Here is a 243793-nt window from a genome sequence, read left to right on the forward strand (position 1 = left end):
CTCTTCCCCTCAGTGGTTATATGAGAATTCTGTAAGCAGTAAGTGGCAAAATGCTACATACAAAACTAAATAGTTGAATATATTCCTAAGTTGTTATTTTGAAAGCATAGACCAACCCAAGTTCAAACATTAATTGCTTCAGATAAACAATGTTGGAATGACTTTACCCTTTTGATTAAAACTTCCTTACATCAGATGTTTACATGAACTGTCAAGAACTGCCAAATGCCAGATAAGATAGCTACCCTTGCCTACGCAAACAGTGCTCACACATATACACAACGTCAAACAAAATGGACAGTTACAACAATGAACAAACTATTTTATTTTTTTTGATAGATAAGAACATCCCATTGAAAATAAAGAATAAAAAAAAAATATTCTGCTACAACACTTGGAATGCTTGAATCTCACGCTATAGCACGCAGTGAAATTCTGGTACTGCAACGTCACAGTAATCCCTGTGCACACAGGTGCACAGAAAGCCTTGAACAAATATTTATACTCATAATAGTGCCATGTACAAAAATGTCATTCCATAAAGGCCAAACAGAAAATTTAAACATCTTTGTTTTTCTTATGCCAATGGCAATGTAAAAAATGAAAACTGTTTTCAGTCAATTACTTCCACTTAAATCGTATGAGATCTTTTTACGCTAAAGAACTCTGAAATTCAGCATAATAAAGCGTGGAAGAAGTAAGGTATAAACAATATACTGAACATGCGGGGCATGATGTTTTCCTCAATATACAACTAACTTTCATACGGTTACACCAACAATCAAGTCAGTATTTTCCTAACACAAAGAGAAAATATTCTGTTTCTTCAATCAATGCTCTGACCTTTTCTTACTACAAAGAGCATGCTTGTATTATTCATCTAAGCATACATGCAGCACAAAAGATATGCAAAACAAATCAATATAGATAACCTTTAGTGTCAAATGTCTAATGATGTAATAATAAAAACAATTCTCAAAGTCCAAATGACTTGCTAAATTAAAATTGCATTGCAGTCACTTAAACTAACAAAATACTTGGACGCTGTGAGCCACGAAATTTATTATTTTGCAGCAGTATCTCTGCTGAAACCTGAGGAGTATCGGACTATTGGTAAAGCAAGGCATTTTCAGAAAAGGAATTTGTAAAAAATACATTTATACTATATGCTTTCATATAAAAAGGCAGTAAGAAATATAATAAAACCTACCATTTCAGGACTACATCTTCACTAGCAAATAGTTTTTATCACTTGCACTATTACATACAGTACATTCAGTTTCCTACACAGAAAGTTTATTTTCTTGTCCCTGATGTATATTACAACTGGCAGTTACAACAAACTGCTTTATTATCACCACTCATTCTTGCAGCTTATACAAACAGCACCAATTTTACCCAAAAAGGCTTATCAGTTACATAGTATTACTTCCTTATAGGAAATATAAGCCCAAAATATAAGAACCAAATGTGTCTTTCCAGAAATATACCAGAATATATGGCTCAGAGTTAAGGGATGAATAACCAAAAGTATTGCATAGTACAGGGATCTCGCCTGTATGAATAAAGCCACCCTTTGATTGTTTGTCACCTTCTGACTCCAAGAATGGACAACAAATTAAACAGGTGCTAATGAATATGAAAGTAGTACACAACTAAATTTACTGGTAAAAAAACAACAAGAAATTGTACAGTTCTCTCTGGCACAGTGCAAAGTAAAAAACTGAAAAAAAGTTTAAAAACTGAATACATATGTACAGTGTGTATGTATTTTTTTTTATATATATAGTATGTATTTCCCTGATACATACACGTGTATATATAAAAAGCATGAACACACATATCCATGCCAAACTTAGCAAAAAGATGGAATGTTTAAAATGTGGATGCGTTGTTCCAGTTAAATCAGTCTGTCCCAGAAATGGCTGTTTATACAGCCAATATGCCCTTCCATGAAACAGAAATATTTATTGCCTGCATAAATTGACAATATACCGTACATTTGTCCTCATAACTTACCAAAGGACTGATAATCACACTTTATAAAAGCTTATATTTGTATTAAGCCCTCTCCTCCATAACCCTTCCCTGCCCACACCTCCACCCCCCATGACCAATTCATATGGCTATCCCCTTTATGGAAATCTAGGAAGAATAATCTAGAATAATATACTAGAGTATTACTCTGCTGGAGGACCAGACACAGTATTCACTACAGAGATGAGATCTTCTATTTTAAATTTTTCTTGCAATATAAAAGTTGACAGCCACCCCTGTAAAAATTATTAACACCTGATGCTGGTTTGTTTTATTATTTTCCTTTGGGATTCAGCTGTTTTGGTTCTGAATATGAACACGTTGGCTGAAGTCTGTAACAGAGAACACAGTTTTCAGGATTCGGAGAGCACTGTTACCAGACCTGCTTGCTCCCAGTACGACCAACTGTCCTTCCCTGCAAACTTTCTGAAATAGTTCGCAAAATACTAGAGTGTAATACAGATTCCCCCCCACCCCCCCTTTATCCTGAATGTCTTTTTTACATTTTGAGAGCACTTTCAAAAAATAAAGATGATTTATATCAGCAAAATAGTTTCAAATAAAGGCGATGGCTGTGAACCTGAGAGCTCGGTGTGATACGAACACACATATTTGTGGTATGCCCACTGGCTAGTACTTTCCTTGTTTAAGTCTCTCAATGTGGTAGCACAACTTTAGGGCAGGCCCCAGCTTCAGTCCCATATATTTCATTATCATATCACTCCTCAGTAAGAGTAGTGCCTTCCCATCGATTTCCTGCAGAAGGAAGAGAATAAACACAACAACATATAACTACTTTAACAAGCTGCATGGTAAAACTGGAAAGTACATCGTATTTGTTTATACTGTAGTAAAAATTTATCTACTATATATAAAACAGTAACTTAGCATAATTTGATATTTACAGATGGCCACCGAAATTTAATTTATTTTAGTATTTTTTTAATGTATGATTAAAGTATTTAAGATGCTGAAGAAAATTACAGTAAGTAAAAGAAACTGACCAAATAGTCCTCAAAATTAGGTACCAGCTGGGAAAAAAAGTGAATGGGTCAAGGGAAAAAAAAAAGAAGCTGCAAAGGAAGGTCTGTGCAGTTAGAGATTAAATGATCCAAGCACTGAGGCCTTGCACTGAACCTTGAACACAGCTGCGAGAGGATTCTGGCATGCTCATGAAAACAGTCACACGGAGGAAGGGGTTACAAACCATCTAAATCCGTGAAATAAGACAGATCTATGTCCAGGTTAAACCAGACAGATTGTTAGGATCAAGACCAAGGACAACTTAGTCAGATTTCAACTGCCTGGTTGAGAAGCTGCTGAAATGTGACAGTCCTAAGCTCTTAGTAGCATTACATACTGTAGACAGGCAATTAGTTCTTTAAAACACCATAAAGAAAACCACTCTGTCTTATTTTTTTTAAACATAAACCTGACAAAAAACAAGTGACATTTAGTCTTGTTATACAACTAAGAATAAAACATAAGACAGGAAGCTCCATTAAAGGTTATTTTGAGTTTTCCTTCCAGCTTACTCTGAGATTTAACTGTTAGTAGGAGCTGGTGCAGAACAAGGGTGAAATACTACTAAAGAGAAAGCCAACCTCTTTTCAGAGGGCCATATACACAATGAAATAAGAAAGCAGTTCTTTGCTGAGCAACCTGCCATAGAAAAGCACAGTGAGAAGGAAGAGCAGAGACCAAAAACAGCACAGAGAAACTAACACAGTTTATCTCTCTAAATACAACATCTAGTTAGATCTTGTGAAACCCTACGCATTGTTTTGAAAAACAGATGAATTCAACATTTCAATTGATTCTTTGAATTTTAGTATTAATGACCAAGTGTAAAGCTAAGGAGGCATAACAGCATCTCTACCTTGGGATAATCAGTCTCCAAAACAGACTGCCTTAGAGAGGTGTCGTCTATGTAGGCCAAATGCCCCATACTGTACATGAGAAAGCCATCTTCTCTAGAGGTACCAGGGATGACAGGGGTACCATGAATGTTGACCATTAGAACTTGGATACTTCCAGTATTGGCTTTCTATGAAGCTGGAAAGCAGTGAGTATTTACTTTAGTCTAACAAGACTGGAACACAGAAAATATACTGCAGGAGGAGTTTCAGATGGAAAAATAATTTTCAGCCTCCCTCTAATATACAAGTAGGGTCTATTCTACCTTCAACTGCAAATAAAGCGATAGACTTGAAAGCTGTGTTTTAAGACATTAACGTGACACACAATCTACTAGAACAGAATCGATATGCATCATACATGTCTCCTAAAGAGTTCTGCATGTGGAGCCAGTGCCTGTGGATCAGCTTCTTTCACAAAACGCATTACTTCCTCTATTGACCAGGTGGAAGGATCCTTATTCAATACTCTTGAAGGTTCCCTTTTTAGTGAATTCAGATCCGGTCCAGTTGTGGAACTTGCAGCTTTTAGTATAAAAATATTGTGAAAGGAAGAAGTATCACTAGTCTATACAGGGATAACACATTTCATTTTGCATAAGACATTTAATATTAATGTGCGGCTTTTATTATGCATTCTTTGCAATATATTAAAATGAAAGATGTTTTATTTTCCTCCAAATAATATTGAACTGTTCCATTTGTCTTTAAATGCCTTATATAATGGCAAATATTTACAGCAGCATAAACATTAGCACTATGACATACCTAGAGCGAGTAGTTTGACTTGTACTTGGCTCTTGGGTCCCAATACACCATTAATTGGGAATGTGGCAAAGGCAAGTTAAGCTGTGCAGACAGAGGGAGGGACAGGAGGAAACTCTATCCCCATATTTCAGCAACACGATAATAGTTGATAAGATGCTCAAGCAGTGAGCTGCATTTAACTAGCCCTCCTTGGTCTGGCCTGCTGCAGAGTCCATAACAGCAGTGAGGGCAAGGTGCAGCAGGCAAGACCCCTCCCGGCTTGCACCGCAGTGTTGGTTCTAACAGGCTTACGTTCTGCGTTTGCAGTTACATTAGCAAGGCTGACATGCCTGGCAACAGCACATTTCACTCCATGTGCAAGCTTTTCTATGGCAAAGAACTTCTTCATTCATAACTCTCGGATTTTGTACGTTAATAAAAGCAGTTATATACTTTGGAAAGTTTAGTTATATAGCATACCTTCAATCCGCCTCTGTATTCGATTCCTACTAACTTCATAGTAACCACTGCTCCCAGCAGAGCTCAAGGACAGCCTGCGCAGGATTGGGGCTGAATTTGAGGTAGCAGTCACTGGCTGAAGGGAATTTCTGTAATACGCTGCACTCCCTGAAGTACGATATTCCGTGGAATTTCGACAGGTCGGGCTTGAAGGATTTACAGAACTAAGTGCAGAATCCATAGAGTCCTCAGAAAATCGGTGTTCTTTGGAAGTGCTGTTTTCCTCTATAGGTAATGTTTCTGCTACACAAAAAGCAAGTATCAATATGTTCAACGTCATGGATGTTACACCCTTGTTATTTAACTCCTTGCTATGTTCTCTTAAAGATACTGACAGATTGTAAACCTGTTAACAAATCTCCTATGAGGCAATCACTGCTGCTGAATGTTTGCCCCTTTTCCTCAAGTAATCATGGGGCTCTTACTGTATTTTTGAAATATTTTTTGTAGCAAAAGATTTAATATGTCAAGTTTGAGACAGTCTTCAATAAATCATTTCAGCTGTATTTGTTAAATACTATGAACAGGGAAGTGACAGAGGAAATTTTTTTGGGTAAAATTCTCTGACGTTAATAGTGATGTATCAAACAATCTTAGTCAGGCATTTTCATTATCTTTTTTTAAACATATTCTCAAAAAGCTAACCATTAAGAGCGTGTTACATTTATCTTGCAAGAAATTTGTAATATAAATAAAAACTCTCATGTTAACTAACAATTGTTTAATTTGTTCTAAACAGCAGAGGGAGTCATTAACTTCATAAACAAGTGGACAACTACCATCTCTAGATCCCAATACATTCAGACACAGAGGCCATCATTAAAAATCAAACAGGTTACAGGCAAAGCCACAGATGGCTGAGAGTGCCAGGTACAGCACACTAACGTAACACGTTTTGACTACAACACTGTATCTACATACAGTTAGTTCTTTGCACAGGGCAGGGTCTATGAGCACAGACTCTGGAAAGCTAAAGATACATGTAAATTATTGAACCCACTGAGCAATCTAAAAAAAATTAAAGAATCAGGTCTCAGGAAGGGAGTATAACAACATTCCCCTTTTTAGTTCTTATCACTTATCAGCTAATTTCTACCCTGCAAAACACAAACAAAACCCGCTTAGAAGACTCGTGAATTTTTAGAGCCTGTCAATACTGTTTCTAAGCCAGATGAGCAGAGTTCAGCGGGTCCCTTTCCCTGTGCCATGAGACAGGAGCCAGGTTTGCTTGGTGACTGAAAATTCCACTCTCAGTCAACCGAATTCAGGTCTGATTGGGAGAAACATGTTATGTGAGAAAAAAAACCCCAACAAATCAATGAGAACACCACTCCATTCTCTAGCAATCATACATATTCTTCTGCGTTTGCACCAGGCCAATATCTAGCCTGAGAAATAAATTGGAAGCATGATGTACAAATCTGTATGAAACAAATGCTGCTTTGGCAGGAAAGTTAAGAGCTGGAAAATACAGCTAACAGGTTCACAGAAGTGTAAACCCCACACTACCATCTTGAAAATTACTCTAGTGAAGTTATAAAACATATGCTAGTGAAGCAGCGTATTCCTTGGAATAAGAACTGGTATGTTCTGTGAAACAAGTTCCTGAAATAAGCTTTTTACTACCCTTCTTATATGACAACTTTCAAGAATTTCTTGGGCGAATACCCAATTAAAACTAAAGGAAGAGTATTTTCCTAAAAAACCCAGTGAGCTTCTCAAGCATGTTTTCAACTTGCTTCATGAGGCCTCAGGTTCTCTGCTGAAACCTGTTTAAAGTGGAGTGCAGTGAAGAACTGTTAAGCGTATTTTGGTCTTCAGATGGCATAATCCTGAAAGGGAACAAAGGCACTCAGAGAGCCAGCTCCATACTTAGTGAATTCAGTAAGGCAAGATCTGCAAGACCATGTAACATCTTTTACTGAACTTGATAGTCACGAAATAAAGAAGCTTTTATGGACACAAGCCATTCTCTTTCACATACACAACCCTCAAAACAACCACTGCAAAACCTTCTCATTTGTTAGATTTGAATCACAAAAGCAAAGAAGCAACTACTGAGGTTTTCAAGGAAAACAAACAAACAAACAAACAAGAAAACTAACTTCTTCACATTTGTCAGCTTGAAGCAGGTGCAGCAACTTACCAGAATGAAAAACAACAGCCATCTTTCTATACAATTTCAGAGAGACTTTAAGAGATGTAGTCAATGATACGCACTATAAAATTAAAAGGTAGCCAACCAAGGGAAAATTAGAACTGTAGAGAATGAAACCACTAACAGAAATCTCAGTCCAAGACCAAAAGGTAGAGGTGATACTTTAAATAGTTACAGCAAAGCTATATGAAGGAGCCTAAGGTTTAGCTGACTGAACCTGTAGATTCAGTATTCAGAAGTCTTGAAAGGCAGGATGAAACAATGGAGACAATACTCCCCAGCAGAAAGTTTCAACTAGAGTAATGAAGCATAAATCAGCCAACTCCATGTAATATATTAAGAAAAAACCTTTTTGTAGTTTTTATAGTCAACAAGCAGAGGTCCCAAATATACGGGTTTTCTTAAATAATCGCTTTACGTAATCCTTGTCAAGATTTCTGAAGACAAAAAGATTTTTAAAATTGACTGTATTACAAAAGAATTTAATTATATTTATTCCAATTATATCCCAGGTTTCTCTCTGATGTTATATATCCTAAAGTAAACAATAGTTAATAGGGCTGGGAAAGATCAACTCTGCTTTTTTCCCAAGATACCATCATTTGAATTTATCTTACTGTAAATTCTCAATTCACATACACAAGGTGGAAAAGCTGGCACATTTCCCATCATCTTTTAGAGAAGGTGTTTCTGTTCTGCAATCCACTGTGTCCAATCCACTTTCCTTTCCATCCACCTAGCTTCTCTACAAACAAAACGCAGCTGCAATCTTGTCGAAAAAGTGGTCAACTGGTATGACAGCTGATTCAAAATTGGCATCTAGCAAACGGAGCTCTGCAATCCATGGAGCAACAAATGACACACTTCTACCTCGACATTTTGAGCAGTTGTGAATAACAGTAGTATGGAAAGAGACGGGAGGTTCCACTGCAGAATGCCTGATCTCTGGGTAGATTAATAAAAGGCCTTATGTTTCAAATGTAAGGATGACAACAGACTGTTTAAACACTGAAGGCCTTAGCAGGAATCGGACGTTTTGTTTTCTTGAAGCTCTTCTGGGAATTAGAAGCCAGTTGTTCTGCCTCATACATAACGGGAATGATGTAATTGGCCTCAGTAGTAAGAACACTCTGTTTTCAGGGGGAGGGAGACTGAGTTATTCCCCACTCCCCCCTCCTTTATCTTTCATAACTTTAAGAAGAAACTGCTAGTGAGCAGGAAAGACAGCAAAATCTGCAAAACATATCCCTGAGCAGATCAGAAGGAAAATGAGCTGTTTTAAAGACCCTTTCCCACAATTATTCCATTTTGCCTTCAAATGATATTTCAAAACAACTATTTCAAGACAACTATGTCTCAATGGAACCAGAACTTTTTGGGGGCAGCTCGTTCTCGCTAACCAACCCATGACTGACCGCTATAAAATTACCTCCAGATTTTCAGCAGAGGACATTGCCCTAATGGGAAACACAACACTAGAGAACACTTTGCCTCTTGAAGTGCACAGAGTACAAATTCAAACCTCTGAAACCATGGCAAACCACTTATTTTAATTATTTTTTTATCCAACTAACTGCACTTTATAATGAACTATTGATCTTAAAATGTATTTTAAGGAGTACATTGACTTCATCTGTAAAAGAGATCCATTAGCCAACAAGGATTAAAAAGCAGTATGTGCATGCATGTTTTCTCTAAGGAAGATTTCTTACAAGATAATGCAGATCTACTCAAACATTTGTTTTGCTCCAACAGAAACAACTTCATTTGAGTATAATTAAGTGCTCTACACTTCTTAAGTTACCTATCAGAAATACCTGACTTAGGCGTACAATACATCTGTGGTATTAAGCCAGTACTTCTTTTGGAAAGACACAGAAATCAATAATCAATGCAGAACTGTATTTCCTGCTGCTGCTATTATATACGAAGAAATGAATACGCTACACAGATATAAAAGAATAAGATGTACCATTTAAAATAAGCTATCATTTTGAACATTTTAATTTTATATCCTCTTCTGCTTTAACTGTAGTCCTATGGCTTTTTAATCTGCACAGAAAAAGAGATCATTCTGACCCCACTGATGCTAAATAGACAGAAAATGACCCCAGGATCTCCAAAAAGAAGAAAAAAAAATCATATGAAGAAATAACTAATCCCTGTCATATTTCAAAAAAGCCTTTGGAAATGCTGTGCAAGTATCTTGCAGCAAGAGAAAGCATGTATCAGATGGGATGAGTCAACATCAACAAGTTACCATGGCTTAACCAGTTAAGTAGCAAATGCAGAGTAAGAAAACGTACATTTTCATAAGTCTCTCTCACTGAGGTTTAAACAGATGCTTTACTTCACATCTGAGGCAGACTAAGACTAGACATGTGCTCAGTTACCGCAGCTGAGCTGCAGCACAGGAAAAGGTGCTATTCATCAGTGAGCTAAATCAATCTAACAGTCAGCTGCCACAGAGAGGCTTCGCTGCTCCCCTGGCCATGGCTGCATTTTATTCAACCCTTCCCTGTGCTCATTCGAGTCCACAATGAGTCAGTCCAGAGAAGTAAGCTGCAAACTACTCTTCGCTTCACCAAAATGTTTTCTGTGCTTTTGCTCACTGGTTCAAGCTCACCACCCAGCTGCGGGGCCTGGGACCCACTGCAGGGACAAGGAGGCAAGGAAAGCAGGAGTAGCACAACTTTCAGTGGCAGCTAGCCATAAACTCAGCTGAATTGTATCATCAAGCTACACCCTTACGCACTTAATGGCCCCAGCCTAGAGTCATTAAGAGTTGCTTCCAATTTATCTCCTAATCCATTTCGAGGCAATTGGTTTTCTGCTAAATAGCCATATATGAAGCAGGAGGCTTCATCTGTCACCTATTTGCCTGAGTCCCTTCACAAAAAAGGCTAGCAGGTTTAGGAGAAGGATTGCTGGAACTTGCAGGAGATCTTCCCTAAGTGCAAAATCTGTGCCAGTGATCAATAATTAACATACTTTCACCCTGACCTGTCAAAGGCTAGAGACAAACCAGACACACACGTTGAACTCGGTCCTTTTTGACTGGAAATACTGAAACCATAAATAATCCTCATACATAATCCTGACATAATGTAATTACCTTCAGATGGATGAGCATCATTTCTGGGAAGCTTAGGGGAAAGAGGAGCAGTATATGGCGGAGAGTCCTGAGAGTATCGTTTAGCACTCCTGTTTTCAGGTATTTCTTCTTTTGCTGTGAAAAGGAAAGTCACCACCTATTATTCTAGCATAAAGCTGCTCATGGGGAAAGTCCAGGGACAAAAGCAAAGACATACATCAGCCATTCACTGGGTTACAGTTCAGTTTCTTGTGTCACACAGACTCAGTCATTTCGACACACTTTCAAAGCTGAAGTACAGCTTAGTTTATACTGTCATCACCCAAATTACCTTGACCCTGGCTACTTTTCTGAAAAGAGTTAAAACTAATGACTTTCATATGACAGACAATTATAAACATAATTTCTCCATTGGAAAGGGGGGGGGGGGGGGGGGGGGGGCGGGGGGAGAATATTTTCTTTTCTATAGCAGCATCCAGAAGACAGATTTGGCTATCAGACAGCTATGAGGAAGCTTCACACCCAATATGAATCTTCTGAAATTGCCCTGACATCAAGATTTTCTAAGCTATGGCTCCTGGTAACCCTTGGGCTGGGACTTGTAATACCAGGCCCCGCAAACAACCTGATGGGAGATCTTGCACAAGTCATATCATTTCCTCCTCACTCTATGCTCCTGGTGCAGCAGACAAAGATATTGGCCTCATACAAATATCACAAGCAGCCACCTGCAAAACCCACCTTTTCTACTAGGAGACTGGACTGTACATAGTAGAATGTAAAATTTTTGGAGCCACTACTGAGTAAGGTGAATAAAGAGGGAAGAAAGGACCTTTTACTGGTATGGGAATGGCTAGACTGAATTCCCCTTCAGGGCAAGCCCCTTCTTAAGTATCTCTTTGTAAGTTTATTTTATGATCCGAACATAAATGTAACAAATGAAATGTGAAGTTTTGAGCTTGTCCTTTTAGCAGTATCACAGTGGTACAATACATATGTTTCCTGGCTTGGTTACAAGGAGCTTGCTGAACAAAATGATTTCTGCACATGTGGTATGAGCTATCCCATCCTGTCAAAGTACTACTGCACTGGAACCAATTCACTAAGAACTGAAGCGTATTCGTTTCAATCAATTCACATCATAGAAAGACAGATTAAAAAGTTGCATTTCATAAAGTTGCCACACTTTTAAAAAATATCAGTGCTTGAAAGTAACAGTTGTTTAACAGTACCTGGTTTGTTCCTATCGTACTCCGTAGGACTGTGTGCACATCCCATGTAAGGGCTGAAAGGTTGGCTACTAAAGAGATTATCACACTGTAGGCTGTGGCAGAGTTTCTCCAAGAAGCGTAGGACAAACGATGCACTGTTTACAGAAGGAAGATTGATGGCGTGCTTTTCCCCATCAAAGGAAGCTGTGAATAAGAAGATGATGTCAAACACCCCTCAAGCATCATGAAGTATAATAAAACACCATCATTAACTTAAAGGAGAAGACATCCAGATTTAATTTAAACCACACAAGACATGAGAGGAGTAAACAATCATTCTGGTAGTTTAACAAATTTACATCCTGATTTTACCTTCCCTTGGATTCATGCCAGTTTAAATTTACTCTATGAGAACTTATTTTAATAAAATAATTTTAGATTCACACCAGCATAACAAAACTTGCAACTATTCCCTCATCACCAAAACCTTATGTGTAGTTTCTGTTGTTTGCTTATAAAACAGCAAGCTCTCCACTAACTATTTGCAGGAGATAACACAAAAAAGACCCTTTACAGTACTTGCTAAAAAAAAAAAAAAAAAAAAAAGGAAGATGTAAACAACTTTAAGATTTTTTTTTTCTAACTGAACTGAGCATACTTGTGGTAATGTGCTGGCATCCATTACCACTGAAATTCTAACTACAGAAACTGTTTTACCACTTGCTATCACTAGAGAAATCTATCCTGCTGTCAACACTACAGTGGTCAAGCTCCCATTTATTTCAACAGGAGCTAGGTGGCAGAGATACCACAACAGCCACAAATGGATCTGGTGTCTTTTAAACTGAGCGATTACAAAGAGCCTGGACACGTGCCTATGTCTTGTACTTAACCTCCTTCCTTGCCCCCCAAACAGAGTGTTGCAGCTGATGATACTTTCCTTTTTTGTGAAAATTAGTAAGATTTTGAAAAGACTCAATACTACCAATATACGGATAAATAATTACCATTACATTAGCTGAAACTCTTAGTTACTTCTGGTTAGAAAGACATTATGAGAGAGCAGGAACAAACTCATAACTTAAGCTTAGGGCTAGAAAGAAGCGGCACAAACACCAGGTTTATGCATCAATTTGTCTTCTTCGTTTTCAGCCTGTCATGCAGCTTTCTGTTGCTAACATAAGTTTCCAAACGATATGTAGAGCTTTAAAGGATCACATTTTGTTGGTAGGAGATGCATTTGAAAAAAAACCCAAAACCCGAGAAATGACAAGAAAGCTTTTATTCACAGATCTGAATTAACGAACATTTCCATATTGTGTTACAAAAGAGACAGATAATATACACAAAACCAAAGAAAAAGCCCCAAGTTTAGCATATTTTAGGCTTCCTTAGGAAATCAGAAGTGTCAATTACTTACACTGTTGATGTAAGGAAGCTTCTGATTAGAGTTAATGCAAGTTAACCAGCTAGCATCAGCAACAACATGCTACCTCTCTCATCTGCTTTCATGACAGACTGACCCAATGCAAGTGCTTAAAGTTTAAGAGTCAGTACTACAGGGACAAATCCCGGACCAACATGTTTCCATGACCCATTTGGTTTTTCCAGGCTCCAACGTTCAAATGAAACGCTAATGATTCACAGTCCCACATGTCACTCAGACACAAGGTCCTCTACCTCCTGTTTGGGGAAGGGGTCTCCGAAGGCAAATTTTTGCTTGGAACTCAACCAGTTCTGGAGAGCAAATGGGCTGTGAGACCTAGCACAGCCTCATCCCCTGACAAATTTACTGCAAGGTAGTAGTCAGCTACAGCAAAAATTTAAAATGCTTTATAATAGCCTTACAGATCTTCTTATATGACCTTGGGGAAATCACTCATTCTCCACGCCTTAATTTCTCATTTTGAAAAGAAGCATTGAAAAGAACAATATTATCTTAGAGTTGTCAGGAGGGTAAAGCAAGAAACAGCTGAGGCAATGTGACTGCCCCAGCAAGACATACCATGGGAAAAATCCACAAATAAAGATTCAGTGCAAACACAGCTCCCTTGTACTCTGAACACCCGAGGGCAATCATATGGACTCCAACCAAGGGTGTGGGATCCAGATCCATAGGCTCAACTGTCTGCTCTGCTTGGGAACAACATAAGCTTCTTACTTCCCAGATAAATGCTAGGGGAAAAAATAAAGAGGAGTACTTCTGAGGTGCACTAACCTCAACCTTTAATGACAAATAAACAGGGACTGGAGCTTGTGTGTACAATCCCAGCCCCGGGGTGAAGAGTCATTCTCATTTCTTCACCTTCCATCGTGTAAGTATGTTTTAAATACCAGGTTCAAGCCAGGAGAAAGGCTGAGAGCTAACCTATCAGAGAAATGTGTTTGTCTGATAGTGAAGAAACTCACCCAAGAGTCTGATTTTAATTCTCTGCTTGAGAAGATTTATCTGAGCCTCAGTCTATTTCATCCCACCAAACGCCATAGTCTCTGTGCTACAAGGAGAAAAAAAGGGCTGATACCACCACCACCATTAGTGGGCTTCCTAATCAAGCCTTTAATTTCCTTTCAGTTATATTTGCCTGAATTGAAACCTTATGCATCAAGCAAAAATAAAACAGTTTGTGCTTTTGTTTGAGTAAAAAAAGATGGAAAAATCCTGAATTCAATTCTATTCAAAACAATTATTTTCTTTGGCAGCTGAACCAAAAGAACCCGCTAATCATTCACATGCATTCGAGCAAGATTTTATCCACGTCCTCATCAGCATACAGTTTCCTCCTACGGCAGGTATAATACTCGTCATGAAAGTATCAGTCCACAAAAGATTTAGATTTCTTTGCTTATTCTCTGCTGCAACATATTTTTTTTTTCTTGCCAGTCTAAAAAAAAAAAAAACAAACCAACCCTGAACAACAAACCACACTCCAAAACCACTTTCAAACAAAAACTCTACAAGAAAACAATCTCACAATTTCAGTCTGTAATTCTTCATTTTATTCTACTGTAGCTTTCCTCTTCTTCCTGACTGTTCACATGCATAGCTGGTTGTAATGTACTACATTAACCTAAGTCACATTTTGTGCTTCTCAAAATGCATCACATACAAATTTTTGATAAAATGACAGGGAGTGTTTGCTCACCTGCTTCTCAGCAACCTGTTTGACAAGCCAATGAGAAGGCAAGAGCTCAAGAACACCAGAAACCCACTGGGGTCTTATGGCTCGCTATCACCTGGACCAGGACGCTGCTTCAGGAGCAGTCCACATCGCCCAGTTCCTCAAATCCAGGGCTACAGAGCTGATTTCTCTGAATCCAGGCCTTGGGGTGAAGCCAGGTGCAGAACAGTAATTCTTTTTTATACAGAATTTTTGAATGTAAACAAACCACAGCTACATAAAGATTCTGAAATTTCTTTCTCCTCTGTGAAATAATTATTTTCAACTATTCAGTCACAGCCCAGATACGCCACTGGTCTAAGATTCAGTCCTTTGTAATAAACAATCACAAACAGAATACTGGCAAGGCACATCTCAGTGCATTTTGTTCAAGAAAATTGACTTGTCTGAATTAGGTACAGCAAAGTATTAATAATGTAATAAACTTTCATATATCTTGCAAAAATAAAGCAATATGCATTTCAAAACCACATATATACAATGCCATTAAACCTTTACCACACAGCAGAGAGCAGCATCCATTTTGTGAACAAACTCTTGGGGACACATAAGCAAGGCTTACTGTAGTTCTGCTATACGCGGGTCTGGGTGCTGCTTTTTAAATACTGTTAGACAGCAACATCTTTATGAGAGTTTAATTGAACCTGTATTCCACTAATCATCTTTCACATGTGCTGTTAATGTAAGGAGATTAAAGTAACACAAAGTCTTTTTATCGCCAGTGATGGAATTATGAATTGATGTGCTAACTGCTATATAGAATATTTCCTAGCCTAGAAGGAAAAAAGTGTCAAGCAGTAGCTATTCAGTTTGAGATATAGAGATAATTTATCTGTAGACCTGCCATTAATATGTAGCAGAAATAAACCTATTCCATAATAGAGGACATAGGTGGATGAACACTGACCTAAGATACTGCTACAATTCTGGAGAATGGGGGAAGGGAAGAAGCAGCAACTTTAACATGTGGAATCACTTGCCTGGAAGCTAAACACATTAGTTTGAAACTTTTCACCCACTTGGTTAAGGCATTAAGAACACAAACACTATGTATGGATAAGATTATGCGAATGACTTGAATTAATAAAGCTGGTATTTCACTTGTACTGAGTTTACTTGACAAATGTTTGGCTACAGCCGCTAAATGAGGTGCACGAGCTCTACTTAGTATAAGAATCTAACTGGACTGTGTATATGTAATTTAACACTGCTATTGCTAAATTCTAATTTAAAGAACTCTTCAAATCTTCCTGGACCCGGAGTGAGATAAATCACACACCACCAATACTCTCTTAGTAAAGGAGTTCACAAGTATATGTTCTTGACTGTGCTTAAATAGTTACAAAAGTGATATATACGCTGGTATAACAACCAGTGCAACTAAGAAAAGGCGCCGGGTGACAGCAGCAGGTGACTCCCTTCTGAGAGGTACGGAGGCACCCATCTGCCAACCTGACACACTCTCTAGAGAGGTGTGCTGCTTGCTGCTTACCAGGGGCTCGTATCAGGGATGTCACCGAGAGACTACCAAGCCTCGTACAGTCCACTGACTATTATCCACTGCTGTTGTTTCACGTGGGCACCAGTGATACAGCCAGGAGCAGTCTGAGGAGCATCAAGAAGGATTACAGAGCCCTGGGAGCAGCGGCAAGAGACTCTGGAGCACAGGTAGGTTTTTCATCAATCCTCCTGGTCAAAGGGAAGGGGTTTGAAAGGGCCAGTCAAATCTGGCAAATCAACAAATGGTTATGGGACTGGTGCCACAGCCAGGGGTTTGGCAACTTAGACCTTGGGACTTGCTTTGAGAAACCTGGTCTCCTGGGGGCTGACAGGGTCCATCTGTCAGAGAAGGGGAAGAGCATCTTTGGTCATAGGCTTGCCAAGCTGGTAAAGAGGGCTTTAAACTAAAGTTACCGAGGGAAGGGAACCTAAATCCATGCCACTCCTACCAGTTTGATGCCAGTGCCAGCAATAGACGCCCAGAGCCTGGAGAGGGATCACCAGTCAGCAGGAGAGCACCTGAAGAGCAGCACAAAGGAATTCCAGCCACTCCAGCCAGTAAGTCAGCTTCATCAGGGGCCCAGCTTAAATGCCTTCATGCAAACGCATGTAGCATGGGGAATAAACAAGAGGACTTAGAGACGTGCGCACACCTGCAGGGCTATGATCTTATTGGCATCATGGAGACGTGGTGGGATGGCTCCTATGACTGGAGTGTTGGAATGGAAGGATACAGGCTCTTTAGGAAGGACAGGCAGGGGAGATGAGGATGGGGTGTCGCCCTCTATGTCAATGGCAGCTGGAGTGCATGGAGCTCAGCCTGGGGATGGATGAGGAGCTGACTGAGAGCTTATGGGTCAGGATTAAAGGGAGGGCAGGGACAGGGGACATTATAGTGGGGGTCTGCTACAGGCCATCCGACCAGGAAGACTGAGTGGATGAGGCCCTCTACAGACAGATAGGAGCAGCCTCACGTTCACAAGCCCTGGTCCTCGTGGGGGACTTCAACCACCCCGATATCTGTTGGAGGGACAACACAGCAGGGCATAAGCAATCCAGGAGGTTCCTGGAATGCACTGATGATAACTTCCTTCTCCAAGTGATGGAGGACCCAATGAGGAGAGGTGCCATGCTGGACCTTGTTCTCACCAACAAGGAGGTGCTAGTGGGGAATGTGAAGCTCAAGGGCAGCCTTGGCTGCAGTGACCATGAAATGGTGGAGTTCAAGATCCTTAGGGCAGTGAGGAGGGCGCACAGCAAGCTCGCTGCCTTGGACTTCAGGAGAGCAGACTTTGGCCTCCTCAGGGATCTGCTTGGCAGGGTACCATGGGATAAAGCCCTGGAGGGAAGAGGGGCCCAAGAAAGCTGGTTAATATTCAAGGATCACCTCCTCCAAGCTCAGGAGCGAGGCATCCCAACAAAGAGGAAGTCAGGGTGCAAAAATGCCGGGAGGCCTGCATGGATGAACAAGGAGCTCCTGGACAAACTCAAACACAAAAGAGAAGCCTACCGAGGGTGGAAGCAAGGACAGGTAGCCTGGGAGGAATACAGAGAAATTGTCCGAGCAGCCAGGGATCAGGTTAGGAAAGCCAAAGCCCTGATAGAATTAAATCTGGCCAGGGATATCAAGGGCAACAAGAAAAGCTTCTATAGGTACATCGGTGACAGAAGGAAGACTAGGGAAAATGTGGGCCCTCTCCGGAAGGAAACGAGAGACCTGGTTACCTGGGATATGGAGAAGGCTCAGGTACTCAATGACTTTTTTGCCTCAGTCTTCACCAGCAAGTGCTCCAGCCACAACGCCCAAGATGCATAAGGCAAAAGCAGGGCCTGGGAGAATGAAGAACCACCCACCATTGGAGAAGATCAGATTCAAAACCATCTAAGGAACCTGAAAGTCCACAAGTCCATGGGACCTGATGAGATGCATCTGTGGGTCCTGAGGGAACTGGTGGACAAAGTGGCTAAGCCACTATCCATCATATTTGAGAAATGGCAGTCCGGGGAAGTTCCCACTGCCTGGAAAAGGGGAAACATAACCCCCATTTTTAAAAAGGGAAAAAAGGAAGACCTGGGGAACTACAGGCCAGTCAGTCTCACCTCTGTGCCCAGCAAGATCACGGAGCGGATCCTCCTGGAAACTATGCTAAGGCACATGGAAAATAAGGAGGTGATTGGTGACAGCCAACGTGGCTTCACTAAGGGCAAATCATGCCTGACAAATTCGGTGGCCTTCTATGACGGGGTTACAGCATTGATGGGTAAGGGAAGAGCAACTGACATCATCTAGCTGGACTTGTGCAAAGCATTTGACACGGTCCCGCATGACATCCTTGTCTCTAAATTGGAGACACATGGATTTGATGGATGGATCACTCGGTGGATAAGGAATTGGCTGGATGGTCACACTCAAAGAGTTGCAGTCAATGGCTCAATGTCCAAGCAGACAGCAGGGACGAGTGGCGTTCCTCAGGGGTCAGTACTGGGACCGGCGCTGTTTAACATCTTTGTCGGCGACATGGACAGTGGGATTGAGTGCACCCTCAGCAAGTTTGCCGACAACACCAAGCTGTCTGGTGCAGTTAGATCACTTGAGGGAAGGGATGCCATCCAGAGGGACCTTGACAGGCTTGAGAGGTGGGCCCGTGCAAACCTCATGAGGTTCAACAAGGCCAAGTGCAAGGTCCTGCACCTGGGTCGGGGCAATCCCAAGCACAAATACAGGCTGGGCAATGAGTGGATTGAGAGCAGCCCTGAGGAGAAGGACTTGGAGGTATTAGTAGATTAAAAACTGAATATGAGCCAGCAACATGCACTCGCAGCCCAGAAAGCCAACCGTATCCTGGGCTGCATCAAAAGAAGTGTGGCTAGCAGGTCAAGGGAGGTGATTCTCCCCCTCTACTCCGCTCTCATGAGACCCCACCTGGAGTACTACGTTCAGCTCTGGGGCCCCCAGCATAAGAACCTGCTCGAGCAGGTCCAGAGAAGGGCCATGAAGATGATCAGGTGGCTGGAGCACCTCCCCTATGAGGAAAGGCTGAGAGAGTTGGGGTTGTTCAGCCTGGAGAAGAGAAGGCTCCAGGGAGACCTTACAGCAGCCTTCCAGTACTTAAAGGGGGCCTACAGGAAAGATGGGGAGAGACTCTTTATCAGGGCATGTAGTAAGAGGACAAGGGGTAATGGCTTTAAACTGAAAGAGGGTAGATTTAGATTAGATATTAGGAAGAAATTCTTTACTGTGAGGGTGGTGAGGCACCGGCACAGGTTGCCCAGAGAGGCTGTGGATGCCCCCTTCCTGGAAGTGTTCAAGGCCAGGTTGGATGGGGCTTTGAGCAACCTGGTCTAGTGGAAGGTCTCCCTGTCCCTGGCAGGGGAGTTGGAACTAGGTGATCTTTAAGGTCCCTTCCAACCCAAACCATTCTATGATTCTATGATAAACTCATTGCAGCTACTTCAGTTCTTCTGCCCTACCTCAAGTTCGCAACCAAGTGAAGAAATAGAAGAAACAAAGCATCTTCACATACCAGTTATCATTTCCCCTCCGTGATGGCCAGATCTGAGAAATCCAAAGACTGTTTTGGATTGATAGGCACAATCCACACAAGCCTGTACAGCCTGTTGAAGTACCACATTGACAGGACCTGGTCCAAAGTGATCTGGAAGCTGCTGAACCTTCTTCTTATCCAGGTGAGGCCCAGCATTTCCATGCTTGTTGACATAAACACACACTGAAAAAGAACAAGCCATATTTACTGCCGAGGAACTAAGACACGTTTCCAAGTTAGAACTGCAAACCGTCTTTTTAGTTTTAATCTTAAGGAAAAAACGTACCGGTCAACTCAGAAACTGAACATGCATACATACTTTTTGCATGCTCTAAAAGTGCTCTGTCTCTTCTATCAAGGTTCTCCTGCCTGAGTCCTAAACCCACTTCTTTCTGGTCTCTAAAGCCCCTCTCTACCCCGCTAACGTAACAAAGCTGTCATAATCTGTGCTTATCTTTTATTTTGACTAATCTCTGTTCATGCACTAGTTCCAATAAAGTAAGAATTACTGGTAGGTACTCTAAACTACCAAGACACGATTCTAAAAAGCTGGCCTTACCAAGTTACTACCCTAATTTTTCTCCTATTTGAGAAGCTGCAACAAAGACAACCCTATGGTATATACCCATCACTGATGCTCATTCTGAAGCACCCATATAGCATTAACATGTGCATGTATAATGGCTACTGAAGGTCTGTACCTTCAGCAGCCCCGCACCACTGATATACGATTTCCACACTGCAATTTTGCCTTCTCTGCTAAATAAAATAAACATACTTCTCTAGAAACACTGTAAGGTGGTTTAAAGCTTAGCACAAAACAATCAAATAGGACTTCTGAAATTACTTTTTATAGAGACTATGCAAAACTGTCTTTCAAAAGGAATGGCAAGGCAGAAAAAACATGGGGAAAAGCCATAACTGAAGTGTTTTTTTTTTTTCTTTTTGGCCTTGGTTGTCACATGACCAGGAATGCACCCAAGACATTATTACGGCTTAATGAAAAAAATGTGCCCCTGTGGTGACTAAGCAGACAACCTAAGCATTCTGTTATACAAAAGACTGACGTATTTTCTGAACTGTAGTATTATTTGGGCTTAGTTAAAAACGTGGATTTTTAAAAATGAAGTACTTCTATAAGTGTTTCAATGATCTTATATCTTCATGCATATCTGCTCACTCTCTGATGTCTGCAAATTGAAGGAAACCTATTTGTACAAATAATCAAAGACACAAATCAGCAAAAATAGTTTTCAGGGCATCTTCTGTCAGGGCTCAAAAACAACTGCCTCCTGAAAGGTTTATTTTCCGAGGAAACATACATATTTTCCCCTCATCCATGACTGAAGTCGGGAGTGAGAAGAGCCTGACAACTTCTATTGTAAAAACAGTTCTGAAATGTAAAAAAGCACCCCAAACAAAATTATCATAATTTATGGAGTTTTTAGAAAGTTCTGAGATTTCAGTTGACGACATACAAATTGTTTCACTACAGGGTTACAAGTTCCTCAATGAGTTAGTTCATTAACTAGCTTATTTCTTTTTTGCCAACCCTTTTCAAGATACATTTCATCATATTTCAAAAACAAGCAAACATAAGAGGAAGGAGGAATGTATTTCCTCTGATTACCTTTATTTGGTTTAAACAGTCTGAGTTGTTTCTTTTAATGTAAGGCTATACAGAGATAAAAATCTCTATTTTGTTATATTACAGTACAGCCTGTGTGATATCAGAATATCATATTGGTTTTTAGCTACATCTATTCCCATTTCATACATTAAGGAGTGGGACAGACATGAAAGAACTGTACAGTTCCCTTCTTCAGACAGGAACAAACTGCCAGGTCTAGCAGATCTATCAAAAGCCCCTGTGCTCCAGCACTTCTTGCTATAATGCAGGCATCAAATACTAGTTCTGAAAAGTAACGTTAGCATCTACGAATATCTTTAAAAAATAAGGTAACTGGACAATGATGTACAGTAATAAGTTTGCAGCACATTTTCCATAAAATGACACTACTAGTTTGCTTGAAATGGAAGCCATTTCACACTAAAAATGTCATTAGGGGTTTTTTTGCCTTTTACCTGTGGATATAACTGATGCAGCTGCACCAGACAAACTAATTCCATCTTTAAGTATCTGTGTAGTGCCATTGTCGCCCTCAGGAGAAGAATGAGGAGAAGGAGATGCAGGAGTCAGTTGTTCTGGCAAGATTTTTTTCTGTTTAGAGAAAAAACCCAAAGTTAAAACATTTAATGTTTTTTAAGGAGTCTGCAAAACCTTTCTGCTATCAGTTACCATCTTACTGAATGTGCGTGGTTCCTTATTACAAAAGTACCACACACAGCAGAGAAGATAAAGTCCAGGAAAGGAAGACTGTCAGTTTGCATTTACAGCTACTTAAGTAAAGCAGTGGAAGACAAATGACTTAAAAAGAAACCCACCTCTATCTAAAAAGTGGGAAAAGAATGAGCTTTATGTACTAATTCATGACCCTTCTAAATCTTAGGAAGTACAGAAGAGGTGTTTTGGATTATTTTCCTTGTCCATATCCTTCCAATCATCTGGGTTTATCACAACTTAAATCAGTTAGTTGGGCTGTGTATATATTCCCATATAAAACTTGAGTCACATTTAGGTGTCAACTTTACAGTGCACCTGGGTTTTCCCTCAACTTGTTTCAAAGGGGCTGAAATTTAAGTAATCACTTTCAGGAATTGGTGCTTTACGCAAGATATCAAATAAACCAGTAGTTACAATCCAGTCACATGGGTTGCCAAAACCTTTTCCCTTCCCAAACCAAACTTGTTTGCAGCTTATCATATGACAGACAACCAGAGTTTGCAGCACAAAGATTGAGAAATTGGTCAGTGTGCATTACCTTCCACCTGAGGAAAGGAGAATTTTATTGTAATTTGGTTTGGACTGGGGTTTAGAAGACAGACATGCACAAGGAAGGCATTTCTAATGTGCTTTGACGTGCTATGAAAATACATGGAAATAAAAGAAATAATGAATTGGAGACAAGCTCATCACCTCTCCCTTCACCTTTTATTCTTGCATGAGAACAGATTATGTTCTCATTCTCTTACCTACCAAAAAAACTAGGAATATAAGAGATTACCCAAGGTCTTGACACTGCTGAAGGCAGCAGAGACTTGGCTATTCATGTGGTAAGGATTTACTGCTAAAATTGATCTATAGCAAAGTGAAAATTCAGTCAAGTTGCTAAAGGAGGCTAAGCCCTCTTCCATTTAGCAGTATTCATCCTTTACACTCTAAGAAGCAGCATAATTTCCAAATAATATATTAAAAATCATGTAGAAAGCAATCAAAATATACACCTTCCTAAGAGCAGCAGTGCTTAACTTCTTCACAACACCTATAAAGAATAAATGAATTTTCTTCTGAAATCCAGGGCACTTCAAAGAAAATTTCTGTGCCCCTTACAGTTCAGAGAAGACAAGTTTGGCTGGAGAAACTACTTGACAATATGGCACTGGGTGGAATCACCATGAACATAAGGAATAGACTGCCAAGGCTTAGCGTTGCATTGTGAATGAGATGAGGTGGCTCAGGTCAGACACTGAACCAAGTAGTGATGTATGACTTGTCAGGACTTGCCTATGTGTCTTAACACTGGGTGACAGAAAGGTCTCTCTCCATCCTTAATACAAAGAACAAAAATGCACTTGGGAAGTTTGAGCTTTTGATCTGAAGTCTGACATTCCTGAAGGCCCCTCTGGAGCAGGGACTCTTTGAGGAGGCAGTTGTCTGTCACCATGCTGCAAAATATGGGTGGTCGAGTTGAGGGGAAAGAGGAGGAAACGGGAGAAATGTAGGCATGAAAACAAAATACAAACACTAAGCTGTAAGACAGAGGAACTATCCGCCCTCCACGCTAACACATAAGTGTGGTGAGGCTAGCCGGCCATTTCCTACCGTCTCCTTCAGAAGGAGAAAAGAGCATGAGTTTTGGAAATACAGCATGTTACGCTTGCTCAGCTGAGGTTCTCATTTCGCAACCCCAAACTTAGGAGCAGCAAACTGCGGTCTCAAAGCCATGTCGTTTCACGAGGCAGGCCACGTTCCCAGCAGGGCTCAGCACATTTGCTTTGTCAGGGTGTCGCTGGCTGGCCCCTGCCAGCTGGGAGGGCACACCAGCTCCGTTTGCCTGCAGAGAGCACTGCTCACAGTCTGGCATCACATGGCCAACTTCACAGGCTTTACCCTGACCCTTAAAACCTCTCTTCTTGTGGGGTCAAATTTAGGGCTGTGATCCACACTCAGACCAAGGCACTTCTTCAAGAAATTCTGGAAGGAATTCTTTGCATTGTTATGCGAAGTGTACTTTTAAAAATAATGAAAGAGATGTAAAGAGATTTCTTCTTCATTATGACAGATTAAAAACATACAGTGCAAACTGGGGGAGACAAATAGAAAACAAAACTGACATGCATCTCATACTTACGGAGAAGCTTAGAAACATTTTAAATAAGGGAGAAAAATGACACAACAGCTCAACATTCCTAGCTGTATAATAAAAGTTAATACCTGCACAATGATAAACTTTGCAGCATTACAAACTTAAAAGGGCAAAGAAAGTCAAACAACTCTACAGAGTATCAGGCACAGACCAATACACAATATCTCCCTAAATACACAGCTTTTGAACTACCACATAGCCAGCTCACACTTGAAGCACAATTACTTAGCCTGAAATCTGGAGGGTTTTTCTGGATCGGTCTTGGCGGGGGTGGTGGGGAAAGCACTTTCAAATCTCTAGGCACATACCTCTTGCATTACATTTGCATTATGTATTGTGAGGTATACAGGCTGTATGGTACTCCTGTCTCTGCAGAACTCCCACAAAGCCATTTCCTCTCTTCACCCTTATGCTAACAGGTGTACAGTCCAAAGAAGAGCTTGCACATATGTGTAAGATCTTGGCAATTTAACCATGTACCAAAGGAATAACAACCTTCCATGGATTCTCAAAAGGAGCTAATTTTTAAAGGTTTTAATGCTAAAGTTAAGTAGTAAAACTCCCAAGTTAGATATATCAAACTTAGATTCTGCAAAACCTAACTCTTAGTCGCCTGGTCCCACAGAGGAAATCAGGAGTGTGCAGAGGTACCTCAGACTCACTGCCTCAAGACAAGGAGTGTCAGCAGTAACCCCCATTCCCCAAGCAAATCCCCCCAAGTATCTCACACAGACCAGGTGCTAAATGCAGTGCTCCAAGCAGACACTTTCAGACACCCAGCTTTTAGAAGCCTCCTCTAAGGGCGAGATGCCTCCAATTATTCTTTCAAAGGATACACAAAGCCTCTCAATTTCTTTTTCATGAGACACAGAGGACAAAACTCTTACATGAAAGTGCGCATCCTGCCATACCTGAGTATGTCCTTAAGATATGAAAGTCCTGTGTTCAGTGCTCTCCTTTAAAGCCCCCCAGACTTATGGAGAACACCCCATGCACCAGCTGAGTCTGGATGGGAGCACCTTTTTCCTCTTTAATCTGTGTTCCTTTTGCACTTTGATACACCAAGCAAGAGACAAAGTTGGAGAACACTTGCATCAGCAGCCTACCAGTTTGGATGCCTGACTGGAAGGGGCAGGTAGCAGAAGAGACAGCACTCGGCTTTCAATTTCTGGTCCCCAGAATAATTTCTTACCTTGTGGTCACCATTTCAACAAAGTGCCTGCTTCCAGTTTTGTGCTAGAGCCTTCTGGGTATGCTCTAATAATGTTACTTCACTAGCACTTTACACTGATCAGCACTATCACTGAAGGGAGAAGTCCCACCTGTGCCATTACTCCACTCCTTCCCACACATCACTAGCAATAGATCCCATAGCCCACAGTGATCCAGACTGGAGGAGAAAACCCCCCAGACTTCAACTTTTTGAAACTGGGGAGGGGTGGGGGGACCAGAAAAAACAATGCCCCCCTACTCCCCCATCAGTGCTAATGCAAAGGAGGGAGGAGCACAGGGACAGACACAAATTGTCTGGGGAAGGACTGCAGGATGGCTATGCCTCTTTGACAGCCTGCAGTGGGTGAGCAAGCCTCGGAAAATAGATTGTACTTCCACAGCAATTCAAATTGCCCTAAATCTTCCCTGCTGTGATCCTATGCTTCCTTGCAGCAGCCGCAGCATTTGTGCTTTTCTGGGGTGGGGCACACGAAGAAGGAAGGAAGAGGGATGGATGCCGGGTTAGTTGTCTACCAGTTTAGCTCCCTGAACTAGCTCACTCTGGGATTGTTTACCCACCAGTGTTGGTGTAACGTGGGAGCGGGAAGCGGGGGTTACAGCAGTGCCGATTTGTACCTGATCAAACAGCTCCAGAGGAGCTGAAGCTGGAGGCAGCTGCCAACACTCCAGGTCTGACTCAGCTTGGCAGGGAGAAAGGCAGAAAGGCATCACGTCTTTCAGACCAGGGCAGAATTAGGCCCACACCTGGAGAAATGTATTGCCTGGAAAGAAGCTTCCTGCTTCATGCTAGTATCGCCAGGATTAGAGGGTATCTAAGAGATTCATTTGGCAAATCCAGCTGTATGCTTAAGATGCTTAAATTCCGCAACAAAGCCTTCACTGTTCCTAATCCTTTGTTTCTAAACACGAAACAATAAAAAAAAAAAAAAATTACGCAAACTATACATATGGTTCAGTAACAAAATAACCCAGACTAAAAAGCCTAAAGGCTTCCCTGGCTCTTATAATTTTACTGGAAATGGCTATTCCAGAATAGTACTTTTCAACACTAACAACTCACCCATAAATAAATTAGTAATCTTGTTCTGGAATAAAATAATCCACAGAAGTTTATACTGAAATGTTCCAGAATAGCTATTCTAGACTTTTTCTTGTAATCTGTTGCTGAAAACAGTAAAGCCCTGAAGGCTGAAGAGAAGAAAAAAAATTAAATAATAATAATTAAAAAAATCTCACTACAAAATTTTGCAATATAAAGTAAAGTAGTAGATAAGGACTAACCTTTTTTCCAGGTTTTAAACTTTTTTTCCTTGTTTTAAGATTTTCAGTATGAGAGGTGCTTTTTGTCAGGGGAATATTTTTAGGAGACCTGCCCTTCTTGGGAACTGCAGACTGTCCAGGGGGTTTGCCCCGACCTGGTTTCCTGCCCCGTTGCGCTGGTACTGGAGCAGATTTCTGTGGAGACTGCATTGAACGCCGGGTCACTTTGGAAGGGGAAGATTGGATTTTTGCACTGCTCTTTGTAATGGAAACTGAGGAAAAACAAAAACAAAAGGGAAGGGGGGGAAAACCTCAAAATGAATGATGGAAAGCAACTTTTCTAACAAAGGCTTAAAAAAAAAAATGTAGTGCACAATTTACATTGTAAAATAAATATACTTGGATATTTTGAACTTGTGGTTGGCATGGAACTATGTAACTTCATTAAAGCCAAAGAGAGAACTCTTTATACCCATTCTTTTAGAGGGACTTTCCTAAGAGAAAAACATTCAAATAAAAATAAAATTAAAAAAAAGAATTAATCCACTCACCTTATAAATGCTTCCCATAACTTAATTACAATAAGATATTTATAAAGTGCCATTCATCAAGAAGGCCTTCAAAATACTTCACAAATTATACAGCCCATAATACATCCGGTCTCCTCTAAGAGCAGTTTCCACAATTACAAGACATGCCAACTACTTTTAGGGAGCTACAAACCAATTCTGAGCAGCAAAGAAAATCATCCCATTGAAGAGGAGAAACCGATGATAGGCAAAGTATCATTAATGAGCATTTGTCTGAGATGCCAGTTTAGAAACTTAAGTTCACATAACTATACCCAGATTTTTCTACCTGAGGCCATCCAGACTTAAAATTTTATTTGGAAGAAGGACTTCCAAAAATCAAACACAAAGTATCATTTTTATTCATTCTTAACACTGAAGTGGTTCTCTGTTGAATCTCCCATCCCAATACAAAATTGATCCAATATGTATATGATGTGACTGTATTATAATCTGGTGTGAAGGTGCAAGATGTCATCAGATTTCATTGAACAGAATTTCCTAGTTAGCAATCTTTTCCACCCCACTCACTCTTCCCTGAAGTAATAATGATGATTTTATTTTGACAATTCCCTTTGCAATGGACTGATTAAAACACCAGAAGGATGCCAAATAGAACCTACGGACAAGGACATATCCTCAATGAAAAGATGTACCGCACCATGCTACAGCAGCACCTGTGGCCAACAAAAAGCAATTACTAAGTCCAAAAGTCCAACAAATGTTCCGTTTTGTTGGCCTGATTGCTAGCAGGCAGACAAATGCATAAGTTGTGGAAGGGGTAAGTAGAAGACGAAAATGGGAGATTTTGTGACATCAACCCACCCTTGCTGCAAGAGGTGTGGGAAAGGAACACACAACATATTTGAAATCATTTGAAGCCTTTACACTAAAGTTAGACGGCTTTCTGGTATCACACTGCCCCTACTACAGCCTTTTGCATCTCGCTGATGATTAAACTCCTGTGAGTCACCCTAACCTTAAATACCATGAACTTAATGTGACCCAACTTAGAAGTATTCCAAGTTAGGGTTCAAGCGGGCTTTGACTGTGTCAGTCACCAGTGCCTGATCCAAAGTGCTAATGCACACTGAAAGTGGAGCACAGGAGGCTGCTAATAGTTAATTTCCTGGATTTTTGTGAATTTGGAATATTTCTTCTCCTAAAATATTAGTATGTTGAGGCTTTCTGGTAAGCAAATAAAACACATACTAAAACTCAAAGATATATTTGAAATGAGATCTTGAGACAAGAACATACTTAAAGATTGAGTAACAGTTTTAATGTCTAGCTCTATGAGTGATATTCACCTTAACAGTCCAGCACCTAGCTTTACAACTGTTACTTCAACTCTGAATTTTTATTCAGGAGTTAACTGTTATTAAGTATTTGCAATAGAAAATGTCACAGTAAGATGAAATACACACTGCAAACAGACTTGTTATAAAATACAAGTACTACTGACACACATTTTTAAAGCTGTAGGAGCATTTACATACATTGCTATTTGTCTGATTTGGTTACTAATCTAATATTCCTAAATGGCAGTTCAGAAGAAATCTCTTCATTATGGCTGGTTGCAATCCTAATACATCAAATACAGACATGATATCTCTAGGTATCTGAGAAGGACCTTCTGGATGTGCAAAGTGATCACTTTCCTTTTATTTATGTATGCCAAAACTTATTTTCATAAGCAATGACAGCTTAAAATAAGATAAACAGAATTTTAACCAAATGCTGGCATAGCATTACTCTTACATCTCTGAATTGCTGAATGACAACTTGTGTTAAGCTGTACATCTGGAAAGCAAAACAATATCAACTGTGTGCTGTACAATACAGTACTACGTATTGCATCCTGTATTATGCTTATGCCAATGTAAAATGCAGCTATTTTTGTTTATTTGTGCCACACAACTACGTATTTAACAAAACAATCATGACCTCATAAAGAAATGTTGTTTCACAAATTCTTTGTGCCTCTGCCTATGCCAAAATCTAGCAAATGCATTTCTATTCTTGCACAGTAAAGACACAGCAAAGGTTAAATACACAGCTAATTGCAATGTCAACAGGTTCTAGGAACACAGGCATGAGTTTCGGGACACTGGGCAATCCCTACTCCCTTCCAGAAGGGCATTTACCGGACAAAGAGTAACATGCAAACAGATCCAACCACTTCAGCCTGCCCTCTTGAACCACACACATCAAGTACCCTCATCTCAGCATCTTCCTACCTGTATACGCCAGAGGACCAAATATTAGCAGCATTAACCATTAAGGGGGGGGGTCAGGTCCCATTTGGTACTTTTCCTTCTGCCTAGGGCTGAAGTCGCTTTTTTCAATAGGCAGGACTGCAACAAAGCCCCATGCTGCCTGAGCAGCCTCCCGGAGATAGCAGCAAATGAGGAGGCTGCTATTTGCATTTGTTGATTTAAGAGAGGATGGGGGGAGCACAAGGGAGTGGGAGACTGCTAAAGTAATTCCCATATTGTCTGCAGGCTGTATTGACAGTGATCATCAGTCACCTGCTCATACTTCCTTCACCCCGGCCTTCAGAGGGAGACCAAAGGTTACGCTGGGTCACAGGATCTGGAGGGAAATGAAAAGACATGCAAAATCGAGCTGCCAACCCACTGCATCTGTAGACAGAGTTATCCCCACTAGGCCACATGTTCCAAAAACTAAGACGTTTTAATAGTCTCATGAGAACTTGTTAAAATATAACGATGAAGAGAATAGAGAGGAAAAATGCCAAGCTCTGCTTGCAATTACTGCACTATTTAGCTGGGATATTTACAACCGAAAAACCACATTTGCCTTTTCAGGATGCTGCTTTGCATCACAAAGGCCTTCTCATTTGCACAAACAAAATCAAGCATTTGTGTCGTGTTGCTCTTCTACATAAATATCCACTGCTCCAGTTTCAGGAGTGGGATGCATTGCATGGCATTCTTTCCCAAGTCTCTTATTCACACCCAAAAACTGAACCGGCGTCCTCAGTAACTGAAGAGCAGACATCATGCTACACAAACATACTTTACCATAGTAATGTTAGCAACTACACGGCGTTTTCAAAGTTCACAGAGCTCTAGTTATACTGTCATGTTAGTGAGTGCTATAGGTGACTACCTTCATGCAACACGCAAGCACAGCTTTCATACTTTCAATTCCTGTTCATTCAAAACATTCTCTTTTTTTTCCCCCAAACTGTTCTGTGAGAATCCCAACACCTATAAACTTTGTATCCAACGTACATAAGAGAAACTCCAAATCCAGTATCTTGGAACTCACAACCTAGAGGTGCATTGTCACAACTCAGTCCTCATTCGCACAAGCAGATCCACTGGAGTCAACCGAGCTCATTTGCATGAGAAGGACATGAAAGATTAGACTTGTAGAAGCAGAAAAACTGCCCAGACACATGCAGGACTGCAAAATTTGACCCCAGACTGTTATCCCCAAGATCTCTTGCCAGAATAAGTCAGATATTTAAGACAACTGTGAAATCTGAAGCTACCGAAACCTCTAACGCTTGGGAAGTGGATGGGACAGATGACAGCTCAGAAGCCAGAATTCTCATGCAATTCTAATTCATAAAATTCCCTCAAATAATCCACAGTGACTGCTTCACTCCATGTTTTTATGGAAAGCAAGGGGGAAAAAAGGTTCAGATTTGTAATATTTAAACATTAGAAATCTACCATTCACTGTCACAGAGAAGCAATTACAAGACAAGACTTCAAAGAGCTGAAGTGAAATTACACAAAGCAAGATAGAGGCCCATTTTGCCATACATTCTGTGAACACAGCATTGCTACCTTAGGTGAAGGTGCCAATTAGGACAGTAAAAACAGTAATTCAGTGTTTAAAACAGCATTTCTTTCAAGACAGAAATGATTCTATTTGTACTGCAGTATTGTTCCTATGCCCCCACTGAGGCGCAAGCCAAATGCTCTTCTGAGAATATAAAAACCCGGCCCTTCTCTCATCTACAGATAAAAAAAATGAGGCAAAGAGATTTAGCAACTTATCCTAAATCCATGTGAGCATTCCACAGCAGAAGTAATGGAAACATACCTCCTGACTTCTAGCCCGGGATTTTAACTATAAAATTAACCTTCTTTAATACAGTAAGTTATTATCATGATAGTTTTGACAACTGGCAAAGGAGGTGGAAAAGATTAGCAATTTTTCAAAACAGCTTACTGCCAAGGATTATAAAAATTTATGTCCTTATGTCTCAATTGAACAAGAGAGCCATACAAAAGCGTAAGTATCTGTAATACATGCCACCTCTTTCTATCTGTGTTTGGATTACTTCTGGTTAAGAGGTAGCTGCGAGGTACTAATTGATATGTTGCTATGATACAAAATCAGTTATAAGTCACCATTTTGCTATCTAAAAAGCAACACCGCGCTTGGAGACTTCAACATCCACCTTGGCAAGACATGGACATTATGGCTTGCAATTTTGTTCTTTCTAGATTTTAGTTTCTGCTACCAGTATAACAAAAGAAAAGAAAAACAAAAGTCTCTTGCTATCTTCTGTGAAAAATCCTAGCCTTCCTTTCACAGCCCTGAAAGGTGAAACGGAGGGCTCCAAGCAACATAAGACAAAACTGGAGGAAAGGAAAGCATTTCCCCAGGCAGCATTGCAGCACCTTCGGTCCCTCACCCCCACCCCCAGTCTCCCACATTTTCAAGAGCTAGGCAAGCCAGCACCTACAGAACAGACCTGTGAAAATACTAATTAAGCTCCATCAAAACCCACTGCTAACCAAGCTAACACACATCACCTCCAAAAAAACAACTTTTAATAGCCCAGCTGGGGCAGGGGGCCTGCGGGAGTGGGGGGTACAAGCAAAACAAAAGAAAGACTCCTGGAAAGATCTCTCCAGTCAACCTCCAGAAACCAAGAACTGTAAAAAGCCAGCTTCTAGTCCCACCCTTCAACAAAGCATTGCCATTGCAACCACACTAGCAAAAAAAACCCCAACCAAAACCCGCCCCCCCCCAAAACAAACTGTGTTTTGATGATAAGCTGAGAAGGAAGAGAGCAAGTAAATATCCGATAAACTATCAAAACTGCACAAACTTGAGTTACCTGAAGACAGTTTAGGTGTGCTGATGATGAATCTGTCAATAAGCCTGGCAAAGCCTAGCTCTACACATCGGGTAAGAGTTTTAACATCCTGATTCTTCACCCCATCATTACTGATTCTGCCCAGGTTTTGCCATTTTTTCCCTAAACAGCATCAGCAGGATGAAAGGTGGGCCCAAAATGAAACAATAAAATGCAACAAGCTTCAGGGGAAGAAAAAAGAAACACAGAGTGTGGTTAGTGCAATGCCACAATTTGTTTTGTCTCAATATCTGAATGACAGCACTGATATTCTTAACATAGCTTATATGTACTAGCATAGATTTGGAAAAAATCCACTCAATCCCATCCACTAATTGGGCAACACAACCACTGCTGACATTAGTATCCACAAGACCTGAACAAGAGCAAATAAAAAAAAATATTGTCTGTGTGACAGTCAAAAATACATGTGTTGGAGTACTTCCAATTTAAAAGAAAATTACAACTACCTTATAAATAAACATGGTAAGATGGTGACGAAACCAGACTTACAGTAAGGTCACAGCTTTGGGAAAGGCAAAACCTTTATTTTTTCATAAGTGATTACTGCCCTGTAGCAGCACCATCCAGGCCTTGCTGCAAGATGCCAAGAAACATTAATACCAAATAAAAAAAGCTTAACATGTGAGAGAATGTGGCAAATCAGATTTTAGCCTGAAGCACTGAGGAGTTTTTCATGTACAATTCTGAAGACAGCATAAATCTGCTTACTCTATGTGCCTGATTTAACTACTGTGACCTGCTCACAAAAAGAAGCTGGCTGCACTGACAGAAAAATGAAACCTCCAGCAGTATGAAATTGTACCATTTCAGCATTTGTTTTTTTCTGTAATGAAACTTAAGAATTACCATGCTTATCTGATTTTTTTTGGCTACTTTAAACAATGCAGAGTCTTTTCACAGGTCTAACTGTAGCTCTGTCTAAAGTTTCAACACTTCTTTTGTTTCATCTGCAAACATATAGAGTAGTACTTAAGTTTATATTGATGTTGCACATTTGTGTACAACTCAGCTGAAAATACAGCACAGTTATTTTGACGTAATTTCATTATCAATAACAGATAAGTGCATCTCCAGTAGCTAGCTTAGAAAAATCTGCACAAAGCAAGCATTGAGAACACATCTGAAAATTAGATAAAACTAAATTAAGAAATCATAAAACAGACAAATAAGATACTTTTTAATCTCTGCTTGAGCCTGTACTACTCTTATTGCTGCAGACAGCTTTTGAAGGAGACCTTTAACATCACAGGCTGATTAGTGTAATGAAAGAAGATTGCTCTTGCTGACAATAAATGCACTGAATTGGGAGAAAAAGCAATGAGGGGACACGCGATGGGGAAGGGGGGAGACAGGGAAGGAGGGAAGGAGGGAAGGAGGGAAGGAGGGAAGGAGGGAAGGAGGGAAGGAGGGAAGGAGGGAAGGAGGGAAGGAGGGAAGGAGGGAAGGAGGGAAGGAGGGAAGGAGGGAAGGAGGGAAGGAGGGAAGGAGGGAAGGAGGGAAGGAGGGAAGGAGGGGACTAAGGATAAAAGCTACAGTGTATCACTTTCTATTTAGATTACTACATCATCTTCCTTTGGTCACCCAAATTCTCTCCTGTACAGTGCAGAGAGCAGTTCCTCCTTCCTGAGTTCTTGCATCACCTTTATCCGTCAAAGATCTGGCTTCACAAGACTATGAGGATCAGGGATATATAGAAACTGATCCCCCTCCAGATGCTGTTCACATCTAAATGATAGACACTACTTTATACTGAAACAGATCTTTGCAAGTGAAACTACTTATTTCCCACATGGCTTGTCCCCAGTTGTTCTTTTGTTTTCTCTCTCTTATGGAAAAGGTTTTACTTCTATTATAAATAAAAAGGTGGGTTGCCTAAGTAACTGCCATTTACATGTAATGACTAAACAGTAAAATGAATTTATATAGAAACAGCAAACTGCTCTGACAATCTCCAGTCATCTGCCCTCTACTTCAATCATAAGTCTCAGATACAACTAGCTACAGTGCAATACAAGAATATTCTTAGGCATATTAAAAGCTTTCTATCATCCACTTGAGTAAAATAAAAATTACAATCTATGGTGGTTAAATAGAAAATCATAATATGTTTGGCCTAGAAAAGAGTTAATAGAAAAACATCCAAAAGATATCAAACTTAAAAAGCCTTTTTAAAGCATATCAAAAGAAGAAGTTATATGGACCCTACAGATGATCAAATTTCAGAATGAGCAAACACAGAAGAGAATACTAAAGCAACAAGACTCAATGGTTTTTTGCGTTCTTACTCACTCCAAGGAAGCTCATCACTTCAGTTCCCGTATCAGAACACCTCTTCATAGGGATTTGAAACAAGTTCCCTGACATGAAGTACTAGTAGTAGAGGTCAGGAAATGGAGACAAAGCAAGTAGTAGAGAGTTGGCAGGACATACAGCACTTAGGAGTTTTAAGGAAACGAAAAGATGAAATGTTCAACTTACTGATGGTTCTGTGCAAGTTTGTCCTTAAAATTGCCTGAAGTTCAGAGACTTAAAAAAGTGGTTAATGCAATGCCAACACTCTAGCCAGCAAGGTACGGACAGGACACCTGACGTTTGTACTGGCCAAGTTGCTAAAAACTCTTGTACAGAACAGAGGTAGTGAACCCAAAGATAAATACGATGTGTTGGGGGAAAATCAATCATAGCTTTTGTAGAGAAAAGTCACATCTCATAAATCTACTATTATTTTTTTTTAAGGAGTCAATAAGCAAGCAGACAATGGAAAGTCAATTGATGTAGTCTGTGGATTTGCACTTGACAAGATCTCACACCGCAGTCTCTTAAAAAAATCCTTAGCTGGCAATGGATACGAGGGAAGATACTCATGATCCTTCTAAAGAATTTCTTAGAAAATACCAAACAGACATGTTTCCACAGTCAAGAGAGGACTCTAGAGAAATCCTGATGAGATCTCTGCTTGGGTTTGTGCCATTTGATTCATATATGATCTAGGAAAAGGGTAAAGCATGAGATGGCAACAACTGCTGAACAATTATTTGAGTCAGTAAAGATGTATAAAAATATCTTGTAAAGCTGGGCAGTTGCTCAGCAGAGGAAGTAACAGATGAAATTCAATGTCAAGCAACTCAAAGTAATCCAGCTTCTGTGATCTATGACGGGCTATTAGCTGATGTATACAAAAATGACATCTTAGAATTAAAATAAGTGTTTCTATGACAGTATTAGTTCATTGCTCTGTAGTAGTCCAAAAATCCCAAATCCCAATTCATGAATAATTATAGAAGGAACAGAAAACAAAACAGAAACCACCACTATGCCACTAAGTCTTAAATACCTTGTGCACTTCTGGTTCCAGTGGCTCAAAAATGCCATAGCTGAAATGGAAACAGTATGGAAGAACAAGGGTGACCAGAGGAATTAAACTGATCCCATAACAATGAAAAACAGAGCAGGATTTTACAAGTTTGGAATACAGATGGCTGAGGGAAGCTAGCATATAGGTCTACAAAATTGTGATGGATATGAAGACAACAATTAAGGAATGATTATTTACTGTGTCTTCCTGTACAAGTACTGGAAGTACAAGAAGCTATTTCAGCACAAGAACACGAGGACAACAAAAGAAACTACCAGCAAGAAAAAGGATATCTCCTTTTCCACAGAATGTGTACTCAAGTACAGAATTCCTTACTACAGAATGTTGTCGGTGCTAAAAGTTCAGATGGCTCCAAAATACAACTGAACAAAACAGATCAAGCTCCTCCAGGAGGTACTCAGCATAAAAGCATTATTCTGGGCTTGGGAGGTGCTGGGTTGTAGACGGCCAGATATTAGGAATACTTCTGCAAACCTTTCTCATGTGCTTATGCTTTTCTTCAGACATCTGCTTTCAGCCACTGCTGGAGAAAGCCTGCTAGAGCAGATGGTCCTTCAGATTGATCCAGCATAGACACTATCATGCCAACTTCTTTCACCAGCTAAAGTTCACAACGATGAACCTGAGTTCCTGAGTGACAAGTCATCTCTAAAAGCAGTGAAGTGACCAAGAGACACAGAGAAAACAATCTACTGCATCCTTAAAATATTAACCTTGGGCCAGCAGGCCAAGCCAACATCAAGCACTGTTGTCAAACCATACATAACATAAATTACTACTATCAGAGAGATTTCTAAGGAAACAAACCACAATATTAGCTAAGCACAGCTTCTGCTAGTATAAATATTGAACGCTACATTTCACACCACTGTACGCATACCGTGACACCCAGCCAGGTCCACTTAAGTCACATTTTCTGATAAGGACCAAAGACAAAACATCAACACAAAGATTAAGGTCTGAATGCTAAAAACAGTTGGTCCAAAACAACTTTTCACCTACCTTCTCCATTTTATCTTCTACTAATTGTGCCTTAGTTCCTGAGCTTATCTGTCTAAAATCAATGCGAGTTACAGAAGATACGGCTATAAAGACTAAATATACCACGTAATCTGGTCTGAATAAATTCACCCATATCTAAGAAGCCTGTGTTTAAACTGTTCTTAAAAACCTCCCATGACAGAGGTCCTACATTCTCTCTGGGCATCCTAAATGGCTAAGACAGTAAACAGCTGAAATAAAATCTTCCGTAATTTTCATATTGCCTCCCTTACTACATTTTATCTCTCTTTCAGAAGGCTAAATTAGACCCTAAAATGTAAGCGTCATGGCAGGAAATTGTTGTCCTGGGTATGGATGAAATTTAAAGCATCCTTTATTGCTTTCATAGTTAGATTGCAGGATATTGATTTTGCTTTTTCACCAAAATCTGAGGGGTTTTTTTCAGTCCTTTAACCAGGGATTTAACACATTTAAGTGCTTTCAGTAAAGGTAGTTACAAAAATCAAGGATACTTCTCATTATATTCACTCTGAAATTTAAGCCACACTCAGTCAATTATTTCACTTTCTATTGTGGTAATTCAAGGCAGAAATACTAAATTAACCTGCAGGAAAAAAGTCCAGGCCAGAATAATACTATCATATTTCAAGTGACTCCCTACAATATAGTATCTGCCATACTTTCTTCCTTAACAGGAGTAGTCAATGTTAATGTGACTTAATGAAGAATCCTGACAACATTATCATATTTCTGAATTGAAATGACTTGATTACACTCTCCTTGAAGCTATTATTTACATCTTAATAAAGGACTATCATTACAGTTCTTTAATGGCTAAAAAGCGATCAAATAACAGTGAAAAACATAACCTGAGAGCAAAAAATATTTCATCTAGCTATGTAAATTTGACAAGTGCATATAACATGAACAACAGCACATTAAAAATAAGCACATGAAGCAAAACTGAAAGAACAAATTCTTTATGCTCTGAACAAGGAAAAAAGGAGCACACACAATTTTAATAAAACTACAGTTAACTTTGGGCTCACTTTTAGAATTAAAAATAACGAAATCCCCAGCCTGCACCTCTCTGCCCTCAGTTTCTATCACATGTCCAAAATTCTCCATTTTGACTACAAGTCTGTATGAACCTTGCTTCAGGTTTTGTTAATGCCTAAAGTGTTATTGTTTTTCATAACAAAGCAATAGAATCCATAAAAATACCTGGGTAGGTATTTCAAGCCTTCAGTAAATTTGAACATACGCAAGAACTTTGTTTTATTACCTGAACAACTAGATTTAACTAATCAGGCAAGAAAAATTCTGTACGTATTATCTCAAAATATTGCTGGCTCTCCAGCAGTGAAACTGGAGTAGACTAAACCACTTAATAATGCGTCTTTCCAGAAGATGCAATTGGACTCAGCAATCTAAACTGTCACCAAAATATCTTCTAAAAATTTTACACCACTTATTTACACAGCCCCTTTTGTATAAAGCCATTTTATTTCACCACAATTAACGTAATTAACTTACCATAATAACACATCTCATACATGATTTCTTAAGACAAGGTCAACCTTCTGAAGAAGCTGAGAAAGACACTTTACAGATTGGGGGCACAGAAACATTAAGACTGAGGTCAGCTTGGTACCTGTTAGACGACTTCTGATCGAATGTAGATTGTCCTCACCTGACTTCCCCCTGCCTTCTCACTGCAGGTTTGTACTGGCAGATCATCCTGGATCCGCCAGTACAGCTACACACATAGTTGCTCCCTTGCTGAAATCTGCCAAAACAGGCTAAGCTAGATTACAGGTACAATGACCATTGGCAGTAACTGCAGACAGCAACTACAGACAGGCAGGTGCGGGCAAGGATGCAGAGGTACTCTTAACTAATTTCAGTTAGATTTTCCATATGGTTCTTGACCTGCTGGCAAAAGATTGAAAAAAACAATGGGGATGGAGAGGGTAGGAAACATGACTGATTTCTTGCCTTCTTGCTTCTGTTCCTTTGGTACTTCCAGTGAGAGTTCTGTGACACTGGTCTACTCGGTTCTTACTCACCTAATACCAGCTGTGAAAATGCTTACCATGAGAACAAATTATTCTGGTCAACAATATTAAAGTAATAAATTAAAATATGGTTCCCCTCTTTAAAAACCTCTCTTCCTGTCAAATTTGAAAGGCGTAAGGATAGAAGAGCCCAAACAGTTTGACAGAAAAGCCTCACACTACAGAAACATGACAAGAGATCCCCAGAGTAGCAGAGGGATTACATTCAGGGATATCCCTCTGTGTTCCATTTCCCTTCTTTCCAAGGTGGATAGCTGTACATTATAAAGCACAGTGGCCATTAGTTAAAGGGACTTTATAACCCTATGTACAAACATCCTTAAAGGCATGAGGATGACAAAGCATTCAGAATAGGCAGCTTCAAGACAAAATTCTGTGAATATGAAGGAAGAAACACTAAACATATAGTTTAAACCTTCAATCATCACAGAAGCAAAGACTACTTTACTTTCTTAGCAGTTAGCTTAATATAAAGTTCTGCTGCAGCCAACATATTAGTATCGTTAAACAGGAGCATTTAACTATCTATAATACAAACCACAAATCTAGTTTAAGTCCAAGATTCTTCACAAGCACACAAAAAAAATCAAAGATTATCAAAAACCCTCCTAACAATATTAAATAAAACACGTTCCCAGAGTTACTATGAACAGACAAAAATTGTTTCCCAGAAACTATCCTATTAGCTTTAAACTACATAAAGAGAATTTAACAACGTTTCATCCTCATCAGCTACTCACAAATCAAATCTTCAGTCTTATCTGCATACAGCCAGCTCGTTTTTAAAATTCTGCTGTAATTGAGGGGAAAAATAATTAAGCAATATTATTGGTCATCTTACCATTGTTCCCTGGTGGTTGTAATGCATCTCCTGTCAAGCTACACCATCCGACTGGGAAAATATCTCGAGAATCACATCTGCACCAATAGTCAAATGCTCCTCTCCAGCCATCAAATGTAACAAAGACTTCATCTCCTTTAACATCTCCAATGGTTGCTGGGCAAATCAAGTATGGGTTCTTTCTATCTATAGCTTCAAGTTTCATTCCAACTTTAAAGCAGTTTGGCACAGGTTTTGGTGGTTCCTACAAAAGTAAGAGTGGTGGAATATCTGTATTTCTATGGCCTCTTGAAAAATAAGAAAAGCCTCTATTTTTCTTCAACATCCTTACTTCTTACACTCACTACTCTCAAAAAGTTATAGTAGACATTCAAGGAAATTTACTCATGTTTCAAAATTGCTTTTGCTCTTCTGTATTATAAAAATCTAGATTCTGTTCCCACAAACACAGCTGGGATAATTAGCAAAATTCTCCATGACAGAAAGACCCTGCTAAAAGTATTTACATAAGCAATAGGTTGCACCCAATACATTATGTCTGGGCAGCAAGACAGCGAAGACACTAAAATGAAATTATTACATGCTAATAAAGAAGAGGAGGTTTGCAGGGAATGGATATTTCTGGGGACTGATAACTGTCTGGTAAAAGCTTCACCTCCCAATTAATCCATGAAAAATTCATTAGCATTGGACATTATTTATAGGCCTCTTAACTCAGCTGGCCTTAGACCAATTCCAAGTGGACAAAAGAAAAACAAAAATCAAGTCAATGTGACCAGCACAGGTGTACCCCCACAGCAGGAGTTGTGACCCGATGGAACCTGAATTACCACCTCAGCCTCAGGAACCTCATTATCCAAAAGCCATCTCAGATGTGCTGGTAGGCTAGCACAGGGAAGCATGGCTCATCACGCCTCAGAAAATTTATATAATCTTATATAAAAAAATTATATAATTATATAAAAAAGTTAACACACAACAATGTGATTGCAGGTCTGAACCCAACTGTTTGATTTGCTGACATACTTGTCAATGTCACTCTCAGTATCAAAAATGAAGTCACTCAATGTGACAGCGGGGTTTTACCACCTCGACAAAAAATTGAACTAACAAATCATTTTAATATTACTGTTTTTATATAATTTTTCATGTTTCACAGTAACTTACTCGAGTCATGTTTAAAAAAAACTGAACAGCTTTTTCTGCTATTTTCAACTACTTTCTAACTACATTTTAAATGATGAGTATGTGCCCAATGAAAATGTTTAACAAAACCTTCCCAAGCAGCACTGTATTCCAATGGCTCTTATTCCCCATTAAATTTTTTTTTACTCCTGTGCACAATCACATGAATATGGTGCTGTTAAGAAATGTGATATGCATTGTATCTTAAATCCACGAGACACAAAAAATGAGCTAACACAATTTTTCTAAATAACACACCATACTTGAAGGTCTCAACTCAGTAAAAGAGATGCCTATCTCAATGGACTAGAAGCAGATCGCTTCCTGTCTAGCTTTGCAGCTTGCCAATCCAGTTCAAAGTCATTTTAAATAATAGTCTTGCCTTCCCATGCTGCAGACAACAGGGTAGTATCTTGGCATCCTCATTAAAAAATGTAACCATGGACCAACTGATAGAAAGTTGTTTACTAGCAGTCCCTTTCTTCTTACCTTCTTAAAGAATGCTGCGGGTGCCATTTCAGCTCCATTGAGAGTTCTTAAGAGAAACATTGGCCAAGAAGATGCATTCATCTGGAACCCTGAGTAACAAATAAACAAATAGCCCTACTTTCAGTTTGTAAAATAAAATAGGAGGAGAAGGATATAAAGTCTGTTTTACTAATGCCTCATTCCCTCTATTTTGGACTTGGTCAAAATAAAAGTAGCCGAGAAGGAACAAACAGGGTCGCTGTCAGTGCAGAACATCGTGCAATGCATTTCCATTCTGAGTGACTTGCCTGCAGAATCACTCATCATAATTTGTGATATTACAGATAAACATCCAGGATTTAACAACATGCAAGTTCTAGTACAGAAGATGATAAGCTTGTCCCACACAGTCCCTGGTCCAGTGGAACTTCCTCAGCACAAGCACCTAGCTTACTTTCCAGGTCTGCTTTTTGCTCTCATTCTGAAACAACATCCTCCACTCCAGCTTCTCTCATTTATTGAGGAGATATCTTTTTATTTTCGAGACTCTTGTAATTCTTTCACCAGACCACAGACAAAAAAAAGAAGAATCGGTTTCTTCTCCCTCCCCCATTAAAATAAATAAATAGCCTTAAAAACCAAAGAACACATAACAGGGAAGAACAAAAATACAATTATTTTAATAAATGCATGTATCATATTGGAAGACATAAAATGGAAGATGTTTCTACTTCAATGTTCTTCATTAACAAGTGAATAAAAAGCACAAAAAATAATCAAATTTGTTTAGATGAACTACCTTATTCAAGCAGAACAAAGGTTTGGCTGAAAACATTCTCATTCCAGATAATCTTCCCTCAGAATCAACTACTTTCCAGTTAAAAAATAAAACAAAACAGAAAAAAATCCTTTTGCTTTCTGTGCTTTCCAAATGGATGTTTCAAAGTAACGAGTAAGATAACAGACATAGTGGACATTTTTTCTGCGTCTTTAGCAGTTATGTATCTGGCACAGTTCTACAGAAAAACAGACATAATAGGGCAAATTGGAAATTTTTCCACAAAGCAAATAGCACCAGAATCTGCCAGGAACTGATGAGTTCCCTCATAACCGAGCCTCAACAATTCTCTTAAAAAAATGTAACTAGAAAGGTGGAACATATCTACAATTCTTGATCAGTTAAATCATTAAGTCATCTAAAATTGGATTATATGCTATAATGGTTCTTTAACTAGTAGCTTTAAGCTATCTTCAGTTGAATAAACAGTTTTCAAGTGGGAACTACCTATGCAACATCTAAATGAATACAAAGCTCATATTTGATAAATGGTGTCATCATTTGAGGACTGCTGAGCTGGTTATCAGTCCTAGTTTGATACCAGATTCTCTATATAACCTAAACACGTGTAGTTACTGAAACACAATATTCCTAACCAGCTAGCCCAGAAAAAAACCATACACGCAAGACAGAGGAATGACAACTAAACAACAGTTTCAATTAACTTCATTTGGCCTTTAAGTTGTCCTGGTAAAACCAGAGAAAATGTTATCTTCAGTTTAATTTGTTGAGAACATTAAGCTCTCAACAACAAAAAAGCTCATCTATGAAAACTACAGGCTGGAACAGGAACCCTTTGCTACACTAATCACTTTCTCAAAACCCTTATGTAACATGCATAATCAAACCTATGTAAAAATCGGGTAGGAGGGACTATTTTAGCTAGTTACTATGATAGAAGCAGAACATTAGTATCCAGAAGGTTCCCTACTACTCAGGAGAAAAAAAAAAAAAAAAAAAAAAAAAACGGTTGCTTAAATGTCTAACAGGAGGTAATTATACACCCAATTAGCTCCCAGTTTTGCCCAGGAACAGGATGCTGTAAAACTGCCAAAAAGGCTTTTTCAAAAATTTATCTAGGTATGCCAGAATGTTTGATTGCTGGAATTTAGCCTATCTCTAGAAAAATCTAGGGCAGGAGGGACAAAATAATGGCACTCGCATTCTTTTCTGAATAACCAGCAATTGTTTGGAGGGCAGGTAAACTTACATGCCTGGGTGCAGGGAAACAGCTGTTTGTTAGGTGCTGCAGTACAAGCAGCCTGACTGAATAGGAGTGAGAAACAGTATCCGAAGAGAAGGCATCAACCTTTCTACCGACGATCGTGGAAAGTTTCTCTTCTTAACGGACCAACTGCCCCCATTATACATAACCAGAGTTGTTCTATTCATCAGACTGGTTTAGAAACACATGTAAAAGAGCACTATGCTCCTGAACTGAAGCCATATATTTAACACCGTACATATGTGTACATATGTACATAGCTGAAGGAATAGGTATACTCTTCTCTATTACAACCCTCTTTCACACTGGTATCACTGCATTCTTTCTACAAGGTTATACCAAGAACTTGAGAGGTTAAACAGAGTAACTTCTCAAAAAAAAAAAAAAAAAAAAATTAGAATGTTTTCCCCCACGTGTCAAGAATTTCCAGTGCTTTCATTCAAAAACTCTATATATCCACAGGAAAGAAGGAAAAAAGCCTCTCTGGGCTCAAACTGTATCTATCTATCCCAAATAATATTTTTCTGGACTGGCACCCTGGTTGCATTGCTTTTCTTGTGTTTCTAAAGGAGCACAACACCACAAAAATCTACTCATAATCTATGTGAAGTGTCTTAATGGTTATGTCAACTTCTGTGTCTGTTTGCCTCTCTACAAGCAAATCAAGTTTCATACTGTAGTGAAATGATACTTCTCACTTCATCTTTCAAACAGAAGAACTGAAAATTGTTAACAAATTGGGATGACAAGTTTTTTGAGAGGTTACTAAAAGAAAGCACACCTATCTTCACTAAGCCTCTGATGAGAAATCTGTAAGAACTACTGATGACACCAAACCAGAAGTAGGTTCATAATCATAAGATGGGAAACCAGCAGTAACCAATTTCTGCTTGCAGTTCACTTCTTATATTAAGAATGTTATTTCTTGCATCTTCTAAGAATTACAGAAGATAATAGGATAACAGGGGAGGAGGTGTTGCTGTTGTAGGGGTTGGGGGGAGGGTTTAAGATAAATTTTGGTCATTATTTTTCCTCCTTTTTAAAAGCAGAACTATTTTCAGACCAATGTGAAAAATGTGTTTCTTTAAAGATTTCCACATATAGAAGTTTATGCTATAACAAATATGGTACAAGAATGCATATCTAAATATACAGGTTAATCACAGCAAAGAAAGGTGGTATCACACTTTATGACCCCTAGTAGTTAGTCAAAGTTACCTCTGACTATTCATCATATAGCAAGGAATTCCTTTGCAGAGTTCCCCATTTAATAAGCTTACTCAATAAGACTAAGCCCAAGCACTATTTCTCAGTTTGGGGAGACACATAATGTTGTCACCCATATTGCTCATGGAAGGCAAAAGAAATTCTGTGTACCATTTCTAAGCACAGGAAAGCTACACCTTGTTCACAAGCATTTCGTCGTGCTCACAAACTAGTCATGACAAACTCATCAGACGTCCCCCGACATGTGTCGATTTGAGGAGATGAGAATCACGTGCAATATAAGCTTGCAGTTTGCTAAAGCTCTGGAGTGCTATTTTTCCTACCTCAGAGCAGACAGCTGCAACACCGCCGTTAACCCACCCTACGGCTGCCTTTCCCAGACCACAACCAATTCGCTCAGTGCCCGAGAAAACATTCAGAGTGCCCTGAACTGATGCACCTCCTGCAGCCCTGCTGAGCGTTTCACGGGTCGGTTCACAGCGAGCGCCTTCTAGTGGGCTGCTATGATTTACTGAAGAGGAAAAAGGCAAGTCAGCTTTCCCCAGTTCTTACGAAGGGCTACCAAAAGGAGCACCCACAGCATCAAGCAAGAAAACGTTGTATCCATACACACTCGTAAGACAGGGTGTGTATGAGGGAAAAATTTATAGAATGGGCACGTGACAGTGTACCTCATCAGTAAGAGAGCTGTCAGACACTCCCATTTAATATTAAGGGACTATTTAAAAAAAATAACAGAACTCAAACTAATTATTCTGCTCATTCTTATGTCAAAAAAATCCAAAAAGAAGAAAAAGCCACAATTCACTGAGCCTGAAGTAGTTTGCTTACCTCTTTTTCAATTAAATAATGGTTTGGTGAAATGTTAGTACCGTTGAATTTGCCAAGACAAAAAGGTAAAATGGACTTCATGAAAGCAATACTCCACACACATTAGTTCAAAAGCTTTGTTTCTTACCAAGCGGAGGCTGGAGCATGCCCCCTTTCTTTTCACAGGTCCCGATGGGCTGTATGTCCGAGGAATCCACAAGCCGCCAAAAATCATTTTTGTTGTCACTTCCATCCAGCCGCAACCTTAGCCTGGCACCAGTGATTCCAATTACTGTAGCTATACAAACTGAGGTAACATTACGAGGATCATGGGCTTCCAGTTTCATGCCAACTTTGAAATCATTCGTAGGCGGAATTCTAGACTACAATAAAAGGTAAAAGACTTTTTCTTATTGTTGTTAGTATTGCTAAATGTACTGGCTAGTTCAATATACAGCTTTCATTCATCCAAACATATCATATCATGATATGATCCAAACAAACATACCATGAGTGTTTAGCAGCAAGTCAGAAAAGGCAGCTGGATAACCTACCAAGAGCTACCATTTCAGATACTTGATGTTCCTACTGCATAAACACGACTGATTTCTAAAAAGATAAGCATGCTAAGGGTAACAAGGGAATCCTGATGAAGATATGAACATAAAGATGGGGGAGCAGTGATTAACACCTGAAGTGAATGGAAAACAAGCACATTGGGAAACATCACATTCAACTCAAAAAAAACCCAAACCAACCCACAAAAAGAAAAACAAACCACCCACCCACAAGACTTATTAGCTTTCAATTCAAAAGAAATAGTTATTCTTATTATAGTAATATCTTGGAAATTTAAACAAAATTTGGACCCTACTGCACTGGGCACTACAAAAGCTCGAGGCAAGAAAGAGTTTCTGCATCAAAGAAAAAGCTTGCAATACAAAGAAAGAAGACAAAAAGGAGTTAGTGTTAACTGCATTTTACAGAAAGAAAACAGTCCTAAAGTCACATAAAACTTCTGCGCTAAGACAAAAATTGCAGCTTGTGCTTATTCGTAGAGAACTAAATATATTCATACACATACAATGAAATGCCAATTTAATTAGCACAGGGAAAAGAAACATGACGAATGCAACTTGGTCTTTGAGCAGAACTTTTTGTCACAAGGTAAAGACGAACAAAAGAGAAGGAGAATATTTTTTACTCATGTGTCAACACACTACTAGCAGAGATTGACTGGATCACAGTCTGATTACTTGCCTACTGTAGTACTGCAGGCAATAACATCATCTAATGATGTTCACAACTTTGTATTACCACTAACTGGGATTGAATGCCTCTCACTATCCTCTTTAGATGTCTCCTCATTTCCAGCATAAGTTTATTAATGGAAATTTTTGCCAACACTATAATTTAGCTTAAATTCTTTTTGCACCTTTGCAAATAACAACAAAATCTACAGTTAATTTACAGAGGGCAACCCAACCCTTTCTCAGTACTCTTTCAGCAAGTTAAATAAGCCAAGCACTGAAGTTTCTCTTAGGAGAGGATGACTATTCTCCTATCACCCTGGAAGCCCTTTTCTGCAACTCTTCCAGTACAAAGCTGCTCTTGAACACAGACACCGAGAACTGTAGGCAGCCTTCCCCATGACATTCAAACCCAGTAGCTATCCCATACAGACTAACACAATCTGAATCCTAATATGGGAGGCAGGTAGAAAAACCAAAACCATGGGCATTCATGCTCACAAGATTTATATGTCCTTTCTCCTGCTCGCCTGACCGGGTCAGGCAGCGATCCCATTAAGCAGGTAAGGGTGCACTTATCTGTCTGCGTACACAGGAAAAGGCTGAAGAAATCTGCTACTGCAACAAGTGTTAGTGGTATTTTGTCTCCACCACATTTAATTTTTTAGAATACATCTTGCTCTACTTGCTATGGTGTGCAGGTGCACTATTTACAACACACCCTAGATCAACAGCAGGAGCCCTGGAGGAGCCCAAGCCCCCCAAAAAAGAGACGAGCAACATTCAGTGAATGTCGAGTGTAGCATCTGCCAATGCTGCATTTAGACAGCAGGCTGTCTGAAAGGGGAGCCTGAGCATATTAAATTTAAAGGGCAATTCAATTTCAGGATACCGCTTGTCAAGCTGTTATTTTCTACAACCATGAAAGGCAACTGAAATTGAGAAACCGGGGATTTTATTTGTTTGTAGAAAAGGTGAGTTTTTTTTAAATACCAACAACTCAAGGCATTCTACTAAAAAGCTAACTCCTCCATGCCAGTCCATCCTTACAGTAAAATAACAAAACCCACTCAGTAACAGCCTTGTTTTAAGCTCTGTTCAAACCACACGGGACTGAGCTTTTTTATTTAAAATTTTCAACTGCTTGAAAAAAAGTTTCAAGGTGAGAGAAAGGGATGTGGAATGCATTGAAATTTTAAGCAGTAATTAAAAACAACTTAGAGCAACAGATAAAATACCTTCTAAATTAAGATAAATACTTTAATCAATTTCCATTAGCTGTGTGTGCCTGTATCTTAATTTATGGTAGAGGCTTTAATTTATTGCTCCCCAGGTCATTTTTAATTACTACAAAATTTAAACTTTGTAGAATTCCCACAGGTCACAAATTCTGGATATAATTGTCAAATTAAGCTTCTCTCTGCTATTTGTTTTCTGGCTGGCCAGAGCAGTGTATTTCTTTGTTTTACGCAGAGTGATAATAACACGTACAATTCATGTGTAACCCAATAAAAGTCAAATCAGTCCTACACAAAGCTCAAGCACTTTAGTTTCTAAAATCTGCAAACATTATGTAGTGAGAGGAGCTAGCTCTGCAAGAATTAACATTGCATATCACTTTCTACTTAAAGGTCAGCTCTTAGAAAAACTGAAAGTCTGCATATGTAAATTGTTATGAAATTGGCTATGCACAGAAATTAAAGCTCTTCTTTCCAACCCACACACTCCTTAAGCAATCCAGGTCACTCAGATTTATCTTTCTCAGTCAGTGCATGTCACTTAAGCATCTTTACTTAAGGTGTTACTCAGTTGCTCAGTTTGGACCTCTTGAGCATTAGTAGGGAAGAGGAAGATGCAAGAAAGGCACAGGGAAAGGCTTCTGAGCAACTTTCTGCAGTAGCTACATCTCTTGGGAGCGTACACTCGGGTCATGGTGGTGTATGGTTTGTGAGTATGGCATTAACCTCACAACAATCCAGGGATACATAACTGCCCTCTGCCTCTACCCAAGCAGAGTTTGAGGTCTCTGCCTGGAGCTGGTATCCACTATGAAAAACACATACTGTAGAATTAATTTCTGAAGCTCCACTCAAACAGAGCTATGGACACTGCTATTCTTAGCCATCTCTCATTGAAAGCAGCATGTGAGGGATTCTTTGTCCTTTATCCTCACCTGCGAAGAGCAAGCTGAGATTCAAGATCTAGTACAAGGAAATGCTACCAGCTGCATTTCTTTCCCTGTTCTCCATTCCTGCAACTACTTCAGATTCACTGAGTGACAGTTCCTCTCCTCCTCAGACTACTCTGTTCGTGTTGCTTTTTGTTTGGTCCCCACTGGAGGCCAGTATCATTTACAGTACCATCAGACTACCAAAAAACCCTAGAAGATACCTTTCTGAACATGCCCAGTCCACTCAACATGCACTGCTTGTCACACCTATTACAGTTCTATCAACCTGAACTATCCAATTCCTTCAGCACCTATCTTCCAAACACAGTGAAGGCATACAGACCAAAACTCATCCTATTTAACTTTACGCAGCTAAAATACTCCCCAGCTTGGGAAAATACCAGCCCTGGCTCCCTCTACAGAGAGAAAGATGCCTGTAGAGGTCGACTCAGTCTCCGGAGGACTAAATAACTGGAGGTCACTAGCTCACACAAGACGGTAGAGTTAAACTGCATCTGCAAATACATACCAAACCATCAGGCAGGGGGGAATCAAACTTGTAGGGCATGATGTAAAATACAAAATACTACATTAAACACCCTTCATTATAAATCCAGTATTTCCTTTGTATTCCCATATATTCCCCTTGATTTATTTTTTTTAACTTCAATATCTCGTACTCCTTAGTAAAAAGCACTCTGCTCAGAAAAAGACAAAATTAAACATATTGGAGAGATCCAGAAAAGAAGTGGTGAATAAACTCTACTACACACACAGACACACACATCTTGTAGCTAACCAGAACTGAAAAGACTCTTTCAGAAATGGGGCAGGAGAAAGGCTTCTCTGATGGTCAGCCAAATTTTAATTCTCACTAAAACCATGGTATGTCTAAGATTACTGAAGAAAGTAGAAAATATTTTTGAACTCTGATAAGACTGTTTTCATTAGCTCGTCTATTTTTTTTTAAAGGAAAACAGAGTCCAAAGCTACAATTTTAATGAAACCCTCAAAGTTTGGCTTGAGGCGGAAACCAAGAATGAAAAACTTCAGTAGCTAGCATCTGCCAAAACTGTAAGCTACTGATAACTAGAGATCAAAAGAAGTCAAATGGGAAGTTTGCAAGCAGTCTAAACATAAAAGTTGTTCTAGGATCACCCTGTAACATGCATACATACGCACACACTTGCAAAATAGTATCTGGCATACCTGTCTGAAACAATGTAGAGGGGCAGCTACTGATTCAGTCTCTTTCAGATAATCATCCCAATTAAACTGTTCTGGAAGATAAAAAAAGACCATACAGACAGTTTTTAAAGGTAACTTAAATTAAAAGGGGGGGTGAGGAAAGAAAGGGACAGAAAAACCCAACTATCTTGTAGAACACATTTTTTTCCAAGAACAGGATTACTCTCAAATGGAAACTCTACCTTTGAAAAACACACAACCGTTGAAGGAGCTTTAAGAGTACTGTTAATTCATAGGGGCTTATCACACAATAGGCAAAATCAATATAAACCTTCCCCAAATTCTTTTTTTTTTTTTTTTTTTTTAATGGTCCACATACAAAGATACAAGTCAGGATATCTAGATTCAATTCTCTGCATAAGGACCTCGCAAGCATCCTTGTACAAATCACGTTAGCCTTTCTGTATCTTAGTTCCCCTAACAGCAGGACTGATATGATAACCTCATAGGAGTACTGAGATGATATATGTTGAAAAACACAGACACGTAGATTCTGTTGAAATGTATGTTGCGAATACTATCCCCAGTCCACTAGAAAGCAAAAGGATTAACACAGCCTTCCAACTGCATCTTTGTCTCTTTTCATCTGAAGTCTGATAAAGGTTTCGCTTTGTAGGGTAAATATTATGGCAATGTTCAGCAACAGAATCATGTTATTTCTTCCAGTGTTAACATTGGCATTGTTTATGTGCATGGGTGAGTGTATTCTGCATTTGATTTAATCAGTGTTATCAGTTTTGCATGAATGAACAGTATGAAGTACTAACATCAAAAATATAAGCAAGCATTATATAAAGCACAAGAGAAAAACTACAATGGCACAGCTAATGTTTTTGTTCCTAAATTATCTAAGTGAGCTCTTTTGCTTATTTTTCTTGTTTGGGCAGCTGGCACCTTTCTGACGTTCCTGAAAAGTAAATCACCCATGAACCCCAAAATGATGCAGTGATGCCACCCAGCGGCTCAGCAATGGCCATTCACACGGCCTATAGCAAAATCCTTGGTGATGATGGAGAGACCGCACCGGGTTTATCAGTAATCCTTCCAAAAAATGCCACTGGGCACAGTTAAATACATCTCTGCAATTTTCAGGAGAGAGGAGCAGCAAAGAAACAAACAGAAAATGGCATTATTTTCCAACACTCACACACCGCTTCTCTGAAGGATGCGTGGTGGCTTGAACCCAGAGTCTGCCCGCATTAGCACAGCATTCAGCTGAAAATGTATAGTGTCTCAAGCAGAAGAGAACTACCCCCTTGGCCTGCTGAGATCCTCTTTTTTTGGCATAACAGACTCAAAAGTGTACGAGTGATTCGTCCTTGGCACTGCAGAGGCCATGTGGTTGTTAGCTATGTAACACGTCAGTAAAATCTCAAAAGCTGTTAATTTGGTGGTCTGGACTGTATGTAGGCTGGTAACAAAGACGTTTCCATACAACATCTTGGAAGTCTGCCTATTCTGGAATGAAAGTTTTATTCACACATTTATACAGTTACATCAATTTTGTATTACTCACAAAAGGCAGAGTACATTAACTTAAGCATATGTTAGATATTTGTATTTCAGGAAGGCATGCTCAGGAAATAGCTCTTCAGATCTTTCTCCAGAAAGTAGCCTCCAGATCAGTTGCTCTTTTCATTGACAGGCCAAGGAGGCTGCAAAAATTAAACATGATGAACTGCTAGCAAAGTTTCCTCTTATAAAAATTCTTCTTTGAGTCTAATAATAAAGTTGCCACTTCAGGTTGACTTCTGATTTACAAAAAAAAAAAAAAAAAAAAAAGTAAAAAGTTGTTTTTTAATCAGAGCTTACCTTAGTAAACTTTAAAGTACCCAATTCAATAAAATTAAATCTAGCAAAAAGAAAATGTTAGCTACGTCCCAGCTGTTTCAGATCTAACATGATGTAAAAGCTGTAATCATGAATCAGAGCCTCGCTGTGTTAAGGACCGTGTAAATGTAGATACTTCAAAGACAGCACCTTTCACCAGGAGAAACCCCCGTTCACCTCCTCCAAAAAAATTATCTCTATATACCAGCATTTCTCAAATTATTTCAATTGTTATAACAGGACTGTAAATTTGGTGGGATGACCCAAAAGTACAGAAGGAAACAAACAGGTTTATTTTTCCAGGGAACATTTACTAGAAAGACACATAATGTAACACAAGCAGCCAGCTGCAGATAAAGCCAAGGGGAAAACAACATTGCCTGGCTCTTTGCTTTAAATCCTGGTCATCAAAACCTCTTTCATCAACCAGAAATGACCTGAAGTTTAAATTAGAACCTCTCCACCTGTGAAGATATGCTGTATTAAATTAAAACCAAGTTCTCAGAGCTGGTGCTAATTATAATTTAATTACTGCAGTCATAGAAATAGGAGATGAATGTAAGTTTGCAACATGTAAGATGCATGTCTAGGAAGATAATTACATTGAAAAAATTCTCTACACAAAAAGCTTCTCTGTATTCTCAGTGTGCACAGGTAAAGCAGCAGTTGTTTTATATATATTTCTAATTCTAAATCCCTTTTAAACATGCAACTTCTGAGAAATAAAAATCCTTAAGAAAATTAGCTCGCGCTAAATGATTTAACATGCATTTCTCTTCCCACTCAAACCTGCAGGCTGAAATAAACAGCTTAAGAAAAACCCATTATGCAACAAGCACAACTTTATAACCCACCAGTAAAGTGAAAACTAGAGAGAGAAAGGAATTTTTATGCTGAAGAACAAACCAGCATAGACTGGAAACAAGAAAAAAAAAAGAAAAAAAAAAAAAACAAAAAACACACCAGAAGGTAACTAGGATCTTTTGTAAAAAAAATTAAACCATTTGTAACCAACACAGGAGTAAGACTCTAAAACAGTGATCCAAGACAATCAGCATGGGCAAACAGCCTGACTAATTTAAAAATGGAGGAAATAAGTTTATGCCATAGTTGCTTGCATTACAGGCAATGACACATGGGTCAACGACCCTTGATGTTCTCTGCAATGCTGTATCAATACCCTATCACTTCTTGTCAAACCTGCCAATCACAAAGTAACTCAACCTAAAAGGGACCCCAGGAGGTCTCTAGTTCAGCCTCCTGCTCCTCCAGGGTTCCATCACCATCAATGTGAAGATTTTTTTCCTTCCATCAAGTAGGAATTTCTCATGCTCCAGCCAGTATTTGTTGCTTCTCATCCTTCCACTGTGCCTCTGAGAGGAGCCTGGCTCTGTCCCCTCTACAGCTGCCTGTCAGATAATTGAAGGCAGCAAGACGATCTCACATAAGCTTTCTCTTCTTTTCGTTGAAGAAAACATTTTTCTAGTTTCAGTACCAGTTTCCTGCTTACATCTTGCATTCTGGCTCCTTCATTTTTTTTGGTGGACTGCCAGCCAGCTTGCTCCAGTATAGCAGTGTCTTCCTTGTACTGGGGAGCTCAAAACTGAACACAGTACTCCCGATACGGTCTCACAAATACCAAAAAGAAGCAAATCCCTTCTCTCGGCCTGCTGCCTACAGTTTTGCTGATAGAACTCGGTATGCAGTTGACGTCTTTCACCACAAGAGCACACTGCTGGCCCACACTCAGCTTGCTGCCTGCCAGGACTCCACTCCAGGGCCTTTCCTGAAAAACTGCTTTCCAGGCAGCCAGCTTCCCACCTGGGCTGCTGCAGGGCTCCAGTCTGCCCAGGTGCGGGAGGGACTCTCCATTTCCCTTTGAATCTTTCGGGGTTCCTGTCAGCCCATTTCTCTAGCATGGGGCTGTCCACCTGAAGAACAGCCCTGCCTTCTAGCCTACCGGATACTCCTCCCAGTTAGATGTTGCCCACACACTAGCTGACAATGTGTTCTGTCCAATCACCCCCGGCTGTCAGTAAGGCATAAAATAGCATCAGCCCTAGTACTGACCTCTGAGAAACGCCAGCTACCAGCTGCCAAGTGGACCTTGTACTGTCTGGCAGTCCAGTCAACTTTCCATCCACCTATCCAAACCACATCTCACCAGTTTGGCTGAAAGGACACTACAGAAAGCCTTGCTAAAGTCAAGACGAACAACATCCACTGCTCTCCCCTTGTTTACAGAATCACTTATCACAAAAGGCAATCAGTCATGCACAGTTCACACTCGGCAAATCCACCTCAGCTGTTCCTAACCTCATCTTTGTTCTTTATTTGCTTGGAAACGGCTTCCAGGAGGATTTTCTCCATAGTCTTCCTGAAGACTGAGGTCAGGCAGGCCAGCCTGTAATTGCCCAGGTGCTCCCTTCTTGTCCTTCTTGACACTGGGCATACTGTTTGCCCTTTTCCAGTCAGCATGAAACTTCTCCAATCACTATGAGATTCTCACTCCAAAATGAGAGAGAAGCCTCACAGTGACATCAGTCAACTACCTCAGCACCCCTGGAGGTGTCCCATCTGCTCCCATGAATATGAGAATTTCCTGAAGTGCTCCCTGTCTTCTACTGTATATAATGCTTCAGTTTAGTTTAAGTCAAAGTTTTACAAATTTAAATTGAAGATTTAAACTGAGTTAAGTGTCACTTGTAGATAGGTAGAATTTAAGGTCCTAGTTTATTTAGGTTAGTTTAATACAGTATCACCATAGCCTAAACACTGTTTAAGCAGACGGAGCACCTTGTGTCTTTTCATCTCATCCCTAGGTTTCCTTGGCATGCATCTGAGACTTTTGTCACAGAGATGTATCTTTTCTAGTCTTCATCCCACAATCTCTCTCTGTCAAAGATGAAGTTTCCTTTTAATGTTCGTTTACATACTCTTGCAAACGTAGTAGCTTAAGTGTAAGGTATTTCATACCCTGCTTTATACCTTGTACCTCCTTATATATGTTGTGATCATTCAATTAGAATTTTTCTCTTCCTTCTGTCTTTCTCTACCTACTTTAGTCTATTTTTTCACCTGTTCTTCTCGCATCTCTGTCTCCCCTCCTCTTCAACTTTTCCTATCACACATCCCCCTGAAAGCTCTGGAGATTTCCTGGATCCTAGCCCCAAGCATTGTAAGGCATCTTTCTTCATCCAGCACCAAGAGGCTCCTTCTTCTTCATTGCCACCAACAAGCAACAACACAGGATAAAAATCATCATGTCATCTATAGAAAATCAGAGATCTTGCATGATCTTGAGCAACGCACTCCTTTCTAACTGTTTGACAGAGCTGAGTCTAGATTTCATGAGTAAATTCAGTGCTCAGACACTAGATTAACAGCGCAGTGCCGAGTGGAAGAACACAGATGACAGAATAAGGCTTGCCTGCTTAGCACTGCTTCTCCACAAAGCTTTTTCAACACCCTGCTTTCTACTGCAGGAGGAGGCAGGGACATTTTCCAGTGACTCATGAAATATGGTTATCTTATCCACATATGAAAAGCACTTTGCTAGTGGGGGCGCATCTTATGGGGCTCCGTCTGTCATGTCAGACAACGTTATTTTAAAACATAGACATGCTATCTGAGTCCAGTTTGACTGGAGCTCCTCTTACACTGCAGAAGAGGGAAAACAAGACACAAATATACTTCCTTTCCTGTCTCAAAGTAACAGGGAAGAATAATAAAGATGACTGCTAGGATTCCAAGAAATGGAAGAATTAAGTCTGGCAAATGTAGCAGCAGAAAGCTGTACTATGGCTGGTGGCAACAGGGTATCGTATCTTTTATGCAAAGTCATCACCTCAACTACCCAACTACTGTGTTAGTATCTCAGCACGTTTGTTCAGTGACTACGCTACTTCTAAGGAACTCCTCTGCTGGTAGCCAAGAAAAGCTCTGAACCAGACCATCTATTAGGAGTCAGAGGGCACGGAATGTAAGCAGAGTGAGAGTTTAAGTAACCCAGTGACATTTTATCGAAAATTAACTAACAGCTCCTGAAGAGATTTTCTACTTCAGTCAACAGTACTCATGACATTTCTCACTGCCCCAAACTCAAGCAACCAACATGAACATACGAAGGGTATATAAAGATGCTGTTGCCCTCCCCCTGCAGCCCACAAAAGCTAAAATGCCAGCAATCCCATGTATATGCTGCCCTATCGCACCTGTTGAGGATAGCAGAGGCTGTCTAAGTTTGATAAGAAGTTGGATCATTTCTGGCAAGTGTGTAGTTTCCTCAGTTTATTATAAAAACCCAATTGATTCGAAAACAGAATTTCTTTAAAGTAAAATTAGAGTCCCAGGCAATTTAATCCAGTCAGTAATCCTAAAAACCTCAGACTATTAAACTGAAAATCCTTTCTTTAGCACCAGCAAACACATTAAGGAAAGAGAAGATAACTGCGGCAGAAAAGGCATGAAACTGGGAAATACATGATGAGAAGAACAGACAAATCAGTAATGATCTAAAAAAATTAATGTTTACACAGCATCTTTGTATATATATACACAAAGAGTACTTGTCTTAGCTAGTAAAACTATCAGGCTCAAGTCAAGCAGTTTCAACCATCGTTTTCTATACCAAAACATACTTTCCTAACAGAGTTAGACAAAAGCAATGGTATGTTTTTAACTACCCACCAGTAACAGCCAAAGAGATTGCAAAAAAAAAAAAAAAAAAAAAAAACCTCAGGAGATAGCACAATCCAAATACACACTTTTTCTTTTAGGGTACCTTAACTAGTAACCTGACAGCTGCAATACCTACCACTTTTTAAAGACGGGTTGTTTGCCTGCTGATTCTTTCCATCTTTCTCTTTTTTAATATTCTTTGAATCTAAAAGACAAGATTCCATTACATAATAAATGTAATATTCACATCATAACGATGTCCAGCATAACACAGAATGCTTTCAAACAATACAGAATGTCTTGTTCCAAATATTGACTCTTTTATTCATTTCAGTGCATAATCAAAAAGGTATTTGTACTATAAATTTAATCACTGCACTACTTTTCTTTCAAAATATATTGAGAAGTACAGCGTGAAAAAGCAGAGATTTTGACTACTTTATATTACATTATCAGAATAAATCTAGTTGCAGAAAATGTAGTATAAGCTCCACAAAGAGTAACCTTGTCCTAATTTTTAACAGCTTTACTCAACCTACATGCAATTTGAGATCCTCAAGATGACTGGCTATCTTTTTAAATCTTGTCTAGACCACTATGAACTGAGAAACAAGGAAAAAAAAAACAAACCCACCCTAAAAGCATATTTCTGAGTTAAAGATTCCATTCTATATTTAAATTCTTGAATACTCAAATGCAAGCAGCTATCTCAGTGCATGTCAGTTATTTTAAAAAATCATTCAGAAGAATCTACCTTCTCTATCATTCATCTCTACATACATACAGAAAGGAGTCTGTCATATTTTGGTTTTGCTGGATTTCAGCGTGTATAAGAGAGACAGGGGGACTGGGAGGCTAGAACAGAGAAGACTGAGGGAGCCAGTTCCACTCGTTCCTTAGAGTCTTTAAAATACGTTGGTTTGGTGACCTGCTTTTGACGCTTATGGACTCAAGCACAATTCAAATATGACACTGAGTTGGCAACCAAAATGCAAGTACATTTTCAGATTTAAAAAGGTTATCAAGCTCTGTGTGACAGAATAACTCTCTCTGTTTGCAAACACGTTGGCACTGGGAATAGGGCCGCTCCTCTGGGAAGGCGCGTGCCTCAGCTCACGCCTTGGGTCATCCTAGTTAGCCTGAACTGTTACAGGTGAAGGGATGGCTCACTTCTACTGAAAGATCGTGTTGGTAGCTGATTCCTGTATTCGCTCGCACTTAAGTCTTTAGCTATTGATTGGCTTGCACTTGAAATAAAACCACCCCTAACCTAGAATAAGAAGCATTTGGTGATCAGAAACACTTGAGATACAATGAGTTGTTCTGCAGCAAAGATTAAGCCCTAATAGTGTTTCTCTTCTGTGTTTTCTGTAAGTAAGGCTTTTCTTGAAACACAGAGTACCGATGAGCAACATGTGATGTTCATCATTTCCATCCCACTTCTTTCATTATTTGTTGAGGAATTGCCACGTACAGCAAGAGCTGAATCATGACAATCTTCTGTCATCAATCCCAAAATCCTCTCCCACCAGTCAGTGAGGAGGGGATAAGCCATCCACCTGGCTCTGTGCTGGGTAAGACGTGGTGCTCCTTCAGCCAGGGCACAGCACTGGCCAGGGTCCCCTCGGGGTGGTCAGGCAGGGCTTCACCAGCTGGGCCCACCCCACCGCCCTGGCAAGAAGCTACTGGGGGGAGGCACTGGGGGCAGCTCCAGCACTGGGCACCCTCCCTGAGGACAGGTCAAGGCTGGGACGGGACATGGGCCCACGGGCGGGCCCAGCTTGGCAGGGCCCGTGGCCGGGCAGGGCAGGGCTGTGGGGAGCTGGAGACCGGCCCTGTTCTGGCATCGCTGGGGCAGGGGCTGATGGCCTGGGAGGCTGACATAGGGTCCTGGGCCCTAGGCAGAGCGGGAGAGGCCCCAGGTGAGGTTGGTCAGGGCCATTAAAGCCTGTTAGTGTACTCAGGGCCAAGACACCTTCCAAGAATAACCCAGACTCCACAGTCCTAGAAAATATACCTACAGCTACAGAGGTGCTCAAAGTATGCTGCAAAACTATCACTTGTTTCTCCTAAAGCAGATATGGGGAGTACCGCAGATTCTTTGACAAGGAAAGAAAATGCTATGTTTACTCCTTGACTTAGTCTTTTTTCTTGACTTTCACATTCTTTCTTTTGGAAAAAGTTTGCTTTGAAACTTTTTCTACTTGATAGGTTCCCAAAGAAAAATACTTATGGAGGTCAACTTCAGATGGACCTGCTGAAATGCTTCTGGATGGTGCCCACAGAGCTCTAACCCCAGTACTTCCTCAGGAGCAGGGCTTTAACCCACATGAGTGGACACCCTACGTCTTGACAACTACCACCACTGGGAATGTGAGAAGGGATAGTGTTAAAACTAGTTCAGTAACAATGACAAGACACAAGACTAACATTCACCTTTTTCCTCCTACTGATGAAAATATATTCCATCCAGCCTCTTTGGGATTGAACCAAATCCCGCTAGTTTTCTACTGGGCCGTGGCAATCAGCAGCAGTGATTGCATTTTGCAATGTTCAAAAATGCATGGCATTTTGCCATGTTCTACAAGCTCAGTTAGTCAGGCTTTCCCAAAAACAGTCATGAGACTGTTGCAGACATCAGGCAGACAGCTTACAGAATAGATAACTTCCCAATCTGCTTATTTCCAAAGAGGAAATCCAACGGAGTCCCACATAAGAGACTTATTGAAGAAGAGAACTAATAACGGCTTCCTGCGAACACCCAAAGCTTGAAAGGACAGAGTCATGAAAGAGTATCTACCCAACAGTGCCAGATCTCAAACAAGATGACAGCCTTTCATGATGAGAGACATCAAGAACAGGTGAAAGAATGTGCAAAAACCACAGCCTGGACACCAGATGAGTTCTCGCTGACAACCACCACCCAAATTATTTCTTTCCTGTACCAGTTAGGTTTACTGCCTATCTCACAAATATCACAGCAAATACGAACGCTGCAATGGAACACTCTTAAAAACACATTTTTCTTATCATCAGCCATTAGAAAACTATGAGAACAAGAAGAGATGATAACATTAATGAGAAGAAATTGATTCCTCAATAGCAGTTTAAACATCTGTTTCATTTGAGGTAGAGGCATCTTCACTCATAATAAACCCAAAGCACTGTAACTATCACTTGTTTTTGATGGCCAGAAATTTACTCTTTAAAATGCTCAAGTAAAACTCACCCAGCACATGCAGAAGCATCCAAAAATAAGTCTGAATAAAACCAAGATCGTTTTCAAAGGCTCCCCTCACTTTTATGCATTCCAACCTTCAATGTTGGGAAGACTGTTACAAAGCTGGAGTGTTTTGTCTGAGCAGATGAAAAACTACTAGCAGCAAGAATTACTAACCTGTTTTCACATGAGATACCCTGTATCTACGATCACCTCAGAAAACCTTCCCCCAGTCTATACTTCACAGCTGCTATGATGCCTTGGTCTGGTGTGCCTCTTCCAATGTCAGCAGTTAGGGTGGATAAGAATATATGGTTTATTTTCAAAAGCAACATTAAAGAAAATAATATTTTATTAAAATCCAATTTTATAAATGAAATACATGCTTTTTTTGCCTTTTTTTTTTAAATGCATGCCAATCTACGTTTGAAATTTTGACATCCTAAATTCTAGTAAGTTTAGTTTCAAAAGATCACTGAAAACAAAATTAAGACATGGAAGACTATTATATCAAATCACCGGGCTGAGGAAGATGACTACCTCAGCATATGACCCTCAGCTTGGTCAAACTTTGAGGTCAAACCTCAAAAATGAGAGAAATACTTCTGCAGGTACAAAGAATATTTTCTTTTCATCTCCTTCACCTAGCCACGTTCAATGACTAATTCCTTGAAACCTGAAAAGTGGACTTGAAAATGGGAACTTTACTCATATATTAGAGACAGAAGAGACTTACTAGTTCTAGAGTCTTGAAGCTCATGGTGACAAAAAAATAGGTCAGTTCATTATCTATCTTCCTCTATTCATAAAGTCCATTTTTAAAAAGACAAGTTTCAGTCTACTTTCCAATGTAAAACACGGTATGTTTTAGATCATTTTGTCAAAACACAAATGAAAATGAAATGCTGCTATTATGGACTTAATCACATGCTACTCAGTTCTCTAAAAAAACCAAGAAAGAATGGGATACCATTTTCAAAGAAAGTTTTTAAAATATAGTAATACTTATAAGTATATAGAGTTTATATATTCACTATGTAAATATATATACATTTAGCCATTAATACATACAGGCTAAATACTTATTTTCAAAACCCCATGAAAGATTGTTTTCTTCTAGGTAGCAAGATTAGAATACAGCATATACTAAAATTACAAAAGCAGCATATTCTGTTGTTCACCAACTGTTTTTCTACAGTGCACTTCATAAACTAAAGCTGTAGATACAAAACAAGATTAGAGTAAGATTATTTAACATAGTGCTTTCTGCTTACCAATTCAAAACTCCATGTGTTTACATTACTCCCACCCTATCTGTAACCACAGAATTCTTCTGCTGATAAGATTACTCAACAGAAGACAGGCAAAAGCAACCACATCTATCATGCAAGAAGTTAGAGACAAGGAAGAAAAAAGACAAAGCTATCTTGACTGACTTGTGAATGCCAAAAAAAAAAAATACAATCAGAAAAGGCACCTTTAGAATATAAGGTCTGGTAAAGATAATCCTGGTGACCAATGTATAGTTCCTCTTATAAACTCCTGTACTGCACTCCAGCTTCTTGTCTGAGATGCTTTAAAAGTCCATAACACTTCTTTCTGGGAAGAGTTAACCTCTCAACAAACAAGATAATTGCTTTGTCTGCGTGCTGGCAAGCATCACATCTTTTGACAGTATTAGTTTTTACTACAGAATGGTGTGCTACATGAGGAGGCATATATGTATTATCTTCTAAGATTTGCTATTTGCTTGCTGTCCTATGTGGGGAAAAAGCAGTTCACAGTCATGCTTTTGAGATTTCTGCAGCTATTTCTTAGCCACCTTAAAGTCTTCAACTCTGACGGGTGTTCAAAACATGGCAGGAGACCGCTTTTCTCAAAGAAACCCCTTGTCTCTTCCTGACAGACATGAAAAACCTTTGGGCGACAGAAACATTTGCTCTTCCCATGCCACGCAGTTACTCACGTTCAGATGAGTTTTACTAAGACAAGCTCAAGACTTACCATTGCTCAGGAAGGGGCCTTCTTCACTCCCTACCACACAGGGTTGTAAGCACCTTTTAGCAACCCTTCACCAAGCCTCAGTGCACACAGTTGAGGATATCAAGACCGAGTGAATATGAAATGTCTCCTTTCTCTTCTTTTTGTGCTTCCCTAGTGCGATTCTTATCTGCCCAGAACAGGGTGTCTCTTTTAGTATATATAGACAACAGCCATGCAGAAAACCTACAAGAGAAGGGGATAGACTTCCTCCATAAACTCTTGGTGCAACAATTAAACGGATGACTCCTGCCATCACAGAAAATCTATTATAGCAAAAGACAATTATTTACCAAGGGAGCGCACAAGCACACAAAGCAGCTTGGGCTGAAGGTGGAAAGCTCAAGAAAAGTACAAAAGTGTTAGCAGCCTTTTATGGGGGAGGACTACCCATCTGAAAGCTCTGAAAAGCAGCAGCAACCTGGTTTCAGACAGTGGTTCTTTCTCTCTTCACATTCTCTTTGTTTCACCAACCCAAACACCCTTGTTTCTTCTTAAGTCTCACTCTTTATTCTAGCACTTAACTCACAATTAACTTCTGCAGACGTGACACAGCAGAAATCACACCTTCATAGTACACTGTGCATTTGTGGATGAATTTCTTTAAAAACATTCATTTCATCTTCAAGAGACAGTCGTTAATGCCATTCATTGTGATAAAATTTGATTTCTTGTACTACTCAGTTATTGTCCTGCTAAATTATATGCAGTTACAGAATAAAGCACTACATTTTATTTCATATCATATCACACCACACCTAGACACATTCTTCAATTTTAGAGTAGTATAATGGCTTCAAGGCTGTCACAGGACAAAATTGCTTTGGTTGAACTTGTAGAACTCCAGGATAAGCCAAATTTAGCATACTTACTTTAAAAAAATGTGAAGTTTGAACTTACCTGTATTCAGTACATATCATATACTGCCTTCTTTAATCTAACAGTATAGTAATTGTCAAGTAACATCCCACCACCTTCAAAAAGAGAATTTAGCAGGTTCCCTATTTTCTTTCCTCTTGGATAAAAGCTACCAGTCCTTACCTTTAGCTGCTGTTCTCCCCATGGTAACACTTCTGTGATCTCCCCTCTCACAATAAAAAGGCTGAAGTTGAAAGACCAGTTAATTCTTCCTTTCAGCACAACAGTTTCCTGTGGAGTAGTAATACAACAAGTTAGGGGGGAGGTTGTTGTTGGGGTTTGGGTTTTCTTTTTTTGGAAAGGAGGATTTTTTTTGTATTGGTGTATAATTATCTTGCTAGTTTTGAGTTGCAAATGTTTAGTAAACTATGTTTAGAAGAACAGCATGTAAACAACGGATATATCAAAGTAGCAAGGGTACAGAACCCAAACTTTTATTTTATTGCTTTAGACAGTTCATTGTATAATGATTTGCATTTTCTGTGGATTTCTAATACAAAAAGAGTTATAAAATGTGCTTTATTCCTTTCTTCCCCAACAAACATTATTGAAAAATGGAAGAAAGACTTTTACACATAACCCACTCATCCTGCCTCACTTGCACAGAGTTAAACAATCATCAATTTAAACACCGTTGGGTAAAACACACTATCTTGCACAACTACAGTGGAAGGGGGAACAAAACACTGATTTAAGAAATCTACACAAAGGTCCAAGTGCTCACTGATACCCCTGCCCACTATGACTTGTAACAGAGCACAGAGAACCTGTTAGGGAAATGCTAACTGCAGATAAAAGCAGCGAGCCACATTCTTGTAGGGTTTAGAAACTAGAAGGGCCAGATCAGTTAAACCACTGTAAAACAGCAAAAACAAACTTTTTTTTTTTTTGGTGTGTGTTACTGTGATTTTCCACTCCAGCATCTAGTTTTTTGAACTCTTGACTGTGTTCAAGCTAAACTCATTTGAAGCTTTTTAGCCTCGAAGCAACAAAGCCAGCAAATTTATTATCCTTTTCCATTAACTTTTCAAGTAATAATGGGTAAACATACATTCAAATTTCTTAATTATCTTCTTTGATCATTTCCTTTCAAGGAATTCCCATGAGGTTAAAATTGACATCATCAAAAGTTCGAGATTTTTTTTTTAAATATGTGCATACTTTTTCCAAGATTAACTTTGCCAAAGGTAACATTTTTAGAAGCTACAACTTTCCAGTGTTACATAAAAGGAATAATAGTTGAAAAGCAAGTTATCTTCTTGGAATTTCTTGAATGTTATACTCGCATGCTAAAAAAAAATTACACATACATATTGCATATAACGAGAGGTGCCATACAGCTGAGTATTTTCCTGAAACTGTGACATTTCAGTGAAACTTCGAGGAACTTGCACACTATGGTGATGGATTGCATGATGAAAACTTTATACAGTGCAAGTCCCATGGCTAAAACTAATTAAATATGGTTTTAAAAATGCCAGTGACTGATGAATTCATTTAGTGTGTGTGTGCTGTGTGTGAACATGTTGGACAGTTATTACAAAAACTCTCAAGATTGAGACTTGAAAGCAGTTATAAATAAAACTGAATACTACCATAAAATAAGCAGGTTTTGCTACACAATAGCATTCATAGCATAAGTGATCATCAGGATTAAGAACAGAAATCCTTTTAAGCCATCAAATAAATTTTAAATACTTGATACTTTCGTAGACTCCCCCCAAAATTCAAAGCTTTTCCGCTGCAAGTAATAAATTGTGAAAGGTGATGCAGAGTCAAAGTAACTGTTTTTACAGATTACTTTAAAACAGTGCATGGTTTTTATCTTTTTGTTCCAAGTACCAGACTGCACTTGGTGCAGTAATAAAGATTCCAACCCCGCAGTGATAGTCATCAAGTTTAGCACAACTGGAGCGTCTGTCAGAACATAAAAAGGATTCCAGCTTTTCATTAGCTTGTGTTGTACCAGATAGGCTATTTTACAGCATGCCCACCAGCCTGTTAAAAATATAAGACAACTGAAAGTTCTGAAAGCGCTGTTTGAAATGAGGCAAACCCAACTGCAGGAATACAATATATCACTGTTTCAAAGAGGTGCTATTTAAAACTCAGTTACACCTAAGTATTCCATTTAGAGCTGCTATTAAATTAGCTTGTAGATAGTGCTGTTTGTCACAGAAAACATTGAAGAACGGTATTCCTGAGCCTCTATAACAACCGCTACATGCTGCTGAATTATAGCAAAATGAAAACCAGTTACCTCCAAAACGGAGCGGGGTCAGTCTGAAACAACGTGTAACTTCTTTTGCGGGGGCAGACCTAGGAACAGCTTTCCATCGCCTCGTGTAATTAAGCGGCAAACCGTAAGCAAGGCAGTTATGTCCTTTGCTAACCAAGACAGAGTCCTCTTACGTTGCACTCGCCATCACCAGCCTGGCTCAACCCACAGCACACCCGCCACAGAAGAGAAGAAAACCACCAGCAAATACAGGGGAGAAACATCCAGGGATGTTTTGGCAAAATTACGTAGAAAGGACAGAGCTCAAGGCATTCTGGTACGTGCACCTCAGCAAGCAAGCTGAGTGATAGAGAAAGCTGGGGTTAAGAAATTAATCTAGCAGCTTCTAGAAATGAAGGGGAAAAGTGAAACAAAACAAGGTCAGGAATATACGAGCAAACAAAGAAATGCAATGGCAAGGCTGAAGCATCATGGTGTTAGGGTGCACAAAGCAGCAGAATGAAAAGCAAAGTTACAAAGACGAAGCTAAGCATAGTGATTGTCATTCACGGACAGAAAACAGCCAAAACCCACTGATTCAGGGAATGGCAGTACAGAATCCATATCGGAAACCATCGAGAAACTGTTTGCTGTAAATTAAAGGAACTGAAAAAGCTGAGAAAAAAAAAAAAAATCCGTGAACCTAGGATAACATTGGATTCATCATCAAAATATCTTCAATTTAAAGAGCCGTGGAGAATCTCCACACTCATGAAGTGTATTATTTATGTCATTTACATCTCAATTCATCCTGTAAACTGAGTTTTATTCTTTCTCTAATTAGTGTCCCTTACCTCAGTTACTTTTTCTAAAAATCAGATGGAAAGCATTCATCTGCCTTTAATTCCTTACTGAAGTTTTTATTGTTAATCCCCAAATCACTTCTACTAGCCACCTCCCACTGTGCGAGCCCTTTGTCAGAAAGCAGTATATTAGTAGACAAGCCTAAGCCTTCACCCTCTCTGCATTGCTACTACCTAATACTAGGTGTCAGAAAACAGGATGGAAAACATTTTTCCTGCCTAACTTTGCTCTTCTCACTTTGAAAGAATTACTCAAAGGACATGCATTGCTGCATTTCAAAGAAGCTAGTATTCTACAGAAAATGTCAAAATCATTCTCTGTTTTGCCTGCTACGCATCTCCATTATCCTTCTCACTGTAAGCCAGGCACTCAAGTAAGCTGAATGTCCTGAAAAAAATCATGCATATTTAGGGCTTCCCAGTGCAAGTTTATCTTGACAGCACGCCCGCTCATAAAAATACATAGCACAGAATTATGGAGATAAATGTAATATTTAAAAGAAGCCTAAGCAACCAGTAGATTGTGGGTTTAGTCCCCACCGAAAAGATTAAGGTTTTTCTGTCAATGACTCTGCATCTCATTCTCAGAGGTAAGACAGACACACCAATTTTAGAGCCAGTTAGCTTTTTGACCCTACCACTGGTATAAATGCAGTAACTCAGACCTCATCGCTGCTGTCCTCAGGGAAGGAAGGGACAGTCGTCAATGGGCAGTCTCCGCTGGATAAGGACTGAGGCTATTCTCTTATACAGATACACAGCACAGAAGAGGAATCTAACAAAACATCCACTTTGAAGCATCGATTAAGTTCTTCTTAATTTTAGCTTGAAATACAGGCAGACATTTTTCAGGATCAATCTGAACAAGGAGTTATACTTGCCCCTCTCTTTCTTCATTCTTTTTCTTCTACAAATGCTTCCAGATCAAATTTCCGTGTGCAAGGGGGGAAAAGAATTACGCATAGTTTGAACAGCAAAACCAGTTATAGACAGAGAATAGGTGCAATGCAAGCAAAGAAATATTCCCCCACAACTCTTTCATATGTACAAGTCCTACATTTGCTTTCACCACCAGCATTCACGTGCTGTTAGCTTTAGAAACACAGGAGACTCCAGTTACAACTGCTGGCCAGTATCACCACACTCCCATCGCTGTTACCGCTCCTCGCCTCCTTCTTGCTGTTTGTTACAGCCAATACTGCAGAGAGCCCTTCAAGAAAAGGACCTGCACAGCCTCCTCCACAGACCGACTCGCAGTCCGGCAGCCGCGGTTCCCACTCCAGCTTCCACGCATGGGTAACGTGTACCTACAGGCACCAGTCGCTTCCCAAACAAGTCTGACTTAACTGCATTCCTTCAAAGTTATCTTTGATGAATCTGGAATACCTTTTTTTAAACCTAATCATCTATTCATCTGTTATCTCTTAAATAAAAACCCTACTTCATACCATTTTCACAAGTCTTTAAGGGGCTGAAAAGAGGCAAACAGAGTAAGACTTAAAAGGAGTATTTCTATAACATGCAATACTTCCAAATTTCCAATACTTGAAAATTTACTTTCCAGCAAGTTACCCAGTGTGTAGACTCATTCAGTATACTTCAAGACACAACAGCATATACTTCCTTATTTCTGTAATAATCAGTTTACACCTTTTGGAGCATTCTGTGGCATCATTATAGAAAAGTAAGATCTCATAGGCTAAAAGAAAAAAAACCTTACACAAACGTATCAGAAATTTATAAAATGTAACACAAGCTTTGCAGTTGTAAAATCAGTATCATTTAGCACTACACATATATGATTTCAAAACAAAACTTAAGATCAGGTCTTCTTTCATTTATGCACACAAATACATAATCAGTCTGTGTTCTGACAAGAAATTTGATCCAAGCTGGAATCCCTTTTAGTTCACATTCTTTGTGGGGGGAAAAAAAAAAAAGTGAGATTCTTTCAAGGAAAGGAAATTAAACTTCCATGTTTTCATTCAGCAGAACTTCTAATGAGCTGATATATGTGAACACCTTCTCTTCTAGTTGATAAAAACAGAGCTAGGAGAGATAAGTTTTTGTCAAATTTACGGGCTTTCAAAGGAGCAAATATTAGCTAGCCATATGTATTATTACAACAACTAAGTCTGAATATTTCTGAAGTTGTTAAAGGAAGAGAGTGGGTACTTAGTGCTTTACAAACATCATTTTGTAATTTCTTCTTGATGTTAAGGCAAATGACATTTTCTGCACTTGCAAAATTCCTCAGAAAGTCACCAACAGTGTACTGCTCACTATTTATGAAGTGATTAGCATAAACAAACTTTTAAGCTGTCAGCAGTAAAATACTGCCTGTAAATGTTCTGCCCTCTCTCCAGGTAAGTTTACGATCTGCTTTAGAATATAAGCAACTGTAATTACAGTAAGTCATACATTTCAGGACTACAAAAATCTCTCTAAACTCTCAAACCGTACTAAGTGTATTATTCAGTACAGAGCAAGGCATTGTGTATTTTAAAAAGCAACACTAACAAGGTTTAGACCAAATATTTGTCCCAAAAATTCCTGAAACAAGAAATAAATACTTATAAATTAGAACAGCAGAAAAGTAAGGTCTCCAAATTAAACAGCATAGCTTGTATCAACACACAACAGAAACAATTTATGTCATGTAGATTCAACATATAGTAATTTGACAGTAATTTTAAAAATTAAAGTTTAGAGGTGCTCTATGGCTACCAGTGGAAAATAAAAATAGCTTTTCTCCTCTTTCCCTCCCTCCTCATCCTGCTTTAAAAGTCAGAAGATGTGGGGTTGTAAAAACCTGAAAAAGGAAATGGTATGTGTGAAGTCAGCAGTTCAGCAAAGCGGCTGACTGGCCATTAACAGCTTTAAATATTCTTAAAATGCCAGTCTTCCCACATGAAAGGGTATTTTAATGTTACATTCAAATAAAACAAAAATACAGCTCGCAGCACTTACATTTCTATCTTAAGTAAAACTGCCAGTTTTAGTAGTTTACTAGTACATATTTACAGTAGCACAAGAGTTCAACAAATTGTTTAAACATTTTGGTGAATTCAGCTCACTGAACCCTCTGTGCTGTTTTCCACTTCCCCCTTCAAGCCTGGAGTACTCTTCCTGAAAACATTCATCATCATTACTCAACCTGGCTTTGTTAAAATGCCTAACTCAAATTTCTTTCATAAAGGAAAATAATTAAATTATGCACAAAAAAAAACCCAACCATTTTGTATGATTAGCACTGGCTAAGAGCTACATACCTGCATGAAATTCTCTCTACACCCAGATACATCCCCTGTGCCTTCAGCTCAGCCTCCCTTGACACAGAAGAGAGCTCTCGAACTATTTGTTCTGTGAGGCACCGAGCATACTTTTAGCACAGTGTAAATACAGCAGGTAAGGGAGAAAAGAAATTGCTGTTGCAAACATAGTAAGAGATGCCCAGATGCTAGAGATCCCTATAGAGCTTTTCTGTGCTTGTCTTTGGCAGACAACAAGCAATACCACCAGCTTTAAAAGCAGCAGTCAGAGAGAGTATGTGTACATAAGTGGACAAGGGGGAGAAAGACATGCAGAGGAGCGATGGTGGAAAAGGGATTTTACAGCCTCTTAGGCAACTTTGGCTTCCTCCCGTCTACATTGCCTCCAAACTTGAAAAGGACTGTGGAAGCTCAGTTCAGATATGACCTAACAGAGCTGTATCCACATACCGCGTAGCCGGCAAATCCATCCCTGTGGTCCAGATTTTTTATTCATCCAACAGAGCATCTAGAGAAACGCAAACACCTTTAGTCTGACACAGAAATCTATGAAAGTCAAATAGAGTGCACAATTATTTATTTTTTTCATTGAAGGCATGGAGAACAGTCTTGGGACATTTCTGCATAGGATCAGTCTGCTGCCAGCATCCCAGGTGGAGTTAGCTTGTTTCAGAGCAACACGCTTGCCTCCTCTTGCTTGTACTCAATGCCAGCAGCAACATACTTCTGCTACCATCCTCTTCCAGTGCTTAAAGTATCTGTTTCTCTCTCCCCACTTCAGAATCCAAACAACATAATGCTGGCTGGGACTCCCTGCCACTGTATATTAACAAAGACAGAACTTGCCTCACTGTGCCTATCTGCTGCTGCAACACTCCACGGCGTACCCTGGCTTATATAATGGGACAACTACATTGGTCCCACGTACTGGTGTCTAATCAGGGCACAAAACCAAACCAACCAGAACTCAATAAACCCTTAAGCAATTTCCTGACAGCTCCCCCTTCCAGAGGATGTTTCTGAAGGGAGAAGAACCCAGAGAGCAGCTTGCAGTCTCCAGGCACACCCACATCCCTGCACTGGGCTCACCTGTGCTGCTGGTACTGATGGCCGTGCTGTTTCCCCAACTTCTTACTTCTCTAACTAAAAAGGAAAAGCCTTCTTTAATTGCCTCACACAAGGGAGGGAATTCATCCTCCACACAGATGCCGCCAAAAACATTTGTCCATCTATTTGGACAAACATTCATAAGCACCATTCGGCGCTGCTAAACATTTCTGCAGCTAACAAAGTGCTGGCAGGTCAGAAAAGACAACTCCTAAGTGCTCAAAGTACCAGACAGCTGCAAATACTCAGCTATAGTATTTGCTGCACTCTTCAAAAATGGAAGAAGATGAAAGACCCAAAGCATCAGGAACATCCACAGCAAATCTGTATCTCTTTCCCACTTCCCAGGACTACTTTCCGATTATTTAAAAAAAAAAAAAAAAAAAAGGTGAAGCAGGCTGTAACGGGGCAACCTCCTCCTCCTCTTCCTCAACATGGCTGCACAGCTGTCACTGGTTGTGTGCAGCTCCAGCCAAGGACAGAGGCAGAGCATCTCCCTTTCTGCTGCTTCTGGAGATCACCTTTCTGGAGGCGATCTCCCCTCCCTCCTCCACCCAGTGCTTACACCACTGAGCACTGGAGAATATTCAGATAAGGATCTAGGTAGCATTATTCTGCAACAAGCTGAAAAAAAAAATTACACTCCACATACAAAGTTTTCCAGCTAATTATAACACTCTTTATTTCGTGATTAAAACCAGTACATATCTTCTGACCTTTCCAGGAAACTGCTGTCTGCCTCTTTATAGCACTTGAGTGCAGGGTACACATACAAGAGGTTTGGCATGAGAAGTACCATCAAACATGCTACAGCCCTTTTAATCTCTGAGCCCCTGACAGATGATAGTGACAATAAGGAGTTCCACCAAATTTAGCAGCTCTGATACCCTTTCACATTCCTCCGTGTACAAGACTCACTTTTACAAACTGTGCTTTTTAAATGGGCTTTTAAAAGTGCCCCAAGAATTGCACTCCTTCCACTGAACCTTCCTGCATTAATCTCTGATAGATTCCATACAGTACATAAATAATGGTACACGCTTCATTTTAGGTATGCACCTCATTAAAACGGTGCTACCCTCTTGTAAGTTTTATAAACTTCAGATGCTCCCTGAACTAATGTATGCTAGAGATGATGAAAGGCTCAACCTCATCTTTGCCCTACACTAAAAGGGATATCGTATTACCTTGAGAAGACAACAGACTTAGATTTCCATCAAAGAAGTTCAACCCCTTCATGAAAAGACTGAATTCCCTTGGTATCTTAAATAGAATTTGACCTGATTTGTGAAGCTGAAGGCCTAGAATCAAATTATTTAACCAGGACATCTACCTTTAATGCAATGTCTTGCTTGGTTTTTAGATGACAACATACAAATGGGGAGCTGCACAGAAAATATACCATTTATGGGTAAAAAAAAAATCAGTCCAAAACACCGTTCATACTTAAGCTGCATATAGCATTATTCTAACAAATCCAAAAAAAGAAGTACTTTAGGATTAGTTTGGACATAAGATATCTAGACAGCATCTTCCCTGTGGAACAGAACGGCTATGCCCTCTGCTAAAACAAATGGAAGAGCACTAAAATTCTGTTAAAGGTTTTAGTATTTCAGAAAGACTTTGATAGTAGGCTCTGCCAGTAATTCAGAAAGGCAGGAAGAGAGCACATGGAAGAACCACAATAAGCACACACTTAGTACTGCACCAGTTTGGATCCAAAATGATCAACCACTACCCATAAAGCAGGTACCTTTGTTAAAGTCCAGAACTATGAATCCGTCTTGAATCTACACTGCTGAAATAAGACAGACATGTAATTTATCATCACAAAGAAGAAGTGTATACTTCTTCAATTAATTTAGATCTAAGATAAGAAAACACTGGATTTTTGGTCCTATTCCAAAGACATAGTAACTAAAGCTGGTACTTTTTGTGACAGGGATCTTGGGAGGAGAGTTGCTAAGGGTAGGAGATGGTATATCCCCTCTACTACAAATGGTCTAGTTGTATATACCTGTGCCCAGTGTCCACTGGATACAAGAGAAAGTATCAGAGCAAGCCCAAATAAAAGAGATAAGGCAGCTTGTAAAGACAGTTGCTGCTTTCTGAATGGCTGTGATGCAGCTCCTGACTTTCCTCCAGATGTATGTCCTTGTTGACCAAGCAGAAAGTCTAACAAGGAAGAGATACGAGTACCTCTGAGGGTCATCATCACCATTTATGCATCAGTTACTCTTTGTCTATACACCTGCTGCAGATAAAAGGGGAACCTGCTCACTGTTGGCTCAGGTACCTGAAGCCACCCCTCCACTCCTGCAAGCCTCCCTTGCCCATCCCAAAAGACAATAGATAGATATACTTGAAGAGATCACAGATACGGGATACAAGTTTTAGGCAACGTGAGGAGTTTACACGTACATGTGGACTGAGCTGGTCACTCACCAAATCATCTCTTGCTGCTCCCACGAGCAAGAGGCAGCATTGCTGCTCCATGGCCAGCACTGCTACAGGAGCGAGGGGCAGCAGAGCTGGGTACACACCCTCAGCCCTCATTGCCCATGCAGGTCAAGTCGGCTGGCAGGTGTGAAGGTACAAAAATGGTATTCACACAGAAATATACTCTTAAAATAAACTACAACACACTTAAGGACTTAACTGTTTCACTTTTTAGAGGCTTTACCTCAAGCAAATGAACCAACTCTCCACTTAGACATCATAAAGCTGTTCACACACACCACATGTACCTCACCATTATCAGTTATCGCTGCAAAGCAAAAATAAACTTAACTGCTTATAACTAATATTAAAGCTTCCTCCCACTACATCAAGATATCACCAAATTATAGAACACTTGGACCCTAAAAGAAGTCTTCAAAGAAGCCATACAAATTGTATTAGTAAAAACACTCTCATATACCAAAATACAAATCACAGTAAAAAAGAATTATTCACCAAATCGTATCAGAATGTTAACAAATATTCTGGGACTTCAAATTACATTGAGCCAAACTGCAAATCAGAAGTATTTGCAAAAATACCAGGACTACTACATGTAATGAAAACACCTGTAACATTCAAGCACAAATAAATTTTCCATTTAACATTTCTGTTGCTTCATATTTACAAACTGCTCTATTAAGCCTCAACAACTTTATACGGGATTTTCTGGCTCTTCCCACATGCTAGAAAAATCTTGGAGTTCTGAGCCATTTATGTTGCATGTCTTACATTTTAAAGAACACAAACGGTATAGTCCTTTACATTTAAGATTTTAATCTCTGGAAGAAGCAATCAGCGCTAAGGCTGGGTGCCTAAGGCTATTTCTTTCAAATGGGAATGAACAGAACTTTAAATGCCCTGCAGATGCGGAGGTCAAGAAGTTGGTTAACAGCCTCCCTTGTGTAGACTCCTTGAAGCAGTGTCCCGGTCTCTACCTGTAATTTGTTCTATATTTACACTTAAAAAGTATTACAGTAGACTGTCAAATGGTATTTTCAAAGATTATCTTAAAACATGCAAGAATAACTGTGTATTTCACTCATCCTTGTTTGAGGTAGGTGTATCCAGACGAATATGAAAGCCAGCTGCAGTGTCCTGGACAGTTAATGACAAATGTCGTTTCCTGTTAGTGATGCTATTTCATATGAAGGGATAATTACTGAGGACTTCATTTCTCCCTGTACATCCACTCCATTATGGATCGACTGCAACAGTAAAGGGAGTAAACAAGGCTCGCTCACAGCTCATGATCCCATTGGGATAGTAAGGAAACAATGAGGCAAAATCATGAGAAAGACACCCATGTACAAAAGGCAGAAGGAGCTATCTACATTTGCTTCAGGCTTTTTCACATTCCCTCTTAAGTAAAGCTGTGTTGTTTGTTTTACACGCACAACTTTTAGACAGATGTTGGAATTAATACTTTCTCAGTACTACAAATTTCACACTAGCAAAAACAAAGTTACACGTGGTTTTTTAAAGGAAACACTCTCCAATGCCTCTTTTGAACTTGAGCAGCTACTCCAGAAAACAATGCCTCTGCCTTACGAGAGCATGGTATCTGGACGCAGCAAGGAGAGCTGCAGCAAAGGAAAAAAAGGCATCTGCACATTCAAAGTAGGAATATACAAAGTCTGAGAAAACATATTTTAGAGGACTGTCATTGCTTCTTCCCTAACCTCCCTACATCAAGATCAACACTTAACATATGACCGAATTTTAAGAACAATCTAATTAGACAGTCACGTTTGCATATCTACATGGCTTCTAATTGGTGTAAAAGTAGTTTGTACTTGCAGCTATAACACATAACCAAAAGCCAGCATTTGTTTTTGCTGAATCTGAACATTACTATAAAAATATACAATACCAAGCAACCTGAAAGGTATTACACAAATATTTCTACCTTATTACACAAATATTACTACAGATTTACACCAAATAGAAAACTAGAACATCAACTTCATCAGCTGAGTGTCAAACAAAATCAGTAAACATTACTTTTATATTCAAGACCAGACCGTGTTAAAAGCCATACAAGTACTGCCAGGTCTCAACTTCAGTTTTACCATACACTCTTTCCTGCTGCCTCCCGCTTGCATTACTGCAAAACTTCCCATAAATAAAGTACCAACAGAAGTGTCTTCAATGTGCTTTTTCTTTACATCAATTCAAGTAATATCATCCTTAAATAGTACTTACATTTTACGATACCCTAAGGGAGAAAACCAGCTCCCCCTGCCCCCAAGCACACAGCCTGGTTGTACGAGTAATTTCCCCGGACACGCTGCCAGCGAGTCCACTCACGTGGGCTGTGGGTCGCTGCGGACTGAGCCGCACTTGATGGTGGCCCGTGGAGAACCGGTATGCCGCAACGCGTTCACTTCCCTATTTATTACCTAATGTTAATATGACAGCTTCAAACATAACTGTAACACAGCGAATGCCTTCCTGCCATTACTCTTCCCATCTGCACAAGTGCTGCAGTTGTTACTGACCCTGAGTGACTGCCTCACCCACTGCTTTCCTCTGCCACTTCCAAAGAGTAAGGTACAGTATGAAAGCTTTAAAAATCCGAAGGTGTAAGACTGCTGCTCTGAATAATAAAAAATTCATAACCAGTCAAACTTGAAGAGCTGTTTACAAGTCAGACAGAGGACGCTCTGAAAAGCTACTATCATATCTACAAAGTCTATGCTTTTTAAGTTTTAATCACCAAGCCTACATTAGTTAGAATATGCATGAGTCACAAGTGAGGTTCACATTATTAGAACTCACTAAGATATCAGTATTTCACCTCTTTGTTAAACGTTTTAGAATTATTTTTGGCTATCTCCTATAGCCTAATTAATCAGCAAGAAACGGAAAATAACCATAGGGAAAGGCTTCAACTTTAAACTGCAATAAGTAACTAGTTAGAGATTTTTAAAAACACTTAAAGTGTCTCTCTACTCCTAAAGAATAACTGAGCGTAAAATTTAACTTGAATATTAATTTAAGTACTACAGCACTGCAATCTGCTTCACAAGTTGTCCCAGCAGCTAAAGACAGCGCCGATGCACAACACTGTAAGAACAGAACTTTTCATACCTTAACTCCTTTCTTTGGACCATCCCACATCTACGGAAAATAGGATTCCCCATGCAAGACACCCCCTCTAAGTCGGCAATCAATGCATGCCATATACGCAGTTTAACTGTAAAGAAAACGGGAACGGTGCCGCAGCGCATGGCAAGCCGACAAGTGCCCCGCAACCGGCCACCCTTTCACCGCGCAGTCTTCCAGCAGCGCCCCCAACCCCCCTTACCAACCACGAGGACACGCTCCGAATTACTTAATTTTTAACGCCTATCCAGTTTTTCAGGTTAACAACCGTTTCCCAGGACCTCGCCAGCCTCAGCGGTCGCCAGGCGCCGCGGCAGGGGCAGGCGCAGCCCCGCCGCCCCCGCGGTGCACCGCCCGCCGCCTCGGCCAGCAGGGCGCGGCGGGCGGCCAGGGCGCGGAGCCGCCGCCGGGGGTGGCAGCGGGGCCGCCCCGGCCAGGGGAGGCGTGTCCTCCCTGCGCTCCTGTCAAACGCCGCCGGACCCGCTGCTCCGGCGGGCGGCAGGGAGCGGGGCCGGTCCCGGGCGCAGACCCGCCACGGAGGCAGCTCAAGGCAGCGCCACCGCCCCCCCCCCCCCGCCCCGCCCGGCTGCCCCGGGCCGCCCTTGCTCACCGGGGCTCCCGCTGGCCGGGAGCCGCGACCACCCCCCCCCTAGAGAGGAGCTTTGTTGGTGCCGGGAGACAGAGCCGCCCCGCTTCTCTCGCCCGGGGAGCGGCTCCCGCCGCGCCGCCCTCGCAGCTGCGCCCCTGCCCCAGCGACCGGCCGGTTCCCGCGGGCGGAGGGACCCGCCGCGCTGGAAGCCCAGCCCGCCCAGGAGGGGAGCGGGCAGCTCCGAGAGGCCGGGACGCGGCGCCCGAGCCCGGGGCTGCCCTAGCCGGACCCGCTGCCGCCTCCAGCGCGGCGGGGCTGGCGGGGGACGGCAGCCGGAGGAAGCCCAGAAAGGAAGGAAGGGGACAGGGACGAGGGGACTGGGCCGCCACCGCTCTCCTTTCCTCCCGGCGCCCGGCGCGGCCACGGCGGGCGGAGGTCGCGGTGGGAGCCCAGGGAGGGGGCGCAACCTCCGCCTCACCTTTCTCTCCCCGCTCCTCCCTTCCCCTGCCCGCCTCTGCGGGGAGTGCCGCCGCCGCCGCCACTCACCGGGCGGGCGGGAAGCGGGTCCCCAGCGTTCCGCGGCGGCTCCCGCGCCTGTCAAGCCGCTCCTGCCGTCGCCCGCCTCACGCCGCCGCCATGTTCAGGGGGCACCGCGCATGCCCGGCAGCGGCACCGGGGGCGCGGGCCTACCCCTCGCCGCCCCCCTTCCGCCCGCCGCGGGGGGAAGCGGCGGCGGCGCGGCTTCCCGCGCCCCTCGCAGCACACGCCGCGGGGGCCCGGGGCTGCCGACATGCCCGCACCTCGTCCATACCTGCGGGGGGCGGCCCCGCCGAAGCGGGCACGTTAGGGGCCGAGCCGCCCCGTCCAGGGTGGCCGTGAGGCGGCCCTGAGCGCGGCCGGCGCCGCCCTGGCCGTTCCTCTCCGCTGCCTCCCCGTGGTCCTCCCGCGTTCAAACCTGGCGCCGTCCCTTCGCGGGGCGAGGGAGAGGCGAGGGGCGCCCCGCTCCCCGGAGCCATCTTGCGGCGGGGCAGGAGGCGGCCCCCGCCCAGCTGCTCTTCGCCGCCCGTCGCAGGGAGGGCGGCGGCCGGGGCTGGGGGGGCTTCGGTAGAAACGGCAGCGGCCGCCGCCCCACCGGCACATGTCCCCGTCCCCTTGCTGCGGCGGGAAGGAGCGAGACTTGGGCGGGGGGCGCCGGCGGCTGGGAAGGGTTAGGGTCGGCGGGGACTCCTCCGCGGTCCTGCGCCCTGGGAGCGGCACCGCCTTGGCGGGGGAGGAATTATCCCGTGGCAGGTGTTTGTGTAGGAGACTTCGGCGTAAGCGGTTAACGTCTGGGAAATGTGTGAGGAATTAAAGGCAAGGTTTTCGGCTAGGAAACGTAAGGCGACCGTTGCAACGCACTGCAGCCGCACGTGGGATCGCCGGCAGTTACACCCGTGCGCTGCACGCACCGCCTGCGTAAAGGTACGGCTACACGGACCGAATTAGCTGCGTTAAATAATACTCTGCATTATACATGCACGGACGGTCACAACTGTGTAATGCACATTATAATTGGTGCACATCTACTTGAGAAATTTCACACAGTTACTTTACAGAGATCCACGCTTAAAAATAACTGCATAATAGCTGAAAAGCACTTCCTTGGCTTTTTAGGAGGGTACGTTCCCGTTTTATAAGCTCTGGGTATTTTAGTTCAGACCCCAAGAGGCGTGTAGGCATAAGTATATCTGGTGAGAAATCATCTCTTAAATACTGCCAGTGTTCGGGGCTTTCCATGCCCAGGTTTCATCTTCACTACTTACATTACTTGAAAGTGAAATTTTAAACTCAAAACTAAGCTAAGGTCATGAGAGTGAGATTCTAGGAAGTTTTTTAATGGAAAAAAAGAAAAAGGAAACCCAAATATGTACCCAAAAAACCCTCAAACTCTTCTATATGAAACTGAAATTCATACAGCCCACTTCAGTATCCTGCATATATTGCAAGTTACTACTAACAATTTATTTTAAGCACTCTCATAAGCAGTAAACAGTTCTTCAGAAACAAGGAAAATGAGTCCTTGCCACAAATTATAAATATTTAATATTTAGACAACATGAGAGAAACAAGTGAAAGTATGCTAATCCAAGTGATTAAAAATGTACAAGAGAAAGACGAAAAAATACTGAAACATGCTTACAGAAAATCTTTATAGCCAAGTGTGGTACGCTCATAACCAATGCAGATGGATGCTGCTGAATTTGAAATATTTTCCCCTTTCTGTCATATTGAACTTTTGCAGGAAAATGAGAGATCATGTTCATTATAGAGATGGATACAGAAATGTGCCAAGTGTCACAGAATAAGTCCTTGGGAGACAGAGAGGAAACGAAAACATATTTTGAAGATATCCTTTAAACCCAAGCCAGTGCTAGGTATGACATCTGAGGAATTCGTTGCCTGTGAGCCAGTGGGACACCGTACTGTTGGTTTCTACAGCTATTGTTGCAGAGCCTGTCAAACGTGAACTAGTGCAGTCCTCTACCTGCTCGTAATTTTCCCAGGAGGCTGAAATCAGGAAGCCCGGCCAGCATTAATCCAGCTTCTTAGACCCTTGATGTGATGAAACTGAGAATAAGCAATAGACGTAAGAATAAATGTCTACAAGATCACAGATACATCACCAGTAAAAAGAGCAGAATAGAAGAAAACTTTTAACACTGTCTTCTAATCCAGGAGCCAAATGGGTCCATAACGCCTTCACATGTGTCCTTCACCTACGAACTATAGTTGATGTAAAGCAAAAAATTTCTTTACAGGATTATTAGAAAAGGAATAAGAAGTCCTGCCTGCTTCCATTTTCCAGCAGAATGATGAACTTGTTTTCTGGTGACTTACCCATCATCTTTCATTTTCTTTTATAGGTATTAAACTGAATTATTTGGGTCGGAAAGCCAGGCAATTTTTAAGTTCTCAGTGTTCTTCACAAAGAGAGAGAGAAATGTGTGTATGTATATGTATGTATGTATACATATATGTGTATATGTGTGTATACATATATGTGGCTTCACAGTTTTTTGCAGGGAGATTCCGTGATTTTAGAAAGAAGCAACAACATCAAAACAAAACCAAGATGTTTCATGGAGGTAGACTCCAATGAACTCATACAACCGGTCAATATGGTGTTCTGGGAGGTTGTTGCAGATGAAAAAGATGTTTAAGAGAGCTGGCAGTTCCTCAAAGAAATAACATTAAGAGTATAAGTAAGTGAACTATCCATGCAGAAGAGGTAAGGGGCACAGTAAAAGATCAGCCTGGCTGTCACAAGCTCTTCCTGAACCTCAGATGGGAATGAAGCATCCAGAAAAGAGAAGCTGGGTCAGGTTACTTGGGAGAGCTACAAAAGCACAGCCCGATCGTGCAGGGATGAAATCAGAAAAGGCAGCAGAAAATGGGACACAACTAGCAAGGGATATCGGGAGTAACGTGAAATCATTTTAAGTACATTACCAGAAATGGAAAAGAATCAAGCAAATGGTTACTCCAGTATCAAGCAGGACTGGAAAGTTTTTGACAGACAACACAGAGAAAGCCAAGCTTCTTAATATTTTTGCACCTAATGTTGATTTTTTTTTTTTTAAACAACATCAGGCATTATTGATACTTGGAAAAACAGATGGATTTCAGACTTGACTATCAAAGGACAAAGTAAATTATTCAGACAAAATTTGCTGCTTTTCCATCAGCTGGACTTAAAGGACTGGCTAATGAAATCTCAGTTACTAGTGGTTATCTTTGAGAATTTACAGTGGAGGGATATTACAGGACAGAAAGGGACAAACACTGTTGTTGAAAGGAAAGAAGGAAATAGGAAGTTATATACCAATCTATTTAATTTCAGTGCCCAGAAAAGATACTGGAGCAAGTAAACAAGCTATTTTTAAGCACTTATAACACAACAAGTAACAGCCAGCACAGCTTTGTCAAGAACAAAAGATATCAAACACATCTAATCTCTCTTGCAACGAAGTAAGAGGAATTCTCAGTGGAGGAGAAACATTGGATGTCATGTTGGATGTCACTTCAGTAGACTTTTGACATGGTTTCATATGATATTCTTTAAGTAAACAAGGGAAACAATGTAGATGAAGATATTCAGGGAGCTGGTACAAGTGGTTCGTTGTCAGAAGGATGGTAATGAACTCAGCGGTGGTTCAGAAAACATGTTTACGTAACTGCAGATTATACCAAACTGGAAGGCTTTAGCATGCTGGAGGACAGATGTAGGATTTAGAAGGATTTTCACACACTAGAGACTGGGTCTGAAAAAAGGAGGGTACTATTCAACAGGGATAAGTGCACGCTACTGGGCGGAGGCAGATATGATCAGCTATACAAACAGGAAAGGGGGAACTACTGGCTGTTCTGCAGGGAAAAAAGCTGCAATTATGTGAAAAAGAAAAAAAGAAAAAGATCTGTGGTTATGTGAATAACAATCTGTACAAAGGGGACAATGTCAGCTGCAGTGAGAAAGTCAAACCGCATAAAACAATACAGAAAGAGAAGCACAGACTTTTTGTGAAACAGCCTGATTTACATGGCCCTAGAAAAGCTCAGTAGCCGCGGTCTGTCTGGCTTCAGTAAATATGTAGCCCATGAAGAGAGCAGAAAACAATATCTGAATGATTGGATATCTATAAAATATGCCCTGTAATGAAATTCTAAAAAAAACCAACAGGGATTTAAGTTGAAGGGAGGAAAGCGGAGGAAGAGAAAATAACATACATAGCTATACAATACAGATATGAATGTATATCAGATATATGAAAGACTACTGTAAAGAGAAAAGGACGAATTTGCTCTCCGGTTCCATAGTGAATGGGTCAAGAGAGAACAGGTTTAAAACACAGCAATAAAGATTAGAAAATAAAAATGACAAGGATAGGGAAGAAGATTGGCTGGGTGGTTGTGCAGCCTCCAACCTCAGACGCTTCAAGAAGAGCTAGGCACCATCGGTCAGAGCTGGTGCACGTAGACCGGCCCTCGGGCGGAGGGTGGACTCAATCACCTTCCGTGGTCCCTGCCAGCAACACGATTCAATGAATGTAAGCTTTCTTTAAGGCCATTGGAAAGTATCAGCTTCCTCAGGGAAAGGATTTTATTGTTTCTGCAATGAGCAGGCCGCTAGCTTCCAAAAATAAATTGTTTCAATAAGAATTTTAAACTGCCTTCCTATTTTCTGAGTCCTCCTTCTTTCAAGCTGTCACAATATGATTGTCCTGTGTAACTAAGTATACTATGGATACACGAGAGGATGCACAGTTTCACTACCTGAAGAGAGCTGTAATAATTTAAACGTAAATAGCTCTGCCTTCTACTCTCGGTTATGTGAATTCAACAGAAATTGTAGATTTTTAACTGACAGCAAGTAAACATTTTGTTCTTTCCCAAGAATGAAATTTACCTTTTCCAGAACAGCCTGGGAAGTCCTTCAAGGCCTGAAGTGTGACAATGTGGCAATTCTTTTAATAACATCTTTTTTTCTTTTTTTTTTTTTCTTTTCTGCTTGCTTGTAGGAAATGCCATCACCTCCTTCACAATTTTTAAACTGCGTAGATTAAGAACAGGAATAATTACAGATGACAAGTGTAAAGAACACTCACTGTGACTATATTAAGTAAAAATATTCAGACATTCTAAAGCAGTTTCATTTAATGCTATAATGTTATAATATATACATAAGGTGTTTAGACATGCGTGTAGGAACTGGTAACACTGAAAGAAAAGGAGTTATGTTATTTTCATGTGCATGGCTGCAAACCTGAAAATAACTTCTCTGAGATACAGGAATCTTGCAGAAATAAGCGGGAACAGAATATTGGCCACACAACTTGTTGAAATATTTGGCTGTATTAGTTAGAAATTGATTTGTAGGGAAAAGACAGTGAGGAACCAATTTCAGGTAAGATAGACTTAAGCTATAGGTAATCTTTTGCCATTGGATGGATAGTGATTAAAAGTGCCCCAGCAAGGGAGAACAGATGTGTTTTATTTGGTTTTGTGTTACCTAAAGTGAGTGCTTCCTGCACAGTGACAAGCAAAAAGAAGAAAAAAATGCTTACTCCCAAAACGCTGGGGACAAAAACCTGCAGTAGATTTGTAATACCAAAAAAGATAAGATTTGAAGTGATGAGGGGGCTCTTTTCCTGACATCTATCAAGTTCTCTGGAGCTTCAGGCTGCCTCTTGGTTGGATAAATAATATGCAGGGCTGGACAGAAAATTTGTTTTCCTTCCCTATGAATTTTCAATTTCTATGGTATTTTTTCCATAGCTGAAATATCAAAATCCTGAACATGTTCATAAGCTGACCGAGTAAAACTGTTTCAGTAAATGGAAATGGTTTGTTTCAGTGTTTCTAAATACACCATTTTGATCCTTTCTTTCTTTGTTTTCACATAAATTGCATTGTATTTGAATTGAAATGTTGTGAATCAAATGTTTTCAGAACTTTTAGCTCTAAATATCCTATTCTGAGAGTTAAAATATGCAACCTTAGTCTGTTTTTTTGTTTGTTTGGGTCTAGGAATGGTGGAAAAATCATCCCTTTACTGGAGACAGTTTCAGTGAAGCAGAACTACTTGTGTAAATGTAGTAGGAAGCTTTCCAACTAGTCTAAAACACATGAATAAAATGGGAGAAAACATTTTATGGAATGGATATAAACATGGGATTTGAAATAAAGCAGCAGCACCAGGAAACAAAACTTCTGCTTCTGGGTCATAATAATCCAGATCAGTGATTTGTATCAGGGCGCCAAATGCAAAAGCTGTAATACGCATCCTAAGTCACTGATCCTGATGCATCAACAAATATTTTAGCAATGCACATGACCCAAATTCCGATTAATTTTGCAACAGTTAATGATTCTCATTCAGTTGAGGTGCTCCACAAAACAGTATGGAGGGTGGCATAACTTACCCCTTTTTCTCTTAATGCAGTTGGTTTCTCTGCATGTCTAGGTAAGAATGAATATCTTCAAGGGGTACTGCAAGCATTGTCCAATGGGAGGGTAATGAATGGTTGAGCTCTTTAGTTACCATAGAGGAACTATTCTGGCTCCAGGTTCACATTTTGGCAAACAAAAGCAAAGTCTCCTTTAATGTACTAACTTTTCTCCTTTGGGTGCTCTTTAAAAGTGAAAACGAGATTCAAGTAAAATAGAGCACCCTTTTCCCTAAGAGAGAGAGCAAACAAGATGAAGTGCTAATAATCCCTGCCTTTGAATTCAGCGGTAGGTGCTAATGCTGCCATGTCCCTGCCGCTGGGGCTTATCCAGCCGTCCGGGGGGATCACTGCCCAACTTGGTCCCAGGCATGCGGTGGGGAGGTCCGTCTGGCAAGGTTTCACAGCTCTCTGGGTGGTTAACAAAAAATAAAAATCTAGCTTTTCAAGCTGTGGGAAAGAGAAAATGAACAAATTTAAGCAAATGCACTCTTGTCTCCCAGTATTTTTAGGCAATCTGGCACGGTCATACAGGTACGTGTGAGGGATGAATTTCTCTCATACGCAGCCTTTGGACCTCGTGATCCCACAGCTTCCAAATCCGGTACGGTTTCTGTGATGCCACCGAACCGAGCACTTCTGCCATGGGATTTGCCAGTTGCTATCGATAGCTCCCTGACATTTTCTTTTGTCTCCTTGCCCCGCGGGCGCCTGCTGGCAGCCTCCCGTGGCCCCTCGGCTCTGCTGGCGCGGGGGGAGGCAGAAGGCGGCCAAGACGCCGAGCGAGCGAGGTAGCGAGGGGGAGCCCAGCTGGCGAGCGGGGAGGGGGAGCGAGCCAGCAGCACAAGCTGGTCACCGCCTGGGCTGCCTTCGGGGCAGGGTGACAGCTGTGACCTGGGGGAGCCACGGAAAGGAGCCGCTCCAGTTGGCAGCGGGATCCCGAATTCGCCATCAAATGAATCGGGCCTCTGAATTACGGCTGTGTAAGTCCTGCTCGTGCTATACCCCTTGGTGACCATGCCCTGGATGAAATGCAGGTGATAGGCAGTGCCATGGGTGGGTGAGGGGCGAACTGCTAAATAAACGTGCTGCATAAGAAAAAAAACAAAATTGTGCTTATCTTGAAGCTGGGCATATCAAGGTGTTTGAGCCGGGTTGCTGTCTCTTTCAGTTAGTACCCTAAGACCAAAAGAAGAATTAACTGATAATAACACCATTAAAGCACTCGTGAAAGTTTAGTTCCAAGTCATACATTGTTTGGCATGATGTGACCAACCATGTAGACCCTGAGAGGCCACCGCGGGCATAAATAATATGACAGATGCCATTCTTCGTGTGAACAGCACTTATTTCCATTTCAGTGCAATGAAACCTGAGATGCCAAAGTGGTTAATCCTGTTTAGTGCTACCGTCAAGTCAGAGATCTGTCAGCATTGTGTTTTCGAACGATGACAGAGGCAGTTTGCTTGCAGCTCTCAGCTTGCAAGCTCACAAACGCCAGTGACTTCTTTCTTTAAAATGCTATTCTTTGTAAACAGTATAGCTTGGTTTAAATAGAATACATAAGGTGCTGTTGCATTTATTCAGCTTCTCAATCATTTATTTATTCATTTATTTATAGTTTAGTTTATTCGGCTTTATTAGGAATAGATGCTTCTGCCCACGAGGGCGCTCAACACTCACCTTCGGAACAACGCGGGCGCTGGTGGCATGCGAGGGTCTCTGCCAGGCACAGTCTTTCTCAGCTTTCTGGGGACGGAGCCCCACGGAGCGCAGAAGACCCCAGGGTGTACCCTTGCTGCTGGAGAGCATGGAGGGAGAGGGAAAGGGCAGGTGGCTGGGGAAAGGGGGTAGGACAAGGGCCAGGAGCACAAGCAGCGGCTGCCAGCACCTCTGTCTTTCCCTTTCTGCAAGGCAAGAGCGGTCATCTCCTGCCACCCGTCCCTGTCCTCCTTTGGGGCTGCACCTCGTCTGCACAGCGACGAGATGGAGCAAGGGAGGGATAGGGAATGTCTCAAGCTGTGGAGCAGAATAAGAGTGCCAAATGGAGCGTTCTTATTAATATTCATAAGTAAGGATTATTTTTCCCAAGGCAACTGTTTGAATCAGTAATAGGCAACCCCAAATCAGCAGTACATAGAGGTAATAGAGTTTTCTTTTCTTTGTGCCAAAACATTACTATTAAATACTTTGAACAAATACATAGTATAGGTTGTTAGTATAAGCAATGATCTTACGGCAGTTGAAGTAATTCTTACAAAGATACAAAAATAATGTTGCTTTTCTGTTCTCATATATATACCACCTTACCTTCAGCTTTCAGCATTTGCATGAAGAAAATGAAGCGTTTCAACTATTTTGGCTAGCTTTCAATTATAACAAGATTTTCCCTTGTGTTACATATTTAAAAAAAAAGATTATGTAAATGTTCTTTGTTAAATATATAAGAATGTGAGTAAAGTTTAGGTGTGAAGGAGGGTAGAAACAGTAAGAAAATGTCAGAATAGCCCTACACCATTTCTGTTCTACCTCCAGGTAGTAAGGATGAAGATTAAGGAATCAAAGGGAGAGGTGCTGAAACAGCAGGATAAAGTGAAGGACAAGTCCTCAGGGTTAAATAGTACATTCAGAGAGTTTTGAAATAAATGGTGGAACTGCTGAAATAATACACACTCACTCTTAGGCAAAACAAAGGATACTTCTCAGGAACTTGTTAGGAATACTTTATCCACCTAAGGTATTTTTTTCAAACATTTCCCACCAAAGGGTCAAGGATTCCAGTGGTCCCTACAGCAAATCCTGCTACACTTTGGAAGTGTCTGCATGAAAGGATCATTATCAAGAAAGCCCTATAAGCAACATGGAAAATAACACTGACAATATACAAGCATTATTTAAATCAGAGGTATATTTTCTATTGTGTTTAATTTTATTCTCTCCATCTCAAAACAATGCAAATAAAATTATTTCAAAAACAGTTGATGAAACAAATCAGAAATTCTCTTGAGACTTTTACACAAGGAGAGACCATATATATGGGGCTGTTTAACGTAGAGATGAATGAGGGGCAATAAATAAATATTAAAAAGAAGGAAAAAATACAAAGAATGTAAACTCATATAGTCTTTTATTCCAAACATAAGAATATACACTGAACTTGAATATCAGGAAATGTGAAGAGTTAAAATAGAATAATCTGTGAAACCCCTTACCACAATACAACATTGCTGTTAAGAGGATATCACAAAGGAATAGACCTGCAGAGGTTAAAATAGGCCTGACCATTTTATGATGATAATAATAGAGATAATTTTAAATAGGGAGCATCCCTTCAGGTTTTTCTTTTGCAGCTCACAGCTGCTAAGAGTAAGAAAGAAAGTTCTTTTTTTGCCTGTAACAATTGCTTGTACTTTTTTTGCAGTCAGTTGGGTTGTCATTGTCAGAGGGAAGTCATGAGACTGCACGAACCTCTGATCTTATAAAGTACAAAAATTCCTTTGTTCTTAAAGATGAAAAACTGTCATGACCAAAATACCAGCTGAACCGGAGGCAGGGAAGGAGAATCATATTTCTAATGGAAACACCAGGGATGTAAAGAAAATGAGTTGCATAAGAACTAAGAGATCAAATACCTGAATTATCAGAACATAGTGTTTTTCTTTCTAGTAGTTCTTTTTCGTGAGTGTAAGTTCTTACACACTTGGCATTAACAGGTTTTTCTTTATTCTTTCACTGTCTATGTCTTTATTCTTGTGCTATGTCTTTATTCTTGTTCAGTTGCTTGTGCAGTTATTCCCAAAATAACTTCACAAAGTAAGCTCTAATGGAAAAATTCTCATGCATTCAAAGTAAAGGAGGATATACGCACAGAGACAGAGCCAAAACCTTTTCAAATGAGGCCCTCTGTGCTAGCAACTGGTTGTTGGTGCAGAGGTTGATGTTCCTATCACAAGTGGAGTGTTTCTATACATGCAATAAGGATCCTTGAGCTCCACTACTGCTATGTAGGTACATATCAGATACATGTATACACAGTATAACACATATAGTATTTTATATATGTAAAATATATATAAAACTGGAGGGAGCTGGGAGAGATCGGAATTGGGAATGGCTGGAAGGTGAAATGGAAACTGAGAAACGGAGAAAGTATGGCATGAGTACACCATATGACCATCTAAGCTGGCATGAAATAAGGTGCAATACTAGTTTTGCGTGCTAAATCTGTGCTCCCCTCCTGGTGGCGTTACCTGGTGCGTGCAGCCCGTTGGAAGTTGTTAGCCACTTTCGCCTGTTATGGCAATCTGTATGAGCTGTATGAGTAGTCAAAGCACCCCTAAACTGTAACTACCTACTGGTCAGCACTCTCCTCTCCAGATGGGAACTCCAGCTGGGATTTGGGCCCACTGATCTGGCATTTCTTTGTGTATACAAGCAGAGTTTTGCCCATTACCTGTTTAAAGGACTCCAACCTCTTAGAAAGAATGTGAAGTATTAGCCCCTTGGCCGCAAGCTGGTCAGAAATGCATCCGTCTCATCAGTCTTGCCAGCCATCTGCATGAAACTGTCTTAGCGGGAGCTGAGCATGTCTGAACACAGTTTGGACATTTTTGTGCTAGGAATTGTCTAATCCAGTCAAGAGGCAGTGTACTGAAGGGGTTCCCGCTAAGTGAAGTGGCAGGTATAATCCTATACCTGTTATAGGTCTTTTCCTACCTCTGTGGAACACATGGAGTTAATTTCTGGACGTCTTCTTTCTCAGATTAAAGATGCCAGTAGCTAAGGAAAGAAAAATATTTTACCTTCAAATAGTTCAGCTGACCTTACACATTTGTCACTTTACAGGATTTCATTTTTCAATAGTGTCTATTGTTTCAACACCATTACCTCCACTTTTAGCAAAGACAATTACAGGGCATTTATTTATACACCAGAGACACATTGCTTAGATTTTTACATTCTTTTCACCTGAAATAGTTCTGTCACAAAACAGTTGTTTGTCTCAAGCAAATATTTTTTCTCTCAAAGTTGTACTTAGAAATACTCAAATGTCTTTTTATTTGCACAAGACAATGACCTTTTTTACTAACTGTGGCAAGTGAAAAACAAGTTGGGGTAATACACTGACAAGACATGGATTACTTAGCTAATGTCATACCATTGCATGGACAGACTTTGTTTGAGGGGTTTTTTTCTTCTCTTAGTTGGGCTAAAAATTCTCTTTCTACCAGACTGCTCTTGTAAACAAATAGCAAATTACTAATGTCCTATTTACAACTACTTTGTCACAATGAAAAATTCAGTTATTCTGGATTTCCAAAGGATTTCACAAAACTCTCCACTCCTCCCGAGTCTCCTGCCATGAGCTCTGTGATAACTAGCGAATGTGTATGGTCACCTCAATCATTTGAAGATTAAAAAACCCCACTTTTTTGTTTGTTTTTAATTTACAAACTGGCATGTTTCCATGTGTGGAATAGGGCCTTCTGTGCCCCTGACTTGTGTTCACCGCAAACCATTGCAGTTCATGGCACTGTTGCGGTATTCATGCCATCTGCCACTCTTTTGGCCATGGCCAGCTAGCTGTGGTGATGCTCTGGTCAGACACACCACAGCAGCAGCAGGGTTACAGTACCCTCTTAATTCATAATGTTCAGCTGAAAGCTGTCCCTTAAATGCATTTATAAAATCCCACACATACTGGAAGTGTGCCAGGACATTAGCCCATAGAACTCATGGGGACTGTGATCAATTTTTCTTGTGGACCTGAGCCCATATTTTGGGGTGTTTTATATTTCCAGCTGAAAAGAGTCTACCATGGAAGAGCATATAGCTGTGATTTATCTGGTTGACTTTTCTCATCTGAGCCATGTAGATACCTAAAGGAGGGATGTTGAAGGACAAAAAAAGAGCTGTAACACCCAAGTAGTGCTCCTGAGATCATGGGATGGGAAAACAGTAATGCCACTGCACTGTCCTCATCCATGTATCACTACTCTATCCAGTCCTGGTCACAGGAAACTCCTTTTGAAGACAGAAAGTTTTCACTACTGAAGAGACTGTAAACTCAGTTTATTTTAATATATAAAGTCAGGAACCTTTATTTTCGATGTTTCTTGATGTTGACTCAGTAATAAAACATCCTTTGCAAAATGATGCCCTAGAATTCTTTGTTGAGCCAAGTTTAATAAATTGACGTTCAAAGATGCCCGAGGCATTTTGAGAAATGACTACTGCATAAAGATGACACAAAGAAGTGACAGTTTCTCTTCTTTTAGTTATAATTAAACTCATGTACTGCCCTTTAATGAAATCTGCTCTTTTGTGCATTTTTTCAGTGCTTCAGTAGCTTTAGGACACAATGATCTAAAGAAAATACAGCAGTAGGACATAAAATCGCCTTACTCCAAAAAGCCAAAGTAGTTATGCAGGAAACAGGAAGGTAAGCACTGAACCTGAAGATTGGGCTACAAGCTCTTGTGAGATGGTATATGCTCCAGCAGAAGGAAAAAGCATCAGACTGAACAGAATTGAAAGGAACTGCTGTTTTCGTTTTGGAACTTTGGAAAGCCACCACTGTAGCTTAGCATGCGTTAAAAAAAAGAGGTAAACTAGGACTACCTTGAAAATCAGATACCGAATTTGATAAAAAAGATGCATATGTTCCAACAAAGATAAATTCACAGGGAGAATAATAGGATCCAGCCCAAATTAATTTTCTCTTTCTTGTGAGTCAGGACTATGGTAATATGGCCTCAAATAACATTGAATCTGAATCACATTGCTCTGAACAACTCCCACGTAATATCAGCCCCGACATGCATGATGTTACAGGTCCTGGTAGCCCCACCTTCAGTCTACCTTCAGTCTGAGTATAAGTGAACCCATAAAAAAGATAGATTTATACATTTGGGTTTTTTTTTCCTTTAGCTGCATTTGAAGTTTATGTGCCACAGTAGATTTTCATATATAACAACACTTTTATTATATTTATCAAGACACTTCATGGTTTCCTTAGACATTCTGTGTACAACGATGTGCTGCACTCATTCTTAGTGTTGAAAAATTATTATACTGACCCTTAAATCACATGGCTAGCCAGTATTTGGGTTTTATTGGGTGTTTCCACTAGGAAGAAAGCTGATTACATCCGTCATTCATTGATTACATGAATATTTCTTTGGTGCTATCTTTGGTGCGGTTTACAGAGACTCTTTGCACATCCCTGTTGCCCTGAACACAGGAGGAGACAAATAGGAGGAAGCTGGTCTCCTCCACAGTTCCAAGCTTGCCTTTCCCAAAAACAACCTGATAAAGCCTCCTGGCTCTATCACATACTGGTGTTTCTTTTGCTGCCCCCTAATTCTACATGGGCTTTTCAGCTGCCATCACCAGAGTCTCAGCAGAAGACAGTACCTTATGTTTGGCTCTGTCCTTCAGCGGTGGCTCCATTTCTGAAGCTACTGTTAAGCAACTGGGTTTATTTCAACTCGGAGCATCATAGCCAGCACATTCAAATAAATCTGCAAACCCTAGACAAAGATATACCTGTTCAGAGCTATTAATGTCATATATAACCCAGAATTCTTAACAATGACTTTAAATCCAGCATTGTGCAGATTAAGAGGGACATTTATTACTACAGGCCAACTGACTCCTACGTGTTCAGCACCTCCTGCATACTTTCTTCCCTCTGTTCACATAGCAATATATTACAGAATAAAAATGCTTAATATTTTATCTTGTACTTGATTTGGCTGCTTTAGTTCTCACAGGGGTCAAAAATTAGAAGATGCTTCAAAAATGAACTAAAAAATTTTTATTTTGGACAATCTTTCTTTAATGGCTTTTAGACTATTTTTCTACATCACTGCAAAATCCCGCTGGAGTACAAGAAGCTAATGTGAAATGAATGTTCCATTGAAGGTGCAATTACAATTACTAAAAGTAAGGCATGAAAGAGAGCATCAGAAACATCAATCAGTGTACGACTGAAGTCAAATAGAAAGAAATCTTCCTGTTACAATGTCAGAAAAAATGGCAGATATAAAATGAAAATGTCTCCTCATTGCCTGTGCTGAACAGAAAAGAAAGCTCTAGAACTGTAATAATAATAATAATAATAATAATGACAAAAATAATAGTAGAGACTTAAGGTGCTGAAAAGAGCTTAGCAAAGATACATCATTATCTAGAAGCATTCCAACATCATCAAAATTACCAGGAGCAAAGATTTTAATTCAAACAATCATAATGCAACTGTGGCAGTAATTTTTAATTTTTTAGGTAAAGAAAAATAGTTGGGAGGATCAAACAAGCCATATTTCAGAGGCTAGTTCTGTATCAAGGAGTCACCATGGCAGAAATTTCAATAGCCACTGCCTTTAGGCACAGGCGCAGAAGTCCAACGTACAAGACAACATATAGTACAGAATCCTGTTGAGCAAATGCTCAAGAAGGAGGTTTCAGATATGACTTCAGCCAAACCTTTCACAGCTGTATACACTGAGGCAGACTAAAGGTGGATCTTCCATGAAATGAGCACGCAATATAAGGAATGTGAAACAGGCTGATTGTGTTCACAAGGTTACTAAGCATTTTCAGTGTGCTGTATGCAGTGAATCAGCAAAACTTTGGAAACCCAGAAAACCCAGGAAGATGCATATGATACTGGTATGAGGTAACCATGAAATAAATAAGTTGCAGTGTATGCAAACTGCATAGCTAAAAGCTTCATCCAACACATGGTTTTCCATGAGAAGGGCACCATCAAAAGTGACTCTTAAGATTTTTGACCTGGTATTTAACATGTCTCCATATGAAGACAAGCAAAACAAAGAGAGGGTAGCCTTATAAAAAATATCCTGATCCAACAACACTTCTGTTTTCCTGCAGTCAAGGACAAGATGGCTCAGAAACATTCATCTACCAGCATCACTTTGGCATTCCTCCCAGAACTTTCAGGGTCCGCTTGGCAGAAAATATATAGCTGAATAATTTTAGTGTACTCAACATCTCTTATCCCATGCTTCACAGTCATCTTCCCGGAAGCTCTGCTTAAGCTTAAGGTGTGTAACCATCAGCAACCTCCATATTTCAGCTTCCTCAGTGATAAGAAGGAATCACTAACAGCCTCTGGGGCTATTGCTTTACACAGCAGGCTAAGCTAAGTGTTAGTCTGAATCATGCATGTGTGGGTGCAAAGAGGAAGGGATACACATCAGACCAAAGGCAGCAACCCTGATTACTTGGCATTGATAATCAATTCTAGAGAGGGTTATGATCAGTACAAACACTACCAAGAATGCAGAGACCTCCAGCTCTTGAAATAACAGGTCACGATCAGCAATATCAGTATCAATTGCAAAGTCCATCATACCGAAATGAATTTACTCATCTTAGAGCAACACGCAGCCGGTACTCAGGGCCAGCATGATCTTGGTTCTGTAGCGAAGCCAAAACTGAGCTTGAAATATACCCCAACTGTAGCTGAAGTCAAGTGCCTTGGGGAGCGAAGGAGCCCTCCTCTCCCCAGTCCTTCTGAAAACAAGCATGTGGAGAGGGAAAGATAGTTGGTGAGGACCCTGCACTCAAGGTCATCACATTTTTTCAGAAAAGGTGGCACTCTTCCTTCCTTGAACAAGGGATGACAGCGGGCGCCAGCCTTGGCACTACTGCCTTGTCTTACTGGCACAGTGGTAACAGACCAGGGTTGAAATTAGGAAATCCAGAATATCCGAAACATCTTCGTCAGAGACCAAATTAAACCCAGGAAAATGAAGAGGTCTGTTGTGACTTTTGGCTTCTCATAATAACCAGGTAAATTAGTCCACACTTTATATTTCCTCAGTTGATCCTCTCTGCTGTTTGATCTCTCTGTGCTGTTCATTGAGATTTAGACCCTTTTTGTGATGCTTGTTTGTGTAATTTTCTGTTTTCTCTCCCTCGCACAAAATCTCTTCCTTTACTGCTCTTTGCCTGAGAGGATATCCTCACCCTGTTCACGCTGAAGGGGAACCCTCGCTCTGGCTTGGGTGGTGTGCATTCCCTGCCGTGGGATCAGGTCCCGCACATGCGGAAATCTGCACTGGGATCTTCCTCAGGAACAAAACTGAGTGTTGGATCAGGCCTTTCCCACACACACCTCAGCCAAGGTTTATAAAATGGCATTTCAGCAGCTTCTACTTCTCTGAATATTAATTTCCTCATCTTTCCATATAGCCTCCTTAGGGGATAAGTTAAGATATTTGACCTGTTCAATTTAGAAAGTGTTCTTTCTCAAAATTAAGGATAGCTGTAGCACAGAAAGTCCTTGTGTGACTCCTGGAGTGTGTGCCAGACAATCATATCATGGCCAGTACCTGGGCCACATCCAGACTATCTCCAGAACTAGCCTACAAGAAAGTCAAGTGGCTGCTTTCTCAGATGTACATATGCTAGCTGGAGTAGATTTTAAACTGAGTTTACTACCATTGTGCTCTCCCCCATGATTAAATAATACAATTTAAAAAATAAGATAATGGTCACAAAAAGAAAATACAGAGTTTGGGAAAAGAAGAAACTGGGCAAAGAGAAACCTAAAGGAAATGTTCTCAGAAAGTCAATGGCTTCCATATGGACCATGCTTAAACAATAATTTCAAAGCTGAAAAAAACCTTTGCAGGCCTCAATACTAGGTAAATAACATGGCAGTGCTCCTCTTTTTTATAATAGTTTGGAAGGTCTAATCATCAGTAGAAGGACAACAGAATTGTGTTATTTTTTAACATACACACATTGTTTCAAGACCTGATGAATCATTACATATTGGGTGTAATCCACAAGCCACAGGCCAGTCATGGTTAATTCATATGACAAGGTTTATTTCCACATTTCACTGTTCAGACTGTTACAGAGGGTTTGCATGGTTTTATTTCTTTCCACACCTTTCCACCTCCTCACTGCCAATTTAGGAGCTGTTAGTCGCAGTTCATAGTAATTGTGAGAAAATAAAATTCCATCTGTTTCTGTCAGGAAAAGGAAAGATAGGGAAGGGAATGAGAGAATCAACAGAAAATTCCACTTGCTAGACATCCTTTGCTGCTAGCTATTACTTTTCTAAGGGATGCCTTGCTCAGTTGTATTGCACAAAGTACCTAGCACTTAGCATATGCACAGTATTTTAATTTTATATATGACCTTAAATTCAGCACTTTGAAGAATACTGTGCCAAGCACTATTCTTCCACTGTTCATCTGAATCCACAAATATGACTCCCATGTGCAGATAGTGCCATACAGAACTATTTAACTAATAAGCAGCCCAAAGCCCATTTTTCCCTCACTGGGTTTTCGGCTCCAGACATATTTTTAATAGGAATGTGTAGGAACTCATGCCAGAGTCGTTGAGCATAATAGCAAAATTCAGGCTTCTGTCTTTGCAATCTGTCTTTCCAATAGCTTTGCAATGGCTTAAAGTCGAACAAATAATGAGGAAGAGAGACAGAGAGAGGGGGAGGGAGACACACGCTCAGACAGAAGCGGAGATAGATTTAGGCTAAAAAGCCATTAAGAGTTAAATGATCTGCAAAGAGGAAAGCCTTGAAATCAAATTTCACTTGATATCAATAGGAGATTTAAGAGTGGTATGTTAGAAGAGGCTCCTTTCATGAAAATGCAAATAGGAGCAAGCTGTTTTAATTATAGGCTGTAAGTGTTGCATGCTGGGAGACTAGAAAAAAGTGCAGAAGAGAGCAGAACCATAAAACCTTCCCATCAGTGTTTTCAGGTCTTTTTTTCAAACAACGGTAATCTCAATCGAGCAACATTTTGCAGCTCCATTATGCTTTTTTCCTAGCCCATTGATAGTTTGGCACATGCATACACTGATGGGATTTCTTCTGCTTGGAGGTATCCCTTCAAGGAGGGTCTTGCAACTAAAAGGACAAGATGCTATCTGCTTCCGAAGGGTGGAGGTGCAGGCAACAATCCCACTTTCGTCCTGATCCAGAGATCTGCAACCACTGCTGCCAGGGGCAGGAAGATTAGATCCCATAGTCCAGTTCCCTGGAAGAAAGAGATGGAAGTATCCAGGTGGGGCAGCTACAGACCACAAACCTTCACCAGCAAACAAGGCAGATCTTCCCTACAAGCGGCTGTACGTAACACAAGTCATTAGTCAATAATGATTCAATTCATTATTCATAGTCAGTTTCATTTCCAGTATAAAACAGTGCTTGCTGGCAAGAGGAGAGCGTAAAGAAAACACATCATCAAATATGCTTTACTTAATGTAATACAAATACAAGCAGTTCACCTTAATAGCAGCAGTGACAATTCTCCTTGCCCTTTCCACCTCTTCCTACCGGCTGAGGCATGCAGGTCGCAGCCAGCTCTGCCTGAACACCTTGTATACTTGCCAGCCCCCTAAATTCTAATCTTTCCCCTCCTTCAGTGAGAAAAAATCCCTTCACTTCCATTTTCAAATGGAGAACAAACTAAAACTAAAACACAGTCTTTCAGGAATTAAATATTTGCATACAAAACAAGTCGCAGAATACATTAGTTAGGTATGTGTTTGTTTCAAGTCTGGAACCATTGTGATGATGGCTGCTGAGTAACAATCAGATAATAATAGCTCTGAAATATTCAAAGGAAAAAATATGAAACCCCTCGGTATTTAAAAATACATTCAAGCTTTGATGATTGCATTATGTTTAAGAGAGGCCAATGCTGCTTTCCTAAGGCTTTTTTTGCTTTCCTTCAGTAGATGTCACTGCAGTACAGGATAACTAGTTCCAACACAGTTTTGGGGAAAAGGATAATACTAGTTTCACCAGGGAGTGGTCCACAATGGAGAACTGAAGCCTTATGCTTTTGGATTTTCAGCAGCACTGAGTATCAGTCCTCACATCCAAATTTTTTTCTTATGCCTTTGTTTCTTGGTTGGGACCAAACACAAGGAACTATTCGCTGTCGTGGCTGGACGCAGCTGAAATCACATCAGGGAAGCTAATATGGGACAACCATCATTCTGAACCAAAACCAGCTTTCGTGCACTTCATTCATTTTGCTTCTGAGGACTCAAATCACAACCTTCTTTCTGATGCAGCCTCCAATCAAGTTCTTAATCCCACGTATGCATTATTCTGATCAAGATTTGAATTCTTCTCTGCATTTCTTGCTATAACTTGAAAGCAAAATGTCTACCAGATTAGTTTTTCATTTTTCTGATTTAATGTATTTCACTTTTAAGATGACTTGGCAGCTCATATAGTAAAACAAAATGTTGTTTTTAACTGGGATCGAGGGGTTTTACTTAAAACAAGAAATCTTCAGACGTTAACAGACAATGAAAATACTTGAAAGTAGTATGTTTGCTAAGTTGAAAAAATCCATTTTAAAATATTCCTGGAAATGCCTGTATGTCAAACATGGAAGGACTGAAGCTAAAGACGGAAAATAACAGGATGTGTGTGAGAAGCAACATCAGAAACTGAGGAGGGTTTTACAAGATTAAAAACATACTTTCAGCAACCTCATGTACAGTTAAAGAAATGCGGTTGCTAACAAAGTCATCAGAATTTAGTCAGACCGTACAAACTCCTCCTCTCTTAGTCATTCCTAGAAAACAAACCAGAACTGCAGTCTGCCGCGGCTCCCCCAGCCTAACAACCAAATCCCTTTTCAAAAACAGGAAGGAGAAAGCTTATTTTGGAAACAGGCTTTGTAGCTTCAGGCTCTTTTGTAGACATAATGACTGAAATACTAATGCTGCTCGAGAGCACCTTGGTGAGCACGCAAGATACGAGATCAACAGATCTTTCCCCGGTAGAGGAGAGGGCAGAACCCCTTCACATGAAGAACCCCAGTTGCTGAGTTATTACAAGGAGTGAGCGGTGCATTCGAGCGAGACAGATCCCGTCCCAAAGCTTTGCAGTGCATGTAAAAACACACACTTTGAATTTCACAGGAGCCAAGGCTGCCTGCTGGGAACGTTAGGAGGAACTCGCTCAGCCAGTGGGCATTCTGTGTTCACGTGGGGAAGCTCCCTTTTGATCTCTGGGCATGATTTTATGGAGTGCTCTCTGTAGAAACCCAACCTCCAGGTGACAGAAGCATGGAGAAGCAGCAAGGCCCATGTGGAAAAAAAAATATCCACTTCCAAACAAAGCTCACACTGAAAGAAGTTTTCATGGCTGCTGATAATTTGCAGAAGCAGCTGGAGAAACAGGGAAGTCCCTAAGATAGAAACCAACACCTCTATCAAGCAGCAGAGCCCTCCAGTGCAGACTGCTGAAATAAACCTGGTCTCAGCCATTTAGGTTGCATTCAAGCTCAAGTCCATATTAAGCATTAGTATGGACATCATCCAACCAGACCTGCCAAATGTGATGAAACAGAAAGATCTAAATTTGTTTAGGAATGATGCTGTTAACATCTATGCCTTCTCTCAGCTAAATTAATCACCTGCTACTTTATTAAATATGGTTTCTGTCAGCCTTTCCACCAGCCTAATGGACACATTGAACAAGAGAGAGTAGGAATCAGTAGTTCATTTCCCTCTGCCCTCCCCAGAGGAAAGCCCACACATCTGAGCAACTATTTGCAGATGATCTCTGGAAAGAAAAAGAGAAAAATGTTTTGAGGGACTATGCTTTAAAGCTGCTTTTTCCTGGGATGGCTAAACAGAATTTAGAATCATTATTTTTACCATCCAAGTTTGAAAATTTTGTCTTGCCTTATGCTACATCTTCCTTTCTTGCTGCTTCTACCTGTCTTGTTTCACAGCTTCAAATTTCACACCCACACCCTTCTTTCCTCCCACTCTCTTTGTCTCTGTAAAAAATCCCTGTCATCCATGACTTCTTCATATGTCACTCCCTTCAGCCTCACCAAGTCCTGGATCCTTACGTTTCTCTTCCCTCTCTTTCAGAGGTTTCTCTCTTCCACGCATTTCTCCCCCCAGCTTCGTTTCATGGCAGTCACACTGGGCTTCTGCTCCCTCCCTGCCTATGCTCCTCCCTGGCTACATCGCTTATACTCTTTCTCCATTTTTAGCAGCATTAAATACGACCCTTCTCCACTTGCCCCTATCATTTTCTTTCTGTCTGCTCTCCATGCAGCAGTTCTCTTCAGCCTTGTTCTTTGATTTCAACTCAAGGCATTATTTTATTTTCACGGTATCCCATGTAAGTCTTTGCTGAGCCATCCAATCCCTTTGCTGAAGCATCCCACGTCTCCCTTCTGTGTTCAGTCGGCATTCTTCCTTCAGCTCAGCCTATACCAAAGCTTACTGTCTTGCGGTGATTTTCATCAGCCATATTCTCAGATCTCTGATGCTGCGTTCCTCCCTTTTAAACAATGATCATGTATCTTTCAGCTTCATACCTAAGGTCTTGTTCTCCCTCATGCTTTGTCACTCAGTCTTTCCACAATTTCCAGGACATCAGTATTTATCAGTATTTGTCTCCCCTCTCTTTTCCCACACTTCTTCTTTCCTTTCTCCTTCTATCTCAAGGATTGTTGTTCATTTTCTACCTGCTTCACTCTTCACCCTTATCACCCAAGAGCTGTCTTTCCCCACTGCAAGTTTGTTCTATCCATCTTCAGTTCTTCCAGTTTCCTAGTTAAGTAATTCTCCATTCTCCAGTTGGAGAACATCTGTCATCTAAAGTAGTTTTTTTGCTACCGTGAATCATCCTCCCTCTTACTCTGCTCCTGCATCTCCTTCACTCTCCACATTGGGATCTCACCAATATCTTCTACATGAAGACATCTGCTTTCCATCACTTCCCTTTCTGTAATTCCTTTCCTTCTTCCATGTCACATATTAACAATTTCTCTTTTCCAACTCCTCCGTTTGCCTCAGTTCTTCCATCCTGAGCTAACTGTTGTTCACTCCTCCTTCAGTTCTCACGCTCCCACCAAAAATATTCTTTTTCTGATCCCCTTTTCTCACCAGCTACAGACTGCTCTGCTCCTCTTTCCCATCTCCAAGCTCATTAAACATACTTCTCCAGTTTCATCCCAGAACCTCTGTAAACTAGCCTTCTCTCCTTATATGCAACATAATCTGCTCTTACCAATGTCTCTCATTGGTTTTGAACTGAACCAAAGTTGAAAAATAATAATCCATCATTGAAACCCTGTCCTCCTTAAGTTTCTGTGACTGTCTCTTTTTTTTGTTTTCCCTCTCTGTGTCTGTCCATTACCACTTCATGCCATTTGGAGTTCTTTCAAGACCCACCTCCAGCATTTATGATGATCTAACCCTATGATGATTTAGTTATTATTCTGAATATTCATCTCTTCACTCCAGATCTGCCTGTTTTTATTCAAAGGAAAGTCTCAAAAAATCTGGCTCAGATTTTTCTTCAGGGACATGACCCCAAGAACAGTATGTTTAAAACAACACTTTCAGTTGCATCTCCTTTGCAGTCACCATGACAAATCATATCTAGCCTGCCACTTATCTGCACTTTCCACCTCCATCCTTTTTCTCATAGCCAGATTATGCCGTAATCCTAACAAGACTTTCTTCTAACATTTCTAGTAGAAGGCTTTTTGCATTCATCTGCATACTAAAAACTCATCCGAATTTTCATTATGCCACACATTGATTGCTGCAACATCTGTTTCCTTACCCTTGCCATGCACTACCTTAATAATTCATCATCATTCAGGGAGATGGTAAGTTCTAAATCTTCCTCTCTTACAATCCTTTCTTTGTTCTCCCTATCTTTACAGCATCAGTGTACGCTGTCTTCATTTTCAAGTCCATTTGCAATCTATCCCCACGATATCATGGCTCAAGCTCTTACATCCAGCCTACCCAGGATGATAGTTATCATCTGCTTGTTAAAATTCCAGGTATGCACATCTACGTTATCTCCCATACTGCTCCCACATGCTCTTGCTGAGTTTCTCATAAACACCCACAAAGCCACCTCGGTATTTTCCTTAAAAATCTCTAATTGAAATTCACCTCTGCCACGATGCTACAGATTTGGATAAGTCTAGCCAACTGTCTGTCATGCTGTGTGAACTACCTCATCCTTTCCCAATACTCTCTCACCTGTTACCTCTTGAATTATAAGGTTTTTGGGGCAGGGATCATCTTCTTATTTTGTGTTTGTACGACACCTGATCCACCTGAACAAGAATTCTGTGCAAGAGTGGGACTCTTTAAGTGCAATAGTGATGATATATATGTTACAATAGGTAGAAATTGTAACATCTCAACTGTGTTGATATTGTTGTGCAACCCCTCTCTCTGTGCTATATTTAAATTCATATTTTAGAACATAACCTTCTGTATGCCAGGCTACAAAAAACAAACACGTCTTTTCCCTTGTTAAAAATACATTAAAACCAAGTTATATCTTTGATTTAATTGAAGATTACATTTAGTGGGACAATGTCAGCCTAGATGCAATATTACTGTTTCATACATAAAAGTTTTGGGATTCTGTATACAGATGCTAAATGTAGTGGCATGGGCTCTCCATTAGGCTTGGCTTAGTAAGACAGTTAATAAATTCTAATTCTTCTAGAGAGGAAGGGTGATTCTTCTTTCCTGTGGAAACTTACTCTCTTAGAAAATAGGTCAAAAGAGCCCCAACTGGGGGATACTGCTGATATAGGTGAAAGCAACAGTAACTAAGTAAAGTTTAAATGCAACCAAGAGAGAAAGGAGTACGAGGGTGAAGTCCGACAGAGAAGGAAAATAGAGTATTTAAATATGAGAGGGGCATGCTTTGGGAAACTGTTTATGGAAAGTTACAAATCCTCTGAAAACAAAACTGATTTTAAGAAAATAATCACCGGAAAAATATGTGAGCTGTCCTATCTAATCTGTTTTCATTCTGACATCATTGCTAGGGACACCAGAGCTCCATGGGGGAAAAAAGGGGTGGAAGACGATGTGATCTGTGAGACCATAATGATGTATGTCAGCACCATTATTCTGAGATGAGCTGAGGACTGCAGCGTTGATGGGTCTAGACATACAGGAATTGCCCTCAGAGGTTAAGACACAGACTACTGCAACAGAAAGCCACCCTGCAATCATGTCGTCTTACCCCCTGTCTTGTTCCAACCAAATGCTGACAGAAAACCATGAATTACGCTCAAGGATGAAATACCTCACGGGCAAAGCTACCTACGTGCACACTGAAGGTGCCTATTACACACAGTAAGAGATATTAGGATGAATGAAATCCATTAACCATAACTGGTCATTATTATTGAAATAAAGATGTATAGTTCTTTGAAATGTCAGATTGTCTAAATTACTGTAGTCTGGAAAGAAATATTATTTAACTTTATTCTGTGTACTATTTTCTTGTCATGGAGAAGTTACAGAAACACACTGACTTTAGAATCATAAAAGAACAACAAAAGTGTTTTTACTTTGCTAAAAGTCAATTTACTTCATCAGAAAATACAATGCAAATGATGGCTTGCACACATAGGTCATTTTCATCAGGTATCAGCACTGTCATAAACACAATAAATTACAGTAAAAAGTGGACCGAGTTCAGAGCATCTAGATAAATGTCAACAACTCAATTATTCATCTTTGCTTCTGCAAGTCAAAACAGTCACATCCTGATCTTGCAGGTTATAATTAGGCTGAGTCCTGACTCTGTAAAAGCAGAACGTGTATCTTGCAATCTACCCACATATGTTTAGGAAGCCAGAAGAAAGGGCAGTGGTAATGCATAAGAGGAGAATATAGCAGGTGGCTAAGCAGCACAGAAAACCTATTTTTAAACTAAGAGGCAGAGAGTAGGTAAGCTCTAGATCACTGGTGCTTTTCATAGCCTAAACAAGTCGTGTTAAATAAGACAGCAACAGACCAAGCACTGTTTCTTCTGTTACTTCCCCCCTCCTGGAAGGGCTCTGTTTGGCTTAGAAGCGCTGGGCAGACCAGCTAGCAGTTCTGTGGTGGGGATGCGCAGAAAACCCTCATCCCTGTTGAATCCCCACAAACACCCGTACCAGGCAAATCTTGTGGAGTGAACCACTGGCCATTTCGGTGACGGATGGTTGCAGCACCCACCAAATGGAGGAGGAAAAAAATGGGTTTGTAGCCCTTGCATGGAAATGATTGCACAGGGAGGAATAAAGCCATAACTCTTTGATCGTGAGCCCAGTCTTCAAAATGAAATGATCCCATTCAAGAGCAATACTTGCAAATTACACTTTTTAAAATATGCATTTTAAGAAAAGCTTTGTAAAAGGCTGTCAGTGCAGTTATAGCAAACTCTACCACCTGAGAATTGTGACTGTTGGCCTTTATTGCACATATTAAATATGCAACGCTGTGTAGGAAATTCATGATAAAATTCTTTTTAAATTACTGCTTGCCCAACTGAGAGCTTGGTTCCTGGGAAAGCAACAGGCAGTTTGTAAAGAATAATAATAAAACCAGCATCACTCCCTCTTGTTGCATTGTTTTCTCTCAAGACCCTAGGAAAGAAACAATATCTATTCACTTCTTCATGGTTTTTGTTTCTTCTGTATGTAATGAAATGTCACTGCAAGAAAGAATAAATGAATAATCTGCTCCTATCCATGTGCCAGTTTCTGCACTTTTCAGCTAGGCGAAACTCCCATTGATTTTTGCCGGTTTAAAGGCTCTTCTAAAATGCTGTGATAGTATCTTGCCCCACGTATTTACCTTTATACCTGTCTAAACCATATGGATAATGCTACTTACTCAGTATCCTCTTGCTATCAACTTCCACTGATGCTTACATCAAATTTATTGCTACTTGGCTCTTAGCGTCAGTGGCTTGATACAGATGCAGTGGGTAAGCAGCTCTTTCCTACCAAGACTGCATTACATTGGTTAGCCGTCAAACCAGTAGCTGCCTGTACGCCTAGCGGATACAATGACTTATAGGCTCTCCTAGAGAAGACATGTGTAGGACTTGGCACTTCACGCTGTTTCCAGCAGAACAGATCAGACTGCTCTGATCTGCACTGGAGAGCCAGCCTGACACCGAGCCAGCTAGTTTGTGGGACCAAAAAAGGAAGCCAAGACAATGTGGCTGCTGCCTTCAAGTGTTTGTCTCTGGCCTGGATCACTCCACAACCCCCTTAGGAGTCCCTGGAAAAAACACTTAGGTGGCCAAACTTGAGCGTTTCCCCTCCTTTTTATGGGAAAAATGGCTAAAAATGGTATCTTGTTATGAATGAGACCTGCTGCTTATTTGTATTCAGAGTTGTAACAAGTATTCATATGCTTGTTTTACCTGGTAAATCATATTTTTTCCTATATTTTATTTTAGTGACTTGGTGGAGTCTAGTCTAGCTTCTCAAAACAAAATCTCTGTTATAGACCATGATGTACATGTCAGAAATAAAGGGCTTGGCCTCCACATCCATGCCTGATTTGCAAGGGTTCACATTAGAAAATTCTCTTTTTAGTTGAGTGAAATTAGCCTTAAGCTTTTGGACGCAGTAAACAAAAATCTGTTGTACTCTAACATTTCTGTTACAACCACAAGATGAGGGAGAAAAATATTATGATGAATACTGAAGAAGCCCAGAAGACAAGTGAGCGATGATGTTTGATTTCAGGCATGTAAAATTATGGACTGCTGTCCTTTTTGAAGCAAAGCTCAAGATGAAAGTTTATAATAAAGTGTTCTATCTTCTCTATCACATACCATATTATGAGAAACATCCAAAAGAAGGCAGATCTCAGTAAAAAGAGTAACTACATCATGTTAGTGTGTGAAACTGGTTACTTGTGAGAAGCACTGTAGGAAAAGGAAATTGATTTTGTGTAGGCTATAACAAAAAATCCACGGTTCTCTGCTCAGATTTTGCCACAGCAGTGGTTCTGTCTATGCCTTCTCACAAAAATTCAACATGTACTGTATCACTTACAATCTGGCCTCATATTAAAACGACAAGATACACTGATAGAAAAAAATTGTTTTAATTGCTAGCATATGTTACCGGAAATTCATTTAGTTATTTTTAAGCATTAAAGCATTACCCAGTCATTTATCTTAATTTTTAACTTGTAGCACCACTGCCTTCTATCCTGGAATCAGTTACAGGCATAGGGCGATAATTAAGGACCACAGAAGCCATTGACAATATCTGGAGTAGCAACACTGCTAGCACATTTTCTACCCTTTAGACAACAGCATCACATCTTGAACTTCAGTTCAAGTTATCCTTGTAGGTATGGATGATGTGATGTACTCCTGACACAACAATATGGGAAGATCTATATACAAACTGGGAGTTTTGGCAGACTTCTAAGCATCAAAGTTTCAGAAGATCAGATTGACTGCCTGCCGTGAACCATGCATCAGGTCTTTCAGATGTTACATTGGAAATCCTCTGGCACCTTCCTTCTGAACTACAAAGCTCCAAGTCTTTGACTACACTAGCAAGCACCAAGGCCTAACAGAAGACCTGTACAGTGCAACAGTTGGTGCTGAGGGCCTGATCTCCAAGCTGTACACATTTCAGGGATTCCTAGTGTTCGACTAGTTCAGTTTGAGTCCCACTGAGTGCTCATTTGTGGCTGGAATGCATTAGCTGCACTCCTGGAGCACCTCTGCCAGTTTAGCTTCATCCAAAAGGGATCTACTTCATGTACTCCAACACCACTCCACACTGTGAATCAAAGCAGTGTAAGCAGAGATGATGACGGCATTTACTTCAAAAGTGCATCCCTGATCCAAACTAAAATGCTTAAGTGCCCCAAGGCTCATGAATCAGTTCTGTGGAACGACAAACGAAAATGTGGAGCCTGATTTTTATGCACTGCAATGCCTTAAGTTCTGTTATCCGCGCAGATTTTTTTTAAGGTTCATATCCTTACAAAAGAAATACACTTTTGGTTAGTGTTAGATTAGCAATACTCAACCATCGCTGAGTCCTACGGCATGCTATGTCCAGTGGGCTTCATAACATTTTTCTAATTTAAATAACCATTGAAGCATACCAAGAAAATGGGAGCTGAGTTCAAGCATCCATAACTTGCAGAACTGCATTTTGCCATGATGCATCTGATATTTGATGTTTGCCTGAAAGTGGCAGCTGAAAGTGGCTTTAGTTTTTAACTGTATTTTTAATTTGTGTGAGCAAAGCTGGAAAGTGTAAGCCTTACAGGCGGCAGCAACAGAATCTGCAAGCCGAGATTACGGTTTTGCAAAGGCTGGAGAAATGCTTGAGTGCTGCAGACATTTTCACCGTTTCAGGAGCTGATCTGAGAAAAAAGGAGACACTGATTTTTAACATCCCCACTGCCCTTCTCTCCTTCCATCCAGCAAAAGCAGTAGCAGTTCCTACGGCCCTTCTCCACCCCCTCCCCGTTCCGCACACGGGTGACTAACGGCTCTGCGTGCCGGGGGCGTGGATCAGTTTCCATGCCAAAAAAAAAAAAAAAAAAAGAAAAAAGAAAAAAGGAAAAAAAAGCCCATCCGTTAGGCGAAATCCCCCCGAACGAGAAGCCACCTGCCCCCCTCCCTGTCCAGGGGGCACCACGTCCCTCACGGCCCTGCCCTGCTGCCGGAGGCTGACCGCCCGCACCTCCACCTGCCTGCGCTGCCAGCAGCGGAGGTGTCACTCATGACTGCTGCCGCTTCTCCTGCAGCCGGACCTCCCCCCGGCTACCGCCCGCCGCCGCCTCTCCCCCGACACGACCCCCAGGGGCCCGGCCCCGCCGCCGCCCGCAGCCCCGCGCCCGTTGCTCGGCAGCTGCGAGTCAACCGAACCTGCCGCGAGGGCGGGCGGCGCCGAGGCTGGGGGCGGTGCCGGTGGGGGGACGGAGGGGAAGGATCATCGCTAGCTCCTATTGGTCAAGGAGGGCACGGGCGTGGCCTGAGACCAGCTCTTTCCTCTGCTACTGGTGGGAGGAGGTGTCAGTGCGGGCTTGAGGGTGGGGCCTGGCGGCTAGTGGTGACGGTTGAGCGCCGCGCTAGGGAGGGACCGCGGCGGGCGGGGGAGCGGAGTGAGGGGGCAGCGGCGGGCGAGTGAGCGCGCGCCGCCGCGTGTAACGAGAGCAGCGGCAGCGCCGGAGCGGAGGTAGGGGAGCTGCGCGGGACCGGGCGAGCGCCGGGAGGTCGCCCCTTGCCCTCCGCCGCCCTCACCTGTCACCTCCCGGCTGCCGGGATCTTGCCGCTGCGGCGGGGCAACCCCGCGCCTCGCCCGCTTCCCTCGGCTCCGTCCCTTCCCTCCCACCGCCGGCCAGCCGCGCGACCCCCGCCGCTCGCGCCCCCACCGCCGTTGGGCGGCCGCCGCCCACCCTCCCCCCATCCCGCCGGGAGCCGTTTCCTGGCGCTGCCGCGGCGGGCGCGGAGCCGGTGGGTGTCTCCGCCGACGGGCAGCGCCGCGCCCCGGCTCGCAACCCAGGTGCGCCCGGCCTGCGGGGGGCGGAGGGGACGAGGCTGCGGTGCCCGGCGGGGTCTGGTGGCGGCGCGGCGTCCGCTCGGCGCCCCTCTCGGGAGGGGCAGAGCCCGCGGGCGCGGCCCCTCCTCGGTCCCGCTGGTCGTGGTTTCACTGAGGTGCCCCGGGAGGGGGGGGGGGGGGGGGCGGCCGCCTGCCTGCCTGCCTGCCTGTGGGATTCCGCCTGTGTTCCTTCTCTTGCGCTAGCTCTCCCCTGTTCCTCCCTGATACCCTCTTCCGTCTGGGGAAGGGCTCATGGCTTTTTCAAAAAAGATACTCCGTAGATTATTATGATTTGAGGAAGGGAGTGTTAATCTGGTTTGTTTGGGGTTTTTTTGTGGGTTTTTTTCTTTTCTTTTTTTAAATCAGTCGCAGTATTGCTGGGCTTGTGCATTTTCTGTGCCAGTTACAAGAAAATACACTAGTTGTTATCAGGTAGGTAGGTGGTGATGGAGAGCATCAGAGGGGACAACACCCAGGAGAGAAGGCTGTTCCTCAGTTTGAGCCGCTAGGAAGAAGAGGGATGCCGGGATTCCCATTGCTGGGCTATTCCTTGATTCTGCTCTCAGGTTTCATCTTTTATATTGGTCCGTGAGCAGGGAAAACTCGGTTGCTATGCTTGGACTTGAGCATGTGCAAGGGAAAAGGATTTTTTTTCGAGCAGGGTTTTGTGTGTTTGCAGCAATGCCTCTTCCTGGGCTGGAGGAGCAAGAAGCTCTCTTCCTATTTTATTCTCTTTGGTGTATGTGAGGGCTCTGCGTGCTGTTGCTGAACTACTCCAGCCTCGTTCTCAGAGATCCTCCTTCTGTCTGCATCGTGTGCTGCCTACCATTGCTGCGGCAGGTAGCTGTCTGAAACAGCAACAGCGTGAAACTGCCATAGTGAAATTAGTAATGATCATGCAAATTCCTGTGTGCTGTGCCTTGGGTGAGGGAAGCTATTACCTGACTTCTACTCAGTGGACTTGTCAAGATGGTAATACATTAGTCACAGTCATATCTGGAAGAGTTCTTATTTATTGCAAATACATATTTATTTAGCAAAGCTTTGGAATGTCTCAAATAGGCTATGAGAGAATATAAAACACAGGAGGGCTAGGAAAATCCATTGGCATACTGATAGATGCAGATCATGAATGGCCTTCAGGTTCTGCAGTATTGCAGGAGAGAAGTTTTAAATTGTCCTATTAGTTTCTTTTGTTGTCCTCATGTGTGTCTGCTGTTTTTCAGAGAGATGTTGAGCACCTCCGGCTTCCAGTATAATGAGTGATCAAGTTGGTTTCTTGGCTAGTACAATCTACAATTCCCACTTCATTTTACTATCTATGAGGACACTTAACTATTTTTTTTCCCCAGATCTCAGTGTAAGGGTGTCAAATCTAACATGTCAAATAGTCTGTTGGGTTTGCCTAAAACAACACGATCTTTAAGATTTTTCTTGTCTTAGTGTGTGTGTGCTGACTTAACGGCGAAGAGATCTGCAGTTGGGGGCAAAAAAAAAGCAAGCTTTCTATAAAATATACCTGCCTGTAGTAGAAACATGAAGCGCCATTTTAATAGGTGGATTGAATAATAGAAGTATTGGCTTTTTCTGTTGTACAGACTTAAATACTACCTCTAGTTGTGTGGGTGTTTAAGATTTCTCTCGTTTTGCTCATTTGGCAATAGGAAGGAAAATCTCCCCCTTTGTACTTCTGGCAAGATGTTCTGCAAGGAGAGAGCTCTCTGCCTAAAGAAGCCTCCGCATTGAATAACTCTCAGGAGTATGGCCTTGTTTATCGGTATTTACCTACAACTGTAGTATTTAGGGATTTAAATCAAAATTGTATCAAAATCTTTGTCACCATGTTTTAGCCCTTTAGATTTTTCTGACATGCAGAAAAACTGGATGATATATTACGATGGTGAAAGACCATAGTTTATAGGAAAGGGGAGAAATCTAAAGCTGTAGCAATCGAGTGCTGCAAGGAGCAAGTGCTATACTATATTTTGGAACTAGTTCTTTTGAATTAATTTCAGCCAGTGCTTAGACTTGCAGTTGAAAGCAGTTATCATCATTCAAAAATACACATGTAAAAAATACTTGCATTATGCCTGATTTTCAACTTTAATTGAATGTTGACAATTTTAATGAATCTGATATATAATCCATTATTGGTTTACATTAAAGATTTTTTTTTTAATGTTTTAATTTGAACTGTATGGAAGCTGAAACTAGAAATTTGTTTTGATTCCTTTTGTCTGACTTGAAAATGAGAGTTGTAGCAAACCTGTTAGTGTTGTAGCTGATCTGCTATGGCTTAGTTTTCAAAACTTGAAGTGTTGAAACAAGGAAATTGCAGATCCATTTTAATGTTCTCATAGATCCTTTCAGTTTAGTTTAATAATGATGAGGGAAAAATATGCTTTGAGATTCAAATACTGAAATGTTTACTGTAGCTCTATATTCCTAACAAACCCCTTGAGAATATCAATTTCATAAGCCTTTTTTACTAGTGAAATAGCTACAGGAAAATATAAAAAATTGTATGGTCAGTATAGAGAGAACCTCTTTATAAAAAGAGGTTTGGGCTAGTCTGTTGGAAACTATTATTGGAGCACTGGTATAGTTAACACCATGTTCCAGTATTTAAAGGGTGGCTACAAAGAAGATGGAGACTCCCTTTTTACAAGGAGTCACATGGAAAAGAGGAGGAGTGATGGGTACAAATTACTCCTGGGGAGATTCCAATTGGACACAATAGGAAAGTTTTTGACAATGAGAACAGTCAGCCATTGGAATAATCTCCCCTGGGAAGTGGTGGATTCCCCAACATTGGACACCTTTAAGATTTGGCTGGACAGGGTACTGGGCCGTCTTATCTAGACCATGCTTTTGCCAAGAAAGGTTGGACCAGATGATCCTTGAGGTCCCTTCCAACCTGATACTCTATGATTCTATGAGCTACAGTGCCAGTGTGGTTTGACACTAACAGTGGCTATTTCTGTTGTTGTATGGAGCAGAACTATCTGAGTGGGAGGAGAGCTAAGACTGCAAGTACAAGGTAGAATAAGAGAATAACTTCTGTATGCAGAAAACACCCTCTCTCTATATATAACGAAAAGCCAGTTCAGTGCTGTTATAAAAATAGCTATTTATAATACTGACTATATATGGATGCTCTTGAAAACTGTTCACATATAAGCATTAGCTTTTTCTCTCTCACACACAACACTCAGCAGTAGAAATCTGGAAAGAAAAAACTAACCAGCCGTCTTCCTAGATATTATTTAAGCTCTAGATAAGGTATGAATTCTTATTTATGTGAATTTTCTTGAGCTTATATGCTTACTCTGAGCAGAGCATGAACATGGATCATGAAACAGTAATCAGAGGGAGCTACCCAGAATATGTGTTGATATGGAGGATAAATGAAGTCATAGTGAACTATGTGCTCATCGAGTGAAAGGAACAAGAATGGCTTACATTTGTCATAACTTCTATTTGAGAATTTTAAAGAATTTTAGCACTACTCATGAGCTAAAGCTAGCAACTCTGGATTTTTATCTTGATTTTTACATCAGAACATCAAGGCATAAGAATGATCAATGACTTGCTATCACTAAAGAATGTATGTAATATAATGAGTAATAGAGTTTATTTCCTGGTTCCAAATTCTGTGTTCTAACTATAATACTTCAGTGTCTAGATGGAGATTTGCTTGTGAATGGTAATACCAGCTTTCTACATCAGAAGCAGTAAGAATTAATTTCATAATATAAATTAAAATGAGCATTAAAACAATACATAAGTAAACTGAGGAAATCACTGTTACAACATCAGCCCTTTTGCTGAGTCTGTGCAGTTTCATAATATTAAATATGGATGAAGGAAAAATGTTAAACTTCTGAATGTTCACAACACTGATATATTCAGCTTTTAAAAATAAGTCTTTTTTATTTAGAATGTGATAATGTATTTCTCTGTCACGATGTTGAATAAGATATTTTAGCATAGCAGAAATAATTGTGTTAAATATCTTGATGAAATCACAATGAAAGAACAAAATAAATTTAAAAGGTTCTACATGTCTTAAACTCTGTTGCTATAGAAATATTGCATATATTTTTTTTTCCTCCCTTCTCTGAGGCAACCATGAGAATTTCATAGGAATAGGCTAGCCTTCAGAGAACTTCCATGCCTGTTTCCTTTAGGCAAAATAACTTTCAGAAACGAATGCATAGACTCTCAAGTTAGACTTGTGTTCTGCTTCTCTGTTCATGTGAATATTGATACCTAGGTTATGTTTAGTTGCTGTGGAGTCAAAATAATATATTGCTATGTCTTAAAAGGAAGAAAATGTGTATGGAGTAAGTAGATGGTTGTAGTTAATATATGATGACTTTCCGTGATACTTATCTGTGATACTGAAGTGTTTAGGTCTCCAGAAGCTTTTAATTCTAGCTTTAGTGCAATTAGATTTATTTTTCTAATGTTACTTCAGAAGAGATGTTAGTGTGTTCCAGTTTGGCTTCAAACTTGTATTCCTAATCTAAGCTGGTTGAGCCTTCTAGTGTTGGAATTGCCCGTTAATGTCTTGAAAATTAATCCTTTAGTTGATTTATTTTTAACAATAGGATAACTTAATTTAACACTGACACTTATTTTGGAAAAAGAAGACAATCTTGCTGTGGGTGGCATTCCTGAGAAGTACTTTCCTGGCAATATTTTAAAAAAAGGGGGCGGAACCCCCAAACCGAAAAACCAAATTTCTTCTCTGAAAAAACCAAAATATGATTCAATTCTTAACTGACTCCTCATTATGCCAGCCACGTAGAGCTCCATTATTTTGGTGAATTGTATCACTGTCTCCGTTAACGTTTTCTTACAGATGACTGTAGAAGTACAGATGTTAATGGTAACATACTGCTTCATTCAACTGAAGGAAAGGGAGGATGTGGCTGTAAGGTTTAGTAGAATCAAATATTTATTCAACTATTAAGTGTAAAAAAAAAAAAAAAGTTCTTGGAGCTTGAATGTGAAAACAAAACTTTTTTAACCCCTTTCTCCACTTTTCATCATAATTAGGTGTCAGTGTTTAAAAGTCATCATGCATTGTAGGAACTGTACATTTCTTAGCGAATTCAGAGAAATGGTTGGCACTTACAATAATTTATTTGTAGGGGAGAATTTTTATTTAGCTTAGTTCCTTAGAACTCTATTTTGGTTGATCTCATCATCTAACAACTAATTGTGAAGGCCTTGTGTTTGTGGGGAAACCCATAGTTTTCAAACTCATAGAAGTTGGTGTTGTGATCTTGAAATGGATTTTTTTTTAAGTTCCTACTGAATTGATAATTACCTGGGTTAACTATCTGGCATAGAATCACTTGGAGTTTTTCAGTATGTTTGGTTTACTTTGAGTGAGCTTAGTGCTCATGAAGTGAGCAACTACGCAGCTGTAAAGTCCCACTTACATGTGAAGTAAGTGAATAGCTACTTGAATGTACATCAGTTCAGTGCTTTACGGTCTCATCCCTTTCTGACATTGAGAAGGTAGATCTTTCTGTTTGGTCTGTATGTGATAGACTAGGTGACATTTTAACTTGTTATAACAACCTGATTTCATGGCCACAAAATAACTGCCAGCTGGTAACTTTTTTTAAGCTTTGTACCAGCAAGTGGGACTTTGTGCTTACATATTTATCTTCAAAGCATAGAAACTTTTGAATTAAACTTGAGAGCACAGTAAATTTGTGTTTATAAGCTTACTACTTGTTGCTACATTTCCTAATCTTAAGAAGGTCATATTTATTTTTTGTGTAATTCACATCTCTCAAACTCCCTGTGTGTGCCTATGCGTCCATCAACACTATGCTGGTGTTGGTAGAGCAGAAGGTCCAGTGTGCCTTGTATGTTGCAGACTCACAATGCTTGGTGGTGTGCACTGCTCTTTTTCTTTCCTCTCTGAAGTGTCCAGATGAAATGCTTTTAATCTGGACAGCATTTATAGATGATGGCGAAGAGGAAACTGTTCTGATGGGAGTCCTGTAGTAAATAAGCTTCAAAAGCTTGCTGGAAGGATTTGGGTGTTACTCTCTGCTGGCTCTTACTCTTACCAGGCATACTGAAATTTGTTGTATCTTGCATGCTGCAGCATATCATGTTAGTTGCAGGTTCATCAGAGCAGTTTTCCATGAATAAATGTAATATAGTTGGATTGTTCTGCATCTTCCAAGATGGTGGGTTTTTTTTATAGATTGCATTTTTGGCTGTTATCTGAAATAGTAATAGCAAAACCAAGGTGCATGGAAGGTGGGGATATGTCATAGTCAGCTCTTCGTAGAGCTCTTCTAGTCAGAGCTATTACACTTGTTCTAAATTCCTGTTAACCTGCTGTGTTCAGTAAAAACTTTACAGTAGCTGAAAACAAATTGCAGGAAAAATTTCCTCTTCTGTTTTTTATTTTGAACACTTGGCAGCATTTTGCATTTTGTTTATTCCCTGGAGTCACTTAAGCCCTCTCTACAAATATTTGTGCACATGTAATAAGTTAAACATATGTTTAACTTCAGTTGTATTGCTTATGGAGAAGTGTATGCAGGATTGGGGCCCATCTGACTTCAGTTTTTCTTCACCTCTGAAGGGGTCACATAAATCTTAAAACTATCAAAACATACAGCACCTCCTGTAGTATATGAAACTGTTTTTAATCTCACATCTTAATTGATATTTCAAATTCATGTTGTTCAAAGTAGTTGGTAGATGTACTGGCAGCTCTTAAGTGTTTTCTCTGTTGTTAGAATATACTTTGGGGATGAAAAATAGGGGATGGGCATAGATTTATGATAACTTGCAACAAGTTTTCTTCTTATGTTATGTACCATTTGAGATCAAAAAAAGTTTAATTTGCTTATGGGTTACTTTTGTATAGAACTATTCATCCAAAAGTTAAAGCTGTTTGTTAGTCAAAGAGTAGGCAATTGTCATAGCAGTGACAGTAATGTTAATAATTTTCAATTGTGAACCTCCAAACATACACTTTTAAAAATTATATCCTTTTTTATTGCAAGATGGGTGTTCACTGAAGTGAGGCTGAATCTATTAATAAATGTAGAATACCCCCTCACCAACTTTCTACTGCTGTTTTTAATAGGATTGCTTAGGGTATTTTGAAGTGATAATTGACATCAGGGATGGAAGAGGAATCTCAGGAGGCTGTCTAGTTAGACCTTCTGCTCAAAAGCAGTATTTTCCTAAAAATATATTTATTCCTAAAATGTCACTAGGAAGAAGTTGTGTAAAATTAAATTATTCTTCTCTTTCCAGGGCATCTTCCCCCCCCGCCCCCCCCCCGCTCAACTCATTTTAATGACACTGCTGCATTATCTTCTTTTGAACACTTGAAAAGAGAATTCCAGCTAAAAGGAAGCAAAGGTCTTTGGTGCAAACAGGTTTTTTTTTTCTCCTTTTGATTCTGATCTCCCTCCTTTTTTTGTTTCTACTCTTAATCTGCCACATCCACAATGTTGCCATCTGGTTGTTTGCTTAACCTCTGCAAAAATGCTTCCAGTCTTCCTTGCCTTGCTTGTCAGACAAGGACGGAGTTGCAGGATCCCTGAATCCGCCACTCCAGACATGCACGCATAGTATGCTGTTATCTACCTACATCTATAAGCTTTTAAAAAACCCAAAAGAAACCCGCAAGACCCCTCACCTTAACTAATCCTTGTATGAAAACACCTACAATGAGTCTATGCTCGCTTCAGAAGTTTCATGCTTTAAAAACTTGAGTCTACCTTATGGACCTCTTCACGCTTTCCTGATCCATCTGTTCATCTAGCACAGCTTCTTCTCTATCCCTTCACACAATCTTAGGCTGTTGAAATGCAAGACGCCTTTGCAGATTCTTTAATTGGTAGTAGTCTTTATTATCCCTTCTCTACATCTTTTTGTATTTCTTAAAAAAAAAAAAAACAACACAACAACAACAACAACAACAAAAAAAACCCAAAAACCCAAATGCCACAAAAACCAACCCCAAAAACCCCAGCCCAAAATCTGGTGTTTTCTTTCCCCTTTTTTTGTTGGTATTATTATTATGAAGGATGTTTTAAATTACATGCCATTACAATGCTTTTATGCAACCATTCTTTTTCTACTTAACTGTGAAATCTTGTTTGTGTACAGCTTGTGTTTAAAGACAGTTATTTGTGGAGCGCTGTAGCTGTACACCATGATGTACAGTCAGTAATGTGTTGATTCGGTAAGTCTATAGACTAAAGCTACTACTTTATGCAGTGTAGCCTATCATAAAACAGAAAACCTTCAAGTGGGGAGTGGCTAGTGCTGATGAAATGCTTTGTGGAACAGGTGGGACTTCAAAGTTTTATTTTAGTTTGAGGGAAGGTTGCTTATGCAATTGTTCCATCTGTCCATTAGCCTGTCCTCCCACCCTGCCAGTAGCTTCTGAACCACTTGCTCAATTCCTAGTCAGCTTTGGCAGAGGAGCAGTGTTCTCCAGCTCTGTTGCAGGCATACAGGTCTTACAGAAACAGGCAGATGGTTAGAGAAGAGACTGGGCAAGAAACAGAGGGAACTCCGTTCTGTGTCTCTGGTCAGCCTGTAGTAATACCTATCATGGCATTTGCTGCCTTTTGCCAAGCTAGTGTGCAAAGTAAAGGTAGTATGGAAAGTGAGAGACGTGAAGCTGATGTGAGGCTATTGCATTGTGCATAATGGGGGAGATGTCATGGGGGCAATAATTTGGGGATGTTATTCTAGGAGGTAAGGGTACTCTTATGGGTGGGAGACCTGTTTGACAGTTCCTGATGTAGGTTATGCAGAAGTGTTTTTAAAGAATTTCCTATCTTTAAAGGAATTGAGGGAAGAGCTGCTCAGTTTAAACCTATCATAAAGAGCAAGGAAAAAGGAGAGAATTGTAGGTGGAATAGAAAACATGTCATCTGATGTACGTGGGTAAGAGGTACATATCCTACAGTCAGTGACAGAAATATGAACTTGATGCAGGAAGAAGAGTGGCAGCCAACCAGGAGGAACTTCAAACATAGAACTTTGTATATAGAACAGAGAGGGATTAGAGAGAAAAGAGGTGCTGTAGCACAGCAAAATGAATCAAAATCACTGAAATATTTCTTGAAAAACTTGGAGGGCTGAAATGTTATGTTCAGTTTAGGATTTCAAGAATTCTGCAACTTCAACACAACAAATGGGTTGCTTGACTTTCTTTAAAAACTGTACTACTGCTATAAAAACAGATTTTGGTATGAAGGTGACAGTGTGGGATGCCCATGGTAATAGTAGTGAAACAGTGTTTTCAGAAGGTGAACCTTGACTCTGCTTTTCCTAACCAAATAGCTATTCCTGTCATTTGGAGATCGTTAACTCTGTTTCAGTAAATTCTATACACATTGACATTTTAGTTGCCTAAAGCTCTGTGACTGAACAGCATATTTGAAAAAAATCACGGCCTTACGTCTGTTAACCTAGTTGTTTTTCAGTTGCTTCTGCTAACTCAAATTATGTCATGTAACTCGGAAAAAAAAATCAATGTATATTTGTACTTAATGTATTTGAAACTTAAGATTGTTTTAACTACAAGTTTGTATGCTGGGAGATGTTTGGGTTTTTTTTGTTTTGTTCTGTTTTTTTGTTTGTTTGGGGTTTTTTTGATAAATCATATTTGTTTATATAAATCATCATAAAATACAGTGACTAAAATTGTGTTGCAAATAATATGTATGGATGAGGGGAGATAGGATGAGGGGAGATAGGAAGATATTTGTTTTAAGGCCAAAGTCTGCTCGCCTTTGATCGTACAAAGTACTGAACAGCCCTGGGAGGCTAGGAGGCCTATCCTGTATTTTTCCACACCAGTAAAATGGGTGACTTTTGTTTGACTGTTCCAGTTATATTCACTTAAAATAACATTTGAGCTATTGTTGGCTATTTCACTGAAAGTGGAATGGCAGATCAAGCTTGTTAGCTTGCTCTTCTTCAAAGAAATTAACAAAGAGGAAGTATGCTGTCCTTTTAAATAATTAGACTACATAAAGCTTCAATGCTAGTGAAAAAAGATTGTTCAATTATAGAAAATATGAATAAACAGTTTTAATCTAGTAAATTTACTTTCCCACTCTAAAATCAATGTTTGTTTGGTTTTTTTAAATACTAGTTCTTACACTTTGTTAATATCTCAGATTTTTAAAGAATTTATTAACAATGGTTGTAACTTTCACTTTGTGACTATCAAACTATTTTCTGGATTTTTCTTACATTGCTTAGGGTTTAATATAACTTCTTGTGCACTTCCTGATTTTGATCATTAGTTTTATTTTTGATCTCTTTTTACCTTGTAAAGTATAGCAATAGTTAGAACAGAACGGTCCCCACCGAGGTGCACAAGCTGCCAAGCCCCATGCACCTTTACCATCCAACAGACATACATACCCTCAAATTTGGGGAATGGCTTGTAGTATAACATGTACAAGGGTGATGGTGTAGAACATGTAATGCATGAAAATAAGAGTGTGTTTTTATACTGTCGAATCTTGAGGGTAGGGGCTGTATGATGGGACCCCCATCCTAGTTTGTGCTTATGGAAGTTGCTGTACAGATAAATGACCATGTCCAGTTTCTTCCACGTGTTGTGAATGTAACTAATACTTAGAAAGGAAAATATGGTGTCTTTCCTGTTCTTAAAGCTGGTTTTGCATACCATGCTGAGAATTAAATAGTGGAAGCTGGGTTGCAGTAGTGGAATGGAAGCAGGGATGAAAACGAGGCTATTTTGTTAAGCATATTTACAGATTTTTTTTTTTCATCTGCTGTGGAACCCTGACATTGTGTAACCTGTGTGCTTGGTATTATGGAAGACTATGTGCCTTATGCTGGGCCATGTGATTGAGAAGGGTCTGGTACAAGGCTGTGGTGAGCAGTTGCCCCTGTGGATAGGGCTCCCACTAGCCTTGAGCCTTCCTGCTCCAGGTGAAGCACTGCCTGGGCAAGCTGTACTGCCCAAGTATGGTATTATTCAGTGGATACTAGTCCCTGTGCTGCGCTGCTAATGTTTGAGAGGATATGTCATGCTAAAGGTTTAAACTGGGGAGCTGCGGATTCAGTTTGATGTTCAAAGTGTGGGATTTGACAGCTCTGTATGTAGCGTATATATTTGTGCAATGTTAATTTATGGGCTTTTTTTATCATTTCATGGCTTATTCATATCTCTCGAGATGAAAATCCAGTCCACCTGTGAAGCTGAAAGAATTGGATTTTATTTCAGGTGCAACGATAGATGAAGATTAAAATGGACCTCTCGAATCAAGTACATTTGTGAGATAGAAGGTGCATTTTCCTTAACTTCCTTTTCCTTGTCTGATAGACTTTACCATTTTATTGAGGAACTGCAGGACAGATTGAAAGAAATTGTAGGCTTTCATATTTATTACATATGCCAGACTGTGGTGGTAAAGTTCCTCTGCCGAAAACCAGAAATAAATTTGAACGTGATGTGAATTGCTTAATGTCTGCCAGTGCCTGGTAGTTATATAGAACAGATTTTCGTCATGGTACCACAGCAGAAGTAGCGTTATAGTATGCTTTAACTTGGAGTTTAAATCTAGAAGCAAAATACCAAAATCCGGGATTGTTTTTAAGATGTAATAACACTTGCGTGAAAATACTTTTGTCTAGTTGCATTTTGTAAGCAAAAGCACAAGTATATTACTGTAGCGTGGTATGTGCTCATGTTTAGGTTCTGTAGGGCTAGTGGTAGAACAGCAAATGATGCTGGGCACATCAGTATTTGTAGGCTAGAGAATTTCCTGTCATGCTTGCTTTAAGATTGACTCTAAGAGTACAAAAATGTACAAAATATACCATTAATGCTCTACAGTTTTATTGTAAATCAAACTGTTAAATTATTTGTTACAAAGTCAGATTTTAAATGACAAAAGCCTTATTTCATAATATACTTAATCTAGCTTGGCTAAAAAGTAGCTCTTAGGGATGTCTTGTTGCTGTTTCTAGTATTACTGCATGCCACCTGTTCTCATATGGACCACTTCTGTAGTCATTTATGATCCTTTATATGGGACTGCCAATGGTGATGTATTGATATTGGGAAAATACTGGATTTTTTTTTTTTTTAATAAAAGGAATATAACTTTTGTGCCTTTGATGTGGAATATTTAAGAAACAGAGAAAATGATACCATGCTAACAGCTTATTTTCTCCTGATTATTTTTTTAGAAAACAAAGTGCTTGTACAAAGGCCACAGATTATATTGAAATTTGTGTCCTTAAAATATACCTCCAAGATACATGAACTGAAGAGAAATTATCCAAAAGGTACATGGAATACTAGACTATGAAGGGAAGTGTTTTTAAATCATTTTCAAGAAAGTCTTCTGGAATATGTGCATACTATATTATTTTTTTTTCTACTAACTTCCTCAGTTTGATAAGTCTTTTTCCATTTTCTCTGATTAAATGAAGATAGGTGGACGTTCTCTTTCGAACATTGTTCCTTAACAATACAGAATAAAGTAACGTATGTTGTGCTTGTCAGTTTTATAGTTGTTATAACTCATTAAGATGCTTTCTAATAATACCAGCTGCGGAAAATAATACTGCCATTTAATTAATAGCAAAACCAGATCATTGGAGGAGGAGAAACATAGCTCAAACTAATCTAGAAAAAGATGAAAGGAAGTGTTGAGCAATTGCACTGCAGTACCTAAGAGAAATGTAATCCTCTTGAAGGAGAAACATACAAAATAAGTTTCTGAATTGATTTGGAGTTGAGATGTCAGTAGTGGGGTGAGAGAATACTGTGCATGTGCCAATGCTAGCTATATATGGTACAATGTGATTAGAGTGCTAAAAAAAGTGGAATATAAGTCAAGGTAGCAACTGGACTAAATTCCAGATAAGAGTTCTAGTGTGCAGCCATTGACTAACACTTACTTTGGTTTGTTACTGTGCTTCTAAAATATTGTGAACATGTCATACCTGAATTAAAATCTAAACACTATTAAACACACATCCTTATGACCCTTCCCTTTCAGAACAGAAGGATTAGGTGAAAATAGGATTTGATTCTGGGGCAGTATGAAACAGATTAGTTAAATTGCCAGATAATTAAGAATTATTTACCTGCATTTGTTGTATGTTGAAAGCTATATCTTTTCTGTCAGCACTTTTGAGAGTCAGTTTTTGCAAACAAGTAATCTGAGCTTTTTGTTTAAAATTCTGCCAAAATTATGGGACATCAAGCAAGCATAGTATATGTGTTTTGAAATTGCCCTCGTGCCTTCAAGGAGTTTAGGTAATAAAGTATTGTGTGCCATGGTATATATGACTATAACTAATTGTTCAAAGATATTAAGTGGAGTAAATAAAATATATTAAATTTGGAAAGAGTGGAAGAATAGACATGGTTTTAAAAAAACTGTGCTGTATAAGGAGTTGTGCTGAGCATGACCTGAAACAATACTCTGAGTTCCATGAATCGGCCTATTTAATTGCCTTGTTTTGCATGTCTTATTTTAAGAGGTTTGTGAAACAAGTTGGAGAGATACAAATTGGAGCAAAATTTGAGAAGACAGAAATCTATAGCATGCTTATGCCTTTTGGTAGAAACTGTGAACATTCTGGGCTGTATCTGAACTTGCTATGTGGTTTTCACCTTTGTTGCTTGGCTTTGTTCAGGGTGGTGCCTTTGTTCTTTCATGCACCACTGTTCATATGCTGTTGTTTATACAATTTTAAGGTAGAAAAGTGGTCAGTGTTTTCTTTGACACTTATTTGTGATGATTCTTTCAGTTAAAGAATATAATCATCAAGTAGCCCTTTTGCAAAATAGTAACCGTGATTTCAACCCCCCTCTAATTATATGGTAATACTGTAAGCTATCCCTGTATTGTATGCCTTGCAGTTGAGGCACAACTTAATTAAATCAGAGCTGGAGGATGTGAACGGCAAAAGTTTTTGTCTATTCTACTTAAGAAACCTGAAGTAGAGCTTAAGTGGAAATGAGTTTTGCTGGTGGACATACTGAGAAGGCATTTTAGGTAGATTTTGCAGTTTTGTCAATGACATGAGGTGGGGTGTTCTGAGCAGACCTCAGAGTGTCACTGCTTCTGTCTCCGTATATAGGAAGTTGTTTGAAACTTCTTAATTTTCTTCTTTTGAATTACAGGGATTGTAGAGTTCTTGGCTCAGCATTTGAGATTACTGAATAGGAACCAAAACAAAAAAGACTCCCTATGTTGTAGAGTGCTTTTAAGATAGAATACTGAAGTATGCTGAGCTCTTTTATTCAGTGATAATTGTCATTTCTCCCTAGAGATTCCAGTAATATGTCCTTCACTGTTTTGTCCATTTGTATTAGAGACAAAAGGTTAGGATGGTGCTTCAGGGGTTTTGCTTGTGATTAGTGTATCTTTAAATTTGTTTTGTATTTTTTTTGTTCTCTGTTGCAGTTTCATGGAGTCTTGCAGGTTGTCATTTCTTGTTGGGAAATACTGCTCAAATTATGAATGGCTAACTGCTTAGTGATGCATTTTAATGAAGATTACCATTTTATGCTGTGATTTGCTTTGAACAAATTTGCTTATTTCTAGGACCTTGATGTGTCTTCCAGTGAACATCTAGAAGGTGTGATGAAGATCAGTGGTAGAAATGGTCCTTTTTTGTGTCATGGTTCTGTTTTAGGATTGTTGCCATGGAGGGCAGATGTTGAATAGGCTAAGTTTAGGAAGTGAATGGGGATTGGTTTATCTATTAACAATTATTTTAATGTGAGAATGAATTACTTGCCACATTTTTCTGGTTTTGTTTATTATGGCTTTTTATGTGCTTTTCAGTAGCTTAATCATTTCTAGAAGTCAATGCTTAAGTAATTGAAGGGAATTGTTGCAGTCCTTTTTCTAGAGAATAAGCAGATCTTGTAGGATCTGGCTAAGTTTTTTTTGGTAAGACTTTGTCCTTGATATTGTAATGTATATTTGTTGAATATTGACCACAGAACTTTGAGTTCTTTTCTAACAACTGTATTTGCAGTGAGTGTTTCATAATTAAATGTAGCAAACGTTAGGAGTTGGATCTCATAGCTCTTCTGTACCCAAACTCTCTGTGCAGAGAGAGATTAAGAGATTTATTACCTAACTGCTTGTGGTTTGCAAAAGAGAATAACAACCCCAGCACCATAACGAAATGAAGTTGGAGTCCTGAATCCATGTAGTGTTCAGACACTTTTATCTAGAGGTTAGGTTACAATACTCTCATCTTCTGAAAAGGTAAAACATTTCTTTTGTGACTCTATGTTGTTTAGTAACATAGTTGGTTAACATGGTTTGCTGTGAGAGGCAAGGTGTTACTTTTCGGCTATTGTGAGCACCTCAAAATCTGAGCTATCCTTTATATAATTCGTTCAAGTGGAGGAAAAAAAGTCAGTTATTTAGTATGAGTTGTTCAACTGCATAACGCATTTTTTGGTCATACATTTAACAATTTTGTTCTTCTAATTAGGACACAAAAACCCACTATGATCTTGATAATATTTTTCTCTTGAAGAATAAAGGCCTTAATTACTAAAGTAACTCAGTCATAATTACATAGACTTTACATTTCTAGCTTTGCAGTTCAGTTGTACTCTTGTATATGAGAAAAATAAAACAAATGAAGTTTAAAAAGTATCTCTTCTTTATAAAATAAGCAGGTAGGGTATATTTGGGTTTAAGCAATAATTAATGAATGAGGCGATAGAATGTGGAAGTTCCAAGAGGGGAAGCATTGCTTGGGAAATTGGGGGAGGAGGGGGAAGTGTTTTGCTGTAGTACAGCTAAAAGCACATTTTACAAATACTGTAATTCAGGAACAGCAGGCTAATTTGCCTTTTCAGCAGTGGGAAATACATCTTTAGTGAGATCTGCTCTTACACACTGTTTTACAGACAGCTTACTCTCTGTAGTTCTTGAACTTTCCAGTATGGGTTATTCCGTTTGGTAGGCTTCTATGGTTCTGAAGTTTTTTTGGGACTTATGTTGCTGTAAATTAGGGAAAGGAAGAAAAAAAAGTCTTGGTTGGGAAGAAATTCTGGTGAAATATCAAGCTCAACGCTTCTGTGTTCATTTTAGCAATAAAATTTAAGAACTTCATGCTTAGATGCCAGTTGTGTGCTGTGTCAAGTTGAAATAGAAAAAAAGTCAGTCTGCACTGCACATACATTCATTTTCACTAGAGCAAAAAATATGTGTGTAAACTATATTCAATCCATTTCTGTTTCTCTGAAGTTTGAAGTTCTCTGTCACTCTGAAGTGAAGCCTACCTCTTTTTTTACTCTTAAATAGAATTACATTGAGTTTTGTAATACACGGTCTCAAATTAATTAGATGATTACATTCTTACAAATAGTCCACTTGTATGATACAGAAATACTATGTGTATAGTTTATAAATGCAAGATGATCTTCTTAAGGGAAGAAGTCTTTTGGATGGTATGTGGGTTTTTAATCTTTTTGTTTTACATTGCCCACTTTTCTTCCCCAAGTATGGTTTTGAAGCTCTTTGATTGTAATATTAAGAAAGTGTCTTTTGAAAATTATGGTGAACTATGTTTTATCAGTTGAATAAAAAAAAAGGACTGACAGTAGTTAGCTAACTATCTTTTATTCCTGCTGCTTTTTTAACAGTTACCTTTAGGTATTTATAATAAGCAGTCAAATTTTTAAGAATAAAAAACTCTAGCCTTACTATTTTTGTTTAAAGATGTGGCTATGATAGCTTATTTATAATGGTGACAGTAATAAAATGAAATACTGAACTAGGACTATTCCCCAAAGTCTTATTTGCTGTCAGATATCCCAGAAAACACAGAATGATGCAAGGTGTTGTAATAGTAAATCATATTTTATGCGTAGGAAATCTATCCCAAATTAACTGGAAAAGCTGATGCTCATTTTCTTGTCTCAGATGAGACAATAATGCATTGATCAGGTACTTTGAAAGAAGGGAACATGCAAGAATTCATTCACCTCTAGAAGACTGATACGTATACATAAAACTGACACTACTTATTAGGCTCTGCTAGTGGGTATTAGGTGTAGCAAGTTCTACTTTGTTAGTGGTCTTCTACATATGGAAGCTCTACTGTTATTCTGCTGCACTTCCCTGGGCTAACATCTTAATGCATGGTGGTATTAATGAGATTGCTATCAGCAGCCTTTAAAATTTTTAACTCTGATTTTTATCAAGGTGTATTTCATAACTGGAACTCATACACATATGAACTCTTACTTTCTATTACTTGCCTGAGAATAAGAATTCACTGTTACTGCCTATAGAGTTTGCTTTACAGCATAAGATCATGTGACAGCGTCTTCAATATTAGTGCTTTATCAATGTTTTTCTACAACTGGGTCTGTGTAATACTTGTTCACTCTGCATATTTATGGCAGATACAAGATGTAGTAAAGAAAATGTGTATTGTTTAGGGTCAACTCTTTTTACAAGGCATAGATAGTTTACTTGATGGCGAGTATAGGATTCTGTTGTTCGTGTCACGTGTTTGTGTGCTAATCAATGGAAATACATTGAAGGAGATCAGAAAATATTGAGAGTGGTAACTCCATATTGTTATATGTTTTTCTATCAGTTAAACAAAGAGTTGCTTTTAAACCAGAAAGAATAAGTGTGTCTCTTCAGGAAGACTTTCATATGTTTTGCTTACAATTTCTAAATATAAAACACTGTATTTCTAAAAACAGAAATTAAAGCAATTTAGTTACAACTCTTAATAAGTGTTGAGATGAACGAATCAAGTAATCTGAACTTCTCGAAGTACTGACAATACACCCTATTCAATTTCCATTCTAATTCCATTTAAACTGATAAAATAAATGGAGAGGCAAAGAAGAATAGGACTGCTGCTGCGTACTAACTTGATGTTAGTGGTCAGGGTTCCTTACTTAAATGGGATATTACACTTAATAGCTATTAGATCAGTATAACAGTAGGGTATTTCAAAGGACAAAGGTCAAAAGGTAGTTACTGTTGTTTGGATGTTACAAATCTGCAAAAACCAAAAGGGAAAAAAAATTCTTTGAAGGCATAAGCAGATAAGGGATATTCTGTTTCTGTTAGTGAACTTAAATGAGAATTTCACAATATTGAAATCTGTTGAATTTTGGAACAATTGAGAGGAAGCAAGGGAATTCTTTTTGACTTGAAACAGTTCTACAAAAGTGTGCAATAAGGGTGCTATTTTCCCTTCTCTCCCTGCCCCGTTCAGCTCCCTTTTTGGAGTAAAAGTTCTAAATCATTGGTATAGCTGCATTGCTACACTTAACGGCACTGACTGATAAAATAAGAATAATCACTCCTGACTAGATGCAGTCATAAGAACACAGATAAACTGTGACTACAGCTATAACTTAATAACTTTTGAAATTTCCAGGTTCCTGTGTTCTTTCAGACAGATACCACTTAGTACTATTTTCAATATTCAGTGAAAGCAATCTGAAGACATGGTAGAACTGGAGTGCTCTAACTGTCCTATGCTTCATGTCAGCTATTGTAAGTGAAAAATCCTATAGCCCGTTGTTAGTTTCTCTGGGATCCTAACCTTTTTTGTTGACATTTGGGTGTAATCAGTTTAGGTTCTTCAAACAAGCTACATGCTTTGTGGCCTTTTAATAATGAATGTGACATTTTTAGAAAAAAATATTTTGAACATATGGCTGAATTATTACTCAGTCTTTTTGGATTAACTGTTACGACTCTTGGTTAGCTAAGGTGGTTTGTTTTTTCGCTTGTTCTGTTCCTTAGATCGGTATTCTTTTTACCACAAGGTAAGGGTGTTGAAATGATGCCCTTTTTAGCTTTAGGGCTTGTTGTTAAATAAGTGTTGTTTTGTCAAAGTGCACAAAACAGGGCTGTACTGAAATCTAGGTCTGAGGAAGAGATTATCTGACTTGAACACAATGAGAACATTAGGATGTTTGGGGGGTGTGTCTGTATGGGGTAGAGTCTTTGGGAGAATATTGAGAGTTGTCTTCACATGCTTGTAGCGTTCTTATGCTATACTCTGTATTCCCTTCTGACTTGTCAGAAACCAGATGCTGGATTTGGTAGACCTGTGGTCAAACAAGTGTAACTATTTTAATGTTCTTGAAAGATTGGATCTTAGTAAAGGTCAATTTTTTTAGGCAGATGACAATATTTCATATAGATTCATACTATGTCATCAGTTTCACAAACCTTTGAGATACCTGTGGTCTGCAGGTCTTACTAGTGTTAATGATCTACTTTTGGTTTAAAAAAATAAACTCTAGGAGCATCTAAAGGTATCTAGCCTCCACCCCTTCTTTTAAAGGCACAGATTCTATGCTTATGAAAAATGTGGAATGCTTTTTTTTTTGAAGATGCTGCCTGTATTCATTCTTGATTAGGCGGGCAGGGGAGGGATTTTTAAAAGAAAAATTTGGTAACCTAGATGTGTTGATTGGATCTTGGGTCCCTAGTCTGATTCTGTATTTAGCAGGTACTTTTTTAGTGTTCCAGATAGGATTTTACTTTCTTCATTTAAAATCTGGATTGGTAGCTGTGAGGAAACCTTTTGGCTTGTGTAGAACACAGGGTGACTCTCAAGGGAGGTGGAAGAACCAGTACTAGAAGCAAATAGAGGAGGAAAAAGTAACAGTATCCTTCCCTGCTCATTAACTGGAAAGTGGGCAATAAATAGGCATTTTGTTTTATTTTTTTCATTAAGGTATTTGGAAGTACCAGTCTTACCCTTTGCTTAAGCTGTGAGTCTTATGCCTGGCTGTTCACTGTGTGAATTACTGGTTTTATGACAGTTTTGTTTTAAATGGGAAGATCTGAGTGTTTGTGCCTATCTCTTCCAAATATTTGAATGATTGAGTGTGATAGCAAGACATTTTCCATTTTCTAATGGTGAGTAGTAGTGTATCTGCCTTCAAAAAATTCCTCAAGCAATTCTAGATAAGGAATTCACTAACTGAAGTTGTTTAGCTCTTAAAGGTTTTTTTGTATACTGCATAAACTGCATTTATAACATGGAATAAAGCAATGTGTTTTGGACAGATTAATAAATTGCAGGCAGATGATCATGTGAGGAGGTTTTTATTGGTGCCTCTTGCATGATTTTGTATTGTATCAGGACCAGGGTGCACTAAAATAATTTCTCTAACACCGTCCTGTCTGTCAGCGTTTAGAGCATGTCATCAGTAGATCACATTTTATTGTGAACAGGATGGAGGAATTTGAGGCTACTGAAAACTTCAGGAACTCTGAGAAGGAGAGATGATTTTTTTTTTTTTAGTCCATTATGATGAATTAAATCATCGTGATGAAAGAGCCTTAAGCAGGTCAGAGGCGATGGTTTCAATGCCAGTTATACTCAAACTGTGTACCTGGGAAAAGGACCACAAATAATGTCTCTCTCTCCTGGTTTATATTGTTTTATTTGATGTAGTATTAAGTGTTATGATAGGCACATGATGTCTATGAATGGACATGCTTACTTGGGCTTTTTCCTCCCCTAGTGCCCCTCTGTGGGGAAGAGATGTTGAGCCGTTCTTTGATATGTGGATGTGATTTGGTAGCCTTTGAATTGTGTCTTGGCAGTCTAATTGTAAAGGGCAAATAGTGCAGGCATCAGTTTCAAAAGAGAGTTAAGAAACTTAAAATCTATTTTCTTAGAGCTGTGTCTTTTACTGAGTGTGAGGCTGACTGTCCCTGTATGCTGAAATGGGAGAGGGATATTAGAGATAAGGGACCTTGTAAGCTAAGAGTTTTCTCTAGATTCCCAGCTTACTCAGTGTGGCGAGTAGGAGAGAGAATAGAAGCCAATCATCCTTCCTTGATTATAGGAGGCTATCCTTTCTAATTTGAACAACTGTTGCTTAGTCAGCGGTGGTACACTCCAGAGAAATCATAAGTACGCTGAGAGTTAAGCAAGTAATGGAAAGGCAAAAACCTGTTGTTCTTGTGGGAATGAAAATACATAGTCTGGTCCCTTTCAGTAACTTCTCACTGAAACCTTTTCTCCTCTTTGGTGTTCTAAGTAGTAAACTGCCCATCATTCTGCATCTCCACAGCAAATTAAAAAGACTAAAATCCAAGGAGAACCTGAGATGGTGACGCATTTTTACATGTTTGATTCATGGTTTGATCAATGTCCTGCTTTTGTAGGTCTGAGGTTTTACAGCATTGTATCATCGTATTCTCTGAGTTATACTCCACAGTGTTCTGTCATGGCTTTTTAGACTTGACGGTCTTCCCTTTGTAATACAAACTAGAGAATTTAAGCAGCTAATAAGTCATCTGCTATACAGATAAAATCACAAAGCGGAGATAATCCACTGGTGAGGCGAACACTGATAACCTAGAATGTCTTGAAGAGTCATTTCAGACTGTGTGCAGCATCTTCAAGGGAAGTTCAAGTTCATCTTGTATCTCTTTTACTTTATGGTCCCGAAGGAAGATGGCACAGCTCCTATTGCTTCTTCCAGTTTAGGAAGTTAGCCCAGTGAAATTGTTCCGTTCCTGGGGGCCTCTGATAGGGATTGTAAGTGAATAATCTATTGCCCTAGTTTTATTAGCATTTTGGTGATGGATCATTGAAACTATTTCAAAACAAAAGTTGCGCTTGCTGATCCATCCCTGAAATTCACGGGCATTTGTGAGTTTGTTTGCCACAGTGACTGTTTCTTTTGTGATATGCACAGCAGTATCAACTGCCCTCTACTACACAACCTAAATTCATTTATTTAATGTAGAAAATATGAGGAATAAAGAAGCAAAGCTATCTTTTTTTTTTTATAGGAAGCTATAAAGACATCATCTGAAAATTCAAGAGACACTTCACTTTGCATTGAAAGACAGAACAGGCAGTTCACCTTTGGCAGAATAGGCATCTGAGCCAAGATTAGCAATACTAAGTTTAAGAACTGTCTTAATTTAGGCACATCTGAAGGGACTGTGGATAACATAATGTTTAAAAAACTGCTAGCTGCCTTGAAGTGTGGGCAGGAGCAAAGGAATATCTCAGGGCTAAGGAGGAATATGTCAAATTAAAAGGTAGATGTTAACCATGGACCAGGACACTATAGAAAAAGAAAGGGATGACAGGAAGTTTTGCACTCCTCCTGTTGAATTTGGGAAATGTCTTCCTGTTCTCGAGTAATACCCTCAGACACATCATGTGCTATAGTTTGAGAACTCCAAAAGTGTCAAAGAATCACAGAGTAGTTGAGGCTGGAAGGCGCCTCTGGAAATCCAAAGCCCCTTCTTAAGCCAGGTCAGCTCAAGCGGGTTGCCCAAGGACCATGTCCAGTCATGTTTTGAGTATCTCCAACATGGAGACTCTGCAACCTCTCACAGAGGCCTGCTCCAGTGTTCAGCCCTCCTCACTGTTACAGTGTTGTCTTACGCTCAGACAGAACTTCCTTTGTGTGAGCTCATGCCCATTGCTGCTTGTCCTTTCAGGGACACCTCCAAGAAGAATCTGGCTTCATCTTCTTTACTGGCTTCATCCTCTTGTCAAACACTTAAACATTGATAAGATCCCCCTCTGGTCACCTGTCCAAAGTCCTTGGCACCCTAGTGTAGGGTATGGAGAGTAGCAATGCCTGTTGATTCATAAAACCACCCTGAAGACTCGAGCATTCCTGGAGTTCCTGTTGCATCATCTCAACTTGAGGTCTTGTGTAGTTGCAATTCATACTGCCTCTTAGGTTTTTGATTCAAAACTTTGATTGTTTTGATTCTTAGAGCAATTTTGTTTAATAATAAATAAATAAAATCTCATTATTGTGTTTATGGATCTTTACTAAGAAGAGGTATTTTCAAAAGTGAAAGTTCAAGATTAATTTAATCATATTTATGAAAATAGCATATGAATACTTCACAAAATTCCCTAACTCTCTCCAAATGACCTTGAAAAGTTATCTGCATCTATACATCACTGAACTGGTTGCTATACTTCATTTGGTTTTCAAATTTAAAGGGAAAAAAAGTTTCTGTTCTCCAACTTGTGAGATGAACCCTGCTAATTTCACTTGTATTCTGAAACAGCTTTGAATGACTGAGGAGAATGTTAAGCATTTTTTTCTCTCTCAGCCATCAGTGAGGTTCACAGATGTTGCTTATGCAGTTATAAACAATGTTGCTCAGCAGCTTGTAATCTGATCATAAGACACTACCGTATCCTTTTCAGTGTCACGAATACACGTTCAACCTGCAGCTGGTTAATTATCTCTTAAGCAGTTCCTCTCTAATTCATTGGTAAACTCTGCTTATTTTCTGTTTCCGTGGATTAAGCTTCTGAATTAACAAAATGACAAGAGGAGCATCACAATCTTAATTGATATGATCATGATGATGGAAGTGAATGGGTTAGTCCATGGCAGCATGCTCTTCGTGCTGATTTTTCATCTCAGAGGTGAGAGTTGCTAAAGATTCTAGTCATGAACAAGCAATGTTATTTTTTGTGAGATTGCCATGGTGATCAGGTAGGTTGTGGAGCACAGTGAAGAAATACCTTTTCTCAATTTATGAGCTTAGGAGAAAAGGGGAATTTGGGAACCCCCGTTAATCTGAAGCTGTCGGGATTTTTCATGTCTTGCCAGTACCATTCTACTGTTAAAAATGCAAGGGGCACAGTAGCCCTAGTGTTATTCTGTCAGTATGAAATTGGCTAACTAATGCTTACTAGCATTTGAGCTTATGGAGTATTCTTAGTTTGCAGGTGCTGGTCCTGCGTGTCTGAGTAACTAGGTAACCTCAGTAGCCTTCTACAAGTGTCTTGTCTTTTATCACAGGACTTTCCAGCCATTGCTGGAATTGTGAGGTTTCTAAGTAAGTCTTTTTTACCAGTTGAACACCTCAGCCATTTCTACTGTACCTTCTAAATGCACACAAACCAAGTACCATGAATATAACATGAGAAAAATTCTTCACACTCAGTTGAATGTTTTTTAATGATCTCCTCCTATTGCTACAGCAATTGGTGCAAGAACTTTTATGCTGTGACTGCAATTTGCTTGTTATTACTGAGGCTGACTTGCAAGGCATTATGTTTGCCTCTACAAACCACGGTGTATTTGCAGTGATTACTGTTATTGTGGGATAGTATACAGTAAAACAATACTCTGTTTATCAGTTGTTGTTGTTGGTACAGAAGGAAGTAACTCCTAGTGTTCTGATTGCAGCGTTGCATTATGAATCTGTTTAGATGTCCATTTATTCTTGCAGTGTTCTGCTGTATAATCCCTAATGTAAGAGTTAAAGATGTATGGAACTGGATCATATGGAAGGGGATTTAATATAGCAAAAGTGCTTAATATATATAGAAGCAATTAATTAGACTTAAGTGAGGCTGTGCTAGAGTTGCTGCGGGAAATAATATTATAGGTATTATAAAGTCCATTGTTACTGCTCTGTACAGACAATTTGTAGTTATTTTGAAGAAGGTGATTATTGGGATCCCTCTTTTTTTTTTTTTTTTTTTTTTTTTTTCCCCAGGGTAAAGCAGTGTAGAGGAAAAATATGAATGCTGAAGGATCTTCCACAAAAAATAATAACTGGATGGAATGCAGGCTTAGTGCCCTTCTCCTTGTGTGCTCTGATGCAAACTGATTTGCCTACCAAATTGTAGTGGCCCAAGGAGATAGGAACTGAGAGATACCACTGCAGTACAGTTTGAGATACAAATGAAACTCATGATTTTGCCAAAACTTGGGTTCGTGGAAAACAGTATTGCCAGTAATTAACTGGTGTATATGATCAAATGTCTCTTGCTTTTCTCCAAGGCTTCCATTTCTAGTTTCAGTTTAACTAAGTTGCAAAACAGGTTCCATGATCTATATTTAAACAATACTTAACTGCTGAGGACGCTGGTCCCAAATACGATTCTTTAATTGGTTGTGTGGCATTTCCCTCTTCACAGGAACACAAAGGTAGTTCCAAAATTGAATGTGATAACTTTTAAGTTTTATAATTACAGGTAGAAGTTGTAAATTTTATTAGGAAAACGTGCTGTCACAATTAAGCATTTCTTTGTAACTTGTTAATTTACTGTAGCGATACTCTTATGTGGTCCGTACTGACCACGTGGATACAGTGAGTGATGCTAAGCCTTAAGAGAAATAAGTATTGTGAATGAACATTGAATCATATTTTCTTGGCAGATTTGTAAGTCCAATTATCAATATTAATCAGCAGTGTTAATCCAGGAAGCAGAATTTGTTAATGCTTTTCATGGTAGTGAAATGACAACATAGCGTCACCCAGAAATGAGTTTTGAAGGCTCTGGTGAGAGTATGCTGAGTCTCTACTTAGTACAAAACAATATTAAACACTTAATATGTTTCTTCTCAAGCTGCAAAGTTTTATTTTTCTTGTTGTGACAGAAAAAAACATTCATGTAAAACATTTTAGAAAGCCCAAGTAATTAGAAGCTGTGATAAAAATGGATATAAAAGGATAGGGTTTGAGGGGTTTCATCCAAGTTACCATTCTAGAAAATGCCAGTTTTACTAATGAAACTTCTGCTCCTTTCAGGTAATTCTGAAAATGTCCTACTGAGTAAGCAACTGGCAGTCTTCAGCTTAAATTACATTCACATCTGTTTTAAGTCTGTATCAGTTGCTGATCTAAGTTTTGTGGTAAAGAAATTACACCCATGCAATATCTAATGAATTGCAGTACTTCAGAAGGGAGTGGTTCCCCCACCCCATATGTAGGATTTGAAACACTTTCCTTGGGTAATTGCCTTTCATTTTGTAGCCCATTATCTTTCTCTCTTTCTGTTGTATTGAGCTTTTGTTTTGTTACAGTTCTCCTTTATTTTAGCCTTTCCTGTTTCACCAGCAGCAACTCATCTGTTCTTGATTGCGGGTCTCTTCTTTATTAGATCTAGCAGAAGTCTAGTGTATCCATGATTTTGCATGAACTGCTCTTTTGATTTAACCCCTATTTTGTTTCATTTCACTAAGTGAAACTTCTGAAGAAGCAGTATTATGCAGGAAAGAAATGCTTGGGTAGCTGATATGGGCTTCTTGATATGGTCTTAAAATTAGGGCAGAACAGAAGACAGTTTAAGGAATTAAAAAACCAACAACAACAAAAACCCAAACAAAAAAACCCAGATCCTGGTTCAATGTTTGTGCAAAGGTGTGGGGTTTTTTAGTTCTTTGGTTTTTTTGAGACCACTGGCTGCTCTGTTTATGATTTGCAATCCTTAGGCTCATTTTAAGAACTTATTTTAAAGATGAAAGCATATATATTTAAAGCAGTCTTTTGTTTATCTTGCAGTGTGTTGTGGTTTAACCCCAGCCAGCAACTAAGCACCAGCAGCTGCTCGCTCACTCCTCCCTGCTCCCAGTGGGATGGGGAGGAGGATTGGGGAAAATAAAGTAAAACTCATGGGTTGAGATAAAAGCAGTTTAATAACTAAAGTAAAATAAAATATAATACTAACAATAATAATAAAATGTAATAATAGTAATGAAAAGGAGTATAACAACAAAAAGAGAGAGAGAAATAAAACCCAAGAAAAGACAAGTGATGCACAATGCAATTGCTCACCACCTGCTGACTGAGCAGTGATCCGCCCCTCCTGGCCAACTCCCCCCCATTTATATACTGAGCATGCCATTCTATGGTATGGAATACCCCTTTGGCTAGTTTGGGTCAACTGCCCCGGCTCTGCTCCCTCCCAGCTTCTTGCACACCTGCTTGCTGGCAGAGCATGGGAAACCGAAAAGTCCTTAACTTAGGATAAGTGCTACTTAGCAACAACTAAAACATCAGTGTGTTATCAACATTATTCTCACACTAAATCCAAAACACAGCACTGTACCAGCTACTAGGAAGAAAATTAACTCTATCCTAGCTGAAACCAGGACACAGTGTCAGTTTTATTTGTCACTAAGAGCAAGGGAACCACCAGTTCCACTCTATATACATCATACTGAATCCATCCCTTTCTCTTTGTCTCAGATCTCTGCTCTAAATGGAACAAAGCCTTCGTCAATGTCGTGGTTGTCAACTTGAAATTTGTAAATTTGATAATTGAATACTGTAACAGTACTCATATCCTGTGATATATACAGATTTGGAGATAAAATGTGAGATCTATTAGTTCAGAATAGTTGTTGATATATGTGGGAGTTTCAAAGCTTTTTTAAAAAAATTGATGTTTCTTTACCAAATGCACAAAAAGAAGAAATTGAAACATCTAGTCTTACTAGCTTTTGGGGGGGGGGGGGGGGCTTTTTTTCTTTAGTAGACAGGTCTGGAACTACTATCTACAACTAAGGTTCCCAAAGCTTCCCCTTTAAGACCCAGCTTTTAAATGGCGCATAACTTTTGCCAAATGTGTCTAGGCTGTCTTTTTTTTTTTTTTTCTTCTCTCCACCCTCCCTATACTGGATGACTGCCTCAGCCTGATTATTTTATGGATTTGCATGTGGTTTGGTTCTGATTCTTTTATTTAATTCAAGCCAAAACAGTTAATTGTTGAGAAAGAAGCTACTTCAGAAGAAAAAAAATTACAGATTTCTTTTAAACACCTTCAGTGCTGTTACAATATTTAATAAGGAATGGAAGGGTCACCTTCTCATGGTTATGCATTTGGTCAAGTTTTCACAAATAATGGTAAAAACCTGGCCAGGTTTCATACACTTAAAAAAAAAAAAAATTCCTGTTTGAATGTGCTTGTTGCTACTTGGAATTTAGCAGTTACCTGGATCCAAAGATGAAAAGCCTGAGGACAGTAGAAAATTGATCTAACTTGATATGGAGACAGGGCTTAAGGTATAGGATAACGGTGTGGGGAGGGGAGGGAGAAGGTATTTGAGGACAAGGCAGAAATAGATTATTGAGAATGGGATAGAAGAGAACAAAGTTGGGAGAAAAGGGTAGTAATTGGAGCCTGCTTGAATGCCAGATTTTGGAAGGGGGTCTCTTCATCCTCTGCTGTGAAGGCTGGTGGCAAGGTATGTTTCTTATCCCTTTCTAGTGCTGTTTCTTCACAGAATCACAGGCTGCTTGAGGTTGGAAGGGAATTCTGGAGGTGATCCGGTCCAACCCCACTGCTCAAGCAGGGCCACCTAGAGTCAGTTGCTCAGGACCATGTCCAGGTGGCTTTTGAGTAAGGGTGGACACTCTGTAACCTCCCCGGGCAACTTGTGCAAGGGCTCAGTCACCCTCACGGTGAAAAAGTGTTTCCTGATGTTCACATGGCACCTTCTGTTTTTCAGATTGTGCCCATTGCCTGTGGTCCTGCTGCTGGGCACCACCGAAAAGCTTCTTGTGAAAGCTCACTTTTCAGTGGGAGCAATGATTGCTTGAATGACAATATGTCTGGGGCAGTCAGAGGTTCTGACTAGCTTTTGAACTATGTACAAGCATCAGGCAAAATGACTTAATCTGCTCTTGGAGTTTGTGCACACCATCTGGAGAACCTACACAGAAGTATGCATGTGTGCACATAAGCAAATTGTTAAAAATATTAGAGTAGCAAAATAGAGTATTCAGTTAAGAAATGAGAAAATTAAGGTGCCTGTGGCTTCTTAATTTGTGGCCTACTATATTTGCTTTTCAATAATCATATGATTGCATGCCCACACTGAACAGGAGTTAAAAAAATGAAATATTGAATAACTGATTACTAAATGAGCATTGCACATTGTGCAGAGTGAACAAAATGGTAAAGAAAGTGGTATTTACAGTGTTTGAACGCAGACAGGAAAGCAAAGTTGTTTGCTTTCTGATAGGCTCTGAGTGTCTTGATCACTGTATGGTATGAGCACTTGGTACAATTCTCTGATTTTGTATTATACTTGGAAGGGTGGGTGCTCCTGTTTGACCAGACTTGAGTGGGCACAAAGTTTAAAATATTTTTTAGTATTTAGTATCTTATTTTAGATATCTTTGTTTTTAACATTTCGTTTAGTACTTCAGTACTTTGTTGTTATTCTTCTTGAAATCAGTTGCAGCCATGAGTGTTGTACATGCTTGGAAAAACCTGCTTAAGCTATCAAGATGGGAACCCAGGGAAGAATGACAGAAGAGTTTTTTTCCATGCTGTACAGATTTTTCTGGTAGCATTTGTTTTATGGAGTTTCAGTGCAGTCCATTTGGAAATAATTAAATTTATTGACTTGTTTGTCATGTGCTAGAGCTTCTTGAACTTAATTCCAGAAACTTCCTGGCCATGTAACTGGCTTATTTGTGCTGACTTCCTTTGTTTATTAGAGGGTGTAGTTAATTAGTGGGACAGTGAAGATAATTTAATTTTTCTTAGATGATTTTCAGGAAATTTGGCTCTTCCTTAATAGCTTGCCTGTATTGGGGTAATTTTTTTTTTAACTGAATGAGTGGGGGTACCAAGACAGTTTTTTCAAATGTTTAAATGACTCATCATGAATGAAAAGATAAACTTCTACTTTTTTGAATGCTGTAGGGTTTTTAAGAAAACAAAATGTATGTATTTCCTCAGGATGATTCATAATGCTTCAGTGTATTTATCATCCTACGAGTCTTAAATACTGAACTTAACATAAGAATATTCTACCTCAAGTACTAGAATAACATTATCTCTTACACTAGGGAGGGAGGGATGCATACTGCATCTTCATGATAGTTACCTTGTAGACATGTATAATTGTATAGATTTATGGGGATGCTGATCAATTGTTATGCTTTTTGCTTGCTCCAATTCCCTCATCACTGTACCATAGTGATCTATATGTAGTATCCATAGGCATTGAATTAAACAGTACAGGGTAATGATATACCCAGATTTAACTATGTGACATGGCAAACACATTTGTAGCTGTTAAAACTAAGTGCATTTACTGCTTTTTAAAAGTACTTCTGTCTTTCTCAATGTTTGTTCAAGCTAATCAGTGTTGCATTGGAACACAAACATTCTTTTTTTTTTTTTTTAAACAGGTATGATTTTTTAGTAGCATGACAATTGCAATGGTAAAAAATATTGTTGTGCTACTACTGTTAATGATACAGTGGAGACTTAGTCACTTCTGTTAGATACAGAGTTAGAAGACAACCTTGAATGAATTTGTAGTGTTGAAATATTAAATGTTAACCTAGGCTGGGTTAAGAGGAGCTGTGTGAAAATCCATGTATTCTAGGTAGCTTGATCTGTGAATTGTCTTTGGTGACATGAGGCTGGGATTGTCATCTAACGAGAAAATAGTGGCAGGATTCTGTAAAAGCTTTGCTCTCTCTGCTTGGAGTCATTGTAAGAAAGATCATTATTAATCTGGCAACGTGGGATCCAGATGGCAAAGCTATTCCTGAATGTCCCCTTGGGCCTGCTGTGATGGTGGCCTAAAGGGAGAGCAAAACTTTGGGGGGGTGGGGAAATCTGCCCTCTATCTTCATTGTGTGAAATCCTGTGGACTAAAAAAAAAAATGATAGTAGGTTTATTGCAAAGGTTTTTGGAAATAGTATCTAATTTCAAAGAAGAAAGCCTAATAAGTGTGTGGGGATTTCTTCCTTTTTTAATGATTATGTATATATATTAAAACAAATAAAATAAATTAGTGTAAAAACTTAAACTAGAAGAACTGTGCTTTGAGTCTGGAGTGGTAGAGGTGGTAGAAATAGGGATGTGTGATCAGCTATAGATACTTGGATTTGCTGACAATTTTATATGGATCAGTAGTAGCTAGAATTGAGTATCTGATTGTATCCTAAAACACTTTACTATTGTCTCGCAAATATTTGTGGACACTTTTATTAGTTTTGGTTTTCAATTCTATGACATTCTATAAACTCAAACAAAAAAGCCTAGTGTACTGTACAGGCTTCTATAACACCAAAGGAAAAACAAATCCCTGCTCAAACACCATAAAAATAATATTAGGGTGTTTTACTCTTTCAAACACATGCTGGGCTTACCATGGTAGAGACTGTTTTTTAATGATGAGGCCTCAGCCAGCTTCTGTTATCTTCTCTCTGGGCGGGCTGACCCCTGCAAGTACTGCTTTTACAAACCAACAAACTCAGTTTTCTCTGTCTGCAAGGTTCATAAATTTTTGTTAGATTTTGTTTTTTGAATTGGGATGAGGGCTTTTTAGGTGGGGATTTTTTTTTTTTTTTCCTTTAAGGAATAGATAATGTAGTCCTATAGGTTATTTTTGACGCTACGTGGAAGTTTTCGTATAGTAGAGCCTTGAAGTACTTTAATTGGAAAGTATGTTAGGGAAAGGGGAGGGGAAATAACAAAGATGAAGACATGAAAATAAATTATACCAAATTTACATAAACAATACTTAACCTCACGTGAAGAATCTATGTTACATTAACCGAGAGTTGATACTAATACTAATTAATTCCAATAAATAAACTTTGAAATATCCTTGAAATGACTGGAAGAGTAATGTGTAGATTTGAATCAAAACCCGCATAAACTGAAATCTGAGGGAAGTAGTAAGGGATATGTTCCTTCAAATGTTTTCTCATATAAAAAATTAGAATATTAAAAATTGTAAGGTCTTGGAACACTTTTTGCTTAGATGAAGTCAACAAGGATATATTGAAGTCCAGATGGAATCTGTTGCTGATATTATTTTACGCCTTTTTGCCTGCCGTGTACTGGCCTGACAGTCATTGCAGCAATCCAACAGATAACTGTCTTTGCTGTTTCATGTATAATGAGATTTTTGGGAGATTTGATTGAAAAGATAATAGATACTCAAAAAACGGCATGTGTTTGCATATGGCATTTTTTTTCCCTTCTGTGTTTGAATTCAGTATTGCTTTTTTGTGAAGACTTTTTTTCTTTTTTAAAAGGTGCACTGCATACCTGTATGTATACTGAATACTTCTTTCTCTATGCAGTATGTTAATGATTTGAAAAATACAGTCAAACATTTTGTAACAGCAAAAATAAATGTTAACCTTTGCAAAATTAATATCAGCAAAGCACCTCAACATAAAATACTGTGCTGTTTTCAAGAAAAATAAGATCTGTAGTATTATTGTATGGCTAATGTCTAAAATACCATACGTCTTGCAAAATACCTGTTCTCTTGAAAAGAAACTGTCAATGCCTTTTGCTTACTATACCTATTTAATTTAGTTGACTACAGTCCCTCATTACAGTCATTGTCCTGGCTACTGATGAAGTTATTTTAGAGTAAAATTCTTAAAAGTTCTTTTAAGTAGACAAAAATATTACCTTAAAAAAAAAAAAGCTACCTTTTTTGGGTTGAACAACATGAAAATACTAAAGGCAGATTATTTTTCTTGGGCCGAGAGAAAGTACAGGCTTTATAAAATCTTGTGTGTGGAATTTCCAGTCATCCATTTCTGTTGTGGCTTATTCAGATGGATTGAGATGTGAGTTCTGTGAAAAACTTGCTAGCAATGGGGGGCCACCTGAGAAGGCACCCCACAATCTCAGTTGATCTTGTTTGATTATTCAACTCATCTGAGCCCTAGCTTCTCCTTCTGGAACATGTTTGTTGTGTATTGAACTCGTTTAAACAGGAGAAACCAAGTAAGCACAGGGCTTTTTAGAATGGTAGTTTTGGGGATTGACAAGCACCTTTCCTTTCTGCATCTTGGTTTGCAGGCTTGGAGGGGTTCCCAGTCGACTACTGAGGTCTTACCTGAGTGCAAAAAAGAAGCTAATCGGCCAGAATGACACTAAAGAAAATAGATGAGATTCCATTTCAGTTCACTGCAGAGAAGAAAAACTTGATTTTCCTTTAGAGATTTTTCAAGACTAATTGGGTGCCATTAGAGAAGCTTTTAAGAGGAGGAGATGGAATGAAACTTACAAATACTTTTGTAGACTCCAGTTTTCTTAGCATAGGCATATCATAATAGGTTGGTGTGATATTGGGAGATAGTGCCAACAATTTAAAAAACTCAAACAACAAAAAACCAACAAACTTTGGGTAGTTGAATGAGCTTTTTGTTAAATGTAAATGTGTGAATACAAGAGTGTTCAGTACAGAAGCTCCTTTGAGACTGTTGAATAATTATCTGCTTATCCTTGCACTCTTAAATTTGTTGATTTGATTTGGGGTTTGTGTGGATTGTTTTCTTGTCATTACTGATTTGGCTGTAAACGTGATACAGGCTTATGTTTTTGCTGCAGATAGTACAGTCAAAGTACTTCTGTCATCATGTTGTTCTAGCTTGTCTTGTCAGAAATGCTCTGCAATCCTAATAAGGATTATAGATTAAGTCCTGAGCAACCTGATTGAATGCCTTTGTCCAGCTTTGAACAAGAGCAGACCAGGCATCTCCTCTGGTCCCTTCCAGCCAGAATTATTCTGTGATTCTAATCTGGTGCACCTCCTTCTTCATAGCTCTGCTGCTGCTCACTTCTGGAAACCAGTTTTTTTTTCCACAGGCTGGGGCTGGTTATTGGTATGCCATCCAGACATTCTCAAAGACGAATGCTTCTTTACATGTTCTCTCTTATTATTTTTCCTTATAACTATGTATGCTATATTGTGTGTATACATTTTTATAAACATATGTGTGTATATAAAAATATATACTGTATATATGACAAGTGGTGCATTTCTGGCTTCTAACGCTTCGTTGATGTATCTAGAGCTTCTTGTATCTTTGCTTCTACTGTCTGACAAGTTATGTGGTGTCAAGAGTTTAATATATGAAAGCTGATACTTGCAGCTTCAATTATGGGTGTTTAGAAGCTGGTTAGTAAATTGGTGAGTGCTTTCCAGTGAATTAAATTACATGTTATAAAGGTGAGCATTTTTTAATTAAGGTGGTATGTTTGAGTGTAGCTGGTTTACACACTGATGCCAAATAACCTATGAGCGTTGAAAAGCACACTGATCCAAGTTACTTGTTGAAAGAGAAGCTCAGTGTAGGTGTAGCTTTTCTGGAAGCCAAGCCTTTAGCAAATGTTGATTCCTTCCTTGCAGCTGTAAAAACTCTTATCTGAGTTTTCTACTCTTTTCAGATCAGGTGAGCTGTTGAAGCTCAATATTGTGGTTACAAGCATGAGCGTAGATACTTGTTTTACTCCTAGTGAAGATGTCTTTGGCAGATTGACATTTCTCTGGTGTGGTCTCACTGCTGTTTTTGCTTTTCTTGTATCTACATGTGCACAGAACTAGAAAGACTTTCCTGGTTTGCTGTGGGGAAAATGTGCGTGGCTGTCTTGCTGAAATGATGGATTGTTATCTGTTGTGCCCTAATGACATGAGATTAGACTGGACAGTATCTCTAAAGGTGCTGTAAAACTCTACTACTGTTGTACTCCCACCAGCCAAAACCTCTGTTTATATTTCACTTTTAAAGTAACTTACATGGGGGAATATTAAGATTGTATGGCTCCTCTGAGCTAGGTTTCTGAAGCTGGTTTTCCTTACTGCAGCAAATCTTTTTGATAAGGAGGTTAGAGCCCTAGTAGGATGTTGGGACTGAGACCCTGGGTGTCTAGTGAAGAAGGCAATGGAGAAGACTGGAGCCTTGTGCTCTTATTTCCTGTTGTCTTGAGTTGCTGTGTGAATGTTAATTGGTTGGTGTTAATTGAAGGCTTGTCAAGGTTTTGGCTTCATTTCTATGTGGAATTTAACAGACATTAGAGCCTCTAGTGACACGGCTGTGCTTTGCTCTTCAGTTCTCAGTGATCTCTTGCTGATTTATGTGCAGAGTTGGTGTGACACCCTTTATGAGAAGATTTTTTTGAGGATGAAAAATATTTAGCTCAAACGGACTTGGATTATATCTAAAAGAAAAACTGAAGTAATCTTGGGGGGTTTTTGTTTGTACTTGAAGCTCTGTGAGTGAGGAGAAATGGTGTTTCAAGATCAACACGGTCATATACTTTGGCATGGGTGCTGGGATCCTTACTCTTGTCAGTAGGTAGCTTGCTAGCGAGGATAGCAAATTTTGTAGTTCTACGCCTGTGAACAAAATGGAACACAACACCAGTGGCTGATGCTTTATTTTGTGGTGGCTTTGGTTTGTAGACTTTTCCTAAGTAGTTTACATAATCTTACTATAAAGAATATTTTCAATACTAGACAGATTTGACTTCTCATTGCAGTAGGTTTTCTTTAAAATATTCTTGATATCTTTAAATATTGTATAAATGTTATTGGGGAAAATCCTGATTTTTAGTTTAGTGTAAATCTACCATCACAAAACTTATTTTTAACTAATTAGGTTAGAAATGAAAATAAATCAGGCTTGAAGTATTAAAAGCATGTTTTCCTTGCCAAATTCAAACTGGCACATTCTGTGTCCAAACAGTTTACATAAACTAAGCTGGATAAATTTAAATCGGGCGAAGAACTGCTAAAAGGACATCAATTAAATTAGCTCTGGGGTTTTGTATTACATTTGCTTAGTGGGCACTTGACAGTACCTCTGTTACAACTAAAATAAGTGTTGTATTATGCCTAAACTTCAAGTCTCTTAAATTCTTGAACTTTGAAAGTTTAATGGTTTGCCACTTTAATTGGATGCTTGAGACAGGGTTAAATACTATTTCTCCATTTTATTTTTATTAAACAGTCATTTCAGCATGTTTGCTGAGAAAGTAGACACAGGTTTACAAACAGCTTTGAGGAAAGCTTGCCTGTGTACAGTGTCTGGGGAGGGGATTTCCCTTTTCTAGTACAAAAGAAGAGGATGCAAACTATTTTTGATGGCACAGTGCATTTAAAAAGTGGATGAAGATAAGAAATCTTTTACTTCTGCTTTTGGAATCAAGTATTGCAAGATCTCATTGCTTCAGGTTTTTAGGTGCAAATATATTTGTCTTCCTAATAATGACATTTGACATTCCTTTTTTTTAATTATTAATAAAACTATATACTGAACACAAATTAACATAACCTTATTTAGAAAAAGTCCATCAGCACTTCTTTCAGCAGACTTAAAATAGTTGCTTTTGTTTGCAATATGAATATCTGTGAATCTTGGATTAAATATTTTGCTAACCTTTTTCTTGTGTGATGGATGTATGTGTTAATGTGTGCTGGGGAGTCTTTCAGAATGCCTGAAGTTAACCACGTTCCGTGTTCTATTTCTAGTGTTACTTAGCTGCTACTGCTGCTTACAGGCTGAATTAGAAATAAGATCATTGCATTTCACCACTACTAGAGCTAAGGGTACAAAATTATTTAAGTCTTCAGTTGGCCAAGTTCTCAGCTTGCCAAGAAACAAGTCTCTAATAGTTGGAAAATGTGCTGATGGATTCCTCCCCTCCCACCCCCAATTGACTGAACTTCAGGAGCTAGAATATATTTCTGAAGTGAATTGAGAGCTTATTATTGGAGCAGATGCAAGTACTATAAGGAGAAGTTCTTCTAGGGGAAGTAATAAAAAAGAAGGCTTGCTTTTATGTAAGTAAAAGAAAAGGGCTGATACCTCCTCCTCACACCCCCGAACAAGATGAGAATCGTATTAGATTTTGTATCTCTGTTTTTAATTGCAAATTAATAAAAATGGCAGTATAATCTGCTTTCACATATCAGGGCAATAATGACAGACTTCATATTTTGAGAAATTGCCTTTTTTAGTGTTGGAGACAGTTGACTTTTTCCTTACAGTTGTCTTCATTAAAGTGAATATTGTTCTCCAATATGCTGGGCAAATCTCTTACCTGCTACTCAGATTCCTGCAGATCGTGGTGTGATCCGTGTATCTGTTATACTCTCATGCAGGTGCAGTTCCTTTGTTAATTCATAAGCTGCTATCTTTACAGGTTTATAAATGTATAATTTCTTCAATCCAAAGTGTTGCTTTATTTTAGAAGTGTTTTCTACATGCAGCTTTCAGAAAGCAGTTGTCTGTATCAGTCTTCCAGTCCGCAGATGTGTGTGGGATCTGATTTTTCTCTTGGTTTTCTTGGTGCTTTTTCTGCACTGAGAAAGTGTCATTTGTTACTGTAATGGCTTAGCCTTTTATAGCAGATCCTCCAACCATGGAGGAAGATATCCATCAGACCCTTTCTTCATTCTTGTAGCGTTCAACTTGTGAACTTATATTAAAAGTATGAAATAAATTATTTTTTTCTTGCTTGGGCAACTTGGAATCTGTTTAAAAGTGCTAAAAAGAGAGTAAGTTTTGATTTGGAGGAAGCTTTTGGCTTACTTATGATTCATTTCTAGAAAGTAGAGTAGAAGAGGTAATCCAATGTATTCACATTCATTTTCAATAAAGAAAAGAAAGGTCATCATTTAACTGAAGTTCTAAGGAAATAAATTTACTGGAAGGAGGAATTTGTACCCTGTCATTAGAAGTAGGTGCATGCACATGTACATTTCTCTGTGTGTGTGTGCGTACATATGTAGAGATAAAAAAACCATTAACTTTGTATGTCTGTGTAGCTACTTGTGGGTGTATTTGTGAGGGGTTTTGGCCATTGGTTTGCATGAGAAGCAGTTACAAAACTTGCTAGTCATATTTCTAGGAACGAATTGGCCAAACCCTCATTTTGTCAAGCTGAGTGAAGTGTAATCATGTTTTCAGTCAAAACAAAAAAATAAATGCCCCAGTGTAAGTATAGTGTGCTGTTCTGGGGGGGGGGGGGGGGGGAGTGTTGGGGGATTTTAAACTAGGGGACAAAGCAAATGAAAGAAAAGCATATTTAGATTGGACCGTTGTTTGGACTAAAAGACCCATGATGGCAAGATATGTCACATTATAACTTTCTTGTTGAATTTCTTGAAAAAAGGCAAAACTACTGCATACTCCCCCCAGTGACAGCAGTGACAGTCTTCAAAAGTTAATCTATAAACTAGTTGATAATTTTTACTCCCTCTTCCCCCCCCCACCTTGAATTGGCACGTTCGACTGTTTTATCCTCCTCCTTGTGAAGTTAACTGCTAGTTTTCTTCCAGATGAAGTAATTTAAAGGTATTGTGAATTCTCCTGTGAGCAGGGTAAGGGAGAAGAATAACACTAATCAGGTAACACTTGACTAAAAGTTTGAAATTTTACTAAATATGAAAGCTGTCATTACTCTTTATATTTTTTCTGTATACTGGCTTTCTGGGAAAAAAAAAGTACGTATCCATAAGGTGACAATAACAAATTTTATGTCCGTTTTACATTACAGGCAGCTAATAAGATTTATTCTTTTAAAACAATAAGAAAGCAGGCAGGGAATATAGCCTATTTTTTACCATTATTCAGTATTAACAATGGAGAAGAGAAGGTGGCTTCTAAAGTTGGGTACTTAATGCAAATTCATTCTCTTGCATAAGCTACAGAGCCATAGAACATAACACTGTCATTAAAACTGACTCATAGCATTCAACAGAAGGTGTGTTTCAAGTTTTCAAAGTGCTAAGAGAATTACTGCAGTCTAGTAAATACCTTGCAGTGGGAAAAAATACTTTAGCTGTGTTTTGTTGCAAAACGCTGTTGTGCAAATTGTCTTGAAAGTATTTTGCTTTTCTAAAAAATCGTAAGTATGCAAGCAGAGAAATGGAGTTACTCTAAACTACTAAGTATTTTGATCAGTTGAAAAATGGATGCAAATAGACTATGAAATGCATTTAACTTCCATGTTTGAAATTCCAGCTCATGTTGGAGACTCTTACATGATTGTCTTTTAGTTCTGTTCATTGGGGGCAGGAGGGATATCTCCTATACATTACGAAAATCTCTCTCTAGCAGTAGGTGTTCAGCTCTGTAAATTGGTGTTTTGGTGGGTTGGGTTTGGTTGGGTTGGGGTTTTTTGAAATATGAGTAGATGGGAATAGGAAATGCATATCTAGCACCACAAGATGCGTAAGTGTTAAACTTGCATTTAAATTGGTTTAGTATGCAGTCTCAGCAGCAAAGAAAGTGGTATAATCCAAAGAAGATTACAAGAATTATTTCTGACTTTTTGTCTGAGTAAATAGCATATCTCCCATTCTACCTGGGTTACAAAGGAAAGTGGAGATTACTCTTCCAATGTTAGAAAGGCACAAAGAGAATGTTAGTGGAAAGAAATAATACGATGTGGTTAAAACTGTGATCTTACATGTTGTCTCCCTACCTGTTGCGCAGTGGCTTCTTTGGTTGCGTGTGCTGGGTTAGGCCTAGAGTCAGTGTGCTGCTGCTCTGTGATTACTGCCTGTGGTGGATGATGAAATGTCTTGATATGTGCCCATTCAGTTCTAGTTTCTTGATGACCAATGTTTAGGCCATTATATGTATATGGTTTTGTATAACTTGCTTACTGCAAAAAAAGACAGCTGTTTCATCTTTTTGATTTGAAGAGTCTTTCACCTCGGAAGCTCCCTAGCAGCCTCTGTCACTAGGTATAACTGAACTTCAGGAAGTTCTTTTTAATTCTCTGAGACATGGTATGCCCTATACTGTTGCCAGCCCTTATTTTCTTAGGTTTTTTTACTTTCATTTTACAGAAAATAAATAATAATGATTTGCTGGGAGTAGACTTTTGTGTTCAGATCCTCCCAAATTACTTCTGTTTCCCTTAATGTTACAAGACTATTTGTACAAGAAGTAGATATATTAGAAAGTCAGGAAAGTCAGTTATGCAAATACTGACTTTTGGGTGCTGCAAGTCTGTATTTTTTTTGTAAGCTAATATCAGTCTCAAATCTCACGATGAACTCATTGCTCGTGCCTGAAGCATCTTCTCCGTAGATTTTTGTTTTCCTCTTTTCTTTCATTCCGGAACTTCCCCATATGCCAGCCTTTTTCTGTCGTCTTCCATGACTCCCTGGAGTAGTTTCCCTTCCCTTCCTCCCTCACCCACCCTTCTTGCCCTTTGCCAGGGGCATTGCCTTCCCTCTTTTTTCCCTTCTTCTCCCCCCACCCTCCCCACGCTATAATTAAACTTAGAAGACTCAAAGGATAGGGAAACGCATGAAAGGATGAAAATCAAGATTATGAGCTTTTTTATTACCTTTCCTTTGGTAGGCCTGCCAACATTGTTTACTGTTTAGATGCATCTCCCTTTTCTCAAGACCTGTTTTTCAGGTCCTCTTTTGGGTCACTTGCATATCCAGGCATGCTTTTGCTGCCATGGCAATCTCCCATGCAAGAAGCTGTCAGCACACCAGAGAGAAGCTCTACTGGCACTTGTGAAGCAATCTGCTTGGGGGAAAGGCTATGCACCTGCCATTTCCTATTTACATTTAAATATTTTTCCATTGATACATAAACTTCTAATCTGGATGATTCTTCTCTTTAGATTATAGTGACTATCTTGTAAATACTAGTCTTTCACTTCTTTTTTTCTTTGAGGTAGCTCATGCCTTTCAGTAGAAAACTCTTCTATTTAATTTAGAGACATTTTTACCAGAATAATAATGTTGGCTAGGGCTGTGGCATTCTTTCATTGGGCTTTTATTTTAAATACTGAATTTTCTGACAAAAATACTAGTTAAGCATGGCTCATTGGATACGTATGTTTTGCCAGTATATTGATGGTGGTGGATGAAGGTATAGAACAAGTACAGGCTACATTTGTGTTAAAAGAATGTTCAGACAAACTTTCTTAATTATGAGGATAGTTTTCATGTTATGTGATATTTAAAATATCTTTTTTCTTTTAACTATGAAGTGGAAACCACTAGGCTGAAATAGCAAGAGAAGCTATTACTTGATTTTTTTAAAGTCATTATGGAGGCTGGCATTGAAACAGCGTTGTTTGTTATTAAAAAAAAAAAAGTTATTACCACATCCTGTTTCCAGAGATGAATCAAATTGCCTCCTAATGTTTTTGAAGTTTTTTCCTGAGTCATCTGGTGAGACTTTCATTTACCTCAAGACTCATATTTTACCACAGCAATTCTGTTCATGCAAAGAACGGGTACCATAGCATGGTTTCAAACATTGCATCTTTATAAGTTATTTTATACCAACACCCAGAGGCCTTCAACATAGCAAAAAAGTTTCCTTATCAAAGAGCTTAACATCTAAAGACAAGACCCAAGAATGCATCTAACAGTTGAAATAAACAGGAGAGGAAGAGTGAACATCATAAGTGATTAAAAGTCTTTGCAATTATGTTTCTGTGGTGGGTTGACCCTGGCTGGACGCCAGGTGCCCACCAAAGCTTCTCTGTTACTCCCCTCCTCAGCTGGACAGGGGAGAGAAAATATAATGAAAGGCTTGTGCGTCGAGGTAAGGGCAGGGAGAAATCACTCAGCAATTGCCGTCACAGGCAAAACAGACTTGACTTGGGGAAATTAATTTAACTTATTACCAATCAAATCAGAGTAGGATAATGAGAAATAAAACCAAATCTTAAAACACCTTCCCCCCACCCCTCCCTTCTTCCTGGGCTCAACTTTACTCCCGAATTCTCTACCTCCTCCCCGCCCTGAGCGGCGCAGGGGGACGGGGAATGGGGGTCACGGTGAGTTCATCACATGCTGTTTCTGCTGCTCCTTCCTCCTCAGGGGGAGGAGGACTCACACTCTTCCCCTGCTCCAGCGTGGGGTCCCTCCCACTGGAGATAGTCCTCTACAAACTCCTCCAACATGAGTCCTTCCCACAGGCTACAGTTCTTTACAGACCGCTCCAGCGTGGGTCCCTTCCACGGTGTGCAGTCCTTCAGGAACAGACTGCTCCAGCCTGGGTCCCCCACAGGGTCACAAGTCCTGCCAGCAAACCTGCTCCAGCATGGGCTTCTCTCCCTGCCAGGAGCCTGCTCCAGCGCGGGCTTCCCACGGGGTCACAGCGTCCTTTGGGCCTCCACCTGCTCCAGCGTGGGGTCCTCCACGGGCTGCAGGTGGATATCTGCTCCACCGTGGACCATCATGGGCTGCAGGGGGACAGCCTGCCTCACCGTGGTCTTCACCACGGGCTGCAGGGGAATCTCTGCTCCAGTGCCTGGAGCACCTCCTCCCCTCCTTCTTCACTGACCTTGGTGTCTGCGGAGTTGTTCCTCTCACATATTCTCACTCCTCTCTCCAGCTGCAATTGCTGTTGCATAGTAACTTTTCCCCTTCTTAAATCTGTTATCCCAGAGGTGTTGCCACTGTCGCTGATGTGTTCGGCCTTGGCCAGCGATGGGTCCGTCTTGGAGCCGGCTGGCATTGGCTCTGTTGGACAAAGAGGAAGCTTCCAGCACCTTCTCACAGAAGCCACCCCTGTAGCCCCCCCTGCTACCAAAACCTTGCCACACAAACCCAATACAGTTTCATAATAGGAGTTTTGGAGTCCTTTAAGTTTGAGAAATAAAATAATAATAAGAATCTCATGTGTTCTAATAGAGAATTAGAGATACCAAGTTTAGAAATGGCAAATAATTTTTCCACTGTAGCTTAAATTCATACTGTAAGGGGAAGGGTATACAGGGGGAAGTAGTCCATGAATTTCAGTAGTTTTCTCAAACAGTCTCTCTAAGGGAATAAGTCTTTCCAGTGCTCCAAGCCTGGTTGTAGGGTTCACATCCAGCCTTGCTGATACACCTCAGTCCTTGGATAGTATGTACAGGATGGCAGACTGTCAGCCTTTATAATTATGTTACTAGTTTCTCAGTTTCCTTTCATCTTTCTTGAAGGTAGTTCTTCTACCGGTTTCCTTGTAGCAGAACTGCCCCCTGCATTGTAATATACCGATACAAGTATGTGTCTTCCAACCTGGAGTTCACTTGCAACTTTGCAATTTGAAGCACAATGGTGGCTCACTTGTTTTTTTTTCTGAAAAAGAACTTCTGCTTTAGCTAATGCTCTAGTTGTTTTAAACCCACAACCACTAGATTTTGTAATTTTTAAGCTGCCAAGCTCTAAACTATCCTGATTGTAGTAGTTTTATTTCATGCTCTGTGAGATGAAAGTGGATCTTTTGATCATTGAAGAGATTTTTTTGAGTACAAATATTCAAAAGCAGATAAAAATCACAACAGCTTGTTTTCCCCACCACCACCCAGTTTCACTCTAATTTCAATAGAACTTAAATTTTGTGTTTAGGTAAAACAAATGGTACGTGAATGAATATGAATAAGTGTTGCTCCCAGCATGTTTTTTCTTGTATGCAGATGAACTCTTCATTAGTATCCATTCACTGATGCAGTTAGCAGTGGTCGAGATAAGCATATGATCTTGTGCAAAAGATAATATTCTGGTCTTTGTTGCTTTTGCCTGACTATTTTCAGGTTGATTTTTGCTGCTTTTAGATGAAATTACTAAATTAAATTTGTGGGTTTGTTTCTGTATTTTTTTTCCTCCACTGGAAAGCTGTTTACATGTTTTGCATATTGACTTGGTCACCTTAGTACATCTTCCAAATACGTTTGCAGTAATTCATGTAGCAGACTGAAGTTCTCCTACCTGAAGGTGTTCTAGGTGGCTCGGCATGAGGGCATCTGTCGTAACATCACAAGTTGATTGCTCTGTTGCTGTACTTTCTCTGCAGTGGATTTGCACTGAACACAAAGTTTATTTCAGGGTTTTCAGTTTAATGTTCAGAGTCCTTGCTAGAATTGCCCTTGGTACCTGATACATTGCTGCTGCTGCTTCTGTGGTGCTGTGTTCCAGAAGACTCAAAGCTTTCATCCTCTGTTTCAAGGAAGCTTATGTTAATTGAGAGGAATTGTTGGGATTTTTGTCCTTTTTTTTTTTCCTTTTTCTTCTGTATCTGGAATGTGAATCTTTTTTTATTGAACTTCAGCTTATTATAATGGTCATAAGGTCTTAATGCAGTGCAAGCCACTTTGGAGATTAGTCTTCTTGACTTGGGTTTCATTTAATTGATTTATTCACCTGTGTAAGTTTAACAGGTTTTTTCAACTAGGAAGTCTGGCAAAACTCACCTTTTATTTAAATGTGGTTAGTGTTCAGTTACTCTGATAATAGACATTACAAAAATAATCTATGAAGTGTTAAAATAAGCACATTCACATATTTTCAGTATTTATTGTACTTGCTGTTATCTCTGAAATCTGTAAAATTGGAGCAAATGTCTTGTAATAGACTTTCACACATTGAAATAGTAGCAATATCTTAAAATTCAGATGAAACTTCATATGGAGAGATGTTTCTATAGTTTTCAATTTCTTTGGGTTTTTGAAGCAAGCTGCTTTGAGGTTGATGGAGTTAGAGAGTCTTTTTCTAATTAAAGGGAAAAAAACCAAACTCAAACAAAACACAAAAACCCCCACTGTACGCTGTTTTTCCCACCATGTGGTTTAATCACTTGTAATGACTTTTGTGAAAGAAGAACCAATAATGAAAAGCCTTTGAGTTGTTTCCTGCACGTGTGCTTGTATACTAATGTGAATTTATTCTTGAAATGACCTGTCTTTGAGTGTTAGGACAGTTAGTAATTGAGTGGCTTCTTTTTGTTCTTTATTGAAAACTTTTGATGGCGTTCTTTGCAAGGTTAACTTTGTAAAAGATGGATCGGTATTATTTAAATGAAATGCCTCTGACTATTTGCCTGGAAAATGCATCAAGAAGAAATGATAAATAATTTTTATAGTATAATTAGAATACAACTGTGTTCATTTGCATGTATTGTATTTTTCTTGTTAATTTAGTATTTAAATTTTGGGGGCTCCCCCCTCATTTTTATGTTTGTTCCATATGTTTGGTATGTCCTTTTAGAGGAAAAAGTGATTTCTTGGAGTTTTTTCTTTTTACTTCAGATAGTGAACTAGTAATCTGTATTTAATGATATGTTTGAAGATTACAAGGAAGAGTAGTCATTGTGATTATTTTGATCTGTATTATAATGCCCACAGAATTTAGTTTTAGCATTCATTTGCTACTTATAAATACTTTTTATTCACCTTTACTTTTCTGTTCTCTTGTGAGAAAGCTCCATCCCAGCCAAAGCCAATGCAGAGAGGAACATCTGATTTTTTTAGAATGTGAATGGGAGTTTTTAGAACAATGAAGACAAAACTGGGTTGGTAGGAGGGAGAAAGTTTGTCAGATTAGAAGAATTTCGGTCTTTTTTTTGTTAGGAGACAGTCTTTTTAAATCACCAGTATGCTTTGTGTGTGCACGTATGAAAGATTTGGTGGCTGATCCAGTTAGGATTGCATCAGAGGACTTTTTTCTAAGTGGCCAGGTCTTCTGCATCTGTTGTTTTGTCTGCTGACAGCATGGCAGTATAGGATTGCTGATGCACAGTTAGTGGTTGCTGCCATTGTGGAGAGGAACCTAGCGGTGTGCTTTTTGACAGTAGGCTGCCAGAGAACAGAGGGACCGGAGAGCATGATGGAAGAACCTGAGAGGCCCTTTCTTTCCACAAATACCCTGCTGAGCTCAAACTTTAGAGCAGTCCTTCAGCTGACTGGCTGCTCAGTGCTTCTAATGTGTTCCCTTAAAGATAATATATTGTACTTTTCTTGGACAGGAACTCCCTCTGTTCAAGACTGAATGTGCTCTTTTTTTTTTTTTGTGGTAAAGGAGGAAGACTTTTATGCTCAGCACTTCCCCCCCCCCCCCCCCCCCAGCATGAATCTTCAAACACAAAAGTGGGAATTGAGTCACAAAGTAAGTCCTAATGTGTAACTCTTTGAAAATAGCTTTTATTTGTAATTATTAAAGATGAAAAAGCTATGCCTGTAATATTGTTTTATAGCCTGGGGATTTAAAGTCCATGGCAGATTGTCAAAGATAATATGGGACTAAATAGTAAGCAACATGACAAATGAATATAGGATATTACTGGAGACTGGTGTTCTGAGAAGAGAGAAGGAAAGATTAAAATGAAAGAACCGACTTCTAAGGAAACCATTACAAATATTGTTTCAGATAAAGAAATATTAGCTTCTTCCACAGAAAGATATTTTGTTATGAAATAAGACCTTCTTTTATCTAAAAAAAAAAAAAAAAATTTTTATTTTCCTTGCCCCCCTTTGCCTAACGGTGTCTCGGTAAACGGAAGTGTGCTTTTACTTCACCTACAAATGTTGGGCACTTCTGTTTGATAGAATTGAATGTGTACCTGTCAGGCTCCTTGTGCCAGGAGGCTGCAAAGGCTTTCAATTTAACAGGTTGCTGTTGAGAGTGTTATCCTCTGAACACTGGTTATTTTTCTTCAGAGCTGCTACAGGTATAGTGAAGACTGCCCAACATGCGTAAGGACCAGCATAAACTGCATAAGAAGCTGTCGCACCCACAATAGACATATTTGTTAAGGTTCTTATTGGAGAGGAAGACTAAAATGGAAGCAAAATTGTCTTTCCTGTCCTGTTATGACTCATGGGAGCTGCTTTTGTGCTCAGTGCTTTGATAATCAGTCTGCTTATTTGTCACTATGGTCTTAGAAGCATCCTGCTAAGCACCCACTCTTTGAGTTGGCCACAGCTGTTAAAGCAGCTCATAAATCCTGCGTTTTAACTCTGAGAAGTGAATTTAGTTCATATATCCAGGATGAGCTGAATTTATTTTTGAATCTGTACTTGCATACAAAAGAAAGAGCATTCACAGAACAAGATAAAACAAACCATATGGTTATTGGTGCCTTGGTCTTCAAGCTCAGTTTTCCTTTAGGAATTTAACCAAACAGGTATCTTTAATAGCCGGGAGCTGATTCAACCCTTTTTCTAGTTGTCTGCTTGCTGCGGCCTGGGAACTTTGTTCAGGTTCTTCCTCCACGCACCCCTGGCCGTGCTGCCATGGAGGCATGCTGCCTTTTAGGCCAGTTATGTAATGATGACTTCCTTTGATGTATATGTAACTCATTCAGATGAGTTTGCAAGTTTCAGTATATCAACAGCTATTAAAAAAAAAAAAAAGCAAAACAACTCCTCCAAAAATCAACAATAGTGAAGTCAAGTTCCAATGATGATATTAGCAATGTCAATAAAAGCTTGCTGGAGCTGAATTTTAAACCCTGTGAGCTTGTGCAAGCAACCTTGGTGTTTTGCTTTTGCATAATTTGTTCAAGTTTGCCATTTTGCTAAATTTTGTATTTATTTTTACCAGCTGTTGTTTTCATTCCTAATTTCTTTTTATGAGCAGAGGAGGATAGATTGAAGCTTAGAGTATGAAAAATGGCTTGCTTAATTGCAAGTTCTTGTTGCTTTTTATCTCTTCTTCAGCTTTTTCTTTTTTTCAACTTCCACACTGTGAGTTTCTTCATATTATGAAATCTTGATGGCTCTTCCTTCAGAATCTTGTCCCATTAGAAGGTCTACTGTCCCTCCATAAAATGGAAAAACAAGTTGTGGCTTTTTTCCAAATGCAGGAGTGAGACTGGCAAAACTTCAGTAGCAATATGATTGTATTTTTTTTTTCTCTCCATTCTTAAAGTCAGAATATTACTACTAGCTTCCTCCTCACAGCTGTTCAAGTTACTGAATTTGTTCTTTCTAATGTGTAATTCCTCATAATACTCCTGGCGCATTCTTCTGGATCAATAAATCCAGAAAAAATTCTCCAACTATTTTCTTAACCCTGTTACTTGTATGTTATGCTATAACACTGAATCAGGTGCTTGTAACTCTAACTAGGGTTTTCCTGGAAAATCTCAAGAAATAGAACTACACATATAAAGGGGAGGAGAAGGAAAGGTGCTGTAGTAGTGATACATCATGACTAATAGAGGTGGTTAATGCTTTCTTTCATGTGTATACCTTGCATGACAGATGATGTGCCAGGGTTTGGATTAATGAGTAACCATCAAAGACAGATACTTACATGGTATAAGTTCTTTACATCTGTTTACTGAGCAGCTATTTTGTTAGTGAACAGATGAAAATGTACCTAGCCTCTAGAAATTCTTAGTTGTATCTTCTCAGTGAGTAAAAAGAATAAATAAATAAAAAGATTAAATTTACTACTTGTTTTAGGAGAGCAAGAGGGGTGTATTACCTACTGGCAAGAAGCTTGTTTAAAATCTAATGGATGACTTTGAAGTCAATTAGAAGTTTGTAACTGACTTCAGCAGGGTGCAAATTGCACTCTTTCTGTCTTGATATATGAAATGAACTGTATACTTCATATACAATATACTAATATACAAATCTAACTGTATATTTCTAGAACAGAGTTTTATTTCTCCAAATTTTGTGAAGACAAATGTCTACCTCAAGTTTTTTATAATTCTCACTAAATGTCTCTGAAAATCTAACTATGTAAAAGGTGCTTCCCCACCCCCCTCCCCCCCCGCCGAGCTATTGATGATTATGAAATAATGAGTAGCATTTTTAGTTAGGATTGAGGCCTTGGAGTGAGTGGTTAAGTTGGATGCTTTTGGGCAATACTCTAGAATTCTTAATGGTCATGAAGGGAAAAGGAATTGGGGAAGAGCTGGGGTTTTTCCCCATTGTTTTAATTTAAATGCAAATGATCAGGTACCATAATGCTGTATTAGTCCATATGTTCATTCCCAGAATGTTTATACAGTTTTTGGTTTTTACATATAAGCCTTACATGCTATTGCAAAACAACTACATTTGTATTAAAATCTCACATTATTATAGTTCTGGATTAAGTAAAACTAATTTGTTCTTGTTCATTTCATGATGTTTCGTTTTCCTGAATTGGCTCTATATTTTGTAGAGTGCCATGGTAATGTTGAGACCATCTCAGAGATCTGTTGGTTTAGTTCATAAGTTGATGTGCTGTGAATCTTGCTGCCTCAGAAAGGGATGTTAGGAGAATGAGTGCTATTTCCCTACTGAGAACCTTTGAGAGGTAAAGAATGGCCTTATTTCCTCTTCTGCAAGGGTTATCGTTCTAGCCAGCAGGCAACTTATTAAAACAGACTTATATGGTACTCAGTGCAAAGAACGAAATTGTGGTTGCTATTAATAAGGTTTTCCTTGCTGTTTCCAGTGTTCAGCTTGAAAGAATCCAGCCTGTCTTCACTAAGTTACAGAATAATGTAATTCTTGCTATGGGTAACTTTCTTGAAATTACTTTTTTGGTTAAAAAGTCTAGATTTTGTTTTTCTTTATCTTTTTTGTTACAGTTACTCACTCTGCCACTCACAAGACTTGTGTCGTTCATTGAGTTTGAGTTCATGTTACCAGATTCCCTGCAAGAATCAGTGATTTTAAAAACAGTCTTCACAAGGCCAGTGCCTTTTGAAAAGCAGAAAAATCCCGGAAAGTTCAGTGGGTGCTGCCACTGAGCAAGTATTTTTAGCAGTTTCTTTTAAATCTTTCAGGAGCTTTCTGAAGGCAAAGATCTCAAACAAGTATATACGTCTTGTCTAGGGATTAGATGGGTCTAGCTAGTCTGAGTTCACTTATGTTGCAGGAGAGAACTAGTTTGAATTACTGCCCTGCTTGAGGAGATGTGGCAAAAGAGCTGGGACAAAAAGTGTTTCGGTATGAGTCCATACTACTGCTGCACGCTACTTGTTGTCTTTTCATTAGCTCTCCTTTTCATTTCAAGATTAGGTTCTCAAAGTGCTCTCAGCAGAGTTGTGCACGAAGATGATTCTGGAGCTAGCGCAGAAGAGGTGGGTCACTCAAGTGCAGTTTTCTTTTGGGAGTCCCCTTGTATGTGCATCTATATTACCTTTGCTGTCAGTCGTGATGCACTTTGGGGAGAATTCGAGAAGCTGGTTTGTGTGTTTCTTTGGGCCAGTCGAAGCGCATCACCAATGGTGAATGAACATTGGTAAGTGAGTTGTCAGACTTTTACCTTTAGGGAATTACGTGCAAGTGCTGCTCTAGGTGCCATGTGTCTAGGAGCACCAGTGTAACAAGCGAATCAGCTTTCTGTGGCTCTTACTTTTAATGAAGCGAAAAGGAAAAACTGCATGATCAGTGGGGAGAGGAAGATGTGTAGTACTGAATTTCAGAAAGGAAGGTTAGCTGCTTGCAAATCTAACCTTTGTTCCCAATAAAAAAAGAAGGATACATACTGAATACACTTGCAGAACTCCTAGAAAAATAAAAATAGTGGATCACAAGCTGCAGGCCTGTATAGCCTTAAGTAGTTTATGAGAAATTTAGAAGTTATGAATGAGGGACAGAGGATCTAAATGAGGGAATTGCATCTAAATTTCGTGTTGCGTTTTTGACACACTATCTCATAAGCTTCTTCACTGTTTTGTCATAGATCCAAAAAGTATTGTGTACACTGTAAGGCAGAAAGACAAGGTATGGTAATGACATTAGCAGATAAGTAATGAATGTTATTACAAACTGATTTCTAGAAACACTTGTCAACGACTAATGTTGGGAACCGAAGTAGCGGATTTGGTGATGTTATTGAATAGTGCTAATAGAAAACAGAATATATGTTTTCTGACTGTTCCTTTCTTTCCGGCAAGTAGTTTTGTTGTCCTGAACGTGGCTGACCTATTTTCTTGCGTCTTGCTTATGTTATGGCATTAATGGTTCTTTCAAGGTCTCTGTAGCGGTATTTCTGTCATTCAGCTGCATCACGGAGGCAGCCAGCTGTGCCCGTGTGCCTGGCACCAGCCTGTTTCAGTAGAAAGCCGAAGCAGCTCAGCGCGGGCTCTGTTCTCATGTTGATGGGTGCAACTGAGCAGATGCTCCTGCTTTTCCAGGAGCTCTTTTTTTTTTTTTTTTAGCTCGTTACTGTAACCAGAAAGCCTGGACAAACAGCACAAAGGCTTTTGTGAGAAGGAGATGCCAAATGAGATAAGAGGAGAATATATGGAAGGGAAAGAAAAGAGTATTTTATACAATTCACAAGTGAAGAAAAAATTGATTAATTAAAACAGTGAAATAATCTATTAAGGAGCGGGTAACTCTTTTAAAAACAAAACCAACCAAACAAAAAACTCCTATCCATCCCTTTAATTCGGAAATCACTGCTTTATTTCCAAAGTTTGTTTCCAAAGTACTGTGGTTGATTAACTCTGAAGTTGCTTCTAATATAACAAAACCCCCAAATTATTTCCCTGTGTCTTGCTGAGGCTAGTGTCATTGTGATTTCCCTCTGCCCTTGAGTCCTCCTTTTTGTTACATGTGACTTAGTCAACATAGGGCTTTTGGCCAGCACCCCTAGTTTATAGTGAAATAGCAATGAGACTTCCCGTTTGTGTGAGCTGAACGTGGTATCATTAGGTCACACTCACGCATTACACATAAATTAATTAAATTAATTAACTTCTATTCTGCCATCTTGTTCCTCATGAGTAGTCCTGTTCCTGGAGCACTGAACTGTGGAAATGACATATTTCCAATTCATGGTAAAGCTATTTTAGCTTTTTCCCATTTTTGAATGTGGGATATATGCCTTTAATATTAGGGCGGAAAAAAATGCAGTCTGAATTAGCAAAACCAAACTTCGGTGTGTTTAGTTTATCAGACTTCGAAGATTATAGGAGAGATGTGGTGAGCCTAAAACAGACAGAAAAACTTTTTTCTTTTCCCTGTGTATAGTTGCTTGATTTGACAAATTACTTCAATGTTTGGGAAACACGGAAAAAACCCTTTGAAAACATTTTTTTGCTATTCATTACATTTCCATTCAATAAGCTGATAATGGAAATAATTTTCTAAATCTGATTGCTAGTCAGTCTAGCAAATAATTTCCTTTATTTTTTTTAAACAGCACAGAAAATAGTAGTAGAAGAATATTTTCTGGTTTTTAGTGTTCTTTCTACTTTATCCTTTTCGTCATTACAGTGGACAAATAATAAATTGGCTAAACACAATTTGTTTTTATATACAGCTCTCAACACACACCAAACCGAGAACATAAGGAATTATAGGTGTATTTTTGCTGACTGAGATAGTTCCTATCAACATTTTTGTTTGCTTCTGTCCTGTAGAAAATAACTTAAAGTCAGTTATTATTGTAATAGACATCCTAAGTATGGGATTACAAGGCCAGCTGTTCTGTCAGATATATGTTCTCAATAGGTTCTGTCCATTATACATGCTGTTAAGATCCCTTGATCATAAAATGTAGAAGTAAATTGTGTGTTACAATTGTTAGACAATATTGGTGTGACGTATGTATACCACTGCTCTCTCTTACTGAAATAAAACAAAGTACTAATTACGTTATTTTCTCTTCTTTCCCCAGGAAGCTACTGACTGCCTAGAAATTAAGAAAGGGTGTGAGAAGTCTGGTTGATCAAGGTGGAATTTTTTTTTTCCAAGATTGCCTTTTGCAAAATCTTTGGACGCTCCCCATTGTGCCATGTTTTGTGGCTCTCGTCGTAAGAGGAATTTGTCTTGATGAAGATTCCTAACATTGGTAATGTGATGAATAAATTTGAGATCCTTGGGGTTGTAGGTGAAGGTAAGTAGTATCTTAATAAAAAATGAATTAGAATTTTATATAGATTTGACTTAGTCCTCTTGATGGTAGTAAGTTTTCATTTGCAAAATATTGCTTATATGCAGATCTTAAGAAACATCAGTTTATTTTCTACAGCTCCTTCTAATTCCATTCTCAGATGGAAGGACAAGTTTGGAAGACAGAAGAAAAGGAAGAGAAATGGGACAGTTTCGTGGTTTTGGGAGTTTTTTTGTTTCGTTTTTTTGAAGTTTACTATATTAATTTCTTTTAGTGATACCAGGGAGGTATAAGTTATCAAACTTCTCTGCAAGTATATTTAAAAAAATAATTTCAGCATTTTAAAATCCATTTACTTTCAAGCAATTTTTGTAAAATTGTTTCAGTGCACAGAAATTTAGTACAGTACCTGTATGTGCAAGTTCTGGATAATAATACTGGGAACAATATTATTTCTATAGTCAGGAGGTGACTGAAGACTGTTTTATCTTGCTGCTTTTTTTTTCTGCTTTGAGATGGTTTATCTCTTTTCTTCTTTGTTTCAGGAGCCTATGGCGTTGTACTTAAATGCAGACACAAGGTAAGTAAATTACTTTAAGTCAGAGATAAATGTTGGTATATGGGTGAAAAAATGACTTTTGAGAACTGAGATGTTACTATGTATGAGATATGGCAGCTGGGGTGGGCTTTTCCTTGCAGTCAGTTATTCAATTTTTTAATTGCAATACTGTCAGAGGAAATGGCTACATCTAGTACCAAACCTTCATTTTTTTGGTGTTTAGTATTTTCTGAAATATATGAAGTATTACTAATGTTTCATTAATCTCAACTAAGAGTTTTTTAAAAAAGAAAAAAAGTTTTGGAATGCAGTTTACATTCAAGCAGTCTCAATTAGAATGTCAAATTAATTGCCAAATACTGCTATATAAGCACTTACCTGTTTGGGGGAGGGGGGGGAGTGGGATCCATGTGGAATTTCTACAGCTGTTGGACAATCAAACTGCAGCAAGAAAGCACTGACTTTTTATGCTTGTTGATTTTAATTTGGAAGAAGAAGAAGTAAAAAAGGGAAGAAAAAACCCTGTTTCAGACAAAAATGAAGTCTGGCAACCTGCCTACACTATTTTAAATAGTGTGTAAGTTGGATGTATCTGAACTTGCTACTCATCAACAGGGAACTCTGACATGAACTACTTTGCTGTCTTTGGAGCTGCAGTGTAGTCATAGAACAAAATAACTTCTACTTCTCTGAAGTAAAACATTTCAGAATCATAGAATGATTCATTTGTATTGATCCTAGAATATATAAAAGTTTTTGTATGTAGTTCATACCTTTTTCTAGAAAAAGTTAACACTGTGCAGAGGGCCTGCGTTCCTGCGGTGGCTTTTAGCATGTACACAGAAGGACTTTCGCACAGGACATATAGTTATATTTGGAGTGACTTACACTATTATACTGACTTAAGTTAAAAAAGGAAAAAAAAAAATTAGAACTTGGAAAGATCCTATCTCAAGCCGAAGCCTTGTCGGGCTTGGGGGAGACTATAACACTCAATAGAATGGCTTTGGTAAATTGGATATTTTTGGATAGTTATGGAATAGTAATTCATGGTGAATAGTTTGAGAGCACCTGGGTAGTGACAATACAGTTTATACTAGGCAGCTCTCTTCTTTATGGAAGGTAACCTCACCAAGACTCAAGAAGTTTCTAGGATTTCCTGCATTGCTGAGTGAAATTTAAGCTCTGCATGTGTTTAGTCATGTCCTCATCCGAAAGAGTTCAGTACTCTTAATAGTATAGTGGCAGGATAATCTGTTGTCTGAGTTCCTATAAGAATACCTTACAGTATACCACATCACTAGAAAGACTTTCCTTTAACAGTGGGAGGTGATTCTTCCTACAGCCTGTGTAAGGACACTGAGTTGCTTGTGAGGATCTAAATTTTTAGGTATTCGCACCATTTTTTTCTGCAGCTTCAAGCTTAATCGAAACAACTGTATTGAAGTTCTAAAACAAAGTGGTATTTATTAAAGCTTCTAGCAAGTGGGTTTACTAAGACCTAGGGTTTCCAGTATTTGGAGAGCTGAAGAAAAGGCAAGGTATGTTGCTATTTTAAGCTTACTGATTTATGATTCCCGCTTACTTAAAACAAGCTGCACCCAGCCTCTAAGAGCAGATGACTTTAGGGGCTATCTGATTTACTAAAAAAGAATAACTATCTAAAAATTAAACTTTGACATGCGTCTTTTTTCCCATCCTTCCCCTGGCTGTTTGGTCATCTTAACGTTTTCCTTTTACGCCTTGGTAAAATATGTTGAGACACCGCGTCCCCCACTCTTTTACAAGGTACTGCACAGGTTCAGAGCAGACACGTCCTGCTTGTTGCCTAGATATACAAGGTTTGTTAAGAAAACATTTGGTAATTGCCACAAGAGTTTAGTTCATGTTTAATTATAGGCATCATAATAAATAGAATTATTTACTAGTTTCTACGTTTTTGATGAATTTAATTATTTTTATTTGGCTTATTCCTTTTAAATGTGGAGGAAAAGTGGCTATAAAGGAAGAGAGTTGGAGGGACAGTATGAATTGGAACTTGAAAATGTGAAGACAGGCTGCCTGTTTGCTCCAGATTTTCATTTACCTTAAGACAGAAAAGATCCAAATTATAGACAGAAATTTTATGGCTCTGATATTAATCATTGACTAGAATGAACGTGATAGAACTGAAGTTGTAGAGGAACACCCTTCTAATGGGAAGGGGAAAGGAGGAAGAAAAGGGGAGAAGCTTCTAATTCCTGTGACATCAAAGATGTTATAAACTAAAGGGGTGGGTTTCAGGTGAGGCCTAAAACCAGCCACTAATTAGCTCAGAATGGGAATTTCTACCAAACCATGATAACAAAGATTGTGCATTAAGAAAAGTTACTTGTATACAAAGGAAGAAAAAAAACATATTGCAGGATGGTATATGTAGTTGTTCTGCTTGATCAAGAACTGTTTTTTAATACAGCTTTCCTACTTGTATAGGAAAATAAAGATTTAATTCACTTTCATGAAGTCTTAACAGAATTACCTGGAAATACAAGGATATGTGGGGTGGTTTTTTTTACTGTTTGGCTGCTGATGGGCATACTTTTTTTTAGTATGGATGAAGAAAGTAAGAAGTTCTTCCACATGATCTGTCTGCAGGAAGCACAGTTAAACTTTGAGTGCATTACATACTAAGTCTATTCGGCACCACATAAGAAGTGCAGAAACAGTATAAAAACTAGAGAATGTTGCAGTATTTTTAATGTATGTATGGTATATACCAGGCCATCCTTGGTCATGTTCCCTCAGCATATACTGCTTCTCTTTTTGTGCAAAGCTAGCAATTATGTCTAAGAATTTGAATGTAGAAGTATTTATATTCATCTTTATAAATAGTGGTAATGTGCCAGGATCAAATTCTCAGCTATTGTAAGTCAATGGTTCTCCTTTGTATTGGTGAGAGGGTAAATTTTGTGTGAAATGAGGAGCTGGGCCCTAATTGCAACAATTTTCTAACGTCTAATCCACTAGTGCTTCAATAAATATGTAGCTTTTTGCCCCAGTGCATTTCATTGGCATGTGTATATGGATTTAAATTGGAGATAATAGCGTAAGGAACAAGTACCTTGTCATTATTATATGTGTTTTTTCTTTGCAAAGGGAACATTATCAGAAAAGCTACAGTAGCTCCTCTAGAATGACTGTGTTTACATTATTATACAGCCTGGTTTTATCACAAATCCTTTATTGCTAATTGTGGTTTGTGCATAAAAATTACTTGTTAATCTTTTTTTTTTTCCTGATGTGAAGCTAATACAAATAATGTTGAGATCAAGCAGATCTGATGTTCTGAAAAGCTTTTTTCTTTTTTTTCTTTTAATGAGAGGACTTTTCATAAGGAAATATACTGGAGTACATTGTGTTTGAAAATACTGGAAATACATTTTATATTCACAAACTATTAAAATAGGCTGTCTTGGCTTATTTACTGGATCTCGGCTATGTTTTCTGAAAAGAAAAGCCACTTGAACAGTTCAGCAGTGTCAGAGGTCATGGCTGAGGAAAAGAGTCGTTGCTTATGTTTAAGACTTGTCAAATATTTGCCCTTAAAATAAAACCTTTACTTTGCAACGTGGGCTTGCAGCTTCATGCAGAGTTATCCTTTGCTATTAGGGACTTAGACACAAATATTAGGAGGACTCTGACATCAGCTACAAAGCTAATAGGACAATATTGTGACTTAAAATCAATAAAATGATAGGAAGGTGCTGTGGGAAAGCCATAGGTGTCCAAAGACAGGCACACTGAAGAAAGAAGCTTAGAGGAAAAAATTAAGCTCAAAGTCAGTGTGAAAAGGGAATGTATTGATATACTGTGAGATAATAAACTGTGTATATAGGGGGAACATTGAACATTGTAGCTGCAAGTAGGAGGAGTTTGTAGAAATGAGGTGAATACATCCTTGGATGACTGAGATAAGTGGAGACTGTGTCGAAGTAGGCAAGATGATGACACTGGAACAGGAGGTGATTCGTTAGAATGAGGCAGAGCTCACCACAGGGCCAGGCTGGAGAGGAAGAAGGATTCATACTAGCAGGCAGTCAAACCATAGCTGTTCTACTAATGCTTTGAAAGCAATGATTCTAACTTCTGCTTTAGTTCCCATCTGCAGAGCATGCACAGTAGTTTGCTTTATCTTACCAGGGTTCCAGGGTTTTATCAATGTTCAGTTGAATGTTTGAGAAGGACGCAGATGCAAGTCTGTGTGGGAAAAAAAAAAAAAAAAAAAGTCATTTTTTTTCTTCAGAGCAGGATTTCATTATCATCCAGTAAATAAGGAATAGACTGCAGCTTAAGAAATGAGCATGAAACACCTAGACACCTAAAGCTGATCATTATATAAATAACAAAGTGTGGTAGCTGATGGGTTTCCACTTTATAGACCTGCTGGTGTGGGGAGCTGGCAGAAACTTGCAGGAAAAAACACTGAAAATATGCGAAAGGGAAGATGCCTATATACATATATCTGTATGTATAAATTTATGGGGATTTTTAAGTTAGCTAGGTGTGCAGGAAGGTGTGTGGTGATGCAAATTCTCTAAAAGCACAGTAGGAGGATTCATCAGTTTCTAGACTTATGCTTTCTTTTGCTATGTGCTGTGTATTATCAGAGTCCTTGGAGCCTGAAGGGGATACAGTTTAATGATTTAGAAATTTAATGCCAGTTGTTCTTATATGTACAACGTCTGCCAAATAAGATGGTTTTTCTGGTCTTTTGCATCAGGAGATGCTGGTCTGTTGTAATCCCAGTAAGAAAGGCACTCCGACTCTGTAAAATGTCATGTAAAGTGCTATTTCTTTACAGTGTTAGCTTTAAAAATGGTACAGGTAATCTTACATCCCTTTAGATGCTGGGAACCTTGAGTTGTGCAGCATCAAATGGGCCTCTGATTGGGGTGCAGCATACTGTGCAGACAGTGTCTGTAAGAAGGGGTTACCTGATTTTCATTATTCAAGTTATTACAGGATTTTCTTATGAGAAAACTCTATTAATCATTTCTACTGTCAAACAGTATGGATGTTCATGTGCAAACTTCTTGCTGTGCTTTTAGATTAAAGGCAAGGCCACGCAGGTGATGTAATTGCAGATGCTGAGTGGGAGCTGCCTGCAGGCTCCTCTGTTACAGCGAGCTGGCTGAGTTTGTCGTGCGGCCAAGGGATTTGTGCAGCGCAGGCTTGGGCTTCCTCAGGTGAACTCTGATGTGGATCACTAACTCCTCGATGTACAATGGTCTTCTGGTCAGGGGGACTTCACATTGTCACTGCCTCTGAGGTTATCATAAGCCTTCACATTCCTATTGGTTCATTGGTCAGTTGCGTCAAGAAATTGCCTTCTGCATCTTCCAAAAATTTCCTGATTGTCTCCATCATGCTGTATTACTCTTGCAGCAGATGTTGGAGTGCTCTAAGTCCTCTGTGAAAACTGGACTTTATTGTAAGGCTTTCCTTAGAAGGCTTTATCTATTTTGCTCTCTTGATCAGGTGCTTTGAAGCAGATGTCCACCCTAATGTCACCTGTGTTGTTCTGTCTTCTAACCCTCATGCAAAAACTTTTGACTTGTTTCTTACGTATTTCAAAGCAAATGTCCATGCATTCAAGCCTCCCTTTCCTTTGCAAGAATCTCCTTGCCTTCTTAGTTCATCCTCCTTAAAATATCCTGAGTCTGTTTGTGGCAGTGCTCCGGTCATGCAAGCTATCCCACCATGTTTTCTGTAATCCTAATGAGTGATTTCATCATCTAGGATGACAGGTAGTTCAGATAGTGCACAGTTATAGAAATATGCGTTGACTCCTAGTTCCTCCCATTTGTTTCCCATGATGCTTGCATTTTGTGTACGGGCACCTGGGACCTGGTCATGCTGTTTTCACAGAGGGAATGAGAGCTTCATACTGACAGAAGATCTGGGATGTCTCTGACATTATCATAAAAACGGAGTTCTGAATTTGCCTGGTAGATGTTAGAGTCCCTTCTCCAACTCATATATCTGCTGATGTTATTGACATTGTCTTACTCTTCTCGCTGGAAATCTGCTAACCCTTCCTTTTATGTTGATGAGTTTCTCTTTAGTGTCAAAATTGAAAGGTAAGTGTACTTGTTTGTAAAAGTTGTGTTTATCTTCAGTGTGTTGTGTTTTCTGACATTCTTGCTTTAGATCTGGCTTTCAAGGTGCCTTAGCTCTCCAGCATGTGTTAAGCCAAGTGCTTGGACTGAAGAATACAGTCTTCATTGCAGTTTATCTTCAGCTTTTTTATGGTATTATTTTCTGTACTGAAATGGATACAACTCTTTTTTCTTTTACTTTGGATTTGACTGATTTGACAGTAGTTCCTGTTTGGATGACTGAGAAATGAAATGATGAGTAAATGAAAAATCTGAGTTCCCAAAATGAGCACAGATTGCTGTCTGCATTTTTTCCCCTCAATGTTATAATTTTTCGTATGATGGAGGTAGTATGAACTGATTTCAGATTTTGACTACTCGCCTAGAGAATGAACTGGTGCTGTCTGGTATTTGAACCCCAGGATACTAGCTGTGCTGATTCAGAAGTTTCTGGTTCTTGGTGTTTTGTATTTCACTAAACTTTTTGTAATACTGTGAGTTAAGAGGAGGTATTTCTATATCTGCTTTTGACAGAGATAGATACTAGATACAATATTGCTATTCAACATTTTAGTGACTGATCTGAAGGTAAATATGAAAGTAGTGCTGTTAGAAGTTATGGAAAACGAACTGCAGTGGTAAGCAATAGAAGATAATAATGCAGAGCATTTAGCATTATGTAGCAAGTGATTCAATTCAGGCAAAGCATATTTCAAATATTTGTATTTCTTCATATACAATTGACTTTCAAAATTAGAACCTTCCAGCAAAATTTGAATTATGTTAGAAGCATTTTGAGCACTCAGTTTTATCATTTCTGAGTAAAGCTGAAAGCTGAGTAATGCATAGACTTTTTCCAGTCTACTACCCTGATATACACAAGAATGGTCATTTTGAGTCAGATGAGTTCAGCTAGCTCAGTGTCTTAAAAGTGACTTTGTTAGAGGTAAACAATGGATTAAGAACAGGGCACAAGGTGTCTAAGATGTCACATGTTCTCTCATTGTTACTATTGCTATCTCGTTGCTGCCTCTATTTGGTTATGTCCTCAAATTTTTTTCTGATCTTTTTCTTTGATTTTTGTATGTAACTAAAAGCAGCTTTGCTACTTTTCTCTACTAATCAAATGTGTTTTGGCTCTGTGGCAAGATTTTTGTTTTTAATCATGGCTGAGGGCAAATCTCTGTGCAGCATACCATTTTCTTTCAGTAATGGCAGCTTACCTATGGAGGATTATTGCACTTAATGCTGTTGTTCCTCAGGCTAAAGCACCAACTCACCGATGTGTTTTTGTGCCAAAACTTGTGTGAAATACATACAGTGAACATGAGACCTGTGTTGAGCTTCTGAAATAAATAGTGTGCCAGTAGTAAATGTTTGCAGTAGTCAGAGTTGAGATCCATCTTGAGTATTATGTGAGGAAAATAGAGCTATTAGGCAAGCTGTAGTGCTGAAAATCGTATTAACTCTTTAATAACCATTTGCTTCAACTTCACCATTAGGCAATGAATAACCTTTTGAATTCCTTACAGAATTCCGGTTTGAAATAGTAGGTATATAGTATTTCTTTCACGGGCTTTCATACTCTGCTTCCATGGCGTTCCCTTGAGTGCAGCAGTGAGAGGCGAGCTTGATCAGTGCTCATTCACTTCAGTTATCACTTTCCTATATGTATATATAAATGACATACAATGAACATCTATAACTGCTTGCTATGCAGGGTAGATGCTAATGTGGTATTGAAAGTCTCTAAAGCTTTCATTTTTCATTGATGCATTGTGGCATTTGTCTATACCTGAACCTCTTCCATAGTCCTCTCAGTTCCCTGTGGCAGGGGGAAACAGACAATCAGATTAGCATTATATTAATATGTTTTAAATGCCATTGATGTCAATGAAGTCGTGATTTATATTAAAGTAAGTGGAAGATTCATATGTGTACTGTTACTGCTCCAAAGATCAGATAGTTGTGCAGAATGGAGGGTAGAAACTAAGTTGCTGAGATCCTACAGGTTGAGAAGACAGCTGACTATTCAGTCTCTCCTCCCTTCCCACCCCCAAGGTGGGCTACGATATTCTCTGTATCACCAGATTGCTGCCTCTTATTTCTTTTTCGCAAAGTCTTGTTCCCAAGTCTCTCTCTGCATTTTTTTTTAAAGAGTTGTTTCATAAGGTAACTCTTAATAAAAACCATTAAAGCACTAATTTTGAGGAAGCTATCCAACTCTAAAATGACATACCCGCTCTGGTGGGAAAAAAAGAATTAGATCTCTGGTGTTGTCCCAGTTTCCTAGAAGTCTGAGTCCTGGGATTAACTCAAGTAAACATTTGTTTTTTCACACTTTTAAGGCTACATAGGATGAGAGGATGAAGTAAGGTAGTCCCAGGTCTCCTTTTGATTGCTTTTGTTGCATTATGTTGTCTTCTGTCTGTTACTTCTGCTATAGATTGCTAAGGTATGCTCTATTTCGAGGATTTTTTTAAATTTGTTTTTATATGAACCCGTGCTATCTTTTTCAGTCATTTCTTTAAGAGGACCTGAGGAGGTTGTACAAAGCAGGCATGAAAATAAATGCATTAAATTTAATGGTTTTCATTATTTGCATTGGTCAGTCTGTAGCCATATAAATGGAATAGTGCTTCTTTGATGTCTGCAGTTGTGTTGTTTCCCTTTGAGTCTTTTATGACAATCCAGACTGCTGTATGAAAGGTCCCTTGTAGGATGCTCCATTCCCTTACCTCCTCCTTTGTGCTTGTCATGTTATGAACCCTGCTCAGATGTGGGTGATATTCAGTATTCAAAATTGACATTCCCTCCCTCCTTTCTCCCCAAAGGCTAATTTAGAAATGAAAGGTGCAGGGGAAAGATGAGAGAGAGATTTCAGAGGGGAGAAACTAACTTGCTGTGGAAGGGGATACTAAGATTTTTTTCAGGTGTGTTGGATTTAAAGCAGTGCAGTGTGAGGGTGTTGCTTTCAGTGCCACAAATTAGGATGGCTTAAATTGGTTTGGCCATTATAACACTGGGTAACAGAATTTCATGCAGCACAAAGCTGGGATGCAGAGAGACCTGATGCTGCAGAAGATCTTCAGAACAGGAAGGGGGAGGGAAAGAAACAGGTGATCACCCTTATACTCCAGTAATGCAGGTAACTGAAGGAGTCATAGAAGCCTGAGTTAAAAATAACGAGAGTGGTTTATCTTACCTTGGGAAGCATATGTAAAATGTGTTACTGATGGTTTTCAATTTAAATTAAGTCAAAGATAAGTAATTTGTTACAGTCACAGTATCTCAGATCAGTATTTCTTTTAGTCACACAGCTTCTTCCTGTTTGTCACACTAATGGCTCTAGATTAACCAGACATCTGTTGCACTTTTTCTTTTGTTTCTGAAAGAAACTGTGTCTTTCTGATAGTCTTTTACATAATATGCTGCATGAATTCCTGCTATGGGTACTGGTTTGACTAAGTGAAAGGTTACTGGTTATGCTGCAAATAACACTTTTCCTTGGAATATTGCCAATAAACAAACATGCTCCTTAGTAGTTGCTGCATACTCCTATCTGCAAATGGATTATATATCGTTACACTTGTAATAATACAGGAATCATATTCAGACCTGCAGCAGTGTGTTCTGTGGCTGCCCCTAATGGCTCTTAATTGCAAACAGCTTGTAGTGCTATATCTCATTCTAATGCACTTGTAAGTGAAATCTTATTTTTAAGTGTAGATGTGATGAGCACACAAAGCAAGACTATCCATACAAATTATTCTTTCTTGCAAAAACTTGAAAATGTTGTGCTGAAAATTAAGTTTAAGAACATGACTACAGTGTTTCTTAGAAGCAGCAGCAGAAGAAATTGAAATAGATGAGAATTTAAGACCTGATGTAGGCTCTTGGATCATTAGGAAAGTAGTGGTGCAGGCTAGGGAATTTATAGTTAATGCAAATTAATATATGGGAGAAGGAATAACATATGGCTAATTATAGCACTACATCTGTAGTAGTATGAACTTGCTTGACTATTGGATTACAGTCTAGTCTTGTCATCAAATTGCAAATTACTGTGTAGCATAATTGATGCAAAGAAAATTGTATTTCTAAATTTTAGGGAAATTGTTTTCCTGTGAGGGATTCTTGTGGACTTCTTCAACTTTTGTAGGACATGTGAGCAGCTCTAAGAGCACTAAGTTAATCACTGAGCTCTTATCGCTCCATGTATTTAAATAAAGGCCAGTAAAATAGAGCACAGTTCAGTGTTTGAGATGATCATTAATGTAGATTATTAAATGTACCATGGTAAAAATGGAATTGGATCATCTGTCTGGCTTTCAAAATTATTTGTAAAAGCCGAGTTGATCTCAAATGTTACTACACTAAAGTGTCTTGAATATACCAATTACATTAACTTATTTTCTTAATTGTTTTTGTGAATTTAAAGCCTTTTTTTAAGCCAGGAGTCCTGGAAAAGGAACATTTGACAGTGCAGGTAAAACATTGACAGTAATAGTGAAAACTTTCCCAGCATTTCACTGTATCTGAAAGCTATAGGCTCTTCTTGGCACATGTATTTTTTCATCAGTAAGGATTACAGTGTGTTTTTAAATAGTAGGTTGTCCTTCTGAATGTCCTGGTTAAAGTAGTTTAATTTTCCATGATTACTCAGTTCTGTGTAACTCCTGATTGGTGGAATGCCCTCCTAAAAGTACAGAAAACTTTCTATTCTTTTTGAATAAAAATTCCTGGAATATGTAACTTCTTTTCAAGTATAGCGGTATTTACTTCTCATTCAAAGTCTGGATAATAATAAAAGGGGAAAAAAAGAAAGTAGTTTCCATTTATAACATGACAGCTGTTTGAAATGTGTACAAATGTGTAAAACTTCATGCAAAGAACTTAATAATTGCACTTACCGTATGTGATGTTTGATCTCAGGTAAAAGCCTAAGGGACTAGACAAGCCTGGCATCAGAGCATGGAGATTAAGAAATTTTGGATACAGTGGGAGGCCAGACAGCTCTAGAACAGAGGCCATTTTGTTAAGACTGCATAGTGCTCAGTCTTTCTTCAACTGGTAGCAGTTGTTACAGGTTTGCACAGAACTGGACGCATTCTTTATGTATCTATCCCTTATATTACAATTCTGAAACTCTCCAGAACACATACTTCTGTTTTGCTATATTTAGCTGCACCTGGACAATAAAGCTCGATGAGTCTGCTGCTTGCTTTTGATAAAGAATAGTCTAATTGTATGCTAGTTTCTCCTGTTCTAAAGGGTATCTATTTAAGCTTCTTCTAGTTTAATAGGAAAACCAGAACATCCTCTGGATTTATAAAGTATTTGCATTTTTATTATATTATCCCTGAATTATTTTAGCTTAGATTGCTAAATTAGACCAATCTTCATGCAAGTCCCTTTTAAATCCTAACACCTTACAACATAATGGCTTAACTTTGCCCATTATGAAAAAATCACCCACTTTATGGAATTCTGTTTTCATTTTTCCAGATGTGTAGCAAAGTGAGGATTTGTTTCTGAACAGCACAGGTAACTCTGTTGGAAACAGATACCAGCATTGCTCTCCAGTTTTTAGTTGCTTGCACCTTAAAAACTTTGATAAAGCATCTTCTGTTTCTTTCTCCATGTGTGTACTAATTTCTGTAGAGTACTGCAGCATAGAAAGATTAGCATAACAAAAGTCAGTGTAAATCTTACGGAAGGGGAAGGTCAATATTTGCAGGCTCTCGCAGTGGAATGAATGTACTCACCAACACCCATTCTTTTGTGATTTCATTCACTTGTATCCTCATACCTGCACTCTTAGAAGTATAAAGGGGTGTGTGTGCCCACGTGGGCAGTATCTGATTTGGGCAATATCTCCAATGTGCAGGATGGAGGACAAGGGTAAGTAGCTGTCAAGTCCCTGCTACATCTCTGGAGTTCCTCTTGGTGGTGATGACAAACTAGTTCTTAGATCTTTTATATACATTTTATGTTTAGAAGTTGTCCATTGTTATGGGATGGTCCTTAGCCTCAATCTTGCTCACTTCAACTTCCATGAGTCTGTTATCTGTTTATCCTTGTTTGGAATTTGTGTTTGAAATGTATGCCTATAATCTGTTTCCCTGATGGGCTAACAGGAGAAAGACTGGTATATGTTATAAGCTGCAACCTTGTTGCCATCCTCCTGTTGTTAGGATGCAGGGTCTGCTTGTGAGTCAGCTGTGCTGCAACCTTCTGGGCTTGGCATAATGTTTTACTCAATTTTACTATTGGAGCACCATCCAGGGAATAGTTTTCTCTGTTATCAATAAAAATTATTCTTGAAACCTTGTTGTGCAGTTTCTTCTCGTGCTTGTGCACGCTTGTGTGCATACTCTCTTAATGCCTCCCCTACTATCCTATTCATACTTACCCTGATCTGTTACATACTTCTGCAGCAGAAACAAGGTGCACAAATGCCTATGTTCTCTGAAGTTTGTTGTTATTCTGTTTTCAGTTCTTAGTATAGAATTGTGCTGCCTTATGGTCAACTGATACTTAGTTGTTCAATAAAATGCTTTGAGAGAGAAAGCTTAGTTTGGGTGCTGCTATATCTCCTAATCTTTCAGTCCACAAATAGTCTTTATAATATTGGGAGGAACTCCTTCCCAAATGTGTGTTATGAAGCATATTTTTACATACAGTTCTCATAACAGAAGATTACTACAGATTCCAGTGTACTGAAAATTAATTGCGAAGCGGTTTTCTTAGACAACCTTGGCTGAACAAGGTTACCATCATTATCAATTTTCCTTTTGGCTGTAGAGAGACTTTTTTTAAAATTGGGAGATTTTCAGGTATAACAGAGGTAGGTGACACTTATAAGTGTAATCATGCACTGAGGTATGGAAAGCCAGAATTCTATAGGACCAAAAAAACTTGGTTGGCTGGTTACACCTACCTCTTCTTTTGACAGTACACATCTTGACCAGGAGGCAAGCTATCTTCTTGAAATCAATTAACATTTCCAACAGAGATGGAGTAATGCCATGTTTATGCACAGAAATATGTTACAGGCAATGCCATCTGCAGAGTGAAGCTGACTAGCTGCTGCTTCTACAGGATCAAATTTCCTGTGACTGTTTGTGTGAAAAATTCATCCAAGTGGTGCGTACCTTTTTTTTCCCCCCTCAAAGCATCAGCTAGTGAAGAATGGTGTTAAGAAATGTATACAAGATAGTATCTGGTGGAATTGCAGCCTGGGCTCTGAACCTGCTCTAATTTTGCAAGTCTTTCATGCTTCCACTGCTATAAATATTGCTGCAGTGCTAAGGGATTGAAACTATTTGGGGAGCAAAAGAGAATCAGTAGGAACTTCACTAGTGACCTTTAGGAAGGCTTAAGAGAGGCCAAACAACATCTATCCCATGGACTCTAGCAGGTTTAAAAAAAAAAAGGGGGGGGGGGGTAGGGGTGGTATTTCTATTTAGAAATTCTGGGATGTAATGCCCCCTTCCTCCAGGTTCCCCAGATTGCATAAAATAGAGACTGCAAACCAGATCTCTCACATTATGTCAGTATCAGAGAAGCAAATCAAGGGAGATCAGTCTGTCTATAGTATTTCTCACTTTCTATTCACTATGGCTCTCAATGAAATTGATAGTTTTTAATTTATATTACTGAAGATGAGCTTCTGTTGCTTGACCAACATCCTTTCAGTTTCACATGTGTACATGTACAGAGCCATGCACAAGTGTATACATACACACATTTATTTAGTTAATGAGTTGCAGCAAGTGGTCTCTTCTGGTCAGTTTTAGAAACTGATACTAGCCCATTCCTTCTGTTGCCTCTTAGCACATTTTTATATGTACTAGTTAGCACACTTATGCTGGTCCTTTTTATGAATATGAGGAGAACGAACACTTGTGCTTCAATATGAAATATGAATGGCAATGATTCTCTTGTTTTATCAAAGTATTTAATAGGAGTGTACAAGTCTTTAACCAAAATCTGAATAAAAGACTTCACAACTGAACTCTTGTGATTATATTTTCTCTGCTTTCACTCACCTCTTTGTCTGAAGATCATGTTTCAGGAACTTTCTGAAAAATTTTCCTCATTGCTAAAGCATCTTGTGCTTTTTCCCTAAACATGTTTGCATAAAGGAAGGCAATCTTTTACCACTTCTGAGCTATTAAAAAAAATAAAAAGTGAAAATGAGGTGTCTGTTTAATTTTGATAGCTCTGTTTCTACAGTGAGCAGTAAGTCCCAGATTTTCCAATGGGAGAACATGTCTTTTCTGAAAATACCTGGCTGGGTATCAGATTGTGAGGGCATAGTTTATTCTTGCAAGAATAAATCTGTGGAAAGACAAAAGTAAAGGAGTAATTAGGGCCAGGGATCTTTTGTCCATGGATTTGTTTGGGTTTTTTCTCTTGATTTTTAGGTTAGGGTAGGTTAACAATTAATGTTCTGCAAGGCCACCTTTTTCTTTTTTGAAGAGGTGGCAATAGTTGTCTATTCACACTGTACTACCTGAATGAAACCTGAGTGAGGAGACTGATTAATTTTTTTCAGTGAGAATTTTAACTGGATTTAGAGTAATTAATGATTCCCTCGTTAACGTTCTTTTATATTACTCATCACACCCAGAGCTTTGGCTATATAGTCTTATATTGTAAAGTCATTAAAAAAAAAAATTTAAAAAAATCACATCCAGAATCATGTTATAATGAAACCAAGTCAGATTTAGTACATTCAAACACAAACGCTAGTCAACAGACTGCTGTTAGAGCTATTGTTTACGCTCTGTACCAGCAGAAGGCTTGCTACTATATCAGTTTACAAAGGACAGAAGGCAACCTTCCTCTGAAGAAGCTTTGTTTTTCGTATCTGCATCTCCTTTAGACCAAGTACTGCAATGAAGCTCCAAGCTTACTTGTACAGTTTTAGCTTCTGGATTTTTGCAGTAATCTTAAATGTTTTGTATCCCCCTAATCAAATCTGAAGTAACAGTACTGTTATTAAATATTAATGAGAAATTTTACTAAGTAAAAGATTTGAAACCTTTACTCCACAAAGAATCCTAAAGCTTTTCCAATTGTTACTTTTTCTTTCACTTCCGTTTAAATGAATCTTTATAGTGCTTTGGAACGGAGAGAAATACAGCTCTAGGAGATCAATCTATAACATACATTCTAAATCCATATTTTTCTTATGACAACCTCTCATGTTAATCTTTGTGCTCTTACTCGACGATCTTATCTGAAACATTCTTCTGGAAGCTTAACATAAGGAAAGGAGCTGCTTCTAATGAGTCTGCCTTTGCAAGTTATTTAAAGCTTTACTGATCTCAGGTAGTACCTTCAATTATACCAGGAAAAGGAAATGCAAAGCTCGTAGCAGAGATATTTATAGCTTCATGAAGATACTCACCAGAGAACATGTACTTGTTCTCTAATGTGCAGGTTAAAGAAGAAGGATGAGCTTCAGAAATTCTGGTCTTGCTGCTAGCTATGCCAGATTGCTTTGTGGGATGTGAGAATTGATGCTGCACAGTTACGTTGGCAATGGAGATGTTCTTACTTCAGTAGCACAGTTGGGAATACTTTATTTGTGTTTCTAGCATGTGTATTACAAACACAATCCAATGGACTGTGATGACATTAATGTAGCAATGGAACTCAGAATACTGATACAGAGAAGGTAATATCTCTGAAGTTACTAGTGTTGACCACTTTCTGAAATGTACCTTAAAAACACGTGCATGCATATAAGTGTGTGCATGCGTGAAAAAATAAAACATACAGACAGAAGGGTTTCAAAGTCAAGTAACTTGGGTGGAATTAATCTCCCCCACTGTTTCAGTGTGTAGGTCTTGCATAACTGATCTCCCTAGTTTATATAAGTTGAGAGAGTCCAATATCTGAAAAGCAGTTCTTACCATCTGGAAATGATTAAAATCAGTAATCTTCTGGCGGAATCTTCTCTCCCTCCCCTGCTTTTACTAGCTGTGGGGAAAGCCTTGACAACGCACATTGGATGTATAACTCTTAACTGGCTAAAGCTAAATGAGGTGGACTCTACCTTAGGAAATATTTGAGGTTTTCTGTAGGTTTATTGAGTCTTTTTAAACACAGAATATATTTGTTCTCAGTTCAAACTTGGCTTTGGAGATTGCTGTTTCTATTTTAGACCTGGAGAAGGGCTTCAATTTCTTTTGTGTGCACCAGTAGTTCTAATAAAAGAACGCTACCTTTTCCCCTCAAATACTGTCTTGTTTATATACACTGTGATAAACTTACTTTTTTGCACATAGTTTTCTAGACTTCTCAAATACAAAATTCATCATGTAACACCATATGGATACCCACGCAGTTGTCACACAGCTGTCAGCTTCTAGTATTTGAGGTGGTGTAGCTAGTAACCTGTTGCCTTCATCCCCCGTGCATACCAGAACGCTGTGGAATGAGACTCATTTGTGGTTTTAGTGGGTTTGCAGCTATTTCTGAATTCTTACCATTCCTCTGCTTTCAGTAAAATTGGCTTCCAGTAAAATTTTAGATGTTCACAGATTCATTTGCTTATTTATTATGCTGGGTTTAATACTAACTTCTGAGTCCAGATCCCTTATCCCAGTTCTCCCTTCCAATCTGTTTTCAGCCTGCATTTGTCTGCTGCCTCTTCCTAGTCTCTTTAGCCCTGGCCCTGAGCTCTTCATTCTGCACTTTTTTTATCCCCTCTCCCCACATATTGTTTCCAGTGTTTGGGACAATAAATTTGGTGAGATCAAGACACTGTTTTCCTTCCACTTTTTCCAAGAAGTATTCATTTGTCACGTCTGGGCAAACTTTCACAGTGAACCCAAATTCTGCATGATATCTTTTTTTTTCCCTGGCTCAAAAGCGCATGAGTTTTGCAAGATCTAAAAGTGGGATGTGTTAGATAGTCTTATTGGTAGGGGCAGTTTTTATTAGAATAGCTTTTTTTAATCTTCCTGGAACTTGTGTGATCTTCAGACTTTTTTCTCCCATTTGAGATATAAGAGAAAATATAATGATCTAGTCATGAGTCTTTGGATGCTGCAGAAACTGCCTGAAATAAGTCCACAAACTCTCTTTCTCAATTTAGCTCCAAAACTGAAAATTCATCTGTAGGAATGCTATTTTTATGAAGACTTAGCTGCCATTTCTTCTTCATCTATTAGTAGTAACAGAAGTCTTCCTTAGGTGCAGATTCCTTTAAATCCTCAATCAAGAAGATTTCTGCTTCTCAAGTTAACTAAATTACCGTGCAACTTGTGTAGAGGCAGCCCTCCCGTTCCTCTGACCTCTGCAACAGTGATCAGTAAAACCTGTATGTGTTTGAGGTATGAATCTTGCCTGCTCTCTTTTTTTTTTAAGCAGTTTGGATTGAATTTTAATCCTTAATGCTATTCTATAAAGAAGAGAAAACCTCTAAAAGGAATGCAGTTTTAAATGCTTGGCAGAGCAAAATGGCAGTTTTCTTAAGAGGCAAGAATTTCTCTCTTATTATCCAAAGAATGCACTGTCTGTATAATCCTAGAGAAGAAAAGGCTGCCTTTCTCTGCAAACCTGAATGTAGAAACTTTGAGAAGAAATGAAGGTGTTCACTGAAACCCATATCAATATACAGACTGGAAAAAACTTCTAAAAAATAGCTAAATTGAAAGGGAAGTAGGAAAGAGCATTGATTTAGGATTCTGTAGACCAGCCATGAGGCTGGTAGGGAAAGAGTCAGAAGTGAGGAGAACTGATCAATAAAACATGAGGAAAAATGATCTTGCTCTATTATAATGCTAAAACAATTTAAAAATTTGAGGACAAGAAAATAGTCCCAACTTGCACCTATAGAGCTTTCCCTGTTACAAGATTGCCCTAGTATTTTGCTTTGATAAGAGCATAATGTCAGCAAAAATATCTCTTGATTGAGGGAAAAAAGCTAGAGGGCAAAAAGATGTCTTTATGTAAATGCCACAAAATCCTTAGGAGAAAAAAAAAAAAAAAATTCTTTCCATAATACTGTTGTCTAATGGAAGAAGTAGCCAAAGAACTGAGGCTAGAAAATACAGGTGGCATTTCCTGTTCAAATTTATCATCCCTTCCCTAGAGAACAACACAAAAATACTATCATTAAAGATCTGAAAGAAGTGAAAGGGATGTTTGTGAGCCGTAGTGCTACTTGAGGAGAATGGAGATACCATATGACGGAGAGGACATGGAATGGCAGATTCTTAGGGTTAAGGTAGACATCTATGAAATGTTCCATAGCCAAACCTATCAACGAGCTGAGACCAGATTGCCAAGGGTGTTGGTCACATTCAGTAACACCTTTTACCCACTAAATTGCATGGACAAGACAGTGTTACGCTATTTTGCCTGCCTGAAATGGGGAAAAAAAACAGTTTTCAGTTTAAAACATTTTCGTAAAAATTGGAAATGCTAAACATAAAACTTCTCATCTTTGGGATTCTAGACAAGAACAACATTGTGGCTTGGGCTTTCCCCCAGATGTGGAAAGCTTATCATTACTAACATATACTCTCTTTCAAATTAATGTTTTAAAACCAAAAATAACTCAACCGTGGCTCTTGCTTCTGCTCCAGAGCAGATCTGGAATGGCTGTTTGGTATCTGAATAGATGATTACCATCTCTGGTGGTTTAAGGCCCACTCCAGAATATGGAGCAGTTGTTGCTGCCATTCGTGCATGAGAGGGAAAGTTAAAGTTAGGGCAAACCTGATGTGTAAGTCTGCAGAGTGGAAATGAGAGTAGCTGCTGCTATTTTTATTTTTTTTTTCCTTCAACACCAAGCTAGATAATTTTTCTTTCTAAGATAATGGTAAGCTGAGCAAACTAAGCTTGGGAAATCCTGTTCTAGCTTGCGCTGTAAAACAAAAATTTACTTAATACTTAAAAATTGTTAAAATAGAATTAATACTAGAGCTTTATGATGGATGGATACAAGCACTTCAGGAAAGATAGGCTCAAAAGACAAAGACGGGTGAGGTTTCCCTTTGTGTGAAGGAGTATCTCAGATACATGGACGTCTTTTCTGGGATGAATGACTGTGGTTGAGAGCCTGTGGTTCAGAATTAGAGGTGAGACCAGAAGCAGCGTCATTGTATTGGGACTTTCTTGTGGACCACCTAATCAGGGTGAAGAAGTTGTCAAAGCCTTCTTTAAACAGCTGACGAAGTTTCTGAATCACAGACCCTGGTTTTCATGGGGGACTTCCCTGGCATCTGCTGGAAGGGCGACATGGTGGGATGTAAATGGTCCCAGAGATTTATGGAGGATGTCAGGGAAAATTTCTTGATACAGGTGCTGGAAGGGCCGGCCAGATTATTATAATAATTGGCTACAATGGCTGTGAAATAGTGGAGTTCAAGATCATGAGTACATTGAGGGGAAGAAAGTCACAGAGTACAGACCTTGAACAGAGAGTATGCAAGAAACTGGTAGATGGGGAGCTCATGGAAGGCAGCTCTAAAAGGCAAGGGAAAGCTGGCAGTCCTTTAAGAACGACGTCCTCCAAGCACAAGAATGGTCCATCTCAGTGCTTAGGAAAGCAAGTAGACTTCTCAGGAAACTGTCTTGGCTAAGCAGGGAGTTCATGATGGAGCTCCAATGCAAAAAAGCAGTATACAGGAGGTGGGAGCACACACAGGCTGCAAAGGAGGAATTTAGAAACATTGCTTGGGTGGATCTGGGTGGTGTTGGGAAAGCCAGAGCTCAGCTGGAGTTGAGACTTGCAAGGGCAGCAGGAAGGGCTTCTGCTGCTACTTTGGTAGTGAAAGGCTGAACAAGGAAAGTGTGGGCCTATTGCTGAGTGGGACAGGCAGTTTAGTGACAGCAGAGCCAGATAAAGTCTGAGGTGCTCAGTGCCTTCTTTGCCTTGGTTTTCACCAGCAAAGTCTCCCAGATCTCTATGCTTAGTGAAAGGGTTGAGGAAGAAGATTACCAGCAGCGGGCGAGGATTGAGTTGGGAATTACTCGAGAGAACTCAGCCTATACAGTTTAATGGGACCAGACGGGCAGCATCCAAAGGTAGAGTCCTTGCAGCAGGACAGCTCTTGATTGCCTTGGAAAGGTTGTGGAGACTGGGGGAGGTACTTGATAAAAAGAGAAGGGACCAACTTTTTTTTAAATTGAAAGAAACAAAAAAACCCCACTCCAACTGATTTTACCCACACTGGAAAATCCAAATGTGATTTCTGTGCATTTCCCATACATGCTTAAGTTGAATATGTGCTTTGATTTTATTTTCTTTTCGTGTGCTGGTAGATCTGGAAAGATGACATGGTTAAGATACAAATTTAGGTATGTATGCGTGTACCTGTACAAGTGTCTAAACTCCCACTATAGTCAATGGAAATCTCGTCAAGGAATACAGGGAAGTTCAATTCATGCTTTGGGGATGAAAGGTGCACTTTAATTGCCTAAGAATAAGCTCCCACTGCTATTGGCAATACCTGGTATGCTATGCCTTACCTCTAGCTTCTGCTCTAGGAGGTATGTATCTCTATAAATTCTCTGTCGTTTCTGCCAATACCATGTGAGTGTTGTAGATACCTAGGGGATCTTAAATGCTACTAGATGCCTGTGTTCAGGCTACTGAATCATGTCTTGAGTGACCGGTCAGCTTAGAGCTCTCCAGCTGTGCTTGTAGTAGAAGCTTGAACACACAACTCACATGCAGGTATCTCACTTTAGATGTCTTAATCTGAAACTGAATTCCACCTGAAGAGTTTCACCCTCAGGAACCTGCTTGACAAGTCTGCCTTTGGTTCATAGTAGGTCTTGTTTTACAGATTAAAGAAAATGCCTGTCAGACTGTTGATAAGAAAAAAGACAAAAATTTAAAATGTGAAGATACCAGATTAAAAAAAAAATGTATCAATTACAGAAGTAAAGATTTCAAAATTAAAGCTTGAACTGTGATGAACTTCAGAAGTTTAGCCAATCACTTTGAAACTATTTTCATGCTCAAAGTTGGAATAATAATACTGAAGACTTTGGCACTAATGCATGCTTAAAAACGCAACCAAACAAAACAAAGACGTATTTTCCAGTAAGTTCTACCTACTCTTGAGTTACTAGGTGCCCAGGGAAGGAGCATTACATTAGTAATAACAAAGAATTAAGAAATACAGTGTAATTATGTCTTGCTGATCTCTGCATTTATGGACTCAGCAATATCTTAAAGGAAGCCATAAAGGTAGTACAGGTTGTCCTCCTGCTTTTTCCACTTTGTTATCACTTGTATTCCAAGTGTCAAGATGATGCTATAAGAAGTAATTAAATAATGCTGGTATCTGCCCAATGCAGTATTATGCTATTTATAAATAGCTTTATTTTTATTCCCCAAATTTTCCACAATTCCCAGTGTTAATAGACCAAAAAAATCAAATAGAACTGGAAGAGGAGGTCTGAAGGTTTGAAACTGAAATGACTATTATTGATGTTTCAGTATCAGAAAAATTTTATGGCCATTTACTGAATTTGGGTTCTGTTTTACATCTAGGGTTGGGATTAAACAATACTGTCAAATTGTAAAAGGATATAGATTAGTGCTACAATAGGATGAAATGAAGGCCAGATTATTAAAAAAATTGCTACAATAATACTAGTTTACTGTGAAAAGCCAGAATAGCTGCATTTACAGTATTTAAAAGCTGCTTTTTATTCCAGGTCCTTTTCATTACACTATTGTACAAATTCTTTGGGAATACATATTTACTTTCTTGCTTGGAGAAAATTGTGAATAAATATGAAAAATCCATTTGGAACAATGAAAGTTTCAATGCTAACCACTATCATCAGCCTAGAAGTTAGTAGAAAATACTGAGTGGGTTCACTTCCTTCAAGTGTTCTTTTCAGGGTAGTATTTTGGAGTTGTAGAACTGTGTCCTGGTTTCAGCTGGGTTAGACTTAATTTTCTTCTTAGTAGCTGGTACAGTGCTGGGTTTTGGATTTAGTGTGAGAACAATGTGATAACACACTGATGTTTTAGTTGTTGCTAAGTAGCGCTTATCCTAAGTTAAGGATTTTTCAGTTTCCCATGCTCTGCCAGCAAGCAGGTGTGCAAGAAGCTGGGAGGGAGCAGAGCCAGGACAGCTGACCCAAACTAGCTAAAGGGATATTCCATACCATGGAACGTCATGCCCAGTATATAAACAGGGGGGAGTTGGCCAGGAGAGGCAGATCGCTGCTTGGGCATCAGTCAGCGGGTGGTGAGCAATTGCATTGTGCATCACTTGTCTTTTCTTGGGTTTTATTTTTCTCTCTTTTTTTTTTTTTTTGTTTTATTCCTTTCCATCATCATTATTATCGTTATTATTAGTATAATATTTTTATTAGTAGTAGTTAGTATTATATTTTGTTTTACTTTAGTTATTAAACTGCTCTTATCTCAACCCACGAGTTTTACTTTTTTTCCCCCGATCCTCCTCCCCGCCCCACTGAGAGGGGGAAGGGGGGAGCAGCTGCATGGTGCTTAGTTGCTGGCTGGGGTTAAACCATGACAGTCTGTTTAAATGCTAATGTTATAACCTTGGGTTAAAGAAACTGCTAATTCCCAATGTTTATGAAGAGCCAGCATTTGGCATAATGTAAAAGAGGAGGCAGGAAGAATTTGCACAGAGCTAACTTCAGTCTAGAGAGATGAGCCCCCCTAGGCTTCATTGGGAGTCTAGCGAAGCCGCTTCCTCCGTTTATGCAGAGGTGACTGAGAACACCTTGCCTTTAGTCCTGCTCTGAATCACTGTGTGCATCTCTGCCGATCTTAAATGAAAGTGGGAGGGACTAGCCTGCAAGGCTAAGATCAGTGTTTGTAACTTTTGTGGAAAGTAGAAGGGAAAAAAAAGCAAACCATAAATTGGTAGATTTCAAGTTTTTGAAGAATGTGAAATGCATACATTATAATGCACTCCTCAGGATTCAGGTGTGCCTCCTAACAACTGCTCTAAGTAGAATCAGCTACAGCAGGTTGCTCCAAATCTTGTCCTGGTGGATTTTGAATATCTCAAAGGCTATTCAGAATATCTCCAGAGATGGGGACGTTCAAGATTGGTTGAGAGGCGCCTTCCAGCCCCAACTGTCCTGCGAGCCTGTATACTTACTGCAGTCTGGAGAGCCTCTGCCACCAGCAGAGGGGGGACCCCTTGGTCTCTCTCGAGCCTGCCACTGGGGCCTGGGGCAGTTCAAAGGGGGGCCCAATCTGTGAGCCTGTGGGTACAGATGGGCCAGTCATTTGGCTTACAGATTCGTCTGACGGTTGGGTAAGAAATGCTTGCTGTTTATGATTCCCTTAAATTACACTTGATTTAATCCAGATAAGTAAAATTGGTAATGCAAGCATTTGCTCGTAACATCTGAACAGACAACACAGTTGTTGCAAGTGTGTATGAAAGACATAAAGAAATCAGAGAAACTGTTTCAATCTGCTTGCATTTTTTTAAAAAAGTCTCTTTCCATCATTGCACATGCTTACTGGTCGTTTCCTGACAAACTGGTAGCTAAAGGTTTCAGCCTTTTCTTATGTGTCTTTCCCCAGTGGAATAGCTGAGCTTTTATAGCTGTTCCTCCTTGGAAATCTTCTAGTGGGTCCAGAGTGGTTTAAGCTTTCTCTAGTCCTCCTTTTGTTCTTCCTCAACTAGAGACAGTGTGGCATCTTCTTTAAAATGGGCATGTGAAGTATATAAATCTTTGTTCCATTAAGAGTCTTCTCCTGCGCTTAGCTGGTTAGTAAATAACATTCTGTTTTCGAGAGATACAAAATTGATTTGTGGTGATTCATTCTAGATGCTTCTTCTCAAGTAAACTGTAACATGTATGTGTTGGAAAAATTCTGATCAATTTTCCAATAAATAAAGGCATTGTGATAACTCAGACATGCTGTTCTGTCATTATTTACCAGAGGCTCTGTCTCTTCCTAAAAATAAATAGGACTTTTGGATTAGGAAGTAATTTTCTGAAAGTTCTCCTATGCTAAGAGTGATATTTCATAGATAAACAAAGTGTGGGGGTTTTTTAACTGAAAAATAGGAGAATTACAATTTTCTCAAGGGAGAAATATAAGATTAAAACAGAAACACCTCTTGAGGGAAATTCCCTGAAGTATTTTAGGTGTACAAGAATACACAGTGCTATGACTTATACTTCCCAATGTCAAACTGTTTGAAAAAAGAAATTGAATCCATCGTCTTGCACATTTCTTTTTTCTACAGAGGATTTTCTAAGATACTCCACTAGATTTTGAAAGTAATGTTGCAAAATTGCCAGCACCTAATATTAGAAGCCGTGAGAAGACAGGAAGCTGTGTTCTGATCTGTTAGTACTGTCCAAAGGTAACAGTGTTTTAAGGCAGAATGCGGATGGAGTGAGGACAGTGTCTGGGTGATGTCTTAAGGACCTGATTTACATGCAGGTGACAATGCCTGTTACCTCTCAGAACTTGCATTGCGAGGTAGCTTGGCCTAAGTTTAAAGACTTTTGTAATGACAGATGTTACATTTATGATACATTGATTGATACTGACTAAAATGTTAATATTTTCTGTTCTTGTTTTGAGAGTAACTTTGAAAAATGAATTTGCTGGTTTTTTAAAAGTTTCATTTTAAGTGACTCATGAAAAATAAATGCTTTACTATCTTGTAATGGTTTCATGGACTTCTGTTGCCTCACCAGTGATTGCTTAATGTTCTGTGATTTTTGCTAGAATCAAGATTATTGAAAGATCTATTCTAAACACTTAAATGTTGAGGAACATAATAATGCTTATGCAAGTTAAAGTAAAACTGTACTACTTTGTTCAGAAAAGACATTAGCCATAGGATATGTTATGCTGAATTTTGTTGATTTTTTAATGTGTGTCTTTGTGGCAAACTAAATTGTATGAATGTAATTATGGATTGGTGAGGATCAAATCACAGTTTCTTGCTTGCTTCTAAATTATTTTTATAAAATGTGAATATTATCTATAAGTAGAGAATGCGATTAACTTTTTCTAGCAGAAGTTAAGCATGCATTATAGCCTTATACTTGTGCAGACAGAAAACATGAGCAAATCAGAGAACATGCCATGTCATATCTTAATATGCCACTTAATATATCAGCATAAAACCCTGATGTGATGTACTAGATAGTGCTTGAGCAGCACTGCCTGAGTAAAGGCAGCAACATGCTGCTTCTCCATGGCACGTGCTCAGTATTGACTATTGCTCTCTCTACTCATGTTTGTTGATTTTTATAAACACTTATTCTTTTGGTTGCTTAAAAAATCCACGCTTGAGAAATTCTTGTAATCATATAGGGTGAGGCAGTAAAATGATAGCTGAATGATGTAACTTTCTGAAGGACCGAATCTTATCTGTTTTTCAATAATCTTTTTGTGTACCTATGCTTTGTGTCAAATTTTCCTTGATATGCAAAAGAAAAAGGAAAAAAAAAGTCCTAACAGAAACCTTTGAAACAAAATAGGGACAAACGTTTGAAAAGATTTTTTTTTTTGTCACATGATATTTTCAAGAACAGCATGTAGTTTGGTAGGATATGTTTCTCTTTCAAGAGAAGAATGGTTATAGTTCTAAGATCTTGAGTTATGCTGAGAAGGACCTTTGTCCTTGAGTACTCCCATCATTAACATCAAGATACATTACTACACTGTTTTGGAAAAGCACTGTCTTGTCATATATATTATATAGAGACAATGGAAAAATAGGGGACCTCTGTCCTTTAAATGAGATAAAATTGAATGCTTTCAAGTTGGGGAACTCTTCTAGTTTGATACTCATGACAGGAAATACCAGGTCCTACAATCTTGTGAGGAAACCTAGGAGAGAAATCTCTGGGTGGCTAGCAGAGGAGCTGTGAGAACTGCTCAGCTCCCATAAGGATACTCACCTCTCATCTGCGGCTAGGTGCACAGACAGTAAATCACATGTTTTCTCCAGAGGTAATTCCCACGCATATTTTGAGGTAAAGGAAAGGATTGAGCCCTAGCATGAAGTCATTCCCATCTCTAGGACTGGAGATACCCTTTTCCTGTGAGCAAGTATCGCCTTCTTCCTCTCTCTCTCTCTCTCTATTTATATAGAAAGCAAATAGAACAGACATGGATTAAGAAATGTTTGTCTTAGCCTTATTAAATGGTATTAGCAGGTTTGTACATGGAGGAGAGACATATTTTGCCCCATTTTAGACACATGTAATCACGGAGTCTGAATAATCAGTTTGTGTACATCCTTAACTTTTACACAAAGTGTTTTCAGTAACATTCATCTGTTGTTGCATACTTAACTGTAAAACAGTGCTTCTCCTATAGTTTTGTAACATAGAATGTTTATAATATACGTGCTCAATAAGCAGAGGTAATACCAATGCTAAGAGAGGTTTGACTTGTCATTTGCAAATTTTTTTTGCCTCAGAATGTTAAAGTGAAATATTGAGGCCAGAATTTTGTAGCAGAACAAGATAATGAGATGCTTAGTAATAAATGTAGCTGAGTGAAGCAAAACTACAGCTAAGTGAACTCAAATTTTCATACTTCATGATATAAGCTAGTAGTAGTAAGTAGTAGAGATCAGAAAGGATATTGTGTTCCATAAAGAGCACAGAATATTTAGGATTACTTGAGTTTTTTCTTTCCTTTACATTCATTGAAGTCTCAAACATTGAATCAACTAGTAACAGCTTATCTGCCTAGATGATACATTAACTGGATATGAGAATTTTCCATGTTAGCAGTTGGATACGGAGCTATTGTCTAAGGAGGATTTCCGCAATCAGACTGAACATTGTTTTCAGTACTGTTCTGTTTCAGAGTACAGTCTTGAAAAAAACCTTTTGAAATGCAAAAAAGATATTTTAAAGAATGACAGTTCTATTTTGGAGAATTGCAGTTTGGCCTGTTTTTGAGGAGCAGAGATCCACAAAAGAGCTCAGATCTCCAAAAGGACTTTCAAGTAAAGGTTTAAGTAACAATCTAAATTTGGTCTGTAAAGAACCTTTCAGATTCCCACAGGAGTCTGAATTTTCACTGTTGAATTTCCTCATTGCTCAAAGCTCTGCTTTTCTTTGTATCCCTGATTCTGTCCATCTTCTCAGGGCTTAGCAATGTGATGTCTGTTTGCTTTGCACGTAGTGCATGTCAGTACTTGTTTGAAACTTCAGGTTTGGCCTGCATCATCTGACAGCTCTAGCATCTATCTCCTAATCCAGGAAGCATACTCTTACTACCCCTACTATATGCCTGCTGAATTGGTCCATATACAAAATGTATTCCATGTTTTCCAATCTCATTCTGTATCAGTTTGTGTAAATGACAATTATGTGTTCGTTGCACAGTCTACATATGTTGCTTGTCTGCAACATCATACAATGTATAGGAGATCAAGTTCTTACTGCTTTCTTCCTCCAAGGAAGGATATTCTATATATGGCTGACAAATTTGAGAAAATTTTTTTAAATTTTCTCTTTTTAAAACTTGCATTTCTCTGTAAAATTTGCTTGAAACTGGACATCTAGTTCAAAATAACTAGTGGTGATGGCAAACAGAGAAACAGGGCATTTCGGATGGATTCTTCCTTTGGAAATTAGTTTAAAACATGATCAATGAGGAGCTACTATTTCTTATGTCACCTCATGTAAATTATTTACTTGGTTTAGAGCACTCGACCAAGAAGTGGGAAACGTGCACTCAGCTTCAATTTTCTGTTCTGCCTGATGGAGCACTCCGAAACCCTACTGTTTTGGAGGTGTTCCACATCATAGGGAAGTTACAGACTTTTTGACAAGCAGGTGCATTGTATTTAAAAATCTATGCACGGTAATCTTCAGTGTCCTTGTATCCATTTTAGCTTTGGCTTGATTGCTTCACCAGTAGCTGGTTCCTAGAGAATACCTTTTAGACAGGATGAGGTCCTCCAAGAAACCTAAACAAGAATGTCTGTCCCTAAGGAGGAATAAAATGTTACTAGTGCAACTCCTCAAAGCACCTATTATCTAGTCTCATTTTGGTGTTGTTTCACTTCAGGTTATTTAAACACATTATTTGTTTTTTTTTTTTTTTAAGATAGGGAATATGTAATGTATAAGTTCTTGGTTGCTTAATTATGACACCATTAATTAGTTTAATGAAATAATACAAGTGATAAAGGTTTTCAAATGAAAATTTCTTAAATGTTGTAGTATTTTGAACTGTTTGGATAACTTTTTCTTCCATTTGTGTGTTGCTGAAGCCTTTATGTTCCTGTTCTTCATAGAGCCACTCATGCTTTAAATACTGTGAATAGTCAAAATCCTTTGATGGCATATCTTATGTAAGTCTTTGCAAGACTGTGACCCAAGAGCTTTTAAAACTTAATTTACAAAATAATCACATTCACTATAGGGACAGCAGCATATGGCAGAGAAGCCACATTGACTAGATTTCTTGAATGGTGCAGAATTGCTGTCTGTGTGAGGCAACAGCTTTTAACTCCTACATTTCTTTCAGTGTACTTAGCCATTACTTCGGGAATGAAAATACAGCCTTTCGATGGTTGCTGAAACATCTACAATTTTTTCTTTTTGTTCATGTGAAATAGGAATGTAATGTTAATGGATAAATTTGGCTCATCGGCAAAGTGGTGTATGCACACTGTCTAAACATAGGCATATTACAGTCAGCAGAGGCTTTTGAGGGCAATTACGGTGTTCCTTTTTGGAAAAACCTTTCAGAGGCTTAATTAGCCAGAGCACCTAACAGTAGATACCAGAAGTCAAATAAGCTAAATTTACTCACCCTTTTAGCAGTGTTCTATTATAACTATAGTTAGAGTTAATAAATATAACAATACTATAACTTAGTAGTAACAATGTAATTAGTAAAATAGTCTGTTCAGTTTAGTTTAAACCATTCAGTTTGTAAGCTTCCTGAAACAAAAATGTTTAGGAACTGTATTTGACATAAAAGCTATAGACAAACCATTCAGAATCACTCCGAACCTGAAGTGTGTATTATCTCCTCAGTTCTGACATCTCTTTCTTTGCCGTTCTGTAAACTGCTTGAGCGAAGGGTAGTGCTTGGGCCTTTGTAGTATCTCAGCTGAATTTATGTAATGTATCAGCCTTCAGATTAGACCAGTGTATATGAAGAGTAGGTTTCAGTAGCAGAAAAGCAGTGCAAGTCCTCTCGAAGAGTTAGTAGCATGTGCTGCTTCTGCTGAACTAACCTTCTTCAAGGCGAGGTAAATATAGTTTGGTCACTTAAATCAATATACAATGTAATGCTTCCAAGTTTTTCTGATAGATGTCATGAGTGATGATCGAAGGATTTTTAAATTATTATGATTTTTTTAAAAACATGCAAATTATATACACACATATATTCTTATGTTTGTTTGCAAACTCATCTTTCTTGATTTTTATTCATAGTAGTATTGATTTTCTTTGAAAGGCCTTATCTACAGTAGTGCTTCCAGGTGCTTTTATTTTAAATGGGATCAGGTGTTTTACAGGTGTGTTATATCATGTGTTATGACAATTTGAAATGAAAAATTGAGTAAATGTTTGTGTTATTCAATACTTGGTTACACACATGTTTTCGGGTATTCCAGAAGGGCTTCACTTTTTTATTGCTGTTCTCCAATCCAGCCTTTGTATGCTATCAATAGTGGGATATTGTTGGCTTATGGTGGGTTTTTTTTTTTTTTAAGACTGTGATGTTTGGAGATGTGTAAGCTAGATCTAGCTTGTCAAGTAACCCAGGTAGCCTACTGCCTGTCTGCTCACACGCCCTTGCTCTGTGACGTTAAAGCTTCTTCCCCATCATGTTACTAAAATTCGAGTGCTGCATCATTGTATGAACAGACCTGCAGTAGTCATGTCATGTTGGCTACATTTTGGTCATGTGCTAAATGCATTCCTGCTCACATGACAAGATGCTTCCAAATGCAATTAGTGATTCTGGGTTTGGATAGGCTTCCCTTAAGACTACAACTTTTTTTAAAGAGGCACAGAGAATTTACTTTCCTAAACTCATGTTCTTTGTGGATATTTGAACTTTGAAGCCCCAAAACTTTTGACAACCAAAACTACAGGTCTCATTGTAAGCCTTAGCCACATGCTAGCACAGTATTTTCACTTCAGCTCACAAAGATAAGCACCCACGCTCATACTTTGGTCAGATAAAAGATTGTTTGACTTTCAGAATAACTAAGCAACAAGAGTCACAGGAACAACTCTTCTGAAAATTTAATTGATATCTGGTATAAGGCATTTAAATATGAATTTTTGGCATTTAACTTTGTTTTTTCATACTGGGGTTCCTAATTGTGACATATCTGCTACATGTGGGTTTGTATTGCGTTTGGCCTGATCACAGGTATTTACCAGTTTTTAAATTAATTTTGGTTTGCATTGTGAAATTTCTCTGGATGATTTTTTTTTTGTTTGTCTGATGCTCAGGGGGAAAAAAACCCAAGAAAACACACAACAGATCTTGCTAATTTCCCTTTCTTTGCTGTTGTTTTACAGGAGACACATGAAATCGTGGCTATCAAGAAATTCAAAGACAGTGAAGGTAACCTTTTCTGCTGCATAATCTTTCATGTCAATAACTACGTTGTTAATATCTCTCCAGTTAAAATAAGAAGTCTCATCTGTCAAGACATGATTTAGAAATGATAATGATTTATTAGCTCTGTGAATATTCAAGGCACTTGATCCTTCATACCTGCCTAGGGACTGCATTATACACTCCAACTAGATAACCACCTTTCTTTCTTGGTGCATCTATCTTAATATGGCTGAGATTGTGGTGCCATACATGGTAGTGAGATCTACCACTTGGAGACTGGATGTGATCAGAAAATGGCAAAAACTCCTCTTGTAGTAGTGGCTTGCAGAGTCTTTGGGCTTTATCACCCTTCGTCTGCGAGAGGGGATCTAAATGTTAGGGGAACTTGAAGGGGTAAATGGAGGAGACCAAGAGAGGTCACTGAGAAGTTCAGTGGTATGAAGAGGAATTGGGGAGTTCTCAGGGATCCGTGGGAGGATTTGAGGGAGCTGGGTGGCGAGGCAGCAGCTCTGCCCTCTCTTCAGCAGGCTCCGTTCTCCACAGGAAACTTGCTCTTTGCCCCTTCACAGCAGCCTCTGTGTACTCTCCAGTGTTGCTGAGTTTGCTGAGAGGGGGAAGAGCCGACTCCTGCAAGGCTTACTGTTGCTGGCAAAGTGGGCGGCAGAGGGCAGGACACATAGAAATTATTGCCAGTGCTGCACACGCCTGTTCCTCACCCAGCAGCAATAAAACCAAAGATCTGTACAAGACAAGACTGGCTCTCTGACCTGTGCTTGTTGGAGGACAGTGAATCCCAGTATCCTATCATAGGCAAAACTGGCAATCCAACCGTGACAGCAACTGTCTACCTTGCATACATGAGAAGTTAACACTGATCCCTAATGGCCCAGCACAAACAGAAGGAGAAGCCAAGTATGAAGTAATAAGGGGAGTTGAGTAAAAATGCTGAGGCGATGCAGCTATGATTTGCCATATACCAAGGCTTTAGCTGAAAGCTGACGATGTGGTTTAAAGAAACAGCAGTCACTTTATTTTAGCACACTTTTCTTTTTTGTTATTGTTACAGAATTGCTATGGCCATGGAGATGTGGTTGATTACAAGGACTGTAATTTTCAGAGTCAGTTAGACACAGCAAAGTCTGATTTGTGTCTGTTGTTTTACACAATGCAAACTCTGCTTTGCAGCTGATTTTGCCAGACACTTGAAGAGTACATTTGATGATTTTTTTTAGCTCTGCTATTCAGAAATCTGTTTTAAATCCCTGTTAAAGAACGTAGGAGATAATTTAATTGTGGTGACCATCTTGACCAGGTCGTGAGAGTACTTCAGAATTGCTTTTTGGAACTCAGTATGACTATTCAGTACAGATCCTAGGCAACGAATCTCAGTATTAAGCCCTAAACAGGATTATTATATTAGCCTGTCTACCAAAAAATGAAAACAAAAAATGCAACATTGCCATTAGGTCTGGCTTTCCAAGAGTATTACATAATATCAGTTTACATGACTGATGACTGCTTTTCAGAGTTGTAGCTAGTTGTTTACAAGTTTCTTGAAATACGACAGAAGTTCTTTTGATGGATTTGATTCAACCCATTTCACATCTGTCTTGTTAATATGGTGGTTCATTAGAAATCTGAATATACTGTAATTGTTTCTATTGCCATTTTTGTTTCACTGAATTTTTGCTGTTGATTGATATATGCATGCTAAATGCGCTGGAAAGAGTGTGTCTAGTTATAGATGAAATTATGTAATCAGGCTGATGCAAGCCAACTCCGAGCACTCAGTTTTAAAATGAAATGATTTCGATTGCTCTAAATTATATATTTTTTAATCAAAACATTTGTGATGATAATATTTTGTTTTCCTCTTCCCTCCTGCTACACTTCAATTTTTTTTTTTTTTTTTTCCTCTCTTCTGATGATGATTCTATGTGTTTGCATGACCTGTGTTATTCTCTCTCCCCTGCAAACCTGTTTTTGCCTTTTGCTTGCTTGGAAAAACAATTTCTCTTCCTTGTGTCTTCTTCCTCTGTCTCTGACTGTCTTTGTGGTACAGGACCTGCAAATGTGATTTAGTTTTGAATTTATGCAGTTATATACCATTTAATATCCTTCTGTGGTGGATAACAGTTCTAAGAGATTAAGAACCCTGCTTCTACATGTGTATGGGCAAATTTACTGAATTAATGGATTTCATTTTACTAAATGAAAAATAAAACCTAATATAATCTGATTTATTTGACATTTCATTGGTAGTGTCCTTTAGAACCCAGTCAGTTCAGGGCCCCTTGATGATAAGCAGTGTACAAAGCTTTAGTAAAACACTCCTCCTTTCTTGAACAACTTTCAGACAACTAAATTGTCAAAACAATAGTTAAATTTCTTGACTCCTCAGAATTAGATTCAAGGCTTCATTGAACCAATACTTGCTCTACTGCCCTCTGTGGCTGCTACACTGGTCTGCATTGCTGAATTTCTATTGAAAGCCTTGTGGGGAAACTTACAGGACTTACAAATCTGTGCTTCGGTCTTAAAATTTGTCACAGCTTTTGGAGAATAAAATTATTTTAGAATCAAATAGAATTCTTCGACATTGTTCAAACATGAGCTTTGCATTCCAGTGTTTCTGAGGACATATTAACCTTGCCAGTGCTTCATGCATGTGACATGTATTTGTGGGGTGGAGGATGTGTCTGTACACATACATGCATATTTTTTGAAGCGTATTAGTGCTCGTCATAATGAAAAAGATAGAAATGCAAGTGGTTTGTTTCTTATGACTTTTTCTGCCACTGAAAACCTAGATGGTAGTGACGGGAAGTCTGTGAGCATTGCATAATGATAGCACAGTCACCAGTTACCTCTCTTCCAGTGCAGAAGCATCCAGGCAGCGGAGAGTCCACACTGGAAAATAAGCCTTTTTCTCTGTAATATCTAGAAAGAGAGAATTTAATCAGGGGTTCAAAATAAAGATTTATAACATGTGTTACTTGAGGGGTTTGTTTTGTTTTTTAGTAAGTTTTACTCTGTCACTTTTACTTTGCACTCTAGAAAATGAAGAAGTCAAAGAAACCACTTTACGAGAGCTTAAAATGCTTCGCACTTTGAAACAGGAGAACATAGTGGAGCTGAAGGAAGCCTTCAGAAGAAGAGGAAAATTATACTTAGTTTTTGAATATGTGGAAAAAGTGAGTTGAGTTTGTACTATCCCTGCCACAGTTAAATCATCAGCTTACTGGAAAAGTCTTTAAAATTACTTTTACTTTTAGAAACCAAGCTATTCTAATGTATAAAGAGGAACAGCAGAAACTTTAATACAATCTGAATTGTTGTAATGAGGCATTTATTGTGAGAAAGCAACACTGATAACTTTACTATTGTTTTTACTTCATGTGTTGGTATTTAAAAAAAAAAATTCTTCCATATATGAACACAAATTATGTAGACTGGAATACATATCATTTGAAGAAAAATTTCCATCCAAACTCTATAGTCTAGTTTAATTGTAAAGCTGATTAACTGTCCTGTGTTATGTTGTATAATGAATCTTGACATGGTCTTTCAAAACAAGATCATAGACTTTTAACCTTGGAATCTGTTTCAACTTTCTCCATCCTTCCTTGTTAAAAATAGGATTTGTTTGTATATTTCTGTAACAAGGCCACTATCAATAGTTGCTTAGAGGGATTTGGCAAAGATCACTGTCATTATCTCCAATCCTGACCTCATTTGAAACGATTCCAAAATTTCCTTAGATGGGCCTACTACTGCCAAGCATCCTGGTCTGTTTCCAGGGAGAAAAACGCTAGAACAGACTGGTCTTTTGTTATTTTTGCAACCTTCATGATGAAGGTAGACCTTCCCTCTGAATTCTAACCATTTAGCATTTCTTCATGGAAATAATTAGATGGTATTCAGATACATATAGTAAAAATAAACGCAAGCTTAAATATATGTATCTCTGTAGCTTGCATGAGATACTGTTCCCTTGATTGAAATTTTCATTTAATATCCTGCCAGTGTGATGTTGCAGTCTAGATGAGTGCTAGTCCTCTTCAGTCGATTCTCTCTCATGTAAAGATTCCTCACCCTAAATACTGTGTCTCCTTTACCTCAGTTTACAATATATTATGTCGTATAACTTTATTGCATAATGTGGGGTGACCTGTATTAGCCCACAGTTTGGCAGAAATCAGTTTTGTTTTTCACCAGCAGATCAGCAACTTCTAATGTGGTGGATCTTACTTAGATCTAACATCCAAAGCTTGACTTGTTCCACCCATGATCCTTGTAATTGTTCCAGACATGTGGAATGTCTTTGATCACACACCAACTTAGAACATACATTTAATTTTCTATTATAGCTGACTTGGCTAAGCTCTCCGTAGTAGTGGGCTGGAAGAGCAGCATAAGTAAAAGGCATTTAATTGATCTGATAAGGAGTATACTTCAAAAATTGTTAATATTGGTAAAAACTCCAGACTGCAATATCTAACATTATTTACATCAGAATAAGAGAATATAATGATAAAGGTAAACATCATGTATAGTCTGTGCCTAATGTCATTTCTGTATTAATGGTCACCTTTGTTTTCAGTTAAACTTCACAGTCCATGAACGTTTCTCATTTTCAGATATATCAAATAGTTTCCATAATAGTTTCTTTGAAGACCAGGATGATTTCTGTATTTTTGGATGAGGGAAGAGTAGAAGGAATTAAACAAAATGTGGTATAGTAGGCTAGTTTTTGTTTTGACTGGTGATGAGCACCTTGTGTCCTTTAGGGAATCTTAGCTCTGCAATACTCAAATCCAGATTACTTAAATTCACATTTAGTCTAATCTCCTTTATTCATCATCCCCTTAGTTCATGTCTTCATATAGGATTATGTCTTGCTGTGTTGATGCTACTATTTTGGTTCATATTTGTAACACTAACTTCTTGACTTACTTATCCAGATCTACAGGCTTCTGTGTGGACAAAAGTCTAACTAAAGTCAATATGGTTTCTTAACACAAATTTTTTTTCTCAGATCTGAAGCATGTTTCTAAGGAAACTGACACTCAAGCACATAAGTTCCACTATTTATTCACAGATTACAAAACTTAGAAATGTTTTCAAATATTATCAAAGTCTCCATTTGTTTTGTCTTATATTTGTATTCATTAAAATATCTTACAAGAGAAACCTCAAAAATTGTATTATACAGCTGAGGAAAATGTTTGTCAAAGACAAGGTAAATTTATTTTAAATGAAAGATCTACAAATGCTCAAATCCATAATTAAATGAGTTGTGTAAGGCAATATAGCCAAAATACTTATTTCTATTTCCATGTTCCGTAAATAAGACTTTTCTTTCTTCAAGTGGGCTGCTGCTGTCCATTATTCATTCAGGATTCAGAGTACAAACTCCATTGTACTTCTAATTGTGCAAAATTGGAGACATTTGCTAACATAATGGGAATCTAAGTGTCCTTTTTCAAAGAGAAAATTTACTAGTATAAACGATCAGTTTATTTTCTTCCCTAGATATATCCATATAACAGTTAATATGGCCATAGTTACTGTAGTGCAAATACGTCTAAGATCAATATAACTGATATATAGCTATAGGATACTCCCTAGGTTACTATTTATGCCCCTTTGAGGCATTTTTATATCTGTTACTTCATTTGCACTAACAGGCTTGTGTTGCTTTAACTATACCCATTCACATACATACATGGTTTGTGATTAATCATGGCCCTGCTACGTCAAAGCAGCAGAACTAGCTTAATAATGAAGAAAACAGTATGTCAAAGCACAGTTGGATATTGACAAAAATGCTGTGCTCTGCTAAACATATAGCTACATTGACCTGGTGTTTCTGTTTAAGTAACTTTTTGTAACTAAATGACTTTTTAGAAGTTTTAGGGTAAGTGGTTTGATGACAGTCTTTTAAGGACTTTTGGTATATTTGTGGTTCACCTTCAAGGATTATTGTCTTCACAAGTGCTTTCTCTAGAATGAAAACAGCTAGTAGTATGCTTATGATTAAAATGCACTCCTTGAATGTTAAAGTACTGATTTTGCGTAGCCAGGCTCAGTGGCCTCAGTATGTTGCTTCAGAATGCTGGAAGCATGTTATCTTCTAGCAACTACAGTATAACTCTTGTAAATAATGTCTTTTAAACATTTAGAATATGCTTGAATTGCTAGAAGAAATGCCAAATGGAGTTCCACCAGAAAAAGTGAAAAGCTATATCTACCAGCTAATTAAAGCGATTCATTGGTGCCATAAGAATGATATTGTTCATAGAGGTAAGTGTGTAGTTCTCCACATGGAAATATGCCCCAGGTAGGAATTCGCTTTCTAAACAGAAAGATGTTACAGCTTGAAGTAATTGCATTTAACATAAATCTAAGCAATTGCTTTATATCAACAGAAAAAAAAAAAACCCTGTAAATTTGGCTGGGTCTTAAGCCTGCTGCGTGACTTCAGATAGTTTTAAAACTAAATTCATCTACATATAAAGCTTGCTGTCCACTGTCTTTGGGGTATGATATAAAGATTGTATCATATGCACAGCAAAGTGAAACTGCAGTACAGACATTGCCAAAGGAAAAAGAATTTTTTTAAACATTTCATGGCGCTCAGTCATTTCACTTTTGAATCTGATAATAGAACATTAGGAGAAAAATAACCCAAAACTTAAAGCTTGGTCCCCCATGTTTTACTGCTTAAGGCAGTTCCTCCCAGCTCCCATGAGTTCAGCTCTGTATATTTACTTACTCCCCTAAGCTTCAAGCACTTAGAGTACATATCTTGATGTGTGACTTTATCTAGTTTTATGTATTTTATCCTGATTTAATAACATTGTATTTTGCTTTGTGGCTTTGCAAGAGTAGTATTTCTAATTAATGTTTCCGATAAATTAAATTTCTCATACAATATGCTATTTATATTTAAGACTGATGAAACATAAGCAAGAATCTGAAAATATTTTGTAAAGTATAGTTTGAAAAATATACCATATATGGATACCACAGTATCCATATAGGAATGAAAAAACAGGCTTAAAACTAGACAACACATTTTTTCTAAACATATGACAAGAGGTGATCAAGAAGATCATCATAACTGAAAATGTTGAGTGCAACACACTTAACATTTTATTGGTTAACTGGGTAATTAAATGTCAGTGCTTTGTATTATTTTGCAATATGCAATATTCTGCATATTGGTTTGCTGCCCAGGAATATCTGTAAGCACCTTTTATCTTCCCATATTTTGTTGGGAAACATTTTAAAAGACTTCAAAAGGCAGAAAATTAATTCTGCATATTCACAAACCGAATTGCTGGAAGCTGTTTCAGCAGTTGCTCTTGTAATGCTTCATTTATGATTGCATGAATATCTCTAAATACGTTATAATGAAATAATATTTGTTGACAAAGTTCAAAATTAAAAAGAGAATTTAACAGCATTTTTTTTTCTCTCTCACTCTGATACTCCAGATATCAAGCCAGAGAATCTCTTAATAAGCCACAATGATGTTCTGAAGTTGTGTGACTTTGGTAAGTTCAATAGATACCTGCTTCTTACCTTTTTAAAGAAAATCTCTTGCAGTGGAATTTTGCCTTATTCTTATAAGAGGTCTACAGTATGTACTGTTTAAAAGCCTTTTAGTGGTCAGAAGATTACTTCTTCAGGTTTGTGGCTAGTACTTTAATTTGAAAGATCTCTGGGCTTAACTTGCATACCCTGTGAAATACCTGTGTTACCATGTCAATAGAAACACTGCATTTATCTCTTCCTATATTTGACAAGGTTTTGACTAGCAGTGGCACCCAGCCAGTTTTACTGGCACCCAGCTGAGAACAGCACAGATGATAAGCTGATAAGCTACAGCAAAACTAGGTTTATCTGGCCTGTGTATTAAAAGAAAAGATAATTCTTCCTTGTTTAGTAAAGACACAATAAACTTATACTTTTTATATATTTTTTGAACCACTGACTTTTATGGACTGTTACGTGTGTAGTTATAGGTCAACTTTTACTGTCATGTTAATTACGGAATCATGTGTCCACATATGATTAATGACTGAATGGCTGGAGGTTAGAGTCGGAGTTGTACGTGTGATGGTAACTCTGATGTTTCCTGACCTATCAATACCTGTTTAATGTCAGCCTTAAGGCTTTGAAGAATCAGCATCCAAGCACAAGGTGAACTTTGCCCATGTAAGTAATCCCCAGAAAGACAACAGGGCGGAGTGTACACTGTTCCAACAATCTGTATTTTTATTCTAAATGCTACATAAACACAGAATAAAATATTGTTCCCTCTAAAAAGCTTACCGTTTGGCTTGTTAAATAAAAACCAATTCCATGGTGCTACCCAAGGGCACTTTTCAGTGAGAGTGGTTTGAAAGCTGTCATTTCAAACCTCTGCAATTTTGAATGAAAAGAAGAACTGCTAAAAAAATAGATTGAAATAGTTTTTTAGGAACACAAAAAAGGCGTTTGTCATTTGCAGTGCTGCTTATTTCTTTTAATCCTAAAGGCATTTTTGTTTAAGCATTCAGAAACAATAACCGTTCTAGGAAAAGCTTTAGAAGATTTGGTCGATATGAGTTCTTTGAATTAAGGGCAATTTACTCTGCATTGTAAGGAACTGCACAGCTCTGACAGAACACCAGGGTGCTGTTGCCCGGTGCCCTCAGTGCCTTTGCCTTTTCGGTATCCACAGGCCTCCTGTCTGCGCTGCTGTGGCCGCCATCCCCTGGCAGCTCTGTGTCCAGGCTGCCCTGGCACCATTGCCCAGAGCTGGTGGGGCAGGATTTTTCCCTTACCCTACACTTACTTTCAGGGCCTTGCCCCTGCAAAGCAAACCCCACTGGGGTTGGCAGGGCCAGGGCTCTCCCGGAGGGGTGAAGGCTGGTGTAGCCTACACCTTGCTCTCTCTCCACCCCTTCACCCCCCGCGCCAGCGTTGGGTGGTTAGGGGAACCAATTGCTGCCTTGTGCAGAGCTTAAGAACCAATCAGTGGACAGTGCCTGCCCCTGACCAGTGTGTGCTCCAGTCGGGGCTAACGGCATCACAAGCAAGAACAGCCAATGGGGGCGTGAGTGGGTCCTGATGGGAACCGTTCACCCCCACCTCCTTCCCTGGCCCTTGCCCTCCCTCCCTCGGTTTTTTTGGGGGGGGGGAGGATGTCCCCCCTGAAAGTAACATTCACCGTTGGCATATGCCGTCAGCTAACAAATCTCTGCATGTGGACTCGTGTCAACATCCTCTGTGCAGCAGTATTACAGGAAAATAAAAAGCCAAACAAATGGTACGATCGTGTTCTGGATGTCAGTTTTCTCACTAGATATAGATGATGTGAATTCTAGCAGTGATGTTCTGTGTAGTCCGTCGGCTTGCTCATGCTGTACGCCCCAGCCACGTTCTCTTTCTGCTGTTGGAAGAGACATGCAATCACAATGTACTTGTGGTGCTCGGCACAATCTCAAGGAAGGCAAACTAACTTATGGGAGTTTCTGTTGTTCTTACCATTCATGTAGGTTAGTTTGAATTTTGATCAACGTTTCAGATTTAGTTGAATTTAAAATTCCCAGCAACTCTTATAATTTGGGATTAATTTTTATTTTTTAGCCTCATTGCTAATTGATGTTATTGCTAGTAGCTTAAGCTATTACTGTAAAATGTCTGTCATTTTACAGTATTAGCCACAAGTGTTTCCTGAACATGTACAGATTAGGAGATAAGAATTTGCCTTTTAATATGATTTAATGTATGCTGTCTGCCTACGTAACTTAATTCATGTTTTGGAACACAAGTATTTGTCACATACAGTGCCACATTCCTCATGCGATAACAAAGGCAAAGAAAAGGTCTATGCATCCATCCCAAAGCAGATATTGAAGTAATTGGATGTTTCTGAATAGCCCAGTGGACAAAACAGTTTGAATAGAAAAGTTCATAGATTTTTAACAAGATAGTTCTTCATAATCCTTGTGCCATGTGTTCTGTACATATCGTGCTAGATAAAAATGAGATTGAATGTCGTACTTGCCTGGACACATGTTGTGTGGGTGTCATTTCTGCCAATAGAATTGGAAAAAGAGAACAGTACAAAACGCCGATTACAGCAGACGCATCTGACTGTTGGAAATCGTTAGGCTTTCTGACTAGTGTGTTTGCTGTTTCAACACCAGGGTTTCAAAATTACTTGTTTTAGCAATCTCTTAATCTCTGTATGATGCCTAAGCATAGAAATCGTGAAACACAGGACTGGAAAAGACCTCAAGAAATTCTCTAGTTCTTCCACCTACTCAAAGAAAGGATTAAGTATGTCCGTGTCATTCTTGACAGGTGTTTGCTTAGCTTATTCTTAAAATTCTGAATAGTGGAGGCTCCCTAGTGTTCCTAGGCATCTATTAAAGTACTTATATGTCATTAATGTTAGAATGCTTTACTTTATGTCTAACTTAAATTTGCCTTATTTCTCTATAAGAAACTGTCAATCTTCTCCTTTTTTCCTTACACTTTTTTCCTTGACATCTCTCCTACCATGTTCTGAGTTGTTTAAAGTCCTTTCTTGAAATTTCTTATTTTGCTGCTTCTCCCTTCTTGCATCGTGATGTATTTGCAAACTCTATTGCGTTCATAGTTGCTCTCACCCAAATAGCCTTCTGTCTTCATCTTCTAATCTATTCCTTCTCACTGTTTAGAGTTTGGTCTAATCTTCTTCCTAGTTACCTTCTCTTATTTTTGTATCAAAAAATTCTTCCCGATACCTCAGCACAATGTGGAGGAAGGAACAATAAGCTAACTCCACCACGACAAAAAAAAATAATTGTGTCCTTAGAAAGGTGCTTTCTTGAATTATTAATTCTGTCCATCATCTTTCAGCATGGTGTCATAGAGACAGAGCAGTAGTAAATCCATAAAATGGTTTCTTACATCACCCAACAATATATAGATGACACTGAAGCCCCTGACGATAATTTTTCTTTCTGTCTTGCCACCTCAAATCAGTGCTGCACCTAGCCTGTAAAGTTGGGGGCTGATTTTTCAGACTATGTTAGCTGCTGCTGATTTCTGGACATAGTTAGTAGCTCCTGACTGTGACCAAGTTCCAGTAGACTGGCCTGGAGGGAGGAGGGTGCAGCCTTCACTTGTCAATTCTTCTGGTGCACACGGGCTCGTGGGCTGCCAGGCTTGTGCATTACATAGCCCATGTGTTTAGTTGTATCATGTGACTCTTTTCTTTCTTTTCTTTTTTTTTTTTTTTTTTTTTTTTTTTTTTTTTTTTTTTTTTTTTTTTTTTTTTTTTTTTTTTTTTTTTTTTTTTTTTTTTTTTTTTTTTTTTTTTTTTTTTTTTCTTTTCTTTTCTTTTCTTTTCTTTTCTTTTCTTTTCTTTTCTTTTCTTTTCTTTTCTTTTTTCTTTTCTTTTCTTTTCTTTTCTTTTCTTTTCTTTTCTTTTCTTTCTTCTTTCTGCCTTTTCTTTCTGCTTTTCTTTCTTTTCTTTTTTCCATTTTCATTCAGTTTGGGGCTTCCCACTGTTCATTTTGGCTGTCCCATTTCTTCAGTGTAGCTCCTGGTTATCTTCCTTCTCTTCCTTAAACACATAAATGAAAGATTTCACTGACAAGATTAATCAGACAGGTCATGTGATTTGAAACAGAAACAGGGCTGCCTAAGCAGTTCTAAATATAGTAATGTTTAGAAATTTACTCAATCTCAATGTTACAAGTAATAAAAAATTCCTTTCCAGCTTTTCTCCAGTAGCATAAGTAATGTTCATTAAACTTTATGGGAACAGATCAGAATTATTATTATTTTGGGACAACTTTGAAATATCTGTTCCTCATCATACATGCCTTTTAGTTTACTAACTCTTGAAGGTAGAAGTATCTTGCAAAAAGTAACCTCTGTAACCTATGTCAGTAACAAATTTATCATTGTTTTCTCAAATCACTAGTGTAATAATAATAATCTACATCCAAGCCTTTACTTCAACTTGGAGTAAATTAGTGTTCCATAGAGGTGAGTGGGGCTAGGCTCGTTCATACTAAGCTGTCAAATGAGATGCACTTTCAGAATACTAAAAAAAAAAAACCAAACCAACCTTACAAGCATAGTTGTGTGGGAAAAGCAATTTTGGCAGCTTCTGCATAAGAACTCAGATACCAAGAAAAATGACTATTGTGTTTAAGTAGCACTTACTGATTCTGAAAATGAAATTATGCCTTGTACATCTGCAACACTTTGGAATTTTTATTCTTCATCACTCATGCAATAATGGAAAGACTCATAGTGATTCACTGAAGTGAATTTTGGACCAAGTTTTAATGCCACATCCCAGTAAGAAAGTATTTTGAAAATGTTGTTTCTGCATTTCAGTCCCAAAAATTTGTCTCAGTTTGAGCTCTAGTAAGGAGCCTACACATCTGGAGTCTTGCTGCTGAGATCTGTCTGTCCTCAGTCTCACCTTAATATCAATTATTTGTTTGAAAACAGTAAGATACTTGATACTTTTCTGAAAACAGTGCCAGCATCTGCCTTAGAGTACTTCTACATGAAAAATCCAGTAACATCATTACTATTGTGCTCAACTGACTTTTTATAAATGGAGGAGAATGAAAACAAAAATATAAATTATTCCTACATCTGGATTTTCCAGTATATGCACTCTTCTCACAGTCGGTGGTCTTAATTGTTATACCTTAGGACAGAAGTTAAGTTTTGGTACAATTGCAAATAAGTATACTTTTTTTTTTATTCTTAACAAAATGATTTGGAGGAGGAAGTTAATTTGGACTTGGTTTCTGATCCTAATTCATTAAGACCCTTGTTATGAATATGATGCTAAAGCAGGTGGGAAGCTGACACATGTGGAGTGAGCCAAATGCAGTTATAGCAGTTTTGCTGATCTTTGGTAGACTGCTACCTTTTGTAATTTTGGGGAGATGACCCTGTTCCTTGCCAGGTCAGGGAGGAGGTGTCCTTAGATGAGAATAATACGTAGTTTCTTGACCAGTTAAAAAAGTTGAATGCAGTGAGACTGTAGTAGTTAGGATGAATGACTGGATGAGTCTACTCGCCATGCATGTGTTATGTTTCTAATGCTATGAATCTTCTTCTGCAAACAGCATCTCAGTGAAATTTAGTAGCAGTATTTCAATAGCTTGCATGGCATACTGACAGGTAACTTTTATCAATCTGTTTTGATTATGGCAAAGCACCAAAAGTAATAGCAAAACCCCATAGACTTCTGAGGAGAGTACACAAGTGAAGTAGTCATTAAAGCAGACATGCTGACTTTCACTGTCATATCAATAAAAGCTTGCATTTCGGTAGACAAGCAATTGTTGGAGACATCATTCTGCACTAGGGTTGTAAACAATTTGCTTCTGTATAAATAGGCGTGACCTCTTACTGCCAAAATCAGTGCTGATATGCATATTGTATTTAAAATAGGATATAATCTTTCACACTGTTTCTTTGACAGGCTTTGCTCGTAATCTCTCTGAAGGAAGCAATGCTAACTATACAGAGTACGTGGCTACCAGATGGTACCGCTCACCTGAACTCTTGCTTGGGTAAGTACAGTTTGTAGAACTGCCATGATAAATCTTGACTGCTTCTTTATATTTTTTCAAGCACATTTTGTAAGATTTACCCATGGAGAGCTGTGGTTGATTTAAAGGGAGGATTTCAAAAGGCTTCCAGATTTTCATTAATTTTTGTTCATTTCCAGTAAGTTGGCATGAATCATTGACATGTTGACCTATCTTGAGCTGAGCAGTGTTTAACTGATTAAAATATGAAGCTGAATTATAACAGATGTACTTCAGATTCCTGCCCCCCACCCTCCCCCCCCAATTCCCTTCAGAAGAGGTTTCCATGGTAGTCCTGTACCCTGAAATGTTCCATCAGCCTTGTGGTGGACATCACATAGCAATGGCAGCACAGCTTTCACCACGCTACACTCCTAGTTCTCTTCATCCTTTGGGTCAAAACTGTGATTTAGTTTTCCTTCCAGTTACCCTTTACCAGCACTGCTGAAGTGGCTCAGAAGGATGGTGCTAGCTTTTTACTAGTCAGGAAGAATTTATTGAAGGAGGCTGTATGAATCATTTTAATAAAGCACTGAGAAGTTAGTGTTGCATTGCCTTTGAAAGCAGTCATTACATGAGTAGCCTCAGCCAGACAATTTAGTTTTACTCTTTTATTAATCTGTAAAATGAGTGTTTTACTACCTCACAAAGTTAAACAGATTTTCAGATACTATACGAACAAATCCATAGGACCCAAAAGGGCAAAGGAAGAGACAAAAATAATGGGAGATCTACTGTATGTGATCTTCCCATTACTGTCAAATTTAACAGTGCATTATTATAAACTACATGAACACTCACATAGAATACAATTCCTATATGTATAGCATATATGTATTTATATACACATATTCTAGAAATAAGGAATTGGTAGCCACAAGATGAATCAAAAAAGTACTGGTCACTCCTAAGATTCTTTAAGCAAGATGTTTCATGCTGGTGAGAAACAAGTCTGTCTTGGAAGCTTTGATTAACACTGAACTAGACATTTCTTGAGTAGGTAAAGCATTAAGTAATAATTATTCTGTCGATAAAGTCATCCCGCTATTCCCAGATCTGTGCTAATCGAATTGGTAGGCAGTTGCGTTGTTATGTGCAGAATAGTATGTTAAAGCTGCCATTAAAAACCTCAAAGCTCAGTTTTTCATATTTTGGAGAAAACAGATATTATTAAGCTTCCAGCAAAGTGCATGTGTGTATGTGTATATATAAGTATAAAAAAAGTTTTGGAAAGAAAGCATCAATTGTGACCTGTTTAGTTACACAACATTTTACTCTTTGTCTATAGTAGTAATGAGGATTTAGGAGGAAAGCTTGGCAGACGTAGTATTAATTTGACCTGCAGTTTTCAAAACTGTTTCATTACCAAAGGAAATTTAGCAGGAATCGTGTCTGTTTGTAATTGACTAAATTTGTTTGATTAGCTTGTAGAGAAAGGAAGGGCTTATGTGTATTTAATGCATACGACTTCAACTTCACTGGTGTATGTTTTTAATGCCAAGTTTTTCTGGCACAAAGTGATGTCTGTTTCTTGGCAATCCTGTTCTATTTCCCAGACACTCATCTTACCCATTCCCCCTTCCCCTGCATTTACCAAATCTTTATGAATGTCTAATATTCAAAAGTCTTCCCAGGATTATTAAATATATACATTTTAACAAATACAGTTTTACTGTTTCAATTTTTAAAATGTGTCCCAGAGAGGTTTCCATTTTGCGATAAAGTTCAAGACTTAAATTTCAGGAGAGGAAAGAAATCACTGCCTAATTATTCACAGAACATCCAAAATCTACTCACTTTGGAGAGCCTCAGGTAACTGTTAGTGGAGTACTCTGTACCCTTTGATGACAAAATATTGCTAAAAGCCAGTCGATTTTAAGGCATACCAAATTACTAGACGAAAACATGTTTTGGAGAATCTAATTTGTGCAGGAATAGACTATAGTACTTCTGATTTGTGGTCTCTCTGTCCTGCAGGAGTTACTTCATTTATCCAGCCACATCACTCTTGCATTGTTTGCCTGTTGTGATCTGACAAGACTGATCCTGACAGTCAGCAGAACAGGAATCTTGAGCATACCTTTTCAGATAAAAAAGTTGTAGTTTACTCTGCCACTGCCTTAAGAAATGGGTATTTTCTGATTCGTTTCTGTTTGAACATGGAGTAAATAGTGGAAATGTCTTAAACTGTGATTCAGCTTCGTTTATTCTTGTGAGCAAGGACAGGTAATGGTCTCTGCTTCAAAGGAGTTTTAGCCCATTCCTCAGTTGTAACCCTAGCTTGTTCTCCAGTGCCTCAGCCTACAGAAACCTTTTCCTCATTTCACATTTCAGTGGAGAAACCTGCCTATTAAAGGAATTGCAAATAAAGGTGTGCTTGTTTTTCTGTCATAATAAAAAGGCAGGTTTTTTAGTTGCACTCTCACAAACTATTTTGCTTACAGAGCCTCAGGTTTTAGTGCAGCACAGAATATTTTAAGAGCAGATCCTTGGCTTTGGAGTCTGTTCTCATCTGTGTTGCCTTGTGCAGCATGGAGAAAAACTAGTCCTTCCTTGGCACTCAGACCTGACCTAATGGGTGGGTTGGACTAGCAGCATCACAGAAAGGACAAACATTGAGTCTCTCAGCAAATCCACAAGTAGTCACTATGCGACATTAATAAGGGAATTATGAACCCACAGAGCCATTGTAGTAGTAGTACTTCAGGAGTTTTGGCATGCTCTGCTTTGCCACTGGTGGTTCCTTGTCAGCAGTCTATTCCAATGAGGCTATCCTGGTTTCAGCTGGGACAGAGTTAACTTTCTTTTTAGTAGCTGGTACAGTGCTGGGTTTTGGATTTAGTGTGAGAATGATGTCGATAACACTCTGATGTTTTAGTTGTTGCAAAGTAGCGCTTATCTTAAGCCAAGGACTTTTCAGTTTCCCGTGCTCTGCCAGCAAGCAGGTGTGCAAGAAGCTGGGAGGGAGCAGAGCCGGGGCAGCTGACCTGAACTAGCCAAAGGGGTATTCCATACCATGGAACGTCATGCCCAGTATATAAACAGGGGGGAGTTGGCCGGGAGGTGCGGATCGCGGCTCAGGAACTAACTGGGCATCGGTCAGCAGGTGGTGAGCAATTGCATTGTGCATCACTGGTTTTTTCCTTTCCCCCCCCTTCCTTTTTTTTGTTGCATTCCTTTTCATTACTATTATTATTATATTTCATTATTACTATTGTTAGTATTATATTTTACTTTAGTTATTAAACTGTTCTTATCTCAACCCACGAGTTTTACTTTTTTTTTTCCTTTGCTTTCCTCCTCCTCACCCCACTGGGAGGGGGAAGGGGGAAACGGCTGTGTGGTGCTGAGTTGCCAACTGGGGTTAAACCACGACAGGGGCAAACTTTGATTTTGTGATGATTGTGAAAGGACTGCAGTGTCTCATGGCAGATTCTGAAAGGCAAACGGTTCTTGAAATTTTGCTTTCCTACTTCAGCTTTCCTAGCTACCGTAGACTCCTGCAGTAGGCATCTCAGTGAGCCTGTAGTTTCACTGAGGCTATTGTCCAGCTGGAAATGCTTTCTCACCTTCACCTAACTAAATCATCTCAAGGGTTACAGGGTCCTCTGGCCAAGTGCCCCCCCTAAAAGTGTAGTAACTAATAATGAGTAATCAATGGGGAAAAGTCAGATATTTTTTTCTTTAGTCTGAGGGTGTTCTCTCTCTAAACATCTTTAATCATGAACATAAGGAAGGAGCGAAGGGAACAGATTTAGGATAGGATTTGTCACCTGCAACTCCTGGTGCTGTCTTATTCCAGAAATAGGCAAGCCAGCTGTAACTTAAAAATCTCTTGAAACAGAGGTTGAGTTGTTGGATTACAAGTTTCAAAAATAAGAGACTCAGTCAAATATGTTTTCAGTTCAGTCTTTGTTCCAGTGTTTATTCTTTTTATATGCTTTTTCTTTGACATGAGAAGAATTCTCCAGTTATTCTGCTCAAAACCTAAACATCCAAAAGAGATTCTTGGAATAGTTGGATGTTTACAAAAATTTTTTACAAATTCAACAAGCACGAACTCAGGCATACAGAAAAGGAGTTGCTTTGGTCTATAGTAGGAACAATGAAAAGCCAAATGTATGTAATGCGTTAGCTGCTACACAGTTGAGGTAGGCAGCTAAGCAAGCTTGCCGAGGAACAGAACCTTAGAGTGAAAATCAGAAACTGTCCAAAAGGATTCTGTGTTTCTTCAATGTTTGTGCCTTTAGACTGAATGTTGCAGTAGTCTACCACTCTCTTCTTTTCATACAAACTTCCATTCTATACAGTCCGATTTTCTGTCCTACATGTCTTACAAACCATCCTCAAGCCCATAGTCTCTCCTGACTAGAGTATCCATATTGCTGCTTCTTCCATTAAATACCCTTGTATGTAGTCTCAAGAAAAGCTGGTACAGCCCTTGCCGGTGTAACACTCACACCACTTAGTTTTGTTTCTGATTAATTCCCTACACCTCTTCATTGCTGACCTTGCTTCTTTTGTCATTAGCAGTTTAAAATACCAGGTGCCATCCTCCCCACCACACAACTTTGCTTGCACACACAGAGGCCACCCATCAGAATTTCTCCCCAAAACCCCACCTGTGGCTTTGCTCCAAAACAGGAATTACTTATTTTATGATGCTTTCATTGCTTCCTCACCTGTGTTTTTTAAGGAATAGTTTTCAGGGGCATTCTGTTTTCTCTCTAATTAAAATTTCGCCGTATGAATGCTGAAAGAACAATTTCTTATCATTTCTGTTCTCCCAATGGCCAGACCCAGTATGCCTAGCCACCTATTAAGCACAATGGAAAAAGAAATGCAGTGCAGAACTAGAGCACAGTCATTAACCCCTGGAGAGAAGGGAAGTTAGTGCTAGTTTAACTGGGAATGGTAACTGCTTCGCAGTCAAAAAGATTATTCTTGTATATAAGATTTTTCACAAAGGTAACCAGATCCCTGGGGGTACTTGAGAATTCCTCTCCTGCCTTTTCAAGCAGCGATACATCAGGCAATCCAGGGCAGAAACAGAGGGCTTGGTACTTGAGGTAGTTTCTTTAATATCAAAGTTTATTTTTTCTGTGTTGTAAGGAAGTGGGCCATGGGAAATATGGCCAATAAATTGAAACAGCTGAGTAAGAAGACAGTGTCAGTGGGTGAAAAACATTGTACGTTCACTTTACAGAGCCCCTTATGGAAAGGCTGTGGATATGTGGTCTGTAGGCTGCATCCTGGGAGAGCTGAGTGATGGGCAGCCCTTGTTTCCTGGCGAGAGCGAGATTGACCAGCTCTTTACCATTCAGAAGGTGCTAGGCCCGCTGCCAGCCGAGCAGATGAAGCTCTTCTATAGCAACCCACGCTTCCATGGCTTGCGGGTAAGAGAAAGCTTTGTTCTTTTTTTTTTAATTTACTCACACAGTATTTACAGTATTGTCATTGTTGCTGTCAAGGTTCTTTTCATTTACATTGTGCATTATCTATTGCATGTGTTTCTGTCTAAGTATAGGATATTTAGATTATAAGGCATTCATAATTCAAAGTAAAAGTCTGATTACACCGGTATTGAGTTTTATAAATATGTTTGTTCTACTGTTAAAAGTTGATTAAAGATTTTCTTTCATTTCTTTGACTTTTTTTGCATGCAAGTTAGCATTTATAGCCAGCTTAGCATTGCCCTGCCAGGTTTGCACTGTGAAGTTTAGTGGCATAGCTCTGTCAGTTTGGACTGTGGAAAATTCATGCCTGTTGTCTTCAGGCTACTCTGCTGGAAAAATCTGAGCCATAGATGCTGCTATCATGGCAGAAGAGCTTTTTGCCTTTGGCTTATATTCCTGGGTAGTTGATGGAAGCCACGTGAGTGTAAAAGCTCTTCCTACTGACAGCATTGTTCCGCTTCTAGGGGTTTGCCAATACCATGTAATGACAGAGACTCACTAGTGTGGAGGAGCTGCTCAAGTTGGGACGCGCAATATGGCAAAATCCCAGAAGCAATATATAAGTAATAGCTCTGTTATCTTTAACAATACCTAGTCAGTGATTGTACTCATGTTTCCTTGTAATTCAGTTTTGGTTGTCATTTTTTATTAATGAATGTTGCTTAGAAAGGTGAATTTATGATCTTGATAAATGGTCTGAAATCATTAGTGTAAAAGACATACAAAGATTTTAGGAAACTTGATCTGTGAGTATATTTTATGTATGACTTGAGCCCATTTGGACATATAGTGATGGCTTTTATGTACCAGTAGATGAGAACACTGCATGCTTCCTATTGTCAGTATTCTTGCTTTGATGTGTTAGCTTAAGAGGACTTTTTGGAAAATACATAGAATGTGGATGGGATCAAGCCAGGCTGCAATTAGTACTTGCATGGTATTAGGCAAATTCCACAACTCTGGGAACTGCTAACAAAGTATCTGGATCTCAGTTGCATAGTTTTGGATAAACTGTGATTAATGCCAGTAGGCTAGCTGATTGTTGTTTTGGTTTGGTTTTTCTTTTTCCAGAGGCTTCTCTGGTATTCAAATGTGTAATTTTCTCTAAAATCAGCGTAAGTTGGATCCATGAGGGTTTTTTTATGCCTCTGTTGGAAATCCAGCCTTAATTTCTAATTCTGAAAACACTGGCATATATGTTTAGTTTTTAAATTTAAAGTTACCTCACTGAAATCAGTTTATCTATTTGTTTACTGTCAGTTCAACACGTGCCATGGTCTGGGAATGGATCTTAGTTATCTGTTTCTTTTCAACTCATTGCACTTGACATCACATTATAGCAATGAAATATTGAGCAACTTTTCTTTCATTTGATAAAAAGAAAAGATTCTGTCTTCATTTTATTTGACTCTTGCCTTGTTTACAAAGCAAGCAAAAAAACCCAATTCTGTGCTCTGTTTTTTCTTTCTTCAAATCATCCCTGCCTGTCCTGTTCTTCTTTCTAGACAGGGCTAGTTTCAAATACTGCTTTCATCGGGTTTTGTCCAGACTCTAGTTGACAAAAGATGTCCTCCAGCAGTGTGCACTGCTTCTCATGGTGTTGCCAGTTCTTGCTGCAGCATGACCACAGGAGTAATCCTGAACCTTAAACCTTTGGGTTTTTGATGTTTTTCACTAAAAACATTTTGGAATTGTCAATCTTTGGTATTTAATTAGTATTGTATTTGCCCTCTCAAATTCTCTCAAAGCTATTTTTAATCTTTTAAAAATATATATTACTTAAGTTATTTCTGAATCTATTTTAAACCTCCCACCTCTTGTCAATCATAATGCCACAAACACATTTCTAAATCTAAGTTGATTATTTCTCATTTGAGAGAGGTTCCTTGACTGCCCTACTAATCGAGAATACTTTCTTTGGTTGTCTAGATGCATATCATACATCAACAGTTATTTGTTTCATTATAATGTTTTGTAATGTTTCATAAACCACTAACTTTTTCAGCGCATATGATTCCCGTTAATTACATGCCTTGATTCACTGTGTAGTTTCTATTTTTTGAAACATTGTATTCATATATACCTTGTTTACATTCTTAGTATATTTATGCTATATTATTTTTACAGTTTCCAGCAGTCAATCATCCACAGTCTTTAGAGAGAAGATACTTGGGGATTTTAAGTGGTGTATTGCTTGATCTTATGAAGGTAGGAAAATGTATTTTATTTTCTGTCTGTAATATGTAGGGAAAGATGTAAGTGACTTTATCTTTGTTTCCATATATAATACATCTTAAAAGTACTTGTGAACTTTCTTTTGAGATATTTTGATATCACCATGGTTTGTAGCAAGGCTTGATATTTCCTAGGAATCAGGAAAATACCCCTTGCAAATGCCAGGAGAGTCTGTTCAAATTTGACTGATTTGATAAACAATACATAGTCCAGACAAAAGAGTCACCATCGTTTGCAGCAATATGCATTCACAGTGACATACGTTCAGATGCACAGGTTACCTTAGTAATGCTGGAGTATGAGCCCTCAACCCGTAATAAATTTAGATAAATCCGCAGAGTATTAGACTAACCTGTGTTGTTGTTCATTTGTTGTTGGATAAGCATGAGGATGTGGACAGTTGTCAAAGACAAAGTTAACACACAGTAATTTTTTTTTTTTTTTTTTTTTTTTTTACCTGAGCCCTTAATCTGCTTGCTATCACTCACTGCTACACAGCATGTATGTTAAATTACTCTTCAGTCCTGTTTTGGAACAAGTCAGCTAGTTACCCATGGCCAAACTAGGATATGAGATAGTTTCTTACAGGGTATCAGGAGAAGCTGGCTCCCTTCAAAATGGCCAAACACTATAAACCATTGTGCTATGCATTTGTGCCGTATTCCTGGGTATGCAACACATATTGTTGTCCTTATTATTGTACTATAAAAACATCACCATGGTAAGCTGCAGTACAACCCTCCAGTTATTTCATCCATAGTAAGCTGAAAAAAAAAGTCATAGTGGCAAAAATTAGGTTCAGAATCACAGGGGTACCACCTAAGAATGAAAGGCGATCTGGGACAAATATGAAGCGTGGATATGGCTAATCAACTCTAAATGAATTGTGTGGTCCCAAGCCCATCTGCGCCAGTTGTCTTGGAAACCAGAGGGCATCTGCTTTGGGGTATACTGGGGTGTTTGCTTGCTTTTATCAGTATTGATGTAGCCAGCAGAAATCCACCAAATTTGCTCTACTCTTTTCTTCAACACAACTGGTTCAAATCACTTTCATTTAATCTCCCTGCCTTGTGAAGAGAGTCAGCATAGCTTTTATCTTGGTTTCACGGAGTCTGCAAAATTAGGTACCTCGGTGCATATAATGGCTTGGTTTGGTATTATACATTCTCCTCTATTTTCTAATTCACAGAAACCTTTTTCTGGCATCATAGTTAGCTGTAGCTCAAGCTGTAGTATCATATATTGCAGAACAGCAATTTCAAGATCATTCTTCAGACCATTGTTACATGTGCTGGGGCAGGGTTTATTTTCATTTTATCCTAATTTTTATGTTATAACTCAATGTCTTTTGGGTTCTTTTGGTGTGATTTAAAAGTTACGAAGTTGTGAAATGAAGCACTTGAATTTTAGGGAAACACATGTTTCCAAATAATTCCATTCCACTTCAAATAATTCTTTTCAACTTTTCTGTCTGTATTTCTCCCTACAAGGTGAGAGAGGTCAGGGATTCTGTAGAAGGGATATTTTGTGTTTGACCTACATTACTTAATTGAGGAGTTGGAACATTGTTAAAGAATGAACAAAAGACTACAAGAAGAGAACAGAAGAGACTTGTGGTTAAGTTGCATGCTACAAATGCTGCACATAATTTGCTGTATGCCTGTCTCTTCTCCAGACACTGGACAGTCTGGCACATGTCCACGCTTGGTGTGTTCCTCATTATCTGCATTCCTAGGGACCTCAGGTCTGATTACTAGATTACTGAATAACCCACACTTCAACTTATGCCAGCTAAAGTAGTGAGTTATTGATATATCTCTATTTAGAGAGCATTTCTGGACTAGATTAATGAAGAGGCACCCGTTTGGCCCTGTTGCTTTGTTGCTCCTCTTCTCCCCTCTCCTTCACAAATCATGCTCTTGTGCAAGTGTGCATTTGGGAGTTGGGAGCTGGTTTTGCATGGGATGACTTGGGCAAAAAAGACGTTGAGTATTTCAGTCTTTTTCATATTATCTGTCATTCAGTTGTCTCCCCCATTCAGCAGCAGACATGCATTTTCTCTGAGCTTCCGTTTACTACTAGAATACTTGTAGAACCCCTTCTTTTTACCCTTGATGTTCTTCACTTGCCTTAGCTCCAGCTGGACTTTGGCCTTTTGAAGTGGCCTATCCTTTGTGCTAACACAGTGCTTTTATGGTCCTCCTTTGTATCCTGTCCTTGACTCTACTTCTTATACACTCCCGTTTTGCATTTTTGTTCATTAAGAAACTCCCTGTTTAGCCAACCTGACCTTATGCAAAATTTTGTGGTCTTCTGTACAATAAGATGCTTTGTTCCTGAATTCTCAAGAAATTTTCTTTAAAAATCAAGTGGTTCTTCTGGACACCTTTCCTCTGATGGCAGTTTTTCAGGAGATTCTGCCCAGTAATTCCCTGTAGAAGCTGAAGTTTGCTCTCCTGAAGTCCTGGGTCCTATCCCTAATGCTTGTCTTCCCACCCTTCCTTTAAATCCTAACTGTAATCATCTCATGGTTGCTACAGCTCAAACTGTCTTCTCTGATCAGATTTGTCACCAGTACTTTACTGTTGGTGAGCAGCTGGTCGAGTAGAGTGAAGTCCTACCCTTGGCTTGTTTGCCTCTCCAGAAGCTGCACTAGGAAGTTGCCACCAACATAGTCTAGAAATCTCCTGGATCATCTATGCAGGCTGGATGTCTGGATAGTTGAAGTCTGCCATGAGGATGAGGACCTGTGATCAGGAGACTTCTGCTTGTTGTTGTAGAGAGTTGTCCTCTTCATCTTCTTCATGCTCTTCAATGCATGGTTGGTAGCAAACCCCCACCATAACATCACAAATGTTGCTTTCCCTTCTAATCCTGACCCAGAGACTGTCAATGGATATATCTTGTGTTTCATGCTGGCATTTGATACCATCCAGGAACTCAATTATATAGAGTGCCACTCTTCTCCCTCCCCACTCCCTTCCTTCTGAAGCCAGCTGTACCCATCAATGACCGTGCCTCAGCCATGAGCCCTGTCCCACTACTTCTCTGTGATTCCAGGCAGGTTCACAGCCTTGTGATTCACTATGGACTTCCAGGTCTCCTTTCTTGTGGTCCAGGCTCTGCAAGTTAGTGTACAGGCACTTGAGGGAAGCCTCTGGACATCCTCTCTCCTGAGAAGGAATGTGGAAATCACGTGTGGCCTTCTCGTGTTTGTTTGGCCATTTGAGCCACTGTAGTGATGAGCACCAGAAAAAAGGGGGAAAGAAAAGTTAATCATTCAGTACACAGTTTGTCACTTGAGAAAGGAAGATACTGCATACTTTATGACCAAACTACATAGGAATGTAGTTTGCCACTTGCTTTGTTTCCTGAGCATTTTCCATTTGAAGTGCAGGGATCCTGTGAAGGGAAAACCAGTTTGTGGTCAAGTGGCTGAATACTATGTTAATGCATATCCAGATACGCATTGTATGTGTGTATAGACATGCATATATACACATAGAGTTGTCCTCTATTCAACATATATAACCCTTAAAAAATAGCTATTCTTTTTACTTAATAGCCATTCAAACTTTTATCGTTGCTGACAGTTGTGCATGTTCAAATATTCCAAGATAAGTTTTGTATTGCTCTGTTCCTGCAAGAAACCTTTCAAACTTATCAAAATACCCAACCTACTGGTTTTCAATTTTGTGATTAAATATTTTCTAAGTGTCAGAAAGTGTCTTTGTTTAGAATCACAGCAGATCTAACAGAATTATAAGGCAAATGTTATTCTAAGTGCATTGTAAACAGTTTAGATGATTCTTTAATAATATGGGTGGACTTGAACCCTAGAAGTAAAGAACAGAACTCTTATATTTGTATATTTTTAAAAATGCTAACTTTAAAAGACTATTTTTATTTGTGTAAGAATGTTCCCATATGCTTGTTCTGTGTTTGTAAAGCCTGTTTCATTGTAGCATTTTATTACTGGTAAATTGAATATTTTTCATTCTAAACAACATTATTGTAAGGTATATCCTGAAAAATACGTTTAAAATACATATATTTTAAACATGTATAGGTACATACCTAAAACATTTTTAAAATTTTAGATTTTTTTTTTATTTTAAACATTTTAAGCACACATATATATATATGTATGTGTATATATATTCATGATATACATATAGCACGTATATATGTTTCATAATAAGCAAGGCTTCTGTCTCTTAAGTAGAACATAGGTTTTGTAAGTGTTTGTTTTGTAAGTGTTTATTTTGTATCATATGTAGTTTAATGCAACATGAAATTATTCTAGCATCTAGTTACATCTAATCACAGAAACCCTGGAGATTAAAAAACTATCCCAATAACATTCTTTATTTTGTTATATTTTTTGCTGATGCAAATACAGATACTAACTTTTAAACTTTGGGATTTGTTTTCCAAAGAACTTACTGAAGTTAGATCCAGCAGACAGATATTTGACAGAACAATGTTTGAACCATCCTTCGTTTCAAACCCAAAGACTCTTGGATCGCTGTGGAAGCTCACCTTCGCGGTCAGCTAAGAGAAAACCTTACCACGTAGACAGCAACACATTATCTAACAGGTAAACGTAGTCATGTCACCATCATCACTGACAATTGCTCTGCCAATGAGTGAGTTGCTACCATGCTTACATACAACATCGTCTACAAGAAAGGAAAAGTAGTCGTTTGACAGTTTAGGCACTTTGAGACATATATACTGTTCCATGTTGCCTCATGGAATAAAGGAAGGAGACACAGTTTTACTGCATTATAGCTATTCAAGCTGAAATTTTTGCTAACTTTCTGCATCAGGCTGAATGCTTCTTGAAAAAAAACCGAAGACAATGTTCAAGCCATTTCTGCATATGACAAAGGAAAAATAAGTTGGCTTACCAGTCTTAAAAAAATGTTAGCCTTTTTCTTGAACAACAGTAGGAATTTTGTGGTTTGGAGGACGCCTGAGATTGCAAAAGAATGCTCTTTACTTTGGAATGCTACCATTACTATAGATGTGCAAATCTGTCCAAGGTTTTGATATTTGAAAGTTCAAAATTCACACAGATTTTTAGCAGCTAAATGTCCTGAAAATTGTGTGCATTGATCATGGTCCAAATTGGGGATGAACAGAATTTTGTCTGCAGTTGCAGTTATGAATCAAGTCTAGTCTACTTGAACTTAAAGCAGGGTGTATTTGCTCAGTGACTCCCTTGTTGGACCCACATAGCTTGAGAGAAGCTACTTGATTTCAATACATCAGTGAACCAGGTTTACTGGTGGATAACATACTTCAGTACAAAAAGCCTCATGGTATTCCTCTGACAAAAGCTTTCCTAAAGGTCGCCCTCTGAAGTATGCAGAATGATAGTGGCTTTTAATCCTAGCCATGTTTTTCTCTAGCTCTTCCTGTGAGATTCAAAAAATTACTCCTCATTTTAAGATTTGAGATGATGACATTTACAGTCAATACTTTTTTGGAGATAGACACCAAAAAGTTTTAGCTGCCCTTATAGATATTTAGGATAGAAGTTTTACCATTAGAGATATAGCATCAGAAAGGAAAACCTAGATCCATGGGAAACTTCTTGTCTAAAAGGCTTGCCTAGCTGCTTGATTTAAAATTACTAGGTTCCTTATATCTCTAAGTTTTTAAAAAATATACTTCCTTTTAACTAAAAAATATTTTAAACTGGCATTAAAATTGCTAAATTTCTAGAAACTGTAATGGTGTACATAATTAGATCACTGAAAGTGGGCAATACAAAAATCCTAGGTATAAAAATGGCTAGCATTATCCAATTATAATTATCAACAAGATCAACAAAGGTACAAACTTGTCTGTGCAGTGAGCTCTCACTTTAACCCTCAGTAATATATCTGAGTTACATTATCATAGATTTGATACAGAAATAAGTTAACTGCTCATAGCCCGCCTAGGTCCATCAAGGCTAACAAGTACAGCTGCAGCACTGCTCGGTCATGGCTAGTTTGCAATGCCAGCGTAAGTCCAGAAGCAGAACTGGTTTTATGCCAGAAAACCTGAGATAATAAATCCTGCTCAAATAAATCAGGCTGAGTGTTTGCAGAACCAACTCATATCTCAGTCCCATAATCCCAAAACCAGGAGAGCTGGAAAGTAGAGTAGAGGTTAAGGACATCACCAAGTAGCTCTGCACCAAGTCAGTCTGTTTGCAGAGCATTTTGAGTGCAGCCTTGAGGATGAGTTAGTGTGCCAAGAACTGGGCTAGCGCCAATTCCACAGAAGTTGGGGTTCCTGTGGTAGACCTGGGTTTGGGTTTGGTGTTACAGGGCTTGCTCTGCTGCGCTGGGCTCAGGCTCACTCCATCTGGATGTCTTTACCAGCACAATAACCTCTTTTCCCCCTCCTCTCCCCTGTCCTCCCCCTCCAAATCAGACATACGTTAGATGGCCTGGAGCATTGATTGTATGGGGGTTTTTGACAGTGCTGACATACTTTATTGTTCTATCTTCACTTTGATATGCCAGGTGTATTTAAGATTTTTTTTCAATGGATATACAGCTAATTTTTGTAATGCAGTGCTTACATTATTGATGTGCACATATATTACTCACACACATGCATAAATGTGTAAATATATGTTGGAATTTCTATGATTGGATTTTATATCTTCATTTTTTTTGTCAGCAAAATCCATTAACCAAAGCTGAGTTTGTCCATCAGGATATAACCAGAAAGAAACTACAATGTACTAATACATACAAATCTGTTGTTTTAGTGGAGCTCCTGATGCCTAGTTGGTAGTATTTGATCTTACTGCAGTTAAATTTTGTGGTTTTAAATGGCAACTCCTTTCTGAAATGAGTGTACTTTTATTGAAGTTATTAATACATGAATATGTAATCTGGTATATTAATGCTTCTTTATGCATTTTAATGTAGAAATCAAGCCAGCAAAAGTTCTGCTTTGCAGTCACACCACAGATCAAACAGCAAGGATATACAGACACTAGGGGTTGGCGGGCCAAGAGAAGAGGGTCTTCCAGCAAATGAAAGCTTTTTAAATGGAAACCTTCCTGGAGCTGCACATAGTCCAATGCATACAAAAAAACCAAGTAACACACCTGGATCTGGCAACAAGGATCTAGCCAATAATAACATGCCACATCTTCTCAGCCCAAAGGAAACAAAGGCAAAAACAGAATTTGATTTTAATGTGGACCCAAAAAGTTCTGATGGTTCAGGCACAAAGTACCTGAAGTCTAACACCAGATCTCAGCAGAACCGGCACTCATTTATGGAAACTTCTCAAAGCAAAACTGGGACACTGCAACCCGGCGATAAGCACAGTCGCCACAGCTATATTGATACTATCCCACAGTCTTCTAAGAGTCCTTCGTATCGGACAAAGTCAAAGAGCCATGGGGTTCTGACAGACTCGAAATCCGTGGGCAACCTTTCTGAGGCCAGGGCCCAGGCTGCAGAACCAAACAGCAGTAGGTATTTTCCATCCAGCTGTATGGACTTGAACTCTCCCACCAGTCCATCTGCTCCCCGACACAGTGATAACAGAACTTTGCTGAGTCCATCTGGGAGGAATAACCGCAGCGAGGGTACCCTGGACACCCGAAGACCATCAACAAGACACTCCAAAACAATGGAGGAGTTAAAACTGCCAGATCACATGGATGGAAGCCATTCCCACTCTCTATCTGCTCCACATGAATCTTTTTCCTATGGTCTAGGTTATACCAGTCCTTTTTCTTCACAGCAGCGCCCTCATAGACACTCTATGTATGTGAGCCGGGACAGAGTGAGGTCAAAGGGCTCAGAGGGTGGCTTAAGCATAGGGCAAGGGATGGCAGCCAGAGCAAACAGCCTGCAACTGTTATCTCCACAGGTGCAGCATAAGTCACTCACGAGATCTGTTGGCTCGTCACGAGAAGACTGTACGGAAGATACTAATAGGGTTAGTTCAAAATACTGCCTGTTATGGAAGGCTTACCTTTCTCTCTCTGCTTCATGTGGGGATGGTGTCCTGCTTTCTCCCTTCTGTTTGTTTGTTTGCAGTTATTTATTTATTTGTCTTGTTGTAAGGCAAGGGATGTTGGGATTTTTTTCAGAAGGGCTAGATATTTCAAGTGCAAAATGAGAGGCTATTTTAAAAAATGGACTGTGAATACCATTCTCTTAAAGTACTGAAATGTGAGAACAGAAAAATTTGTCTCTGAAGTTAAAATTTCAGTAGTAGTTCCTAGTCTTTGGTTACATTGTCTGATGTCATTTCTATCATATTGTTTTGCTTAATTAACCTTCTCATTTGTGTTTTTATTTAGCTTTTCTTGCATGTATTTCTGTTATGAATGCTAATGTTCATTTTTGAAGTGAGCTTTTCACTTGCTGATAGCAGGACATTATTGCTGAAATGCCATAATTTACTAGAGGAATATCAAAACTTGCAATGTTTCTCTTGATTAGTATGATAAATAACTGGGGTAGTCTAGAGGTTTTATGTTGGAGAAGCCACTGGTAAATTGACTCCTGACAGTGATTACTGTCACTGGATACCTTGTTGTGTTTTACTGTGAGCATTATTTAATGAGTAGAGGAAGGGCTAGTTCTGGTGTTGATTTACATTCCTTACACAACACTTCTGAATTATCTGATGGTTTACACATCAGATGTGTAAAGATGACTGCATTTATCCCCAAATCTTTAAATTGCTATACCATTGATCCAAATTGGAGCAAAATGGTGCAGAGAGTACAAAAATGAGTGTTTGTTTCTCTATACGTACATCTGTGATAAAGTGACTTCTAAGGAGAGAACATCTAGTTCAGATTTGTTGACAAATTGAAGGAAGTCAGAGCTGCAAATATTATTTGAGGTGTAAAAATTATGCTTTACTGTGAGAGACTAGAAAACTCTGCTTGCTTACTTTATGTAAGAAATATGTGTAGGTGACTTGATAGTGGTCTACAAGTACCATAAAAAAGAGTTTTCAGGTAGTGGTTGCCTCTTCAGTCCAGTAGGGGGAAAAAAGGTTTAATATGTTTTTTTTGAACTTACCACATCTCCTCTGTTCAGGATTATGTGTATTCACACATGAGAAAAGATCTCATCAAAATAGGAGAAATACAATCTAATTAAAAAAAAAAAAAAAAGCTACTTAGAAGGGATTACAGCAGCTCCATTTCAAAACCAGGATGTTTTTCTTTGTGTAGTCATTTTTTTCTCTCTCTCATTTCAGTCAAGTTAAATGTTACTTATTCTTCAGGATGTTACTGTAGAAGGTCAATAATACCAACGTTTGAGTTTTCATTAATAAAAGCTCATGCTACCTTGTATTCTTCAGCGCATTGGGATCTTTTTCTGCATTATGTAGCAGATATTAATTTGATAAGTAATTTTAATTTTATTTCATATTATGTAGAGGCAGATTGTTTTTATCAGATCATTCTTTGTCTTTTGACAATTGGTTGATAAATTTTTATTTTAATTCGAAAAATTGATATGTATCTTAATGCTTATGTTTTTGTTCATTTTCGTTTGCTTTGGAATGCCTAATCATATGTAAAGAACTTGCCTTTATCTCTTATGGTCAATGTTTTTAAACGTAAGCCTTCAATTAATGCTTTTAAATCTGTATTTCAATTACGAGAAGTCTGAAAGGAAAAATACTTTTCTGAAATGGATGGCAAGTCTGTAAAGTCACAAAGCTGTTTTTGTTTGTTTATACTACTTTCAATAACAAATCAGAATTAAATTATCAATCTTCTTATGCCTCATAAAGGCATTTTCACAAAGAAGTCATTCTTTGGCTCCTTCCTATCCCTCTTTTTTTTTTTTTTTTTTCCTTCTACATTCTGCATTAGAAATCAGAAAAATTCACTTCCCTCAGGATTACTGAACTAAGAAAATCAGGAATAACATAAATGTTCTCAAAGATTCTTTATTGTTTTCCTATTATTTTTTTTTCCAATCAGTTCTACTGGTTCTCTCTCTCTGCTCATATTTTGTGAAGTTTCCTCACTTCCATGTTTGTAGTTTCTCATTGATTTTTTTCTTTAGCTCTACCAAGTCTTTTTAAAGAAAAGCAGTCTTTGTTTGCCAGGCTTTAAATCTTACTTTAAAAAAAAGAAAAAAGAAAAAAAGACTCACATTCAGTATTAGTTTTGGGGCTTCTCAAGTCTCAGTACAACACTTCTGTTTTAAGGGTTCTTTTTACTTTTAAATTAAATGTACACAAAAGGGGCAAGCAGAAGAAAATCAAGTACAAGTTGTTATTACTGTCTCATATTTGTAACTTAACTGCTGACAAAGAAGAGGTATCTTACACAAGTAGTAATTTAATCAAATGCTCCAGCCTCTTGTAACTTTTAGAAGAATCAAACTGTGATTTAAAGCATTGGTTTAGCTGCACTTCTCATCTTGGCACAGTTTCAAGGGTTGTTTTATCTGGGACAGTGAGGCCAGATCTTTGTGAATAAAATGCAAAATAGATTTTGCAAACCACTCATATAGTAAATTGAAATCCCAATTTTTTATTCTGGTTGGATTTTTTGTGGTTTCGGTTTTTTAACCTTTGTCCTTCTTGGACATTCTAGATTTAAATTAATGTAGGGGCTTCAGTACAGTTTCCTGTGGGGTCTTGTAGAGAGCATTAAATTTTATCTGGTAGGTCCGTACCACGGGAAAAATGGCAGCATCTGGTTCATTCAAGAGTGGGGTTAAGTCATATTTGGTGGCAAATTACATGCATATGGATGTTTCTAAGGGCTCACTTAAGCTTTTGCTTGAGGTACTTCCAGGAAGTAACATATTCAGAAAAATAGAGTAAATTAGAGGTAATGATACTCTTTTTGCTATCCTGTCTGACTTAACTATTTAGCTTATAGATTTCTTAGTTCAGGGACTACCTCTTGATTTACTTACAGTAGATTTTATGACTGTTGTTACCTCTAGGTAGTACTGTATAACAGCTGATAAGAGAGTGTGCTTTGGTGTTGCAGTTATCACAAATTATATGCATTTCCTGTCTGCTTTTTAAACTTTGCCAGTAGCAGAGTGGCCAGATTCCATCAGAAATTAATTTAACAAGGCTTCCAGTAAAAGATTCCTCCAGATATGTTACAACTGCATTTCATTCACAGCAAAAATCTGAGAGTCTGAATCATGCTCAAGTCTTTAAAATTACAACTAAGAGGCAAAATTTTGCTAATGCCATTTTTGTCATTTTGGAAAAAGCAAGCAAGCAGCAAACCCAAATAATTATGGATTACATAGTCTGTGATTTGATATTGGCAATTATTAATAACATGAAAGGAAAATTGTGTGTGGTTAAGTTCGGGGTTTCTTGCTTATGTATGTTGGTTAAAAACTGCAAATCAGTTTATAATCTTTCATTTTAAATAGCTGATTGTTCTTTTGTTTAGGGTGGAGCATATCATGATCCACACACAGAAGATGGAGCATCTACTAAGGAAAATAGAATTCTGTATAATGACCCTGTTCCGAGAAGAGTTGGCAGCTTTTACAGAGGTAATTTTATGGTGGATCTTTCAAAATAAAACAATAATTTTAACATGGAATATAAATTAAGTAGTAGAAATGGATACAGAGAACTAACATGAACAACTAAAAAAGTTTATTGGAAAAAGAATTGTTACCCCACTTTCAGAGACTGGGTTGACCTGCTAGGTTGTATGCAGTAACTGTATTAGTATCATATTATTTATTTGCAAATGATAACTCACTTTGATTGAAGTGCAGTACCTTGTAAAGCAGAAGATAATTTATCAGGGGGAGTTGAACAAAATAAATTAATATTACCAGAGTAAGTAGTTCATTAATTCGTACTTTAAATTCATTTTTAATTCGTACTTTAAATTCTTATTAACACTATATCTAAACACCTTTGTACTTGTAACACATTGACATACTGATCTATTTCAGATACTGTTGTGCATGGAACTGTAATGCTAATTTTTCATTGCTCGAAATCTACGTTCATTTCTTTTGTTCAGACTTACTAAAGATCAATGTTTCCTGCAAACAAAAGCACACTTATATAATCCCAGTTCAGAATAAATAATAAAACAGGACTGTGTATGTGCATATATATGTACATATATATATATATATATACACACGCACAAATAGATACTGTTCTATTATGGTACACAAAAGATGGTGATTTCTGAGCAGCTGCCTCATGGCTAAACCTGGGTAATCCTTTCGAAAAAGACAAAGATGATAAGAAGCTAATTACTGTCCTGCAAGCGGTAGGAGGCTTGTGGGGTTCCCCTGAACCTTAAGAAGTCCTAATCAGCTAAAATTCGATTATGAGTCACCTAATAACCTTAAGTAGAGTCACAAATCTCCCTCTGATCCTCTTCAGGTTGATCAGTTGGCTGAAGACCTGATTTAGACATGTTAAAATCTGCCAATCCTTGCAAGTGTCCCATTGCATTATTAAAACCTGTGAGCAATATTAAAGCTTGTACTGTTTTGAGCAATGCTTTTGAGTGTATGGTTTTGTAGTACATGCAACAGAGAATCCTTAAGAATCCTCAATCCTGAATTGCTTTTATTAATCCTTAAAACAGTCCTAAAATTGGACATAGATTAGCCCTCTTTTTTATACGTAGTGAAACAGAAGTTCCAAGGAAGAATGACTTTCTATAAGTCATGTGCTAAGGAAACTGTAGGTCTGGGATTTATTCAATTCCTTATTATAAACTAGAGGTTTTTTCCTCTTTAACTATATCTATGAAACAAATATATTTTAGTTCACAGACTTAATTATTGCTTTGGAAAAATGATACTATATTTAAATAATACATTGATAATAGTATATGCAAAAAGTATTGAAAGAAAAAGTTACTATGAAAAAAGTAAATTCATATTTATGCAATTCTTAAGTACTGACTTAATGCAAGGTTATTAGCATGTACTTTTGTACTACAGCTTGAACAAAAACTTACAGATTCAATTTTGATAATATAGTGTGATGCTGCAGTAATGCTGCAACTAGTGTCTGATCACTAATGCAGGTATTTCTGGTGATATTCATAATTCTAATAAATCTATGTTCTAGATATGTATAACCTATTTTCAAAACCACAGTGTGTCTATTTGAAAAATATGTAATGTCTGATTTTGATCCTTCCATTTTTAGTGAGTAATCTCTTAGTTGTATTAAAATCCAAAGTACCTTTTCAGGATGGGTACTACTTTTTTAAGGTCTAAGTGAAGACAAAGTGTTAACTGTAGTATTTTGTGTCTTTAATAACAGTATTCCAACCTTTTATTCTATTTCCTGTTTTTAAATATTGATCGCACTTGTGGCTCCCTACAGATAGAAATGTTCTCAAATCAAATAACAACTTAGCCAAGTTCTGGTGATGGTCTCATGTTACAACTAATACTACCTTGCAAGTATCACAAAACAACACCTTTCCAAACTGTAAAAAAAGTATGCTTTTTTTCCAGTCATACATAAAGTACAACTGTGTCTTCACTCTCTTGTTTCTGTAAAAGAGGTAGAGAGGAAGCAGACAACTGAAAAGATGGGATTTTTAGCAGAGCTCAGTATACATTGTTTGCTATTTCTCTGTTCAGTTCCATCTCCGCGTCCAGAGAGTACGTACATAGAAAACAATGTGTCAAACAGAGCCTCTGTGTTACCAGCAGACAGCAGCACGGTGGCAAACCACTCAAAGAGACAAACCACCTTTGATACCTGGTGAGTTGTTATTTACACAGATGTGTAGAGAATGGCAGGAAAAAAAGGGATTTTTAACAAGAGGGAAAAAACCCCATGTTTTTCTCAAAATTTGCGATTGTCTATACGTGCTTAGTTACTTCCTCTGACTATACTGACATAGCATTGCATGTTTTCTGTCCCCTTTTGAGCAACAAGAAATACTTCATTACACTATCACACTGAATGCATTAAAGATTATATACTTTTGTCCAGTCTTTCCTGATTTTTTTCCACTATTAATCTTCGGTTAAAGATAATACAAAGTGCTTGTGTGCATATAGTATGGATAGCAAGGCTGTAGCTTCATCTGTGGATTCCAGAAGCATGAAACGGAAAAAATATCAAAATGCATGTTTCCATATATAAAATAGGACTGTATTAATGAAGAATATAATATTCACCCTACAATGGGGACTGCTGCTCTTTTTGCTTACGCACCACAGAAGGAAATGAGTACGTTCTATGGGAAAATGGACTAAGCAACATCTTAATGGTGTATATTGATTTTAAAAGATTAAAAGCATCACATGGCTCCATTAACATAGAACAATTAACTATAATTATGCTAATAGAATCACAGCATATGCATAGCTTTGCAGGACTTAAAGGGAAATATCTTAATTTTGTTGCTCTGAGAGCTGTTCAGCTCTAAAATACTCTTAATCTTCTACTTTGTTCAATCACAATAAAGCATACTGAATAAAAATAAGCAAATGGAGCTTCAAAGGATTGGTGGGAGGAATGGACTGCATGCGTTCGCATGGTTCAACTATGCTTCGTACCACTATCTGAAATACTGCTCTCTGAAAGTGCGATAAAATCATGCTATCTAAAGAACTGTTTCAGTGGTTTGTTGACTTAATGTTTTTTCACATGAACAACCTGTGAATTATCTGCTTAAAAAAGAAAGGGGCGGGGAGGGGAAGGGAAACAACTGGTATTTCAGCTTGTGTTCAGGTTATATACCCATGTCAGTAATAGAAGATGTTTACTCCAGAACCCTTGTCACCTGCTCTGATTCACTAGAGTCTGCTTCCTGTCCTTCAGTAGCTCCACCTACATCCATTTTGTGGAAGTTAGCTGAGGAATCCGGTCATTTATGTAAAAAGGTGGTACTTATGTTGTGACTTATGTGGCTAAAGAAGGTATTTATTCCTACTGTTGAACCCTTTTACCTATTTTGTTGTCCTTCATATCTGAATCTTTCTATCTTGCATATAACGTAAGCCAACTGGAATCTTGTTTTGCTTTATATATCATTCAGCAATATATTACCTTTTATTATGTGGTCACTGCAAAGAAACATGTAATGTTATTTTAACTTTGAACTGAAATAATAGCATATGTTATTAGAGCTGGTTGGGAATTTTTTGACTAAGTATTTTTTTTTTGCTTACTATGCCAAATTATCGAAACCAAAACTTCTCAAAGGAACAGACTGATATCCACTAACCTTTTATTGGGAAGATTCTTCAGCTCCAGGATGGAATTGCCAGTCAAAACCAGAGATACGCTCAAAATAACAAATATTCTGGGGTCAGCATTATTTTTTGGAATGTGAGGAACTCGAGTGCAGGGCCTTTGTTCTTCGTTATTTAAACCAGAGGCTCGAACCAAGATCTTAGATCTGACAAGTGAACACCCTGAACCAGAAGTTAGAGGTTATTCTGGAGCACATTCTGTTTCCCTCAATATATTCTCTTGAAGCTGTTTCATCTTGTTGAAATAGTGAAAGGACCACAGAGATGCTGAATATGGCCTTGTGAATAAGGCCTTTCATTAACTTTGAGACAGTTAGATTTAAGTCCTTGCTCCAATTAATGTACTCAAATATTTTCACAAAGTGGAACAGCTCCTTTGAGAGAAGAACCCGCAGAAGAATAAGCATTTCTTCTTAGGAAATGGGAGGAATGGCAGTGCCCGCAACACCAAGTTACTGCTGTTTTGGCACGCGTTCCTCTTTCTCTTTGCTTTTCCTACTCCCTATTTTCCTGAAATGTTTCCTGCCCAGCTCTACATGTTAACTCTGTGCAAGTTGTCCTGGCGATGGTCTAATGTTGTTGCAAAATTGTTCTGTGCCATAAATGCAGCTTAATCAGATTCCTGAGTGATGTAGAGTCTATGTTCCTCTACTTAATTTTCTGTATAGAAGTTGTGTAAACGCTTATGAAAATGTTGAAAGCTCTAATGGAATGTGATTCTGCTTACATCAATTTTATGATGAAGTAAATATTTGATGTTTGACTGGTACATGACCATTCATCTCGAATTATGAGTGACATGTATTCCACCTGGACTTGCCACTACTGTAAAATATTGCTTCTCTCATACTATTGCTCTGTGTTGCCTTTCTTCTGTCAAAGATTTTGTGAATGTTTGCTAGACTGAATTGTCACAGATGTTCCCTTGTCTTTGTGTGCATTTCTTCACTCTGTCCCCACTGTCCTGCCTCTTTAAAATAAAGACGTTATAAACTCGACTTTTGTCATCAAGTTTTACTCTTAAATTACTAGATCATTTATGAACTTTAGACAACTTCATTTGAAAAAAGGCAAATTTCTCATCCTTCTAGAAAATCTTTTCTTTGCCAGAGTTTAATGTCCTGTAAATGACCTTGAACTTGCTCAATTTTTCCCTTTTGATACACGAGTAGATGTTTTATTCTCTTTCACTTTTACGAGTTTTGTCTTGAGCTGGGCAAAATCAGTAGGTATAGGCAAGATGCTTAACCTTGTTCTGCCAGTGTGCCAAAATGTTGACCTGAGTTATCTTTACCATCGTTATAGTTCTAAATATCTCTTTGGAATAAACTCCAACATGCAGTACTTTATCTCACATCATATTGGAAGTGTTTGCATTGATTGCTTGCAAGATATTTGGGGGCTTCTGGACAGCTTTGTTGTTTAGACCTTTTATGTCCATATAAATGTATTCATTCTATGACAAACAGCTTGTCATACCTTCCTGCAAAAATAATAAAAAGGGGAAATATATATAATATTTATTATTATTTTTATATGTATATAATATATATAAACACACACAAACTCTATCATTCAAGAAAAGAACAAAAAAAAGAACATCATACTCTTAGGAGTTTCAAAGGCTTACAATTATCTATCTACCATTAATTTTCAAGACTCCCAAACAATACAATATTCTGTAAACATGACATGACTGGCTATAATATCGCTGTAAGAATGTAGTCACACTTAATGTTCCTGAAACTAGGAGGTTACCAATATCTGAGCAAGCTAGTTTAAAGTTTGTTCAGCTGTGTCTGCAGTACAACTGTTGCTGCATTGTAAATACTTTCCAGTTAATTTACAGAATTCTTGAATTTGTAAAAAATATCAGGAAATTTCAAATTTGTAACTTGCAAGCTTAAAAATCACCGGTGTGTGTTACACTGGTTGAGGCTTTAGGAATCTGCTCTGCATAGCTTCAAGATGTTCACCTTCCTAATGGTATAGTTTTCCCTCTGACATTTCCTGCACAAGACACTTGCATATGCGTTGTCATCCAATATGTTTGCTTTATTCTTCTATTTGGCAACATCTGAGCCTCCCTAGTAGTCTCTTCTAGTAACCAGTGCCTCTTCTGTGACCCGTCCCCCGTCATCAGTGGTTTTGTTTTGTACTAAAAATTAGATGATGCAGTCTAATGTAATTTGCAAGGAAGCCTTCCAGAATTTGTAGTTATCAATATTCTGTCCAAAAAATAAGCCTAGTGAAGTATACGCTTTATAAGTTTATGAAACCAACCACTTCCAAATTTTTGTGGTTACTAATGTTGAACAATACCGGGGGGGGGGTGGGTGTAAAACATATGTGTGTGTGTGTATATATACATTTGTATGTATACTTTTTTTAGTGGTGCCATAACCTCAGGTGATCTAGTGGCTTTAGTGGCTTCTGGGTGGTATTCTGTATGTAAGATAGTAGATCTGGGGTTTATTCCAGTTAATAAATCCTTCTTTTCCACATGAAAAAAAAAAAAAAAATTTGCAGCTCCAAGCAAAGTTCAGATTTGATCTCTGATTTTTAAGCTTTCAATGCCAGGCTTTTAGACCAAGAAGTTTTACTATGGGCTTCAGCTTGTGGGATTGAGATTCTTAACTTAAGTAAACCATCTATTTGAGGTGCTTCATTAGTTTCTGACATTTTCTTGCCTTCGTTTATGGTAACTGCCAAGGGTTTTACTTTAAGCAAAACCAAAAGCTAACTTGGAGAATTAGTGTTTATTCATTTATCTTTGGAAGAAAACTTCAGACATTTCAGTAACTCCTCCATTAGACCAAAATCTTACTCATGTAATTGTGAGCGGTTCAGCAAAGGGAGTACTGTACTGGCAGTTAAAGAGGATTTCCAAGCCAGGCTGCCTGCTGAGATTAGGGTTGCTGAAGAATAACTGAAACAAGCAAGAGGAATTGCCTCCCAAAAAGAGCTGTCTGCAATATGAATCTGTCTATGGCAGCATGAATGCAGCATGCTTCCTATTTATTCTTTTTAGTTAATATTAAAGCACATCAGCTTGCTTGCCCCGTGCATGTTTGCTGCTACACCTCATTGTACCTGCATGAAGTTGGATACCTTTCCTGCCAGGGGCAATAAATGCTAGTGATAATCACAGAATTTCTGTTTGTACCTATGCCTATTCCAAGTGTCTCAGACCAGAATAACCAATGTGATCTACATTATATGTCCTAAGCATGCAAAAGGCACACAAAGATAAAATAACAAAGAACAGCATGTTTTGCCTTTGGTTTCTGCTTGAGGGTGAGCTCTCTGAGTGGGGGCTTTTCTCTAGGGCTAGTCTTACTTGCTAGTAGAAGAGACGCTGCGTAACAGATTCTGGTGTAACTGTTTGCTTTCAAGAGCTGAAGCTTTATGCAAAATCCCACGGTACTTGCAGTTATATTGTAAGAGTTAAGTGTTGAGTGACTATACCATACGGATTTTTTCTGATAATCCTAGTTTTTTCCTGTACTGTCCATTGTCTGAAAATCATCTTTTGGGATGCCTAAAATATCCTAGTGTTTCATCTCATCGATCAAAATGTTCTGCTCTATTTTTACTCAGTACAAAATCCTGGTGTTGAAGCTTCCTGCTATAATGCTATATATGTTCACTCTCTTCACATTATGAGCGTGTGTTTTGAAGCAGTTGCTTTTCAAGGTCAATGCTTTTTCAGACAACTGTACTGCAATATGAGTCATAGGAGTTAATGACATAAACCAATCAGTGTAAAACCACTGGCTTTTGGGTAAGCAGCAATTGAAAATGAGGGGAGTTCTCAGCCCCTTATTTTCCTCCTCTGTCTGGTCACTGTAGTCATAAAGAGGAAATGATGGGGCAGAATTTCACTTCTCTCCTCTCTGCTCATCTGCTGTAGGGAGCAATTTTCTCATCCAGGTTCACTGGGCCAAAGACAAGCGTCACACTTGAGTGAATCTCTGTCTAAAAGTATGGCAAAAATTGTCCCAAGCTTTATTCTGAAGATTAAGTTCACCTTTAAAACTACAGCATCTCCATTTTGGAATAGACTTTGGAACAGAAAAGCCATAGCAAGACACTGAAAAATTTTAAAGGACAACGTAGCGTAACCACATGGGGACTTCTTATGATCTGACACTGGTTCCTCAGCGGACAACATAGTCACTGGGTTGGTAGTTTGCACTGGGGCTGTGGTTTGGGGTATGTTTGCAGATGTGGATGCACAGTAGCTCCTTTGAGGAAAGGCTCAGAAGATTCTTAGCCCCATTCACAAGATTTTCAGAGTACAAGCAGGATACTTGGGGTGCATGCTTTCCTCCAACTTTTCTAACAAGTTAAGTAAAAATTTAGTAAATAATTCAGTGTTTTGTCTGTGTTAAGTCAGTCTCGTGAGTCACTGAATCTGTAAAGCTGTCAGCAGTCTTTACTCTTGGGCTTTCTCCTTGGTGCTTTAAGTGATTAATACAAGACTGCCTTACTGCTGTTACGCAGGGGTACCAAATACAGGGATGTGACAGAAACAGGAATCCTTAGCAATCCAGTATATTTAAAATAGGTGTTATAAATCTAATAATTATATAAAACTAGAGATTTTTCCTGTATTGTTGTAATTTTCACATTAAATCTATGTTGTTGTGCACCTGAATGTGTTTCCTAGATCTAGATGTAAGTTCCAAAAAATCTAAATTAGGAAAATTTCCACCATACTCTCTGCCTATGAATCTTTCCTCTAAGACCATTCTCTTACTCAACGATTGCACTTTATTACAGTGTTTAAACACTGCATGCATTTCTATTTAGAACCAGGTAGCATTTTGAGCTTTAGGGGGTTTTGTGTAGAAATTGAGAAACTGGTCAAACCACCTATCAGAGTGAAGATACTCTTATCGATAAGGAGGATGACTCCAGTGATTCCTACCCCAATTACGTGTTTCACATTTGCGTGGAAAAAAATGTCAGCTTGGCATGTAGTAGCAGCTGAATCACCAGCTGATAGCATAGCATTTAAAGCCAGAATTGGAAGCCAGCGATAACTATAGTAGACAGCTAAGTGTTGCTACATTACAGTTACTGCAAGAAAAGCTGTTCCTGTTTGTCATCCAGAGCCCTTAGAACTGTGGCTTTCCTTTAGGTTTTCCATCAAGACAATAGAATAATTTCATTTTTGTTTTCATACAACTTAAGAGCGAAAAGGGATTATTAAATCACCCAGTATGATTTTCTGTATGTTAGTTGCCATTAAATGTCATCTGTTCTCTGGGGTCCAGGCCCGGTAGCATACCTGACTAGTGTGTGTCTCCCAGAAGAGTATGAGGTCCTGATTTGAAATGTCAAAGATGGGAAATCCACTTCTTCACTAAGGAGTTTGTTCTGGCAGTTAATGATTCTTATTGTTAAAATCAGTGCCTTATTTCTAGTATGACTTCTTCGGCTTCATCGTCCACCCACTTGTTATGTCTTTGCCCTTTACTTTAAAGATCCTTCTAGTATTCTGTAATTTCTTCCCGGATAAGTACTTGTGCGCCGCAATCAAGGAAACTAAATATTGGGGCTGGTTTGGCTGTGTTTTTTAACATACTAAAGAGATTGAAATCTCTGACTCTTTTAATGTAAGCCGCTCTCTCTCTGAAATTATTTCTGTGACACTTTCCTGCACCATTTCCAATTTTCAAACTATTTTAAAGGGCACTAGAACGGCATTCAGTTGTGTCTCACCAATGTCCTACGTAAGCCATCTTTTTACCCCATATCAGTATTTTACATACATAGTTTACTGTGTATACTTAAAGTAACATGTTATTTATCAGCTGTAGTTAATTCAGCTGTGTAGACAAGTTAAAAGGTGGAAATTTGGTCTTCAGGCAAGTCACCTGTTCCACTTTCGGGTCATCTTTTTTTGCCAGCACTGTCTCACCCACGCATAACAAACTAACTGAAGTTTTTAAGTTGAAATGGACAACAGTAGATCCCCAGCTTCCCCGATGATAAATTTGGAACCATGTCAGCAAAGGTCAGGAAGTTCGATTGAAATTGGTTCTCTCTGGCGAACTTTACAACTCCTGGCTCTCCAGCAAGCAATGGATAAACTGGACCTGTGCTTTTATACCTCATCACCATTTGTATGTTCTCTCAGATACGATTTTCATTTTTCTAAAAGACCTTGTGTGTGATATTTTGGTTTGAATATTAAATTCTGGCTTAAAAAAAAAAAAAAGTCATGCATGCTTTCCTTTTCCCTAAATAACTATTCACTGGTTTGAGCTAATCATTTTACCCTAACACTGTGTTCCTCCTATCCCATTTAATAAGACTATTTATCCAGTATTTGTATAGTAACCCTTGAACCAATGAATGCTAAAACATTAAGAATCTTTTTGCTTTAATCAATAATTTGCATTCTTTGGCATCAGATCTCATTATTACACAGAATTTACATAATATCAAAATAAAATCTCTCTTACAATACCCTATTTCATGTTTAGGAAAAGTCCTGAAAACCTTAACAGTCACTCAGAACAGCTCAAGGAGAAAGAAAAGCAAGGTTTTTTCAGGGCAATAAAAAAGAAAAAGAAGAAATCTCAAACCGTAAGTATACAGTATTTCTAACAGAAAATATGTTTATCAGTTTTGAATTATACCATTTTAATATGCTAGATTAGTATAGTACCTTTGTATTATTTATGATCATGCCTGCCTGTATCTATTCGTTCTTTTATTTTCTCTTTTCACTAGATGAAAGTCAAATTCTTTTCCTGTTCAGGGTTTATTTATCTGCCTTTTCAAATATTTCTTCACCTACTAGTCCTGTGCATCTTTGTTTTCATTCAGACCCTTTGAGAGCCAGTTTTGATGCAAGTTTTAAGCTGATGTTGCGGCGAATTCTTTTGCAGGATATGGTGATACCATTCCAAGAATAGCAAATGCATTATTGTGTGTCCTCAGAGCTTGAATAGTTTCAGACACCCATTAGGAGGAGATCAAACTTATAAATGAGAATTCTTTCCAGTCTTTTTCATGGCAGTGTCTTGATAACAACCTCCGTCTTCTTGCTGCACCCCGTGGCTGGAATAAGGATGATGTGTCTTAACCATTCTTAACGTTTTATGTTTTGTTGGGGGAATGGATTGTGGCTTTTGTTATTCAGTATAAGCCTTTGGTGTCTTTTATACATTTTTACATTTTCATCTAGTTTTTGGGAGGGAGAAAGAACTTTCTTTTATCAGAGAGCAGTGGTATATTAACATTTCACAAAGTTTTATAATGAAAATCTCCCTAAGAACTGAAGTAACTTAAACATCGTCTCATCTCGTTCTCAAATGACAGTTCTGGAAACAGTAAAATATTTAAAATTTCGTTTACATAAAGTTGCAATGTTTCTGTAAGTGTAACTGCAGTTATATTTTTAAAGGTTCTCAGAATGGAGTAAATCACGCTCACTCCTGGCGAAGGGGAGTAACTAAATCAAAATATCTACTGTCACAGAGTGAGGTGGCATGACTCTGGGTGTTGGTGAAGGGCTGATCTGTTGAAAATTGGGGGAGAGGAGTGATTATCAGGCGCTTTTTTATTTATTTTTTTTTATTTTCTTTGAACTGTATGGAACATGTGCATGTGTGTGTTAACTAGCACTCAGAAATGCACTTCGCCTTCCTGCTGGGCAGGTTTTAGAGCAGTGGTATCTACCTCTCCTTCTGAACTTGTTCGTCCTGATACCTGTACGCAGTTCAAATATGATCATTTGCATTACACAACTGAACAAAATGTCTGGATTATAACTCTGGGATTATTTGATCAAAATGTCCATGAAAGAATAGCACACCTAAGGCCATTGGTTCCAGTGATGCATTTTCAAAAAAAAAAAAAAAAAAAAAAGGTGTTAAATTTGCGTTGTTCTGGTCTACTCTGATTCCAGCCATTCAGACGTGGTGGCAAGGAACACTTTAAAAGCCCAGCTGATAGATGGTATATCAACTACTTTCAGGTTAAACTGTGTGAAGGAAATATAGACTGGATTGTGTTGCATCTCAAAATCCGGCACTTTCCAAAACATCTAAATCACAAGTACCTTGATCTATAGCTACCAAAAACATGACTGATTACAAGACAGGACAGATTTAGACATAATCCTTACTCCTGTTTCTTCTCACTCTTAAGAAGAGGGGTAGAGGGGGAGGGGGAGGAGAGAGAGGTTTTGCATAAGGGAAAATTACATTGGCTAGTTAGAGCTAGTAGCTCAGAGAAAGATGAATAAATTAGTGAAATAAGATAGTGATAAAACTCTTGCATCCTCAGCTAGAAACTTGCTGACATCAAACTTGATTTTTTGGACCCAACCAGGGACTGAAAAACCTCTTTTCATTTCTATTTACAGCTGTTTAACAGGACAGTATCTAGGGACAGACTGTACCCACCCATGTGTGTACAGGTGTCTGGTTCAGACACTGTTCTTTGTTCTTCTTCATCTGTTAGCTGAGGACATCTACCTAACAAACATTGGGATGTTCATTAGGATCGTCCAGGACAAACAAAAATTACTACCTTCAGTTCAGCACCAAGTTTGACTTCAGTAGTAAAAGCTGTTAACAGCACCGTAATACTAGCTTTTCAACTACATGAATAATGTTTTCTATGAATTCATATTAAAAATCTAACAGATAGCTTGTGACTACCCAAGTTTTTTTCTGAGGCTTTTAATTCTTACAGAGTCCTAGAAGTATGAAATTCCACTTATTTACTCTGATAGAGACTTTCTGCAGCAAATAACAAACTGGACCTGAGAACTCAACGCTGAGAAGCACATCATAGCTAGCTACTAGTTACTTCTGATATCCTTTGGCAAGTCTCATTTTGCTGGTGATTGTCATAAGAATCATTAAAGATACATGAAATTGGATTGAAGACATCTTCTTAATAATGTCATTCTCAAAATCTCTAATAGCCCAGAACTGATCCCAATTCCTGACACTTCCTCCTGCAGAGTTGTTCCCATGAATCATTCTCCCTAGAGTTCTCCAGGTGCAGTTCCTCATGGGATAATAATTGTTACTCCCTGCTACAGGAATTCTTTGCAATACATTCTCCTTTTCATCTTGTTTGGAGTCTTTTAGTAACGTAGCTAAAGGTTTTGGGGATTGCTAAAGTCACAGTTTTTTCTGTCATCTGCCACCAAACAATTTGATATCTATGAGGGTTGTGCACAGTGTCAATAGGCACTATCTTCAGAGGAGCCTGAGTTTTGCAGATTTTGGCACATATTGCAAGCTATGAGTCTGAAGAAATTATCTACTTTGGAGAAAACAGTTGCAGGTGAGCATTTCTCCTAGCGATGCTTTGATTCCTTTTTAATGTACTGAACTTGAAACAGGAAATTCTTCTGACCAGAAAGTTCCTAAACAAGCTATGCTAATTAGTGACTCTCTTTCATTAACTTGGATGGAATCTAGAAGCTGACAAAGCTGTTTGAAAACCCTTGCTGTTGGTAGTGCATCCATCGTTCTCTTTAGTCATATAATTATATTATAAAGTTTTCTTTCGGTAGGCAGAATAATGCTAGACACAGCATATGTGTCCTATGCTTGTTTGTACCTGAGTGCGGCAGAAATAGTCCCCTTCATAATTTTAATACTTGATAGTTCTGTTTGATGTTTGTGCGTCCATTGGTATGCTCTTTGGTTGTGTTACAGAAATTAAAATAAAACAGCTAGTGCCCTTGCAGTTATACATGAAGTTGTTGACGGCATATTTTTGTCAGAACTGAAATAATTCATCTTGGAGCCCTAGCTCTTTTTACAAGTTAAAAATAGAATACCTTTATTTCTTCTAGAGGTAGCTATCAACTGCTCATTCTGAAACCGATTGCTATTATCATTAGTGTATCTTTGATATTTTATTTATGTAAAAATAAGAAACATCATACTGCTTTAGGTCATTATCATAAGTAACAAATGATTGCCAGAATTACAGGATTTGATCCAAAGCTCAGTAAAGTGAACAAGACCTACCAGTTGTTTCCAAAAGGCTTTGAAACCCACTCTGCATTCCTAATGAACATGGATATAAGAATAAGTGTACTGATCTCTTTTTACATGCTTTGTATGCATTGAGTTCCTTGAATTTGTTCCATATGCTTTTTTTCGTTCAATCACTATTGTAATTTCCCAAAGCAAATTATAGGATTGATACAATATATTGTTGGAATTTAAAAAAAAAAGAAAAAGAAAAAGAAAATTAATATAGTAAGGACAGATCTCTTGAATTGAAATACTATGCATTTAGTTTTTGTATCTTATATTGCAGACAGACTCAACCAACGGGGAGAATCCAAGCATCAAGAAATCCCTCTTTCCTCTTTTTAATTCAAAGAATAATTTAAAGCATAGTTCTTCTTTGAAAAAGCTTCCTGTAGTCACTCTACCCATGGTATTAATTTTTAAGTACAGTAGCACTGTAAAATGCTCCAGTAAACTTGTTTTACTGACTACAGCAGCATGTGTTTTATTTTCATGGGATCACTTTCTCTTCATGCCAGTTAAGTATCTTGGGCCAGTTCGATAAATTTAAGTAAAAATGGCAGTTCTGTTGAAATAGATTGTGCCTAAAAAAATTTTTTTTAGTATTTGATATACTGAAAATATAACATACGCAGTTCCAGAGAGAATGAGCCCTGGGACTAAGACTAAAGGAGGAAAATAGTTGTGAAATTGTATATGTTTAAAATTAAACTGTCTCATTCTGTTTCAATCAGGAAAAAAATTAAACCTGGTATGTTTTATAGCTATATTGGAAATACATTCTTTTAATGCGAAGTGCTCCCTTATATATAAATTTAATTAATCAAATATTAACAACAGATTATCTGAAAACTAAATTTTAGCTCATGCCTCTGCTGCATTTTTGTTTGTCCTGATTGTTCATCATAAAAGACAGCTTGAATTAAAAATAGGTTACATTTTAACTGTCCTTTTTTTGCTTAGAATTCTTGAAATGAGATAAAACTCTCTATATAAGTTTGAAATCATTCTTCTGCCATAAATTTTGTTGGATTTTCAGCTTGGGGGGCAGGGGGAGAAGTGTCTTAATTTTTGCTTTAGTTTGGGATATTTGTGGAGGAGGAGAAAGATGGGGAAAGGAAAAGCTCTTGGGTTTGTGATGGCAAAATCAGCCAGACATCGGTTTAGAGAGATTTTGGTCTGCTTCACTCAGGAACAAATTTATAGAACTGATCCATGGTCTTAACTGCAGTATGGAATGCTTTTTAAATGAAGATGAGGCTCAACAATTTTTTAATTTTTTTTATTTTTTGAAGCCTTGTTTAACTGCTCTCTCTTACAGCAAATAACACTAACAGCATGCGAATGCTTTAAGGGCTAAGGGTATAGCAAATCTGCATGATATCCACATGCTCTTACTATGGGGAGAAATATTGAAAGGTCATTGCAATCTGCTGCAGTAATGGGCTTCACTTGTGTTCTGTAATTAACTGATTAAAATGATTTACAGCTATTAAAAATATATTAGGAGACCAGTATTTAATATTTTGTTGCAGATGCCTAGCAGTGATGGTCAGGATCTCTTGGCATTACAGAAAGCCATTCATTCTTCTAATCACCAGAGCAGCAGGCAGAAGGACTGGCATCCTGAGAAGATGACAGAAATCCAGCCTCATGTAAGTGGCATTATCAATTCCCTGTATTTTAACATCACTGAGGTATCTTGACAGCTTTTTCTCTGGTGAATAGAAAAATTGCGTTTGATGTTATTTCCCAACCTTCCTATTCCCTGCTCATTGAATGTAAAAAATGACGTGCCTGCAGTCCTGCGTAATTCTTTGAAAATCTAGACATGAATGACAAGGAAAAGAAGAGACTCTAAATGTCCCTGTGTCAGTCTTTGAGCGTTTCGAAATATTGCTTATGTTTTTGTAGGAGAGGCAAGCAATGTTTCAGTGCATGTCTATGGTAGCTATGCAGTGCTGTAGAAAAGCCCTCAAGTTAGCTCTGCAAGGAGTGGTGAATCCTGAGGGCACGCTGCTGCTTGACACAGTTTGGTACTTGATGGGGTCACCAGAGCATCGTGACCACGTTACGGTGCAGCTGTGCCTCAGCTGGCGCAGACTGGGGTTTAAGCAGGCTACATTACTGGAGCGTAGCACTGCACTAATGCAACTTTATTTTCTCCAGTTCTAAAACCAGCTTGGGGGGCAGGGTTTGGGAGGGAGCTCCAGTGCCATGCTCTGTTGCCGTTACAACATTGAAAACTGAAGAAGAGGGTTCGTTGCAGCTGCTGTGTTTGAAGAAGCAAATTGCTCTGTGAGCTGTGGAATTTAATGAGTCTGTTTTCATGCCACTTTGTGTGCTCAGGCTTCCCCAGGCTCTTGCTACCCATTTCAGTAAGCCCATGTCTCCATTTTCCTTCAACCTGCTCACCAGTTAAAGAAGCTGTGAGGGACTAGAGCAGCTTATCACCCAGCTGCCAGCAAACAAAATATCTAACTGCTGAGTTCTGCCAGCCCTTATTTCAGTGCAGATGATTACTCAAGACTCTCTCTAACCCCTAACTGATGTTCACAGAATTTTTAGGAACTTTGTATTTCTGATACCTGTGCCTCATAAAACGTGGCTGAGGTTCTAAAGTTAATAGCAGGAGTAGTGAGAGATGGGCAGCTAATGCAATTGTCTATACTTCCATTTTCATAGGAAACAAGGTTAAAATAATTGATGGGAACAGTGGTTTTTTTCTGATGTAGAAAAGGTTCTATCTTTTCAGGTAGCTAATAGATTGAATCATAATGAGAGACATTTTCTCAGGTGTGTAGTCATAGCTTGGAATGAAATATTCCAAATGAATACAAATTAAAAGTGAAGGAGTCCTGTGAAGTTCAAGATGTTCAATTTAGGATATGACAGTTTTGTTATAGGAAGCCTGATATGATGGAGAGCAGAAGGTCAAGTGCTTTTCCCTGTGTCTTTCAGAGCCAGCCATTAAAATCCCTTCGAAAGCTCTTACACCTCTCCTCTTCAAATCATCCTGTCCCTGCTGAGCCTCGCTTCCAGCCCTTACCAAGTCAGCCAGCCAAAGCTTCTTTTTCTGAAGTGCGAATTCACCCCATGAGTCAGAGCTCCAGCAGCGGCAGCAGCAACGTTCGGCAAGAGCCTCAGCCGAAAAGCAGGCCGACGCTGCAGATACCAAGCCAGCTGGAACCTACCTGGCACGTCTCCCCGGTAAACAGGAGCGCGAGCGATGGGCCTCCCTACTCCGATCAGCTGCCTTCCAAGAGCGGACAGAACGGGCACACGTATAACCGAACAAACCGATCGCGAATGCCAAATCTGAATGATTTAAAAGAGACGGCCTTGTAATTGCACTCCAGAAAATAGGCCCGTTCAGGTGGAGATCAGCGTAGGGGAGTGGTGGTGGTTCTGGTGATGGTAAGACTGCATTTTCAGCTTCATAAAGGTGTGCAATATGTACATGTGGAGCTATGCTGTTTGGCACCACAGTGAGAGTCAGGGATTATACAGTAAAACAAGTTGAATTATGAATTACCAGTCATCAGAAATGTTGCTGAATGCCAGGCAGAGTGTGCCGGTCAGGGAGAAAAATGCATTGCCGTTTTCTCTCATTTACATTCCAGCTTAGTGCACATCTCTGTCTGAAAGCTGGGAGACTTCTGGTATGTATTGGCACTTATAAGGGTGAAAACATTCATGTCTAGACCTGTGCCCTTACTACATTTTTTGCTGCCTAGTTAAAACAGTGGGGTTTATGTGATAAAAGTGTATCCCTGTTAAGGGTTTAAAGTTAAATTGTATGTCTTAAATTTGTTTTTTAAACTTCCATATTTGATAGGATTTGTAATATTTATTTATGATGACCTAATATCGTACTGTTATAATCATATCTTTTATGTTATAATGTAAAGTTATTTTGAGCTGTTTGAAACATTGTGAAGCAGTGCAACAGCTACAGTAGTTTCTATAAAAAACTAACAGTAACATTTATATATTGCATCAGGAGTATTTTATTCTATATATAAATATATATATAAATGGAAAAATAACTGTCTGTTTTTTAAATATACTCATTTAAAAGAAAAGTATTGTTATGACACTATCTGCCATATTTTTATACATTTGTGATATAAAGTGCAGTATTATACTTCTAATAAAAGGAAGTTGAATGTGGATATAAACGTGACTGTAACAGTATGAATCTTGCTCAGCTATGAGAGCCCAGTATTATAGGCATTATTGGTAACAAACAAAAGACAACATTCAATTCCAAGCTTTATTATGGGCTATTTTGTTGGAAGTATTGGCTAAACGTAAGAGACTGCAGAACTGTACAGTAATCTAAATGTGGTATGTTCTCCCCTGTGTCCTTAGCTTTCCTAGTAATATTAATGGGATTTCTGCATCTGCATCAAGAGCACAGAGCCCCAGTACCAAATTTTTCTTTCCTCTAAAGAGATAAAGTGCCCCATGACTACAAGCTAAAGCAGGTGCTCTTCCACTTAATAGCAGGGGTGAAAACCAAAGAAACATAGCATGAATTGCAAGTGAAATGCCAAACTTTAACACTTACGCATAGCATGGCACTGCAGATCATGGTATAAGCTTTTATGCATATGTGTATTTTACATCTTGTTTAGCAATCTATTAAGTAATAAGATAAACACTGTATTTAAATTTAAACTACTCTTGCACTTTTTATTATATTTCAGGATGTATTTAAAGCTACAAATCTGATACGCGGATATTGAGGGAGAAGGTTGCCATGCAGCTTAATTTCTCCTCAGGTCTTACTATCCGAATATTCCCGTACACAGTTCAGTTACCAGTCTCAGCAAAATACTAGATCTTGGGTTCCAGTCTCCTGTACAACATTGTTAAAACTGCCTTTACGTTGGTGAATGTCGAGTGTAGCAAATACACAACCTGCTTCCTCTATTGCTACCAGTAAATTAAATCAAAGGTGAGCCACTAGGAGTCAAAAGAGTTATGCCAGTCTAAACTTTGTGCAATAAGAGGAGAGTCAGGCCTGTAGTGTCAGAACAATACAATCTTTCCTTTTTAAACACATTAGTTCAACTCCCTCATTACTCTGCAGCGTAGTTCATTTTCTAGATGCTGTCCTCATAAGACACTTGTACTTGCAAATACGTTGTCTTTTCCAAAAAGAGATTAACCTGAATGTAAATTCAATGATTTAGCCATAGATGTAGTTAACAGAAGCAGCCAGGCAGTAAGAGCTGAACTTCCTACTTGGATAACAATGCAAACTGGACATGCTGTTCAGTACCTCTCGAGCCATACCAAAGTTCTAACAACGGCAGATTCGGCACCACTGTTCTAAAAATCTGTGTCAGAAAGTACAATATGGAAGGATGTTACATCAGGTTTGTCCAGGGCTAAAAGTCAGTCTTGTACATTGGAAAAATTACAAAATAAGAATTCTTTCTTTGCCAATTGCCTGCAAGAAATGTGCATGTGATTTTCTATAGATATATATGATATATGATATCTAGATATATATGATATATACTGTGTTGATATATCATATATATAGCATATATAAATACAGTAGACATGAAAGGGTATTCAGTTTTTGATAAGTTCAGCGGGCATCCAGGAAAGACATTGTGATATTTACTAGTCGTCGCAATCAGAGTTTAGCAGCATATTTCAGCAATCTCTTTTGGATTCACCAGTTGGTCACAACTAGGTTAGTCCTGTTAGTCCTGCTTTGAAGTGGGCTGATGCCACTGGAATCCCTCACAAAAGCAGTGTCCGGGCGTGGGGCTCGAAGCAGTACGGTTTGAATGTCTCCGAGGGAGCGTTCAGACTAGACTCCTGTACTTTGTGGATATGTATGCTTTTACCTCTGCAGGACTTTTAGCTTGCTGGTAAGAGCTTCATGCTGGGGATGATGGTGCTGGGCTGTATGTGGCTGTTCTGATTTCTAGCAAGGAAAAATGTTTCCAAAGGATTTTTTTTCTCAGTACCCATTAAGTTAAATCAGGGTAATCTCTGACTGTACATATAGCTGTTTAAAGTAGTTAGCAAAGCTTCAAGGGTGACCCAAGGAATGTTCGAGTATTTGGTGGCCCATATTTACAGAAAGTTCTTTCTACTTCATACTGCATTTTCTTCTCGAATTCAACAAACCGTAGTAGATTTCAGTTGAATACTGAATTGTGTTGAATGTGTGTAGTATTTTCTTCCTTCTGTCAGAAAGAAATTCCAGCAGCTCGGCAAGCTGGTGCTGGGATAAATTGTGTATTTTTAACCTGGTCTAACTTCCCAATATTTAGAATATTGCTAATGTAATTTTGCTGAGGCTTCCAAAGGAGTCTTATTATAGTGACTGAGATTTGCTGGCTCAATAAAGGGGAAGAGAATTACAGAGCAAACGATTTTGTAAGTGTGAGCTTTCCTCTTCACTGGTCTGTGAGTCTTGTGCTACATGTTCTATAGATTTACTTAGTATAAAGCATCTTAGTTAAAATGCATTTTATTCTTTGGCAATCTGTTTTGCCTTATGGCATCATTAATGATGTGAATAGAAAAGAAACTAAGTTTCAGAAATGAATTACAGTCATTTTGCAGAACTCAAGCTGCCTAAACTTGTCTATATGTTTTTACTATAGCTCTTGAGCTCTTTTTAACTGAAAAAGAAGCACCTTAAGCTCATCTTAACTGAAATTGTATATGTGTTTAAGCTGTCCTTTTAAACTGCCGTGTAAATGTATTAAC

The 243793-nt window shown here is 38.8% G+C and overlaps 2 protein-coding genes across 2 annotated transcripts; one reads left to right on the top strand and one right to left on the bottom strand.

The window, feature by feature from the left end:
• Positions 1-2543: 2543 nt before the first annotated feature.
• Positions 2544-63173, bottom strand: SCML2 (Scm polycomb group protein like 2). The gene is made up of 14 exons (XM_050902127.1): positions 63137-63173; positions 56972-57040; positions 50287-50357; positions 45806-46040; positions 41579-41667; positions 39905-40148; positions 26908-27158; positions 21992-22127; positions 19886-20089; positions 11704-11886; positions 10493-10606; positions 5181-5462; positions 4315-4478; positions 2544-2793 (listed from the first exon to the last, which is right to left on the bottom strand). Exons 1-14 carry the CDS (start codon positions 63156-63158, stop codon positions 2668-2670), a joined length of 2190 nt encoding a protein of 729 aa, XP_050758084.1. The 5' UTR covers positions 63159-63173; the 3' UTR covers positions 2544-2667.
• Positions 63174-106662: 43489 nt separating this feature from the next.
• CDKL5 (cyclin dependent kinase like 5) lies at positions 106663-240432 on the top strand. The gene is made up of 18 exons (XM_050899380.1): positions 106663-106691; positions 158996-159214; positions 159757-159791; positions 190433-190478; positions 193533-193669; positions 196661-196781; positions 197978-198037; positions 203980-204070; positions 209295-209484; positions 211672-211752; positions 216219-216379; positions 218718-219675; positions 222839-222958; positions 223211-223316; positions 225399-225522; positions 233522-233624; positions 238585-238704; positions 240011-240432. Exons 2-18 carry the CDS (start codon positions 159151-159153, stop codon positions 240395-240397), a joined length of 2904 nt encoding a protein of 967 aa, XP_050755337.1. The 5' UTR covers positions 106663-106691; positions 158996-159150; the 3' UTR covers positions 240398-240432.
• The last annotated feature ends 3361 nt before the right edge of the window (positions 240433-243793 follow it).

Source organism: Gymnogyps californianus, chromosome 1 (genome assembly GCF_018139145.2).
Source record: "Gymnogyps californianus isolate 813 chromosome 1, ASM1813914v2, whole genome shotgun sequence".
NCBI classification, from domain to species: Eukaryota; Metazoa; Chordata; class Aves; order Accipitriformes; family Cathartidae; genus Gymnogyps; species Gymnogyps californianus.

Bases quoted from the DNA above. Each gene is read 5' to 3' on its own strand.
- SCML2 (XM_050902127.1), bottom strand. From the start codon at position 63,158: ATGGGGAGAACAGCAGCTAAAG. The intron at 11,887-19,885 runs GTATGTGAAGAT...TCTTATTCACAG, and splicing joins CGGAGGGGAAATGATAACTG to CTTCCTTTGATGGGGAAAAG. The intron at 10,607-11,703 runs GTACTGTTAAAC...TCCTTTTCACAG, and splicing joins GTACGATAGGAACAAACCAG to CAAAAGAAGAAATACCTGAA.
- CDKL5 (XM_050899380.1), top strand. From the start codon at position 159,151: ATGAAGATTCCTAACATTGGTAATGTGATGAATAAATTTGAGATCCTT. The intron at 190,479-193,532 runs GTAACCTTTTCT...TTTGCACTCTAG, and splicing joins GAAATTCAAAGACAGTGAAG to AAAATGAAGAAGTCAAAGAA. The intron at 196,782-197,977 runs GTAAGTGTGTAG...CTGATACTCCAG, and splicing joins GAATGATATTGTTCATAGAG to ATATCAAGCCAGAGAATCTC.